General features: G+C 37.1%; 2 protein-coding genes across 5 annotated transcripts; one reads left to right on the forward strand and one right to left on the reverse strand.

The window, feature by feature from the left end:
• Nucleotides 1-16,120: 16,120 nt before the first annotated feature.
• GABRA6 (gamma-aminobutyric acid type A receptor subunit alpha6) lies at nt 16,121-39,924 on the reverse strand. The gene is made up of 10 exons (XM_053990884.1): nt 39,835-39,924; nt 39,586-39,704; nt 39,261-39,328; nt 37,786-38,006; nt 37,601-37,683; nt 36,881-37,024; nt 36,306-36,458; nt 32,853-33,112; nt 23,845-24,105; nt 16,121-18,942 (listed from the first exon to the last, which is right to left on the reverse strand). Exons 1-10 carry the CDS (start codon nt 39,870-39,872, stop codon nt 18,892-18,894), a joined length of 1,398 nt encoding a protein of 465 aa, XP_053846859.1. The 5' UTR covers nt 39,873-39,924; the 3' UTR covers nt 16,121-18,891.
• A 43,435-nt stretch (nt 39,925-83,359) lies between these two features.
• GABRB2 (gamma-aminobutyric acid type A receptor subunit beta2) lies at nt 83,360-228,677 on the forward strand. 4 transcript variants are annotated; one of them, XM_053991138.1, is made up of 12 exons: nt 83,360-83,487; nt 83,641-83,759; nt 84,546-84,778; nt 84,905-84,996; nt 85,865-85,932; nt 130,895-131,115; nt 159,969-160,051; nt 200,407-200,544; nt 201,723-201,875; nt 205,081-205,325; nt 218,516-218,566; nt 222,597-228,677. In XM_053991138.1, the coding sequence occupies exons 3-12, from the start codon at nt 84,702-84,704 to the stop codon at nt 222,942-222,944; spliced, it is 1,476 nt and encodes a 491-aa protein (XP_053847113.1). In that variant the 5' UTR covers nt 83,360-83,487; nt 83,641-83,759; nt 84,546-84,701; the 3' UTR covers nt 222,945-228,677. The 4 variants fall into 4 exon arrangements, with proteins under 4 accessions (XP_053847113.1, XP_053847112.1, XP_053847114.1 ...); XM_053991137.1 differs by having other exon boundaries at nt 83,360-83,759; XM_053991139.1 differs by lacking the exon at nt 218,516-218,566 and having other exon boundaries at nt 83,360-83,759.
• Nucleotides 228,678-288,358: the final 59,681 nt, after the last annotated feature.

Here is a 288,358-nt window from a genome sequence, read left to right on the forward strand (position 1 = left end):
GCATAAATATGTCTATTCTAATGGAAACAGAAATTATCACTCATGAGACTCCTATCTCTGTGTGGTCAAAATTCTGGTGGAAAAAAAAAAGCCTATAAATTGTTTATTTATGAAGCTTTGGCATAGAAAGAATGAATTTTGAATACAGATGAAATAGGTTTAGAATATGGATGAAATAGGTTTAAAATAGATTACACTGGTAATGAAGTTTTGGCTGGGATCTGCTGCTTGTGCCATGGCAGAAGGGCCCATCCCCTCGTGGGTGCTGCAGCTGGGGGAGGTGGAGCTGGATCCTCTGTGCCACACAGGGACAGCCAGAGCATCCTCAAGGCACAAAGCCTTGCCAGGGCCTCAGGGGAGGGCAAGAAGATCCTTGGGGAGGCACAGTTACACCCCTCCTGTCGGCTGACTCCAAGGTAGCACTCTGGGATCTCTTCATTGGTGCCAAACCCTTGCTTAATTTGCAGGAGGGGGCTCCCAAATCTTCCTTTAGGTGCCTCATCTGCTCTGTGAATGAAATGCCAGACTGCCATCAAAACCTGTTTGTATTGGTAGATGGTGAAGCTGAGGAGCTGTTGAGCTCCCTTCTTTCATTTCCAGCTCCAGCAAACTCCTTCCTGCAAATTATCAAACTCATTCCAAGGAGATTGTGATGGTTTAGGCTTACCAGAGCTGCCAGTCACAGGCTCTAAGAGAAGGAGTTTGTAAAACTTCAGTGTGACAAACAGAGCACACTGTGGAGCAAGCAACATGAGAGTCCTTGGCTCCCAAAGTTTCTCTACCAGTCTCTTTGCTCTTTAGTTTCTAAATCCTGCCCCCTTCTGATATCCATGTCCCTTCCAAAACTTAATCCAAGCAAGGCGCATGATTCATTTTATACTTAGAAGGCAAGAAATTTTTGACATTGAACCTATAATGCGTGTGCTGTGAATAGATCCCCAGCATGTATGCAGTTACATGGGAATTGTATTTAGTCAGCAATCCTCAGGGAAGGTTCCTACAGTTGTGAGCACCGGGAAAACAATCAGCAGCCCCTGGAACCTGCTGACAGGGCATTACTTCAGAGTGAGCTGGGCTGGGTGAGAGGTGGAAAGGTTAAATGAAGGTGGAAAGGTCAGAGGAATTGCACTGCAGCTTGATGCTCTGACCAGCATATTACTGCAAGCCAGCATGGAAGGATATATTTAACAGAGGGTTTAGAATATTATGACTAGTGTGGTGTCTTCTGGATAATGCAACTCAATTCCCCTTTCCCCAGGTCTTCTTTTATTATCTGAATGGAATCCTTAGTGTTACACCCAGAGAAACACTCTTTGCCTTTACTTAGAATTCCTGAGAGGGAAGTATCTCTTGCCAGGCAATTTTCAACTCCTGCTGGAGCAGACCGAGTTGTTTATCTGCTTTTTACTTTTCAAATGGTTAATGATAATGAACTGTAATTGAGAATTGCTTTGGGCTCATTAATATGCATGTTGTCATCCATTTATCTCCCTTATTTCCTTTGAAATCACCTTCTCAAGGGTTTGAAATGATATTTAGTATTCATTTTTTCTTCCTGCCTTCCTGTTAATATTCACAGGTTTTTATTTTTGCCCTTTTATAGAAATGCATTCTTCTAATTCTTTTTCTGTTTAAGTTTCTGATTCTCTCTTTTTTTTTTTACTGTTTCTGTAGCCTCCTTGATTTCTAACCACTCTATTCTAGGTTTTTGAGTGTATTTCCAGTATACAAATAAGAGTAAAAAAATCTTCCCAACCTAAAACATTCAGGTATAGCTTGCTTGTTATTAATAAATCTACTGTTGCTGTCTCTAAGACACTACTGAAAAGAAGATGTCATTATTCTAACTTTTATTTTGTCTTGAGCAAAAACCAATTATGGAGTAAAAATGTATTTGTGTGAGTGTTCTGGGTTTTGGTTTTATTTTGTCTTTGAGCAAGAGTGCTTTGCTATTGCTGCATACAAATGAATTTCTGGAGACTCTTTCTTACCCATTCCTGGTATCTCTCTGCTCCCCAGCCTGTTGGAAGCACAGGGTTTACACTGAATTATTCTGGTGTAGCCTGGACCTGCATGGCTCAGCATGTCCCTGGTTCTGTATGAATTAATGAGTCAGCATTCAGACTTTGAAAAACAGAATATTAGGTACTGCTGGAATGTTGTAAGGTGCAGGTAGCTCACATTGCCTCCTTTGTCATCTCACCCCCATGTCCTTGCTTGGTGCATCCTGAGGATCATCCCTTGGACCCACCCTGAGTTCGTTTTTAAAGCTTCTTCATCTTCTCTACTTCCACAAATAGCAATTCTGCTTTCTGAAGCAATGCTCAAAGAAAATGGGAAATGTGAGCTCAGCTCTGAAAGCCTCATTAGTGTGTTTCAATCTGAGTGATACCACATGAAAGAGTAAGAGGACTGTATCATTAGTAAGAGAAATAAATTTTGTTCATGATCATTCACAGTTAAATGGAGAGCTGAAAATAATAACAGATGAAAACTAATATGAAATTGTGTTTATTCTAGCTCTATTCATTCTAATTTTAGCCAGCCTTATGAGGGTACTTTTCAAACATCAGATTTGGAAGAGATACTCCCATCTTTAAGAAAGCCAACAAAATATGCATAAAGCAACAACAAAACAATCCAGAATATCTGTAACTATTTTTATGTTACATTGGTGCTTGTTTCCTGACAGAAGAGTTTAGCTCTATGGTGTTAATGACAGAACTTCATTGTCAGCTCTCCTCCCTTGGCAACACAGCTCCAAACATCAACAGTGAGAGCTTGAAAACCTGCTTCTGAGAGCTTCTGACAAGCACATCTCCAAAGATGGATTTGACTCTACATTCCCCTGATTTAAAGGGGGGGGGTCATTCAGAAATATTAAGTCCTTATTTAATGATTCCCACCTCACTTTTCTTAATAGGAATCCTTCCACTTTCTGTAGGTGTTCACATTGTTCAGGCTTCTGGCCTGCTACCTATCACCAGGATGCTGGCAGAAAGAGTTATTTATTTTTCTTTTGTGTTTTATTTGCCCAAGCTTCCATCCTAAAGGTTTTCCTTGACTTGAGAAACTGCTTTTAAAGAAATATTTATTTAAAAGGGGTAAATTTAGGTAACTTATTACTGTGTGATACAGCATTTTATTCCATATGAGGGCTTTTGGGAATGGCCAACTGAGAATTTTAGGATGGCGCTCAGTGAGTCTGAAAGCAGTATGAAAATTTGGAAAGTTTGCTGAAGCTGCCTAAGCCTTTATTGTCACACCTTCCTACTTTATATTTGTATGAATATTTCAGAGTCCAAAACTGCAATAAGGGGTTCTTAATGCACTGTATTTTGGTGAAGAATATTTGTGCTGTGAGTACCAAAAGCAGTTGTTACAGGTTCTACTCTGAGTGCCTATTTGCGTACCTTGCAGTGTTGTCAGGCACAAGTCAAGTTGCTGAGCTGTGCAGAGCACTTTGAAATCTCCATCCAGGTGTGTTTGTGGCCAGTGATGGCCACAGGGCTGCTCTGGCACACCTCCAATGAATAAATAAAGTTCCCGAGGTTCCTGGATTCATGAACCAGCTCTTCTCTGAAGTGTCTCAAATCATGCCCCTTCTGATTGCTGTGACTTAAGGAAACATTTATATGTTCCATGTAAGCTAGCCTTTGGCTTCAAATACTTCCTCATGTAATTTCTTTGCTATTACACCACTGCTGAGTTTCTGTGCATCAAATTACTTGATGTCATAACTCTTGTCATTACTTTAGTTAGAAGTTGAGAATTGTTTGACTCTTGTTTCTGGTATGTGATGCTGATTCCATGTGTGCCTTAGTAAGCAAAACTTCTAGTTGTGCCAATTTTCTCTGCTTTCCCAAGTGGAAAATAAGCAGGAGAGTGCAATTGCATAATTAGAAAATATACATTTGTCTCTTCTCCCACTGGTCAGGAGGCAGCTTTGCCACCCTGGCTCTTGCGGGTGGAAGAGCAGATGTTTCATAGCTGACATCCCTGCTGCCCCTCAGCCAGCTGGCAGGAGAGGGCCATCATTGCCTCCCACTTGAGTTCACAGATGTCCCGAGACATCTTTACACAGAGGGGGATCAAACTGTGCCAAACCTGGCACTGCTGCTCGGTCCAGCAGGGGAGTCGTGTGTCTGTGAGCTTGTGTTGTTATACTGATAAAAAAGCTGAGAACTGTGTCTGGGAAGTCACATGGAATGTGTCAGAGACTCAAACAGGCAGAGATGTGGATTGTGATTCGTGGAACTCCCATGGAGACTGTTTTTCGCTCACAGAACACCAAGAAGACAGTGTTAATGTCAGCTCTCATGTTCCTGCTGCCTAAGTGCTCCTTCTCAGCTTCCAGCAGCCTTGTGCAGGGCAATATTCCACAGCGATCCTCTCCCTGCTGTTAAACTGCCTCAGTTAGACACCCTGTCCAGCTTCTGGGGTGGAGAGAAAAGGAGGAACAAAATATTTGTAAGAAATTTCAGAAGAGAAGAGGAGCAAGCTTGGAAACATTTTGTCCAGTACAGGGCAAAAAGCTTAACACAGCTAGCAAAATATGTCACCTCTATACAAATTCAAATTAAAGCAGCTAGGTCATGTACATGAAATCTTGTTTTTGATAAGAAATTCCCACTTCTAGCAGTGCTGCTGTGAGGAGCTCTGCTGTGATCCCTTGGGGCAGGGATCTGTGAGAGGCTTTGCTTTGGCTGAGGAGCTGGGACATCTCCCACAGCAAATGCTGCACTGTTCCAAGATGGCACTTCTGGAGTTCCTCATGCCTCCTAAAGGAAATCTGCATTTATGTGACTAGGAACAGAAAGGATTCTAAAAAAATATCCTTTCAACTATTACAGGGTGAAGGAATCCCAGAGCAAGTCATTCTCCTTTCTTTTTATCCACTCCCAAGCTACTAAGCACTGCAATGATGTTTATCTAATAACTCCATTCTCCTTGAGGCATATTTTCTATTAATAGTAATTATCTATGACTTATAATTTGTCTTGAATTCTCCTTACTAGTGAAGCACTTGAACTGATTATGTACTCCCACTATTAGAATAAAAAATGATGTGACTGCATTCTTAATAACAGCTGCATATAAGTGTGTGCATAAAAATATCTTATCTTCTGAAAGTGAGAGGTGTTTCTACCCACAGTGAGGTGGATGAATGTTCACCAATTGCAGAATAAGTGGGATGAAGAGGCTCCTGACATTCTCTTTAGCAAGATAAAATGTCTCCTGACATTGACTTGCATGATTTAGAATACTCAAATAATCCTTAGTGTATTTATATATTGTGGAAACTCAGAGAGCAATGATGGGTTGGTGCTAATTGGAAATTTTTGATGAAATAAATATAAGAAGGCACAGACCCTGATTTGAAGAGTTTACAGTGTATGTAGGGGAGACAGAAATCATTACTGTGAGGATTTCCCAGATGTGAATTCCAGAGAAATCATTAACTTCTGAAGGTCATATGTGAGACTTTTGACTGGATCAGCAAAGAAATTGAAATGTCCTCAATACTGTTTAGTGCATTTACTGGAAACCTGACTCTATAACTGGTGTCCTTTGAGATGAAAATTGGGTCCACACTGCTACACCTGAGTCTGGACTGTGGCTGAGAAAATTGTGTGTTAGCTCTTCACTTTGAATGTTGGAGCAAATCCACGTATTAGATAGCTGAGAGCTATCCTTTGCCTCCTTAAAACCAGAATTCAGCTTTTGCTGAATACACAAAAGAGGGTTGGAAAATTCCAGCTAAAAGAAGAGCAAGTGGACTTTACTTTTCTGGAGAACATTTTATTTTGCAATGGTACAACTCTTGGAGTTCCTTGTATGTTTATCGTGGGTCTATTGGTAACTATAAAATGTGCCACAGAGGAGGGATGTTATGAATTCTCATTTCTGTCTTGACTCATCAGACCTTAGAAAATTGCACTGAGATCTGTAATTTTGAATGTCTTATATCATCTGAGATGTACACACAACCTTAACTTGTATTATTAAGAATTAGAATTTTCCAGGATGCTGACTGTCATATTGAGCTGGTGACCCTGCCATCTTTGTTTTCTCATCAGTTAAAAACACCTAAAGAACCCCAAAAAACCCACAAACAAAAGACCAAACAAAACCTGCACCACATTTGCATTCACCTCACAGGAATGATGTAAAATTAAGTAGTTTATCTTGAAAAGTCTTCTGAAAAAAATCTATTATTAAAAATAATTATGTTGTAAAACTGGACAAGACCAAAATAATGTAAACTCTTTGAAATGATGGGTCTAATTTTAAATATTCTTTAAAGATATTAGGGAAAATTGTCAGGCACTTTGGACCCAAATCTTTCAGGTTTTATGTTCAGAAAGCCCCTTGTTTCCAAAATGAATACTAATTTGCATTTCTCCATCCTATTTATAGACATAATCAATGCCTTTTTTCCAAAGGACGTTGTTTATTCTTATTCATTGCAGCTACAGGTGTGGCAGTGGTAGAAGGAAATTGTCAATATTTGGATGTGCTGACTGGGTGAGTGGTGAACAATGCAGGCCGATTTGAATATCAATAGGTGTAGAATTCCCATGGGCAGAGAATTCAGTGATGTTGAGCCCACCCAGCAAATTAAACAATAAACATGAATCTGCATTAACTGTCTTGAACAGATGTTCATCAGCACAACGTGTTTTTTTTTCTTATTTTAATCAAGAAGCATAGAACAAACATTAGTTTATTGGCTTGGGGGGAAGCAGGGGGGTATGTAAATAAATCCACACTTAGACTACAACCATTAAAAAGGTAGACCAAAAATCAGAGAACACGTCCATTTCCTTTTGAAACAAGCAGCCAGTAAAATCTGAATTGCAAAACAAACAATTATGTTTTATTTTGTTATAGTAAATAATTCACAACTGAAGGTGAACAACTCCTATGACCAGTAGCTGCTGCCTTTGGTGCTACCTGTGTTACAATATGTTCAAATTACTGTTCTATTTAATACATACATTTAATTCATAATCTTGCATGGAACATTAAATTCACAATAATAGTCTCATCTTAAAAATGTTTAATACAAATGCAAGTTTTTGGAATTACATAGTGAAAGCTGCATCAGGTGGAAGTAAATCAGGTGATGAGAGATTATAATTAATTAAAAAGAATTCAACGGCATGCAGAGTTTAGTTTTGAAAACTCTCACAATTCTCTCTTGTGATTTTGGATTGAAGACAGTGAGCTATACAGCCAGTGCCTTCCAACACTTCCATATGGAGTTCTCATCCTCCATGAAAATAAATGAAGGGGACTTGGCATGACTGAAGTCTGTGGAAAATCCCCTATTTTAAGGGTACTTTGAAAGTGGACTATGTTACATTAAATGTAAAAAAAATTATTTGTCAGCATATGAAATAAATTTGCTTCTTCTAAACTTTGAAAAATTCAGTGGTTAAGTCTCAGAAGTGTTGAATGGAACCGGCAGAGTGGTGCTCTCCACTCAACCCTCAGGCTTTGCATGTCTTTGCTAGCAAGAGTAGTACTGAACACTTTTAATAAGGCCACAAAGTGAAAATTTCAGTGAAAGGTATGTTTATATATGAGTTTCCATAATTATCTTCTCATATTAACAAGTACCTCTGTCAATTTCTCTATTTAGCAAAATGAGTGAAGCCCCTGAGCTCTGTGTACAGTTTTCTGTTAATTAAAGCAGGGCTTTGATACCAGCTTTTAGCTGCTAGTAGGCAACTACAAATTTTGCACAATTTGCAAGGAAGTAATGAGATGGAAATGTAAGACCAACAAGCCTAAAGCAGGAACACTGTTCCCTTCACAAAACCCTGTAAAGTTTAGTAACCTGAATTGCTTGAGAATTTTCCCAAATAGCATTTCTTTGGCTTGGAAATTTTGAATATGGGCTGACTGTATAGTCATACTGTATTTTGTACCCTCTTTTTTTGCCTCATTCCAAATAGCAGAACAATGCTGCCAAGGGGGGTCTTCATGGTTAGTTTAGGATTATCACAGAGTTCATTGCCTGCTCCATTCCTGCAGGGGTAGGGAATGTCATCCTACAGAAACATTATATGAGATGGCAAAATAAGAGGTTATTCTCTAATGGCAGGGATCAGACTTCCATGAATTTGACCTGTTTGAGTTTGGTGGTTTTGATTATTGTTGGATTTGTTTCTTCGTTTTCATTTTGTGTATGTCATGATGCCCTTATCCTCCGCCCATTTTCTGCCTCTTCTTGGCCTTATACTCAAGCAAAACTTGAGAAATTAATGTGAAAATACTCTGTTTTTACTGTCCTTATGGCCCGAAACTGAGAGTGAAACGTGCCACTTGTCAGTTATGCTTAAAGGTGAAAAAATATAAGGTAATAATAATAATGGCTGCAGGATATTAATTTTTTTGTCAGTTTATTAGCACTTGAGGGACGTTTCAGGTGTACCTAAACAGAAGCATGAAAAACACGTGTCCAGCAAGCTTCACAATTTAAGTGACCTGTAGATATACATATATCTACAATTAGAAAGTATCACCACAAAGGCTATATAGCAATTTAACAGGTTTAGAAGGCAAAGAAACTTCCTTTTTGTTATTAAATTAGACAGGTTTACTTGCCAGAACTGTTTTTGCTTAGTAATGAGCTGTAGGTTTAAGCTGTCATGGTACTAATATTTTAACTAGGTTAATAAACCCAGCTTGAAGAGCTGATAGCAGGTAGGAGAGCAGGTAGCTGACAGATGAGACACAAAACTGCTTTCTCTACAATGACAAATACATCTAAAGGATCAAGCTGTTGGGTTAACAAATGTGCAAAATGCATGCCAAGTAGATAGAAACAAGATGTAAAAGACACTTTAAAGAAATGTTTCCTTGGACCTTCCTCAGAGTGACATTTGCAGCCAGAGAGTTACCCAAGGCACCTTCTGAAGTGAACCATTTTGCTCTTAGCAGTAGAAAAATGACAACTCCATTTTAAAATTTCTCTAAATATTACCAGAGAGAAAATACTGGTCATAAAAAGACCAAGCAAAGTTAATAGGTGTTATTTAGTCCCAGTTTATCTCAATCTGATTTGATAGCAGACTGGGAGCTGAACTAGACTGAAAATCAGATGCTGACTTAGTGCTGAACTTTTGACTCATCAGTGCTTCATGATGTACTTGAATACATTTTTATATTCTGCATTACATAACATACAACCACAGCAATAAAACGAGATAGCCCTGGTATATTTAAAATTTACAAATATGTTTCTGACAATCTTGTAAGCAATCAGGTTTTTTTTTCAGTACAATATTTTAGGCATTAAATTTTTTTCTCAGTTTTGAAAAGCACCTCCCAGCTCTCTTCTCCTCTACCTGTTCACCACAGATTAGTCTACACTTTTTACATAGATAATATCTAGAGAAATAGTACTGGAGATTTTAATTGCAATTGTTAACCCATCTGTTGCATGACAAGATCTTTTAGAGGCCTCTCAGCATATTTGCCTGTTACATTGTTCTGACTGGAGACATTTAAATTCTACATTTTCTGCATAATTACTTTGTCATGAGATTAATTAAACTGTGCATTCACTGGCACATACATACAACTCTTGCATTATTCTATTACTTAAGTGCACCAACTCAATAAGATATTGATCTGAAATACTGTCTGGGTTCCAGCAAACCCTGGCATTTCTGTTCATAAACCAGCATTATGGGCACTTAATTGCATACACTGAAACACCAGAAGAACATAAGTGTGTCTACAAGTTACATAAAATTCAATAAATTACAGGAACCTCACAAGCCTTTTAATCAAAACATTTCATAGTGAAAGGTAGAAATGAACTCTTGAAGAAACTATTATGGAAAAGTAGCTTTGAGTCATTTTTAAAATATTTTTAAGACAAAGTGACAGCATCAACTTGATGGGAGTCTCGCACAAGGGTTTGTAACAGTGAATTAATATTGATTTACTATAAATATCTGTATTTGGATGCAATCATGAAGGGACTTTCACAGAGGGTTTTCTTTCTGTAAAGAGATATGCATTGGATGGGCACTTGTTTGGAATTCTGGGATTTGTAAGTGGCCTTGGCCTATTTAATGAAAACTTGAAATGTCTCCTCTTTTAAGTTGCCTCTCTCCTATTTAGAACTTGCTTAAAGGACTGTAAGAACATGAAAACTGAGCGGGTGTGGTGCTAATGAAGAAAAGCTCACTGGCAATATCAGTGGTGTCATTTCCTACAGTTTGTAGAAGCAGATAATTCATGTTTTACTGGTTAAATTGTGATAGAGGTTAAATATATGATACTAATTTTTTTTTCCATGTTGTATGTGCCATAAAAAATTAAGGGCTCATGTCACTTTGCTCATGGAAAATAATGCTGTATTGAAATAAAAACAGAGATAATCTGTCTTTTCCTAAGTCTTTCACTCTAAGGTGGGCATAAACCACTGCTCATGTGACAAATATGTACTATTAAAACCATATTAATACACTGTCTTTAAAATGAACATAGCACATTGGATTAAAAAATAATACACTCCCAAATTATTTGGTTTATAAAAACAAAAGGCACATTAAAACTACTTAGTGGATATTATTTCACTATTTCTAGAGCTGGTTCAGCAGTAATAAATAAACATTCATGAATAATGTATTCAGCAGCTGACAAAAATGTCAGAAAGCAGTGATTTGTATTACTCAGCCACATGTACAAAGACTATAATGTTAAAAAAGAGATGAAGTAGTTGTACAAAGCAAGTTTGGGGTTTTGGCATTATGAAAGTCTTCATATTTTGGAAGAAAATGTTTGAGTGCTGTTTTAGATAATGAGAATGAGATTGTGGGAACCACACTTGACAGAAATGAGGAAGGAATGCTGAGACTGACTGCCATGGCCTTGAGTGGATGATAGTAGGTGATGGGAGAGCCTTGTCATAAAAGCCACAGCAACACCTATTCCATACAGTTAGTCACAGTCAATGAGTTATAATGGAGTTTGCTGTTCTTTTTGTCATTTTTATTGGAATGAAGTGGAAAACAAACAAACAAACTAAAAAACCACTGTGAACTTCAACAAGCAAGGAATCTGTGAACCAGTTGGTTTCACAGAACTGGAACATTCCTGGACACCTTCTAAGACAAAAAAAAAAAAAACCTTATTTTGTCTTAGAAAACTAGCCAGCTAGTTTGATGACTGAAATAGCTGAAGCTGTTTGATTTCACAGTTCTGAGAGAATCACAGTCCCATCTTAACCCAGCTAGCAGCAGCTCATCACCAATAATGAGGCATTTGGTCCCTGTCAGGGAGTGTCTGGAACAGAAGACCTTTGGCTGACTAAATCGGGCTATGACCATTCTCTGGAATTTGGTCATAACTCCTCACTGTTGTGCATGACTGTCCTCCTCCTCCTCTTACCCATAGACTGAGCAGATTACATTGCTGGCATGTTCGTGGTGCTTTGTTCATTTACTTTGTGTCCTTTTGAAAGTCCCTTGACACCCTTGACTGTATTTTGTCTCTGTATCTTGGCAAAGTCTGGGATGGCTGCCATGCTCCTCTCAGTCCATGTGGGCTCTTCCTCTTGAGGCCACTGCATTTTTACATGCGTTTTACTGCATTTTTACATTTTTACATGCCTCTGCTCTGTGGGGATGGCATTGGGTGTTGAGAGTTCTGTCAATTTTCTTTGTTTCATGTTTAAATTTGCAGCAGGAACTGCTGTCTCAAATTAAAGGAGTTACAACCCTCTGAATTTCTTCATACTGAAAGGCATACCATCCCAGGAATAGTATTCTGGATATGTGTCCTGCATTTTATCACTACTTCTACGATGAAGTGATCCTTGTACCATCATTAGGAAAGAACTTCCTTGAATGTCACTTTTTTACTTTCCCAACTCTCTTGTCTCTGGGATAAATTATAGGTAAGTAAATTCTGATTAATTTCTGGTGATATTGTTTTTCAATGGAAAATTGGTCCCTTCAACAAAAGGGACCAATGAAAATTTTTGTTCACTAGAGAATGTTTTCAGGATTTTTTTCAGTGAAATATCATCCAGCATCTTTAGGGAAGATGTGGTGGGGATGGCGATACACTTTGGACCCAAACCTAAAAAATTTTAGCCAGAAGTATTAAAATGAACAAAAGAAAAAATTTTGATAACTAATGTTTTGATTTTAATAACATCACAACTTATGTGAATGTTCTGATTTAATTTGTGCTGCTCAAAATCTCACATTTGTGGTGTCACTCCTGGCCACCACAGACTGACCTAACCTATCCAGTTTTCATTAAACTGCCTAGAAAAGAATGCAGAATAAAATGAGAACTGACAGAGGAAAACTGTGCCCTGTTAATTTCCGAGGAAATTTTTTACTGTCTCTAGAATGAAACTTTTTTCTTTGAAAGTGATGTCAAGCAGAGTTGTGCTGATGTGAGTGCTTTCTGCTTACCTTTGTTGATGCTAATTTTCATGTGACATTTTGGCTTCCATGGACAATGATGTGTCAGTGCAAGAAGACTTGGCACCACGTGCTTGCACTGCACTAAGGTCCAAGTGTTATTACATTTCTGCTGCTCCAGTGATGTGAAGGAACTAGAAGGCTCCCTGTCCTTCAACACCATAAACAAAAGGCTCTTTGCTCCTTGTTTTCTCTGTAATCATGCCAACACCTTTTCCATCTTCTCAGCCTTTGAGGAAACGTTAGTGTGGCCAATAAGGAATATGGTTCAGATGCTAAATCTAAGTTTTAATTTGTCTGTAACTGTCCTTTTTGGAGACCATCACAAAGGACATTTATTTGAATAATCTTAATGACCAAACTCTCCTTTGCAGAAATATAAAATAACAAAGTCCAGTTTTGCCTTCTCATTTTAAAATAAAATCTCATAAAATCAGAACAGTTTCCAACAGCTCTTTTCCCATTAGCAACTCCAGAAATTATATTTTCCTTGCAAGGGTATCATGGGAGATGTTTTGACGTTGCTGCACCTTCAAATGGGACTTGCAGGGAGAAAAAGTCTTAGCTTGCACATCACTGACCTGGATATTTTCCTGGTGATTTCAGAACATTAAGGTGTTCACTTATAAAATTTGTGACTCCACAATCAGCCCACAAAGGAATGATACCTTGTGAGTGAATAAATTACTTTCCAATCTTAGAATAAAGGCAGGCTTTCAGAGTCATGTGGATCTTAACTTCTAGCGCAGCTGGAATTATAAGATCACTTAGCTTTGTTTGTTCTTTATTGGTCCTGAGCAGAGCACATTTACCTAGTGGTTTTAATTTATTTCAAGCACACAATAATACTCCTGTGACTACTCTATAATGAGCTGTTAATGAACAGATCTCAAACATAAAAAGTGAATTTCTGCTATAAATTTTTTGTATGCAGAAGAGAAGTACAAATAGGTCCACTCTATACAGAGTTTCTTATAAAGACTGTGGTTTTTCTGGCTTTTAAGTTCCTGCACCTATGAGAGTTTTTTCCTTTGTTCAATGTTATAATCTCCTCGCGCTGGCTTCATAGGGCATATAAACAATGGCTTGGGTTTTTTTTTTTTTTGTTTTCACTATTTATAAGAAGTACATAATGGGCATTCTTAATACAGCATTCTTAATGCATTTGCATTAATTCAAGTAATTACTGAAAGTTGTAGGTCACCCTATTTTTTTTAGCTGGTCTTTTTTAAGGGATCTCATTCTAAATTGATTTATATAATTTTTTTTTTTTTTGTAATAGTTGGTCTATATGATTTTAAGAAATGCAGTACTACTACAACTGAATTATCAAATAGGCTTAAAAGCTGGTACTTAAAACAGCTAATTATATATGTCACTGGTTATTACCTTTCACTTTGGCCTTCCTCAATCTGCTTCACTAGAATTACTCCACTTTTATTGTGTTGGAAGTGACATCAGCATAAAGCCCTTAAAGTAGTAAGGGTAAAGCTCACAGCTTTATCATATTGGTTTAAAAATCCACATGACAAAAACTGTAGTTACTGTTAAAACAATGAAGTCTGACTTATTTTTAGTTTTGAATACATTTGAGTTACAAGCAGACATCTCATACCAAACAATTAATGCTGGATTTTATGTGAAGACTGTACCAGGTAAGAATAGTTTTTATTCATTTAAAATGAAAGGTATGGGGTACATGAAGCATAACAAGTTTTAGCCCACAAGGAATTTATAAATTATTAAAACTTGAGAATGCACATTAATTACATTTATGGAAAAAACTTTAACTTTTTATTCACACAAAGATGTTCCCACCTTATTTTTTTAAATTTCAGTTCAGTGAATTTTGAATTTTGGTTGAAGCAGTAGCTTATTTCTGATCATTTCTAGTCAGTCTCATAATCTCTGTCCAATCTTTCTAACAAACTTGGCTATGGAACAAACAATTCATTAATTTAACACCCTCATGTTAAAACCTGTGACTTTATCGTTTATACCCCACTTTTTAATCTCACATCCATTCCCCACATGTCAGTTGGGAACACCATGACTCCACTGAGTTTACATCAGGGCACAGAGTTCATAGCCCTTAGAAAAGTCGACTTCTAACAGGTGATACTTTCTACCTTTTTTTTAATGTACAGGAATAGCAGAAATAAGTATTCCTTTATTAGATTTATTTAGTTTTAATTTATAAAATATTTTTATCTGCTCCATGAAAATGTTATTATAAACAAAGCAGGTATGAAGTGGGGAGGAAAACCTTTCCTTTAGTACTTAAATATGTAACTATATATGGCCTGGAGGAGTTTTATTGGCTCCTTAAGACATGTAAAGAATTTAGTACCTTTAAACTATTAGAAATTACTCTTATTTATGGAGGTTAAAATAATCTAGTCATAACTGAGGCCAGATCCTGTTTTCATGAACTAATGACTCCTTTGAGAACAAGCCAAGTGTGTTGCAAAGTGATTTACTACAGATGCATGTTACATGGTTTATGGGATTCCTCGATGCCTTGTATTGTCCCACTTTTATAGAACTACATTAAATGCATGGGTGTGGGTTTTTTCCCTAACTGTGATTGGAAGATCACATATAATTTGGTTTTGGGCAGGAGTAAGAATTTGTTTGGTTGGTTTTTTGTTTGTTTGTTTGTTTTTAAGGACTCTCAATAAGTACGGAATTCTCTTTCCTACTTTGCAGTTGTGGAGATGCTTTGGTTTCTTTGGATTCCTTCATTTCTCTTGGTAAAACTTTCTGGTTTATGACTCACATCTCAAAGCACGGCTGAGTCTCATTTGTGCTTTATCACCAACTTCTACTTCCAATATACTTTTCTGAGTTGCTGTGGGTTGTACCAAAGTGCTGTCTGGAAATGAGCTGCAGAGCTCCTCCATTCTTTGTGCACAAGCACCACTCCAGCACTGGCTGAGGGATGACTTTACTGAAGCAGTGATGCAGAGCACAACTGTTTACTTCTCAAGTCCCTACCCATTCTGACTGTGGATAAGGACTTTTTCCTTCACATATTTCTCCATAAAGCCAGGTGACAGACATCATTTATGCAGAGAGTTGAAAGGCCTTGATTGATTAACAATTAGAGGAAAATCCTGCAAGAATGAATTCATTAGAGAAGGCAGATGAGGAATGCTGCTCTTGTCATGAACTGGAAGAAAACCAAGAATGTAATGAACTGAGCAATGACAAAGTCACCTCTGAATTTTATTTGCATATGAGAGAAAGGCCTTGAGTTTGTTACCTGACAGGTAGCATCAAAATATCAAAACACTGGACAGTACCCTTTATCAGGACATTTTCTTCACATTTCTGGGGTTTATGCAGCTCCTGTTTTAGCTGCTGGGGAGAACTACCCTTTGAACACAGGAGTGGATGATCTCAAGGCTGATTGAGTGTGCCATTGCATAATTTATATGTCTTAAAACTGCTGGGTTCTCATTTAGCTTAGAAATTATGAAAAAAAATAATGGGGGTGGGGGTAGAGCCCAGATCAAAAATAATAAAGATTTATAAGTAATCAAAGGTTCTAATTTACTATGAAATAATTCTGTAATTTTGTTCATAGTTATGCTTTTTCTTGCACTTCTGATCAAGTAGAACATGCTAAAACTAAATGTAAACTACATTTGGTCGCTTTGTGTGGGCTGAAACCAGAGCATCCTTTCTACCAAAATCCATAGAAAGGAAATTAGGTGTTTAAAAATGTGCATCAGAGTGCAATAGCTCAGTGTAATTGCACATCTCATCCCCACAGTGCCCTGTTTCACACATAGGAGCAACTTTAGCTCCTGCTCTTGCTATTGCAGTACAGTCAAAAACACCGGAAGAAACCCATATCCCTCAATTTCCTTTCGATTTGTGATATGGAAAGAAATACATATTATTTATTACGGTATTATTTATTGATTATTTATATTTTCTACAGAAATACATATGTATATATGCATACAGAAATATATACATATATGTATATAACCTTTTTCTATTTCTCTGCTCTTTTACTGTCTTGCTTGGTTGATTAGTGTTTGACCATAACCAGGATTGTTAAGAAGTGACATTAATTGTAAGTAATTGCATTTATTCTAAGATATAACTTGACATTATTAACATTATTGATTACACCTGTGTCTCTACAAAGTATGTAACAGGAAAAATACACATTCCCTTCCTACCATTCAAAAAGCTGAGGAGAACCAACCCTTCTCTGTCATATCCACAGGAAAAGCTCTTTGGAGAAAAAAGATAAGCAGGCTATGTGCTCATGTTGAAATGTGTTCTTAAATACCAAGAGCTACTAAAACAATTTTAAGATGCTGATACATCTTCCTAATCGGGACATTACCACCATTTTATACACTGAAATACTACATTTCAAGGAAATAGTAACTATTTAGTAACTCCCTGCATCTGCTGTAAAATTAGTATTCAGATTTCTTTTAAGCAAAGACCACATACAAAATTTAGCTCCTTTAGTGTCACTTTTTTTACCATAGCTTTTAAACATTTTCATATTGTGCATAAACCAGTTTTAAAATACTCTGGAAACTCTTACAGATATTAATGTACTCAAAATAGAAATTAGTCAGTGAAGCAAGAGTGAGTATAGTTATTCTAAAAAATGACATCTGGGTTCCTACTGCATAATTTGCTTTTTTCAAAATAAGATGTATTTACAAATTATAAAATATTTTCCCAGTATCCATAGTTTAATTTTTTCTTACAACAGTATAAAAAGGCTGAAAATAGGAAAATTTTTCACCACTTTAGTTTGAAAGCAAAATGTACATATAATTCTGTGCACTTACAAGTACATCCAAGTGTGCCAGCCTGCAGCCAGTCAGAAAAAGCAAATAGCAAATGTGACATTTCTGTACAAACAATATTTATTATTGAGTAGAATCCTTCAGTTGTTCTATTTAAGCCCTTCAGAGTTAGAGAGCAGGGTGTGCAAAAAGGATTTCCCATGATCACTCCAGCTACCACACTAGTAAAAGCTCTAGAATTAGGAGGAGGAAAACACCTGGAGCAAGGCCTTCAAATCGTTAAAATGATTATAGTACCAATAAAAGAGTTGGTGACTTACTGGAATCAATTAGTCAGCCTGTAAGTATTTTCTCACAGGGACTAAGATGTTTGTGTAGACAAAGCAAATGACCCTGCATATCCTGACTCTGTGCATTATTTCATGTTTCTGGTTAATTTTATCGTACTGAAATTTCAAGATAGGATGGAATCCTTACTTTTTACTTAGTTTCATATAAAACTTCTTTGTGTGCTTCTGACTCCTCCCAATGTCCATTACACCTGCAATAATTTGGTCTTGGGTTTGGTTTGATTGGGCATCTGTTTCCTAGTTACATTCCTGAGAAGGATCAGGGAGATGAAGGTGAATGAAGGAATTCTGTAACTGTTTGTGTTGAGAGTGGCCAAATATTATTACCTTTAAACTCTGAATGTGCTGGCAGTTCTTTGGCTCTGGAAAACATTTCTAGGGAGTTTGCTATAGGCAATTCAGTAGAATCAGCTGATAAAAAAGCTGTTCCTTAACTAGTAATCAAGGCCTGCTTCCAGGAAATTCCCTGGAGCTGGAGGCTTGCATTTAGCCTGTTGGGTAGCTGCACCTTTCAGTCTATTCAGCTTTAGACCTTGAAAAATCCCTGAAATTCCAGTCCTCCATTTCTAGATCCTGCCAAGAAATTGCTTGTTATTAGTCTGGTTGAACTTCAATGGTGACTTTCAACAAAGAAAGTTACACTGTGGTAACCAACCAGCTAAAGCACACAAAAAATAGCTTATATTTCATTTTTTCCCTTGTATCTAATTATTTATAAGTGTCATCTCAAAGAGGAAAATTAAATTAAAAATAATTAAGAACTAATCCCTTATCTTTTATATGAAAGGGTTAAAACACGATGGAACTACAGCTCCTTTTCATAGGATTTCTCTCCAACATTGTTTTGGGTCAATTTCAAGTGTTGGAAATCAGTACAACTCCTAGATTTTCACTGAAACTATGCCAAGTTATAGCATTTCAGAATCAGTTGAGTTTAGCAATCCTTATTCTATTAAAAAAGCCCAAACCCTTTTAATGATGTTTCATATAAATGTAAACATTCAATTGTTTATGAATGTTTTAGAAGAAATGAACAGTCTTTCCTTTGATAATTAGACAAATAATTTAAAAAGAACTTCTGTAGTAGAATCAGTGTGAGAAATCTTAAGAAAATATTAATTAGATCCCTAAGAAGTTTGCAGCTCTTGATTTGTCCAGAGTTTGCATCTAGGTAATGTCCAATAAAAATATTCCCTGTTTGAAAACTGAGATCACCTGTGGACAGACAAATCCTTTGAAGTCTCTTCAACCCTCTGTGACCTTGAGTGATTTCCTTGAAATCTTGAGCTGTTTTCAGTTGGACTGAGGGTCATTTCGAAAATGCATTGCTGAAGGTTCAAAAAACTGGAAGAAAAGTTTGGAGAGGTTTAAGCTGTGGGTTGTTAACCACTGTTAACAATAACTGAGTTAACCAACAAACCCATGTGATTTCTAACTCTCTCAGCAGGCTCAAAATAGAACTGCATCCTAGAATTTGATGCTCATCACCTGGATCATCAAAGCTCAGTTGTTAAGTATGTATGGCAATGACTGTTCTTCCTAACCTTTATTTTTCCAGTGTTTAAACTGAAAAATGATGTAACAATATGCACTACAAGCTTTATAATATCAATGTACTGAAGTGAAATACTTTTCCTGCTCTTGTTTCTTTCTCTGTTCTTTTTTCTTCACACCTGACATCATTAGCATCTTTGACTTATTATGTAACTCTTCTCCTGCCATCCTGCTATGTTCTCTGCATCCAAATAATATCCAGGACTCAGCAACTTTGGTCCATTCTGTGACTTCGTAACTTCCTGTGCTCCCAAACATAAAAGCTGCCTCTGCTTCTTTTTTTTTTGGATTTATCATCAAAATTTTGACATCATCTCCTTATCTAGTTTGATTCATTCCATTATTCCATGTTTTATTACATGAGAAACTATAATATAATGTTACATATAAAAATTAAGATAGATAAATTTAGAAATAAGATCCATAAGATGATGTGGCAGTGGCATATGCATTGTGAGTTATATGGCAAAGGTAGTACTTGCAGCTCTTTAAAAGGGGACTCTTTGCATTCTAAATCAAGAAAATTTTAAAATCAACTGAGTGTGAGATTCACCTCCCAAGGTCACTGTCATAAATTAGTATTCAGCTCAAGGACTTAGGAAGATTTAGAACAGAAAACAAAGCCAAAAGTTGCTGTATGACAAAATAAAAAGCCAGAATATATTTTTCCTCATTTGTCAGAAAGGTTTGCTCTTCTTTCAAGAACTTTTCTATTTGTCTAATTTAGACAAATGTGTCTTTTTCATTATTGTGTTTTTGTGGATGGCAGCTATTACTGTACCCTACAGAAGAACATGAACCATAGAAATGTTCCATCCCCCATGTATAAATCATGGGGATGCTACATCCTCAAACCTTCCACCTAATTTAATTCACCTTACATAGGGAGGAAGGAAGTCCTCTTAGAGTAACTCTGATGCTTTATTTTTTTTCATAGTATAAATAGCACAGTGATATCACTATAATTAGCAGCTGTCAGCATTAACTAATAAAACCTACCGAGAGAAAAGGGGGCTTATCTTACAAGTATCTTACAGCATTTTCTGTGGTCTAAAAACTAGCATCTGTTATTTTGTACATTTTTTAGTCCTTTGGTTATATTAGGTTCTACCAATATACAGTCTAACCAAATGCAGACAGAGAACTTTGCTAGTTTAATTTCTTTGTTTTGACCAGTACAATTTTTGTTCTGCAATGCTATTGCTACTCCCCAGTGCAAACTCATTTACACTGAAATATCTTATATATCAAGTTGCACAGTGGATGACTACTATTGAATAAGAATGTTTTACCACTTGTTCCAATAGAGAATTAAACCCTTCATTTAAATATTAAGACCAAAAGATTAATGTTATCCCCATCCATGTAAAAAAAGCATTCGGGTGAATTACTTAATTTTAACCTGGATTTTTTTTTTCATTTTTTTTCTTCAGAGAATGGTGCTGTTTTGATTTAAAATATAGACAAATATTAATCTTGTAATGAAAGTTTGCTACTAAGATTCCTGGTTTGCAAATCTTGACTTGGTGCAGTATGTATGGAAGTATAAATGCAGAGTTCAGTGTAAGATACTTTTGCTGTCTGTGCAATCCTGACTGCCCTCCCTGTGAGAGTGGTGAGGCCCTGGCACAGGTCACACAGAGAAGCTGTGGATGCTCCATCCCTGGAAATTTTCAGGATCAGATTGTACTGGACTTGGAGCAACCTGGTCTAGTGGAAAGTGTCCTTGCCATGGCAGGAGTGAGGAATTCTATGATCTTTAAGCTCCCCTCCAATCCAAACCAGTCTATGATGATAACATTCAAATGTTTAAAGGCATACTTTTATTAAAAACACCTTCTTCTTTATACAAACTTCAAAATCAAAAAATGTCTGTGTAATTTACATACTCTTAGTTTACATGTATAGTAAGAGAAAAGGTGATTAACCTGAAGAGAAAATTATTAATGGCAGGGGAAGAAAAAATTATCCAAGGAGCACTTTGAAAAGTAGTCAGTCCCCAAAGTTCTCCTAAATCTTATGAGATACCGTACACAAAAATGACTTTTTCATTTCTGTAACACATTATCTAAGCCAAAGAAAATTGCTTAGTAGTGTATTGAACTCGTACCAAACAGCTTAGAAAAGAGCTCCTCATTTCATGCAGCTCTGTCATTACACTAACAAGGCTGTTCATTCCAGCTGAGGCTCTGAATCCAGAACATGAAGTAAAAAACTGTTCTTGTTCCTCCTTCAAAGCCAAAGGAAGAGCCTGGCCAGAAAATAATGATAGGAGTTGAAAATGACCTTTGATTCCATCACTAATGACCTGCTTTTTCAAACAGGGTCATGAAATGCCTGATTCGTTCTCTGTGTACCTCCAAAAACAGTAGGTAGCTGTTTGGTCTAAGCACATGATTTGGTGAATGATGTTCTGCACTCCAAACTGCACTAATAAAAATCCTAGAAAGTTGTAGTACAAGAACTGGTGTACTGGAAATTTGTTTATTTCGATAAATTAATTAGATTTTTTTATCCTTCTTTTTTTTAAACAAAAGTCCAATGAACTCAAAAAAGTAACTTAAAAAAGCTAATATACCTGAAATACTGCACAAAATGCACTTTTTAAATTGAATAAGCTGAATAATACTGTAGCAACATTAAATCTGGTGGGCTTGAGGGAGCCAAAGATTAACTGCCCTTGAAGCACTCCATGCTTTGTTCACCCAAGTTTTGTATCTCCTCTCTTTGAAATTAAAAGCTTACATATTTTTATATATTTTTAAAGCAAAAAGAATCCTGGTTGTTGAAAGCAACAACTGGTGATACAACGTTTGAATTAGAAACCTAGCAGTGTATACCACAATTTTTATTAGTTATAACTGAGTACACAAATGCAGAAATGTAATTTAGGAAGAAGAGCTTGGTCAAAATTTGCATAATTGTTTAAATTTTTCATAATTCAAAACAACCCAGTTGTCAATACTGTTCTCTTTTCTAAGTCTTGCTGCTGGATTTCTGTTACTCTGTAATGCTACTACAGAACATAATTTCTGAGCTTCTGAGCATGTTTGTCAGCTTGCACAGTAGCATTTAAAAATATTTATAGTCAGCACTTAGTCCTAGATTTTGGAAGTATTTTAAAAGCCTGGTTCTAATGTTATTATTAATATACGAGGTCTAGTGTAAATATTTCATCACCACCAAGGGAAATGGCAAGTATGTTCCAAATATTTCTAGATCCAGAATGTGAATGGTTTAATCACTGGAGTCTTGGCAAGCTGAGGAGCTGGCCTCTGAACAGAAGTTGTCATGATCAGACATGAGCTTTTTCAATACCTCCCTTCTCTGACTGAGATAAGTAATTTGCACACATAGTCAATATTTTAACAGCAGGATCAGTAACTCTGGCACAAATGCTAAATTTAGCACTGGGCAGGGTTGGAGTGGCCAGGAGCTGGCAGCTGTGACCTCTTGAGAGACATCTGCAGGAACATTTGTGAGAGACAGTGTCTCCTACCTTCCTGCCCTCACAATTCCATAGAAGCTGCTTGGCAGCACACTCCATCTCTGAGACACAGCATTTTCCAGATCGTACTGGTAGCAAAAATTAGATTCTGGTAGAGCAGCAGCCTTCTAGCAGAGGTAAGCTGCCACCAATCAGCTGATCAGCACTGTCTTGTTGCTTTGAACTGCAACATCTCTTGGCTGCCCACAAGATTTCCCTCAGCCTGCTTTACCTTTAATCTAGGAAATAAAGGTACAGCCTGATTCCCACTGATAGCAGATTTCCAGCCTCTGTTTTTATTGATGTAGGGACTTTGTGCATGTGGTGCTATCTAAAAACCATCATTATCTCTCTAGCTGTCCTAAATAAACTAAATGTACCAATCAAATTGACTGCAATGTACAGTGAGATCCAAAACTCTATAGCAACGAGGCAAATGGATATATATTTTTTTACCAAGGAAATAGGACACCGTTAACTTTATTTAGGCAAAAAAAAAAGGGGGGGGGGGGGGAAATATAGATTTAAAACACAAAAGACTTAAAGTTTAATGACTGATTACTGACTGATTATTCTAGACATGCTCAATTTGCAGATCTCTTCTGGATCTCATGGATATCTAAAAGTGTAATCACTCTCTGCCTGATTCAAACAAACTTAAGCTTTTTCAGCCTTATTTGCATAAGGTAGTATGATTTATATGAAAAAAACAGGAAAAATATATTGAAATGTACAAAACTCGGGACTCTTGATTCACAAATTTTATACTGCAGTTATTAATCTTTTATACTATATAGGAAACTTTTTAGGGAGGCTTATGTACTAGCTCCCTGAGAAAACCTTAGGATATTAAAGTTCTTATCTCTTTCACTTCATGGCTTCAACAGGTATTTCTACCATTCCTTACAATAGGTTAAGAAGTAGAAGATTTAAGATTTGTTTGCTGAGAACATCCTGTGCTGTCTTACAGAGTGTTTTCTGCTCCGTGCAGCATGAGTTAGAGAGAAGTGTTTATATTTCCCCTTCTCAAACAGCCTTTCTACATTGTACTGAGCGCTACAGCTGATTTTTTGAGAAAACATTCTAGTATTGCTCAGAAAGGACTGATGAACTGAGTTGTGACAGTAAATGAACAATTGAAATAATGCTGGCCAAGTAAACTTATTACATATTATAGATGAATATTCAGAAAATTTACTACTCACTTCCATAGTGTCTTTTGAAAGATAAACAACCCAGTACACCAGGTTGAATCCTGCAAATGCCACTGGAAAGAGGATCCTGGAGTACTGGTCTATTTTACTTGCACCTCCAATAGCTGGTGGTTGTGGTGGGGCTGGTGGAGGAACAGGCAGAGGTTGACACTGGGATGCAGTATTTGATATTATGCTGGGTTCAGGAGACTGCTCTGCCTGAGATGTGATGGAGTTCACTCGCTTCTTCAGGTTAGAGTTGGAGTCAGAATGCTGTGAAAGAAAAAAGAAAAGAAAAAAAAAAAAAAAAAAAGGTGATATTTGGATACAGAGTCTTAGGCTTTGTGATCTTTAGACTTCTTTCCACCTTTTAACTTAACTTTCTGATTTTGTTGTTCCTTCTCTGCCATACTGCAATCTCAGAAAATCACAAAAATAATGCATCTATACAGAAGGATATATATTTTTATGGCCTAAAGCTTTATTGTAAAGCCATTAAAGAATGATGTGCTTTTTATATTTTTAACATTGTGATAAGTGGAAGCTCCAAGAGAGAAAAAGAAAAGATGGAGCTAAAAGGAAAAGTAGGTAATGGTGTATCTAAATGGTAGTGGGTTGGTATGACTGAAGTTTGGGTAGATATGGATCAAGATTAAACCAAACAGCAATACAGGCTGGCTCAGGTGCAATCTTCCCTGGCTGAACCCACTGATGAGTTTGATAAACACTGAATGGAGTCAAGCAGTCGTGCCATTTTTTTTACTAGAAAACTGCTGCACAAAAGGCAATGGACTAACTTTACAGCTGCTGAAGTCATAAATGCTAAATTGTCCTCTTGTTTTTTCTAGGATAAAATTTCATTTAAAAATATATCTCATAATTGCCACAGCACTTCCATGCATACAACTGAAGACAAATATACTTAGCTGTAATGGGACTATTTTATTTTCATTTATGGTGAAATGAAACCAAATTGTTCCCATATTTTGTGCAGTATTTGCAGCCAGGTCCAATTACTCTTCAGAAAGCTGTATTAAAACTCTTCTGAAAATTCAGCCAGAACTCAGGGACATGTAGAGCTTAGCTCTTAGTTACTAGGCTAACATGTATATTAATTTTGTGCATCTGTTTTGTTTGGGACCATGCTGCCGTTATTTTACTTTCACAAGAGTAGAAGTAATAGAGTTCTTCCTTGCAGAAATGATCAGGAATAGGCTCTACCCCAGGCTCTAAGCCTGCTCAAATGGGTATCAATTACCCACTTTCTCAGTAGTGTCAAATAGGAGGAAATATTTAAAAACCTTGCTGCTCCTGCCATATCCCAGGATAGACATTAGTGGATGCATGGCAGCAGCTCTAAGACTCATCTGAAGGCTGAGAAAATACAGAAGGATGCTGAGAGTGACATTGTTTGTTTTGAGATGAAGTATGTACTGTTCTGTTAATACGGAGCTTAAGCCTAAAACTTTGTCCATAAAACTCATTTCCCCGATTATTGAGGAAAAATCTTGTGCACAAAATCGCACAACATACACAGATGTTCGTGGATTTGAATACAAAGCTTTTTTTGGTCAGCAGAACGAGATGACCAAATGACTGAAGCAGATGAGAGAAGTCTTGGACAATGTAAATAACTCCCAAAATAACAGCACATACATCTATAGTGAAATGGAAGACTAACATTGGAATGATTTTAAGGTAGAAAAATGCTATTAGATAGGCAATTTCCAAAGCCATTCATTGGGAGTGATTTAATGACAACCATTCACATAAATGTAGCCTGCTGTCAGCATTTTTGGGATTTATCTTGCAGGATTTCTAAGCATGGGAACAGATTTTAGTCAATCAGATAAATGACTGAGTCACTAAAAGGAAAGGAAGCATTTTCTGAAATACATTTTCCACTCTTGTACTTGGGCCACAATTTCTAGATAACAGACTAACCTGACACAACTGGTGTCTCCTGGGTGACTTAAAATAGTTGTAACAGGAATTATCCTTCCAGAAGTCATTGTTACTGTCAGAGAATCAGAACAAGTGACATTTGCACAACAGGATGCCAAGTTCTTTTTATGAATGAATGGACTAGTATCCAACTAAAATTAGGGAGAGATGGATTCCTCACAGCTGATTTTAGTCTAAACAAAAGGTGAAGAGAACATCACCTTACTTGAAAGGAAAAAGGGACTTTTCTGTATGTATTCCCTTACCTGTTGCCCTTTTTCTTCCCCTACAACCAATCACCACTTCCAGTTTGCCCTCTATACATTATAAGACTGGTGTCATGTTCTGAATGGGTATTAAAAAGCATTCCTGCTCTGTGCCTATCTGGAACACAGATGTTTTGTTTTGCATTTTCCAGTAACACAGCAAGCGACAGACAGATTTAAATGGCGGATGAGCTACAGATGTGTCACAGAAACAGAAAGAGGGTTATCCATGTCCACTTGCGCTAATCATAATAATAATCCCCCTCTGTGAACAGACTGGCTGGCTGAGCCTGCCTTCCTGCTTTCACTCAAGTTCTGTTCCATTTACCTGCATGCCCTGCTTTCAACAGAACTGTACAAGTTGTAAAGTATCTTGTTTTTTCAGTCTTGTTGTCAAGTCTGTGGAATAACTTGACCTTTTGTGGAGACTATGCGGTTCCTAAAAATACAAGTGTTAAGGTGAAACTTAGTCCTTTTTATCTACAATATTCTGGTACAAGGTGGGTCAAATTCTACTCTGGATTATTCAAGCATGAATCAGGAATTAGAGTGCTGAGGTGATGGAGTTAATAGTAAGTAGAACAGATGTAGTGTATGGTCTTTGGATGATGTTTAGTACTGAACATTTTTAGAATATGGAGGTAGGTAAACCTTTGTGGTAATTTGAATAAGCACTTGGAAAAGTGTAATCCTGGTCATTATTTTATTTATATTTATTAAATTGCATTCCTATAGAAGCAGGATTGCTAAAGTAGGAGGATTATCTCAATGTGATTTCATCTCAAGAAAAAAACCTGAGTAGTTGTTCTCACTGTCTTTAACAGTCCTATGTCCCCATAATGGCAAACTCAGGTTCAAAACTATTTTCTTCTAAATCTAATTCAGGATTTGAAATTCTAAGTCCAAATTTATCTCAGATGTGTAATGAGGATGTCTCTCAGTATGGGAGTTGTTTGTAGACCAGACTGCTGCCCCAGAACCACAACTCATATTTTTCATTGGAATTCATTGCTAAACCAACAACAGGAGGCAGTGAGGAGACCGTATAATTCCTTATTCCACTTGTTCTGAACAGCAGCTACAGTAATTTGTCTGCTGTATCTAGATTTAACTTCTCCTTTTGACAAAGGTTACATACAATAACATCATGAAATGTTAACAAAACAAAGAGACAAAATGGAAATGAATAGCCTATTTTGCATAGCTCACAGAGCCAATCACTCAGGTAAGGACTGTTTTACAAGTAGCAAGATCAAGAAGCCTGAGGCACGGCACACTGTGTCGTAAGGAAAGAATGGATTTTCTGAAGTTGCTGAACCTTGATTCAGAGGTATTCTTGCACTCACGTGGAATGTTAGTCCCAACAGGCAATTAAACTTGCAGCTCTGTATGAGGAGGCAGTGACACAGAGCACAGGCTGCCAGTTCATTGTTTAATGTGAGACACCACCACACCACACTAGGCAGCACTGGTATGCAGATGGCCTGTAAGGTATAGTCTGCCTTCTCATTGAGCTTTTGCAGCCAAGCTATCTCATGCCCTGGAAAGCTCACAAAGCACTCTCATCCTGTCTATAAAGCTCTGCTCTCTCACAACCCTCCTCAATATCACTAGAATTGGCTTATACTCAGAATATCTCAGGAGGCTTTCACCAAATTTCTTGCCTTCCAGATCTAAAAAAATACAGCATACATAACCTCAGAGTAAACAGAATTCTTTGTCTGCACTTTCTGGTTCTTTTACTGCATAGTAACTGTGATTTATGAATGCACTTTGTTCTTGTGTTTCTTTCCCCTCAAGAGATTTCTGTAATTCATATTTGTAGAATTCTCTTCTCTGTTGCTTTGTACTGCAAATGTATATTCTCACTATCAGTTTAGTTTATGATCTAACAGTAACATGAGTCTCTTATATGTGCAACCCAGATACTGGCTAACTTTAAAAAAATTAATATCTGCATGTCCTTCCTTATCTATCTTTTACTCACATCTCTTTTTCCTGCTAGCAATGCAGTAAAAAGAGGTTCATGAGAATGAACTCTAAAAGTTTAGATAAAAATAATGTTATTTCTTCTTTTCTTCATAATTTATTTGATTAAAGACACTGAATTTTCCATATTAAAACACACACACACAAAGCAACCTAGAACCAGAGCTCAGTGTCTGTAAAAGGCAGAATGCCTAATTAAATATATAACATTTTTTTGCCTCTGCTCATTAGTAGATACAGTTTGAGAAATTTCAACCATTACAGACATTACAGCATGCTAGTGACTTATCTCCCAAAGGGGGAGTTAAACATGGTTTAGCCCCTACATCCACCAGTGTGATCTTCAAAAACTCTCCTTAGCTATTGAACAATCCATATGCAGCATCTTCCAGCAGGGAAGTTCATTGCACTATGCAACATCATCTTTTGGCCAAGTACAAAGGAATTTCCTTCAATACAGTCCTGTGCAGTTAGAGTATCCATCTCATGGCACAGATTTATTATAAACCCGAATTAGGACACTTCTTTGACTGTCTCATCTGTGAGATCTGATTAAAAAAAAAAGTCTATTGCAAATAATGTGTACTGTTTATAAACAGTGTCCTGCATAATCAAAAGCTGAGTATACTTTAGAAGTCATTAATAGTCCTAGCTTCAGGCATCTCTTTAGGAATTTTAAATTACCTTTGCTAGAAACACTGAGGAAAAACATGCAGACTTGTTTTCATCATTTTTTACCATAGTAAAAGGGTTAAATCACTTAGGTTAAATTGCTCACTTGGAGCAGGGGAAAACCATACTCAAATTCTTTCTTAACCTCCAGGAAATTAAATTCACTTCTCTCAGAATATAGCCTAAACATCAGGTGAAGGTGAATAAGGGGAGAGGCTGTTACCTATTGCTTCAAAGCTATTTTACTTTGCAAGGAAAAATCTAAAGATCTATATAGGCAGGAAGCATAACTGAAAAATACCCAATGCCCATTGTATTAAAATTCCTGTCATATAAACTAGATATGGAGAGCAGACACTGGAACCCTGGTCATTCTCTTTTCAAAGGGAATGAGCTATGGTAGAATTTCTTCATAACGTTTATTTGTAGCATGCCAGAAAAAACATATAATTGGCACAGAGCCTCTCTGCTGTCAAAATATGTTTTTACATTAAACAGATTTAAATTTTCAAAGCCACATTTGGCTCTTAAATCTATCAGTGTCTGCCCATATGTTTTTTTCCTATAATTAAATTTTCTTTATTTTGTTCTCACTATCCGCCTGCAAAAAAAATTGCTTGGATTATGCCTCAATGTTGTCAGTCAAGACCTTAAAGCATGTAGCTGTTTTAAGATGATACCTAAAGGGTGGTTGGTGATTCAGATAGAAGTGCTCTGTTACACCAGGATATTCATTAAACATACTCAATATATTCCAATATAATTGTAGGAAACTAAATCCTCTCTACCAGTGACATACAGCTGTTCTGCAGCTGGCCAGGTTAAAGGGAATAAGAATCCTTTCCTCCCCAAGCTGTGTTGCTTTGAAACACAAGGCTGGAGGGAGTAGGAAGCTCTCCCAGAGGTATTCACTGCTCTGTATTGATTTCTGTTAAAACGTAAGGACTTTCAGAACATAACTGTGATCAAGCTGTTAGAGGGTGGTAATCTTTTGTCTTTTACATGTAGCCTTTCACATGGAAAGGATGTCTTTTGATCCATGGGGTTACTCCCTGACCATCCCACAAAGCATTACTGCAAATGGTGTCCTCCAGACAGTATCACCAATTCCCTTCCCCTGCAACTTCCAGGACTGGGATCTCCATGGGAAAAGAAAGCCATCAAGAGGAAACAATGCAATTGATATAGAAAAGATACATTTGAAATGGATTTAAAAGCTAAATGCCATCATGGTTTTATATGTGCATGTATAAGATGTTTGGTTTTGACATGCTAAAGCCAGCTTGGCCACCGTAGGAGTAAGAACAGGTTTGTGTCAAAGACCAGATGAATGCTCAGCTTGCTGCCCTCGTGTTCTGCAGTGGAACACCCAGAGTTTTGTATTTCACACAGGGATTGCCTGCAGCTGATGAAGAGAGCAAGCCAAATCCTGCTCTCAGTTAACTGAGGTAAATAGAGAGGCTTTCCTGGAGCCAGCCCAGGCCTGCTGAGCTCTCAGCTCTCTGCTGAGCACATGGACACAGCCTCATCTCTCTTACTGACCCCACCACAGTTCAGTGGCTGCAGCATTTTCTCCTACTTTCATTCTACAGTGGAGCAGAATTTGGTCTTCTGGCATATTTCTTTTCTGAGTGTACAGGTTTTTTCTCTATATTATAAAAACTTGTGTTTTTATAATATAGAGAAAGACTATAGTGTATTTGAATAAACTATATTCAAAAGAGACTTTATTTTAATGAAGCAAAATTTTAAATAAAATTAATTAGACTGAAGGGGAAAGAAGGCTGCTTAATATTTTAAATTTTTGTTTTTTTTTTTTTTTTCAAAAAGCATTTAGTCTGGAATTAATATATATATATATATATATATGTATGTATGTATTCTGTAGATATGTTTATCTTGATTTTGGCCCCTCACTCTAGCAGGAAACTGAGTATTATGCTGTGTGCCTTAAAAATAACTTCCCTAGGACCAGTAATGTAGCTATAGAAGCACGAGGCTCAGTGAGACTGGCAGTCCAGAGGAAATGGTCATACACACACAATCAAACTGTGTTAAATACACTGTTAACATTCAAATTAGACACCTCAGGTCTGTTTCATATGAAATTATAGCACTGACTGCAGTATATCTATGGATGTGCCAACATACAAAAGTTCCTTCCCCCTTATCTCTAACAAAGGGAAAAAAAAAAAAAAAGGAATGAAAAAAGAAAAGCTTCTTAAAATCTGTTATCCTATAATCACTCCTTTTTCCCAGAATGCCCTTCTGGAAGGGAACCTTTTAAATCCAATAGCTAATTCTAGAAACCTTTTTGACTACATCTTCGTTTGTAAGTACCCTTTGTTTTTATGATCTCACTGAGTTTGCTCTTTCTCTTACTACAGTTCTTACAGAGAACTGATCCTGAGAGAAAAACATGGTGGATGTACAGGGCTTGAAAATTACTGTCTTGCTTTGAGCAAAATCAGGTCTGTAGAATTGTGTGGACATTGTGGGCTGTTTTAGAAACTGAGTTTACTTTGGGACATAAATGGATGGGATTTACTACTCTTCTAAATCTGTATGCTGTCAGCTAGATATAAATAATTTTCTTGAGCAGATTGTTGCAGGGTGCTTCCTAGATGTGTATTTTATTCCTAGATACTTTTTTTTTATTTTTCTGGTTTTTGCTTGGCAAACCTAACGAGTTAATATTTACAAAACAGGAAGGACGGTTTTCAATTTGCTCTTTGCTTGTTTAAGGCTGGAGACCTTGATAAGAAATTTGAGCCTTTTAACTTCTTTATCTTTTATTCATTTGTTCAACAGAAATTTTATGTCAGGTGCCTACCTTGGTCTGCTGTGATTCATAGATCATGTAAATCTGGAGGAGCAAGTTCTTAGCTTATCTGGGCAGAAGCAGGAGATTATTTTTGGATCAGTTGTTTTCCTGAGACTGGGAATGTGTGGGGGGTGACCACAGTGGCTGTGAATGCACCAGCAGCACGTGCAGTCAGCCTGTTTTCATATTGCTCAGCAGGGACTTCAGGGAAAACAAAAGTAGTATTTTTTGGTTTCTTTTCTCCTTTCTAGTAAACCTACTTATGGTTAGCTCAAACTTGAATAAGGAAGTGTGAAGGACAGGTCCAAGCTGTTGTTCCTCTTCAAGATGTAGTAGCTATCAGTATTTTCTTCATGCTATATAAAACCAGGTGAACTTTTTGATTTTTCTTTTCTGATAGCTTGTCCTCCAAAAAAGAGTCAGCAAAACTTATCAACTATGATTTTAATAGTTTGAAAGTACTTCAATATTGTAACTTTAACTGCTATTTATCAGCAAATGTGGAAAAATACTCTATGGTGGGTAAGGTATTGCCTTGGTATGAGTACCTCTTAGATTGATTCCCTTATTCAATTACAGATTCAGAGGTTTTGCAAAATGTTATTCAAATTCTGTTATTTCTCTAAAAATGGAAATCATGGTGGTAGTAAAACTGAGTTTGAAACAGGAAGGCCACAATGATAAATATATTAACATATGCTGTGAGACAGCATTCTCATTCACGATTTACCATGAGATTTACACAGTGAAATTTGAAAGCAATTCTGACAGTTTTTTGATATTAGAAAGACTTCCTTTCTTTCACGTGTACTAAAATCTATCCTTCATTTATGTTTTCCCCCCAAAGCTTCCACCCACAAAGATTTCAGTAAGGTAAGAGATGCCAAGTTTATGTAAAGGCTAATTACCCATCTTCCAAATGCCTCACTTATGGTCTCTACCCTTGTACTACAGTGATCCCATAAAAATCTGGCCAATGCACATGTTCATTCCATTGTACGCTGTCCCACAAATTCTGCAGCTGCCTGACCACACTGCCTACAGCATTGCTCAAGAGAAGTGTCATGGATAACAGTCTAATGGCTTTCCTTAAATATCTTGCCAAATAAACATCTCTCTAGAAAATCATATTGCAGATTTAAATAAACAGTACAAATAAATGAAGTATTTTCATTTTTTGGTATCAGAACAATGTCTTTGATAAATAGACACTATCTGGTTACATAATCTGCTTCAGGTTAAGATCACTTTAATATTGTTTTGCATTTACTACTTCAGCTGCCTGTTCCTATATGATGCTTATTATCAGAAAAGCAAGCAATTACCGAGACAATCTCGTCCTCTGCCGGTACAGTTGCTGCTGATAGTGCTGCTGCCAGTGCTGCTGCCCTGGCTGCCTTCCTCATTGCTCTCTGAGTCTGGAGATTGGTGAAGTAGTTGACAGCTGCAAACTCAATAAGTGCAGAGAAGACAAAGGCAAAGCACACAGCTATGAACCAGTCCATGGCGGTGGCGTAGGACACCTTGGGCAGAGAATGGCGAGCGCTGATGCTTAAAGTGGTCATCGTGAGGACTGTAGTGATTCCTTGGAAACAAGAGAAAGAAATGGGGGGCATTAGAACTTTGCTTCAGCCTTGCTACTCTTAAATTCACATATATGACAAAAACCAAAGCACAACACCCTTTTTGATTTTAGCTGTCATCCTACATCCCAGCTAACCAACAAGACTCCTAAGTATTTTGTATTCTTAAATAACTCATGTATATTTAGATTCCACATCTAAAAGGTCTGGAAAAACTTCCTTAATGCATTGAGGAGACTGAAAGATAACAACATTCTACATGGGACTGCTTCTTAGAATTGTGATAAGCATGGCTATAACAAAATCCAGGCTTAAAACATGAAGGGGATTTTCCTTGGGGGGTTAGTAAGTGGAATGTTTGACAGAAACCTGGATTCACATATTGTCATTACCCAACAGTGATCCTGTCTTTCTCTTGTTGTTGTACAAGACAGACCATGGCTTACAGAACCCTCACTAAATCAGTCAAATTCCACATTAAAAACAGTCAGAGCCTGATCCAAACATTTCAAGTAATAATGCTTTGGTCCCCTGAGCTGTTGTCTTTAATCACTGGATACATTTTTTAAGATTCACTAAGAATATCTTGATTTGAAAGCACCCCTTGCTCAGACAGGGAAGGACAGAAAAGCTACTACTCTAGAGCTGCTTATCTATTTTCACAGAGCAAATCTGGTCATGTAGCTCATGGGCCCCATGGTGTCCTTCACATGAATTCATGAATTTATTCTTTCTGTGTTGGAGTGTACAGCATTAATAATGTAGGAAATATACTTAGTTCCTACTGCTGCCTGATACAAGCAAAAAATGCAAGAACAAACTCAATCATTTACATACAAGCCTCTGTGACTCATATTTACTTATAATTATGCCTGCTAGAATGTAAAAACTGTGGGTATTTAAAGACAGTGAGGTGGAGAATATCCTCCTCTATTTTCTGCAGCTGGGAAAGGGTAGGTGGCAAAGTAAAAGAGGTTTTAATGTCATATTGTGATTGTCATGTTGAGTTGATGAAGCAATATGCTATGAGTGATGCTCAGAGGAAAGGATGCAGTGTCATAGCATATTGCAGCATCCAGAAAGGGTGACATTATTTTCAGAGTTTCTCTGCAACTCTCACATGATGTGGCTTGCCAGCTGTCTGAGGTTAACTACGTCCCAATGTCATTACTTATCACGTTTTAATGAAATACAAATAGATGGTATGGAAATATGTAGGATTCCTACTTCTCCCAAATCTGCCAGACTCATTTTATTATACAAATACAACTATGCTGAGATGTATTTCAATTTCAAAGGTCCAGAATGAACTTTTTGAAATGATGTATGATTAGATTAGAATCTGTCCATGTGCTAGTTAGTAATAAAATTGATATATTCTGTGTCTGAATAAAAACTGCTGCAGGAATTAACCTTAAGAATAGGTCTCCTATTCTTTTACAGATATAGATAAGAATTCTCTCCATGTGGAGTGAATATTGATGAAATGCCCTGCACTGTGGAAAGCTGCTTAATCAAACTGAATACCAAATTACAGTCGGTAAACTGTGCAACTGCTGATTGTTTACCCTTGTCTTTACAATTTGAACACTTCTTGGTAAGTTTTGAAGAATATGTTACATAATGCAAACACTGAAATCTGATAGCTGGAATCCGTTTTGGAGGTAAACAAAGTCCTTAAATTATTTTGTGCTGAAAAACTGGTTTAGGCACATCATTATTCTTCTACTATTAATTTCTCTTCTCCCAAAGTTAGTTTTCAGACTTACAAGTAGAAGTGAAAATTTATAATTCAAGTATTTGCAATATGATGCATTTTAAACCTTCTCCATTTTAAAATTTTCTTTTTCACTGAAAAAGACCAGAAGTCTTTTTTTTTGTCATAAGGAATTTGCCCTCTTTTCCTTAGATTAAGGTATTCAGAATCCATGGGATTTTGAATGAATCAGGACTACAAATTCAGACTGTGCCCTGGGAGAAATACAAATAGAATAAGGATTGAAATATTCTTTTAAAATGCTAACATCACTATTTTCCACAATACAGAAAGGAGTTTATTTTACTCTTTTCATAAAATGTTTCCTCAAGTCCATGTTACTCTTCAGTACAACACCTAAGAGCTGTTATTCCAGTGTTTGGGGTATTTATATAATTATTACCAAATCAGCTACAGACCTACTTGCACATCTCTTTAAGCATGTACAGTTACCTTCCATGCCCACTATGTTGCAAGTATTTTTTACTCAAAATGTAGAGGATGTAACTCTACAGTCCAGAGATGCAACATGAAGCCAAATCAGGTAGCATCAATTCTGGAGTATAAACCTCAGATATATATGAACCAGGAGACTCAAAGCTTTGAGAGTATTAATTCAAACCACTGGAAAGAAAGAAAAAGGCCCTGCCCGCAGGTGGATACATCTTTCTCATTATAACTTCAGCCTGTGCTAGGGACATTATTCATCTCACTGATCTTTATCCATCTAAAGCCCTTGTTAGTTGTTTAGATACCTTCGTAGCCAAGGGGAAGAGAGCACTCCAGAATGAGTGTTAGGTGAGGTACCTTATGTCAGATAATAACTCTATTTCATGTGATTCTTTTTTTCTTTTAAAGCTTTAATTCATATTGGTTTCATGAGACAATAAATCCATAGGAAAAAATCCTCTTGAAAAAAGGAAGAGGTTGACATTTACTTTGAAATTGTCCCTTTCTGCATACAAAAATACAATTGGAATACAACTGAAAATTGTCACAAACAAGTCTGGTTAGCCAAACATTCTGAGTCAAGAATGTTGACCCTGATAGGCAAATTGGCTATCATTTCACTTTAGTATTTACTTTTGCTGACTGAAACCTACTAGCTGCCTTTCCTAATCCCCCCCTGGTTTACAGTATCTGATTGATACAACGGATTCAATACAGTGAATGAAATGAATGAGAAAAGCAAGAAACACAAATACCAGCCACAGTTCTTGCTGGAACAGATTCTTTGTTAATCCAAAACACAACTTGAGACAAGACGACAGTCATGATGCATGGAATGTATGTCTGAATGAGATAGTAGCCTATTTTCCTCTGCAGATGGAAATAGAGCAGCTGGAGTGAATATTCGCCTAAAACAAACAAGCAATGAAAGGAATGGATGAATGAACAGTAGACGTGATGCTGAGCTCAAAGACCTTAACGCAGCATACCAAAAACTGTCCTGGCTGGAACAGACTCCTTGTTAATCCAGAAAGACACCTGAGAAAGAATGACTGTCATAATGCAAGGAGTGTATATCTGTATCATGAAGTAGCCCATCTTCCTTTGCAAGTGGAAATAAACTGTCATGATTACATATTCACCTGTTAAGAGACAAGTATGTCAGCATTATTCTGGCAACATGTGAGTGAACATTATTGGCTTAAACCCAACATAATATGTTCTGATGAAATCACAGACCTCTTAGTGCATAATAAAAATAAGCTGCTTAAAAACTGGTAAAGTGACCTTATGGAAACAGAGCAGAATAACATTCATTTTATGCATTGTTTTTACTGGGGTGGAGAGGTAGTGGGAATTCTTAAGAATCTCATGAAAAAAATTTGTGTTTGATGGGACTGTATTGAAAAGCTATCTTTTAAGAGACAATGGTTAGAGTCTGTCCATGGGTTTTACTTTTTAAAATGGCAAAAGATAATTAATTTCATTCTATATGAAAAAAAACCTGTAATTTATTATCAAGATGTTTCACAACACCAGTAGTTTCCACATGGCTCCATCTTACCTGTGTTAGATTTAATTGTTTCACTAGATACAGTTTGTCCTATGAGGTCATACTGGAGAAGACTGGAAGACTCCTGTGGTACTTCTACTGAATGCAATGGTCCTTTTTTCCAAGTATAAATTATTTCACTTTTTGGATAAGCATCTGAGTAACAGAGGGGAAAATGACCATTACTAATTACATATTTTATAAGCAGTTGAAATAAGTAGAATAATCCCTTTTGTAGCTCAAATGCTCACAGAAACATGCATCCTACTCCAGTAAGTTCCTAACCTCATTAATGACATAATTAAAAAAAAAGCAACAATAAGAGAATGGCTGAGGTGGGACCTGAGAGGAACAAGCTGTCGCTTCTTAATTTGCTATAAAACATACACGTTGGCTACCAGAGCTCAACTAAATATTTTCAGAATTGATTACTATAGACTATTTTCAAAATTATAAGTAATATAGTAAATGTAGCAGAGGTTTTATGAGTTTTGAAGGACCAACTTTGACTACCAGAAGTGTAAGAATAATAAACAATAAAACATGCTTCAACAGTCACCCTTCAGTGAATAAATCCATGTCCATATGAATAGTCTGGGTCTTGGAGAAAAAAGTAAAATTCTAGTATAAAAATAAAACTTAAAATTTCAGCTATGTCACTAAGTAATATCTTGGGATCTTCTGACCTTCTGACCAAATGTGTTACTTTAACAAAGATACAGAAAAACTTACAGCTTCCAAATTTCAGTGGACAGGCATGTCCGTCCATTGGGAAGTTCACCAGCCTCATAGGACAGTCAGCATTAATGGTTAGTCTAGAACACATAGTTGTAGATAATGAAAAAATATGGTATGTAGGAAAATGCTGATAGAATCAAAAATGCAGGTCAACCAAAAACAGAAGAAGCAGCTCTCACCTCATAGTGTAAAGAATAGTTCCATTCTGCATAATTCTGAAAAGTTTGTTAGGAGTTGTCATATTGTGAGCAATTGATTTTTTTCCATTTCTAAAAAACGTGTCTGGTGTCCAAATTTTACTGACCATTAAATTGTTCAGTCTCAAAATTTCAGTTGGCCCACTAAACTTCAGCCTCTCATCAGTCCATGTCTGACGAAAGAAGACATCCATTGTGTATTCCTACGGAAAATAAATAGGGGTTGACATCTTTGTGTCCCCAAGTGGCTGTGGGGACAGTAATTCCATGAGACAACCTAACACACATGTCAATGGCATTTCATTTACTGCTTAAACACTCAATCCTATTATCATTAAGTAGTTACTAAAAAAGTCATCCATGAAAACATATCCTATTTTCTTATTATTTGAAGAATAGTTACAAATGAATCAGTGAACAGATAATTTGACATGAGTAAGGAAAAAAAAAAACAACCCTCATTGTATTCTCATAGATATTAATTTAATTCAAAGTGACTGAGGTCTAAGGAAATACAAATGTCTACTTTTCAAAGTGAAAGACGAAGCTATCAATGTTTAATTGCCAGAAACAAAAAGACAAGCTCTGTGACTCTTCTGCAGCTTCTTTTGGATATTCACAAAGTGAGGACTGATCTGAGTCACATCACAGTAGGATTGTGGTGTCAAGTTAATATTAATCAATGGGACTTTTTTCCAAGAATTCTTAGTAATATTTTCACAAGTCTTCAGAAAAGAGCTCTCTGCAGAAGTTGCTTAGGAAACAGAGCTAAACCTGGTCAGGGGAAGATTTTGTAAGAATGCAAGGTTGTGCCTTTTCTTTGACTGATGAAGAGCAGTGGAAAACCTTTGGTAGGACTTGGAGCCCACAGTTCCCAGCCTGCAGACTGGATTGCAGGCTCATGTGAGCTGATGTTAGAGGGGTGTACAAGGGCAAAAATAGCAGCCCAAGCCAACCTCTAGAAAGAGAACAGTGATGCCATCCTCACTTCCATGACTTAACATGTTCTTGGGGGCTACTGCTGAGTTGCCAGAGTCCACCCAAGTCTGAACGTCTGTCTACATTGACAGGGTCCACCCAAGTCTGCAGCTGCCCGAGTTTGGGGGCAGCCAGCATGACCAGGGCAGCCGTGTCAGCAATGGCACCATTCCCCTGCAGCTCCTACCAGGCAGCGCTCCGCAGAGCTGTGCTGGGACTCGAGTCCTCACCATCTTTTTCACAGGGTTCAAGAGGCATCTTTTACCTGTGGCCGTGCCCTCACCTGAGGCTGTGTGCGCCTAGCCCCGGCTGGCGCGGCCGGGAAATAGCTGTATGCAGCTCTGGCCAAACTGCTCTGCTGGGCCCTAGAGATTGTCAAAGAGATTAAGCCTCGTAATCTGCTTTAATGACGGTCAACTCAGATGCCACCGTAATGAATCCCGGGAAAGCAGAGCAGGGGCGGCGAGCGGGGCCCTTACCATCTCCACGTCGGACACCGGCCCGAAGCTGGTCACGTAGATGTCCGTCTTCACTTCTGTCACGGCGCCTGCGGGACACGGAGAGGGGCTGGGAGAGGAGCGGGGCCGGGGCTGCGGGGCCCCTGTTCGAGGGCAACGGGGAAGCTCCGCAAGAGCGGGGGCTGCGGGGCACGGGCAACTTCGCTGTTTGCCGCCGCTTTTGGGGTTCCACCGCCTCCCTCCTGCCACGGGCGCGGGACGAGCGGCTCCTGCCCGGGGCAGCCGGAGCGCTGCCTCGCCCTTCCCCACCCGCCGGCTCCCCGAGGGGACGAGGCTTCCCCGCTACCTCCAAATCCCGGTCGGAGCCTGTTGTCGTAGCCGTCCAACAACTTGTCGAGGATCCGAGTGATGTTTTCCGAGTAGAGGTCCGCCCCGTCGCCCTGGTCGCCCAGCGCCGTCCCCACGCTGCGGGGAGAGGCGAGTCCCGTCAGCGCCCGGCCCCGGGGGTGCAGGGAGGAAGGGCAGAGCCCCTCGCCCGCTCCTCCGGACTGCGGGGAGCCCTCGGGGGTCGGCGTGGTGGCGGGGGCTCACTCACCTCACAGCCACACATGCCCAGGCGAGCAGCAGAGCCATGCCGCAGGTGTGTGCGGGGACGCTCAGGTGCCCTCAGACCCGTCAGCTGGAGCCAGTGTCGGTGCTCATCCTTCCCCCGGGGCTCGGCCGGGTGAGGCTCTGGCAGAGCCCGGCTGGCTCAGCCCGGCTGGCTCAGCCCCGGCCCCGCGGTCCTGGGCCGGCCTCTGCCCGCGGTGGGGACGTGCGGGCTGTCCGCGGCCGTGCGCGTCCCTTGGATTCGGCACCGCCGTTCAGCCTCATCTGACCGCTCCAGGGGGGGAATTAGGGTTTGAAGGGACGGTGCGCGGTCGGAGAGCAGTGACAATAATCGAATAAGGCATTAGGGGAGATTAAAAGGAAGAAATCCACTGCTAGTTTTGGCATGGAATTAGCAGGGACCCGTTAGGAAATCTGGAAAAGCGCTGGCATCTTGCTGATAGAGATTATGTTAGAAATGGCCTCAGCTTTTATTATGTTTATGGTTCACAGGGAGATTATTATGCAGCTTCCACATCATTAGAACTTTGGGGGGGGGGGGGGGGGGAAACTCTACAGTTTACAATTTACTGGGGGTTTTAACCTTTCTCCACAGTTTTCCTGTTGATCAATTCTTCAGAACTGTACAGAGATTTCCAGTATCTAAACGTTGATATCTGGACATTGGACACTAAAAGTTGGTTCTGGTTCAGATTTCTAGATTTGTTTGTTTTTCTTTTTGTCTGTTTGTTTTTGTTAATACTAAGCTGTTTTGGAGGGTTACACACACAGATTTCGCTCAGACTTTAAACCACGGCATTACCAGGACTTTTGTTAGAACTGGAACTCCTTACTTTTAAACCACTGGGATTATATATCATTACTAATTTTGTCCTGATAAATACTGACTGGATCATTACTGTCCCTTCCTTCAGTAAGTGTGTTAATGTAGTCTGCCCTAAAGGAAAAAAGTTCACGCTGCTCCAGCTTTTTGTGTGGCCTTATTACTTCTCAAAAAACACTGATGTAACACCTATGTCATTTAGCTACACTGTAAACAAAGGAATTGGGTCCATTTTCTTTACATGGTAATACAGAGGGACTAATAAATACACCAAAATAAATTAGTTATTTTCATAATATTTTGTTACATAAACCTCATTTTCTCATCTCCTAAGAAAAGATATTAATTATCAAGAAATGGAAAAATGTATTCCCATGAAACTAGGAAAATCATGCATTTATTCAGGAGTAAAACTAGATTAAGACAGATATTGGGGTTCTGTGCTCAAGTTGTATGTTTAAGAGAGACTGTGATGCTACAAAACCAAGATAATTCAATGATATAATTAAAAATACAAGATACCCTCTGTCACTGAGTCCCTTTCCCTTTTGTCATGGGCAGTAATGTGACATAATCCACATAGGAGGGCTCTGCACTGTGCCAGAGCTCCAGGACTGCCTTTGAACAGTGGGAAACATGAGTTCCTGAGAGTCCCTGGAAATGCTCTCTGAATACACCCATGTGAATTCACCATGTGCTGGTGTAGCTCATGATTTTTGTTAATATTCAGAACCATTTATCTGCATTAATTTATTCATGGACAATACTATTGCATCTATGAAAAAATCAAAGGTTTGTATGAAATACTAAGTGGAACAGGGAAAAGAAGAAAAGGGAATTCAACAAATCAGAACCTTCTGGGGTTATGTTCTTCTCTCTGGTCTTGATTAAAACCTACCACTTGAAACTTTACCCCATTTTTCATATGTTTAATCTTAGACATGTTTGAGTTATTTGTGTGCATCACTCTTCTCAGAATATTAAAACTGTACTTAGCATGTAAACATCGTTAATATTCATCTTTGTAAATATGCTCTCATTAATATTAAATATGTAAATACACGTAAAAGTTTAGGGCTTTTTTTTTTTTTTTTTTTTTTTTTTTTTTATTTTTCTTGACCCACTGGATCACTTTATTTGCTTCTAAGGGTTCTGTGTTCTGTGTTTTACCTTGCATCTTCTCTTGGCCTAATGTCCTGTTCCTTTTTCAATAAAGGAAGAAAAGTCCTGGCAAAATATTAACGGAAGTATTCAAATTTCCTTCACAAAATGTGCAAGAAGAGTTAACTTTATAAAATTAAGCATATGCTGTGTCCCATCAGCATCCCCCAGCTGAATAGAACACATCCAATTTCTCTTCTTTTAAAAGGTTTATTTTTGCAGTTTCTTTTAATAAGCATCTCCTGAGTATTGAAATGCCAGTGCTATGGGGCCACCAAGCACTCCTTACTTCCTTTACTTCACTTTGCTTTGTTGTGAATTAAGTAAGTCACATTTCCTGTTAATCATATAATTGTCAATTTCCTTTTGTTCAACAGCACCCTCTTCCAAATTAGACTCCTATTCTGTAAAAACATAAACTATGTGTCTCTTTCACCAAGAGTAGATTGGGATGTGAGTCAGAAACGTAGATTTTTTTTTTCTCCTTTACCTGGAAATTAGGGGAATTTAACATTCGCTTTTTTGGACCAGGTTGGGATACATCCCAGGCTGGGATGTTCTCTGAACTCCCCTCGTTGTTATCTCACCTCTGGGTCTAGCCCAGCAATTCTTGCATGGCAGGAAGGATCTTTGATGGCAAAGCAGGAAACTTGGGCAGTGGGCTGCATTCTTTGAAAAAGTTTTATAATTTCAGTAAGGGATTTCCCTGCAAGAAAATGACATGATAATGTTCCTCATAAGAAATTTGCAGTTAGAGGCAAAGACATTAAAAAAAATCTTTAAGCCACTCAAAATATTCCAACCTACCTTGTAAAATGCTAAAAGCAGCTTTTGCATGGTAAAGGCAGTAGAAGGGGCTTTACTGTCACAGAGCTAGATGGTTTCAGGAGCTGAAAGAGGCTTTGGACAGATTGTTAACTTTCATTTATCTTGAACTTTCTGTTAACGTTTTCCTTTTGTGGATTTGAAACTTTTAAGAGTGAAACAGATATATTCCCCTTCTCAGAAGTTCTGAAATTCTCTGCACCAAGAAGTTGAGTACTCTTGTGTTTGTTTTTTGTTTATGAAATGTTCATAGTATCAATTGTACAAATTTCTCTATCAGAGAGGATCAAACCAACAAATTCTATTGAGACTGGTTGTCAAACCAGTTTGAAAATAAACATATCTGAGAAAATCAGTTGGAAATTAGAATTTTATAAGTGAACTGAGCACATTTTAAAAAGGAATAGTGATCATGGAGACAGGATGGGATGTTTCTTGGTAGACAAAGCTCTCATGGGAATAATGAAAATGTTATAAAAGGCTTGTCAGCAACATATGCTTTGGGCTTTTAATTAAACAAACAATTTGAAAATTTGTTGAGAAAATGGCACGAACTGAACAACAGGCTAGAAAAAGTGAATGGCAAATTGAGAAGTGTGGTGGCAAGATTACACTTTCCAGCTGCTAATTTTATCACCTTGTAGGGTGTCATTAGCACTGAGATGAAAAATGAGATTTCTGATTCATTTGAGAATACTGTTGCTGAAAATTAGATCTTTTGCAACAGCTGAAAACTTCTTGAGAAATGTGTTTGTTTTCTTCTTGAAATTGAGGCATTTTGAAATGAAAATAGTCTGACTTAAGTTTCTGTGGCAACTAGGAATTAAAAATATGACAAATTTGGCACAAAGGCTTACAAGATTGCAATTGATTCTCTCATATTTGCAGTTAGTCTGGTACCTGCTATCTGTTCAGCCTCTGACAGAGAAATGCATCCCCCTTTTCTTTTTGTTCAGCATCTACATAGTACATAAGAAGAAGTAAGATTTTATGCTATGGATGTGATTATAAATTAACTCAAGGGTCATAGGGAAACTTTATTTTAAAATTGTCCTTGCTTTGTGGGAAAAGCTTGCATTTCAAGCTTTTGTTGTCTTTTTACAAGCTTTATTTCCCAGTGAATTAATTATTTTTACAGTGAATATAAGGCAAATAGTTTTAAGATTGTACAATTCTGTGTAGATGGAACGCCTGCCAGATTGGTATTCCTTCAAGCTCATCTTGCTGTTAAAGCACAGTGTTTACTCTGTTTACCCTTTCAAATGTTTACTCTGCCTTCCAAAACCTTCAGGGAAAATGTATGCACATATTGTTACCTGTGCTGCTCACCCCACTCTGCCACAGATAATTCCAAGTGTGGATGAGTCATCTGCTCACAAATTTCCTTATTGGTGCCTTGTAACACCAGGAGCTGGCACAGGAGAGAGCAGCTCTCAGAACTGAGGGAACACACTGAGGTAAAGATGCTTCTGTCCTATTTATTCTTGTCCTGTACAAAGCTCCACGACTGTGAAAAATGTTCTAATTGATGCATACAAATCTTTGCACCTGCAAAGACATATACAGACATACATTCTTATTTTTCATATACTAAATGCTTAAACATTTGAACCTGTGTGTATAGGAGATTGAACCTGAGTTTGATTTTATGTCTGGAGAAGTCAGAGGTCCAAACAGACAGAAACCATAACATTTCAAATCTCAGGCTGATTCTTAGACATTATTCAGTGTTCAGTCTAGCATAAACACTTCAGTAATGGAAAGAAGCTTGCTTTTGGCAGATCTACTGGGCAGAAAATGAAACAAATTCTTCATTAAACATTTTTGAAGGGTATGAACTGCTGTCCCACCTACCATGCAGATACAAAAATGGCATTTTAAAGTACAGCTGGAACTGGCTGATGCTGTGTGTACAAATCAATACAAGTATTGTGTGGTTTCTTGGTTTTCTTAGTATTTCTATCCTCATAGGAATTGAAATTTTTGGGAAATGTGATGTATCCATGAATCATTCTGTGAAAGCTGAGGGCTCTCTCTAGATGCCTGTTGAGGCATCTACAAACAACCTAAACCAAACTGAAGGCCTTAGGCTCCTTACTTGCTGTATAGAGGTGAAACACCACAAACAAACCTGGCAGGAACCACATAGGAATAAACTGTGTAACCCTCCTTTGCCCCAGCACTTGAAATGAACCTAATGATTCTTTTACCTTTTTTCTTTTATGTATTCTCTGTATTCTTCACACATATATTTGGAGCTCTGTGCCTGTTATTGCATTCATAGCTGGTTTTCCCAGTACTATTCCCTGCCCTGGTAGGCAGAAAGACAAAACACATTCCAAGACCCTTATGCTATCTTAGTTCTCCTTAGAAACCAAGGTTGAAAAACAGCTCTTTTAGACACATTTTCATCAACTAAGTTCAGTCCCACCTGAGTGGGGAGGATGCAGAAGGGGCTGAACTGGGGGGAATTGCATCACCACTGGTGCTCCTAATTGGTGATTTTTGTCAATTATGCTAATTTACTAAACTTATAAAACAGTATTCACCCTGTGAAGGGGTGGGCTTTTGTGGACATTTTCCAGATCTGCCCCTGGAGGCCTTCAATAAAGATCAACCTTTATATTACCTCCTATACTAATATTATCTCAAAAGTATATGTTGTTTCATTTATAGGTTCTTTGAGGCATCAGAAAGACCTTTTAATTTGGTGGGATTTTTGCCACGTGCCATTCCAGTCACCTCTCAGTGTTAAAAGACAAGAGGGCAGCAATTGTTTCCTATTCTGAACTGCAGAGGGAAGGAATCAGGGAGTGACAGCAACACTATCCAACAGTCTGTGTCATCATGTGCCCCCGTGTGTCTCAGTCACCTGTTTTTTAACCACAACAGCAAAGCTGATGGTAGCATGATCATCCTGTCACTGAACTTTGTGAAGCTTTGTTGGCTCTCCAGATCATCTCATTTATGTAGTCAGATTCCCAATTCCTAAAAGAGGATGTTCTCTTGTACCTCAGAGATACAATGCAGAAAGCAAAAATCTGATTCACTTGGTTATGTTAATTGTACTTGGTAGTAACCATCCATTATTATTTTAATTTAAGTAATCTTTACAGAGCCATTCACAACTAAAGAATGAAGCTTAATATTAATTTGTCAGGAATAATATCCTTTATCTGGGGATAGACACTTATAGTAGGGGAGAAACAGGTTCTACTCCATATTCTCTGTTTTTTCTGGATCTTGCATAAACTTTCCTGTCTTGACTGTATTGGCAAGTGTCCAACTCCTAATCTAGCAGAAGCAAGTTCTCCTTATGTCACTGTCAACCCAGGACACATTGATTCTCTGATTGTTTGGATAAGTTTCTGGAACAGGTGTAAGGTACAAGCTCCAAATGAGAAGGAAATCCTTCTTTAGCAGCAGCACCTGGGGCAGGAGGTGCTGGGAACTGCAGGCTCACTGCACCTGACTTGGTGTGAAGCTTAGTGAATTCAACAGTGTTAACTAATAGAAATGCCTGTGATTATATAACTGTAATAATGGTGCCAATGCTTTCTTTTCACTGAACAGGAACTCTTTGATGAGAGAGAGATGGTTTCTAGCCTGGCATCCTTCACATTTGAAGAATCAGTGAACACTGATTGTTAAGTCTCAAGATTTCTGCTTTTTTGTAAGTCAGTCCTTTTTCACATTGCCTAGAGACAATGCTGAGCCCAAATGCACAGAGAAAAAAAGCCCAGTAAGTCTCTGCTGGCTTTCTGTTAGTTGTGTGGTAGTAATTCAACGGGTTTCTATTCAGCCATGTAGGTGGTGGACTGGCAAGGATGTACAGACAGAGCATAGACATATTCAGTATTTTTAATATAAAGATAAAGCTGTCTGGTTAAATATATGTATGGCTGCACAAGATACATAAATTAGACAAATTATTTAAGAGATTGTAATGTGCTGGTTAGTATTCTTTCCTTGAGCACATGTCTTTAGGAACGCACATTTTGAAATTAGCCTAAAGGAACAAACCAAATTTCAGATGTGTGTTTAATAAGACTTTGCTAACTGTTGCCTAATGAGGTTTGTTTTATTGTACAGACTTAGGGTTAAATTTAATTGGTTTTCATGTAAGTTTTAGATAAAGGTAACTTTCTTATAGACTTATTTCTGAGATATGGACATTTCTCCACATGATTTTTCTTCCAAAAAATATGAGAAAACACTTCAACTCATTTTAAACCAAAAGGAAGGTAAAAAATTAATTTCTAATTTAATCCTCAGTGGATTTTGTTTGTTTGCTTTTACACAAGACTTTAAAAATAGTGTGTGTGTTGAGCTTGTTTGTCTCTTACTTCGAGTCACTTAAACCCCTACATTCCCTGGGTGACTTTTTCATGTCTAGTGAATGCAATTTTCTCTTGAAATCTCATAGTTCACTGGGTTTTGGGTTGTATGTTAGCTAATAAACTAATGTAGAAGTGTTAATTTATTGTAGGGGCGCTGAATAAGATTAATACATGTTAAGTCCAGAATGCCTTAAATATATAATTTATTATATTAAACACATTAATATTTCACTCTGGAGTGACTGTGGAATACATTGATAACCACTATCATCCCTTCCAGCTCACACTCCTTGACTGTGATCAGAGACTGGATTTATGTCACTTCCCTGTAGATACTCACCTAAGCCCTTGAGGAAAATTAATTCATCTATATTTGTCTCTGTTTTATATATTCTCTCAAAAACTGTTATATAATTGAAATACATAATTTAAATGCATAAGTTCCAAAGTCATGCACTTGTATTTCTCTGCATTTAGGAATGTGCCATTAGCTGGGTACTCAAACAGAAAGCAAGAGCCTCTTGTAAGTTGTTTGGCAGTCACAAGTTAGACCAGCTTTTAAATATTGCATACTGTAGAGCACCATTTATACAGCATATGTTAAGATAAGTATTTGAAATGAAAATTTTTAATTGTCCCTTTTATTGTGGCAAATAATTTTCCTGTAGTTATAACCATCAGGCTTTCCCCTCTTCTTTGCCATCTCAGGGGAAAAAATGAGGGGGAAGGAGCAAGATTTCTGAAAGTATTACTTGTGATTATTTGGTAATACTTAAAGGTTTCTCCTTATTTTCCTTCATTACACCATATTGAAATTTCTTTTACTTTCCATGTTGGAGAGTGTTTGGATGCTTGCATAAGACACCCCATCTGACATCTGAATCTTTTCTTCTTGTTGACTGTTTGGATAGAGATAAGCCACTTAAGTGTCTCTTAATTAGGTTCATTCCCAACAGTTGCTTGAAGTTATTAGGAGAGATTAGATGTTTGCATTATAGAAAGCAAACATATATGTAGTGCTCTGTATTAGTAAAAAAAATACAAAAACATTTTATTCTGAAATTTCCTGTTTTAATGTAAAGAAATACAACAACAACAATACATTTAATATTAATACCAATACAAATTACATTTGTCACACATTTTCCCTGTGGAGTTAGCAACTTTTTCTTTCTCTCTACCTTAGTACTCACCCAATCTTCATATTAATCATAATATCGAATGGGCTTTTTATTTTACATCAGTCCTAGCATCATCAAAGTTATGGTGCTGTAAAATATTAACTTGCCAAACATCTCGGAAAATGTAGTCTGGCTTTGTAAATCTCCTGAGGTATTTTACAGTAAATTTCTTTGCTTACCTGTCTGTAAATATTTTAGACTATCAAACAGATGTGCTAAAATATTAATTTCTCATAGTGCAAAAAATTTCTGCTCCTTCTTATGTTGCAAGTAAATCACTATATATTTATATGCAAGGTGCTGCATTTATTTGTTTTCTAACAGAAATTGTTAGGCCTCTTAGAGAACGCAACAGTTTTGTGACTTTGCTGTGTACATCTGTAAAGATTGTCCCTAAATGCCTGTTACAAACCAGTTTAAACACAGAAGGGTGAGGAAAACCAAGCTTCTGTGACTAAAACTGATTAAACCCAGAAAGGTTTGAAAAACACACAAAAAAACAAGATTAAATCAAGCAAGGCTAGATGTTGGTGCCAAAAAAATATTAGTATATTTTACTCAATAGTAAAAAAAGAAAGATAGAAAAAGAGTTGTGCATGGGGGGTGGGGGACAGGGAGAGAGTGACAGGGATTAGGTAGAAATCCCCCTTCCAGGGGTCCCAACAACCTCGCGTGGTTTCCCTCCAGCTGGTCTCGGTGGTGAGAGTCCCCTGCCACCCGTCACCGAGGGAAAGGACGGGATGCAATGGACGCGTGTGAGTTTGGGCAGCTGGGAACGCCCAGGGGCCTCCCTTGCACGGGCCAGTTTGGCACTGTCCCTGCTGCACTGAGGGTCTGTTGCATCATTTCTGGTGCAGGGTCTGGGGACCCCTTTGTGGGGGCCTTTGGTGGGCCAGGGCACCCCCTCTGCTGTCCTTCACGTGGATTTCTCCCCGGCTGAAGGGGTCCTTCAGCTGAGCTGCTCTGCACAGCAGAGGATGGGTGTTCACTGCTTCTCACCAGAGGCTTTTCCACCACACACCCAAACCTCTCCTCACCCTTTGGTGTGAGGGTCTGTGCCAGCCTGGCAGCTGATGACCCCAGGGCTGTGCTCTCCACCTGCAGGTGCTCAGCTCGATCCCTCAGTGGATGTGTTCTTCTTCCCCTGCCCACACCTGAGTCACTTCATCTCATTTCCATCACCGAGCAGTGCAGGCCAGGAGGCCTCTTCAGGGTGTGGTGCTTTCTCTGCAGTTTTTGTAACTCTGTCTTGCTCTAATAGGCAAAAGTGCTTCATGAAGATGTTTAAGCCATAAATTGTAACATGCTTCACTCTAAACGGGAGCTCACTGTCTCAGCCAATTTACATATGGATTGAAAGCTTCAAATAAAGCCTAATGTAATGCAGCTTAAGGAAGTATCTATTTTTGTATCGTCTCTTAGCTTAAAAAGTAGGCACTGTTTATGTGTAAATGCTAAAAAAACAACCCAACCAAAATTATAGTGTGAGCTGCAGGGAAAAAAACCAAAGCACAACAAACCAAGAAAATGTAGTTTATTTTCAACAAATATAGTATGTACCCTCTTCCAATGCAATCCTGAATAAAAAGATAATTAAAGATGTGGGTTTATTTCAAAATTTCCATGCTGAATTATTTATATAGAAAATTACATGAATCAAAAATATTATTATATTGATCATGTATTTGCCACATATTTAATGCAAAATAATTTTTGTTGAATTTCATAAACCCATATAGTCTATCAAAATTTTAATCATGTGCTGATTAGTAGTCCTCCAGTTCTTAAGAATTTTGAATCATCTGCCCCTCTTTTACAACAGCCTTCAAAATTATAACTTTTTGTAGTTTTTTTTTTTACTATCTTTTGAAGTTTGTAGTAAATGCTTTTTACTACTATTTTTACAGTGGATAAAATTGTATTTCTTGGATGAGTTTCTTGGAATCAGTAATTTGTCACTGGTTATAAAATATAGAAATACTATTTGAAATAAGTGCTTTCTAGGTATTTATAGCCTTTACTAGAAAGGGGATCTGGCAGTGGCTGAAATGAAAGAGCCAGAGAAAGAAACAAAATAGATAAATTGTTTGCTTTAAATATTTGCCAGATGTTCTTTGACATGATGTATGGTAAAAGAATTAAATACACTCCAGAATAATTTTATTACAACAGGTATAATACTCAGAGGCTTATGACGTTGCTGGCACTTCTACATTAATGAAAAAATGATCCTTTTAGTCTTTAAATAGAAAGATAAATAAATACAATGTCAGGAGTGGATTGAAGTGGATCTTTGATAGTTCTTCATATATTCATGACATTCTAGCCCTGTTCATAAGACTTAGTGAACTCTCCCATCCTCTGCTAGCATCATCAGGACCCTTGCAAATAAAGAAATGCAGACAAAGCTTAGGAAATCTGATTTGAATCTGATTTTTCATTATTTGAAACATGAAACTTTGTCCAGAACATTCTTATTGATAGACCTAAGGAAGGAGAGATGTGATCCAGAATTCCTGGTTTTGCTGAACGGTTTTGCTGAACACCCTGAAGGGATGGCAATGAACTGCTCTGTGCAGAGCTCTAGACCTTGGGCACAGAGCACCTGAAAGGGCTGGGCTGTACCTCAGAACCTTGAGCAAAGACAGTCCAGGTCAGCAGCAGTGCTGTGCCTCTCACAGCAGGAGCAATATAAAGGCTATGGCTACTGACAACCAAAAACCCCCACCTGTGCTTTCTTCCAAGACTGTACAGTATTGCTTTGCACAGGGAGTGGGTACAGCATAAGCATGGACAGTGGATTTTCCAATCAAGCAAGGCTATAGCTTAGCAGATTTATTGCAGCGCTCACTAGCAAACCTATGGTTTCATGGGATTGTGCCCCTCGTTCCCATTCATCTCCTCCTGCTTCACCATTGATAATTTTACTTTCCATAGCTTCATTCAGACTTGATAATAGCGAAAAAGCCCATCAATTTAAAATTAAATCCATCTGAAAGTACATATTTGGTACCTAAATGGCTTCTATTTCCTCCACTGTTTTTGCAGTGTTGTGTTTATTTCTTGTATATAGCAGGTAGTATATTTTTTTATATAACCATATAAACATACAGTCTCATTCACCATGGCATCTTTTCATATATGGGCTAATACATGTAATATATAAGGGACAAAATAGTTTAGGCAGTGGACAAAACCCATTATATTATAGGACAACTGGAAGAAAAATAACAGTTTAATGACAGCTATTTTTATCTTCTTTATCCTATTTCCCAGTATAATTATTTCTGGATCAGTGTCCTCCTTTTTGGATGCTGGCTTCTGTGAAGATACTATTTTTTTTTTTTCCTTTACTCTAATGTATCCTTACAATTTGTTTTCCCCAACTTGCATACCTATGTTTTCTCCAGTTCTCACAAAAGTATTTATAGCGTTAAAAAAAAAATTCAAATGCTTATATTATTTTAATTTTGACATGTCAGCCCTTTCTTCAGAACAGTAATGGTATTCCTAATTGAATCTTTCATGTGATTTCCCTATGCAAATGCTACAGTTGTAGAAAATTAGATACAGATGCTGTTCCTCTCAGTTTAATCAGTTGGTTGGGTCACAGTGGCGTTAAGTTCTTAACATAAATTCAGCTTTCTAAAGTCTGAGTGTTTGAGTGGATGGAAAGAAGGATGTTTTGAAATGCCTTGAGATTTATGGGTGAAACTGGTGATGAGTGGATGAAAACTATTGTGTATAATTTCTGAACTGATGAAGTGGTAATATTGTGTTTTCTCTAGGACATATATGGGACCTGGGTTGGATAAAAAAACAGCTCCTACCCAATCAATTTTTGCCAGGGACTGCATTTTGTGCATTACTGGGCTTATTTTTTATGCAATTTTTACCGAAAATTTACGAGAATGGAATTGTCTATCACCAAACTCTAAATTTTTTAGAGTAGGTAGCATTTGCTTTAAAGGTAGTGCCTGAAAAATACAGCAGCAGTAATTTTAGATTGACTTTTGCCACCTTTTATTGTGTCCAGTGAGTTCCATCCTCCTTTGTATCCCAGTAAATGTAGCATCTCTCTGCAGACTCATCATTTTACATTTTGAAGCCTCAACTATTTCTGGTTTAGCTTATCTACCCCAAAATCTGAATTTTTTAGTGGTGTACTTGTTTGGGTGTACTATTCCAATTTTAATATTACTGAGTGTGAACCTACAAGAACATATATTTAAGTTCACATAAGTGCAAGAAGATTGATTTATGAGAAAGAAATAGTATAGATTAATCTTGCCTCATGAGAAATACACAGCTGACAAGAAGATATGGGAGCCTGTTAATGGCCCAGCTCTTCCTAAAAATTGTTTTCATGTAAAACTTTCTATAAAAGTCTACACTAGTGATGAAGGATAAGTTGTAGCAATAGCAAGTTGGAAAATTTATGATGATAATAAAATTTCTTACTCATGACTTTTTATTGAAATAAATACTGTGAGAGAGCTCTCAAGTTCTGTCTCAGCTGCAGAGAACCTTGGACTTCTTCCTATGAGGAGCATCTGTAGGCTTTGGAAGCTTTGCTGACCCAGGTCCTCAGCAGGCACATTGTCCCCTAAATAGGGGAACATGATCTAAACCTGCTCTAAGGACTTGGCCTTACAGCAGCAGCTCTGAACTCTTGCCCTGTTATTATGTGTGCTCCCATTAACCTCAGATCAGGAAAACTCTCTTGGAAGGCTGCAATAAAGTCAAAGTTCTGCAGGAAATATCTGCGTTTCTGGATTTGGTTGTTTTTCATAAATCCAAATGTCAAAATCCATTGCAAAAATCCTTTGTGCTTTCTCAGTCAAAGGCAATTATGATACTGCCTTCCTTCTTACATGTCGGCCTTTCTGATTTAGATGATGTAGCTTGCAGAAGTCTGAGATAATCTGAGTTTCTCCAGTGCTGGCTCTTGTGGTGTTTCTGCATGACAGCCTTCATTGATGTGGTAATACTTATATACTGAAGCTTTGAAAATTATTAATCAAATACCTCATGGGAATTGCCAGCTTTCCTCAAGAATGCATTTTTTAAACCAATGGCAGATGTAGCAGCTAAATTTCAGTCAAAAAATCTTTCTGTGGGAGTATTGTTGAATGTCTGTCAGTTTCAGCAACCAAAGACTACTAAATAATCCCAGTTGTCATTGTCTGACAAGTAGCTTTTTATCAACAGATAAAAATGCTAGTTGTATTAACATTTTTGCTCTAGTAAAATATTGTCCTAAAAAATATGAAAAAAACCCCATAATTGCTTATTTTTCCCCCTGTATTATTATAATGATATTGTTATCTTCTCTTTTGGTATATCTGAGATAAGAAAAGGAACCATATGCTCTCATAAAATCTTAAAATAATTTAAGTTGAAAGGAACTGCTGGAAGTAATCTGTTCTAGCCCCCTGCTCAAAGGTTGGATCCAGCTTCAATGTCAAATCAATTTGCTTATGCTGAAATCTACCTCAGCTTTGAGTGTTTCTAAGGATAGGCAGAACATTTTTGGCTAGTCTGTTCCATTGTTTGACCAATCTTCCCATGAAGTTTTATTTCTATTTATCTAGCTGGAATTTCTGTTCTTGCAGTTTGTTGTGTTTTCTTCATGTTTTATATCAGTTATATAAGTTTAGTCTTTCTGTCCTGCACCAAAAGTTCATCCTCTCTTCAGAGAAACTCTGTGTGTGGAATGGAACTTTTGAGATGGTCAGAGCATGGTGCTGATAACACCAAGGTCAAGGGTCCATCCCTGTGTGGGCCATTCACTTGAGAGTTGGACCTGGTGATCCTTCTGGATCCCTCCCAACTCCAACTGTTCTGGGATTCCTCCCACCCTCTCTGATCTGCCTTGCACATGCAGATGCTGCCAGCCTGCACGAGGTTCCTGAAACACCACAAAGAGCGCAACACAATCAGCACGTGACACAGTGAACAACAGGAAATAACAGTCTGTGTGGCAGAGTTTAGCAGAGAATGTGAAATTACAGATGGAAATGGGAAAGGAGTGGGGCATAACAATGACAGAGTAGCAATGAGCCTCCTTTAGGCCACAGTGCAGTTCCAAAAATATTCCTACTGTGCCCAGAGTACCTGCTGGGGAGAAAGTATTCTTGGAAACAACAGCAATAAAAGAAAACGTGTTTTTCTATGTCTCTGACAAATGCAGATCCCTGACAGCACGATGTCAGCTCTCAGAAGTTGGCCAGCAGTTGCTGCTGCACCCATCTCATTTGTTTTCCTGTCTCCATCTGCTGGAGGCAGCACTGCATGATGGCTGCACTGACGGGTGGCTACCCAGGCTCTGGGACTGCCTTAGCACACAAATAAACATCCGTGTTCTGCATCATATCAAATGTGTGCTACAGGCAATTAAGATAATTTGCATAAAGACCATATTGGTTTAATTCAAATTACTGAAAAAAAATCCTATTTTCAGCTTCCTTTGCCCTATAATATATAGGCACAATCATATGGAGAGTAACATTCAATGTGAAATTGATTGATTTTAACAGTTAATGCATCACTGATTTTTATTAATTGGTTTTGCTTCATAGATTAATTAGTTGTTTTAGTACTAATATGCAGTTATTAAATATTTCACAAAAAATTTATTGCAATTGGGGTCTTTAAAGTTTAGCAGTTGGGTTATGACTACAGCAGCAAATATTGTGTAATTTCACTCATAAATTCCCTAAATTAGAGGCATTACTGATTCAAAATTGTCCTAATGAAATGTTTATTATTTTCCATACCCTTATCAAAGTTACTTTACCTTTTAAGTCTTCCATATACTTTCATTTGTAGAGTTTGGTTGTGTTCTTTTCTTATCCAGAATCTGCTGAATTTTTATTTTGTAGGTAAGGACAGAGGAAAGTGAGGTTTGACATCTTTAACTCATTGTTTGAGATTTGCGGGATTATTCGTGATCAGCTGTTCTAGAGGCACTAGAAAACCTGGTAGAAAAGCTGCTGGTCTTGAAGTTTGCTTTTTTGTGATACACCAGAATCCTGGTTTGACTGAGTGTAGAGAACCATCCAAGAAGATTATCTTTGTGCCCAGCCTTTACTCTGTGCCATATTTTGCTAAAATATTTTATCTGAGAAAAAACTATGTACACAGCTGCACGTGAATCCAGCCAGCCATCTACTCAGCTCTTACTTGAACTTCCCAGCTTATTTTTACTTTTATCTGAACACCATTATGTAACTTTTGCTCATTAGAAGGATGATCCTAATTTTTTTTTTTGTTTTGTTTTGTTTTGTTTTGTTTTGTAATATTAGCAGTCTGAAAATTTCATTACTTATTTCAAGAGGAAGATCAGAGTACTATTTATGTGCTTTCTTCTATCTGAACTGTGCTGAACTTGATCAAAATCAAGTTTTGATGTGCATTCATTATATCAGGATTTGTTCATTTTGATCCAAAGTCAGTAACAATGATATCAAGATGTTTAAGATATGAAGAAAATTACATTGATCTTTCATTGCCCTGTGCTAAATTTTTCAGTTTATTTTAACAATCACCTAAGGTCTATGTTATATAACCAACTGAAATGCAGATCATCTTAATTTAAATGTGTATACTACAGGCAGATGTAGTAATTTTCTCCTACTCTGCAAAACCTGTCCTGTCTAAATCTGAATCTTTGCATAATTCCTAAAATATTGTAATTTCATGCATCAAGAGAAGTCTCAGTTTGTGATTACCTTGCTAGCAATGTTTTAATACTTTAAAAATTGTTTGTAGTAAGTTTTCCTCCTATTTTAACTTTTACTAAATCTTATTGTTAATTTTCCATTATACCATTTTTTTCCAATAAGAAATGAGACTTTAAATTTTTTCCAGAGTCCTAGCACAAATAAATCATCCAATTTAATGAAACATCAAAGATTAAGCTTAAGTGCAGTTCAGTAAAATCATTAGTTGATCTACAGTAGAGATTCACAGTAATGATTTAACTTACAATCTGTGGAGTCCTTTTAGGAACTACCTTGTCTTTTTCAGTACAACTCTACCAAAAGAATTAGGGTGGGGGTGTTTATGTATTTTTGTTTTCCCCTGATTTTTTCAGTTATTTGGATGGTTATTAGGGCATACAATACCTAAATTTCCTGAATAATGCCAGAGATAACTGAGGAAGAAAATCAGATCTTTTAGAATAGTTCTGATGGTACATAACACTATGACTGAAACTAAAAAGAAGTTTGCAGGTGCACTAAAAGAAAAATATTTGGCCTTTTTGGTATATCTCTAATGTTTGATGTGTACAATTACATCTGTAATTCATTCCCTATAAGGACAGTTATTTCTTTCAGCACATTCAAGTGTTACAGTGTTATGCTCAATACAGGTGAACATACTTGTGTTTATTCAAGTTAATTAATTTTTCTCAGCTTCAATACTGAAGCTGATGATCATTTTAGTTCTTGCAAGTGATAAATTTGTCAGCTCTGTCAGAAAATACAGTTTAGGTACCGAAAATTCATTATTGAGGTAAATGAGAGAGATTTCTAAATTCTAAAACTGTGTTAATGGGGCAGAATGATAATTCAGAATAACTTTTCTTTATTTAAAGAAGACCTCCATTATGTGAGAAGACTGAGAATTCAGGAACCTTTGCAACATAAGCAAATTCTCCTTACAAATCTTTCTCCCCCTCACTTCTGAAACAATGACTATCCCACTGTGAGGGAACTCACTTGGGTAACTGAGCAAGCATTGAATGTTAGTGTTGGTTTTATTTTGGAACTCAATAATATAATCACCAGAATTAACAAAATTGTCTTCTGCTTTGAAATGTCCAAACTGAAAGTTAAAACATAATTCAAGGAAAAACTACCCCTACAGTAATTAAATTGGAATTCTCAACTTTATAATCTTTTGCTCAAGATTTTAATTTGATTCTCCTGATCATTTCAAAACTTCTACATTTGTTGCTTAGTAAAGATAAGGTAAGGCTTCCCCTACTGGCCTATTTTTTTACTTTTTGTATGCAAGTAGGTTAAGCTACAGATGTTTCCTACAGTTTTCCTGCCAATTTATTTATGACCTTGAATGTTTAAAAAAAAAAAAAAAAACCAACAAATTCCAGCATTCCAGAAGGACCATACTACAATTCCAACAATTCCAATTCTTGTACCAATCAACTGGACTGTTGATGCATTGCCATCCTTCCCTTCTGCAGGTTGTGGTAGCTCAAAAGTGTCCAGTTCCAAGGGTCACTTTCTCTGTGGCATGGCCAGAATGGAGCATGTCTGTAAGAAGGTCAAAGTGTTACATGACTAATGAAGCTCATTAATGCACTCAAGATGAGCATTGTGCAGAGATTTACTAAATTCTAGCTGCAAATTATCACAAGATAATTTGTGATAAATAACCACTGTTTGTATCACTAGATAGGGTCATGGAATGTGAGTATGTGGAGACTTTTCCAATACTCTGGAGCACAAGATGTTGTTTTAACATCTCTTATTTAAAACATTCTCCTTACTCCAATTTTTAAAGCACATATCTTTTCCCTGATCATGGAAAAATTTGACAGCACAAGTTCACCAATAACAGCAAAACTTGATGACGTTTGGGTTTATAAGATGTAGTAGAATCAGTGGACAGTGGGCAAAACCTGCAAACATGTCTTTAGATCCATAGACTTATTCTTTTGTCAGATGATGGGCAGCAACTTATTTAGAAGGAGAAATTTCATTCATAGCTGCCAGAAGTATTTGTGGAGAAAGAAAAGTGGAATAAGTGAGGCTTTTCTGGGGAATGTGTAGGACCAGAACCCAACTTTCAATAGTTAACACTTTCTCTTGGTTTTTCAGAGAGCTTTAGAAATTGCTTCCCTCCCTTCATTCAAGTGGAAATAATAAAACCCTTGGAAGGGAAAGTCATACATGATAACTAGAGTACTCAAAGGGTGTGAATTTTAATAATCTTCCTTTATAAAACCAAAACATCTTTTTAATTTTTTTTTTAAGAAGTCACTTCAGAATGCACTGTACTGAGTTCTCAACAGTTTTTTACTGCCTTTCACTGTTAACTTCAACTCCTGATAGCAAATATGATCTTTTTTATCAAGACTTGGACAGGTGACTTTAAAAATTAGTAGGCTCATGTCTTTCACTTATCTTTCAAGTCCTTCTGGGTAACCACACTTGATTATTTTCATCACAGCATTTGAGTTTGAAGTGTTGACTCTGAGTGACCATGTACAGGTGCATGCTGTTTAGCTGGTTTTGTCCCAGTTCTGAGGATTTCCACGGCTGGAGATAGAAAGTCCCATATAATTGGTCTCATCTCAGTCATAGAGCACAAGGTGTAGGACACAGCTGGAAAATACTTTCTTCTGTTGCATTAAATCTGTCTGATAGGAGCACACAGCCTGACTTTTTCCTATTTTAAGTGTCACTTTATGATCTGAAGGAGACTCTGCAGTGGGAAGAGGGGAGGGATGGGCACCTGGGCCCGTAGCAGGAGGGAGGCAGGGATGCAGAAGCTGTTCTCCTCACATGTCCCATCCTCTCCAGGGCAGAGCCTGATGACAAAAATGCCTTGGTACGAATTCTTCTCTAGAATAACCCAGATCCAATGACAACAAAATAACTTTCCTGTTGGTTTGTAAATTGAATCTGAATTAAGAAATCCAGAAGTAAATTGCTCTCTCAGATGTGTGTCTATGATACTCTCATCTCTTCCTTTCTTATTTTTTTCTCTCCCTGGGGACATCATTTGGTATAACATGACCCCCCAAAAAGTGATGATAAAATAAGTGTAACCATATCATTGGAAAGACATTTCATTTTGAAAGCAGTGAAACTAAATGAAGACTTTATTTTGTACAATGAAGGCTATGTAGAAAAATTTGGCAGTATTCTGGCTTTGAATTTGAGAGACTTCAATGTAATATGACTTCCAGGTTGCAAAATGCTCTACTTTTTAGTTACTTCAAATAATATTTCTAAATAACTCATTGCTTCTTAACATCTCAAAGTTGGTGTGACTGCTAAGCAAAAAGAAAATCTCTTTAACAACTAAGCACGTTGTCCAGCAATGCTGAAGACGAAGAGAAGCATTTACTAAAGAGAGATCTATTTAGGTGCTTTGACGATACAGTCAGATGTTTAACAGAATTATTTAAAGGCAATTTAGACAGCAGTATCTACTTCCCACTGAATTTCACTTAGTCACTTCTATAAATCCCATATGCATCTTCTACATCTTTAGGCACACAACTTTAGTTGAAAATCTGTTAAAGCTATAGGCAGACTTCTGTTTTTTGCTACTGGAAGAAAATCACATTTTTAAGGCTAGTCCTCAAATTAACAAGAATTTCAACCCTGGAGATGGTTGTTCAATGGGGATATTAAAATTATTTGTGACATTTAGTCAGTATGGCCTGGTAGAAACATCTGTGCATATTACTTTTCACTAACATAATTAATTTTGTAAGAAATGTAACTGCAACTGCAGTGCTTTCATCAGCTTTCCTTTTTCTCATTTCTTTTTTTCTTTCAGAAATTGGACTATTAAATGTTGCTGGCTGAATACCAATTCTAATATTTTCTAAAATTAAATAATCATAAATCTAAGTAAGTATAGCTATTTTCTTGTAGGAATGGAATAATCTGCTAAGTAACAAACTCCTACAGAATGGGAGACATAAATTTGTGTTTGGTGTTTGCTTTTTCCTTTCAAATATATATTAAGATTTTCTACTTTTAAGCTTACACACTAGTAGGGACTAGGGATGAGTAAAGCCCACACTGCTATGTTTTTATCCTAAAACAAGTATCCAAATAATTCCATGGATTTATTTAACAGATGACTCATATGGCCAACACAATGGGAAGCACATCTTCATATACAGTTGTCTGTTACGATGACATCCACAACACATAAGGGGAGAGGGGACAGTGTTTTTATTTCTAGTCTCGATGTTACCAATTTTTTTTCTTAATATTATTCAACTGAATGCATTGAGGGGAGTTCCAGATGCATCATATAATGCTGTGTGCACTATATGCCTAGCTTCATAATAAATATAAATCTTTGCTCTTAAAAATGTTTATAAGGTTAGTGGGGGTGCTGGTATGGTCTCAGGCCAATTCTATTTATTCATTTTATAAAGACCTATTCTTATAATGAATCATATAAAACCCCAAAATTTAGAGCCTTAACATTAATACTTTAATTTTGAGCTTTCAGGCTAGGGAGTTGTCCTAAATATCAATCATTAAGGGTGTTTAAAGATATAATTTCATATAAAACACAGAACATTATCCATGGCTGGTTGGTAGCTGCATTTCAGTAAAAAAAATCTGTATTCAAGATTATTAATGAAAAGGTAGCATATAAATTTGACAGCAGGTGACTCCACCTGGTAAATACTTGGATGTTTCCCAATAGGTTTTGGGATAATCTGTTCAGGAAATGAAAGAAATAAGAGGCAACTCCAGAGATGTCAGTAAATTAACTGAAAGGTGTAAAGGGTGAACACATAAAACAACAGCTCTTAGTAGTTTTTAAGTAGGCCAGTAGCATTTCTCCTGCATACACATGTATAAAGCAGAAGGTGGTTAAATAGTCATGGCTTGCAAAATATTTTGCTAGAAGAAATAATAATGTATTGGTCATTTGCACATAAATATCGATTGGAAATGTTTTATCAATTGCAAACAATGTGTGGAGGAGGGTCTACTGGGAGAAATAGCTTATGGATGATAAATATATTAACTCTTGTCAGCTGCTCTTGGATGCTTAGGCCCCAAAGAGGTTCCTGTTTTATTTGTGTTGTTTCTTTCTCTGCTGTATTTTTTTAACATGAATTGATTGACCATTTGCAAATGATTCTGTGGCACTGTGAAACATTCTGGAGATAATTGTTAATAAATTGACACCCAACTGAACAATGAATTTTATCTAACCCAGATCTCACAGCTCTTGTTTTAGCTAATTGTTAGAAAACTCTGGATAAAAGTGAAATAGCTGTTACTTTTTGAGACTAAAGCAGGCATTGCTCTTCCCTATGTGCCCTGACAGAGATACCTTTAAACAGAAACCTAGATGAAAAATGGTTACAAAAAAAAAAAAGTGTGGATTACAGCAAGTTGGACAATCTTTGATAGGGCAGGTTACAACCCTTTGTAGCTTTAATATCTTCATACACTCAAATGCTCTGGTGTCTGGTAGGCAGGTTCATCCTTCTAGACTCTCCTCCTATCCTTTGAAATCCTATCCTATCCTTTGAAATCCTATCCTTTGAAATCTACAGTGCAGCTGTACAATATCCTAAATCTACAAGAATAAGCTGCTGTGCTTTCATGCTGGGGATGATTTGACCAGACATAAGGAGCTCTAGAGTGGTCTACCAGAGATCACCACTGATCATGGCAAATGCCTATCTGCTAGTTTTAACTGTTAGTGACTTTAAAGGACTGTCTGAAACTGATTTATTTTGGTAGTCTACCAAGAGTGATGAATAAAACTCAGCATTGAAGGAAACTGATTGCAAGAGCAGTATTTCTTGGAGAGTTATATTCCATGCTCATAGTACAAAGCAAAGTATTTCTAATGTATTTATTTTTCAGAGTTGAAAAAGAATTTTACTTATCCTGCATCAGAATGTATATATAAGAGCTGACATTTTCATAAGGCTGTTGCTGATTTCATGGAAGAAACACACTTCATTCTAGCTAATATAATCTATTTTTGTAACAGACATTTGGGTCAATCTGTTCTCATACAAATTTTTAATAAACACATTATTTCTCCCACCCAGTGCAGTCAGAATAGATGGGGAAATGTAAAGCAAATGGGAAAGCTAGGAGCATTGCATTTTTATATTTCCAAGAAATGTTGTTATTGTTTACTACTACATAGTGTGAGGAAAATAAAAATAAATCTTACTTTTTATTGTAGTCTATGAAGTTTCAGGGTACAGTTTAAAAACTCTATTTTCTGAGCTGAAGAATAAAAGCTGGTATTTCTGCTGACAGATGGCTAAGGATGTTGTTATCCTGTCTGCATGTGCAAACAAGGATTATTGCAGTCTCATTGCCTACACCTTGCTTTCAAACTTTGGCCTTCCTTTTATTTACAAAGCTATTTATTAAACAACATAGGAAGTTGATTTCGCTGTGCCTCTTTTTTCACAAGGTTTGTAGAATATAAATGAATTAGGGTTATGTTCTGAAACCATTTTATCTTACAGCAGGATTTAATAGGATGTACATGTAATTAAAATTAAGACTTGATTGCCAGCACCAGATCTACTCTCATGCTTATATATTTGGTTATCTTAGAGAGCGCTAGTGTTAAATTTTTCAGTAATTGAAAAATACTATTACATTTTAAATTATTTAGCAATTATTGCACAGTTTTACATTTAATAACCTAACCAGTTTGGCTAAAATTACTCAAATCATTTGAGTTTCTAACACATTTCAAACTACTTAGATCAATATGTTAGCTTGAAGAGTCAATTCTACAAACAACACCAAACAGCTTATGTCATACTGCACTTTATAAAATAAAAGATAATTGAATACCTTCATGAAGGACTTGCCTTCATGATATACAGAGTAGAGAGAAAGATTTCCAGTGACTGAAGTCTGTTGTGTGTGTGTGGCTTGGGTTTTCTGCTTTGGTCTTTTGTTTGTTTTGGGTGTGGGTGTCCTGATTTGGGGCAAATTTGGGAGGAAACTTCCAAAGGGGACCCTTTAGAAAGCGGATTCAAGTGGTCCCTCCCTCAACTGGTTTGGCAAAAGAATTCCATGCAGAAAAGTGGAAAAAAACGTTTATTTAACAAGCAAAGTATTCACAAGCATAAAAAAATTATAATATTAAACCCCCTTTGCTCTGGGGACCAGCCCTAAAGGTGCAGAACTTAATATCCAGCATAAACAGAACAGATGACCAGGGATACAAAATCATAAAATCACCCCAAAGGATGGTGGGGTTGGTTGGTTTGTTTTTTGGGGCTTTCTTGGATAAGGAAATGCATCCTTTTCCTGATGCAGAAGAATTTTTTCTGGAGATCAAAGGTTTGGGTTTTGATGAATTCACAAGAAAACTCAAGCCTCAGGATTGTATTAGATTCTGGGGAAAGTGATGTTTATCCACTACATGGCTTTGCACTGAGAAATGTGACCAACAATCTCTGATCAGGAAAGCTTCAGAATTTAGAGAAGCTGTGCCAAGTTGCTTTTCAGGAAAGCATTCATGTACCAGAACCAATTATCAGGTGTGAGTTATTTATTCTTAATAATAGCTATTGAAAAAGTCCCAATGCTCAATTCTATTTTCACAGAACCCATGTGTTGCTAAATCCCAATTTTAAGCCTTTAAGTAACAGAAGCTCAGTTTGGCTCCAAGATTCATTTTGCCCAGATCATGATTTTTTGGAGACATTTTAATTAAAAGAAACTAGGGCCTGAAATTCTGGTGTGAACATGAAGGGGGGGAAAAACCAAACAAAAATCCCAACATTTTCCCCCTGCATATTCTGCTTTGATTGACAGGATGGAGTGAGGAAGGAGAGGCGAGGGGAGAGCTTTTCTAATGAGTAATTTGATGACTCCTTTATAGGGAAGTACTGTTGATCTTTTTTTGTCTGCAGGGGTTTTCTTGGGGGCTGAGAACTAAAAGCTCTAGCATAAATCTATGTAAAAAACAGCGTGTCTTACTGTCTCATGATGAAGGCAGATGACAAACAAACTTCAATGATGAAGGCAGATGACAAACAAATATCAATTACGCAAATTATTTACAGGAACAAAACAGAGAAGGTGTCCCAATTATGTTAATGAGCTGCAGCTCTCATTTTCTGTAGCTAACCAGGGAAGGGAGGGGTCTATTCTGTAGCTGATGAAAAGCAGAGCTTCAAGAATCTGTAATCTTCCTGAATCACTGCAGACAGAAATTTGTCATCACTGTCTTTTAATTCTTCTTTGGCCTTTTTGCTACTGGTTTTGTCAATACTAATTTAGGGGATTTTTAGCATTTTATAATATACAATCCAAAGTATTGAAAAAAGTGGCAATGTAGCGGTGTTTTTGTGCATTTCTGCACTGCATGCAGCCCATGTCAGTATCTTTGTTGGTTACCTTGGAAACTGTCATGGGGGACAACGCGATTGGCTGCATCCTCCAATTGATTATTAAAGTCGTGGGCAGTTTCAAGTGCCAGACATCTCATAGGTTGCACAAGTAAGTAGCACTAAATGATTCACAATTTAAGATTCTTTTATTTTGAAGTAAGCCACATGAAGCAGTGCATCTGCAATGCCTTGGAAGTTTGACTAGAATGACTAATGGATCGCAAATTTCCTCTTTGTAGAAACCATAGTGTTTTGAGGGATGTGCCTTGGTTTTTCTTTTTCTTCCTGGCTGTTTCTACTGTGGAACATGGACAGTTTGTCTGAGAGGAAGGAGAAAAAAAAACTCCCAACCTCCCCCACACCGACAAACCGAGAACCCCATACTGAAACAATAATTTCTTAGATCTGTTACAAAATATAATCTTTTATTTTATATTGTCAGAGGGATAGAAGTTCACATGCCCTGAGCTGCTTATAGGCTTCCCCTTTTTTATGTCTTAAGAACTGATATCAGAGTTCTTAGGAATTGTTTAATAGCCTGTTCTGCTCCCATTGGTAAGTAGTGATAGCCTGCAGAGTGGTGCACTCAATATCTTGATTGTGCTTTACATACCTTTTTTTCAACAATGTAGGAACACGTCTTTTGTTTTCAATCAAAACTCTGATGGTGACTAAGGCCTCCTTATGTCAATTTTTTTTCAGCTACTTTTGAAGAAAGCAACTTGTATAGCATAAAGCAATGTCATTGTCTTGAGAATATCTTTAGAAAGTCATGATGGATAATGTAGCTCCACTATGCTTTCAGTACCTGATGTTACTTGACCATCATTACCTACAGAAATACCTGGTTTTAGGGACAAGCTGATATCACATTGCAAGGAGTTAATGGCCCAAATTATTCTTGGATGTTTCTATGGTTGTATTAGGAGTAAAGAATGGGTTTAAAGTAAAACTACTGTACCATTTAGAGATAGTTTAGTATCTTTATTTTTCAGCTGCTCCTTTCTTAGTAGCATTTAATTTGCATCCTTGAATGACTCCAGTATTCTCAGAATTGTAGCCTTTCTTTCAATTCAGAAAACAATGTATAGCTATAGTATATCTTCACCTCCATGCTCCGCCCTGATAGCAGTGAATAGCAATAGAAGAGGCTGCCAAGGAGCTTTTCCAGTTTCCACCTTTGTAAGGTTTTGACCAGACTGGATAAACCCTGAGTGAGCGGAGCTGATCTGCTTTTTAGCAGGAGATTGTGCTAAATGACCACTGAGGTGTCTTCCAGCCTGATTTATCCTGTGCTGTGAACCATCTCACTGAAAACTGTGTCTTATTTCCAGCTAATGTTTATCTGACTGTAGCTTTTAGCCATTGGTTTCCATTACTCATTGCCCTATTAAGGAATTTGTTGGTACTTGATGCCTCTCTCATTGTAAGTGAATACTGAAATACCACAAGCAAACCAACTCCCAGCCTGTTTCAAGACCAGCAGCTGGACAGACACTTGATTTGTCTACCCTGTAAGTCATTTGCTCTATTTTGCCCTGGACAGGACAAAATAAGTAAACGTTTATTCAAATGCGTATATTGAGGCAGGGTGCAGAATTCCCCTTTTGGAGTTTCCATTGTGGCCACAGAAGTCTTCTCATATTTCTTGTTTCAAGGTGGTCAAAAATACTCAAAACAGATCTCTGAATCAGAAGTATTCTGATCAAATAATTTTCTGTGCAATTTTTTAAGATATTATTTATTGTATGAAAAAATGAATCTGAAGTAAATTCTGTCATATTTCTCACAACTTTCCTCACCAGCTGAGCAGTCAGACTTTAAGCATAGGCAGCCAGACACAGGTATCTGCAGGGCTTCTCTAATCACAGAACACAGGTATTCTCCAATCTCTGCTCAGCTGCAGCTACTATCACTGAGTCTTTTAAAGCAGAAAGTCCCAGGAATTTAAGGGCTAACCCTCCAGAGCAATCAGATACCTTTTTCTGCATGGATGGAGTACAGTATTGAATACTTCTTGGTTTTGATGCCTCGCAAAAATTAAGTTTATTACATGCACATGATTACCTTCATCAACAAAGTTTGTAATCTTTTGAAAAAATAAAATCAAGCTTTTAGTCCAGACCAATTGCCTCTAAAATAATTTAGCTTGAAATAAAATATTTTTCTATAATTTGTCAAACAGTTGCAGCAGCTTTCCTTTATGTTGCCAAGAACAGAAGTTGGGCATCTGGCCTGTGGTTACCTGATTCATCCCTTTTGGCATTTTTAGTATGGACACAACATTGCCTCTCTTCTAATCTTCTGGAGTTACTCCAGCTTTCCATGATTTATTAGAAAGTTAATGCTAGCAGACAGGAGATTGCCTCTGATTCCTCTCCTTTAGTACTCTTTGGGGGTTTTTTTGTTTGTGCTTTATTGTTGTTGTAGTTTGTATTTTTTCATATAAAGCATTACTGGTTGTACTTTTAAAAATTGTATCTGTAATTATTATACTATGAATTATGTAGTTTGTTACTGTATTTATACTCTGGCTATTTTTTTCTCTTTTATAAAAAAAAACCCTCCAAAATTTCTTATTAATTAAAAATGACAGAATTTACTTAATCTTAGCTGTCTGACTTTCTGGGAGAGGATCCTAAAATCAAACTGAGACAGAGTGGATTGAGATTATTATATTTCCTATTGAAACATGAAGAATAGAGCTCATTAAAAGTTCTTTGTACTACTAATCCTAAAATCAAACTTGAAAATTAAGAATATGCTTAAATATCTTAAGATTTGCTGGACTAAGGACAGTATCTCTATTTTGCCCGTGCCACATAACTTTTAATTTCTATTACTTACTATCTCCTTCACTTTTGTTATTAATCTAATTTCCACCATCACCTGATCACTGAAATGAAGTTGTCTCTTTCTCGTACTGTCATAAACTTGGAACTTTTAATATTCTGGTTTTTAGTAACCTTTGAATTTTCAATTGTCGTTTTCCTATGGTTTGTTTGCCAACCACTGGATTTCTTATTTGGAGGGAAAGAGACCCTTCATATGCACTAAAGATGGGGAATGCTACTTTGTTCATGTTGAAAGAAATTTATCAGGATAATTAGTAACTAAAAGAGCAGCAAAGTCCAGAATAGGTTCAGTTGCAGTGTTTGAAAATATAATAACATGCTCTGGCTGCTGAATAAGATTGTTGGACAATCAGCCATGAGGAAATTCTCCTGACATGTTGCTGAGCCCATGCATTCTGGATTGGTGTTCAAGAACTGTTCTGTAGGCCTTTTCAGGGATGAACCTTCCTGGCCTTCTTAGAGCATGAAATATGCATTTACAACTAAAATGTTGAGGTTCTTTACCCTCTGAAACAAGTGATGAATTTCCATCTGCATTCTAATTTAAATGGATTTAAAATTTACATTTAAAGGGATTTTAATTCTGGTGACCACCAGCAGCAATTATACCAATTATGTATGTGTTTGTTTCTCATCCAGGAGAATTTCCAATTCATCTTTCATATCAGCTTATGAAGATGGTGATAGAATTCATACTTTTGCTTATATCTTACATTGCAACCTAAGACAAGAACTGGCACCCTGTTGGTCAGGTGGTGGTGACAGCCCAATTAAATGGTGGCCGCAGTCCTGTTGGAATGATGAATGTGGCTCTGTTGAAGCTGTGATCCTGTGGTAAAGTCTGGTTCTCCTCTGGAGGTCCAGTGGTGGTTATCGAGCTCTCATCCTCTGGGCATCCAGTGGTAGTGCTGTCATGGTGTTCCAAGCTCAGATTGTATCCAGGTAGGAATGTTTGATTTGTCCTTCTGGGGGGGCATCTCACAATGGGATGATGTAACTCTGTGAGCAATAGAGTGAGACTTGATGGCCCATTAGTGCAGCTAGACCCCAGAGAGAGTTATCAGGGATGAGTCATGGAGGAGATAAGGAACACTGTCCCACTTAGGTTAACATCTTATGTGAATGGGAATAGAATACCTACTTTTGGTTACACCTTTCCTTGTAACCTAAGACATTTAGCATCTCAGTTACTGGTATTATGTAATGCTTTACTGATGATGTTTTAGTCCTCTATACAGAAAGTTTGCCTCTCATGTGTATAAAGGTTCAGGTTGCTTAATTCAGTCTTTCTTTCTTATGGAATCTTTATTCAATGTTATACAAATTCATAAAATTAGCTTCATACCAGCCATCCAACTGTTTCCTTCATTGTAAGAGCTATAAAACATTGTTTTTATTTTCTCCTCCCCATTAAGATTTACTCTTCCTTAAATTGAACAAATATTTACCTTTACTTGGTTTGCAGTAATTCCTTTATAACCTTTCTTCTACATCTCTAATTCTATGAAGTCCTGATGCTTGTGCAGAATTCTTTAATGGAATCTCAAGGACCTGTAATGCTGCTTAGTGCTTTCTCCAATGGATAATTAAGTGTTTAAAATCAGTTTCTGACATAGACAAGCACCATCAGGTGTCACCTGCCAGGAAAACTCAGCACTGCATTAAGGCAGCAACTGCTGCTGCCTGGTTTTCTGCCCAGTGTATCTCTGCCTTTTCCATTGCATTCTGGCCCCCTGGACAGCCTTTAGATTTGCCTTCTCTGCTGCTTCTTGCTCTCTTGCTTCAGCTTTTCTCCTTATCATTTTGTTGCTGTTGTTCTGTTTCTAAGGTTCTGTCATGCCCCCAGCTGTGTCCTATTGTGCACAGGACTGGGCATACCTGAATTGAACTGCCCTATGTGCATTCTATGCCAACTCACTTTGTAAAGATTTGGGGTCCTCAACTAATTTTGAAATTAATGAGATTTGGATATAAGGAAGTTCTTTTAACTTGCATGTCTAAATATAGTTTAATTATTTTCCCTTTGTCTATACCTTATCCGCACCTCAAAGATTTACTTGGGCATGTCAAGTGTTAAAAATCTGGGAGGTACTGAAACACATGCCCCAGATAAAGAGCTGCAGTGTCAGGCAGCTCTGAAAAAGCCTCCTTGCCTACCAAGTGATTCCACAGGGTATTAGGTGCTGCTTGTAGCAACAAGTCCCTGTAGCTCTGTGTGAAACAATGAGGATACAACAGCACTTAATAGATGGTGTTCTGAATATGCAGTTACACTGGAAATTGTCTCCTGTAACACCTCAGTTAGCAAAATTGAGCTGACTTAGCAATAGTGGTACCTGGCAGGTTGTGCCTGACTTCAGTCATCATCTCTCCATTAAGAGAGCTGTAAAATTCTCAGCCTGATCATACTTACATCAGTTCATATCTGCATCCTAGGAAACATCACTGTGATGAACTGGAAGAGACAGAGCAGCTGTTACAGCTGCTGGTGGATATAAAACCCAATAAAACAAAAAGCTCCAAAGCAAAAAAAAAAAAAAACTGCCCTCAAGTCAGTGATTGTCTATCAATGTTTGATTGTGTTTAGGCTGTGTACAGGCCTGTAGTTTCTGTGAAACGAAATCTTTTCCTGACTGGATTTATGTAAGAAAGGTTAGGACTGCTCCTTGTAGCCCATATTTGATGATAGACATTGTTAGAATGCAAAAACATGGTGATTGGCTTCATGAAACAATATTTTCTTTCAAGAGGAAAGCAGTAAATCCAAAGGGAAATGCTTTTCCTTGTCTATGAAGATGCTGCTATGAAACATGGTTTTATCTCCCTTTTACCTGAAATTGGGCAAGTTATTTCCTGTGTTATACTAACTAGATTATATTTTAGGTACTGAAATAGTTCAGAAGCTGCTTCCTACTTATTCAGTACCTTTCTGCATGCCACACTGAAGCCTGCATTCAGTTTCTTGTGTCTGTGTTATACTTGCTGTTCTGGACAGAGTATTCTATTAGCAATATAACAAAATTCTAGCTCTGTCTGTAGCTTTGTCTTTCATATTCTTTGGTCTTGTTACTATTTTCCAGGGTCCCAGGCAAGTGACATTGATCTGGCTGTTGTGTGGGGGGTTTAATTTTAGCTTTTTGTTGTTTTGTGGGATTTCTTTTATTTCCATGAAAACACACATGCTTGACTTCTAGCTTGATGTTAAAAAATATTTGACTCAAATTGTATAAGTACTTTCTGAATATATGATTACAATCTATTAAAACAAATGTAGAAACTTGCTTACAGAATGGAAAAAGGATACTTGCCTGCCTTGCATTGCTTTCCAAAGGTATGCTCAGACTAACAATAATCTACAGTGGATTAAAAGTCATAAAACCACTTGTGATAAAGTAACATCATTAGATATTTTAATATGAAATTCCTAGCTTAAGGTAATGAGCAGGCATTTTCTTGTAGAATGTAGGAAAGCTACACAATTCAAAATTCTCTAAGTTCTTATAGCTCTCCTCACTGCAGCTGGTTCAGTGGTGGGTGCTGAGATGTGGTTTGAGGATGTCTTTGCCTGACTCAGGCATGGTAAAGCAGTAAACAGGGAATTCAGAAATTTTTTCAGTCCACTGATGCATATTCAGTGAAAGATGCCATCTGCAGATGATGTGTCAGAGTTTGGTCCCTTTGTGCCCTTTTAATAAAGAGACCATGTATTAGGGAGAGAAAGCAACCTTTTGCTGGGATCAACCTAAACACAAGAAGTTCAAAGCCAGTACTTCAGAATGTGATGAAGTTTGGGGGTTTTAGTATGCATGTTGTTTTGGAAATGATTGTCATTTTTCAGTGTTGAAGAATAATTAATGTCTTCTCTAAGTTGAATCCAGCATTCGACTTATTTGAAATTTTACATTGTCACTAGTCTTCAATCTGTTAATTCTGGTTAGTCTTTGTTACTAAGAAAAAAAGTGTGAAAGTCTAATTAAAGATGGATTTGTTTTCTTTGTTGTCTGGTGCTTAATGAGAAACTGTTAGCAGATTTAACCTTGGAGGCTGAAGATTAGGCCTGATGTACTGCACTGAATATTCACAAGCAATATTCAAATACCTTTTATATTTGTGATATGCTCTAATCCAAAAGTTAAACTATGAACTTGGAGGAAATCCTTAGCATACAACACATAACACTTTAAGTTAATATGTGACATCTTTGTACACATCTTTATTTATGAGAAATGTTAAAATACAATGAAAGAATTTGACCAAACCTGCCCCAGTTTAACTGTACTGCTCATTCTGTGGTAGCACAAAGATGATAATGTGCAGATGAGGCACTGCTTCTCTGGGCAGTTCCATCGGCAGTCATAGGATGCTTCTCACTTTGGATTGCTCTTCCAATGCCTTAACAAGGCAGATTAGCTAATGCAATAGTTCTACTTTAAGGGCAGGAGAAGAAACAGAGAGATAAAAATAGGTATGCAGATGGAAACTGTTTCACTTTTCCATATGCTAATAGCAAACTACTAGGCCTCTTAATCATCCCCCTCATTAGCGGCTGCATTTTCAAAATGGTCTCAAAAAGATCTTTAAATGTGAATAGCCAGAGAAATATCTGCATAGATAAAACCAAACAATAATTTGAGGAAGAAAAGTTACATACTAACAGTTAGTTGTTATCATGGAATAACTGGAATGCAATTATGAGTGTGCAAACAGCTTGCAATTTTTTAATCTAAAAAATTACTTTAAATACCAATCTCTTTGAACAGTGTAATGAGAATTTTTTTACATTATTTCCTGTTGTTGAAGGTGGCAACTTTCTTAAAATGCTTGAATAAAAATTTTTGCTACTTTGGAAACTTTGAGTATGAAGAACAGACCAGTCTTGAGGCCAGGGACTCACTGGTGCCAAGGACAGCAAGGTAAAACACAATGATTATAGGTGGAAACTTAGTGAAAGCCATTCAGCAGATTTATTTATAGACGTACAATAGAAACCTCAGATTCAAATGTCCAATTGTGTATTTTCTGAGGAACAGAAAGCTACTCTTCAAACATGGAAAAAAAAAGTAATTCTTCAGCAATGCCCTATATTGCTGATGCTATCAGTGGTCACTGAATAGTTTGTTATTATGTGTTATTTTAGAGGCCTTGTTTGTTTAGAATTTAAGTCAAGATAAATAAAATGTGTTTCACATTATGTGATTTGTTATGAATATAAAATAAGACAGCTCTGTTTCTCTGAGATTTTTATAACATGGTTGAATTTCTCAAAATGGACATGATTCATTTCTAAGAGTCATGATATTATAGCAGGAGTCACTGTCAAGTTGTAACCAAAATCCTCCTTAGACTCCCTTTACCATAATATACATTGTTTAGCTTTTGCTTTATTTTGCAAAAAGATTTATATTGAGCCTTCTAAACACTAAAATCTTCTTAACATAGATCCCATCTTTTTCTACATTGTATATGATAGATTTTGATGGATTCTCTGGAGCACAGTGGAAATAAATAATATCTCCCCAGTGAATACTCACTACATCCCTGATTTATCTTATTTGCAGATGGACTTTTTTCTGCTCATATTTTGAAACAGCCATTTGTTAAAAGGTTCTTTATTAAGAATGACTTGTTTGATATTGTAAAAAAAATATATATCACATAATGTGTGGTCTTATGACTGTATCTATTTCCCAGCCTGTTTCTTGAATAACATTGAAAATTTATGCACACTTTAATTTTTATTTCTGCCCATTGGACCCCTTGGATGCTAGTTCATAGAACTGGTTTTAAAACTACTTTCCAGCACAGTTTGTAATTAGGATGTCAGTGACTGCAAAAGTTCAGATAAAACAGGACAAAATATTCTGGGATTCATGGCTGGGCAAAGGGATGCTAAGCACTAGAACATTTTAGTATCCCCAAATCCAGCCAGTTCTCAGGAAAATTCAGGTTCCTGAGTTACTGGGAAAAGCATTCCTACTCATTTTAAGTTTAGGAAGCAAACAGACAACAGACAAGTTGAAATTTGTGTTTTTAAAACCCACCGTGAAGATATGTAGAACTTGCAGATGTGCAGCTATTTTAAGTAATTTTAAGAAAGCTGTTCAAAGTACTGAAACAAATCACTGGTTTCTAATCAACTGCTACCTCTTCAATTCTCAAAGAGTTTCTAAAAGTGATTACTAATATTTCAACTCTTGAATTTCTAATCTCAGTTACCACCTGTAGATGCTATTTTATTACTACTTTTACTTTCATCCAGCCTTAATTCCTCCTTTTTCATCTTTATTCTTTTTTATAACACACACACACACACACACACACACACACCTTAAAATGTATTAATATATCTTGAATTTTATATGACTCAATTCTTCTTCCATTATCCTTTATATTCCCATCTCCTCTTAATTAGTGGTTCCTTATTCTATGACTATTTGGAGGGCTTTTAAAAATCTCTTTTTAAGAACAAAGTTTCCTACTCAATTTGTTGTACTACTTTATGGAACAGCACTGACAATTAAGACCATAAATGTAAATTTTAGTATATTATTTAAAATCTGTGTTTTACCAGCAGCTTATTTGAACTCCTTAGCCTTCCTCTAGAATTTTCTTCTTGAAAATTTACTAATTTTTTTATATTCACATTTAGGCTAATCTCAAAACAGTTGATAGTTTCCCTGTATCTGTCATGCTTTCTTTATATTTATAATAACTCTTGTTATTATAAATACAATCGTAATCTTATAAATATAATGTTATTATAAATATTATCTCTGCATGATCTCAACCAGATAAATACACCTGATACATTTCATGCACCATGGAGTCTCTCAAGGTTTTCAAGCTCTGTTTTTCAGGACCTTTTCGAAACCATGATTTGGAAAGAGTAGATTATTCCAGATTTTGGAAGTATTTACCTTTTTCCAGAATTCACTGATCGCTTTCATAAGGGCGTTTTCTCTTTGAGTGGTTGGTTTGGTGATGTGGCAGGTTTGCTTGCTTGCTGGTTTGTTTTGATAAGGGAAAAACCTATTCTTTAGGAATTGTATGTTTTTAATGTATCAGGATCAATCTGCCAAGAATCAGCAAGTTGCCTTGTGAGTGTAGTGACACAGAGGAACATATTTAGAAGGCATATGGTAGAGAAAGCAGGGTGTGCTGCACCCTGGGAGATCTCTTCCTATTTTCCTGAGGTACTTCACTGACTAGAGCACATGCATATGGGGCTCTCTTGAATGTGTATTAATTGAATAAGAGATGATTTCCTAATGATGAATTCTATGCTCATTTAGTTTCTTTCTTGTTTACAAAAATAACACCCTTGAACAGTCAGTATACAGTAATTGCTGGTCTCCCCCAAGAGAATTAAATAACATGCTTTTGTTAATCATTATGCAGTTGTTTTGTGCATAACATACAACTTCCAACTGAAGTAAAGCAAAGAAAAAGCCAGAAGACATGATATAGGTGTATGTTCTCTCTATATATATAAATAGAGAAGACATAATTAAGATATGACATAACATGGAATGAATGTATATGTTCATGGCCAGTTGCCTGGTGTCTTGTTTTCAAGCACATTGACACCTTCACACAAGGGCAAAAAGCATCTTTCTGCAGGGTTTTCTCTAGTGCAGTTACACGAAGACCAAATGAGCTGTTTGGGCTGGTGTGTGTTTCAAATGCCAGCAGTGTCTGCAGCATCGCAGGGCTGAGCGTGGCCTGCAAGTGCTTTCTGAGGAACCTGACTAATTAGTGCATGCTGAGCTTCATGCTGCTAGAGCTGAGCTCCTGATACCCAGGCTAAATATAATTCCACAAGAAGCCCTCCAAGGATACAGTAGTGGAGATGTGTGTTTTGAAAGGTACAAAATGCAGAGGTAATGCACTGCTTCAGTCTTCTTATTATACCCACTACTTGCAGACTTTTTGATATCTGTATCTTTGGGAATGCCTCAAAAGCTGCTTTCTACTTCAGTGCTGTATATGGGTTTCTCATATTCACTTTATATCTAAAGAGCAAAGTAAAATGACTGTCTCACTAAAAGATCTCTGGGGGTACTGACACCCCACATGCATTCTGCTAAGCTTCCAAAGCTTTTACTGCATTTAGTTCTTATTTTTGGCAACCATATTGAAATTATAGCCTCCTAGGCAGCCATTGTTAGGAATCTTACTTGCTGCCATAATCTGAGTTTCATTGATAAAAAGTGGCTTCAAGGCCAACTTTATATTTAAACCTACTCTGTTCATTGCATTTTTGTTGATTTAGTATACCAGTTTTCAGAGCTTTCTCCTGACTTTCTAACAGCATGGTGTCCAGGCTGCTTCCTATGGACTTTAGTTTTCTATTCTTTTTACTTCATTGTCTTTTGAAATGCTATAGCCTACTCATTTAAAAATAATTTGGCTCCTCAATTCCAGTGTTGCAAAGTACCGCTTAGTTTGGTCTCACAAAACATGTCAAATTTAATTACATTAAGTTTTTTTCTCTAGCAGGTCAATCATACTTACAGGAATTATTTCAGAAAGTTACTTAAGGCAAAGTCAAGAATAGCCTTTTCTCTTTTATCCTTCAGACCTAGCTCTTCCAAGATGCAATTGTTTGTTACTTTCAAAATTGTCTTTCCAATTTATATTGTGATATATTTGGTATGATAGTTGTCCTAACAAACTTTGTTAGAGGCTGTTCTAATCTCTGTGAAAACCAGCAAATACTCTCAACTGTACAAATATTCTCCAGCTTGGATCATGTTGTAGTAGAGTATGGACATTTCTAGATTCTGACAGAAGACTGACATATACAATATTGTTTACTTAGAAGTCATTCTAAAATGGCCCAAGGAAGACCATCTTATTCTAAGAGTTATCTCTCAAGAGCACAGAAACAGAAATTTCATGGACCAGTCCAGTGCCCATCTAGTGAAGGAAAAAAGGGCAGCATTATTGGGGTGGGGAGGACAGACAGTTGCATTGTGTCACATTGACACTGAACCATCTTCAGACAATAGAACTTGGTGTGACCTCCAAAATATTGCCCTGCTGGATTGTGTACATATAGGCAGAGTCACTGCCATCAGGGCAATGCAAAGTGCTGCAGGTAACATTAATAAACAACCTTTAACTTGTAACTTGTATTTTTCTTTTCAGAATTTTCTTTTCAGAATGTCTAACTTTGTATATACAATATGCACACACTATGTATTCCCATATGTTTACATGGACACTGATTTTCTTCAGAAACCTGTTTATGTATTTGTGTCTCTTGTTATTGGCTGAAAATATTTATCTTGTCGTGTTTTCGAAGAACAAACTTTGTCCTAAGCCCTTTGAAGCATACCAAAATCTTCTCATGTTTTCAGATGTTGTTACTTGCATACTTCTTGTACTAATGCATATATTTCAAAAGGATTTATTATACTGTTCTGATATAGGCTTTAGGCATGAGAATGTGAAAATCCTTTTATTGAAAGAAAGGGTTACTAGTGAGGATATTCTAACCCATGACACTGCAGTGCTTGCATTACAAGCAACTGTTGTTGCAACAATTGTTCTTGCAAATAAATTTATTATGAGAATGTTTGAGGGAGAAGGAAATGGAAGGTAGTTGTTTATTTTTTTCCTCAAAACCAAGTTTGAAGTGAAGGAATGGTGAAAGAATAATTTTGATTGCAGAGGGAGAATAAATTAGAATCATAATAAACTTTTATATTTTAATGACCTTAAGAAAAACAAGGGCAATTCTTGAAGAATTATTTGTAGCAGTAATGGCCAAATCTCCTATAGCCTGTTCCCCTGTGGAGCTGTGGACTCATAGCACCACTAGAAAACTAATGGATTCAGAAAAAAACAAAAAAATTGCAACTGAATGACAGCAACATCCATCACCCTTACCCTGAAAAGAGAACTCTTACCCATAGCCCCAACAGAAAGTTGTGACAGTGTCAACTGAATCTCTGACTTAATGTAAAACCTTAAAATAGGGAGTAATACTGGGAAGATGGCCAAGCTTAAACCAGAAAAAATTTAAACTGGGCTTAAAATTTAGGAAACTAGAGAAGAAAGTGTTTAACGCATAAGTTCTTAACATGTTCAAGTGATTCTTGATGCCTTATAGTGATGCAAATTATCTGTATTTATAAAGTAAAACTGGAGAAATTAAAAGGTATTTGAAAGAAAAGTCGAGCTCTTTTTGAGCTTGAACACTGAGGCAAAATGGATGTGCAAGTAATTCATGTATAGAGTTAGGATTATCGAGATTTGTTGTGAAATTTGCATAAAGCATACTTAATTGTTCATAGTGAGCTAAACAGAGGTGTGTCACCAAAATTAGGGTAAATATATAAATAAAGAGGCATAATTATTTTACTCTGCAGAGAAGGTCTTTCCCTTAACTCTATTTTTAGATTGTTTTTTGGTGGGTATGGGTGTGTGGATTTGGGTTTTTTTTTGTAATGATGTAAAACCTGTAGAGTTGCTCCTGATTTACACTGGCAAGAAATGTCCAAAGTTGCCATGGTGAGAGATAAAACGCAAAACAGCGCTTTGAATTTGCTGTGTAACAACATCAAGTATGGGTATTACTCAGCTGCTTTTGCCACATACGAGAATAAATTTACAAAGTTAATACCTTGATTAGTATGACTACCCAGAGCTGCTTCCAGTGACAGATTCTTGCTCTGACTGGTTCATTCACAGCTCTTCCGAGTGGCTCTGAAGACAGTTTTGTCACCCTGTTTAAGATTTCCCTGAACTGCCCACATCTGGCAAAGCAATTAATAGGAGTTGTTGAAGTGACCTTATGGTTGGCTTGTGTGGAATCAATACAAAATGTCCCTAGGCATTCGAAGGGAGGTCACACAAAACAAATTCATCAAGGCTTCACACCCTCTGTGAGCCCCCATCACTGCTGGAGGACTGAGCATACCTGTGCCTTCGACATCTCTAATAAGACATCTAGTTTGAAAGACTAAGGACTTAGAGGATCTAAGACGTCCTCTAGTTTGAAAGCTGTAGCCTTAAAAAGTATAACAAGCTGAGGATGTTTTCGTTTCCACCTAGTACTTCATTAGATAAAAATTAAAAAGTATTTTTAATTTCCCTGTAAATATGGTAGAGACTAGGTTGGTAAAAGATTGAATAATCATGTCTGTTGGGTGTCTTACAGTTTTTAAACACTTAGTGCTTTTTATGATGGGCCTTGATGTTGCTGCTCCTGACTTGAATGTGGATTTTGCCATTAATTTCAGTAGGGGTTGTCTTGGGTGCTGAGGCACTGTGTGCTTCCTCTCCCCCACCTGTGAACCTGGCATGGTAATATTGTACAAACTTGTCTCAATGACATCTTCCAGATCACAGCTGTTTGTAAACTACCAAGTCTGAGCACAAAATGGGATGGGTGGAGAGAATGAAAGACAACTCTCTGCAGTAACACTGAAATATTTTAAAGAGAGATCCTTGAATGCAAAGTGGTAAATTTGCAGTATTCCTAAACTGACAGTATTCCTAGAGGTTTTTGCTGTGTATAGCTTCTCGAAAGGGATTATTCCACAGTAAGTTTTGTGATTGGTTTGAGTGTTTTGTTTTTTATTTTTTTCCCTGTCCTGGCATTCTGAATTTATCCCAGGATTATCATAAAGTCCTCTAGACCTGAGTTCCAACACAGGTAGGTGCCTTGCCATCTTCACTGGCTCCCAGCCTGTCTCCATGCTATACCCTTTAGGCAACAATACTCCTTCTGTAGAGGATAATGCAGCTCTTTAAAAACACTCTCAACTCAGCAAAACTGGAGTATTCAGACTTGGTGATTGCTGCTGAACAGGAACCTCTCTCAGTGAAATTTCTACCTTTTAATATCTGGAAACAGAGGCAGACCCCAGGTAAAGCAAGTATTGATTCCATGAAACATAACAGGTTTCTGCAATCTGCTTTCAGGCTGAATCTTACACAAACATCACGAAGGAGATTTAAACACAGAGCGACATAATCTTGGTGCACGTTTTTTCTGTCTTTTAAGCGTTTTACTATCCTTACCCTATGCAATCACTCGTTCTGCCTTGCCCTGCCTTCCTATCAAAGGATATGGATGCTGCAGATATTTCTTAGCTAAAATGAAGGAATTAAAAAATTTCTCTTTATATAGCTGTTACACTAATTTATTCCACCACCTTGAAGGAAATAGGGCAGCTTTTTGGTGATTTCATGATTTGATAATAGGACTTCAGTTCTCAATCCATTGTAATTCTCAGTGCCTGACACTTTGTGTTTTGTTACAGTCCCCACTGAGTTGCTTCCAACTGTCTGCAATCAGAGCACTTGGGGATGTTTTGCACAACCCTTTACTTGCCTTTTTTTTTTTTAACCTGTAATTCAATTTAATATTAAAAGACTTTCTTCAATATACACTTAAGTTCTGCCGATCTCAAACTACACTAAAGATTTTTGTTTAAAGATATAGCAGGTCCTTGACTCATAAAATACTGCCTGGCTCAAGAACTGGGGTGAGGTCTTACCTGCAGTGTCTTTAACCCTGTGGAGATGCGTGTAGTGAGTTACAGAATGAAAAAATATGAGCTCCAACATCTAAAGTCCCACAGAATTATGCAAACTGAGATGAGATTCTTATTTGCCCCTCCCATTTGCTCTTTACAGTTAAGTGACAGTCATGCTTGTATCAAGTGTTACTTGTTTCCTGAGCAACTTATTGGACTAATTTTCTGTACAATACTGAGAAATTAATATTTTTTAAGGGCCAAGAACAGTATAACTGGAAAGTCTTATAAAATTGCTTTTGTCAACAAATCTAATGGTTTGGATTCTTTTAGATACACAGTAGTTGAAGCTGATGTGAATCCCAGAAAATTGTGGCTATGAAAAAGTGAATTCTATTGCCCATGAAAAGCAGAATCAAGACACTTGCATTAATATTTTTTCTATGTATGTGATGCAATAGGCATCTTCATGCTGACATGCTGATTGCTAATGGGATGGTGTATGGTGACACACTGGATCTGAAGACCTACAGTGAAAGTAAAGAGACCAAGATAAAGTATATTGAAACCTCGTTCAGGAAATTTCTACTACAGTTGACTATATTGTGTTGTCTTTCACATGAATTCATAGCTTTACAGGATTTGGAAATTAAAATCATGCATCAAAATAGTTTCTTATTAACCTTCTTCTGTTAATTAGAGAATTAAATGTTATCTGATACTCGGAAACAACTTTCACCTGCATATTTCTGATACTGCTGCATCTTATCCAAATGCTAAAAAATTCAGGAAACATGACTTTGACAGAACACAAGAGCCTGTTGAGGTGCAGTGAAAAGAATTTTTTTTTCTTAAGTGGGATTTTGCACTTGTTAGTCACACCATTTGTGATACAGGGCTACTGTTCTTGGGCTACCATCAATCAGCATCTCTTCTGTCTTGACTGACTTGAGTGACTGGATCTCTTGAGAACCTACTGTGAGACTCTTACTCCATCTGAAAGTTTATTTTGCATAACGAACACATTCACAGCAACCCATTTGAAAACTTTTTAGAGTTCTTAGTACATGGACTGGGATATTACTTGTGGTAATAGGAAAATAATGCTGTAGCCAAGGGTTGACAAGATGAATAAGTATGATGTTACTTTATTGCCCATTTCTTGCATAGTACCACATGCTGCTCATCAAGGACTGTGTGCCGTTATTTAAAAGTATTTCAGTTTTGAGGGGTATTTCTTTTCCATCTTGAAAGCTAAGAATCAAAATACTCTGCAACTGCTATTTAAAATAGGATCCTCTTTGCTGGCTTCTCTGTGAGATTACAGTACTTGTAGTCTAATTGAGATATTTTTAGAACCAGAAGCACCCAGCTGGGAACCAGGTTGTTTGCCCATTGTAAGACACCCAAAATCTTAGCAATCCTTAAACATGCCACAAGAACAGTTCTGCATTTTGCCAGTACTGGTGTTCACACCAGTTATTTCCTCTACTTTTCAATCAAACACACAGACACAAGTGAGAAAAAGAGGGAAACCATTTATTTGACAAGTTGCTTAAAATAAATGGGAGATTTTGAAGGTGATAAGAAATTTTAACTGGCAGAGATAGACCACAACCCCATAGTCAGAGAAAAAGTGGTATTGTCAAAAGTGTAAAGCAAAGCATGAACACATTTGTAAAAGGAAAAGTGTTGTATGACTTTGCATGCTGTCAATATATAATGATGAAACCCCTGCCCCATAGGCTTGTCTGGGCACACACAGCCTGCAGGGTTGCTAAGACAATATTACTCCTATAGACACATTTAGACAGTGGTGTATTTACAGCTAGCAAAAATAATGAGTTATGCAGATCAACCCAAACATGGCTCAATGGAACCTTTAAGTGTCCAAAACCCAAGGATATATATTAATTTTCCACACATAATGCACCATGATATCCACATATATTGAATTTGTTTGAGATATGTTCAATTCATTTTTGCTAGGATAGCCAGACTGAGAGTAGGTTTCACTACACATGGCACTGGGGTACTCTGGGCCCAGAACAAGTGTTCTCTGACTATCAGTGCATACACCAGATCAGATACATTTTGGCATTGCTTGAATTCTTAATATGAAAATCAAAAATTCTTGTCATTCCAGCACCAAATATTACCAGCCTTCAGCATCAGGTTCATATTGACATCTGGTTATATTCAGGTGTGGAAAATACATTTCTGTGGTGTGATGGCAATTAATAGCAGAGACTCAGAAAGAGCTCAGGAGTGTCAGATGTGCTCCCAAGTTAGCACTTGCAGGTGAATTTCACAGTGCAGGATAAACGTGTTTTATCTTGAGACCTCCTGGTCTTATCATATTATTGCAGAAAGTAAAAAAAAAAAAAAAAAAAAAAAAAAAAAAAAAGAAAAGTGCCTATTATACATCTAAAGTCAAATGATTCACTGCACAGCATATCCACCATCTTCCTTTCAGGGTTATACTTCAAGAGGTTTGGCAGTGAAACAGCCTGGCTGTGTGAGAACAGAAACCTCCGCTGGCAAACAGGGAGAGTGGCTCTGTAAAATCAGCCACGGAACGAAAAGCTGAAAAATGGGGTGGGGGCCGTGGGTGTTCTGATTTTAAAAATGCTTAAACGTTCTTTAACTTAGTTGTTTGGGTTTTTTTTTTCTATTGAATACATAAACGAGAAATTTATCACCCACACAATCTTGTCTGTTTCAGCAGGAAAAGTGTGTTTTCTCTCTCTGTGCAATTCCAACTCTTACCAATGGGAAAAGGTAGTGAAAATGCCTTGACGAATTGACCCCAGCCCCACAAAGGATGGCTATTTTGTTTCTGGGAGGAAAAACCGAGCAGCTACTTACTTGAGCCGAAAGGCACAGCGCGGCGGTCGGAGGCACCGCCAGGGCGGGAGCGGGGCACGCTGTGCTCCCCGCGCTGGGAGCAGCGCCAGGCTGGCTCTGGCAGGACGGGCGGCGGGGGAGGCCCCGCTCCCGCGGCAGGTGGATGCTGCGGAGCTCGGCGCGGGGCTTCCCCGCTCCCGAGCGCTCCGGCCAAGGTAGCTGTCGGTCTCTATTAAATGGCTGCCTGCTTTTCGGGGCTGCCGGCTGCTTCACGGTTTGGCTGTTTATTTTTTTTTTTTTTTAGCAGCTCCGCCGTCTCTCGGGGCCAGCTCCCTGCCCTCCACCCCGCCGCTTCTCTAGGTGAGGCTTCATCCCACCGCCTCGCCGTCCGCCCCCACCTCAGCCCTTCCTCCCCTCGCCCTTCCCGGGGAGCCGCCGCCGCCTCTTCTCTCCGAGCATCCCCCCGGGCCCGCACCCCTCCTGACTCTCCTGCTCCCGGGCCAGGGTGCGCCTGGATGTGGGCTGGGGCCGGCCCGGCCCGGCCGTGCGAGGCGAATCGCGGCTCTCCCGGGGAGCAGGAGGCGGTGGCCGGTCCGGGGGCTGCGGGGTAGGGCAGGGCAGGGCAGGAGCTCCGGAGCGCCTCAGCCCCGCGCCGGGGACCGCGCCGTGCCGGGGAGCGAGCGGCTCTCCAGCCCGCCTCGATCTCTGTGCAACACCTTCAGCCTTGTCCCTCCCCCACCACCCGCCGTTTTTTCTTTTTTTTTTTTTTTCTTTCCTTTTCCTTCTCCTTTTTTTTTTTCTTTTCCTTTTTTTTTTTTCTTTTTTTTTTCCGCTCCTCCACTCTCCTGCAGCGAGTTAAATGTTAAATATTTCTTTTGTTAATTGACGCTCAAAGTGTTCCCAATCCCTTTCCCGCACCGCCCGGGCCGACCGAGGACGTGTGCACGCCCAGATCCGCTCGGTGAAGCAGCACAGATCCGCGGGGCCGAGCGGGTATGTGCGTGAGGAGGAGGAGGAGGTGGTGTAAAAGGAGCGACGGGCACAAAGCAGATTTGAGAGGAATAATTTAACTCCGGTGTTTGTTGTTTTTCATGGGTTTGTTTTTTCCCTTCTCTCTTTCTCCTTTCTATCTCGTTTTCTGCTCAGGATTTAAATGTCACTCAAAGCATCCCCAGATCAGCTTTCCGCTCGTCTCCGGTTTCTTCCGAGGCATTAATTGGATCACACGCTGCATTTGAAGAGCCCTGGGTGTTTTACCCGCTAAGGTAAGTGGGCTTATGCACCTACATGGGGTCTGGATGGTCACTGAAAGCCTTTCGGGGTGGTGTTTGTCTTCCCCTTGGTCCCCCTCCCCCAGCTCCGTGGGCAGGTTTCGTTCTACCTGAAGAACTCGCATCCCCGGGTTAAACGTCGGTCGATATAGGGAAAATGCGCCGGGGGGCAGCGGGGTCGCGGGGGCCCCGCGCCCGCCCCTCAGGCACCAGCCAGCGACCAGCGGGAGCCGGCGGTCGCAGCCGGCGACCCCCTCAGTTCCCAGCGCCTCTGCTCCGGGAATAGCGCCTGGCATCACAGTAAGGAAAGAAACAGCCTAATCCCCCTCTTACAAGAAACTATTCGTCATCATTTTTTTTTTCCTCCGTGAGAAATATTGTAGGCGCTCATCTCCCTCCTCCCCCACCGCCCGCCCCCGTTGCCAGCGCCGGCTCCTTTTGCCCGCACCTCTCCTCGCTTCAGGCGGTTCTTTCCAGGGACTAAAAAGTTAAGCTGCCCCCTCTCTCCCCCCACCTGCCCCCATACGTACGCAGTGCATTCTCCTTTTTAACTATTCTCCCTGTGCCTAATCCGAGTCCGTCCAGCCCCCCCAACGCTTAAACTAGGTTGCAAAGCCGCTGTACCCTGCAACTCCTAAAACTTCTCTTCTTGCTGTGATTTATATTCTATAATAACAAAAAGGACAACAAAAATATACTGGATCCTCCTGTGGATTACTTTTTTTTTTCTTTTTTAAATAATGCATTTCCTTCTTCCCCTTTAATTTTTTTTTTTCCAAGGAAATTTGCTCCATCTCCAGCAGCAACCACTGCTCCTTTTGATGTTGTGGTACGCCGTGCGCATGCGCTTCACATTAGAATTACTGCACTGGCCAGAATAAGTTGGATCTCTTCTTCTCTTCACTGAAACCCTAAATCATATCAAAAGCTAAAGGGATGCTGAGAGTCCGGAAAAAGGGTTACTTTGGGATTTGGTCATTCCCTTTAATAATAGCTGCGGTGTGTGCACAGAGGTAAGTGATTAAGGTATCTCTTTTCCTTTACTTTGAATTGCAGGGCATGCTACTGCTGAGAGAAATGTACAGCTGGGGGCTGAGAAATCAGAAATAATACAGTATTATTCTTTCTTTTTTCTTTAGTGTCAATGACCCTAGCAATATGTCACTGGTGAAAGAGACCGTGGATAGACTGCTGAAGGGCTATGATATTCGCTTGAGGCCAGATTTTGGAGGTAATTTGACTGCTTTTGCATAAGAGAGGTTGCATATCCGGGCTGGGTGCGTTGTGTATGGGGGCGGTTTCAAACGTCTTGTGGGTGCTGTTGCTTTGGGGGGTGTGCGTGTTGCCATTTCCTGTAGCTGATCCGAAGTTAAGACCATTGTTTCTCAATTTTCTTAGCAAAGGATGCTCTTAATGCGATCACTTAAATTACTTGGATATTCGTAATCGGTCCCTCATTGTGTGCGTGTGTGAGATGATACTTTACTAACCTGTAATTAAACCCTTGTTTGACTGGTTTTATCGAGATGCAAATCTCTCTTAAATTCACCCATCATTTGCTCCTTGCAGCCTAATGTGCCTGTGATCACAGTTACTATTTTCGAGTACAAGATGTGCCGTTAAGTGATACAAAAATGTCATTTAACCCCCTGCGTGCTCCCACTTCCAACTAGTTTGTTTATTTCGGACGCGTTCTCTGTGGGTGGCCCTGTCCCCCCCCATCCCTCCCTCGGGGCTCGGTGCCCGCCGTCCCCGGGGCGCGGTGCTGAGCGTGCCGCGGGGCTGTGGCGGCCGCGGAGGCCGGCGCAGGGGCGCGCAGGGGCGCGGAGCGGGCGCGCCGGTGCCGGCACGTGTGCGCTGTTACATAAAGCACCGCCACGGCCCGGGCAGCGAGCGGTCCCGCGGGCGCGGTGGGACCCGGCTGGGGAGGGCTTGGGGGGGGGGGGGGAAGAGGGGGGGAGCACTTTATGCCTCCCTCCTGACTTTCTGGTCGTGTTTAAGCGCTGTTCCATATGCACGCTGTGTTCGCCCTGCTAACTCTGGAAAGAACGAGTTAAGTTCTTCGAGATCACATTGCGGACCATCTTGTTGGTTTGCAGGTCCCCCAGTGGCTGTTGGCATGAACATAGACATTGCCAGTATAGATATGGTCTCGGAAGTCAATATGGTGAGTACTTAGGGTTTGGGGCTGCTTGTTCTCTGAGGGGGTGGCTGCCGCTTCCCCCGCCCCTGCCAAGGCGGAGCGGTGCCCGCGGGCGTGCGGGGACCCGGCGCGGCCTCCTGCCCCGGGGAGGCGCCGGGGCGGGGCACAGCGGCTGCTCGGGGGTCGGCGGGGGGTCGGGGGCGGCCTTCCCCCGTTGCCGGCGGCGGCTCCCGGGCGGGGAGCGGCGGATCCCGGGCGGGGAGCGGCGGCTCGGAGCGGCGCGGAGCGGGGCCGCGCGGGGCCGCTCCTGCGGCAGCCCCGGGGGCGCGCCCGCCCTCAGCGCCTTCCCGCGAGCAACGGCGCCCCCTGCCGGCCCCGCGCGCGCACCGCACCCGCGCCCCGCGCAGCCGCCGCGCCGTGAGCTGAGCGCGGTCAGCGCTTCCCGCTGCCCTTCTTGTGTGCCTTGCTGGAAAAAACCATCAGGCGTTGTCTCTTAGCCGTGCACTTTCGATTAAAAACAAAAAAAAAGAGGTTTTTGCTTCTGTGTGTGTTCAAAACTTACCTTTTTTTTTTCCCCCTAGCCTGACATTGTTTTGGATGGTGATGAAAGAGTCGATGATTTTAGAAGTTTAACTTTTCCAGGATGTTTGTCTCTCTTGCCTAAGTACTTGCAACTGACTCTGCTCAAATACTGAACTTGTTCAGAACGTAGTAATTTGACGTGTTTCTTTCTGTGTTTCACTTACATCCCCTGGGAGACTAATGAGATGTGGAGAAAATTGGACAAGTCTGATTCATACTTTAGAAAAAGCTGTTCTTGACTTAGATGAAACTTTACTAACATTTAGGTTTATTATTTGGAAATGTTTGGGGTCAAGTTTTGAAGTTTTTATCATAATTTCAATGTTAATTGGTTAAGCACATGGAATTTGGCCTAACAGTCATAGGGGCTTATAAAGAATGACAAAAGACACCAAAGCATAGTAGCACATGATACAGAAGTGATGCAAAATAAATGTGATTTTGTCAAGTATTTGTGAATGGAAGTTTGTTGCTCAAAGCAAACTTTCCAGTATTCTTGAAGAGGTTTCAAGTAATACAAATGTGATTTTTGGGCTGTTGCTGTAACTGTTAACCATGCATTTGAAAATAATGCTAGCAAAGCTATCAGTTGTTTTAATATCATTGTACTACTAAAATATTTAATTCCTCAGTGTCATGCTTGGGTTCTCAGAGATGTTGCACTGGATGAATTGGCAAACATTTGTTCTCAAACTGAATGACTTGTGTGATGTACAGGAGTTTTTTTCTATAATGTAAAATAAAGCCCTTGGCCTAATTTGAGGATAACATTACAGGTGATTTTACTGTGAGTTAGGGAGGTGTTGGTGACAGAGAGATTGATGCTGGTCTTTTTCAAGATACCAGGAAATCTAAATAATTTCACCTTCTGAAACATTACTTCTGGAAAATTCTAAGTGGCTAAAAGGGGCTTCCAAACTTTGTATCACTAAACTTGTTATCTAGTGTTCTACCACCAGGAGCTTTAAGTACAGAGGAAGAAAAGTACATTGTATTATAAACCTCTTGGTTTTCATTGAGAGAACTGTGGGTAGGAGTAAAGGGGACACTGAGTTGTTTCTTAGCCAGCCCTGAGCAGTGAGGGAAGGATTAGGGTTCCTTGTTGGGGCTGCAGTCTACCAGGTCAGTGTTATATCCTCCCATCCCTTCAGAGCTGGAAAGCTGATGTGAAAAAATGGTAAAAAATCTTTTGAATCTTTTCTTTGTTTCTTTAAATGGTGTCTAGACATTGGGTCTCCCATTAAAGGTGATATCATATCAGAATACTGTGATCTGATACTTACAGCCTAACTATATAAGGCACTATTATTTTTAGTATTCTGTAGTCAGTTTATTGTGTTTCTATAATGAAATGTTTGATCTTTCTGAAAAAAAGTCTTTTCAGACTATCCACAGAACTCAGAGGAGGGACTGCATATACAATTTTGTCCTACTAATTTGCCTAAAGCATTAAGAGTCTTTACTCTGAGAAGCCACCTTTTTCTTAAACCTAGGTAATCATGTTACATAATTTTTTTTTCACTTAAAGTTTCAAAAGAGATACCAAACCAAAATTATAATCTACTTAATTGCAAAATGTAGCACTTGATTTTACAATGCTCTGTATAACATAGCAAGTCCTAATATACCCTGAATATAACCTGAAATGAATGAGGAGAGAGATACAAGGAAACAACAAAATAATTAGAATGCAAGGCCTTGGCTTTTTTGCTTGCAAATTCACCAGAATTTGGAGTAGAAACCAGGAGGAACACCATGGAATGCCAGCTGATGCAAAGCCTTCTGAGATAACCAGAGACACAGAAAGAATCTTTTGGATTTAGGGACCTGTTTTTTTCTAAGCATGGCCTTGCTGTGGCTTTGTTTGTAGTCATGGCAAACACTACTGTCTTTAGATAAAGGCAGATCATTGCCTGGACTCATGTACCAACATTATTGGGATCAAACTTCTGCCTTGGGAGAAAGGCTAAATAGTCATAGTGATTCAGCTTGAGATAATTTCTATTAATTTTAATGTTTATTTATTTTAAAATTACATTTCTTTCTCAGATATATGATATATTGCAGCTACCACATAAACTTGTGCCACCCTGCAGGGAGAATGTTTATGTCACTTCAGTGTCATGAAGTAAATAATGAACATGGATTATGAATGAACATAATGAACATCATGAATCATCCTGTTGAACAGGATAATTTAGACTTGTTCTTATAGAAAGTAAAAGTATGTTAAGGATGTTCAAGAATATTATTGTTGACTTTGAATTCTTAAAGAGGTGATAAGTACTTGCATCATAAAGAACTCAGAGTGTATAAGGCTTTACAGGTGCCTTATAATTTTTTCTTTTATGCAACAGAGCTGAAACTGTGAGATGTTTATCTTAGGTAGTCAGAAACTTGAACTAGCATTTGTCTGAGTTTACAGAAATGGTTTCAAAGTACTGGTACTTTGTTCCATAATTTGTTCCAACTCTGGGGAATGCACATGAGAAAAGTGAGAACTTCAAGTTTTTGTGGTTATCAACAAATATCATGACTATTTGGACTAATTTCTTTGTGTTCTGCAAAGAAGAAATATACAGCAGGTATTTTATGTGATACAGGAATGATTATGGCTAATTCCACTCACCACCAGGTTCTGCAATATTGTTAAGTTTATCCTTTATTGTAGTTATATTATAGATTTCCTTAGGGATTCTCTTACTCAGGTGACAATGGAGAATAAAGATGGAGACCTGTGAAGGCTACTTAAATGATTTTCCTGGCCTAATGAATTTGATGTTGTGTAAGATTAGCTATGGTGCAGTGAGTCTAATGCAATGTTCACATTTCCACATTTTCCTCTCAGTTAATTTTTGGAATAGACCCCTTGAAAATGTAGCAATGAAGACTATTCTCCATTCTAATTTTCTCCCTTTTTCTCCCAACTAGTCCCCCATAAACTCTTTGTAAAAATTGTTACAGGTTCATTAAGAAGTACAGAAATAAATTTTCTTCCCTAGCCACCCCTGAAGATTCTGCATAACATGTTGTGCATTTTATCTATCTAGATAAGACATGAGGATTTCTATGGATAATGGTCATGTGTTAGTTTTCAGTGTCTTGGCTTATTCCCTATTAAATAGGTCAACATTTCCTTTTTTTTTTTTTTTTTTTTTCTCCCTTGGTCCATGGCTATTCTGGGATTCTGGTACAGAATGTCTTGAAAAGAGAGAGAAATATTCTGTAGCTACAGATTTTACTCAGGAACTATATGCTTGCTGAGATTGGGTTGTATACATGTCCTGGGGTGGCTCTATCATCCACTATCACTATTGTCTGGTTTTTTTGTCTAGCTATAAGTATAATTAAATACAACTATTCACACTGTGGGTCATTGGGGTCTGCAGAGAGGAATCTGAAGCGTTTATTTAATTCCCTGTGTTTGCTTGCCTAGTGTGCAGGTTTTGGCAGATGGAGTCAGTAGTGTGTGTGGAGTTAGAGATGATATATTGGTTTGTCTTAGTGGGGCCATTACCGTTGATTGAGAGCATAATCCTTCCATCAAGTGGGAGCTGGAGAAACAAAGGAGCTGTTACCATCTATCAGGGAAAGGTTTATTTCTTAGTGTGTGCCAAGTTTTACGTAGCAGAGCCTGATAGCTTTAAAGCTCTAAGAAGAAAAAAAAAGAGCTTTTTATTTTTTCTAATATTATATTTCACTTCTGTATTTGAGACAATAAGTACAATACTCATAGATCAAAATATTCTCAGAAATGTGCAGGCATAGCTGTAATTTGCTGGTAGACCTCTGATTTTTAGTTGCTTTTGATAATGGAAGCCCACTACTGGTTTACTTAAAATATCTCCTTTTTCTTGAGGTATTTTCAGTAGGGGACATTAACAAAGCTCAGGGTTTAGATTATGAAATAGGTTTAGATAATGAAAACAGAAGCTGTGTTGCTGCCTCTCAAGTAGCAGCAATTATCTTTATGTGTGTAAAGGGAATAGATAGCTTGTGATATAAAAACAAATGGGGATTAAGTGGTAAGAAAATAGGGTGGAGCTGTTCCAAACCCCAAAACTTCATGGAAAAGTCCTAATAGAGAAAAAACAAAAAGAGGAAAAATTGTCCTATATACACTGGTGTAGAAAGAGATGAGGAAAATAGTCATTAAAATGGTTTTTGTCAGCAATATCTTATTTTTTAAATCCTTCCTAGTTGTTTATGTTGCTAATCATATTCTATAGAGAAGAGAAAGGAGAGAACAGGGCTGAAAATGCATTGAAAATGAAATATTGGAATATTGAGAAGGTGCTGCTTTGCTAAATACTTCTGCTGCCAGAGACAGTTGGTTTTATTAGTTTCTCTGTGTCATGAGTGCATATGTTTCTTCACATAAAACTGCATTTCTCAGCAGACAGTTTGAATTTGGCTCCTGTCAAATTATTGTGCTTATGCATTACTGACTCATACTGAAATGTGTCTACAGAGACTTCTGTGAATGCAGAGCAGGTGATGTAGATCTTAGAAGTGAGAACTTCTTTTTACTGAAAACCTTGTTTCACCTTTTCCTTCAGTTAAACATCACATGACATTTTTGAACTGAACTAAATTACATTAGTATGGATTTCCAGTTTTTGTTATTACATGCCTCTAATTCAGGCATTTTCCTTTCTTAGCTTGCAGGTATGTGAAAATTAATAAGAGCTCCTATATCAAAATAAAATATTTATTCTTGAGGACCAAAATGAGTCTTCCTATTGACACTCCAGATGTGGATTAAAGTTTTCATGCTGGTTTTGCTAGAATATATGTAGCCACAGCATGAAAAGATTCATCTAGAACATATATGCAGGAATATAGTGAGTTTGTAACTGCTTTTAAAAGATAGTTCACAAGTAATAAATTATTATGTATATTTATATATATATTATGTGTATCTATGTTATACATCTCTAGAAGGATGATATAATTATCATTTTTCTTTAAGGTCAATATAAATGGTTTGTTAATTGGATTGCTCTTTCAGGGTGCTATAGTGTTGCAAGAAGTTAATCAGTAGAAAAATCTTCTTGTTTGGTTGTTGGTGGTGATTTTTCAGTGATCACTCTCTTCTGCAGACCAGGGGATGGTTGTTAGTAATTTAAAGAGATTGCCTTGGAGGTGATTTGTACTACTGAATTAATAATTATTGTCTTCTGGGTTTTTTTTTTGTTTAGTTTTGTTTTTTCCTTTAAGAAAGCTCAGATCTATAAATATTGAAGTGTTTTGGCTCTTGCCACAGAAGAAAAGATAAATTTATTTTTAATGTATTTTATGGGCAGTGTCTTGGTGCTAATGCGTGGGAATGAACATGAAGTGCACTTGTTAGCTCCTGCTATAGGCTGCTTTATTTCATAACTCCTCTATTGAAAATCACATAAAATCTTTATAGATGAGCTGTGTAGTAGAATAAAAGATTTTTATGTTGTACTCTACAAACTTGTTACAATTTTAAGCTGTTCCAATGGTTGTATTTGTGCTCCTTAGTGACTCCAAAGTCTGTCAGTGCATCATGACTAAATCCTTATTATTCATTCCTCCCTTTCTTATCTTCATACATCATACAGCCCTCTGCAAGGTTTATATTAGAACCTTTAGTATTCAATCTTGTTGAAGTACAGTCTTGTAATCCAGATTCCTAGTAGACTTCCAGTGGTTAATGCTGTAGTTCTCTGCTAGTGCTTGTAAGAATTAAGTAGGCAAGGTTCAGTCCCCTCATTTCAAAGGATGGTGCTCATCCACAAGGTCATTTTTGTAAGTCCCCTTTTAAGACATGAAGACGGTATCTTGATTGTCTTTAGAGGCGATAACTTCAGAAATAGTCACATTTCTGGAGTTATTAAAACTGAAAAATTTGCTACTGTGAGTGGATGCAATCTGTCTGTACCTGTTCCATACAATTATGTATGAATTATAGGCATTAACAAATGATGTCAGTTATGGGTTTGCACAAAGAAAACCAGAACAGAATCAGCCTTTGTGCTCTACTGTAATTACCCTAACTTGTGCAGGGATTCCCACCCTGCTCCCATTTCTTGACAGAGATGCTGTGTGCAGTGGATGGATAACAGCCAGGACAGCACAAGCCCTGCAGGAACAGTGACATAGGGCATATTTACAGTTTCAGTCTTGCCTGACTGAAGGCCAGGGAAGTAGCAGTGCTCTCACTTCACAGCTTTTCCCTACAAAAATCTTTGAATGCAAATTTCCTGGCTAAGTATTTTCAAATTAGTTGAACAATGCAAAGATCCTCCCAAGACTTGGAATCACACCAACTGCATGTAACATTTTTTGTGAGTTTTTCCAATAAGGGTGTAATTAATTCCCCATAAAAACTAGAAGTTCTGTTCTAAATAAGAAAACACTTCATATTCAGGAAATTGACACATATGCAACTGACTATGTAGATCATATTCAGTGTAGTTTATCACAGGCCAGATAAAGCATTGAGAGTGTGAGCTCTTCCACTGTCCCCAGATTTGAAAGAACAGGGGGACTGTGCTATTTCTGTCTATTTTGAGCTTCTTTTTGCATAACTCCATCAAAGCTAAGGCCTATTAATTTTTATTCTGTAAATACTGACAGAGGGATTCATTTGTTAGTTTTCAAGTAATAAGATTTTAAGTGTGTGGGGAGAAAAGCAACCCTTCTGAGAGATGCATTTTGCAACTCAAGTGTGTGCTGTTATAGTAAATATGTCATTTCTGAGTCTTTCCACTGATTTTTCCTACATACAAACCACTGATTCTTCGTGATTGTGCTGAAAGACAAACTCAACTTTATAAATTTTGAACAAGTAGAAAAAAATTATAGAAAGCTTGGCCTTGGACAGGAGCAGTATATTAAATTACCCTAATGAAAGCCTTACTTAAAAAATTCAGCTATTTGAAGTGGAAAGTCCTTGTTCCAGTGTCTGCTCTCTGGACTGTTTCTTCCTTCTTGTTTTTTTTAATGAACAGGAATTTCTATTAACCAAACAAATCTGCAACAATGCATTAAACCCCAGAATTTTCCTTCACAATTGGGTGTCCTTATTACTGCTCTTGACTGTCTCTTTCCATGGCCATGTTTTGCATCCCTTGCTGCAGGGCAGCCTGGCTGTAGGGAACTTCCACTCCAGATGGATTGTTAGCCCATGGTGCTTGGGAGTGGAAGAGTTCAGGTGTCAGGGGACCAGAAAAACAGGCCTTGCATGTCATTAATTAACCCATGAAAGGCTGACAACACATCCCTTGCCTTCTCTGTCACTGAAAATGGTTCTGAACGAGAGTAGCCATGATTTTCTGTTACATTAGACATTACCTAAGCACACTGGTTTTGTCTATATTTGCATGAGATTTAAATATTGTCAACCTGTCTGAATAGGCCTCAGTAGGAACCACATGCCTGCTCACTCTTCCTGAGTCGATGTGCAGTACAGATCTTTGTGAACTGGGAAAGTTAAATCATCAAATGGCAGAAACTTGTGAATGTGATATTTTTCAGGGATTAGTCACCACAATTTCCTTGAAGAGTTGGTTTGGGCAAAAGGCCCTAATGTGCAAAATGCTCGAAGTGTTGTTTATTTTTAGATACAGCCCTTGGAGAGAAGTTGTTATTAGGTGTAGAGTTGAGTAAAGGTCATGCTAAGCCCAACTGAGATGAGGTCTTCCAGAAATGCGTGTGGATATTCATATATTTGGGATGTCTCAGAATGGTGACTTGTGGTTTAGATTTCAGAAGTCTTTCTCATTCTATTTCTTGCATTACATACAGCTGTGAAGTAGCCAGAAGTTCCTACTGTTTTCAAGGAACTGAAGGCATCTATTTCTCAGTGAGAACCAGCTATTAAAATGTAGTAATTAAGTACTGGAAAAGATACTAAAGCCTTTTTAAAAACCATTCACTACCATGGATGCACAAGCCTTTGGAAAATCTGATCCTAATTTCTATTGTAAATTAATTTAATTTTTTTTTCCCATGGAAGTTTGAACTGTTTTTTAATAATTGGAAGAGATTCTTTCTTCTTGACTGCGTAAAATTAGTGTTCAGACTTTTTAAATTTTCTGTATATACCTTTAAAAATCAATATTGTTTAAAAAAGGAGACACATTACTGCAATCACAGCAAAAGTAGTGAAATACTGTTAATTCCTTTTGGTCAGTAAGGGTGAATGTGTTGTCATTTGCATAACAGTTATCACCCAATAGTCCAGAAATTGCTATGGTCTACTTTCTAATCCTTACTTGTTTCTTTTATAAATGTATTTTTGAGTTAATAGACCCTGCAGCTCCAAAGAACTTATAGAGTATTGAGGAATTTTTTTCCTCTCCAAAGGAGTGGTGACCCAATAGACTCTGCTGGCTCTCTCAGGTGTGTCAGAATAAGAGTGTTAATCCATGTTTGATGAGATGTGCACCAAAGAAGGCATAAAATTTAAATGGAAGAAAAATAGTTTGAAGGTCCAGTAGATTGAATTCATAAATTAAATAATTTAGGAGTGTAACTGTTTCATTATTCCTTATTAGGAAATTATTTATTCTTTTAGATAATATGCAGGGAAGAAAGAAATAGAATTAAACAAATATGTATGTCTTTTACATACGAAAAGGAACATTTTTCTACTAATTCCATCATTGCTTTTCTAATCATGCAGGTCCAGAAATTACCAAAGAATTTTAATCAGCCTGAAATCTTCCTAAAACTTATGTGACTGTTCAATCTGTTTTACTTTCCAGATGCTCTTTTCACTGATGTTTGCAATGTGAGATACATAATAGAATTAACAATGTAAGTTTGTATCTTGTATTAAATGCTACCTTTGTTTGCTCTAAATAAAATGCTCAACAACCTCAATAAATAGGAAAATTAGGTAAAATTACTCTCTTAATTCTGAAAGAAGCCTTTTCAAAGGTGTGGGATAATTTACTGAATAATGCATAGCTGAGACCCTTCATATTGAGATTCAGCTAAAAATATATTATTATAACTGACATATAAATCCTCAAAAAATAGATTTGTAATGGAAATTCCAGGGGACCTTTTAACTATAATCATTCTTGTTAGCATAAATGCCTGGAAATAAATACAGTTTTCATTAATCTACTATTATGTCACACAAGTGACCAGTTACAGAGAAATCTATAATAATTCTAGTTAGCTGGCTGCATTCAAATCTGCTGTTAAAAGTACCCACCTCTGTGCATAGGCTTTGCAGAATGCTTTTGTGAGCTCAGGTCCCACGTGAGCCTTGTTTTGAAGTCTTAAAATGTGTAAATGTGATGCTGATTTTTCCACAGAGGCTATTTCTGCATGGGTTTCACAGATTTGTGGGCACTTGAGTGACTTGAAATGCAATACAAGATGATTCTTATAATGCCTCAGCCACTAAGTGTAAATGGGACTGGTTAATAGTCTCCAAAAATGTTGCTGTGCAGTAGGTTCTCTTCTGAAGTGAGTAGATGTTACTGGTGGTTTTAATTGGCTGGAAAGTCATAAATAAAACCTTGCTGGCAATTTTAATTTAAGGATATTTAAAACCCAGTTAGTCCAATCATAGGAAGAGTACACTTTTTTTACTCTTGGTCCTGAGTTTGTGCTATAACCAAATGCATTTCTGAGGCAGCATTAGGAAGTTTGTGTGGTTCCTACCAGGGCCAAACTTTGCCTCTTGTTAAATGGGAGACATCACTTGACATCAAAATCTTTCTGGCACTGTTTTTTCACTTTCAGTAAAATGAATAAAAATGAACTTTTTAAAATCATAGAATCATCTGGGGTAAGCTAGATGGTAGTGCAAAGTCTAGAGTAGAATTAAATTTTGATTCATTTTTTTTATTGCATTGATTTTTTGTTAATGCAAAGGTGCATGAACTTTTGATAAAGCATACAGGAGTTTAGGATAGATACCTATGTCCCAGTAATATGCTGTCTGGATAACAGTTTTGTTTATTGATGAAGGCAGCAATTATTTAGTAAAGATTGAGAATATGAGATTTCAATCAAAATTGCTGCTTTTGGATAGGTAAAGGGCTTGTTTTAATCAACATCTCAATTGTTTCATTAAGGAAGTATTTTATATTTTATGTAACTTAAATTACCTCTTGAGTTAAACTTTTTGAAAACAAAGCATGTGTTTATGTGTTTTCTTGTTGAGTAATTCAAATAAGCTGAAATGCAGTCATGGAGTTCTTTGTATTGTACTTTAACTAGAGTGCAAGCCTTTCCTGGTCATAGCTGATCTGTTTCTCCACTGCTTGATCTTGTTCACCCTGTTTGTTTTTCCTTAATTTCTGCCAGCTTGGCCTGGCTTTGCAGTGCCTGTGTCTCCCTCTTCCCCTTGCATGTGTGTGTAAGAAATCCCAGTCATTCACACACCTGGGTCTCTTATTTCATTCTGGCTGATGGAGTAAAATGATGCTCTGTTTGAGCATCGGTGTAAGCATGTTTATAAACAAAACCAGTGGAGTTGTAGTGTGTAAATGTCTGACCATCAGCCTCAGTCTACCTGGCACTGCCCTTGATCATGGCTCTGGCTGCAGCTGTGATGACAACCTGAAAAGGGAGTTCTGGGTGTTCTGCCCTCACATCCTCCTTTGGTGAGGACACACCCAGAAGACAGAAGCATATGTTTGGGGTTAGGCTTGTTAAGTGTTTTGCTGAGCTGTGTCCTTTGGATCATCCTGACTGCAGAGTGGAGGAGGATGTAGGGCGAGTTTTCTGTTGTCACCAATGGCAATGTCATAAACAGGATTATGTCTGCAGTTGTAAGTAGCAGATTAGACAACCATCAAGACAGAAAATTTGTTTTCCAGCAAATATTCCAAGTGATAAAGAACCTTAGGAGAAAAAGATAAAATGTGATATATAGGCAGAGTTGTTTCTATGCAGAATATTTTTTCCAAATTTCCCTGGAGGGATCTGCTGTTCTCTGAGTATCCAAGAAGTTCATTGTGCTTCTGATCAGCTTCCCACACTTTCTCACCCACACTACTTTGCTGTGTCATCTTAATGTCATTTTTAAACACTAACAAAAGTATTTTGTTTATAATGCAGAAACAAAAATCTTGAGAGGGGAAAGAATGCCTTTTGCATGCTATTTTAGCAGATCAAAGCTGACTCATGAGTAGCAAATATGAAGTAATTAATGTATTTAAAATTCACAATTCCTGAGTTGCAAATTTAAGAAGTGTTTTGATTATAGTCATCAGATTCCGTAGACTTTTTAAAATATGATTAGTATTATTTTTAGAAAGTTTACCTTGCTGCAGAGTATTGCATTTAGAATATAGAGGAGTTTAGCAATTTGTAAAGCTAGGTATAAATGGTGTTTTAAATAATCAGCTGTGCTGAATGAAACAGTGTCCAGGTACACTGAAGGCCAAGTGGGAAGGTGGAAAAACTCTTTCTCTGGGGAAAAAATGCCGTTATCATTTAATCTGGTTGGCATGGGAAGTTTTAACCTTTGTAATTTACTGCTTTTTTGATGGCCTGAACTTCCTATAAATACAGGAACATGTCACTGACACCATTGCAGGCAAGCACTCCTGAATGTTTTTATTTGCACCAAAACTAAAAATTTTCAAAATTAGTCAGTTTGCACCACATAGTCAATTTGCAAGGTGAAACAGTAGTTCTTGAGAGGTCAGTAAAACTTCAACCAGTTTCTTCTGAGGAAAAAAGGAGGAAGGTGTTGATTTGGGAGTGAGAGCTTTGTCTTGCTGGCCCAATGTCACAAATGTCTTAAAGAACAGAAAAATAATCCAGTTGCACATGGAATCACTGGCAATATATGAATAGCAGTGGAAGAAAAATTATTTGTGTATCAAATATTATCAGTAGAGAATTACTTAATTTAAGACTTAATTCAATTTTTGTAAAAGTTGACTTCAGCTTTTGACTTTTGCTTGATGGCATTGTGGACTTCCTCTTGTATCAATAAGAGCTTCCAAACTATGGATAATGAAAAGTTGCAGTTTCTTTTTATTTTGAAGTAGCAGCCACCAAGCTGTGGTAATGACCCCTTTGTAAAAATGACAAAGAACTCTTGCTTGAAGGAGATGAACTGCAATTTTTGTCTCAAGTGGGAACTAATAATCCAGCTCCCATGCTATCTGAAAGATTCCCCAAAAGATTTATTTTTAAGTGTCTCTAAAAGCTTCTACAAAAAGCGAGAGAAACATTGTGGGGCTGTCACTAAATGCAGTATTTTATTATAAACTTTTTTCTAAATCTCACTGCTGAGAAAAGCATTTCTAGAACCAGTGGTAGTGTAGTGCAGATGGCAAACTTTCCACTGTGGAAACATCTCCTTCTAGAGAGGCCAAGTTTTATCTCACCTGGGGTTTTTCTTCTGTATATAAAAGCAAACAAATCAAAACAACAAATTCAGGGAAAAAACCCCACAAATCAAAACAACAAATTCAGGGAAAAAACCCCACACAACACTTACTTTTCAGAAAACTTAGAACACAGGTAAGTCTATAATTTACAATAGTAAAATGGCTGGAGTTATATATTTTTATGGGCAAAATTTTACTGGGCTATGTTAGTTTATTTTTATCTTCTGTCTCTGTTTGTGTAGCTGTACTCCTCATATTAAGAGAACTTGAGTCTTAGACGCATTGTCATAAAAAACAGTGGTGTGAAAGAGAAATAAGTTTTTAATTCCTCCTGTCTGAAGACCTCAAAGTAATTTTTTATCAATTTGAGCATTGGAACTCTCTCTTGAGTTAGACCAATGTTACAGGAATTTGTTGTTTCCCAGTTTCAAGTGCACCCATTTCAAATCTCTTGTACTAAATTACTGGTTGACCTTCTAAAGCTGGACAAGGTGAGAGAGGGCAGTGGGTTTTTGTTTACTTTCAATTTGTCCTTACATCTACCTAAAGAAAGAAGGGGAGAGAGAATGAAGCTATTTGTTTACTTTAATTGTGAATGGGCATTCGCTATAATGTCTCTTAGCTTTTATCAATTACAGTAAAAAAGGCACCCCCAGCTGGGAAGAAATGCTGATGTCTGGCTCCAGATCAGAAGGCTGAAGGGATAGCTTTATTAAAACTATACTATATGACATTTATATACTATTTAAAGAGAGACTGTCCTAGTCTACATATTTACTTCTTACTTACCCATCAGCAACTAACAAACTCATGATTCTCTGCTGAGAGCCCGAGCCACAGCTGGATCCGATTGGTCACTGAACCCAAACAACCTTCACCAGAATCCAACCCAGCAATCACTGCAGGTAAACAATCTCCATACCACATTCCACATGGGGAAAACAAAGGAGCAGAGATAAAGATTGTTTTCTCTTTTTCTCTCTGTGCTTCTCCTGAGAGACAGAATTCTGTCTCTCTGTCCAGAGAATGTGAATGTCACAATCAATAGGATGACAATCATTGCTTATCATTATCTTACCATATGATGAAAACTTAAAAAATCTTGGGGAAAAAAACATGTGGATTTCAGAAAGACCTCTCCATCCTTCTGAACTGAATCCTATTTCATGGAATTATCTTGTTTGCTAGACTTCTAGCAGTATGACTGTTACCCATCCAGTAGTTGTAACTTATGTGAGAGCTGATTTTTCTCAGATAGTGGAGCTTGACTATCCTATGTGCCTGGGCTTCCAAAATGCTACTTGTATATTTTTATGTGCTATGGAACAATGGTGCTGTTCCCTCTATTACCTCTGTGCACCCCGACACAGGATTTTGCACAAATGGCTACATTATCAACAAAGCTTCAATTTCACAGTTGCAAACCCTAAAACGTGGTTAGTGACCTTAGAAAATTTTCCCATCCTTCAGCCCCTTTTTCTTCCAAAATTATTTATTACTAATTCAAAGCTGGAATTTACATAGATTATGAAGGTAATGATCATAATAATGAAGGTAAGAACAGTTGCCACATTGCTTCTGTCTCAAACAAAGTCTTCACCAGCAGAAATTAAATTGCTATGTTGGGCTATTTGCCCTCATGTTTTCTAAATATAACTCAACAGCAGTCTTGTTCCTGAAGCCATCTGCATTAACATGTCTAGAGAAAATAAAATATTATATTAGTCATTTATTTTTTAAGTGAGCAAAACTCGGCAAAAATGAAAATAATTTCATAAGGAAATGCCCTTTTAAGCAAAGACAGGATTATTAATGAGCTACAGCAAAGAGGTTTTGTAATACTAGTGATTGTGCTTCTCTCCTGTTTATAGGACCCAACTGTGGATGTGCTTTCAAAATATTATTTTAAGACCTAATTTTGAGAGAGCAGTAATTATTCACCTTGCTCTTAGGGATTTTCACTTCCCCCTTTTTCAGTCTAAAGCATTGTCTCTTAGGAAAAGGGTAATGATTTCTCTGAAGGTGAACCACAGTAGCAGACAGGAGGAGGTTTTAAGTGAACAGGTGGAACTCAGCTAAGCCAATTGTTCCAGCATATCAACAGTATCAGTTTTCCAAAATCACTATTCAAAAATAGTCCTTTAACTAGGCACAGGCAAAATAAAATAACCAGTATTTCTGCTTCTAATGATTAAGCATAATCAAATTTTCTCACTGTTCAGGCCTGCAAAGGTATTCCGGTGAGGGCAGTCATTTAAAAGTAGCATTCTTTTAGTTACTATCACTCAAATTTTGTAGGTTACTATTCAGTATTCCTCTCTTCTACTGAGAAAGGTTATGCTGTCATTACATTGCAAACCAAAACTGTGGACTGCAGTTCTCCCAGGAATTCTGCCTGACAGTGACACACAAAATCCTCAGGATTATCTCTTTGGCTGGTGCTCTGTTGCTGTTGTTACTTTGCAGTTCTTTATTTCTGTGTGATGTTTTTTCTGATTTTTGGGTCCATCTTACCTATTATCTTTCTTTTCTGAATTAAGGTGTGGCAATAGCATAAGGAGATTCATGGTTAAGAATTGGGAGAAAGTTTTAGTTTTCTTACTTTTGGTGTTTTTTTTACTTTGTGTGGGGTTTTTCTGTTTTGTGTTTTGGTTAAGGTTTTGTTTTTGGTTTCTTTTTTTTTTGCTTGTTTTGTTGTTGTTGGTTTTTGTTTTGTTTTTTTAACCCAAGTATTTTTTTGGAGGTACTTTTAGTGTATGTAATAATGGGAAACCTTTCCTCATCATGCTACAGTAGAGGAGGTTTGGCTTATGAAATGCCTTCTTCTTTAGGCATCTGTTGTCAGCAGCTTTCTCTGGGGGCTATTAGTTTTGGCTGCATATGCCTCTTTTTTTGATTAAAACTTATTTTTGTTCAGATATCAACTTGAGAGCTGTAACCATCTTCAGAATGGATATAAGACCTTTAGCTTTATGTGTGTTTATCCATAAACTTCAACTGGGTTATTTTAAAAGATTTGAAATGGTTTCTGCATTGACTGCATTTAAAAAGTCATCACTTACTAGTGACATACACGCAGTAGTAATTGAGCTGGAACATTTGTATGTTTGGAAGTAATCACTCTAAAATATCATTGAGTACCAGCTCCAGATAAATACTGCCTTTTCCCTTTATGACCCTTCTAATGCACCCTTCTATCTTTTCATGTAGATAAAGTTTATTTTCATTTTTATCAACTGCATGCTGTGCATGCTATTCCTTTTCCTCTTGCTTCTTCATAAATGCTCCTTTAGTGGAATGTCAGTGTGTGCCTAGAGAAGGAAAAATGTCTGGAATACAGCATGCAATTCTCTGGGCTGATAAAATAATCTGAGGGCAATTTTAGTGCCTCATCTATTGGATCATCTGGACACTGTTGCAGGGTTCCTCTCAGTTCTGTAAAAAAATATAAAATTTCTTGGGTTATTGGAACTGAACCTGAGTTTCCTTTAGCCATATTTCTGCTTTGAATCCTTGAGCTTGAAAGGCAAATTAAATGTCTTGTTAACATTAAATGGCTGATGATGAAGTTTTGTCCTGGTGCTTGACTGTCTGTAGCACAGAGGGAATCACTAATGTAATGCATGTTTTGTTAACTAAAACGTAGTGACAGCAGCACCTTGGTTAGAGGTTGCTCTGAGTGTTCCACAGTCTGTTTCACAGAAGGGATGACTATGTACTAAATACTACTAACAGATGATTGTTTGTTGACAGTTTCCCCAGATACTGTTAGCCCCTTTTTTTAAACAGCTGGTTTCAAATTTTTCCCTAACACCTTCCAATCCTCTATTGCTGAATGAAAACAGTGCAAGAAAAAAGAAGGAAGATAAGAGCATTAGGAAAGAATGTGAAAAGCACTTCTGTATTACTGTGACTATCCAGTGCTTTGAGAATTTTAATGGAGTACCCATTCATACTGCCTGTAAGAAAACAAATCCAGCACCAGGGGATGTGAGAACATCTGGAGTGCAAGCCAAGTATCTAGGTCAGCAAATGACAGTTAAGTTATTGCTTTTAAATGGTACAAGTTAAGGATAGACAGTGGTTGAGCCTTAGTTCTGCAGGATTATCCTAAAGTCGTGCTTTTTTATTGTTCTTCAGTGATTTAATTTATCTTTCAAGTTGCTGGGAGAACATAATTTTCAGCTTCAGCAGCTTTCCACATGCCATTATTCTATGGCCAAGGTAATTTCATTGATCTTGTTATTAACATGGATCAGAAAGTGTGATTGCAATGGACTTTGTCACAGGGGAGCAACACATCCTGAGAGACGCTTGGAATAAAGAATAATGTGTGTTTGATGTCTGTGTGCTGTTTCTCCAAAGAGGAGAGCTTTTCTTTATATTTTCATAAAATTCTAAATATTTTAAGTGTTTAAGTCCTGTGACATAGGCTTTAGTGCAGCCTGAGGTTATTCTCATGCTGGTAGAGGTCAAGTTTGAGTGGCCTTGAAGATGTGTTATGTGTCTGGGAGGACTTTATTATTCCCTGTGCCCTGGGTTCCCATACTTTCTAATATGTGTAAGTGTATTAGGTTGTATAAAAAATGGTGATGTGAATGGGGAATTCAGTAGAGTAATAATGGACATGTAAAAGTAGTTTTACCAATATGTCAGTCTTTACTATCAATATTCTACAGTTGTACAAAGCCATGTTATTTTTAGCAGATTGTCTGGAGTTAATGTACTTTTAAAAATTGAAATGAATATGTGTGAAATGAATGTAGTTGCCTTCAGCAGAATCTTACCTGTTCTTCTTTAAGTATATTGAAAAGTGCATTGGTCTTATCTCAGTCTTATCCTCCAAACAGTTGCACTTTAAAAATAATTCTAGTTTGGGTATGAGGGCACTTGAATCATACACACATACACTACAAGCAGCCTTTAGAGTCATTACATTCTGATGGAGAAAGAATACGTGTAGGAACATGGATAAGAAAACTGGAAATACAAAATTTAACTTAGAACTGTGCACTGTAGCTGTTCTTACATTGGGGAGTACCTTATTTTATGTAGAATTTTATTTATGACTAGGCATTTTTCAGAGTAAGCATCAAGATAGCAAGATACAACATGTATGCCTTATTCCTGTCTAACACATTTATAATCCATAGCATTTTCACTTAGCTGAGAAATGTGTTTCTTTGAATACTTTCTGCCCCAGCTGATTATCTCTGTTAACTGCAATGTAAAAAAGCTGGCATAGCTTTGTATCTTTGTGTAAGCATGTTTTGTACTCTGTAGAAAGCAAAGCAGGAAACAGATCAGCAGTGGGGCTGTGCTCTGCTTACCTAAAACACAGCTCATTCTTTATGTATTCCTAAATTCTTATAAAGAAGTCTCTTGAAAAATTTATTAATTTTTGTAACAGAAAATAAAGAAAGAAAGGAAAGAATGCATAGAACAAGCTAAAATTAGTGAACAGCTAATGGCCTGCTTGTTGTTCAGGGCTATGTGCAGCTGACAAGTGATGTGCTGGCAGACTGCAGCCAATTTGCATTAAAAGTCCACACGGGGTGGAAGCAATCTGCAACTTCTCATGTGGGAAAGCACAGGTGAGCAGTGCCAGGACCTGAGGGGATGGCCTGGAGCTGTGTCAGGGGAGGTGTGGCCTGGATAACAGGAAAAGGCTCTTCACCCAGAGGGTGGCTGAGCACTGAACAGGCTCCCCAAGGAGGAGGTCACAGCACCAGCCTGACAGAGCTCAAGGAGTGTTTGGACAACACTCAGGCACAGAATGTGACTCTTGGGGTGTCTTGTGCAGGGTCAGGAGTTGGATTTTGGTGATCTTTGTGGGTCTCTTCTAATCCAGAATATTCTGTTATTCTGTAAAGGAAATTTTTGTTTATGTATTGTGAAAGCCTCAGAATAACATATATAAAAATCTCCAGAAAAATTCTTGCACTCCAAACCTCTTCTGGCACTTTGGAGTTGTCACATAATTCCAGATCTATACTCCTGATGAAATTGTCACTTTTACTGAGAACACACTTGTTGTCATCAATCTGTGCTTTAAGCTCTGTGGGGCTGTTTTCAGGGACCAAGAGCTGTGTAGCATCCTTATGGCATGTGCTGGAGCTGATGGCAATTGGGCTTCATGGGCTCCCCAGGAATTACTTCTTATCTCTCAGCTCTCAATTGGAGATTGAAAGTAATGATGAAAGGCAGAAGTCTGTACTATATTAGAAATCGTCACCTCTGGTTTTGGGCACACACTCCAAACTAGTGTTTGCAATGCAATTAAAAGTCACTGTCATTTCAGAGGACCTTAATTATATGAAAAGTGTGGCTCAAGAAAGCTTCAGTATCTCAGTAATTGAGTTTGGATTTAAAGTTTAAAAAAAAAGTCTAAGTGAAGTGAGTCACATAAAACCAGCAGGCTCTTAGTGATGGATGGTTCCTCTAGACTACAGCTGCATGCCTTAATCCCCTCCTCAGCAGCAGTGTGGACTGGTTCCATTCCATAAATAGTCCTCCTGGTAGAAAATTTTGTCTTTATTTCCACACTTCATTTGCATAATATCTCAGTGGAAATGTTTTCAGTTGAGATAAGAATGAAAACATTGGAGTCTGAAAACTGTGAAACACATTTTAGAGCAGAAGCCATTAGCTTTCATGTTGTCAGTTTTTCTTAGCTGATGTTTAGTAGTCAGAATAGTGCTTTGTTTCTTAATTCTGCTTTTAATTTTTATGACAGGAAGTCAAGTGAACCAAGAGCTAAAGAAGTGAATGAAGTTTAACAAAATAAACTCGAATTAGCAATATCATTTTGTTGCTGTGTGCAATGTATAACTGATTCATGATGTGATGAGAGTAAGGACAGATCTCAGTTTTGTCTGCAATCACTATGAATGAATAACTGATCTTACTGGCCATATCACCTGTGTTACCTTTCTGTCCTCAACATTTTATTTTATCTGGACATTTTGGAGATGAGGAATTTTTTTCAGTGTTGAATGTGGATCTGTTCCCTTTTTGGGAAATTCCACCTTTTCCTCTTTGGTCACGTGTTTAGTTTATAAATTGGGAGGTATATAGGAGGAATTAAGTGCTCTAAATCAAGGTTCAGGTTCTTCATTTGTTCTCGCTCACCCTTAGCTAACCTTTGTGAAAAAGAGAGAGTTGGATTTTGCTTTGAGCTTCTGGCATACTCTCCTTCTGAAGGTCACCTGCATTTGCTCCCCCATCCTTCTGTGTGGGCTTGTGACCTGACAGCTGCTGCCTCCTGTTTGCAGGGAATTCACTTTCTGGAATATTCCCCATTTCTTACTCATGACTTCTCATACCCTTTAGTAGAGCGATTGTTGAGGATTTTTGATGGGAAATGAGAGCTGTGGTTTCATGAGCACATGTCTGTTCAAGATTGCAACATCCTTAGAAGCAGGTGAGTGGTGACACAGGTATCTGTGTCAGAACCACACAGAGTTTGAGGGTTTCTTCTTTTGAAGTGTGTTATTCTCATCTACCTGCCATATTCTGAACCTTATTGCATAAAATGCGTGTCGAGACAAAAGACAAAATGTTGATTTTAAAATGTAAGATACCTCTACTTTCTACAGAGGGAAACAGTCATTTCTGGAGCATTCTGCTGTGCATATAATTGCATGTGTTCCTGTTGGTGAATTTGCATTTTAATTCAGAAGCACTACAATAAGAAAGAAGTCATCTGGCCAGTGCTGAAAAGTGCAAAATGACACCAAGGAGGTTCGTTTAGAGAGCGATTTGAGTGAGGGAGTCAGGCCTATTTTAGAAGGTGCATATAGGTACTTAACTGAGGACCACAACACCAGGAGGCCAAGCAGGTGGCCTGTGAGGAGTCAAACAAACCTGATGACTCAGGTGGAAAAAGCTATGTATAATTGAAAAGCACAGCATTTCTGGTTTTTGAGGTCAAAGTCTGTGAAGATGCAGCTTTGGAACTTTGAACAGTTGAATGGTGTGATATGCAATGGGCATTTTGAGGCATAGACCATTCTCTTGTTATGTATTTGGCCCAGTCCAAGCCTACTGGGGCTTTAATTTGCAGTGAGTTTTAGAGTACTATCCACAGGCAATAACATTTGCACAATAACATTTGTGCACTTACTGCTGTCACACTAAGATTCTGAGGCAAGTGGACTTGGGAAAAGGCATGACTGTAAACTCATATGGATAAAGCCATTAATTACCAGCAGATTTATTTTCAGAGCTATTATTATACATCACAATTTAACCTGTAACACTGAGCAGTTTAAACAGACACTGAAACATTTCTATACAGTCATTAGTAAAAGCAGCAGGGATGCAAAGAGGCATTACATTGCTAGAAGGTAGGAGGTAGGGAATGCAAGACACCTTGCTGTAAGACTCCCAGTGGCTATATGGAAATGAGTGCACCTATATAGGAACACACTTCAGGAGGTGTGAAACAAAAAAAAAAAGATAACTTGAACAAGAACAAAGAAGATATTTAATGGAGCCTTTTGGTTAAGGGATGAAGAATTATTATCGAGGAAGAAAATAGTAATTTTTCAGAGTTCCTGCAGTAGAGGAAGAACACAACTATGTGAAATTGGTATTAAAAAAAATCAGCCTTTAATGATGTTGCCCAAGTGAAATCAAAGACAGAAGATTTATTCAAGTTTATGTACCATTTGTTTTCACTTTCTTAAAACCTATAATAGTTTATATTTCACAATAGGTTTTATTTTTTGGATGTGTGGGAGTAATATTTTTTGCCTAGCCCAAAGCTGGGTAGTTTGGCAGTTTTAGCTCTGGTCTGTCCATATTTGCAGAGAAAGGGATACATTTTTTGCAACTATTTACTTTCTTCTCACTGTAATATTCTTTGTTGTCTCATGATAAATCTTCAGGCAGACAAAGCTGCTGCTCATCTGGAGGAACATTGAGATTAGAAATTTTAGTGGAATCAATATGCTTCTTCCATGCTTTCAGAAGTATTAAAAAGCATTGAATAGCAGTAGTTACAAATCCAAAGCCTCAGATAAAAGTAAATTAATTTTTCACCTCAGTAACAATAAAGATGCTGGCTTTTCTTTGTTTTTGTTTCCCTCCTTTCTGCATCATCCTCCCTTCCTCACTCATTCAACAAGGTGAGGAACTTGTAATCTTACCTGCATCCCTGGGAATGTTCTATGGTGGAAATAATCACAGTTGGGAAAATCTATTCTGTTCAGAGTTTTATTACTTTTTTCTTTTTTAAAGAAGAGTAATTTATGTATTAAATGCTATGAAGTGGCTTTTGGGAGGTCTTACTTATAGGGCAGGAGGTTCAGAAAGACAAATACCCTGTCGAACCAAAGCAGCACTCATTAGCCACACAAGAATGGTCAAGATAAAGGAGTCTGGACCTCAAGAGCTACTTCGGCACCATTTTTAAGGGGCTTGGGGTTCTGGTTTTTGGGTTTTTTGTTTTTCAATTGACTGACTTCTGAGAGCATTTGCAGTTGTATTATCTAGGGTAAAAATTAGGTGATTGGAGAGTTGTTTAGCTTCAAGGGAGGATTCATGTGAGCATCTGGTTTTGGGAAGAACAAAAACATGTTATTTAGAGATTTGTGTTGCCATGCTAGGCTTCTGTTAGAGGAGACATTAAGTGAAAGACTGTTACTTACAGTTACAGGTAAAAGATTTTTTGATCACTATTTTTCTGTAAATACTTGTTTCAGAATTTGGTTTTGCATTGCTCAAGAGATAATTTTCTTTCAAAGTCTACTTTTAAGCATATTACGAAAGTAAATGACATTTTTAAAATTACTAAGAATACTGCAGGACTCTTCCCTATTCACCCCTGTAGATTCTCAGTGGCCAAATTATCACATATATGCTGTACATTAATTTCACACCTAATTTGAAGCAGGAGGAATCTGAGCAGTTTTATGTACTCTGAAAAATACATCTGTATTGTGGGGGAATGATCCAAAATGGTCAGAGGAAAAAAGGGAAATGTCTGTGGTCTAAGAGCAATTTTAGCAGGGGGAAGGCATTTGAGTTGGTGACACTGCAGCACCTGTGTTTAAGGGTCTTTTCTGTTCATTTTCCTGCTCTGTTTCACACTGAAAAGTTCAATGGTATTGAGTTTAAGATTAAAGGAGCTTATTTATGACTACATAAATGTGGTCACCAATTTCTTTTCATATGACCTTTTCTGACTTTTTTCCCCCCTTAGATATGTGGTAATCCCCAAGTTTTTACACTTGGAGTTTTTCACAGTATCTCATTAATTTCTATCACCATGTTTTGAAATTAAAACTTGGCATTGTCTCTGCACCTTTTGTGACTATTGCATATTGCTGATATGGGATTTCTTTCTGTAGTATACCAGTAATATCACTTAAACATTTTTGCAGCAATGGCAGGTCTTAAGTTATTATTTTCAGAAGTGCTTTAGACTTTTTGAAGTACATGAGACAGAAAAATGAAAGAAAGGTGTTACATTGCATTTTTAGAAAAATGAGCAAATTGTGTTCTCATCAAAGCTCTCTTCTTATCCATGGAAATATGAGTGAGAAAATAAATTTGGTAATTTTTGCCGTGTAGTCATGTCTAAGTGTGGTCATGCAGCAGTAATATTATTATACATCTCTGAAAAAGAGAGTTTTCTTTGGCTGTCAGTATTCATGTATTTAGTATCAGCAAAATTTCTGGTTTGGTCTTATATGCACAATGATTTTTTTTTTTTTTTAATGAGACTGACCTGAAAGGATAAGTGTATTTTATGGATAGATGATACTCTGAACCATCTGAAATGGTTTGGTAAGATCCATAGGAGGTGCTTTTAGCACATAGTAGAATCTATTTAGCTCTGACATTAGAAATGCAGTATTATCTGAAGATGGGTCAGCTTTTTATGAGGAAAAAATTACCAAGAAAAATTGGATGCAATGTTCTGGAAACAAAAAAGATAGATAGACAATGGTTTTGCAATTGAAAATAGCTGCTACCAGCTGTTTTATAGATTGGTCACTGGGGCTTTAATGAGAGATAATTAACTTGACCTTACATAAGGTAAATTATGCTTTTACTCTTTGGGTGCTATGAATGAAAAGCCCTTAGGAACACATAGAATGAACTGTAGGATCAATTTTTAAGTCTGTCTGGTGTTGTTTACTTTAGCTGCCACATTACCTTATGCCACAGGGAGTATAATAAAGGAAATAACCATCCTTTATTCACACAAGCAAAACCACAAACATGCAGCATGTGCAATTTTAGTTTACCTCTAGAACGTTAGTGGAATCTTGGTGTGTGCTGAGATAAATTTAAGTATTGATAGATTTCTGGTCAAATTCTAGCAAATTTTGGCATGTCCACGTCATATAATGTACTTAATACACTTCCCCTAGCAGGGAAATATAGTGAACTTACAGAATGCCTTAACTGGTTTCTTCCTGATCGCAGAAGTTTGTAGTAGAAGCTGAGGTTTAATGACCAAATCACCAGATGAACATTAGACCATAAAACAAGGTTTGCATAAAAAGAGAAGAGGATAAAAATGTCCTGGGCCTAATCTGCTCTCCCAGATTAAAAAAAAAAAGAAAACTTAAACATTATCAAGGCTGTATGCTTTGGAGTTCCTTGAGAGGACCATTTCAAGATTTTGTGTCACATTGCCTTCACAGTACCACTTCATTGTCTGAACTGGATGGGTGCTGATGACATAAGTTGCCTCTGAATAACTGATTAATAGGAATGATTTTACTTGTGACAGATTTGGCGCTTTCACTTATTGTGTAAGCTCCCTGAGAAATTACTCATAATTGAAATACAAACAGAAAGACAAAAATAATGCAATTGAGTTCTGTGCAATATAATGGAGCTTGAAGTTCCTAAAGGGAAGAATTGAAGCTATACAGTACCACGTAATTCTAAACATGAGATCTATGGTAGTTGATTAGAGGTAGCTGGATGACAATTGTACCAAAAAGAATGAACTATTGGAAGCAAGCTTATAAAAATCAACACTTTCGTGAAGTTTATAATGCAGCACTTTTCTATCAATTGCTGAAATTAACATGATTATCATTAGAACAGTCTTGTTTTTCCTTCCCATGACTGTCTGTATATGTGTTTTGCTGTGAATATGCATGTGATTTAAGCTCCCAAATTTCAAGATATTTTTAGTTGTTAAAATGTGAAACAGAGCTTTTGTGCCTTTGTTCTCAAGTGCCTGGTGTCTGAGTTATAGTCAAGTTTAATTTTTTTCTCTATTCAGCTGGAGCACAGGGGAATCCTTGCTTTAATTAGTAAATTACTTTTCAGTTATGTTTTTACACAACCAATCATGGTTGAGTTTGCATTGCACTGTGGTGCTTATCCACTCTGTCAAGTTTGTGTTAGGAAACCAGCTCACCAGCTGTTAGGGAAGAAAAGCAGCCAGTTGGCAGTTCTTTCTGAAACCTGGAGGTGCTTATTCAGAACTGAAATACTGGTCTGGGAACTGGTGCGCAGAAAGTCTCGGCTTCTTCAGCTCACAGCTCCTGATTGTGTGACACTGCTAAGCCTCTTGGCCCAGCTGCCCTGCCAGCCCACAGGCCACTGTGTGTGTCACAAGAGATGCTGCTGCCCCCTCATTTGTGTGCCAGGAGCCAGCAGTGGCAGCAGCACTGGACAGACCTTCTTCACCAGCAGTCATTTGTGCAAGGAGAGTCAAGTGCCTCTGCTGTCACTGAGGTCTTGTCTTATGTGGCTCTGGAATCCCTGATGGGTTTCCATTTTCATATGAAGAGTCTTTGAACTATCTTTAAATATGGAATAAGTGCTTCTGTCTTCAACAGCACTATCCAGCTGTTGCTCTCCCTGCTTGCCCGTGCTCTGTGTGTTTTAGGATGGCTCTTGATGAGCTGACACTGGCTGCAGTTGCTCTTTCTACCTACTGCTGCTTAGTAAGATCCTTGGGCAGGCACCAAGGCAATCACCAACAAGCCCTGCCATCACAATTCTCTCTTCTTTTGCACCAGGCTTCTCCACAGCCCATCCCAAATCTCTGTCCACCTAAAGAAATTGGAAAGCATTTCTGCAGGTACAGCTGCTTCATGGACGTGGAAAGCCTCGCTCCAGTCGTCTGCTTTGTCCTTAGGTGAAGAAGGGTTGCAGGACCTTATCAAGGAGTTGCTTGTTCATCTTGGTGTAAAATTCAGAAAACAAACATTTTTAAAGTAGTGATGGATTCACGCTTCTGAGACTGAACAAATCTGAGTTATGAGTGCTTTGAGGCCCCTCCTGTGCAGGACTGAGGAATGAACAACAACTTGAAGGCAAGAGCAATCTCCTTTCTTTAGATATTCAGAATCCTGGAAATATGATGTCCACTTGCCCTCCATGCCCTCTTTTTGGCATCTAGAATACCTCACTTGGAAGGCTGAAAGGATGCAAACTCTTCATGCTGCTGGTATAAATCCAAGTTTTTATGCGCTAGCAAATGGTTGCAAACCCCAGTAGGAGGGTGTACCTCTCCTGTAAGGTTAAAATATTTCTCCATTTTGTTTCTAGTTGTTCTGCTAAGCTGTACTATAAGGTAGGGCAAGTCTTAGGTTCTCTATGTGCCAAATGGCCATAAAAATATAAATGTAATGTTATTGAAGACTTGGCTGATGATTATGTGCTGGGATTAAATGTTGCAAATGCTGCAGATTCTGTAGGTGGTCAGTTCAAATACTGCAATTTTAGAGCAGCACCTTTGAGCAACTGTTGCTGTGTCACAGTAGCAGGTATCAGATCAAATGATTGAATCAACGTACCCTATTCAGTGTAGTAGAAATGCCATTTGTACTAGAATATTATCATTGGAATAATGTCCCGTGCTTTGCAAATGTCTTTGCTGTGCCTTGGCATTTAATAGCAGCAGGAGACCATTATCCTCTAACAATGCACTATTTCATTGACATTATCTCTTAAGTAACACATATTGCACAAAGAAATTTTCCAGGTGTGTTTCCTTCTATACAGAACACAGAGTGTTTATGGTAGTTCGTGCAGCTAATTTCTGTTGATCTGCTTTACTTCATTGCAATACGTTTGTGTTAAGACTGTCTTAAGGTATCAACAAATGGAGAAGAAAATTTGTTATGATGCTTTTAGATAAATGTGTGTGGGATCTTAAAGCTTTAATTAGAAAGCCTTGCAGCTAACCTTCTACTTTTTTGAAAGCTTTTGCATTATGATACATGGTTGTCTGGTTCTGTTGGTCCTTTTCTGTTTTGGTTTTTTTCTTTTTTTTGGACTTCAGCCTTGGTAACAGCGAGGCTTTGGCAGAGATGTCACTCCTCACTGCATGAGGTCAGAGTTATGCCATGTGTTATGACACCAGCCTTCCACTTTCTGCAGTAATTTTCTTGCCTGTTTATTTCTCTTTTTCACCAAACTTAAAGTGATTGGTGCAAAATAATCTGCTAGATTTGGAAATCTAAAAAAAAAAAAAAAAAAAAGGAGAGAATGAACTTCTCAGCCCGTTCTATGGCTGAAATTATATTTGTATCTGGAGATGTCTGTAGAATGACCTATATTCTCAAACACCACAATTTGTAATTTGTGCTCATCTATTCCTGTATTTGCCTCATTGCAATTTTTCTTCCTTGAATGTGCAAATATGTGGTTTATTTTTGTGGAACTAATATTGCTAATGTCCTGTCACTATCAGGTTTTTCCCAGATGTGGAATACCCTTAGCTAGTTGCAGATAACTTTGCTTGGCCTAATAAAATTATATCTTTAAAGAATAGCCATGCAGAACAGGAGGTGCTAAGACTGCAATAGATGCAGTAAAATCCACCAGTGAAAGATTGGAAGCAGTCTGTCAATTGGAGGTACCAAAGTGATTTCTTAAAAACTTTCATTATGTCCATGTTTAAGCTTGTTGTTCATGTGTAGCAATAGCACCTCTTGCTTTTAGGTGTGATGTTTGATTCTTCTTCATCAGACATAAAGCAAGGTGGGGGTTTTATGTGTTTTAACTGACATTTTGAAACTTGCTGTTTACGATGCTTTAGATTGTTGCTGTTCCAGACTTTGTATTCTGTGCACTAGTCTGGAAAATTTCCTCAATTTTCTCATACCAATTTTGCCTTTGTAATGTGGGATATTGTGATCTAGGTTTCAATAACCTGTTTATATAGTCATTGAAATCTCATTTTATGGAAAGACAGAAAAAAAGACAAGAGATTATGTAGACAAATGGATCATTGCAAGAAAAAATAATAAACAAAATATGAACAACTAATTAAAATGAATGCATAGAAACATCCAAACATCAGTCCCTAGCCCCTATTAACTGTTAATAAAATATTGAAAATTACCTGTTTAATTGAAATTCTCAATGAACCCTTCCACATGTGACACGATTAACTTATTTTATAAATATCTATGCATAGCAATATACCTGTGAGTGATTGAGAAAGTGACCTGGAGGAGGATGTCCTGTGAAGAGACAGCAGCACTCAGCTGTATATTATAAACCAAAAGATTCTTAGATGAATTAAGATGTGCTTTACAGCATTATTGGGTCCAGATATAATTTGGATCTGGGTTTCAGAATGATTACTGCTGACACCAGAATGGACAGGCACCAACTCTGCTGCTAAAGACCACAACAACCACTTGTGTCTTGGTCTGCACCAGCCAGCAAGGCTGGTGCTGCACTGCCTTGAGACAATCTGCTCATGTCAAAGACAACTCTTGACTGCACCATCAAAGTGCTGGCCCATTTACTCTGAACAAAGCCATCATCTGTATGGTACTGCATTTTTCATTATATAGTATTAGGAGAACAATGGAAAGAAATTAATCTGTGTATTTTTAATCTGCTACTTTAAGTATTTAGCTGTAGGTGAAAATGCTCACTTAATATATGTCAAGTTATATGCACCCATGTAAGTGTGGATAAGATAATCAGCTTTCCTGTCAATTTTTGTTTAGAAGTTGTAGATGGAGACATAAAAATAGTGTTTTCTTGGGGCTGTTGCAACAAGGTGTGGTAACTTCACCACGAGTCTCATGCACTTACATGCCACCTATTTTTTTCCCCCATTCTGTTGAGCTGACCTTAGGAAGTCCATTACTATTTAGTGACATTATAAAGTTATCTTAAAACTGCAAATTAATAGAATTGCTGTGATCTACAATGCTTCTGATAGTGCTCTCAGTTCTTGAGGTAGAACTTTAAGACACAAGCCACTGAAGTTCAGGATAAAATAATAAGTTTTGACTTTTTTCTTCTTTTTTAGTTTATTTCCTTTTCTCTTTTTGATTAGGGATCACAATTGAAATAATTTACTGCTGATTATATGATGGCACATTGTCCTAAGCAGAACATTTTCCATAAGCATTTGTTTTATAAGTAATTTTAACTTATGTCAAATACTTATGAATCATCCTCTTATCACTTACAAAAAAGAACTTTTAGTCTTCCATCTGTTTCTCCTTAATTTTCAGCTTTATTATACACACAATTACAATTTTCATCTTCTAAAAAATTCACTACACAGTTCATTTCCCACAGAAGATAAATGAATAAAATTTTGTTTTCTTTAGTGTTAGCCTGTCTGTTTTCTATGCTTGGCTAGCAGCCAAGGAATATTGGATTTCAACACTCAGGTTTAAAAATGTGACTTTTAGTGTTAATAATAGATAGTATATGTGGATATTGTGTAAATTATCCAGTGGTTGGAATCTGAATTCTCTTTTACCCCTTCATTTTTGTTTTCTGTTTAATTCTAGGCAGAATGGTTAATTACACTGAACTAAGATGAATGTTAAAAATTGCTGTTGTGCTACAAATAAGCATGAAGTAATGAATAGACTGAGGTTTCCCTTTTAACTAGGAATTTCCTGTGAGATTGTGCTGTTCTTGAACATAGAAGTTAAAAAATAACTTATAAATAGCAGCTTTTCCCAGCTCACTCACTGTAGTTGTACTGTCATGTTCTAAAGTCATGAAAACCCCTATGTTGTGGTACTAAAGTGTCATGATATCCTTCAGAATGATACTGAGTAATTTAGTTCTTCTGTCTGTTTTGTTGTAACTTCATCTGGGTAGAAGAAGAGGTTAAATTTTAATTAAATACATATGATGTGATCATAAATGTTGAGGTCTGTGATGTGGAGGGCTACATTTTTGATTAAATCATCCAAAGAGTTATTTACAATTATACATTTCTATATAGCAGAGTGCAAAGATAATTTTTTTTCTGGCTAAGAAAAATTAGAGAAGCTCAGGGCCATGTAGGTTTTTTGATTTTTAATTCCATTTGACTCAAAGGAATCACACTCATATAAGGATTTAGAATAAACTTAGATTAGGGAATAAAAAAGATATTTACTGTTTATTTAACTGATGAATGGATACATTTTTTACAAAGTATGCAATGCAAATTAAAATATAAATTAAAAGCAAGTGAAATAAAGTTACTAGAAATGGAATAAAATGCAAAAAGGCTTTTCTTGCACCCTGATCTGGAGAAATAAGGATCCAGATAAAACCTAGGAATCAAACAGAATCTAATGAAGAATCCATTTTTAAGTGGCTCACATGTATCTCCAGAAGCTCAGAGAAGCTCAGAATTGGCACTTGTGCAATTTTGTGCATCAAAAATCCATGGAAGTTTTGTTTGGGTTTTTTTTCCAAAGCCCTATACTGAAGTGAATCCATGATTTCACTAGGTACAGGATTAGGAAGCTTTGTGCCTAAAATCTCTGATCCTGCATGAAACTGAGAGAGAGATCTGGTTTTGCCTGTGAATTTATCTGGTTCGTTTTGTTTGGTTCCAGGGGTGGTTTGTTGTTTTTTTTTGTTTGTTTGTTTGGTTTTTTTGTTTGTTTTCTTTGTTTTGTTTTTTTTTTTTTTAAGACACTTCACAGTATTGATTTGATAAAGTACTCTTTTGTAAAGCCCCAGATTGTATGCTTACTTTTAAGCATTTTGCATTTTCCTCAGGAAAGGTGTTTTCATGAAGTATTGACTGTATTTACTTTCTGTTTGTGCAAATTTTGCTATAATTAATTTTAGGTATTTTTTCCTGTTTAATCTAAAGAGTCTTTAATTCTCCAGGCTCAGAGAGCATCTCTAGCTGTAAATATTCCTCGCTGAATAGCTCAAACAAGCAGACACTAAATTCATGTTTCAGTGAGTTCCTAAATAATTGTGTGAGAGAGCGCATGCATTCCAAGTGTAATTCGTTAATTGTGAGCTGCTGTAGATAATCATGTTATGCCTTAGGCCAGCTGAGGTCTAGCTTGACTTTTTGAACACTGCAGAGATGAGGAGATAATTTGAGAGGAGTACTTAATTGTAATATTTGGTGACATTAATCACAAGTTGTCTAATAGAAGAAATGAAGCAATTAATTTAGGGTGTGCTTGTCTCAAACCACTCATGGAATAGCCCAGGTTGGGAAGGACCTCGAAAGATCATATGTTCTTCCTTATATTTCCTGTTCTTGCCTCATCACACCCACTGAGGGGAAAAAAAAAACCCAAAAAAACACCACCAAACAAACAAAAATCCTGTCAAATTGTGCACCAGTTTTCTAGATAAGACCATGAGTTAGAATCTGTGTCTGGGCAATATTCTCATTAGTGAAATCACTGCTAATACAACATAACTCCAAGCATCTGCAACATCCTGCCGTGTTCAGGAGGAGACCTTTGGTACAGGTAATGAAGAAATGTTTCATTGAGTAACACAGCAAAAAACAAACAGTAAAAAATTTGCATTGATATAAATCGGAACTTGAAACCAAGTTAAATGCAAATAAGTGCCAATAAATGAGCTACTTGGAGTAGAATCAGTAAAGACATTTTTGGGAGGAGTGTATAAGTTCTGAAATGCTGTTTGGAATGAATAGCTACTGTTTGTTTGAGGATTTTTGTTTAACTTTAGGATTGGCTTAGGTACTGGGATAATAGAGCCATGAGAAAACATAAATACCTGTTTATAGGAAGATCTATTCAATAGGATTTTCAAAATCCTTTACGAGTTTATGATTCAAATTTGTGTTTGAAAACATGATTTATTCTCATAATGTTTTTTTATATTTTAAGTCAAAACAAAAAAAAAAGTTTTATCCATGCAAACTATTTTTAGTCTTTGTGTTGATTTAATTCACATCCATATGTCCTCTCTTTGTACTTAAAATGATTTTTAGACATTTGGGAAGAAAGAATATTGTTACAAGAGTATAATGATTCCTTTTTTTAAGATCTGCAACCCTTACCTAATCTACTCTGTTACTTATTAAAATGAACTGAGATATAACAATTATTTCAGGAAAGCACTACAAACAACAGAGAGAACTGTGGGTAGAATTCCCATATACCAGTCTCATTTGCCAAACAAAGTTTCTGATAAATTTATACCTTTAATTTATATACCCTTATGTATGGAACTCTTGTCTCAAAATAATTGTACAGCTATTCTCTCATCAAGAACAGAGCACAGCATATGGGGCAGTACTTACCAATTTACTTTTTTAAAAATTATTCTGAGCTGCGTTTCCTTTCTTTTCTAATTATTTCACAGCAAAGAAAGTTTCAAGCTTCCTAGTGGATGGTTATGGATTAGCTGGAAACAAAAACATTCAAAAACCCCAAGCCCTGCCTGTAAAAATAGAGAAGGGCTTCTTATCTGTGGTGCTGGTATCAAATTTGGGTTCTATTGTGTTTGCTTATAAATGTGGATCTGAACGCTTCCTCGTTTGCCCTGTGACTTTCTGGGAAAGACAATGATCAGAATTCAAGAATAGAGTGTTGATAAGCAAAGCCCAGTAGGTTAAAAAAAAAAAATGTAACGTGTTATGCTGGGATGTTAGTGCTTACTTTCTTTCTTAAATACTTAATACTTTTTTAAATACTCTCTTTCAAAATACTTAATGGGAGGGAGGAAAATGAAGAAGAGAAAGAGATAACTGACACTGGCGAGACACCCTTTCTGACAAGTGCACTACTTAGGAATTCACTTCTTAAAATAAAACAAAATCATTCTTAATGAGAAAATTTTATAGAGCTTCTCTTCCTTTGGATGTGATGGAGAATGCATCTCAAAGAAGAGTTTCTTTAAAAAGAATCCTATATTTCAAGTAGTGTGTAACAACATAAGAATATGTTGTAAAAGTACTTTCGTGACTCTTGAGACAGGAAGCATGCTGTTATTTGAAAAGAATAGATGTGTCATCAATCAAACCAGTGAACTGCTATATAAGTGCATTTCATGCATGAATTAACCAGCTACTAGCCAGCAGATATCAAATCGATGTGTGCTGCTGCCCAGCTAATATGGAATGTGCTCAAGCAGAAATACTATATCCAGCACATGAGGTCATGGCTAAGAATATTTGAGCTACTGGAGGTTTTGCTTGTCTAGCACCTGCTAAAGCCCTGCACTTACTGCTGTGGCTCTGCACTTATTTACTATGATAATTTGAGAGAAAAAGCAAAGCACTTCAGCTAATGTCATTTTGAACCTATTGTGACTAACATATTTAGCAAAATCTTTATTGTGAAGGTAGAAAATCCAGTGTAACAAATTCATCAGGACTGATGAAGCTGCCAGGAGATGAGTCATTGTTTTCAGGACAATCTCAGTGGAATCATATCAGAGCTTTTTGATTACTTTTGTGTCTTTGTATGTGTGTTTGATTTGTTTTTTTTATTTTAATTTCTCTCCAGAATTCCAATAGTAGGACTGCAAAATACGTTTGACATCTATTGGCCATTGGAGGGAAAGGGAAATAATGGTTCTGTCATAAATGGGGATTGAAATTCTTTTGCCAGGTCACCTTATGAATGAAAACATGCTTGTGTAAGCTTTAAGGAATGTTTGATGATTAGTTTCTCCTGCAAAATTAGTGTTTCTGATCCATGGATTAGTTGATTTCCATATATTTATCAAATTTTTGAGAGTTTTTACTGTAGGAATCGACAGGTTTTTAGTTGGAATATGTTCTTAGACTTCTTTATAACAGAGCACATTGACTTGGTTAATTTTGATTTGTTTCCAAATATATAAAGGTGTGAGAATGATAAGCCAATTCCACATGTCCAAAAAGGAACCAAATGCATTGCATTCTTTTACCTTTGAAAAAATGACTACTGCTGTTGGAAACGCTGGTTTAGTGTTCCTTCAGCTGTGAAGAAAAAGCAAAACCCTTTCTCAAAGGGTTCTGAAGTATTCATAGAGCTCTGATTCTTAGGCATTTCATTTTCCAGAAATTTCAATGAATGTTAAGTGTGTGAAGTAGAGAGAAGGCATGAAAGATTGTATCCAGACTGCTGGTATGGATGTCCAGATGGAAGGAATGATGTCAAACTGAGTCCCAGCAGGTTGTGTAAATGCCTTCCAGTAAGAGTAGCTGGAGGGAACTGCTGTGTAAGTTAAAAGTTTGCTCTGTGCACGATCTTAAAATTGCTTAAAACCCATCCATGTCTCTGCCAAGTCAAATACATTTGAAGTACAATTATAATGAAGCAGCTTAGTTTAAAATGTGATCTGTGTTTCCAGAATAATTTCCTGATGCACTTTATGGGTATTTGCTAGAAGGGCTAAAAAGCATGAAACCAGTAATATTTTTATTATTAATTATATTTGGCAATATTTATTGCCATTTCCCCAACAAGCCAACTGACTGGGGGGTGTGGGGGGGGAAGTATGGTATCCTTATTTATCCTTATTTTGTTAAAATAGGCTGGCTTTGTATTAATGCCAAGTAAGAACTACTTTCCATGCCATTTCCATTAACCATATACTTTTCATTCCTTGGAAAAATGTTCTCTTGGGTCTTGTTCTTCATCTTTCCAGCTGTCAAAACAGTTACTTCCACTCGGTCACTGAAATACAAGTCTGACTTGAACTCTGGAAGAAATAGTGAGCCACAAAGGAGGTGACAAATTTTGAATGTTGAGATGAGGCATTTAATCAGACACAAATAAATAAACCCATTTGGTAGTAAAGGATGTCAAATTAATTTTTTCTTTTTGATTCTTGGAGTATATTTCTGAACTGATAGTACAAGTGTAGAGACACTATTAGCTCTTGATGAAAAGATAGCTCCAGTCTGATAAAATGTAATCAGAATTGTTTACAAAGTATCTATTAACAGTGTTGAAAGTGGAAAGAAATTATTTAATTGCATAGAAAGTTCTTTGGTACAGACAGAAACCTTGAAGATTAAGAGAGAAAGAAAACGAAAAAAGGCAAAAATCATGTACTGCATAGGAACAGGGAATATTTTCATGGGAAATTGTTGGTGCCAATTGAAGCATATAGGAAATTGTGAACAATGGCTGCATTCAAAACCTCAGTGGTAACTGAATCCTGTTGATTTCTAAGTGTCTCAAATAGTGAAATTAAAGAGTGGAGGCAATTGATGAGAAAATTACTCAAAAAGACTGGAACAATAATACACTAAACGGAACAGATAAAAGCAGTAGTGTGCAGTGGCTCTAAAAATCAGACAATGGTGATTTTGAATCAAACTGAAATTAAGTTACAGTCACTGCTAGAATAGGGTGACCATCCTGATTTTTCCTTTTTGAAGGATAGGGAGCCTCTCTAAATGCAAGTGGCAATTTCATTTTTATTAGTCTTGCTCTAATCCTTTTCCAAGGGATAGATTGAAAGCCCTGAGCAACTTGGTCTGACCTCACAGTAGATCTTGCTTTGAGTGTGAGGTTGAACTGGAGGAAAATACACCTCTGTGGCAGAGGCACATGTGATGAAATTTTTGCTGTGAGATATTCCAATAGGTTTTGGCTTTGCTGAACCAGGAACAATTTAGAGTATAATTAATTGCTATTAGAGATGCAAAATTTTTTCCACCTGTGGTTTTTTCAGATTTTTTTTCACTAGAGCATAATAATAATAATTTTTTCTTTCATCTGAATGCATCATTTATTCTCTTGCAGTGTCTTAACTAAGGGTATTCTCTTTGCAGAAGTATTGTGCTGTTATGCAAATCGGACCTTCTTCCAGCTTCCACAGGCTTGTCATCACTGAAAGAAATGATATGTATTTATTATAAATTGTCCTTTTTACTTCAGTGCTGCCAGCTCTCTGCAGTACCTGACATTTTGAGAGGAAACAGGCTGTCACATCTTGGGCTTCAGGGAGCAGAGCATTTAAAATACAGGAACAGGTCTAGGTAACATGACACTATTGGGTTGTTTTTTTTCATCCTCACACTCTTCACTGTTCAAATTTCATGAAATCTGTACATAAGGTTGCAGTATGCAAGAGATTATTGGCTGAGGAAGGGCTGAATCAGGGTGCTCTGTCTATTCCCACAAGATTGATGTGCAAACGGGCAGGAAACACATCAGTTTGCAGTGCAGCCTCTGGCATGCTGCACCAAGATACAGAAACACTTCTGGGGATGTTTCTGGGGGAGATTTGTGCTCTCCAGAGCACTTTGCTTCCTTCAAGGTGTCAGTTTGTTACTGCTGGATTAATGAACCATTTTAGAGAGCTGGGAATCAGCAGGGCAGACGATGAAGTGTTGTGGAATGTGACAGTGTTTAACAGGAGGGAACTGCTGCTGGTGCTTCTCATGGGACTGGGGAATGGCACAAGAAAACTGCCAGGTCACCCTTGCCTAGAAACAGCTCTGTTTCTGTTTCCAAAGTGCACACATTTCACAAAGATTTAGAAGAAAAAGAAAAACAAAACAACACAAAAAATGCCAAGAAAATCAGCATAAAAATCGACAGTGTTTAGTAGTAGTAGTATGTGAGAAAATGCATGCATACAGACAAAGGGAGCTCATTTATTAGAAAAATAAAGCAAAAAGAAAATCAGCACAGACCTGGCTGGTTTTGTCCTGTAAATTTGTGTGAAGTATCAGCAGCTTTTAGAGACCATAATAAGCTAAAGTAAATTAGTCTAATTGTGTTTCACTTCTACAGCACATTATTAAAGGAAATATTAGGTATCCCATTGTTTTTGTAATTCTGCAGTGAACTAAATAATAAAGGAAATGTTTTGGATTATTTTATAAATATTTTCCTTCAACTCATGCTCTCTCACTCACTGCGTCTCTCTTACATCAGTATTCTCTGTGATTGTTGCTTAATCTGTGTAAACATTGCTTTTTGAGGTGATCTTAAAATTTGCTTTAAAATATTAATTTTTATTAAATATATCCTTGATCTAGTTTTAGAAGAGTTACAAATGCAAGATAATCATAACTACTTTGACAAAACTGTGTAATAGCTGAGCCTGTGTCTTGCTAAAGGATACTCCAAGTCAGAACAGAAAATGCGACTGTGTTCAGTGCCAAGAAGCACTGAGGAAAGCAATTACTTCATGAATTAATAATTTATCTATATAGCCAACTCTTTGTTCAGGGCAACATTGAGAGAAGTACCCTGATTTTGTCCACTTTCCCAGTGCTAATATAACAGGGGTTTATTAACTGTTGGTGACCCAGAATTTCAGTTAAATTTTGAAGAATTATGGGACTGTCCAGCTTGATTAGGAATTTCACTCTGATGCCTCCTAAAAAATCTGACTCGATACTTTCATCTGAACTTCTCTGCTCTCTCTTTAATTTTTATCATTTAAGTGAAGATGGTGTTTGGTAACTGCATAATGCCAAGACTGCTAATATTGGCTCAGAATTGATTAATATTCATATGTGCTCCTTCTTTTCTACAGAATGCTAATCTTACAGTAAGGCTATCTGGGATGTTGGCTTTGGCCCTCTTAATCAAAGGGGAACTTTCACGTTGATTGATAAGATTTTCTATGTCTTAATCTCAGTTATTACATCAGAAGCAAAGCAAAATTAATAGTGTTCTCACTTGTGAAAGAGTTCTTATAAGGAAAATATCAAAGGCCAGAAAACTGAGCTGAAAGCCACTTAAATTGTTCAGGTGCTGTGTGATACAGAGGGAATATGATGTAGGTTGGACAAGCCAAGGGTAACAATATTACCAGAAAATGACTTTGAACATATCTAGGAAAATGAGGAATATACGTATATATGCTTTCTTGAGTGTATCTGTTTCTTGTTGAAACTTCTCCATTGCTAACTGAGGAGGCAGTTGGCTTTTTACCTGAAAGGAAATACTAGAAAATTAATCTGTTTTAAAGCAAACTAAACATACCAAAGTAAATTCTTTTGCCTATAAAAACAATCCAATAAAATATTTATATACTATTCCTTTTCAAGAAGTGCATGCTCAGGCAGCCCAATTAAATGAAAGCACATAAGGGAAATATTTTTGTTAGAACACTGCATTTCTAAACTAAGCATAAAACTTCAGTCTGAAGCTCAGATATTCAAATTTTTATCAGCTATTGATCTTAATTTTTTAATATTCAAACTAAATTTACACTTTAAATTGAGATAACTTTGTGGCTTGTTTCAGTATTAAGCCTGTGGTTGAAAATTTAGAGATTGTTACACATCCTTTTACATGTGGAAAGGCACACAGAGCTATGTAGTGTGAAAACAGGAATATTAATGGCACTTTTATCATTGGAGTCTCCGTGCCTCGGTGCAGTGACAGCTCCTTGATTGAAGGAAGCAAGGCTATGCTTATGAATAAATAGGTTCTGGGCATATTTATTCCTTTGAAAAATATTGCAAAATACTTATCTTAAAAATAATGTGCTTTAGATTAACACCTATTTGTTTTAGTACTAATTTAGTACATTTTTCAGAAGTTAATTGCAATGATCCAGAGCAGAATTAACTTGCAATCCTTTCAGTCTCTGAATGTATTCTTAAGACTTTGTTGTTTGTGAAGGAACTTAGGGATCTGTAAAGCATAAGGAAAAAGAGCACTTACTCAAGTGTTATGCCAGTTTAGTTCTGCATCTAGGCAAAGCTTGAATTCTCACATTTAAGCCAGATTTCATCTATCAATAACTGTATTCTTACCCTGGAGTTCCTCCCTCTGCCCCACTCCCCCACCAAAAGTATCAGACACTCAGGGTTCTGGTTGTTGTTTCTGTTTTTTCACTTTTGAGTCTCTGCTGCAAAACAATATCTTAGGCCACCATCTGCTCTCACCAACCTTTCAGCTGGATCTCCAGTTCTTCCTAACCACAGGTTTATTTCCACTCTTCTTAATGATTATTATGATTTTTTTTTTGTTCTTTAGTATTTTCAACAAATTCTCTACTGTTTTGCAAGGCAATTATATAATAGGCTATAATAGAAAGCAATATAAATATGATTTCTGTTGAAGGTATTTACCTTTCTGAAGATCTGTGGAATTGCACAATTACATAAGGAATGATCTGTGAGCTCTGGGAAATAACTTGAGATACATGAGTAAAGAAAACTTTGAAATTCAAATATAAATAAACTTTTTGATGTTTCTTGTGGCCTAAAATATTTTATTTTACTTCAAGGACACAACTAAATAATAATTTCATCTGAGGCAGAAAACTACTGTTTTCTTAACTTCTTTTAAGCGAGAGTAGTTGCATTTATGCATTGTACTCTGCATTTGCTTTACTCATCTGAGAATCCTGCAGTGCTGCATTGGGATGATGAGATCCTTTCAGAAGAGAACAATCTGAGGATCTCAAGGCACATGACTCTCCTAACCAGGTAGCAGTTAGATTACAGTTTTCACTCCAGGTTCACTTTAATCAATCTTCCTCTTGTTACCAAGAGACAGCAAACCAGAGAGAGCTCAGGGAGCCTTGCTTGCAGTGACATGCAGAGTGCTGGCTCAGGAAAAGTGCAGCGTCACGCTTCAGTCTGGGGCACCTGTCAGAAATGAAAATCAAGTGTCACCGCGTCTTGCTAAACTAATTAAGGTTACAGGAAACATATCAGGCAGAACTGCTTCATTTCACTTGAGTGCATGAAATGCATTGCACTGTGAGGCTGTGCCATTGCCTAAATCACCATGGAGACACAGTATCAATGTTGGCTGCCCTCAGTAGTGCTGAGCGGACAGATTCATGCTCTTGATGCTGAAATCCCACAGTCTCTTATTTCAGATTTCATATAATCAGGATCAAAACTTTCATGCTAAGGAGTGAAGCTCTGCTGACAGTCATTTGGTTTCATACCCAAGTCTCTTGCTTGATTCTATAACACTGTTTTTCTGAGAACTGTGGTGGGAGATAAACAGCCCATCTTTGCTGCTTTGCTCAGCTGACAAATGAGAATTGCTGATGAATAATTCCAGGAGAGTCACAGCAAAATAAATGGTAAGCTTGGTGTTGGGATCTTCTTTTTGGAAAGATCATAAACTTGTGAAGATATAATTCCCATCAAGGAAAACTCCCCTAGTCAGTTTCAGGAGAAACTAACTTAACTCAGTTAATTACAAGTGTTCCACAGATTGAAAGCCAGTTTGGGAAGTTGGATTTGATAGACTGAGAGAATTCAACTTGAATTCTCTGTAAGGTTCCTGATGTCATTGTTTGTGGCTTTTTTATTTGTTTTGTGGGGTTTTTTTTTTGTTTGTTTATTTTGAAGTAAACATTTAAAGAATGTGAAAAATACTTTTTTTGAAAGGGCGTATGACTATTTTGGCATTTCTTTGGTATCATCCATTCCTTCAACAGCTCTTTCTACTTTTTTATAAGTCACTTTGTACACTTTGTGGTGTCTCCAGCGTTAAGCAGACTTTTTACATTATTTTTTCTCAATGAGAGACTGAGACAGATAATTTTGAATCACACATGTTGTAGTGGCTGGTTTTAAATAAAAAGAGGATTAAAAGGATTGTCAATCAACACTTTTAAATGTCACCAACAAACAGTTTTCAAAATGTACATGTTAAATAAATATAGTGCTCAGACAAAATCTTCAGCTTCAAGTATTTTCAGAAGGGAATTATTTTGTTTTAAAATAGCAATATGTGGAAATGTAGTGAAGCATTTTTTACAAGTTAGTAATAACCAGGAATGTGATGAGGAGTAGACTTAAGCGAAACCACAAATGAGTTCTGCATTTATTACCACAGAGCAATGATAAATAGCTTCTTCAACTTCACTCTGACTTATACTATGTTTGCAATATACAGAATGTATATTATATACATCAGATATTGCATATTCTTTCTGTTTATTTTATCTCCTCTGAAGTTTCCTGCCTTTATTGCTTCCAGTGTTTGAGTAGCTGTTTTCTAGCCCTGTTAATACAAGTTTTGGTTACAGTTTTAAGCTGCAGTGAGTGAATCAGTCCTGATTTGTGTAATGCAGAAGAAGGAGCTATATTTTTAATGCATTTTCTCACATTGGACCTTATTATCATGCTTTGAAATAATTTACATCTGGTAGAGTCTTTTGCATTAGACACCCACTGTCATTGTGAATATTCATTACTTCTATTTCCTTTTTTGCCTTGATCCCTTTTCCAATAAAAAAAAGGGGATCAGCAATATGTCAGTTATTGGCCCATGGGTAGGTTTAACTAAGGCCTGTGTTGTAAACTTTTTAAACTAATAATAGGCCCAAACTGATTTTTCTTTTTTTCTGCTTAAACATTTATTTGAGAGCATGAATGAAATGTGAGAATATAAATAAGAATGCCAGTATTCAGATTTGATGCTTTCCTATCCAGTATCTTCTGTTACATAATTGAAATTGCTGGTCATTCACTGACACCATGTCTGTCTGTAACACTTCTATTTCTAAATACAAGTTTAAATCCTCAGTGTATTTACACTTCCAGCAGCTAAAATGTTTGCAGGCAACCACTGCACAGAGTTAATGTGCAGAATAAAAGTTGCTCATGCATATGCTAATACTAATGAAACTGTTTGATACTTTTTTATTCATATGGAAAATTATGCATAAACATTAACTTTGTCATATATTTGCTGTTCTTTTGTTCATTGTATGAAATAAAGAAGAGGGAAAGTGGAAAGGTGAGGTGAGGAAAAGAGACATATTTCCTTTGATCACAATAGAATAGGGGTAATGATCCATTTCTGATGCCTAAATTTTTACTCTGGACAGAACAAAAAATTTTATTACATTTAAATGTAGGCAAACAATGGAATAATAATGAAATCATTAAAAATAATGAAAACTACAAAATGCATTTACAGAGAATATGTTTGCTTCTTTATATTCTAGGTTTTTCTTGCAACTTTGTCAACGCTAGTAAGTTTTATACAGCATTTCATGTCCAGGGCAAGTGAGGAACCTCTTTGTTTCTGTGGGAGAAATGTGTCTTTGTGCCAGTGCTGCAAACAGTCAGTACCTTTGTAGTTTGTGTCTGTGCAATGGTTTACACAAACACCATCATCAGGAGCTTTGGGCTTGGAGCTCTCTCAGCTCATTAGAATTAGTCCCTCGTGCAAGGCTGTGAAAATGAATTTGCTCCTGTTTCCTCTTCAAACTTATACTGGTTCTAACAATCCCATCTTGTGAATTTAAAAGGATACTAAACCTTAACAAAATAAAATCATCCTTTACTTCTATTCCTCTACTTCTTTTGTGTGCCTCTCTTCCTAGAGACAAGATATTTACATGTTTGTTTTGGTATTTATCCCTAGAATAGAGGGGAATGCCCATATTTAATGTGAGTTTAACAGACTTTTCTCTTGGAGTATTCCTATTAGATGAGAGTGTTCTTAATGTCAACATGTAAAGGGTCTTGGGATACTTTAGGGACATTTCGTACCTGCACACCTTTTTTGAATGACACTTTCATTTGGGACTTTGAAAACAGATGCCTCTCCTTTCTAAGGAATAAATCACAGTTTATGTGACAGATTTTGCTTCTTTCCCATCTTATCAATTTCACTTTGGAATATGTAGCTTGGAACATCTTTGGGTTTTTTTTTTTTTTAATGATCATTAGAAAAACCCCTAAATTCAAAAGGTTGTCAGAGTTTTATAACAATTTCAAAGGATTTCTGTTTTGACCATCAGAAACTCCAATCACATCTGAAAACTAGGGCCAACAGATGACAAATAATTTTCAGTCAGAACACCAGCTCTTTCTGGAACACAGTGTGTTTGATTTGAGACTCCAGCCTGGTGACTTGGCTTTTCTTTCAGCAATACCAGTGCTCCAAATTTACAGATTTATGTAATTCACTTCTATGCAATGAGCCATGTATGTTTAGGGTTTTTCCTCCTCTTCTTTTCCTCTTTTACTGAGGTGTAAAAAGGAAAGCATGTTCTATGGATTTATGCAGTATATTAATACATGTAGGTTATTCCTTGGAATGGGAATAAAATGCAGCATTCCAAGGATAATAGTGAAACAATTGCTACTGGTCATTACTTGATGATGTGATATATTAGTATAATGAAGACTAATAAATTTTCCAGATGAAGATTTTCCGATAGCTGGTTATGAATCAAATCCTGCAGAACAGTAAAATTCTTCAGATGTAGGTGGAACGCTCTTGCAAGCAGAGTCTCATCCTGACCCTGGGGAGTGGGAAGAGGTTTCAGATTGTTAAAACAGATCAGATTGTAGAACAGCACCAAGTGAATATATTTGGTAGTTAAACAACTGGGAAGGCTTATTTGGTGTTTACCTACTTGAGTCCCTGCAGAATTGCTGTTGTGCCACCTGGCCAAAGGTGCTGGGGTTCCAGGCACGGCCAGGGGTGCAGCAAGGGAAGGGGATTGACCTGTAACCAGTGGAGACAGGAGCCCTGGAGGGACAGCAATACCATCTGTGGTTTGTGTTGGTAAGGAGGAAATGCAGTAACTGTTCACAACAGAACATGTATTTCCCCCTGCTTCACTGAAAATTGAAGAGGCATTTTCAAGCCCACGTACATGGGCTCTTTTGGGGAGGGATGAGGCAAAAAATAAGTGTCTTTCCACCACAGAAATGCACATTTCAATAAAAAAATAGTTTATACTGATTCATCTGAGTGCACACTGTTCTGCAGAAGAGGCAGGGTCACTTAGTTTCAAGGTTCTGTGTCATTGCTTACAGGCCCTCCCTACTTCAAGGGTGGGTATTGTACATTGTAAAGAGAATAATTACAGCTACCCAATTACAGTGATTTCCTACTGGGGTGTTCAGTCTGTGAAACTGCAGAATAAGAAAAAATTATTTTTTTCTTTTCTGAAAAATTCTATATAGTGTTCATATGTCAAATATCCTTTTAAATGAGAATGCTTGTGAAATACACTTGTGGCATATGCATTTAAAGTAGTTCAGGAGGAAGATAAATTTTTATTTCCCAACTATAATAAAAAATGCTTTAAATAGTGGACTCTCCTTTACAATATAAAACAGTGCATAAGAACTAATATTGCCATTTATGCAAGTCTTTCTTCAGGGTTGCTCTCAATATACTTTTTGTATTATTTGTAGAGGTTTTTTTAGCATTGGCTAAATATAATGAATATTCTGTATCTGGATAACAATTTTGACAAAGCTATAACCTTTGTAAATGTATTATTTAAAAAACTAAGAGGTCAAAACATCTCTGAAGCACTCTACAGTGGTGGTCTGCATCAAGACAATGCAAGTCTCATAATACTGTGAATAATTACTGAGATGCTAATTGTGCTCTCTGAATTGTCCCCCTGAAGTAAACAGTTACTTCATCTGTAAAATTAAGACTAAGTATATAGCTTAGAAACCTTAAAAAATTCCCATTGGTTTCAGTGCCCAAGGGAAATTTAACAGACTTTGAAGAAATTTTAATTTAGGGAAGTCTCTGGGTAGTGACTGCAACTTCAGAGACAGAAGGTTTGATCCAGAGCTCTGTTGAATATAGGGGAGACCTTGAAATTAAATTTGGATCTCTGAATGTTCCTATTTCCTTGAACTCCCAGGCTTGTAAAGTGCTACAGGCTGTTAAATGTCTACAATTTTTTAAATTTTATTTTTAAATATTGAAGTGAAAACTTCCAAATCATTCATAAAATTTAAATGCCCCATCTTCTTTGTGTTCTCACTGCAGTTATTAAGTGCATACACGATATTCAGTACCGTAAAAATAAATAAATCTATTCATGGAAATTCTGAACAGAAATGTTTGCCTTTAGGAACAGTCACAATGAATACATGTGTATTTGCATTGTCATTTTTTTTTGCATAATGCAAACTTTGTTTGTTTGTTTGTTTTTTCTACTCACAGGACTATACCCTGACAATGTACTTCCAGCAAGCGTGGAGGGATAAGAGGCTGTCCTATAATGTAATACCTCTAAACCTCACCCTGGACAACAGAGTAGCTGATCAGCTCTGGGTGCCCGACACCTACTTCCTGAATGACAAGAAGTCATTTGTTCATGGTGTTACTGTGAAGAACAGAATGATTCGTCTGCATCCAGATGGAACAGTCCTTTATGGACTCAGGTCAGTATGAATCATTTCTAACTCTTCTGTCTCTCAATTTAAAACTATGATTAAAAAGGTAAAAATAAAAACCATTCCTTCCTCTTTTTCATTTGTTTGTTTTTTAATGATTTTCCTTTTATTGCTGTATTCTATATAACTGATGATATTCCAGAAAAATAAAAGAATTCTAAGGTTGTATTCTAAATCTAAGGATTTTCTTTCTATACAAATTTTTGAGATAAACTGCCATTTTTAGTACAGTTCAGAGACTTGTATTAAGAACAGATAAGACTGTAAATATTATTTGAAATACTCATTCTGGATTAAAAGCCTGGTTTAAAGCTGCTTCTTCAAAGGAATTGAAATATGAAATACAAAATGAGGATTAGAGGGAAAAACAGAAAATGTATATTACAGCTGAACTGAGAGTTTAACTGGTACGTCTTAAAAATATTTTTCATTGAATAATAGATAGAATAGATATAGATAGAATAGATAGATAGAATAGAATAGATCATGCTATCCAGATGAATCAGCTTTCTGATTTTCACTGAGATGAGGTATAACTTGAAATGTTTTACAGCCTGTTGTTGTTCTGTATGACTCTATGCAGAGGGGTGACTGGAGAAATCCAACAAAAGGGCTTCACTCTTGAAGGTCTGAAAACTTGGGAAATTGTCTGTTTAGTGATGTCAGCAGGATAAATAATTGCTGAGAAATGGATTTAACAGTGTAGCTGCAAAAGGTGATGCCAGTGCTGTGTGGGTAGGTAACAAAACAGCAGGAAAGCATTGCCTGGGTTAACAACAGAAAATGCTGCCGAGCTGGGGATTGTAATTACCAAAGTTTGTTGTGTCCAGTTGTGTTTTCTGTGGGAGCAGTTCAGGCTCTGGCACTATGGCTGCGAGCAAGTCTGGAGTTTTTGTGATTGCTCAGTGAAGCAACAGATACTTGGTTCCTTGAAAGGCAGCTGCAGTTTAAAGTGAAATATAAACCAGCTACATAACACACATTTATATTAATGGAGTGAGAGCGAGCATAACAAGGGTTTTGGTGTAGTTTTCAATTTAAGATTCTGAAATCATAAACTTTATTATTATCTTCTAGAATAAATTAGAAATAAATATCAGATTTAATGTCTTCAATAATGCTTTTTTTTTTTTTTTTTTTTTTTTTTTTGCTATTTGTGGCATTTTTTATTCTGAGTACTTAAGCATGTGTAATAAATTCTGGCTTTTTAAAAGGTTGGTAAACAGCAGGTAGAGTTCACAAAAAATTGTCCATAGAAGAATTAAGTAAAAGAAAGTTTTGTTTTCTGGGAGTTTCTTTGTGATGTTCATTTGTTTTTCAAAAATTTAAGACCTTTTATGAAATATACTTTGTTTAAAGTTTTGAGGGTTTTGTTTGTTTCTTTTCTTTGAGCTGAACAAGTACTGATATTGCTTCATTGTTTTGGGTGAAACGTTTCCTCCTTTTCATTCAGCATAAATAGCAAACCAGTTTTAATGTCTCTTCTGAGATGCAATAAAGTGAAATGGTATCTATTTTTTACTTAAAGCTGTTCAATGTAATTAGAGGAATCATTATTAATGCTTTGAGCCTTTATTTCCTAGAGTTATTTTCTTCAATACTTGCAATCACAATATGTTATCCAAAATGGTTTTAGAATAATTCTAAAATGGGATTTTTTTCTATTGTAGGACTTGTGCACAGCCCAGAGCTAAAGATATTTAGACAGCGTTTTTCCTAGGTAAAAAACAAATCACTTTAGGAAATAATTTTCTAGTATTCTGATATACCTATCAGTCTCACATTTGAGACTACCAGTTGTTACATCTCTTTTAAGACTCTACTTGGTGCATTTCAAGAGTTCTCTTTGCCCTGCGAGCTGGCACAAGATGAATGCTGGATGTGAGCTGTGCCCTTGTTCTTCTCTGTGCTGCAGTGAATTGTGCCTGAGGGCAGGGGCAGGGTGAGTGTCACCTAAGGCTGGGGACTGCAACTCCTGTGGCACCTGTGCCCTTGGGCAGCGCAGAGGTGAAGGGCACTGCAGGTTCTTGTGTGTTCTGGGGTGGGGACTGTGGAACACAACAGGTACCTAACAGATGACGTGGTAAGAAAGCCCCTTCTTACAGGTCCTAATTCTTAATGAACCCCAGACAAGTCTCGTGAAGTGTAGAATGGATTCCTCCTCAGACTCAGCCCAGTAGGTCTCAGAAGGACTTTCTGGCTAAAACATCCTTCAAACCCTGGGCTGGATGGGGAAGATGCACCAGTGGAAATACAACAGGGTTATGTGACTGACCATATTCTGCTTTTGCCTTCCCTGGATCAAGTGGCAATCAATGATCTCATTCTAATATTATGGTTTTAGTTTTTATAGCTTTAAGTAACTTTATCTAGCTATTTCATCTAAATTCAACTCAGAGTTATTGTTATTTCAAATGTCCAGAGTACTGATATATTTAATTCTTGCTTATTAGTAATTTCCACATCTTAAAAATGCCTGCTTAGTTGTATTTCTTCCATATCTAAAACCCTCTGAACACTATTATTCTGAAAATCACTACTGTTGTTGCTGCATTAATTTACTTCAGCTTATCCTTGCAGTCACAAATTCTTACTGTGGGATTCATTATTCAAAACTGAGATTCCTTTAAGTATCAGTCTGAAGTGTTTCACCTCCCCATACATCTATTTATAAATATCATCACATCCACATATATATAAATGTTGCTGTGAATTCAGTTGCATTTACCTTGATTGCTGTAACCAAATTCATTGAACATCAAGTGATCTTACCAGTACAAATGTAATCATCCCTTTCTTCTGTGTCCCTGTAGCTGAATTTCTATTTCCTACAGCAAGCAGTGATCCCTTAACAGTGTTCCCTTTGTTTTTGTGAGCAGAGCCCATGCATGGTGTGCATGTCACATCTGATTAGATGTGATGTTGGGAAGGTAAATTTCAGGAAGGACTAAGAGGCAGTTTTATGAGCACCTGGATTATGCTGTCACTGGCAGAGGGGAGAGAAGGAGGGGAAAAAAGAGAAATGGCTAATAATGAAAGGAGACATCTAAATGGTTGGTATGTTGTCCTCATAGCCTGCCTTCTTCACTGCAATAGGGCATTAGTTAAGGGCATAACTAAATTCTTGACCTTGTTTTTACAGAGAACATGACATGCTGGTTGCTTTTAAGAAGGACTTTTATTTCTGAGGGATAACTGCCAGCTATTTATGTTTTGGAAAAATGTTTTATTTAGTATTTTTTTCATATTCCATCTGTCAAGAAAATTATTCATTGCTGCCAAGAGCAGGACGTTCAGTAGATGATATACTTAAATCACCTAAATGGTAGAAAATTGTAAACATGTAGTCTTAAATAAAGAGTCATTACAGGGAAAATTACTATGTTGGAAATTAAGATGACTTGCAAGAGGATATTAGTGATTTGACAACATTTATAACAGTAAATTTAGACATTCAAATCTAGGATAGCAAATAGTATAGGTTGAATAAAATTCGAATTAGATATGCAGTCAGAACTGAGGAAAAGTTATGGCTTTAACTAATTTTTTTGTGTTTAAATACCTGGTTTATATAATACATTTAGCAGAAATGGGTGGTACAGTAGAAGAGTTTGGTTTTTTTTTTTAATTTATTTTTGTATATTTTATATATATATATGTATATAAATTTTGTGTATATATATATGTATATAAAATTTCCCCTGACTTCTGACAAACCTGTTCTAAAATGTGGATGGAAAGTTCAGCTGTCTTCTGCTTTCTTCTGTGTAAGCCTGGGGAAGAATCATTTCTCTGATTTTTGCATCCTCTGGAAGCTCCAAGTTTTTGGAATTTTTTTTCCAGGGATAGGAATGCAAAATTTGAGAATGATGACAAGATCCTTCTATTTGCCAATTTAGAATTACTGCTTTTTGTGTATCTGTTTTATGGTGTCTCTCTGGAACTTGCCTCTTTGCTGATAAAGTCTTGTGATGCCATGTGTCAGAGTAAGGGGTGAAATTTAGTTTGGAATACAAGGATTAAATATAGTTGAAAAAGTGGCTGAAGATGTTTTGTGTAGTTTTGTGTGGTTTTGCACCATTACCAGGCTGCTTACAGAGATATTGACTCTTGCATACACTTCTGCCAACATTCCTCACAAGAGAGCTCTGTGACAGTGGGTAGACAACTGATAATTACTTGACCAAGAGTTTTGTATGCTTCAGTAGGATAGTTTTATGCTTTTTGTAAGTGAAGTTTGTGGGTGTTTTTTACAGAAAAATGGAATATATACAGAATTCCTGATACGAACCATATTCTGTGAGCTAATGATGTCCCCATCCTTTTTAGCCAAAAGGAAAACAACAGGAAGCAGACTAGAGGAAATTTTTTAGAAATTAAAGACTTTTCCCATTTGAAAACCCAACAGTTTTACTTGCCAAGATTCATCTAATGCATTACCAACTATAAGTCTCCAACTCAGCCAGCAATAATTCCTGTTTGACTGATGGAACACCGTAATCTGCCACAAATGAGAGAATTATGTGTATGATGGCCTTGATTTGTTCTCCATTTCCTGCTACCAGCATTGAGTCACAAAATCCTAAACAGGCCTGGATGACTGTATTTTGTGTTGTCTCAGCTGTGCCTTCTGCTGTCTGCTTACTCAGTTTCAGCTGCTTGGAAATTTTCACTTCTGCAAATAAAATAGATTCTGCCATATTTTGCTCTGGTAGAACTGCATTGGGCATTTTTGTTGAATTATTAGACTTGTTCAGCAGCTTAACTCCTCATAGGCACCCCATTGTTATGAAATCTCATAGACAGCTTTAAAAGCAATTGCTTTGCAAATATCTTTAGTACTCAGACCACATTCTTTAAATGGTGAGGTGTTCACACCAGCTACTCTTCAGTAAAGCATTTGATCTTTATTTAGCTATTTTTTTCTTTTTTGCTGGTGTTTTGGTTTTTGGGTGGGTTTTTTTGTTTGTTTGTTTTTGTGAGGTTGTTTGTTTTAGGGGTGGGAAGTTTTTTTTTGGGGGGGTGGGGTTTTTATTTTTATTCTGGTTTTTGGGTTTGGGTTTTGTTTTTTTTTTTTCCCTCATAGAGCTTAATTTTAATTAAATCCTAAGAATAATTTGGAGGTAAAGCTCAATTTTTCAGTTTTAAAATCATACAATCATTTGTACTAGCTGGAACTCTGGAAGTGTTCAAGGCCAGGTGTGAGGTGAGAGCTGTCCCTGCCCATGACAGGGGGTTTAGGACTGATGGTCATTAAGATCCATTCCAACCCCTTGTGATTCTGTGAATTAAAATTAAATCTTTGGACTGCCTACACTATTTCAATTACCCTTGTTATTCCAAAATATCTTCTGCAAGAAAGCAACAGACCTGTCCTTTTTGCTACAATATTTCCAGAAGCTGCACAGAAGGTGTTTGAGGACTTTTAATGCACATTCATGTTAAACAAGAGATTGTCTTAAAATCTTTTCACTCTGGGGATTTCAGAAGAGACAAGAAGAACCTGGATTTCTTTTCTAGGGAGAATATATTATTTTGGATGCTCTGCTCTTGATCATGGTACCTGTCAAGGGGGCAGGTGTTTCTGGTTCCATCACATTCGTGCCTCTCTTGGCTGTACAGCCCTTCACGCCAACAGGGGCCTTGTCCAGCCTCAGGGAAGAAGAAAAATTAAAACATTATACTGAGGTACCCTGTAGCATAAATAGCACCAATAGTATCTCAGAGTAGTGTTGCTATTAGTTAAAAAAAAAAAAAAGTAAATATGATGTATATTTTTATTATGGTGTCTGAAGTGTCAGTAGCTTTCTGTTCTCCAATTAAAAATACAAGGTTTCTTAATTTTAGATATATAGGCATTGCAAAGAGGAAGTAAAAAGTAATTTTTATAAGACTTGTTTGAACATGAGAATGTCAATCTGTGAAGAAACATTTCCATTGTGTTGAGTGGGTAATTTTTTTGTGCTGGTGCTCACACCTATAGATGCAATTATTGACTTTTCCTTTGCCAACACTTGCCAGAGCTAATTCTGACAGTCTGACATGCAGTTATTTACACTTGAAAAGAAATGAGGTTAATTCAATTTCTGTGTCCAGATTTTCAAGGCTGGTAATATACATAGACATGTGTAAGAACCCTTAAATCTTGTATGCAGGTGGTCAAAGCAAGAACTTTTTGGAAACTTGCAAAAATAAATGCAAATGTAGTAAAACATCATTTCAAACTGAAGTCATGTAGCTGTTGCAAAGACTTGAAAAAAATTGAATACTATACAATTATGTAGAATTTCAAGTACAAAGAATTTCTGCATTAACAAGGAATCATTACCACCCCAATCTCATTATTTAGAAATCCTGGGGCAGGACATGTCTGCTCATGACTCTTTTCTTGCACTGTCAATATAGACCCAGCATAAGGAAAGGAACTTAAATTCCAGCGTGTCTCTTAAGTTAATTAATTGTTGTTTTAAATAAACAAGGTATCAGCTCTGGCCCAAGGTGTGCCCAGATGCTGTTTTCTTTTCTCATGCAAATAGTTCTTTTGTAGGTTCCAAGGACTAAAACAGAGAAATGCAACTACTGTTATTTCTAATAACACTTTTTCTGGGAAGTGAAGATTCGGACATGAAACAAATCATCCAGCTTCTCTGCTCAGTTATTCCATTTGGTAAATTGAATGCTAAAACCTACCTTCTCGCAAGGGTGTTGTGAAGATTAATTAATTAGTTTGTGAAGTGCTTTGATGCCATAAAACACTACACAAGTGCCAAGCATTATTAAGAGGAATTATAAAATGCCAGCCCTCATGTGCACCTTGGGATGGCCGGGTTATAGACACAAATCTGCTTTGTTCTCTCAGAATCACATTGTTCCACTTTCCCTACGTAGCAGCCCATTCACAAAATGAGCCAGTTTTAGGAAAGATGCAATTTCTGGGAAAAAAAAGGAGATCATTGATTCTTATAAATACCTCTTTTCAATTAAGGACTCAGAGATTATTATGCATTTTTCTGTAGGATTTGGAATGCCATCTTTTCACCATTCATCCTCAGCAGGAGGGAAAGTAGTTGTCTTTTAAATATCTCTCCTATCTGAAAGAAAACAAAGATATCTTTCTATTTCAGTCCCTTTATTAGATTTTAAGTATAGGATAAGTATTCAGAAGGGTCTTTTTTTATGAAGTGGCTGTTAAGTCATTAGCATGTAAACAATTAATTCAATTAAGCTTAATAATAATAAAAAAAAGCTTTAAGTCACAGGAATCCTTTCCATTAAAAGCCCTATTATCCAAAATTATTACATTGCAATGAAGTGAAAAGAATTCTGAGTTTTATTGCCTTACAGACAGATTGTGGCATTTAGTCTTTATTAGTAAGAAAAACTCCATCAGCTACAGAACCATGAAATAGTTTAAGTTGCTCCAAGGGTATTGCATATTCCAAAAAACAAATAGAGGTCATCAAACATTTAATCTGAAATTAAAATGTAATAATTTATACCATTTAGAATTACAGCAATCTATCATTTCTCTTCTGCAAATCTTTGATCATATTATTTGAGCTGGTAGTTGGGGATCCTGAGAAGGAAGATTTTCCAGCTGGAAGGACATATTTAAAATCAGAATGCTCTGATCAAGACTCAGCTAATGGGATAGATGCTAAATGTGTGTATACAAACACATGCTTAAATATATTATATATATTTCATAAATTAATAGAGTATATTTGCATATGTATAAATTCTACTTGCACATATTGGTTTTTTTTACTAAAATTGGTAAAATCTGAGATGGATCTCAGAAGTAGGAGCAGGATTGGAGTCCTTCATGTGTAAGAATAAAAAAGCTAGGACACTGTAGAATTAATAATACCTCTTGTGAGTCATGCATAATCACTTTCTAGTTGTGATTTTACAGATTAAGATTTTCTTTTACATTTTAATATAAGACATTGTAGAATACTATTTATTGAATGGAAGAATATGGGTTTTTTCCCTTCCAAATGTCTTATCTGAAGTTGTAAGTACTTGGATTTAGTTTTTTTTTCTAGTTAAATATCTAGTTTGGGTAACTTTTTTCACCCAAAAAAACTTTTTTTCACTCATTTCCTTTATGTTTTAATGCATTTTCTGGGAAGATAATTGCTGATTTGTTCACCCAGTGTTTTATCCTACTTTGTTATTAGACTTTACAGAATGGTAAAATGTTTTCTGAGAGATAAGAATTATCTAAACTCCTCAAATATAGGGGGTTTGTTGGGGTCTTTTTTATTTGCATCTCATGGGTCTATTTCTTTATTTCTCTGAAAATTGAAATTTCTTGTGGTCTTCAGTGTGCAAAGTAATTGAGGAGAGCTCTTCTTGGAACAGTTTTCAGTCCTGCTTAGAAGGAGAGAAAGTAGGATAAGTTATAAGAAATTCTGGGGGTTTGTGCTTCCAGGTATGTTCTCCAGACTCAGGATGTGTGTAAGCCTCTGCAGAAGAGCACTTTAAATAAATGTCTATCAGTGATTTTTATAATGCAGATATGAAACTTTTATAATGCAGATATTTCTACTTGCTGTAGAAAGATTTTTTTTCTCCTCTAAATTACTTGTGTAAGATCATATTTTCTTTTTCCTGCTGCTTTTTTTTTCTTTCTGAATAGTCATTCCTAGAACATTTGCTGCATCTGCTAGTCTAGAACTATCTGAGAAGAGAGAGAATAGAAAATGTTTGGAAAACCCTTTTTTAAAATTTACATGAAAGTGCCATCTGTACGAGCAGATGGCAAGAATGTCTCAGGGCCAGGAGGAGTCTGTGAGATCAAATCACAAGGAGAGAACTACATGAGGCATGTTCCTTGTGTCAGAACAAAAAGGACCTCAGCAATCCCCTCCCTGACGTGACCTGGAGACTGTGGCTGTTTCAGCAGCACGAGGTCTTTCAAGGTGCTGTAATCAATACAGTAAGGATCCAGGGTTTGTGTTCTCCTGACATGATCTTTTCTGGCAGTTGCTCAGAAACAAGCAAATCTTCAGGACCCTAAACTATTCTCACACAAGGCTGTAAGTCCACATTCAGCATTTCCCAGGGAGGGTTTGCCAGAGCGCCTTATCCCGCTCAGCTTCTGAATTGAGAGGTCACTGTTTTCTCCACCTTCATGTGGTACAGTAGGTCATTTTTGGGAACACTTTTTTAAAAAACCTGTAGCTATTGCAGAATATTGAATATGCATGTCATCCTTCAGTGGCTTACCATATCTTTCTTTGTGGTGGCTGCTGCTGACACATCTGCACATCTTTGAAATTCCTCTAGGGATGGTCACTCCACCTCTTTAGGGCAGTCCGTTGCCATATTTAACAGCCCCTACAGGAAAGTATTTTTTCCTAATATGCAATCTACACCTCTCCTAGCTCAACCTGAGCTGTTTACTCTTTCCCTTTGCTTGTTACTTGGTAGAAGAGAATGACCCTCACCTGGATACAACCTCCTGCCAGGGAGTTGTAGAGAGTGAGAAGGTCTCCACTGAGACTCCTTTTCTCCAGGCTGAGACCCCCAGGTCCCTCAGGTGCTGCTCCAAAACCTGTCCTGGCTCCACTGCCCTTCTCTGGTATTGCTCCAATGCCTCTATGGCTTCTCTTCCTTGCAGGGAGGGGCCCTGAACTGAGCCCTGCAGTTGTGTCAGTCTTCCCATTGTCTTTCCACAATGGCAAATATATAATAATTCTTCTGCTGCACAATGACCCCCTGTTCCTCATGTGTGTTGCCCAAAAAAATACATACAGTTTATGGGCTTGTTTACATTCACTGTCAGGGATCTGTCTCGTGACTGTTTATTAAAATGCTGACATTTTAAAATATTTGCTCCAAAAATTTATCTTGAAAAGTGAAAGGCATATGAAAGCTTAAGACCTTTTAATGTGGAAAAATATCCTTTTCCCAAAGCCCTTTGCCAGGTTTTAAAGCCACTGGGGATTGTAAAGCTAACATTTGTTTTCACATAAAAAATGTAGTGATAGTCCTTAACAATCCCTGCAAGACTGAGATATCTTTACTGTAGAAGGTGTTGCATGGCAGCTTTTTTCCTATTTAAAGTGGTGATGGAAAATTTATTCAGTATATATTGAAAAATGTTATGGTGCATTCTCTTCAGTGTCAGAATGGAGAAAAACAGGGGATGTGTAGCTGTTGGGGAAACACTTTGAGATCTCAGTTTAATTTGCATTAATGGAAACTGCAACAGTAGGGTCAGGACCAAGTGGTCCAGCATTATTTGGCTGGCTTCTCTCTTAGGGATCATAACTTTTTAACCTACTTCAGTGTGTTGTTTCTGTCAATCCAGAACCTATCCCCATTTGGAAGTATCTAGGTAAGCATCAGAAATATTGGAGTAAGAAGGAAATTGTTCTTTATCACAGTGTTGACATCCACAAATTCTGTGCTGACTTTTTGTCCTTTGCTATTGTGACTTTCTTTGTTGTGCAGGTTTTTATAGCATTTGTTACTGGTAGAAATGATAGCAAAAATTAGCTATCAGCAATAGATCTTTGTGTAGCTTTCTAGTTTTTTAACTTAAAACCAAGATGTGTGCTTTAGAATAATAGTCTTGTACCTTAAGGCAATATGACTGATACTGCATAGGTAGAAACACTCACAACAAAATTTGGAATGTTTCTACTGATGTGAGAAACCAAGAAAACATTCATTTACTATAATCATAAAGCTTGTTACCGTTTACCTCGTAGATATTTTTACTGAAATATTACAAATTTCAGGCAATGAAAACTACTTGGAAAGAACTTAGAAATCCCATGAACTCAGATGACTGCAGGACATTAGTTTGTGTTTAACCGAGGAGGTAAATTATTGTTAGACCTTGCTGGTAAGCTCTGTCCTTTCAGGGACATATCATCATCTGTGTTTTCATCATATCATCCACTCTCTAGAAGATGGCTCATGTCTTTTCCCTTTGGTTCTCTCAGTAAAAAGCAGAGATGACCATCAGTGCATGAGATGGAAAACAAGACAAAGGCAAGGAGGCAAATGCTGAGTATTCATCCCTCTCTCCTTCTATTTTTTATTCCATCTCAGGGTATATCTTATTCTTGGCAAACAACTGAGAGTAAAACACCGTGCATCTTTAAACACCAGTCTGTGGGCTGCTTCTCCAAGGGGGTCTCCAAAGCACCTACAGTTGGAATGTACAAATATTACATTATGGTTATCCTGAAATGCCTTTGAATATTGTTTCACAGCATTAGTGTTGCTGGAGAAATGGCACGTACAACAGAGAGGAGATGACTTTTGTTGCTGTTGGATTTTTAAAGAGGTGGTAGAGTAGCTATAAGAAAGATATGCCATTAGTCATTTTCATGTAGCTGTGCTATGCCTTCCAGAAATGCATTCAAGAGCTGCAATATTTATCTGAAAAAAAATTTTTAAGGACACTGCTGCGTGTTAAAGAAACATCCACCCCTTCTCCCAACCACAGTAGTTTATTTCTTTTTGAAGAAAGAGATACTGAAGATATAATCAAGACTACTTTTTCATAGCCTTCTCTCTTCATCTTCTAATGCAAGGTGGTTTTATGTTATAAAGAAGTCACGGTATCATTTCAAGTAAATTATTTGCTCATTATTAAAACTGGGATATGGATAAAATGTTGAATGCTGGTGTTCAGGAAGGTGTTCTTATTTTGCAGTTATATGTGCCTGTAATAATACAAATACAAAATAGCAGCCTGGCTTTGAAGGGTCCTAGAGTAATTTCCAGATGCATATACTGCAGTATTCAGAATTATGATTTTTTTTTAAATGGTTAGTTCAAAAACAAAACAAACAAACAAAAAAAAAAATGGAAAATCTGAGGAGGCAAGTTACAATCCTAGAAGAAATTAAAATCTAATTCAGGGTATAAAGATCTTTGTAGACAAGGATTAGGAGGAAACCTTTCCCCTGCACAGGTGGTTCTGTAAGTTAGCACTAATGCTGCAGGTGAGGTCCCACTCATGTAAATCAACTGCAGCTGCACTTTGCCATTTAAGTCAGCATCTTTTTTCTGCTCCTCCTTTGATTTAACTGGATAGACCCAAAGCTCCTATCATGGCACTCTTCCTTTTTTATAATTGAACACTTAACAAAACCTTGTAAAAAAGTTTGTGTAGGAATATCACAGAATCTGATACTGGGGTATTATGGTAAGTGTTTTGGTATTGTCTTTAGTTTTGTTCATTTGCACTTTTTGGGGTTTTTTTCTGTGTTAATATTTTGTTTCCATGAGTACTGAAGGTATTTTTCTTGTATTGAAGGAGATAGACTCCCATTCCAGCTGTCTTATCAGGTTACATCTTCTCTGGTTTACCTCATTTAATTTTCATTAGAGTTCATCTTTCCATTTTATTTCAATATGGATTTAATTTCAGTACAATCTATATTTATAATTTATAGGATTGCTAAGAAAATTGGCTGTGTCCTGGTTTTAGAAATAGGGGTAAGACAGTGGGGAACACTTCCCCACAGAACTGAAGACAAGTAAAAGAGCATGGAGAGTAGTTATTGTTTAATGTCAAGAATGAAAGTAAATATTGAGTGTTACCTGTCATTACAGGTATTACAGTACTTTATTAGTACTTTGTTCAGAGGAAGGTATGGATATTACATCAATATAAAGCAATTAGAAAATACATGACTAGTGGATGAAATGCTCAAACTTCAAATAGGCAAAGATAATTATTACTTACCCATATGAAAGAAAAAAAGCACTGGTAAAGCAGTTATTTTCACTTGGATGAATTTTTTATTAAATTGTATTTTTCAGTGCAATGCATAGTAAAAACAGGTTTTTGTTTTGCTTTGTAAAGTATTGGATCAGCAGGTTGTGTGATGTTAGATGTGTGATGGCCAAGCTGATAAACCCAGAGAGACTGCTGGTCTGAGTATCCCTCCGAGAATCCCAAATTTCCCACTTCTGCAAAATTGGGTGGGAATGCAGCAAATTTAATATTGTGCCCATGGCACAACTCTTAAACTAACCCCCTGTTTATAGAAATAAAGTATCCTTATACTTTGAGACTTTGAAAATTCTCTTTCAGTTGAGAGAAATGAAAAGGGTGTCAGGATTCATTTTGCTCCTTAGGTTAGACAGGGATGAAGTTTTATTCCTCACAGTTATTTGTTGTTCAGCACCTCTTACTAGCCCTGGAAAACATAATGTTCAAAGTGCTTTTTAAAAGACATTGGTGGTTCAGGCCTAGTGTGACAATCTATTATCTTCTGTTCTGGAAGTGTGATGCCAGGTAGGAAAACAGGGTGTCAGTTCTGCATCAGGGGATTTATCTAACAAAAAAAGTTTTAATGATGATGGAACATGGGAGAGTTTCTATTTAGTTAAACAAGTCCCTCTCAATGTTGGTACAAAGGGTGAATGTTAGTGAAAACCATTCCCTTTCTCTATTTGAGCATAACTTTTGTGCTATTTTCAGTTTGAGTAGTAATGAAAATAGCGCCCCTACCCCTCCCCTCTCAAATTTTAATTCATCAAATATAGACTTAGCACTGACCAAGTTTCCCTGCTTTCTTATGATTGTTTTGAAAATGCATTATCCTCTCCCCTTCTGGCTTTGCTTAGTTTTACTATTCTACCTCATCACTGTGCTCTTCCATGCTTTCTGTTAAGCAATTTTCTAATGTAAAATCTCTCCAAGCTCTGAAACTTTTGGAAAAGCAGTGTGTTTTTGTAGTCAGTTTTTCATTGAATTACAGACCTTTATTATCCTGAGTTATTGTTTTTCACTAAAATTTATCATGTGCTCTATTTTTTTTTTCTCCTTATTGTGAAAGTTGGGGGGTGGAGGGTTGCCTTAGATCAATAGCAGGGGATTGTCAGTGTATTTGATGTTGTGCTTCTGCTTACCAACTACTCTTTCAAAAGGCATCATTTTCATCCAAATCCACTGGGACCATTTTTAAAGTATTGTTTTGGAGCCACTGTGACAGCTTCAGTAAATGTGAATTTTAATTTATTTGTCTAATGAAGATGAGGATCTTGGCTAATGACTACATAGTCATAAGTGATGATGCTTTTCCTCCTACTCCCTCATTGCTTAGAGCATATATTAATTGTGCAGATGGTAGTGGCTTAGCTATGTGATATCTCCTCCTCTGGTGGCATTTACACTGTGCAAAGAGGGTGTGTTGCCCTCGTTATTTAGGAGGGTTTGTGATTCATCACCTGCCTTTTAAACCCAATACTCTGATCACATCCTGTTGCTAAGAGGCAGAATTTGCACGTGCACTTTCTTCTTTTAAGTACCCCTGTGCCAAGCTTTGCCTCAAACCTTCAAGCAAATCACAGCCAGGAGCACTGAATTTTCATCTTTGTTCCTACGAATAAGATGTGACATTTGCAGTGCAAGCTTTATGTGGGTAAATGTAAGTCATTCCTTATGTGCTCAAGAGATTCTCAGACTTTTTAAAAGCGACAGTACTCATCCTAGCAATGGGAGTTGTACCACAGGTGTCCCCTCAGCAAGTACATATTGACTGTTTCTGGCCATACTGGGATGAATTCCCCTCCACTTGAAGCTGCATGCAGGGGCTGGGGGATGGTGAGCCTTTGGGAGTGACACAAAGTGATGCTGAGAGAGAGGGACTCTTAGGGCTGTGCCTGGCATGTGCCAAGGTTTCCAAGATATAAATAGGCAGAAATGTGAATGAAGAAGTGACCTAAAAAGAAGTAGAAAGAACCTGAAGGGAACCTGGTTTTCCTCCATAGAAAGTTGTAGGCTTGAGCCAGAGCATGGTTTCTGTTACCTAGCACAGAAAATGCAAAGGCTTTGCATAATATGCAGTTTGCTCTCTGAGTGAAGTGCTGAAATTCTGAATTTATGTGTCTCTGCTACTCCAAGAACAGAGACATTACTAATACCCTCTTAAGGCACTGCAGTCACATTTGAATCTGTTGATAGAAGAAGTCTTGGAGTAAATGGAAAGCTGAGACAGATCCACTGCACCACAATCAAACTTGCAATACTTTCAGCATCTGAGATGGTAACTGTTGAAAATTCTGAAAAGTGGAGCCATTTTGAGCAAGGCAGTTTTTGGTTATTGAGGTTATTGCCTCAGTTTCTTTGTCACTATAAAATGTGGATCACAATATAAACAGACTCCCATCTAAATTCCTAAGAATAATTTCTGAAATGCAGTTCTGATGTTCGTGTGATTACTCTTCTCTTTTGTCAGCTTGGAGGGGCAGCAGGAGAAAAACATTTAACCTTAACAGGAGAGTTGTGAAACTACTGAAATTGTTCATTAAATTTCTGGTCTATGGTTAGAAATGAGATTTACCATCTGAGAGAGATTTTGCAGAGTCACTGGCTCTAGCATTAGGTAAAATGAACATGGGTAATGCATGACAGTAGTGATGAATTCTGGCCAATGCTTGAAATATCTGAAAGTAAATTCGTATCAAAAATACTGATATGTTTTGACAATTAAAAAACCCTGAATGAGCCCAACAAAACCCAAACAAATGGATGTTTCTCCTAACACAGCATTTGACTGCATACTTGAGAAGGTGTACTGGGAAATGAGAAAAATGCTGGACTGGCTTATAGAGAATTGCCTTACCCTCTTAAAACATGGCACAGATAATTTTCATGTATCATCCCATGTTTGTCTCCTGGGAAACCTGCTTGCCCATAAAAGTGTGTGTCTGTTTTGTTACACAGCGTCCTCTCCTTCTGACCTCATATTGCAGGCAGCACCAACGTGAAGTCCCCATCCCTGCTAAGACTTTGCTGCTGAGTAGTTTTTTTAAAAAGCCCTTCCAGCATATTTCCCATGAGCACTCTGCCTCATGGAGGGAGTGCTGGTTTTGTTACTGTGCTGGGGTTATCCTTGTACATTAAGAAAGTCAAAAGGTCCTGCCAGGTGAAGAGTGGCGACTTTTTTACCACAGTGAGTGACAGCAGTGCTGACATGTCTGTGGTTCTGTAGGTTTTGCTGATGGCTGTGGCTGGATGGCCATTGCTCACATGCCTGGGCTCAGGAGTGGCTGAGGATGTGTAGAGGGGACACAGCAGCCACCAACCTCTGTGCTGTGCCTCGGGGATGGCTCTGTGCTCAACCTGCTGTGCCAGTGGTGCTTTTGCTTTGTGCCAGTGTTTGCAGTCACCTCAGAGCACCTGTGCATTTAATCAAGCAAATGCTTCCCAAGGCTCTGAATTTGATTTACTGAGTTGCAGCATGTGTTGTCCTATTGTTGATGTATAAAAGACTTTTAAGTAAAGCATAGGAGTAATTTTAGAGATTGGTTTAAAAAGAAAGAAAGAAAGAAAAATGTACATTTTCTACAGCAAAATGATCACTTTCTAATAAAGTGAATAAATTTTTAACTTTATAAATATAAATTCCCTGAATTGAAGCAATGGGTCCTGGACAGGTCTGACACATCTGAGATAAACATCTAATTTCTCATCATATGTATGGTTGCTGTGTTGGGTAGGACTGACATTTTCCATCTGACTTTCATCTACCTCAACTCATTTTAAATTGTTTCTTGGAGAAAAAAAGGTTCATGTAGAGACCAGGTAACAGAAAAAGCTACGGGGGACATGTTTTCTAAATTAAATTATAAAAGTACACAATACAAAGAAATCCCTCATATGTAGCCCATGTATTGATTCAACTTTCAGTGCAGTGTGAAGTGTTAAAATTCAGTTCTGGCTGCACAGAATGTTAAAAGTGATCCTCACCGTCTGCATAGGTCTATGGGAAGCCAAGACCTGATTAAACTCTGATTAGAATCAGTTGAACTCAGACTCTTTGAGACTGAGGGTGTCAAAGAGAGTCTGAGTTCAACTGATTCTAATCTGCCTCGGGTCACACCCTCTCTGCTAATGGGATTGTGAACAGCAGCATCCTAGGCTGTCTGGCAGGTCAGAGTCACGTATCTTCCAAATCTAATGGCTTTATTGATCATAAATGCAAATAACGTTGACTGCAGAAACTGATGGATCTAACTAGCTTTAGAATGGAAAAGAAGGGACCTTGATAAGATTTCTGAAGCTTGTCTTAAGGGAATACAGATTTAATTTATTTAAAAGTATTTTTTACAGGAAAATATGGTCATGAAGAGGAAACTCCTTTTTTTGTTTGTTGTTTTTTTGGTTGTTTTATTTTGTTGGTTTTTTTTTTGGGGGGGGGGGGGGGTGTTGGGTTTTTTTTTGTTTTTTGGGGGTTTTTTGCAGTATGTGGATTAGTGTTCTGGCCTCCGAGATCTACTTACTGAGAATTTTCAAAGATTTTATTTCATAAACAGAACAGGACCAACTGAATATTTCCTATCCAGATTTTCTATTTAGACTTCCAGCATTCAGTGTGTTACATAGCTTATCAAGCTTTCAGCTCTTGCCAGTATGATGCAGCTGATATGTCAGAAGTCTGTTGGGTGGTTTTCCTGTTTCTGTTTGGAACAAAGATACAAATGTTCTGAAATTAGGATGAGGAAGAGAAAGGTCGTGACTGAGCATCCTAATTTTGGCACAGGAGGAGATGTAGCCCTTGGGAATTGGATTCCAGAAGGATGGCTGGAGTTAACTTAGATGCCTTGTTAATTTTAGTCATTAGGCTTGACTCAATGTTATGCTTCTCTCACACATCCAATAAACTCTTAGCTAAAGCTGAGTTGAATTGATGTAGGTATGGATTTTGAAATGTTCAGGGAGAACATGGCTTCCCATTTTCAAAATAATGTTCCTGCTGCTTTAATAATATATTAAAGCAATAAGAGTATTTGGTGTCCCAAATGGATCAGATACGAAATGGGCAATACAAGCCTAACAAAACAGATGAGGAGAGTGTTGAGGCCAGATATGACATCTGGAATGTAATAGAAGGCAATTCTAAGTAATTTATTTTTTCATTGTCAATATAAAAAAGAATTTTACTGGCTTGGGCATGTCAGTAGACCTATATGTCAGAAGAGAGAAAAGAGGAAGTAGGATCAGAAATAGCTGCAAAATGGGTTTTCCCCACAGATCTCCACTTGCAGATTAGCCTGAGCAGGAAAAATAGCAATGTTTAAGAATTAAAGGAGCACAATAAGCTTGTTCATAATTTGGTCATGTCAGACCTATCCTAAAGCATTTATATAAATAAGAAGGATCTTCTTTTTCCAAGTCCTCATAACAATATTTTGTATAAAAAGTCATCTGTATGTGTTTTTCTTGTCTTTTTTTTTCCTGCTCTCTACAGGAGCCTTACATAAAGTCATTTGATGATAATAGAAATTTGTAATTTGAAACTTATTTGCTGTGAGTGTAGGCCTAAAAATATCTCCTAAATTTTTAATCATTTCCTCAATTAAATACTGTTCACATGGAAGTAGTTGTTGAGCTGAGGTGTATAACTACAATGTAAACAGGTGATTTGTTCAAGACACCTTAAACAGCCTCAGATCCAGCTGATAATTGGGTAGGAGAAGTCCCACTGACACTCTGGACACACTGGGCTCAAGTGAAGGGTGAAGATCTGTAGCTTTATTTCCCTAGTGTGTACATTGAGGATGATTTACATACATCTCTTTCATCTGTGCTTTATAGGTAATAATGTAATACAAATTGTCAAATAAATTGTAGCCATTTTTAAGAATTCTGGTTGTCATTTTAAATGAGTGATTTCTCTTCTATAAATTCAAACTGTTGTTCTGGAATACCCACTATCTGTATTTATACTGTCCATGTTGGTCAGATCTTATTTACTCCATGCAGGATTTGGTGTCCTGCTTGATTATACATGGACATCTGCCTAGGTAACTTGTAGGATTAAATATAGGCACTGAACCTTTAATTGGTAAATAATATGTATTTAAATAAATATTAATTAAGCGTCCATTCTACAGAATAAATTATGTGATATCTTTGATACAACTAAAACAAATCTTCTGGAAAGAAAACATCACTTAAAACAAAATGAGGCAATCCAAAAGCAATTAGCAGCAGAGATTCTTGCCCTCTTTTGTTTGCTAATACTGCCTTGCCCCCCCCACCTAGCAGTGCAGTGTTGGCCTTTCTGTAGATCATGGCAAGTAGGTGAGGAGGAGCAAAAGTGAGAAAAGTAGTTGAAAGTAGTCTGTAATTAACCACATTGGACTGAAAGATCTGAACCTTAGTTGAGGTTCTGACACTGAAGGTATTCATTCTGTCTTAAAAATGTTTTCATCCTGCCCCTCTGTAGTTTTGTGAGGTGTAATGTGCTTAGACATTTGGATCTACAGGTCTTGCAGTCCTGTACTTGTGCAAGAGGGCATGTGAAATACTACCTATATGGTGCAGCCTTAACATTAACACCACTATCAAAAGTACATTTTATTATACATATTTTTTTGGCTTTTGGTTGGGTTTTTTTTCTCATATTCTTGGGGTCTAACTACCTGGAGTGCTGTTGACCCACTAAATTTCTCCCTGTTCTAGGGAAAAATGCTCTCATTCCTAAGTGAAAAACTCAACACTACACAGTAATCACCTCTCTATGGACATAACAGTTGCTGCAAAAGAACCATTCAAACCTTCCCCCAAGGGCTTATCTGTAATTTTACAGTGCCTCTTTTAATTCTGTGTGATGTTCCAGGTCGTTATGTATTATGTCAGTTGTACCACTCCAATATCTGGAAATAGGCCCTTGGTGCTGCTGTGTAGACACTCCTAAGGGCATGAATCAAACACAGTTTTAAAACCTGACCAATGATCTCTTTGTGTGAAGCGTGTGTGATCTGCTGACATCAGAGCTGTGGGGAAAAAAAGAATAATCCAGTCCAATTATACTTATTACATTTTTGCAGTCACATGATGGTAACTTTTTTCAGTAAAAAGCCAAACCTAAAACCACTTGGGATAAGATGATAGGTTTGTTGACAGCAGTTTTATTGTTTATTTTAACAGCTACAGGAATCAGTAAATCAAATGGTGTAAAAAATTAGATACAAACAGTGGTAAAAAGTTCAATTCTTAGGAATGCAATTATAGATCGGTGCTAGGTATTAATTGGGGTCTTGTGACATTAATATTGTGGTCAGCTTCTGTTCTCCATGTTAAATCTAAAAATTGACTTGGGTGATGCAGTAGTGAAGTACAATTCAGGAATTATTGGTAATAAAGACTTGTGTAAAATCAAGAATAAAAACTTGGTCAGATACTTCCCAATCGCTGTCAGCCAATCCTTGTTACCCTGTTTGGCAGGGATTTAAAATGGTATTTGGCCGCAAAAAAAAGGAAAATACAGCTGCAGGGATAAGCCCTAAAAGTTAGAGCATTCATCAGGTATGATGAAGGAGCATATGTTATTTATGTTGTTATGTATATGTGTTTGTGTGTGAATGTATATGTGTTGCTTGTTACTTATGAATATGAACACAAAATGGAATTAATAATGTTAACTGGTATGGCTGCACAGTTGATTCAATTGTTCTGTGTTTCAGAGCTATTTTTGTTTTCTTTTTAAATCATGCTTTCATATACTTTGAGACCCACTGTATATATGGAAGAAAGATACTTTTAAGTATTTCAAATGAGGGGTTCCATTTTCCTTTGAGTTGAGTCCTGAAAGATACGGTTTTTAAAGTATCAAGTCATGAATTTTGCAGTCAGAAGGAAGGGGCAGGAGAGGGAGGGGAAGCTGGTTTCTTATTGTTTCCTTTTAAAAGATTTTACACAGCCCCTGGAGATGCTGATCAGGTGAGGATATGCAAACATGCTTGTAATTAGTATTATGTGCACTGGCTTTGTAGATGCAAGATAAATCTAGTATGGACAGTCTCATTCTCACTGAAATATAATAACCCTTATATTACCTTCTATTTTACCAGTAGAAATGAGATACACATACATACATATATATATATCATTATATATATATGTGTACATATATATGTTCATACATACATATATATATGCACACACACATTTTTGTGCACTGCAGAATTTTTTATTTTAAAAAAATCTGCTGTGGAAATCACAACCTACCCATGCACTTCACCATCCCCATCCCCTTATTGCCACAGGGGGATGAAGCATTATGATCTACTAACTACAAATAATGCTCATTCAATAAAATTAATAGCACACTGAGATATTAGTGTCAGTGTGCTAATCTAGCCAATGGCAGTGTAATACATTAGCATAGCAGACATAAAGTCTGAGGGCTTTCAGATGCTTTGGAGCTTTAAGATCATGTGTGTTATTTGTTTGTGTTCTGCCTTTATTGACAGTTGATATTACAGTGATATTTGAAAGAATGTCAGTACGGTAAAATTACATATTTGGGTATGTGTCTCTTACTCTGCCCTAAATATCAGAAATAAGCTGAAATATGTATTTGCAAAGCTAGAGATATTGATCTCATGACAATAGTCAGTTACAAGGATATTTAAGTTATTTTACTGAATGATTACAGGAGATGTAATCAGCCTGTGCAATAGCAGGACAAAACAGGACAGTTTCTCATTCTCTTTTTTGCTTGTGGCACTGTTTCAAGCCTCCAAGATGCATGAGGGAAGAGGGAAGGTGGGGACAGAGGAGATTTTGGCTACATCATTCTCCTTCTGATGAGCTTAGCAACTGCATGTGTTTCCAGCTCTCATGGGAACTCTCTTAAAAATAAAATTATTTTCTACAGCTGTTGGATAGTGGCTCACCTCTCAGAGAATGAAAGAGGATGTGTTACCAGAGGTAAGTGTGGAGATGCATTTTGCAAGAGCACTCTGTAACAAGCAGAGAGCACATTCCAGATGCAGGGGCTGAGGGGGCTGTGCTGCAGTGGCTCAGGTTGCTCAGGATGTGCTTCCCTGGGACACAGATCTGTGGCTCTTACTTTGGGAGATGGCATGGCATGCTCTGTTTTTTTAAACTGAGTATCTGGTGAATGACAGTTTGGTTTGAGACCTATTCAGGGAGTAAGGAATGGGAGAACACCATCCTCTTTGACATCAAGAAAAGCAGAACCAAAAAAAAAAAAAAAAAAAAAAAGAAAAAAAAAATTTAAAATCTACATATTTCTAAGACTTGGTCATGGATAGAGGTGGCCTAGTGCAGTGTTCTCTAGAAAGTTTCAGTAACTGGGGCACTCGACATCTTGGGCAATGGTGGTAACTGCAAGGCAGCAGTGTTGATACATAATGATGTCATTGTGGATCTGCTTGGAGGAGGATTTTTCCTTTACTCATTCTCTATTGTGGTGAGCAAATCATGGTTATGTGTGCCGTGTTACTTTGACATGCTACTGAAATAGTTTCTGATGCATTTAGGGAAGGTCAGGTTGTCTATAGACAGAAAATAGAAGAAGATATTAAGTTGAGTGAACACTTCATTACTAGCTCCAGTGAAGTTCTTTCAGAGCAGAAAAGAGGAAATATTTGTGAGCTTTCCTTTTTTGCTAGAAATGCAAAGTATATAGGAGATTGTCTAATGGGAGAAAAGGCATGGAAAGTAAATGGTCTAATAGAAATCCTACACAGAGGCAGTGCAATTCTCTTTGCATTCCACTTTGTGTTGGATAAAAATTTCTAATAAAAATTGAGTTAGGTAGTAATAACCTGTCTGGTATTCTACCATGCTTTTTGCAGCTCACCTTCATGCTGACTCTTAACTGTCTCCCTGTTTGATTGTTTTTAAAGTGTGACTCCTGTTTTAGGACAGGGAGAGTTCATTTTTCTTTTGTTTCAGTGTTTTGTAAGAATTGCATGGGTTAGTGCTTTATTGTAAAGGTTGTTGAAAGAAACTTAATAATTTCTGGTCTGTACCATAGAGTTTTTTACTGGTTTTCCCACCTTTTTGGATCTGCAAGTAATTCTGCTCATTAAGACTCCACTTGCATTTATTATTTCTGTTGACATTTTCCTGTGGGAAATGAGTGTCTGACTCACAAAAGCCAGAGGAATGAGAGTTTTGGGCTCTTATCTTACTACTTCTGTAAGAATTACTAAATAAGCTGCAATCTTATTGCAATCTGCAATAAAACTTCTTACTGAAGACTGTTTTGACTTTCACATTAGTTTTTAACTTAAGTAGAACTTTTTTCCTCCAGAAGAGTGAAAACACCTTCCACTCAGTTTCCTGGAATCTGATACATCAAATACATCTAATAAATCTAATACACAGAAACCATGGATTAAGAACATAATCAAGTGGCTGCAGCTTCTGTGTGAGCTCATTATCCAGAGCACAAGATCCTCACTAACAGAAGGAGGTGCAGGTTGTGTCAGCAATAAAAATTGTTAGTATAGGGTATGTTTACAGTGCAATGTACTTGTTAGAGCTAAGCACATTATTTTAGGTGGTGAGAACTGATTAAAAACTCACCAAATTCATATGTCCCCTTGAAAAGTTCTAGCTCTCTTGCCTAGTTTGAGAGTCTGTATTTAATGTGGTGTAATATCAGAAAAACTGGTTTAAAAATGTTTTGTAGATATGATTTATTTTATGCAGTGTGACTTGGATGGTAACAATATAATTTTTTTAAGAGAAAGAAAGTGAAATAATGCACTTCTTGTTTCAATGCTGACACGCAATGAAGTAGACATGAATTTTCCCAACCAGAATAAGAAGCATGTTTTGTGAAATATTTGAAAGTAAGACTTTCAGGTTTTCAGTGATGTTTAGTAAAGCAAAAGGACTGTGAACTCTGGACAGTTGGAGGTTGCTTGTTTCATACTACTCTTTATTCCAACGTTGCTTGTTTGATACTACTGATCATGCTTATGTTGTTCCATTTTCTGTAAGTCCTGCAGTATTTCAGCATACTCCTTTTTATTTATTTCTTTTGAAAGGGAGAAGTGAAGTGAATGCTGCAAGACAAGGATACATTTCTCAGTGATAAAATATTAAAATTATGAAGTGCTCCTCTGAGCTTTTCTGCCATTTTATGTAGGTGTTATTTCCTGGAGAAGAACCTATTACTTCAGAGAAAGGTTTGAATGAATTCAGTCTAAAGCTGAGGTTATTGTAGCAGAAAATTTTACTGCAGTGTGATGTGATGTGTGCTTTTTGCAAGGACTTAAATTACGATGGTGCTATGGCTGAATTTTGGACACAGTGACAGGATAGTAGGAAATGCTATCTCACTTAAAGAACAATTTATAGAGCTACATCTATAGCATATAGCAGAAGATGGACTGGAACCCTGCAGCAAAATTCTGATTCTTCTGTGACAGAATTCTTTTACCAAGTAAGAGCCCAGTTCTCTGTTTTTCCATGACACTTCCCTTCTGGCATGCAGATGGCACAATAGGCTGTACTTCAGCAGAGAAATTCAGAACATCTTCCCAAGAAAGATCAGAGGCATACAGGTTTTAGTTTCCTTTAAAGATCTGGTATTTCACCAATAATCTCAGCAACAACAAAACTTAACGAGGTCGAAGTTTCTTTGTGGGTTCTGACTCCCTGTGTTTTATGAGCTACAAAAGTTTTTTCTTTTCTTGTATTACATTTAGATAATGCTTTAGTATAATATCCTTTGTATTCTTAACTTGTATTGTGGTTATGCCTTTCAGCTTGTGTATATAAGTATATAAATAAAGCATATATACTCTGAAAGCACTAAGTATATATGACAAATATACCTAGTGCTTTCAGAGAGCACCTTACTGTCTAAGGACTGCACACTACAGAAACAAGGGGGAAATATCTACATGTCATTACTTCCAAATGGAGTAAGAAAAGTGAGCTGTTGGCATTTAGGTTGGAATATTCAGGAAATGTTGAGGAGTAGTGTTCAAAGAGAGTACATTACAGATCTAGGTAGCGTTAACAGCTGGTCTTCTTTTCCTAGAAAACTACACTGAGACTCTATATGCTGTTTACAGTTGAAAGTTTATAGTTGATTTATAGTTGAAAAATTCAGTAGCTGAATTTTGAGATTTAATGTTGAATTTTTAGAAATGTCATTATTGTTTGGAGTTTCCTACAGCCAACCCTTTACCTGTGATCACACAAGGGAAGCTTTTCTTTTCTGTGAATAAACAGAAGGAGAAAAATTCTGTGAACTCTCTAATTAGCAATAAGTTTATTTTATTTAAAAGTAGATCTGTTAGTATGTCTATCAGCCTTGACATATGCTTAAATCCAATGTTATCATCCAGGAGATTTATCCCACTGATATTTATCCCACAGAATTTCCAGGTATTTAAAATTGGTTCTGCTGGCTGCTGCTGTCACAGGTATTTCCAGCTGTCATGCACAAGGACTTTTTCCAAGAAGCAAAGGTGAACAGTGGGTTTAGCTGCAGTAAATTATTTCAGTAACTTATTTAAAGAGTTCCTGATGCTCTTTTACCACACACAGAGATTTCTTATAAGGTCCTCAATAAAGAGATTGAGTTTGTTGTCCCTGTGAGTTCTTTGGATTGCTCCTGGTGCTGTTAATGGGGACTCAGTCAGCTTACAGATGCACAAAGCAGAAGCAGAATTTCACTCTGCTTTCAACAGGATATATGTGCATACATTTAGAGAAAGAATTACTTTTTGTATTTTCATGGGGTTCAGCTCTTTCTTTGACTCCATCGAATCATGGTCTGTTAGAGCTAGAACAGGAGAGGAGAGTGTGACAGAGTTCTTGTACCACCACTCTACTCAGGAGAGCTATCTGAAATTGTCACCCTCTGGCTCCTAATTCCTGTGTGTCTGTAAACCTGTAATTGTAGGTCAGGGCTACTTCCAGGGCAGAGATAAGTTTCTCTTACTGTTTATTCTCCACAGTTTTGCAAAGCTATTGCAGCTCCAAGAGGGAATTGGATTCTGTTCTTCTCCACATGGCATTAGCATTGCTCTCCTGTCTTGCAGTGCTGTTTTTTCTTCACTAGTGATGTCAGAACTATTTAAGTTGCTATTTTGGATTTCAAATCCCATTTGAACTTGTCAGAAAAGCAAAATTTATAGGATTTGGAAAAATTGTTCCCTGCATAGAACTGAAAAATAGGACCTACTAGCACTTCTGGGATAGTACTATAAGAGGGGTATAATTTTCTGCCTCACTTTAAGTTTGGAAGTGTTTAAAGAAGTTCTTTATGGCCTTCACATTTGCCCTCTTAAAGAAGTAGTGAGAATTTCTGGATCTTCTTTGAATCACAAACCCTCCAGAGATTTGGAGGTGAGCAGATTTTCAGCTTTCTCAGAATTTATCTGAATTATTTTTAATTATTGACAGCAAACTTTACTTTCCCTGCACGTCAGTTGTAGTGCATATTTTTTGTGCTGTAGCTGTGCTTCTTTTAACATGAGAAGTTTTCTCTAGGTCTACTTCATAATACTGTAGTTAGTTTAGTGGTGCTTCAGGGGTTTCTTTTTTCTTGTGCTTTGTAATCAGTCTACATTCAAAATATAGTTCATAAAAGAGGAAGATGAAAACTCATTTTCATTGTTAGGAATCATAAAATAATCACAAGGTTTCTCTTTCTTTAGCAACAGATGAAAAGATGAATGTATGAGAGAAACAGTTCTGTGATGTGTTTCATTTCATGTGGTGCCTCTCTGGGTCCTGTTATTGTATATCATCCCTAATGACTGCAGTGCATTGAGTCACTGTGTTGTTTTCTTAAAAGCTTTCACTTTTTCACTGTTTGTTCTCAAGGTTACTTTATGCAAAACACAATGTTATATTTTTTGCACTAGTACAGGCTGTATAAAAATATTTTTAATCCTGCTGTGAAAATTGAAACTGCTCTGCTCTAGGGGAGAGGCTTTGGGCTTGTTTCAAGTGTTCCCAGCTCCTAAGATGAACTGTCTGAATAGGTGTGGGTCATGTCTGTTGCCTTTAAAAGTATTCCAAGGTGGTAATCCTTGCACTCTGTTGCTTTGGTAATTTGATTTAGCTAATCACCATGAATTGTGAACCACTAAGAATTATCCAAAGGTAGTTTTGCTGTTTAATTAATTATGAAGATGAAAGGGAACTTCTACTTTGCTATAAATGTGAGAAGCCAGGCTAAAAATATGAGGGAGGTATGAGGAGAGGAAAGGACAGACTACTGATTGTATTTCTATGGATTTGCATTATGGATAGGAAGGAACAAGCAAGTTGAATTAAATACATTCAGTTATTCAAAACTTCTCTTTTGACTTGATAAAATCCCTGCTCTACAAATCATTTTCCTTGCTGTGCCACTTTTTTTTTTCTTTACTTTCTGGTGAGGTGCAGGGCGTTGTGTCCTTTAGTGATTTCCTAATGTTCTCTACAGAGCTTTTATCCCAACTGTCTGCAGCATTTGGCCACTCTTGGTTTTTTTGCACCAAAAATCCTCTGGAAATGTGTGAGAATTGTGAGTTCTCCACCAGTGGGAACAGACACTTCACAGAGGGTAGCACGGGCTGGGGGTTGTGTCTGTGTGGAACCCTTGGATCTGGTAGGCTCTAGTAGGAAGTGTTTAGTGCAGAGAAAGCTCTGAGAAAACTTAGTAGTCAACCAGGTTAGCTTTTACCATAACTCTTTTGTGCATTTAAACCTTGGCTGTAAATCTGTGCTCTGCCTTTTCCTCTGTGAACTACCAAAACTCATGTAAAATCCTGGCTATAATATACAACTAAGTATGGAAATACTGAGGAAATCAAAATAAACGTCCCCACAAAAAACCCAAACATAACCCAACAAGAAACACAAGCTGTAATTTTTTTCTGGTCTCACTATACCTTTCTTGAAGTTTGCCCCAAAATAATCAGTCTTATATTGATACTGGAACAGGGAAATTTCTTTGATTTTTCTTTAAATTTAAAAATAAGGAACCAAGTATTAACTGCCAAGAGGTGTTTTTACCAATATGTGCTGCTGCTTGCTCCATTTGCAATCAACACACATGTATTCCCCAGCAGTCTGGTTTTGTTAAAATCTGGAAGGCTTTCACTGAGAGGCACCAAAGGAGCCTTTTCCCCTGTGCTTTTGTCCCACTCCAAAAAGCTTTCTTGTGAAGCATCTTTGGTAATGCACACTGATTATAAACATTATATCTTCCAAAGCAATTCTGTGAGTACACCTATATGGAATGAAGAAAGAACTTGGTTCCAAAAGATGTTCCTTTTCTCCAAGAGACGAACAGGATAGGACAGTTAAGCATACTTATGAAGATTCTTAATTTCTGCCTTGCCGGAATGGTTGCTACAGTCAATTTTGAGTGAATTTTGACCAGGCAACTGTAATTTTCTGCCACTAATGAACATTTTTAGGTATTCAAGGAGAAAGAATAAGAACTATCAAATGAAAGAGTTCTTTGAAGTCTTTTTATCAGAACAACATACAAGAAGTTTTTGAACTCTTATTGAACATTCTAAATATCTACTATGAAAAGCCAGTAGTAAACCTCATACATGAGACAGGATTTTGAGAAAGAAACTGTCACCCAGTCTCTCATTAGTACCTTGGAAAGACATTGATCCTGTCATGTCTTAATGTCTGCATGTGCTGGAGGCACTCCATCTACTCCCGTTGGGTCCCATTGTGGAGATCATCATCCTGGATTTTGCAATTTGAGCTCATTCATTTGGTCAGCCTTTCAGCTTGAAGAAAGCTTGTAGAAATGGCTGCTGCCCAATGCTCTCATTGTTCTCATGGTGTGGAAGCAGGCTGCCCAGGTGCTTTGGCCAGTCAGCTGTGCTTAGCACACAGCAGCAGGCAGCTGTGTCGAGGGGAAGCTGTGCTGGGAGAGCCTCCCTGGGACAGCACTGGTTACAAGCAAGCAGCAGACAGGGTATCCAAGCAAAATCAGGCAGAGCATCAGTCATGTAGCAATACAGTTTCTTCTTTCACCAAAGTGTGATCGAGGAAAGACTGGAACAAGGCACATTAACAACCTGCACATTAACAAGCTCTTCTCTTCCCTTCCCAGAATTACAACAACAGCTGCTTGTATGATGGACCTGCGGAGATATCCGCTGGATGAGCAGAACTGCACACTGGAGATTGAAAGCTGTAAGTACTTCTGCAAATCCTACTTATTCTCTGGTCAACTGCTTTAGAGTTTTTATTTCTGTCAGTTCTGTTTTTTTCAGGTTTTGTATTCAGGGTTTTTTTGGTTTTGTTTTGTTTTGTTTTTTTTTACATGTTACTAACCCAGTTGTCTTTCTGTAAGATGATGTTTAGATCCTTGTAAACACAAGCAAAAAAATAGCTTTCCAGATGGATTAGTAATTTGTGGCACAAGGATTAGCAAAAGTTATTCTGTGTTTTGATGGACAATTTACAGCTTTAAAAGTCTCATTCAAGTGCCTTGTTTGAGTTCATGTGAGGAGCACAAGGATTATTATCAATTCTTTATCCTCCTTTACTGCTGAACTGTGTGGCAGCTTGTTTCCACTTATAAGTGATGGCAAGAGGTTAGAATTGTCCTTGAAATAGGTGTTTTGTGGGTTTTTTTCCTAACCACTGTGCTGCAGTTAAACTTTCAAAGCATGTAAACAGTCTGTTTATATATACTGATTTAATGGCTATTGAACTTATGTAGATAAAACTTGTGAAGTAAAACTCTCTTTTCTCTGAAAAAGATTCATGATCACTTTTATAATGACAATATTGCAAGTATGTTATTTAACACTCTAAGATTATATAAAAACTTTCAAGATTAATGTAACATTTTAATTACAGTATACAAGTATGTGTATTTTTAATAAGTTCTGTATTATGAAGTATGTGGGATTTCTGTGTTTAATATGTACTACGGCCTGGTAAGAACTCAGTACAGCTGAACTTCTTTTGAGAAAGCATTTATGAGTATGCTTTATATTTGTGTCCAAATTTCATTCATCTTTTTGGAATTTACAGAAATGCTAAAATTCTTGTGGCACTGTTGCCTGAAACAATTTCCATGCATAACTAAACAGAGTTGAGACTATCATTAAAATTCTGCGTACTGATATTCACAAGCAGGAAATGTAGTAGTGGACGTTGCTCTGGGAGTGGATAAAATCTAGTTTCTTTGGGGGTTTTTGTAGTTCTGTGTACAATTTCCATTGATAGCATTTGATTCAAGATCTCATACCTGCAGCCAGCTATTATGCAACCAGTATATAGGTAGTATATATATTAGCTTGATTATAATGTGTGAGAAAACTATTGGCATAATTCAGGCTTACAGAAATTTTTATTGAGAAAATTTTTGCTGTGACAGTGTCTTTTAATTGTTCTTGTAGCAAGGACCTGGTATTTTTCTATTTTCCAATTATGTGTGTAAGATGGGAAGCTGGAGAGTCAGAGGAAATCTTCTGTCTCTGTTTACAGCATTGTTTAAATGGCCAACAAGGTCTTGCCATCTCCCTGCATTGCTGAGATGACTAAGTCTAATTGGGATTCACAAAGTAGATATCCCTCCTCTCATCCTTTTACAACCTGCTCTGGAAAATATTCCCAGGAAATACCTGTCACATCAGTCAGGCAAAGCAGAAAATTGTGTCTCTGCTTTTCAATGAGAGCACTTGTTCTCATCCAGACTTAGAACGTGGGACTTGTAAATTGAAATTTCCCTTTTATCTGATTTAGAGTAGAAGTTTGATGCAGATCACTTATCTTTCAAGAAGCAATCCTAAAAACTGAGCTATTGAGCACTCAAAGTTGTTGTTCCATGCAATATGAAAATTTAATGCTTGTTATATCACAGAAAGGGTACAAGTTGAATTTACCATAAAAGTTGGGATGGCTGGAGCAGAGGTCATTTGTGGATTTTTGAGTTCTGTTGTAGCATCACAAAGGTAGAATGGATTTAAATCAGGATATTAAGTGTAGCCAGCCTGTCATTGCAATAATGAAGTCCAGTAAAAAGTGTGGATAAAGTAACATTTGAACTGTGTTTTGAAGCACTGTCACACTGCTTTGGAAAATGATTCATCTTCATAACCATTATTCTGTCTTGATGAAAATCTGTGTGTCTACTCTTCATGAATCACTTAAGGCAAAAGTGCTGGTAGGTAGATGGGCAGGATGAATAAGATTGAAAGTGACTTTCCAAGTCATTCAATGCAGGTGTTGAAGTCATAATCACTTCTAAAAAGTGGTTGAGCTGCATGCCTGAAGAAGGTTGGTTTTTTGCCCTTCTGACCCTCTTGGATGGCTGTTTCACCACTGCTTTCTTGTAGTGATTAGATAATCTGTGAATTCCTACCCCAAGTCTTTTCACGCCTTATGAAGGCATGAAATTAATACTCACTGTTTGGACCTACAATGCTTTTTAATTCAGTCTTCTCTGGCCCTACTGGGACATTTAATGAAAACACTTGTAGTTTCTCATAGACTTCCTTTCATGAAACTGAGTATTCCAGTCTTTTTTAGCTTTCTCATGCAGGAGTATGTTACGAGAAATGCAGAACTGGCATTAGTTCTTCATTAGGAATAACTAGTACCATGGACAATGTCCCAGATGAAATCTGTATTACACTATGGCATTAATCCTGCCTTTCTTCAAAAAGCCACCTCTGCCTTTCTTCACAACTGCATATCACAGGTGAGAGTCCTTTCTGAACAGTACAGTAAGGTCTTTCCCTTCCTCGCTCATTTTCCAGCAGTGGGTTCTTGCTACCTTATTGAAGAATTTTTTTGCATAGTGCTAAGAGCACATGACTTGGCATTTCATAACACTGTTCACATAAATCAGTGTTCTTAATATTGCTACAGTCCTCAAGGTTATCCAGTTCTTGTTATATTTGTTCTGATCATCCTTGGTCTTGACAATGCCTGCTGATTTTGTTTCATTAGAAATTTCATCAACACACAAGTACTAAAGAATATTAATGTCAAGAAGGAAGAGCTTTGCTTACAGCCATTCTCTACTGAGCATGACCTTTCAGTACAGTACAATTTCCTACACATCTTTTACACATCTTTACTAATTGTCTTTTCTTTGTTAGTCTTATAACAAATACTTCTATGAAATCCAGCTCAGATATACGTTGTTTAAAATAGGAATTATTGTCAAGTCGGGTAATTTGAGTTGTAATGATATTTTTTATCCCATTTCAATTCATGTTAATGTCCCTAATGTCCTTCTATTCTTTCTCTGCTTCCTCCTTCCTTTCTTCCCCTCATCCTCTTACTGATGCCAGAATTGAATGCCTTCTTAAATACCTGGGCTACTTTTTTCTTCATGTCATTATACTTACTGACATTTGTGGCCAATATCAAGTTTTTGTTAACCTAGATTTGCATCAATATAGATTAATTTGCAAATTAGAAATTCTTGTGCAAAAGGGTTGTATATAAAATATAAAACATGACATAGAGGAGGTGATAACATTTATTAAGATGCAAGAGACAGCTTTTTAAGGGCAGTCTTAGTGAGATGTTGAAAGTGTAACAGAGGACTATTCCCCATTAGTTTAAAGAGTATCAGTTTTGAGAAATGAAATCCTGTTTTTCTCCACGTACAGCTAGTTACACTCTGAGGTCCTTTAACAGCAGAAGCTTGTTGAATATTCAGTTTTGCTAAGATACTTCTATACCTGTGGGCTATCATGTCCAAGGGGGCCTACTCTGAGCTATTCTACTTCTCCCTTTCTTTTGTTATTCTCCAACATACTGAGGGTTATAATACCAGAGGGAAACCAATTTTCCTATATATTAATTTTTTAATTTTCCAACTTGCAGGCAACAGAGAGATTTTTGGTTTTTAGTTGAATATTTACTTAGTAAATACCTATCTGTTCTACACCCTACCTCTGCACTGCAGTTTGTATTTCTGAGTTTCTGATGATTCTTGAGAATTATTTTATTTCTCTGCTGTTTCCTGCCTCTCTGGAATTGTAACTGTTGAGAGGAATGTCTCAGCTAATCATCCATAAGACTAGTGAGAGCTCAAAGGCAATAAGTACAAGACAATTTGATGAATACCTCATATTCCTATAAACTAATAAGATATCGTATTGCACATCCTCAGCCTAACAGAAATTGTGATTCTTTTGAATATTTTTAAACAAAATTATTCAAGATTCATGTGGTATATCTGGACCTTTGTCCATTTCAATTATATGGTGCCACATAAAGACAAAAATTTACTCAATTCCTTCTTGTATTGTTTCATAATGTTTTAGGCCTGGCTATATTTATGTTACACTGAGGTAAAATTCAGAATCTACCTTGTGACAGTGGGGTTTTTTTTGTTTTGTTTTGTTTTTAATTTTCTACATTTCTTTGTTGCCGTGGAACAACCAAGAATGCACTGAGTTTCTCCACAGAAACACTTTCCGTAGTGTATTAAGGACGAAGCACATCCAAGCCCTTAGCAGACAGCCAGCTCCCCATGTGGCTGTACTGACCAGGGAAAAGCACACAGGCAGGGGCAATACTTTGCTGATGAATGAGAAATAATTGTTTTCAGGACATTTCATTTATGTGAAAGCCTGAAGTGTTCCAAGCAGAATTCATTAGAATTTTTTTTCTGCTTCATGACAAAAACCACCAGAGAAGCACACTAGGTTAAAAACTTCCATTCAGTAAGAGAATCTGGAAAAAGCCAGAAACAGAGTAAAAAGAGTACCATTCCTGCCCGTGGCAGTGCAGCCCAATACCAAACACTTTCTAATCAGATCATCTGTGAAATCTCATCAACAAGAGAAAGAGAAGTCATCTTTGTGTGCTCAAGGTGACTTTATGAGTACTTTTAAGGCGCTGAAAAGAAATCAAAGCAGCCTTTTGCTGGAGCTTTGAGTACTTTGCAGATGGCTGCTCTGGCCATGGATCAAAGCTGTAATCAGGTCACATGGGACAAATGGTAGAACTCCAGGAGCTGACCAGGCAGGGCTTTTCTGGGTTAGAGGCGAGTGTGTTTGATGCCAGGCAAGAAGCTGCAGGTCCCCAGCAGTGGGGTGTTCAGCACAGGAGGATACCATGGCAACACATGACTTCCAACAATTGCACACTAAGTGGAAAGCTAAACACATGACTCTTGGGCCACTGACAGCTAGAATTTTAAAAGTTGTTAATTTTTTTTTCTTCCTTTTATCAAAGTTAATGTGTATTCCATCCCCTTTGTCTCTTCAGCTTGAGACTGTTTTGCATCATGGTCCTTGCAGAGAGGATATTCCTCTATCAGCAGATGGTCTTATCAAAGTGCCCCTTTTTTCATCTTGTTCATCATCTCCATATCCAGATTTCCTAGTTTGGGTTCTGTGCCAATTCAACCTGTACAGCACTGTGTGTGGAGGAGAGATATGTGTTGTTTAGCAAACAGTGATGAATTCCACTATGTCTGTTGCCATTTTGGCACCATCAGCTTCTAGTGTGGCTTCCTTGGGACAGGTACTTTGTTCTTTATTTGTCCTCAGAAATTTCATCTCAAGCATGCTGAGAAGAGAAAAGGTATAATTTCAGTGGCATAATGCACACTGAAAATGAACAGGAAATCCTTGACTCCTCTTCAGTGTGGAGATAGGATGATTCAGGAAGAGCTAAATTAATCCCCAGCAGTAGATGATTCTTCTGTGTAGTCTGAAGAGGGGAAGGAAATTCAGGCTCACCATCAGTGCATATGATCAGGGTGGGCTGTGAGCAAGGGAACCAGTGTTTGTAGGGTTTTGATAAAACCCACCCACACCCAGCTGAGGGTTGGGCTTTCAGGCTGGAGCTCAAATAACACCCCAGATTTATTACCCTACAGGTAGGCAAGGGGGAAGTATTTTCCTTTTTTTCATTATATCTCAGTACATCTTTGCAGCAGTCTCTGCATTCTGGGAGTTCTCATAGCACTTACAAGGTGATGCAGTGTTTGCAAATGAAGGAAGAATTGTACAGGAGCTCTGCAACAAACTTTTAACACTTTCAAGCTACCTGGAGTTAAATCTTAAAGGAAATGCAGTACACAAATATCTAATCTGTGCCTATCAGCCCCAGACCATACTGGCAACATAGATTTCCACAGGGAAACTAATAATTTAAAGTGCCTTTTTTTCTTCTTTATTTATCATTCTATAGTTGAACATAGAGTACATATATAATCAAAAGGACAGAAACAAAATCAAATGGTTTTTAAACTTTTAATGCATTTTGTCTTTTATATTCAGCTTGAACAAGAGTAAATTTTTCCTTATTCCAAATAACCCTGCATTTTATCAAGGGATTATTGGAAACAAAAAAGGGGCCCTTTTTAAAGTCTATATCCAGAAAGCATCAAATGTATTTGCTAAGGTTTGGGAAAAAAAATTACATGTCCAGGAAGGCATCTCTTGTGCCGAAAGATATTTTCCAAAAGAAAAAAAAATATTTCTAACTAAATCTCTGATAATCTTATATCCAATAAATTATGTGGAAGTATGGAAAGCTGATGGGTTAGCACTTTACCATCCTATTTTGAGAAGGTATGAATTTTATGAGGTAAATATTCACCTTTATTTTTTAGGATCTCTTTAGTATAAAATATTATACTTTAGGCATTTTTTTTTCTGTAGGTCTGGTATTCTTTTCAGATGACTGTAACTGGTGATTTCGTCAAGAAAAATAAGTATTTATACATGCTATTGGAAAATTCATGTCATATTGTTACATACCTTAGCAGGTTGTAGGGTATGATCTGACATTATACTTTATTTTTATTATTTTCTTTGGAGGGCACATGTGGTTAGGTCTTATTTTAAAAATTTTTAGACCATTGAAAGGGATGGAGGTGGTACTAAAAGCTAATAATGGCATGGTATCAAGTTACTTAAGTAGTCTACTGTCTTTTTCAAAATTAAATAGTTTCTTCAACATAATATAGCTTTTATGAAATAGTAATATTTATCAGGTACTGGAATCCCTGGACCTCAGGTCTCTTACTTTAGGAGACAATGCAAACTGTGACTATCACATACCTGTGAAAAGAAGTGAAATATGTTTCTACAGTAATTTTATTTCCTAAGATAGCGGGCTTCTTCTCTGTATGTAACTACAGTTGTCTTATTTCATCAATTACATTAAAGAATTAATGTAATTTTTTTTTAGATTAGTTTTCAAAACATCTAGGGGCAGGAGGGCACTGGAGTCTATTGTCAGTCTGATCTGTATTTGCCCTTGGTCACTGATAGCAGCAATTCAAACAGTTAATGCCAGTGCTCTTGCTAATGCTCTTCAGCTCTTGCTGAATTACTGAAGTGGGGGAAGAATGAAAATGAATATTTGAGTCACTGCAGAACTGTGGATTCAGATGAAATTTGAGTAGGCGTTTTGGCCTGTTCAACCACCAAAATGGGGTCAACTCTTACCCACCCTGGCCAAGGGTCCCTTGTTTCCTCACGGACAGCAGCTGGGCTGGGCCGAGATGTGGCAACGCTCGTTAGGTTCCTTCTCTGACAAGAATTCAATTTGCTGCTTGAGGGAAAAGCCAAGTCACCAGATTGGTGAGTGTGTTCTGTATTTGGGTCACTTTGTCCATTTGTCCTGTTTCTAGAATAGTAATTGGAATTTTATCTCTCAAATATGAGCTTAACCTTCTTCAGTAGCTCTTGTTAAAGAAAATAAATATCTGTATTCTTCATCGGGGTTGTAATTTTTTTGTATGGGTGATTTAGTTTTGTTTTTTTCTGAACTCCAAGTTTTCTTTACTTTTTCTTACTGATGCTCAAGTGCAAAATATTGCATCTGAACAGGAAAACAATTTAATTGGTTTTGTTTCAGCAAGTAAAAGTCAGAGTGAATAATAAGATCATCTTTAGTTTTGATTATGACATTAGATTTGGGTTGAGGAAGGGTTGACCTTCCAAGTAGACAAGCCTAGGAAATGTTATTTTACTTTGGTGGAATAACAAAGAAATTGACTTAGAAGCAGCTTTGGCAAAGTTAAAAAATAAAATATTTTCATCTCTTGATCACATCTTGCTAATGATGAGAGCTTTGTGAGACAAGTTAATTTTGTTTTCATTTGCTCATGTTATTTGGTACTGATAGCCAGGCTGATCAAATTCCACCAGTATTTAGCAAAAACAAGCTACTTTCTCTTACTGAATGCAATCCCATTTTCCTATGTCTTAAGTTTATATATTGAGGTCAAAGTTAGTATTGCTTATGACAGCAGTCATTCATTGTAAAATAATTCAGCCTTATATTATCCAACTTTTGGCAGTGCTAGGGGAGTTATCCTCTGGCTGATTCTTCTCTCTTCTATCCATCTGACACCACTATAGTTGATGTGGGAAAGTGCTAAGATGTTGCCTTGCTGTGCAGGTCTATGCAGGGAAACTATTCTAGTTTTAGAGATGTTTGATACCTATGCCACTCAGAGTATCCAATGTGGTTTTGACACACTGTCCAAAATTATTTGGATGGAAATTCAAGATATCTTTTATGTATGAAATATTCTAACTCTTGGATAAACTTTCTCATTTGTTCTGGGCAAAAATGAAACACAAATAATACTGTTCTTACTCTAAGTAGCCTGAAATGTGTTTTGTGAATGAACATTTATAAAGGAAAGGGTGTCTAAGTGGTTGAGAGAAATAAAGATTGTAGTCTTTATCATTTATGTTGTATTTATAAAGAGTTGGGGTTTATTTTTGCCCTTTTTCTTATGCAATAATTAAGGTGTGGGGTTTTTTTTAATGTTGCTTTTTATGTGAGGAAAGAGAAGTCACTTAATAGATTAATACGTACTTTTATTTCAAGTTGTAGTTCAGGAATAATTCAGGATTGAAGGTACCTCAGGAGATCCTTAGTCTAATCTATTAAAAAAATGGTCAGCTCTGTGGTCAGACCAAGTTACTCAAGTCTTTGTCCAGTCTGGTCTAGAAAACCTCCAAGGACAGAGATTGAGAAACCTCCACAGACAACCTGACCATAACACTGAGGAAGTTTAACTGAAGCTGTCTCTCTGATTTATCCTGTCCTGGGATCCTACATCTGCCTTACAGAATCAGGAATAAGTATTTACCATTACTGATCTGAAACAGAACCTCCCTGCTGTATGACCTGCATTGTGAAAAAGTTCTGAGTCGTGTAACAGAATGACAATACCATGAGAATGCTCTGAATAAATCACTATGTTGCACAAGTAGCCTTGTAATTTAACAAAGAGTTTATGATGCAGTTTTTCTTCCATATATAATCTGGTGTGGTATAATGTGTTCCATATTTCTTTGTTCAGTTACACAGGTACTATTCCCATTACATAGACTGAAGTGTCTCTGTCACTGCTTGTTATGGATTAAAAACTCTCAAAATAAGGGTTCTGTTCTCCGGATAATGATCTCAGAATTTTCATTATGATATTTGGCTCAGTAACTTCTTCATTGTTACATGCATTTAAAAGGCAATTCTCTGTATTCTGTGACTGTACAACATACAAGTTGTCTTTATTGGGAATGGAGCACAGATATAATTAGTCAGTTTTGCAAGAATGTATTGGAAATGCAGAGATTTGGAACTTGTGGTATGTCATACTTCTACTCCTCAGCTGCAGAGCAATCCACTTTGTGCATTCCTCTCAGACAAGTCTGTCTCATCTGGTGACCGATGTGTCACTGCAGCCAGAATTCAAGATGCTACCTGAGCCCATACAATAATCTCACATAAAAACAGGGTAACATAATAGAAAAAAACAATGTGGGGGTCAGTATTTGGCTGTAAGAACACACCTTTCCACTCTGATAGTATGTGAGCTGGTACAACACTGGAAATAACACCTTGTTAACAGTAGGAGTCTGCAATGGCATGGAGGGAATCAAGTACTCTGCTGAATCCAGGCACTTCATTGATGTGTCAAAGTTGATTATTTGAGTATTTGGTGAATTTTGCATAAACTAATGTGTCAGTTTCCTGGTAAAATCACCACTTTAAGCCATTTTCTTAAGCATACATTAGAAGTGAACATTTATCCAGTGTCAGACCCAGCTTTATTCAAGCCAAACACACTTACTTTGGGCTGCTATGGGAACAAGTTCCATAAAAGCACAGCAGGCACCTGAATCTGACTGTGTGGGAGCCCATCAGTGAACATCTGGGCACTCCAAGGAACCAACAGCTGGTTGGTGGAACAATCATCCCTTCCACGGCTGACTTCTGGGAGAATGACCTGCGCCAAAATGTTGCACAGACAACCTGAGTGATACTGAAATACTGGTAAGTTACATTTTTGCTTGTCAATTATGATTTTATTCTTATGGGGGCTTTTTGTGTCTGGAAGCTTGTAATCTCTTCCTGCCACACAATCTGGGGAAAATTCAGCAAAGGGACAAAGAGAGAACAGTAGATTTTTTTTCATTTTACCTATGGTCCCTCTCTATCTTCTTTTCTTTGCAGACCAGAAATAAGTAATATAAAGAGTAACATTAGTGACTCCTATCCTGTTAGAATTATTGTCATATGGGTGGTATCCATGCCAAGGAACTTCTCATTCTCCATAAACAGCTAACAGGAATGTGCAGGGGAGCAGATGTGCATCAAAGTGCTGCAAGTGTAATGCCCTTATGCTGTAAGTTGTTTGTGTTGCTGTAGCACAGGTAGGTAGTGGTGGTGCTGTGCACAGGTACTAGTTAGAGTATTGCTTTCCTTTCAGGTTTCAAGAACAACTTTCTTCAAGTCCTGCAAGTTCCAAGTTCCACAGCAGTATAGGTAAATGCATGACACTTTTGTCCTACAAAATCAACCTAACTTCCTGTCAAAGTTGTTGTCCTGCTGCCAAGAAGAAATATCTTTTACTTCTCTCTATTTTTATTCATTTTTGGGAAGATGGTGCTAAAGAACTGGGTTTTACATTTTGCTGTGATGGCAGAAAAGCTGGCATCTCACTATGTCCAAAATTAACATTTTACCCTACAGTGTGCTATGTACAGCATAGCATAGCTGTCTCTTTTTTTTTGTCTTTTGCCCCTTTGATCTTTTTCTCTCTTTCTCTTCTCCCCTTTTCCCTTCCCATTTTTCCCCTTTTCCCCTTTCAATGACCCTTTACGTACTGCTGACGCTACTGTAGAATTAATTGTATATGTGTAGGAAACTTGTTTGCATTATAAAATTACAAGTTGCTTGCTAAATATGTTAACTTTCTTTAAAAAATAAAATTGTGGTTTTATTTTTGATATCTGTGTGTTTCTTTATAAATGTAATGCAATTATGAACCCAGCAAAACATGGAAAATATTTGAAATTTGCTGACAGAAGATTACCGTGAGGTCTGAATGTCAGCTAATTTTTTTATTTATACATTTAAAAATATACTTTAAAAATATTTATTTTGGATGGGGATTCTTAAAAGTGATGCAAATATTAGTAGCATTTTTATTGTGCACATTCCTGTCAACTTGTGCTGCTGAGTGATCCATGAACAGATTTTAGTCACTTTTTTTGAAGATAGGTCTTTGTAACTGAACAGTGAGTTCCTATTTGCACATATTTACATATGTGCTAGCTCTTATTTGGCCTTGAAGCTGTACTCAGGGACACTTTGTTCTATGGCTGGATGCCAAATTGCTTTTGATTTTAAGGAATTTTTAAAAAGATATATTTGATAATTTAGGTCAATATGCCTGTTACATATGGTATGGCCATTATTTTGCCAGACATTAAATTGTAAAAGTAGTGATGTAATTATCATTTAAGGATGAGTTTCATAGTTGTAATGGCCACATATGAACAGGCATTATAACATGTTTTCATACTTTATATCTTAGAATGATTTGCTTTTACAGGGAGCTCTCTAGGCTGATTAAAACTGCATTTTTTTTCTGGGTATGAAATCTGCTGTTGGAAGATGAGCTTTTTTTGAAAGGGCTGGAGCATGTCTTTCCTGTTTGAGCATTAGCCAGCACCTCCCACCAAGTCAAGCTCCTCTGACTACTTCTTTGAGTTTGTTTCTTCTTGGACTAGAAAAATGTTATTGTGAATGAATTCTGAGATGTTAATATGGCTGCTCTAGAGGTAAGTAGGATGACAGAAACAATGACATTTTGTGATTTTTCTTTCTCTTACAGGGAAAATACTGTGGTTTGGAATTAAACACAAGTCAACCTAGAGCAGCTGTTTGTTCTATGTGGGTTTTTAAATTTTTTTTTGCATTGTTGGGGCTTTTAAAAGGCATCTTTACCTTCAGGGATTTGGATGATTGTGGCAAGTATTTTAGCCAGAAGGTAGAACACAGCTCACTAGGGAGACTCCAGCTGGGACTGAGAATACAGCAGTGTTGGTTCCACATGTTCATAAGTCAACACATGAGGCCTCTTGACCAGCCAAAAATTACTCAGTCTCTAAAAAAGGAGGCAATACCTTGTATTGAGGGCTTATAATTCTGTTATTACAAATATATATCTAAATTTCCTAATTTGCTTATGCATAATGGTTATTCCATGAGTGTCTGACCTTCGAAGAAGCTCCGCTCTCAGCTCAAGCACTATCATCCCTAGCGAGTTGTTCAGAATAGATTGCAAACTGCTTCCATAGGAAGGATGAATGTAAGCCCTAAATAATTATGAGAATGATGACTAGGCAAGCCTTTTAGTTAGATCTTTCCTTATCTAAATTGTTTTTCCAATCATGATAAAAATATCAAAGTATGCTATAAAAATATCTGAGCAAAATATCGGAGTCTGTTGCATAGAGGAAGATAATTAGCAGATAGTGTACATCTGTTCTTACAGAATCAAAGAAGGGCAGATGAGCTGATGTGGAGCTCTGTGTACTTTAACCTGGACTATTTTCAGCCCCTTGGTTGTCTTAGAATTTGTCCACTGCATTGCAGCTGTCTGCAGAAGGCAGATCTATCAATAAGCCAGTGCTATTTCCTGTAGCGTGTGTGGGAACGGCTGATGTCAATGTAGTTTTCTGGTCAACGTAGCTAAAAGAGATTCAGAGTCCTTATCTCTCACTAAAATCTGATCAAATAAATGTTAACCAAAAGCTGTCACCCTTTAGAGAGGTTTGCATAAGAGATGTTCCCATCTCAAGTCATCGTTGCTACAACTGGAACATGCAGTCTGAAGTGTGTTGTACCTCTTTTGAGCTGAGTGTTGCTGGTCTCTCATAAAACCAGAGAATGTGAATGTGTGGTGATATCTGGAGTCTTTAATAAAAGGGTTTGTATTCCAGATTTTTGGGAACATATCATCAGTGTTTGGAGTTTTACCCATGGAAGCATTTTGACTAAATGAGATTTTGACTGTTCAGAAAAAAATTTTCCCAGTCTTTTTTTGATGGCTACTCATGGATGTCCAAGGTGTGAGGTCAGTCTGTTCCAGTTCCCATCTGGATAAGGCAGGGTTTGGTGCTTTGTGTTGTCTCAAGGAGATCCTGTGTCCTGTGACTGTTTCCTAAATTTGGCATCAGTGCCTCAGTGTACACAGCATGAAATCCTTCTTGATTGACAGTTCTCAATCTATCAGTATAGCAATGTTTGACCATACAGCATTACAATTAAGGGAATAAATGCAAAAATAAATACTAATTTCTAAAATTGGTCTGGTTTTCAAAATAAACGTTACAATTTAATTGAACACATTTAAATATAAATTCTCTTTTGTTGTAACAGCTTTTGATGAGGAAATTATTGGGTGTTATTTACTGTGTGTCTGCAGCTAAATGACATATTTTTGCATTTAAAGTTGTTCAAATTAGTGCAAAAAGGCCTTGGGAAGTGTATGATCAGATAGGTATCTCAGAAATTTATTTTGTAAGGGTAGACATGCTGGCTTATGGAATGCACATGCTTGTGCTTCCATAAATCTTGCTAATGGTTGAATATTTCATCTAGGGGACAGGGTTATTCATTCCATATCTATTTTTTACCTGTCTGTATGCTCTGTATGACTTCTCTGAAAAATGATGATAGTAAAGAATAAAAAAGTTCTGTAACTTCCAGGGTATTTTAAGAGAGAAAAGGTGGTCTATTGGAGTTGGTACTTGTCTCAATATTCTCTTCTCTGGACACGAAGGGCTCTAATATTCCTAAAAATGAACCCAGCCTTCACTTGCTGTGTGCTTGATGTTGATGATTTGAATTTTCAGGTTATTAGAGTGAAATATAAAAATTTCTGAGAATATTCATTCTTGCTTATTAAAGTTCAGTGCAAGAAGAAGAGGAGCATGATGACCACTTTCTTTCTCCTATATAAAAGAAGGTAAGGTTATCACAGACCTCTTGAGCAAAGTCTTGCACATATCTGCAGAATACCACCTACCCCTAAATTATCAGAATTTTTTCAAAGCTCCACAAAGTCCACATTCAGCCCAATCATTTGGCAATCCCACAATGTCAGGATGGGAGCCCAGCACCAGCTTTGCAGTTGTTGTCTGTCTGTTATAAACCAGACTCCTTTCACGTTCCCATGTTATTTCAAGGCATGCTGATTGCTTGAATTCCTTGTGATTTGTGTCATAATTCCAGACACTTTAAATGTCCTGTGAAGTATGTCCATACTTATGATCAGACCAGAAATTCTTTATTGAGTATTTTCCTAAAAGGATGTCAGCCCACAGAAAATTGGTAAGTAACCCTTTTGGCTATGAAAGAAGTTCTGAGCTGTTTGGGGTTTTTTTTATTTTTTATTTTCATTGCCTTTTTCTGTTTTCTGTCACCACTTGCCTTTGTAGTACGAAATGCATGTACGTCTTTGCCTCCATGCTCTGTTATGTGGAGTGGTAACATATCTCGCTCAGAAATGTTATTTCTAGATTTTTCCTTGCTGCCTTTAAGAGTCTGTCCTTGGCAGAAGGCTGTGGCAGAAATGTCAAGAATTGATGCAGTTAGTGTGTCTGCTCTGCCACATTGTGTGCAGTGTCCCCATACCTCCATGCTGATCCTGATATTTGTTTTCTGAGTTCTTGTGTTTGAATCATCAATAAAGGATTGCTCTCCTTTCTAAACCTTCTTTAATAAAACATGCACCAGAGTGTTTGCAAAGCTGGCAGCACAGTGAGACCTTGCACCCTGTGTGCCAGCTGAGGAGACTGCTGCCAGTACAATGGCACTGTTAGAGGCACAGTCTCCAGAGAAAAATCACCTCTGGGCAGTCACAGTAAGAGCTGGAAACGTTAATGGTTTTAAATGAGCAACAGAATTATTAGTCCAATTAGTATTTTTAAACCTCTAGTCTGAAAAAATGGTCAACTGTCTATATCTCCCCCCTGCCAAAGCAAATATCTCCTATTTTTGTATAATGCTTTTTCCATTTTGAACCTAACACTCCTCTGTTCATGAGTGGATCCCATGTGGTGGTGCCTGGATGATTTCTGAACAGCAGAGTTGTTTGCTGGAGGCAGTAGATGTCCTATATTTTGACATTAATAAGGTTCCTGATGTTCTATTGAATGACATTCTTATAAACAAGGTGGAGAAACATGGATTAGAGAAAACCACATTTGGAAAATAACATGATGTGATTATTGAGTTTACAGGAAGGAAACAATTTTTTATCAAGTCCCTCTTCACTGTTTTCATTTAATGATCTGCAGATTATGGAACTTTCCAAACATTTGTGCAGCTTGAAAAGGTAGAGTTAGGTTTTCATGGTTATCACTAGATAGGCAGCTTGAAAAAAATCAAATTCCCAATTTTACATCTAACAGTGGCATCTCAGAACTGGGAAATAACGAGGTGCAAATGGCAGCTCAGGGCAGGGGTCTGGGAATCAAAACAAAATAAAAAGCCCAGCCTTGGGGAGATATCATGGATTGTGATTTGACACTGATTCCTTGGCAGCAACAGTAAAGCTGACATCAGGGTCTATAAATGGAAGTGCTATTTGTAAAATAACTGATTTTTTCTGTTTGATCCTGTAGTGGTAATACATGGTGGTCAGGCAATGTCCTTCTAAAGACTGCACCTCAAAGAAGATTTCTATCAGTTAGAGAATATCCAAGGTATAGCAAGTTAACTCAAGTCCTAGAAAATATGACTGAGAGGAAAGAGTTCTGGTAAAGGGGAATTTAAGGAAGAGACGTGTGAGTCTTGTAATATACAAAATGTACTGCAGTGGAAGAAGATAATCTGTTCTCTATCATTTTGGTTAGGACAAGAAGTGAAGATCTGAAATTGCAGCAGTGAAAGTTCAAAGTGGAGGTGGTAGGAATGGGAAGTAAAAAGATAACCACAGTGAGATGCAGGGATGGATTTTCACCCATTGTGATCCATAGCAGGAGGGCTCTCAAGACAAGCAGAAACCCATTTGACAGGAACTGTGGAGGTACAGTTGCCCCTAACCTTGCTGATAAATAGATTTTGCATGAATGATGGATACACTAGCATGAAATTATCATTGTATAAAGTTGATTAAACCCAAAAGTAAGACTTGATAAACAGATGAGGAACTCAACATATCTTACTCCAAGACTATATTTGCATTTTCCTCCTACCAGTCTGAAGCAGACCTAGAATGGGTGTCTCTGAGTATAATCAAGATCATAAAGGTTGTTTTGATTTATTTTCTAGTAGAAGGTTGTCTACACTTTCTCCTTGTGGTGGTGTACACTCCCTCTTCAGGTGCATACAAGGATCAGCAAATAACAAGTATACTGCTGTACATACTGAGTAGTATTTGAATATGCATAGATATGTTTATCTTTCAATATTTGCAGGCACAGGACAGGTTGAGTTGTATAAAAGGCTATGACTTTGTAAATTTGTCTCAGGTTTTCCTCTGGAAAAGCTATGGGAAATAGTTATCCTCTCTGTTATCTTGTGTATGTAATTTCTGTGGTATGAAAATAATTTAAAAGAAAATGAGTACTAGAGGTTTTGGTGGTTGGGTTTTTTCAGGTTTTTTTTCTGAGAGGGAGATTACTACCCTGTATCAGTACTGTGTATGTTATCTTTGTTTCTGTTGCTTATAACAGTACAAGAAAAAGCACATAAGAATGTGCAATGTTATTTTAAATGTCCTCAGGAACTTCCAGTGGCATTGCTGGGTTTTGAGCAATTTCAGTTTGTCAGTATTCCTGGCTTTTAGGTGTTCATGAAATTGGCAGTATTCTGGGTTGCTGTTTAAGAACTAAGGTATTTCTGTTAACTTTGCTTTTCTTCCAATGTTCTGGAAATTAATAGGGGATGTTTATCTTCTTTTTAAGTTTCCTCAGATATTTCTGCTTAATAGGAATCATTCTTTTGGGTATCAGGTATTAGTTCTAGCTAGTCCTAATACCTAAAAGGAGACCAGCGTGAAGAAGAAGTGGTGATGATGTGGTTCCACTTTTCCTTCCAGAGCTGACTCAGCAAGGGAGGGAATGGCATGCTGCATCACTTGAAGATCACGTATTGCAGCGAGTATTTCCAGGAATTTTCAGATAAATATGTAGGAATTAATCAAATCTAGTTTTAGATACTTTGTGCCCTGCAAGTTCTCATTATCTGTAGTTTCAAATCTGGAAGTCATCTTTATTAACCTAAAATTTTTCAAGAAAAAAAATTCAGCCTTCAGCAGGAAGGGAGAACAATATATTTTATTCCAATATGGATATACCAAGGAACTCCCCTGACAGCATGCCTGTGAAATGTGTGCCATAAAGGGGACAGAGCCTGTCTGTTTTCTGTCTTCAGTCATCACCATTTTATGGCTGTTGTATTCTGTCCTGCTCCTTAGGTAAAGAAGTTCCTGTGATTAACCTTAGCAGGTTTCTGCTATGATGGGGAAAGGCAGTGATGGCACATTTAAAGAGTCAGTCAGCTTCATACTATTAACATGCTCTATCTAAACAGATTGTAATCAAAGTAAGAAAACGTGTGGAAGCAAAGTCCCACATGTATAAAATAATGCATTATTCAGCTAAGTACTTTTAAAACAATATGCAATGTCAGTCCAAAATATTTTTCTTGTGAAAGACATAAGTCAAAGAGCAGCCTTTGCTGTGTTGTAGCATATGCTTGTGCTTGGCAAAAGTAGTGGCAGAAAGCATGTCAAACGACAGTGCTTAGAGTATTAAAGTTTTAACAAAATGTCAGAGAAAACTGGAAGCTGGTTAATCCACAGAAATCTGTCATAAAGATTGCATTGTAAGGTGGTTTCAGCATGAATTCTAGTGACATATGGGAGCTTAAAATATAATCTAATGATATATCTCTATCGGTGAGATGTTTATGTAACATGATTGCAACAGAGATGTCTTTTCTTGTTAATTTATTAGGATAATGAAAGTTGCCATCTTTGTAGAACAATGCAAAGAACAAGTTTTATTCAGAAAAATCTTAGTGTCAGAACCAAAATGCTTTTTTTTTCCTCTATACATATATGAAAAAGAGAAATGATGCATCTAGTTTGAAGCATGCTGAAGACTGGCAGCCTGCTCTGTGGAAGTCTGTGTTGCTGCTGACTTCTGTTCTGCTCTGGGCATTAGCACGTGCGCCCAGGAAGAAGATCTGATAGAAATACAAGTGAAAGACAAAACTTTGTTGAGAGAAAGCTCTGACAGAAATAATTTCATATGGGAATAATCAAGTGAAGGTCTTTTCCAGTGGAACTGGAATTGAAAAAGCTCTGTCTATAATGCTGAAGAAAAATCCTGAATTATTTCAATGTGCTGCCGTTTATAAACTCTGGGTTTTATTACTGTGCTGCTTGGTTTTATAGAAATGAAGAAAGAAATTTTGCAGTGTGGTTCCAGAATTCATATTGGTCCTAAGTTTAAAATATTTTTTGTGTTATGGAAGGGTTTTTAATTCAAATATTTTTTAATGGACACAATTTTTTATGCGATGGGCTGTAATGTATCACTAACAAACCATCTGATTTTGTCAAAATCCCATATTTGACACAGTTAAAATGATTTCTCATATCCTTTATGTCAGTGGCAATACTTACACATTATATTAATATTAATTACCTACTTACAAATACTGTGACAGAGAGCAGAATTCTCTCTACCATTTTTTTCCACAAGAGGTTAACTTGCACTGAACATTTGACGGGCCCTTTGCAGCTGCTGCTCCTTGTGTGTGAGGTGAGGAGGCATCTCCTGGCAGGGCTCTGGGGGGCCCAGGTGCAAAGCACTGGAGGGATGGGCTGTCCCTGCCAGCTCAGAGCTCCCTGGGGAGCCACGACAGCCCTGTCACCTCCCCGAGCTCTGCAGCACCAGGGAAAGGTCAGTGCCCAAGAGGGGAAGCTGCCGTCACTCCTCGTGCTGTTACAGCGAGGGCTTGGAAGGGCTCAGCTCTTCACAACGATCAGGCTCGCTGGATTCTGGCTGCTTGTACAGCTGTCTAAATAGATTCCAACCACTTTTTAAAAGCTAGGTTTTTCATTTAATAATTATTTTAGATAGGTTGCAGGAGGACTGAGGAAATCCTGTCTAATACATTGCTGTGGAAGAGCATCCTTTTAAATAAGGATGAAAGTTATTACTACATATGTATTCAGAGCACATTTGTTCTGAGTGATTTTCTGGTACCCTGAAAGATGTATGCAACTGAATATTATACCTCTTTCACATATTCTTCCCTTTCTCTCTCTCTTTTTTTTAATAACACTTATGATTGTGTGAGATAAATCAATGCCCAGTTTTGTAGATTCTGTAACAGGAAAACAGAGGCTTGCCACAAAAGATACCCATGTACACAATTACTTTTAGCTGTTGAAATATTTTCTGTATCTGAGAGAACAATAAGTCTCTGTTGGCTTGTTATGTGTGGTAGGGAGAGTTGTGTGGGTAAAATGCCATGTGATTGCCTTGCTGTGGGCTGTGTCATAATGCAAGTGTACAGCACAGTGAATTAAGAGAACAGATTTCAACTAGAGGGATCTACTGTTGGGCTTTGGAGACCCCATGTTTTATTCTTCCTAGAGTTTAGAGAAGAAAGATGTTGGAGGATATTAGTCCTTTTAATGTTGTTCAGGTACATGCCAGCAGCACACTCCATGGATCTGTGGTGCTTTACAGTTCTTTGGACTATTAATGTTCACAGCAGATATAAAAATAGCACAGTTCACAGGCAAATTGAACATGTTTGTTTCATGACTGTGGCTTGGCTGTGTCTGCATAATTTTTTTCTTTTCCTCTATAATATGAGACCAATATTAAAAGCAATTCCATCCTTCCATTCAGGAGAATGTCTTTGTATTTTGTGATTCTGCTGAGCTCTTCTAAATGCTAAGAGAAATTTTTAAAAAGCCTTAGAGTAGCATTTGTCTGATGAGTTAGTGTTTAGATCACCTAAGGACAATGATCTAGCTAAATAAATTGTTGGGTCTACCTGGATTGCCAATGGGAAGTTGTACATCCCCTGAAATCAGGTCATCAAACCTGACTTACAAGGGCATGTACCCTTCTGAAGGTTAATTCTTTCCAGTTTCTGCATATGGAGTCCAGGTGTCTAGTCTGAGTCTCAAGGTTAGGATTGTGAATTTAGGGATGCTATATCTCTCTCTAGCCTGAACTGCACTGTTAAAATCCTCAAAATTCTCAGTATGTTAATTTTGTCCTTTTGCACTATGAACATTTAATATATATTCTGTCGTGTTTACTCTGCTGGTGAAACTGGAAATTTCCTCAAATCCTCATTTCTGTGTCTATGGAATGTACATGTTATATCCAGGCAGCAACTCTATAATCTGGACAATTGATCATGGGTCTTAGTGCTCGTCCATGAGTACCTGTCTTTTTATATAAATACATTTGAATCCTAAGAGGCTTTAATCATGGTCATTCATTCAAAATGAGAATGCTTTCAGGTTAGGTATAATCATGATTTGAAGGACTGTGTGTCTTCAGTCATCTTCTTTTATCGCAGGAGAAAAAACCTCTTATGTGTTATAAGTATTTATATCTCTAGATTCTCTCAGAGAAAATTTCTTAATTCCAAAGTAATCTTTGGAATGATCAGTCATCTGGGCTAGAGGAGCTAATACCATAATGTCAGAAGCAAGGCTTAGTGTCTCTGACATTGTGTACACTTTTCCCTTGATTTTTCTTTTCAATTTCCAGGGTATCTAAGCACAGCCCATCACCCAACACTGTTTCCTACATGTTGAGCAGAGCCTCTGCAGCTCACTCCTGTGTGGCCCAGGGATTAAAAGCCAGCCTGGTGACATCATGCCATACTCATATGAATGGTATTTCTTTGGCTATATTTGTGTTCTGTAGAGAAAACTGGTGACTAAATGCTAATGGATATGTGAGTACAATTGTTACAAGAAAAAGGAGCAGGAAATGTTAAATATCTCAGGTGTGTAACACAGTTCCAAGTAGCGCACACTGACACCAGGCCTGGAGACTCCACCTGATGAAAATTCCCATTTAAGGAGTGCTGCTGTATGGTGCAGAGAAAGGTGCATTTCTTTTTGTAGGTCAGGTCACTGATTGTTGTCATTAGGTTGACAAAAATGTGTATCTCTTAAAGAAAGCTCATTTATGAGAGTTGTGTCCCAGTAAGGGTGAGCAGCTGATGTGGAAAAGCTGGGAAACAGATTTTTGATTCTACATTTACTACTAATTTGGTCACTTCTGTGACCTGTAGTGGCATTTATCTGTGCTATAGTTTCTTTTTATGCTGTATTAATGTTTCTCTGGCAAAGCCATTGCATGAGTTGAAGTTGTAATCTAGAATGATTGTTAGGAGCATAGAGCATTAGGAAGAAGCTGCCCATAGTAAGAGAAGTGAAATATAATACAGCTTCTCATAGGAAACAGTATTACTGTGGGAGAACTGCTTAAGTAAATTGTATTTCCAGGTTAGCAGCAATAATTGCTGTCAACATTATGCCCTTTGCATGTAATTGCCTCTTTATTTAAAGCTGGTTTTGTAAAGCTTTTTCTATTCCACATGTTTTTTGATTCAGGCACCTAATGACTCCCCAAGAGAAAACACACCGTGCACAGATTGGCCCCATTAGTGCAAACTGCATAATAAGATAATACTATAGACTGTTGCACATTAATTTTCCAATTTTTTTTCCCCTTTCTTACAGATTCCAAGCAGAAATTGATAGCATTAGGCAGTGTATGGGAGCACACTAATCTGATTTGTCTCTCCCCAAAGATTACAAGCTATACGCCGTCTGGCCTGCTTGAACACAATTAACAGATTAGATTATATTTTTGCTACATTTATTTAATTTTTTTTTTATCATATCAGTATTCATGTATAACATTTTAAAACTAAATCCAGTATTATTTATGTATGTATTTTTGAGAAAAGCAAATTATTTCAGGTAATCAAGAGATTTTCAATACCAACAAGATTTGAAAAATAGAGCAGGTATATTGAAATCCAGGGGATTAAATGCACTCCACCTGATTGCATTTATGTAACATATGTATGAATTCCTGATTTTTTTTCTCCTATTTCTTTGACTTTGAACAATTTTTTTCTTTTCTCTTACAAAACAGAGAAGTACTTGGAATGTAGCTAGTTAAGAGAATGTAATTTTCAGGAACACTCAAGCCAGCCTTCTTTTATCTGAAACATTCTGTTATTGTCTTTTATTTTTTACTGTATAGTAAGTTGACTGATTAAAATTAAACAATTTGAATATTGAGGGCATTTGCACATGAGAATGGGATTGCAATGAGGAAAAAAATTCCTGCTTTCGTGTCCTGATCAATCTCCACAAGGACAGAGAATATTTTGTCTTTTCTTAGAAAACTGTAGAATATCAATTATGAGAATAAATGTTTGTCACAGGAACAGACGTTCCTCTGAAGAACTAAAAAAGCCACAAAAAAACCCCAAACCAGAGATCAGAATAAGCCCTGCTGCCCATGTTATTAATAGTACCAGAGCTCAAGGAGATGTGAGGATCTGGAATATTTCAATGAGAAGCCCTCAGGTCAGAGTTTTTAGGAAAACTTTCACAACAAGGTCATGCTGGCTTGGATGCTGCAGTTATGTTCTCATCTTTGCAAGCAGCCAGAGTTTTCATCTCGTTTGTAGGATGGATTTGAAAGTGGTTTGTTGGGATTTTTTGGGGTTTTTGTTTGGGGTTTTTTCCTTCTCCTGTAGTGTAAATCCCGACAGCACAGGTGGGAGGTCAGAACAATTGAGGGCTGAGGATCTAAAGGAGATATGATGCTATATGAGCCTTTCTGTTTGACATGGGGTTACAAATTTAAATGATGAGATTATGCCATTACCTCCTTTTTTTACAAAGTAAAATCTAAACTTGATGTAGAATGTGTGGAACATATTTGCTTGAGATCGCTGACACTTAAATCTGATTTTGGAAAGAGGCTAAATTTGATGTAGCTGCCTTCACTGTGTGAAAGCCACATATGTTAAGTCTCCAAGGTAAAGCCTAAAGTAATAGAATACTGATCAGCACTGGTAAATCATGAATCAACCCAGCTTTTATTGATTAAATCTGATGGGTTTGATAAATATGTGATGAATAAAGGCAAAGTCATGTATTTAAGCATATTCCTTGCACATTTTTCAATTTTCTTACAGCTGCCTTGCCCCATTTCAGTTATAAGCCTTTTCTTATTAAGGAAATTCATTATCAGGATGAAGAACAAACAATATTATGTGAAAAAATAACATGTTAAAGTGACTTCTCAGCCTTGCATATTGATCAAAGCTATCTAAATGGCAACCAGGTGGGACTTCTCCAATCTTCAGTAACAGCTAATCCATTTTAGTGGTTATTCCTAGACAGAAAAGAAACAATTGGAAATATTATTTTTCTTTTCTATGAATTGAATTAGTGATTGTTTTTCAAGTACATCATTAGGACAGGGGGAAGGGGTCTGAGGGTGGGGGACTTCTGATTTCTTAGTGATTGCAAAATTTTCAGTATATTCCTGTAGTTCAGTATATCCTTAAGGAAATAAGAGGAATTTGTAAATAGTGGGGAAAGAAAAAGTGTATATATAAAGTCAAAATCTGGATTGGTCTGTGTTAAAGATATGCAATGTATATAAATACAGATATATGTATATAAACTAACATGAGGTAGCATTTTTGTTTCTTCTAAAACATCAGTTCCCTATTTAAAGTAGTAGGTGAATGATATATGTATAAATGCAGAAATCTTGGGTTTAGTTATTCAAGTTCATGTACAGAAAATCAATGGAAGAGGCAGAATGTCTGTCTTCAAAAGCTCTGTTATAAAGTAGAGCCTTGTATCTAAATTAAGAGTGATCTCTACCTGTAAGTGACTCAAAAGTTCCTTTGTGTTCCCACACATAAGAAACACTTATTTACTGTTTGAACTATTGAGCAGCTGAAGTGAACTGCTGACAGATTGTTTTATTATTTTGCTATTCTTGCTAGGTGTAGTTAAAAGCATAGAAACTTCATTGTCAGGTAGCATCAACACCAACCTACTTCAGCAAAGACAGAAAGCATGTAACACATTACTTATTTTAATAAGACAGATGAATTAGATGAGTGAGAATTTTCCAGGAATTTTCATTTCATAGTTATTGAATATAAGCGAGAGGAAAGTTAGTGTTCCTTTCCTCTTGAGGTTACTTTTTGCTTTAAAATAAAATAAAAGGGTTTCTCTGGTTCTGCCTGTATCAATCTGTAAAGATCCTTCAGCCATTACACAGTGAAATGAGTAAAGGACTATGTGAGTCCCAGCCTAAGCACCAGAAGGATGTTCCTTTCTTGGCACCTACCTGTCTTCCTAGTTCTAGTGGCTCCCAGAGCAGAGTGGGGCAGCGTACACATTCAAGTTCTCCAGGTCTGTTACTAACAGTAAACTTAGTCTTGTTTCACTATCACAGCCCAGTGGTGCAGAATGAGAGCAGAGTGAAAAAAATAGCAATAATGGTCAGCATAAGAGCAATTAAATCTCTTCTGCTGGGAGACAGGGCAATAATGGAAAGTGGAGATTCAGGCTTGTGCTACAATTCTTTGTTCAGTGTGCCTTTTGTCAGCCAGGGTTAGAGCAATTCAGTTTTTAGAACTGAAACCCTCTTTAAGGTATCTTAAGTAATGTTTTAATCTCTTAAAATTGTTGATTCCTACATATTGCTGAGATTTAAAAGTAGTGCTGCTGTAGAAAGAATTAAAATGCCTGATTTTATAGGTGCAGGTTATAATTGATGCTAGGTGCCCACACAGGAATGAGGCATTTCTTCAATCAACAGCTCGCAGCCACTTTTCAGCAGATAATTAAAGTCACTTGCTGACTGAGCGCTGAGTTAGGGTAACCAAATGCTCTAGGTGAGAAGTGGGTTGGAAGGAAATCCACAGTGCAAAAACAAATAGCAATCACACAGCACATATCATGCCCTGGAGGCTTTCTTGCCAGTGTAAAAACAACTTTACAAAAATAAACATGTTTTCAAAATAAATCAGATTTGTTAAAGCTGAATATATTTAATAAAACCACTTCAGAACATACAGTAATTTCTATTGCTTTGGATGGTTTGGTGAGATGGACTGCTATAGCATTCTTTTTTTCATTCAGGATTACCAGTAATTGCTTTTATTTCATCTACCCTAAGATGTGGCACTTAACTTAGAGAACGAGTAATATATAGATTTAATTCACAATTTCCCAAATCACAAGGCTTTATTTTGCTTTCAGTAAAATTAATTGAAAGCAATACCTTGCATACACCTTCATTTTATGATGAAAGTTTTTATTTTCTAAATTGAATTAAAATTCTTATGTGAAAATTACAGTAATGGTGCTCCATATTTCTGTTATTCAAAGGGCAGCCTTGAGGCAAAGATGAATTTTTTTTAAACACTCTTTGCTTCGAGCTTTTAAAAATTATTTTTTCTCTCATTATTTACGTAATTGTCGAAGCTCAAAGCTTTAATCTTGATGCTTTATTTGTCCTGCACTGTAGCTACATATGGATTTGCTAACAGTAGGGTTCATTAATGCTGGGTTTCTGATATGTATTCCTTTCCTTTCATCACTAATAGGATAGGATTTTAACTCATAAGTATAATGCTGATGGATATAATGAACAGCTTAATCAGTGGCTTCATCTTTCATCAGTGAGGTAGTCCAGTTACTTGATGTTAATGATAATGAAGTTGCTAGAGAAAAACATTAACTGCAGTCATTAAAGATAGTAGAATTGAATTTGGATTTTAATTCACAATGTTAGTGAATGTAACAACTTGCCAGATGTAGAAAATGCTCTTATTGGACAATATATCCCTTCTAGAATTGTAAATGAAGGGTATGTTTCCAGGGATGTTTTGCATGTGGACCAAAGCAAATACCAACACTCTCCTAAGTAAAAGAAATATCAGAAGAATATAACAGAAAATGGGGATGATTCAGTTAATGGCTTTAGTTGATTTTTAAGATTTCTACTGTTGGGAACACTTAAAGAATTAGTCATCTATATTTCAGGAGGTGTTCAAATATCTTTAGGTAAGTAAGTGTCCTCATTGCTACTTCAGGCATGCAAAAGGTAAATTTAAGAAAATCTTAAATTAATTAAACTTGGAAAATGTGATAGAACTGAGGGGTTTTTTGATTCTGCATATGTGGCTGGGCAGGTGCTCTTGGCTATCCTCCCAGGTGGGGCATTCTGGGTCAATCCTAGTGAGGAAGCCAGGTTCACTCAGTTTGTCCTCTCTGCCATTTTGACCTTGCTGTCTCACCAAGGGAATGACCTCAGGCTCACTTGCCCACTTGCCAGGTGCTGTGGCCACAACCCTTGTGTCCTGTGGCCACTCACAGCTGCTTCCAGGAAGCTCTGCAGCTTCACAGAAGGGAGGTGAAAGATGCAAATTAATGGGATTTAAACTGTGTGCAGAAATAGGAAAATCAGCATGTCAGTGCTCCAGCAGTACTGCTGGGGTTGGATTGGGGTTTTGGGATGAGTCAGAGGCTGCTGCAGCAGCGCTGGGAGCTGAGGAAGCAGCACTTCCCCAGTCTGAGGGAAACAAGGGTCTAAATGCCGCTGGAGGAGCTATCTAGCAAATGCAATATGAATTATGACCCAAATGTTTGTTACCACATATTCCTTGTCACTTTACACTTCAGAACAGGTGTTAGCCACAGTCTTCTGGCAAAATTTTATCTTTGCTAATTAAATTCTGCCCTGCTAAACTCCCCCTGTAATTTTAATTGGATTTTGCATTCCTCAATGTATGCTATAAATTGTTGTGTGAGGCTACATTGTGCTATTAAATGGCTGCATTTAATTGGTAGCTGGCATACTACTCAACCCCTAATACGTATAATGATAATTTGGGAAGTGATTTAAAATTTATTAGTTTTGGTAGCTAAAATCCATGATATCTTCATCAGACAAAACTCATTCTTGGTTTCCCTTAGTTTCTCAAGGGATTTTTTTTTTTTTTACTAAAAACTCAGTTACAGAATTGTCTCTAGGGAATGTACAGGTAGAATTGCAAAGTGTTTCTTTCTTAAAAAAAAAAATAAAAGAGCCCACCTTTGTCCATGCTGGGAACTAATTTAAAAAGAAAGTACTGTAGTACAAAAACTGCAAAAGAAACTAAGCTGAAAGATTATTCTCATGAGACAGAAGTCTGGTATTAAAAAGTGGTTTTCTCTATGCTTTAGACAAGTTAGCTCTTCATAAGATTTAGTAATTTGCCCATAGCATAAACATATAGTTGAAGTGAATTTAGGTAAAAATAGAGCCATAAACACTTCTAGTCTACCAAAGGTGAAATAAAGACAGGTTGAAAGCAAAATTGTCTCCCTTGGATTTTCCTAATGTGTTTCTGAATAATTTTGCTTTTTAAGAAGGGCCGGCCTTTGTTGCAATGGGTTTTTGCATTTTCCAAATTTTATTTGATTTTTGTGTATCTATAATTTCAGTTCTAAAACACATCTAACCTTTCCAAACTAGAATGATTTTTCCCTTGGTCATACTGGTTTTTATATGAACGAGTTTCTAATGCAGCCTCGTTTGTAGTGATGGTAAAAATAGCTGATAATATGCACCCAGGATGAGCCCAACCATTTTTCTAATCACCTTTCTGTGTGAAAAACATTTAGATCCTCAACAGGTGAAAACCCTCTGGAATCTATTGATAATCAACCCCATCTGAGCCACTGTCCCTGATCATTTCCTTTTATCAAACCAAAATTCTGAGGTTTCTGAGTTACAAATCATTCTGAAATTTTGACATACAGTAATTCTGCAGAGCACAGATGACGTAAGTGCAGCTTCTCTATTTCTGTTTATTTAAAAGATTATTCTCAACAAAGGGAAAATCCTTTTCAAAGAAGGTATCGTTGCTGGACATGCGGCTCTGATGTAAATCCATGGGAATGTTTCCATTATCATGCACAACAATTAATAATATGCAACATTTGATAATGACTTCCTGTTTTTCCTTTTTCCTAATATTCATTGTTATTTATATGGGATCTTTCTTGATATACTTGATGTTAAAATTATGTTTGTTTATATTCATAGCTTTATGTATTAGGTTGTGTAATTATGCTATTTAGCATGGTTACACATTTTAAAATCTGGATATTCAGACAGAAATATGGCATATTTTTAAATATATTTTCAGAAAAATGTTTTTTAATGTATTCTGCTGTTTTAAATTGATTGTTTGCTAGTGTGCCAGTAGCCTCTTTAACTGTTGGTATTATGTTAGTTCCACATCTTCAGCTACCAACCTTCTTCCAAGTGCAGTGATCCTGTAGAAGCTGTTAACAATATAGAGCTATTTTCTGTATTTAATGGGGTATCAAATAGCTGTAATGGACTGCTCATGAATACATGTGGGTTAGTGAAGAGGACAAAAGTGCAGCACAGATTTTTATTTTTTTTAATTGTAATTAAGCTGGCAGACTGCCTTCTATGTGTTCAATTTCATCCAAAATCAAAACAAATAAACAAACCTTAGAAGTAAACTTAGCATTTAATATTATTAGGTCCTTTAGGTGTTCTATAGATGTTAATGGATTTTGTAATGTGACATTGGAAGGCTTTTTATTGGCAATCTCAGCCATGTGTACAGTAAACTGCATGGAGAGGTTAGGATGTGCCCAAGGAGGTGTAGAGGTTGTTTAAAGCACCACAACTCTATGTGGTGCAACCTCTCAGAGAGCTGCTCCTCTCATCCTCCTGTTGCTGGGTTTCTGGTGCTCACCATGGTGACCACAGGAATTTGGGTGCTCTGCTGGGGATGGCCCATTCTTTATGGTCACATGCATTTCTGTTTATGGTACTCATTAGTATTTCCTGTTACTAATGGTGAGGCAGTTCCATCCAAAGGAAGAGTCTAATGGGCCTCCAGGGAGAGCTGCTCCAGTTCATCCCTTTCAGGTTTGTCCTTGGCATGTATCTGTACTGACAATTTCTAAACAGCACTGCATTATTATGAGTTTGTAGACCTGGAAGGTTTTTTGGTTTCCTTGAAGAAAAAGTATCCTATGTTGACTTGGCAACACTTTTTTGTTTCAATAGCTCTTGATACTTTAAAAAGCAAGAATCAGACTCAGTCTGTCTTTCCGTATCTATGCTTGGTACAGGGAAGGAAATGAAAGAATTTCTTAGCTTCACCATTCTACACACAAATTAGATGTTGTTACAGATCTTGTGCCCAGGAAAACATCGGGTTTATGTTGTAGATGTCCACAGGTTTGCATACCTTCCATTTGTCTAACAGCTCCCTGAGATGTTCCAAGTCAGAGGGGCAGTTAAAAGCCATTTGGAACAGGTCAGTTTTTCAGTGTTCCCACTCCTAACTTGTGACAGAATGACATGATAAAACTCAAATGAGAGAGATCACTGTCTTCAACTCAATGCCTTCTGAAAATCTTTTGTTTTACATTTATTCTTTGCCACACAAGAGGACTTTCATTTTAAGCTTTGGAAAAATAGTTGCTTTATACAATCATAGTAATAAAATATGTCCTTATAATTACTGCAGCATACACATACTTGTAACATAAACAGGGTACAGCAGTAATTTAATGATGCAAATTTGGGAGCACCACAGATAGGACAATGGTTTGATAACAAGGTGGCTGTTAGATATCTCCCTCAGGGATGTGTCCCTGAGCCCTGACAGCTTCCTGGGCACTGAGGATGCTGCAGAGCAGAGGAGGAATCCAATTTTCATATTTATGGTAGCAGAGCTCACTGTACTTTCAGTTTCTTGCTTCTGTGCTGAAGTAATGTATTCCCTACAAGTGGCAACTTTTCTGATTCATAAAGCCCACAGACACATAAAGGATAGCACTTCCAAAGGAAAGACAAAGTTAAAAAATAAGAATATAGATGTAGATAATGGCATGTGTGATGCACATAATCCTTGGGTTGTAAGGATAAGCTAGGAATGAATGTCACTGTGTAAGGGAAAAGGCAGTTTAAATAAGGAGCAGATAGGCACAGGTATGGAATACTGTAGGTTTATTTGAAAATAGTTACATTGGTGTTTTGGTGTTGTTTGTTTTTTTTTTTTTTTTGGTAGCTTGGAGGTGAATTTGACTCATAACTCCTTCAAGAATGATTCTGTGCAGTTGTCAGGAAAGTATAGTGATTATGAAGCACTACTTATATTCCATTGCTGCATGGTTTATTATACATTATTGTATTATTCATGTGTTTTTCTCTTCATTTTTTCTGAAGAAGGGTATTTATTTCAAAGGCACGAGAGAGGTGCAGTCCACATGGGGTTCCCAGTAAAAAGTTATAGTTCTTTAACTTTTGTATTTGAGGCTGATTTCCTTTTATGTATGTTAAAATATTGTACTGGGTTCTTCTTAATGAACATTTATATGCAGATATCCTGTTTTTCCAGCCCAAGAGACAACCTTATGTAATACATATTTGCATATTGACACAATTACAATACTAGAGCTAGAAGAAAACAGAATAAAAGTCAACAGTGTGTTAAAATGTGCTTGCAGGGAAAAGTCCCCTTTAAGGGTTGGCATTATCTTGTCTCAGTCACATCTACTTCATGAAATAGGCATAGCCTCCAGCAATGCCTGGAGCTGCAGCTCAGAAGAAAAGTGAGTGTTAGAAAAGTTAGAGACAATTTTGTGAACTTATAAACTTCTGAAATGTGGTAATGAAACCTAGTATCTACCTAGTATGGTACATCAATGCAGATCAGAGAATACCAGATACTGAGTAAAACAGTATATTACCTATAGAGAAGGATTTAATGCAGCTTTGTGGTACCCAAAAGCCAAAACTTTAAACTTGACTAGGGCAAGTGAACTTTTCTAGTGAAAAAAATGTGGGATGAGGTTGCATCTGCCATGGATTTATAGAAGTAGCTGCTGAATGCTGTGTTTGAGGCTCTCAGGGTTAGTCTCCTGTGCCAGGTAAATGCAGGGAGCTGAAGTAGCTTTCATCCTCCTTTGGCCTTGTCCCCCTCTCCTGTTAAAACACTTTCAGTTCCTGCTGCCTTGTGCACACCCATCCAGAACCATTAGCATCTTGTGACCCACCACATAACTTTTCTCTGTATGCCATTTCTAAAAGCTGGAGGGGTGGATGTCAAAAGAATTTATTCTGGCCTCTTCCAGCATCCTCAGAAAGTAGTTGGGATACTGCCAACAAACCTGTGCTGTCTTTTCTGATAGAGGTGTCACAACAGAGTTTCCTGCAGGAAAGTCCTCTGAGCCTTGAGGCACAGAGCTCCCACTAAAATATTTTGAGGAGGCAGTGATGTGGTTTCTGATACCAACCAAGCTGTGTGAAGGACATAGAAATGTTACAGGACTATTGCAATTTTTAGAAAATAATGATGTAGTTCTAACAATATCATGGTCTATAATTAAAGTTCCTATAAACTTCATTCACATGGTACTGCATAAATAGTTCTCCACATCAAAGGTAGATGTAATTATCCTTGAAAAACTTGTAGATGACAGAAGACTTATCCAGATAGAAAAGAAAAAGTTCCCAAATCTATACATGTGGATGACTTTAGGAGGAACATTAATTATAGTTTGCTCATTGCTAAAAGAAAATTAATTTCTGCAGGTTCAGTTAACTGTCCAAACCCAACCATTTTTCTACATGTGTAAAAATCTGTGAGGGTTTTTACATTCTAATGAACATTTCACTCTTGGCAATAACAGGTTTTAGCACGTTCTTGCTGGACAGTCTATGAGACCAATGTTCCTAAACCTTCATAACTAGATTTTTACCTTAAAGTAGATGTGGTTTAGATACTGTGATGTCCTTAAGGCAAAGATGGAATAATATTTCAGAATATTACCTCACACTTCATTGCAAGCTAGGACATCATAATGAATAAATATTTTTCTAAATTGAAAAAATGGCACAGCCACAAACAGAAGGGCTTTCTTCTGCAAATTGCATTTTTCTCCTTGTGGCCTTGTATTTTTAATACAGCTATGGAATAATTAAGCAGAGTGGAGTATTAATGTAATTTTATAAATAAGACTAAGGTTGCCAGATGTTGTTCATTTTTCCTCTCTTTTTTTAAATGTACATCAGCATTCAAAATGTAGGCTGGTAGTGGGTTGCAGGAAACTTAGAACATTTGGTCTTACATATCTAAGGTATTAAAAATTGAGCTTGGGGAGATGATGCTTTGCTGATTCATTTGTTTGGATATACCCCTCATTTCTATTTCCAGTTTCAAAAAGACCAATTCTTAAATCAGATGAGAGAGCAAACAGCATACACAGTCTTTTCATGAAGTCTTCTCTGAAATAAGCAAATGGTGAGATTTGTTTGTCTAATAGAGAACAATATTCAATGGCCTTCATAATTTCCAGATTACATATAATTGTTTTGCACAGCAATATTCCTATGCATAAATTAGTTAATGTAGTCAAATGAGATAGAGTATAGGAATCAGCTCAAATTATGAGGACGAAGTACAGGCTGCAGTGATGAAATTCATGGTAGGGTGCAAATATAAGTATTTGGTTTCCCTACATGATCCTTGTCCTTATTGAAGGGAGAGAGGAGAAAGTTATTTGTCATTTACACCCACTCACTATGGATGTACATTTTACTATAAAAGTTCTGTTCCTGAAATATGGCTTTTGAAAAGTAGAAGACAGTTGGTAATAATTCCTTTCAAAGAGCCGAAACAATGTTTAGTTTTATACATAGAGTTGAGGATTAAGACATTTCCATCAATCTTCAAAAATACCTTTTCAGAATACAATTGAAAAATTCGGGGTGTGTGTATATATATGCATCAAAGTATCAAAAATTGTTCCCTCTGCACCCATGTTGGCTATTTAATATTATGCCAAAAGAACACAGTACTTCCTATTTGAACCATTACTTACACATATCCCTTATTTAAAAACACAGAAGAGTTTTCATATTTGATTGTGGGGTTGATGAGATTACCTATGCAAATTTATGGACTTTATAAAATGATCCAGTTAATATATGAGAGGCATCATTCATTTACTGAATTGTTCAGTTGAACATTTTTAGCCATGTTCATTAAAGTAGGTGCACTTCACTACCATGCTCTTGAAACTGGAGGGTTTGGGTGTGGCAGAAGGTTCAAGCAGACCTTGAGTAGTCTCTGGGCATTCTGAGTTCTCTCTTCCTTGTAGATCTCCCAGTTCAGCTTTCTGGGACATGTGCTTTGTCTCTGATTGAGATCAAATCTTGTGAATTAGGGTAAACATTTGTTTTCCTGTAAGCAATTTCTGATGCCTGGGTGATATTTAAAGTATTTTTTTATTTAACTTGGACTTTTTAAAATTGATTTAAACATGGGAGAAAATAGCTATGAATTATGTAGTAAAATCTTCAGTCTTTAAACATAGGAAATATTTTATATTTTCATTTTATTGATAGTTCTGGAAAAAAAAGCCCGTTGCCTGCCTATACCTGATTGCACTTGTCTTTTCTCAATGGTTATTTTCACTTGAGTTCTGTTCATTTTGTGATTTAATGGCATTGAAATAGATCACTTAAATATTCATGTATTCATTTTTATCCTATTTACATCAGTTCACATTTCAATAGAAATTTATTTCTGCCTAAATGTTGCTTTCCTCAGCAATGATTGGTATCATCTTCATGGTTGCATATTGCAATTTCCTATTGCATCTTTGAAGATCTACCATTGTGACAAGCGAAAGTAAATTTCTTGGTTTTTCTGTGCTGCTGACGATAAAATTGAGATTTAAGAAAATAGTTCATTAGATTGGGTTTCTTAATATTGAGTTCCAGAGTTTTCTACCATAGTCTACTTTTAATTGCAAATGAAACTAAGCTTCCCACCATCTTTTATGTCTAGGACAGATTTGTCATGTCTCATGTAGTTACTTGTGTGTTCCAGAACTCCTTTTTTTCTGCAGTAGGTGTAATAAGGAAATAATAAACTTGACTGCACAAGTCTAATGTATACTAATCTGTTTTTTAAAATTTAAAGATTAAGAGTTTTTTTCTTCATCATTTTAGTAGTGGTGAATGTGAGAAATATGTTTAGCTCTAACTTTATATTGACAACTGTTGCCACCCATGTTTTCCTCACATATTTGTTTAATGTCACCATGCTATACTGAAATAACCTTCAAGATGATCCAGACTTAATCAATGTGCTGACATAATGCTGTCAACCTTATCCTCAGAAAAGGTCATCTGCTAAACGAAGTAAGTGGGTTAAGGAATACAAACTCTGGCAGAAATGGGGGATAGGATGTTTCTGTGTACTGTATAAAACATTATCTAAAGCTGTTTGTGTTTGCCTAGAGAAATCAGATATGTAGTTTCTACAGTGATGGAAATCCCTGGACTTTAGCCATTTAAATAAATAAAACTAAGCCAGATGTGTTGTACTTTATTGTGTTCTGGGATACATTTAATGCATAAACATGGCACTTGGTCTGCAGGACAAAAGGATGATGGAAACCTGAAGGAAAAAGATGAAGAGCGTCCTTGCGTGCAGGAAGTGGGAAAGGTCTGTGCTCCAACGTACCCAGAGGGTGCCCAGCTCTCCCTGCAGCCCCAGAAGGAGCTTGGCTCTGACGCTGTGGCACCCTCTCTGTGCCACTCAGCCACCATGACCTTCCTTTCTCCAGGCACATTCTGCTCCACAGGCTCTTGTTTCTGCTGCATGAGGAGCTCCTAGGCTTGCAGGATCTCCACAGTGCTGAATCCAACAACTTTTTAGATCATTCATAGTGGTGGGAGTAACTAAACTTATAGAAGCAAAAAGATTGCGAAAAATTGCTGTGTTCCAGGAGATAAAAGGTTTTTGAATATTATTGCATGGATACAGTTCTCCCTATCTGATTCTTATCTCTCCTTCTTTTCTAGAAATATTGTAGCAGTGGAAATATATTTATAAAAGCATTTTGTAGGAGGTTCTCTAAAGTATGAATGATTTTCAGTGAAATCATTAGGGAAAAAAAAAAAAAATAAGGCGTTCTATCAGGATACCTATTCTGTAAGTTGCCAGGCTTCCTGTAAGAATCAGCTTGAAATATCTACATAAAAATTAAACTTGATTCTGCTAACATCATGGAAATCCCACTCTAAGACCTGGAATCAATTTTATCATTTCATTTGTTCATCTAAAGACATTTTCTTTTTTTAAATAGCTGTATATAGTAATTACAGCATCACATTTCTCTTTCTTTGACCTACCCTACTCTCCCCAGTAAGGAGCCATTTGTACAACTTGAAAATGATTGTTTATTGAGAATATTGCCAATTTAATCTAAAAATCAATTGAATTTCACTGCAGTCAGAAAATTGTACATCCTCTTTGTATCCAAATCCTCAGAGCCTTAGGGGAAAAAGCCTTTGAAGTGGAATGTAAGAAGAATTTTAATGTTTTATGCAGAAAGACAGAACTTAGAGGTGATGAGAAAGAGGAGAAAGAAACAAGTATGATGTACTTTTTTCCAATTGCTCTGGCACACAAACTCTGCTTTTCCCACTCACCCTTGTATCACCCCGCTGGTTTCAGCACCTCATGTCTTGTGTTCTCCTCAGCTTCAAACATCTCTGCAAATTCAAACACTTCTAACTCTACTCTTTCTGGCTATGTTTTTGAATGAATAAGTGAAGGCTGAAGTGATGCAGTGAAACAAGTTTGAGAGACCTGAAAGGTTTCAGAATTTCAAAATATGTTTGCATGTTATTTACAATTTTATAACTAATTTTGCTGTTTACTCTGTAAATGCAAAACTGCTGAAGAAAATCTTGAAAAAGGAGGGAGCAGTGGTTCTATGTTCAAAAAAAAATGAAATGCATAGATATTGGTACTAAAGGTACTCTACAGTCCGTTATACAAACAGAATTAATGACTTAATATTTCTTTATAGTGCTCATCTCATTTTAAAGGGCCTGTAGATGTCAAATTCTTCAATTACTCTGAAAGTCTATGACCTACATTTATGTAAATTAATGTATTATGATTGCTAGCTAACAATATCTTGTATAGTTGTAATCAAAACATTCACTTGGGTATAGATATCATATATGAGTTCTCTCCATTTTATTTTGGGAAGCTACCATAGTGTGAGTGGCTAGGCAAAGAAAATCCACTTGATAGCAGCAGGAGAAGTTAAGTAGATTGTTACTCATTCCCTACCTATAAGGCCATAGGTTTTTGTATATAGTAATGTACATTTGTGATTTTTTTCCCCCAAAAATCCACATGTATAATGCAACTCTGTTATTCTCCACCAGGTATATGCTGTTCATCTTGTAAATGGTTGCTTTGTAATAATCTTTAAGTCCATAATCTTCTGTAGACTGAGTTCACATATGTTTTTTATTGGTGAGCAAAAGACAAATAGCTCAGGTGATCAAAGGTGAGGGCTGTGCTCCCAGCTTTCACCAAATCTCCAGACCTGCTCAGCAAAAATTTTTAAGTAGCTGAGCAGTGCTTCATTATAATTGCATGCTCTCAATGCTCAGTATCACAGGTACAGGTTGTAACTAGAGGAGCAGTTATTTGGATAAGCTTTAGCAGCTGGAGGTGGGATTCAGACAGTTGCCAACAGGATGCTTTTGTCTCCTGTGTCTCCTAGTCAGGGCTGAGGAGGTTCTCCTTTGCTCAGAGGTGTGCATGTACTGCCCAAGCTCACACAAATTGCTGATGGTTCAGAAAAGAGAGAGGTTAGGGCATGGCCTCAGAATCCTCCTTTTGGTATAGGCACATTTTCACTGTTTTGTATGTTTACATCATTTCCCTCTCCCCACCACCCCCCCAAAAAAACCCAGCACTTGCCTTACCTTCAGTCTCCAGGTGCTGCCATAGTGTCAGTAATGTGGGGCACTTGAATTCCTACACAGTGCACTTTCTAGATGTGTAGATGTAAAATATCTCCTGGCTGTCATGTATAAACTGCAGCATTGTGAGGCAGTGAATCCTGATAAATCCTGAGATATTCAGAAAAATCTTTTCTGCTATTGTATGGTGTTTCTGATAATTGTCTTGTGTCTAAATATTTTTGTTTTCAGTCAGTAATGTTACAGCTTTCATTTTAGGTTGTTTTTATTAGAAGAATTTCCTATTTTGGACTTGTCTTGAATAGGCTGGAAAAAAATTGGTGCTTTTATAGTTTCTATGTGAAGGGGGCTTTATTTTATGTTCTATTAGTTGTTTGTTTTTCCTCTACAGTGCTTCGTCATCTGTCATCCCTCAATGCATACAGGATGATAAACTTCCTGTCCCTGTTAATGGGAGTCGAGAATGTTTTGCTTCTCTCAGGATTGGTGCCATATTACCAGGACAATGTATTGATTTGGGTGACTGCCAGTGTGTGATGCATGACAGAAATGAGAAATTGAACTTTCTGAACGTGAAATAAATCGTGCTGATGATGATATATAAATGATTGAGGGAAAAGCAATCAATCAGATGCTGTCTGCTGGCAGGAGAGCTACATACAATTTAATATATAGTAAACCAACAGTTATTTACAGTCTAAATCAAATCATGTTCTGTGCTAAACTCATATTCTTGCAAAGATTACTTGGAACATTTTTGGGTTTAGTATGCCTTCCTTTCTGCTTTACCAACATGTGGTGTCTCATAAATTAGAAATATTGAACTGACTCTATTAATTCTTGTTTTTTCTTGTCAAGAGCTACAGATTGTTTTTTCTAGACTGCTTATTACTACTTTAAATTGGTTGATCTTTAAATAATTTTAACTTGTAAGTAGAGTTGTTTTGAGTCCCAGATACCTGCAGAAGGAGTTTATTACAGCCACAGGTAATTGGACTTTACTGTAAAGCATCCACTAGAGACATGAATAGGCCCATTCTCTCTTTTGGTAGATGTTTTGCAGATATTAGACTTATATCCAATTATCTTTGGGTACTTTATCAGTACACAAGAGCATTCATGTGCAGATGACTGTAATATTCTTTGCTCTCCTTCTCCACACTCTGAAATGAATGGGATAATTTATCCTTTTTGGAAAGAGAAGTATTTTAATGAAAGCTTAAAGAGACTTCCTGAAATTCTCTTTATTAATGAGTCCTGTCATTCTGGGTCTGTCTCAGGTTATCATTTGCCCAATGTAAGACCCTTCAGCAGCAGGGAATTCTGCTCAGTTCTCCCCAAAGCCACCCAGAGCTGCAGAGTTTGGAATCTTCAGTTTGAGCTTTGGGGTGGGAGTTTCCAAGGATTCCTGACTCCTAAGCAGTTGTCAGTGTTTGCTTCATGTTAAGGCTGTGAGAATCCAGGGAGAAGCTGAACCACATCCTCCTGGTAGAGCGTAATGCCGAAGCATTTGGCAGTCAGCTGGAATGTAAATCCTGGAGTTCTCTTCTGTGAGCCCTGGTATGATTAGACAGCTCAAGGCTAAACTGTTCATAGGCAGCTCAGCAAAAAAGTTCTTCTAACAGATATTTTAAAAAATACAACCAAAGAAAAAGCCATTTGGGCTTTTTATAAACTTTTATCTTTTACATAGAAAAGTGGGATTTTTCCCTGCTGAAACTTATTTTAGCATTTGTTTTTTTCAGAAATAAAATACTGATTTATTAGCTGTGAAGTTTAACAGTTTAGTTACCTCAGAATTAAACATATTATTTTGATTAATCCAAGTTCAGTAAATGGCATTAGAATCTGGAACTTGCCATTGGAGGACAGGGTTGATGTCAGAATATCAGCAAGACGTGACAATATCACAAAGATGCTCTCAAAAAAGTAATATCAACCTTTCTAAACTCTCTAAAGGTGTTCTTTTATATTTTTCATAACATGAAGTGCAGTAAGTTGCTTTTACATCTCAACATCAGCCAATATAATTATTCATCTTTATTTTATTTTAGACTTTATTTTATTTTAGACTTTATTTTCTTTCTCTCTGAAAGCCTAGAGAAAGACTTGACAAATATGAAGTTGCTGGCAGGGAAACATAAGTAAGCTGTCTGCCTCTTTTCTGAAGACAGACTTGTGACCAGGAAAGTAAGAGAGTCACTTATACAAAACTCTGGAATTGCTATCAACATACTATATGAATGTATCTACCAAAATACTTTTTTAAATTGTGTGTATTAGATAGATTTTTATAGTTTCTTTAGTGTTTTTACAGATTATTTGGTTCATGTCTTCAAACTTGCTTGCATTCTGCTAATGCTGGACAGCTGGACTCTACTTGGATTATCAAAAATTAATGATGCACATTTTAATGAGCAATTTTATAGATTCTATACATTATTCCTTGAAATTCAGTGATATTTAAGCATTCTAAAATGGTATTTAGTGTACAATTTTGTCCTTTGTCTGTAGATGAGGACTTAAAAACAGTCATGGTCATTATTCTGTGTTTTAATTTCAATGACAAAAATGTTTAGATTAATGCATAATGAAACATTAATGAAAATTGTATTTCCTGGTTTTGCAATAGATTTATTTCTGATGTCTCACGATCATTTCTGTACACCAACTCTGGAGCATGGAATTTGGCTCAGGTGCCATTTGGGAACCCAGATTCCCTTCTCATGGATATGTTTTATCACTGTGTGAACATGTGCTGGGTTCTGGGGTGTTTTGTTGAGTGGTGGGAATTTTATTTTCCTTTGGTTGTTTTCTTGTGGGTGTTTTTTTGCCACTGGTGGGTGTTGCATCTGCTGTAGTTGCTTCCTACGAGGACTGTTACAAGCCTCACTGAATGCTGCTGTCTATTACTGCATTCAAGCCATTCTAGAAAAAGAATTATGCTGTTTTACAACTAAAAATCAAACATTGTGAGTGCTGATGTTTCAGCTCGGGGACAGAAATTACAGCAAACTTGTGCTGTTTTATCCAGCCTCGGGATCAGAAGTTACCTTAAGCTGATCTACAGTTGCTATCTGGAGATGGGATGTGTGTAGTCCTAATTTGGTTTTAAAAGTCTGTTTTGTTAATACATTCATGTAATATAAGTTTTTTAAAAAAATACAAAGCCAACAAATATTAAAATGCACCTAGAATAGCCTTTTGGAGTTATCTCTGGAATGACCTATGTCTGTATGTTTATAAATGGCTTAATTTTAGAAATATATTTTATATGTTTTGAGTTAATGAACTTTTCCCCATGATGTCACATGAGATTTGTATCTCACTTGTTTATTCCTGTTTTTATAGATGGCTATACAACGGATGACATTGAATTTTACTGGCGTGGGGGTGATAATGCAGTCACAGGAGTGACAAAGATTGAACTGCCACAGTTCTCCATTGTAGACTACAAGCTTATCACCAAGAATGTTGTTTTCTCTACAGGTTTGTGGAGGGGAGCTTAAAAGGGGAATTCTTTTAAAGACTTCTAAGACCGGATTAATTATCAGTGTGCAGTTGAGGAGCAAAACTTTTAGGAACAGGAATAGAGCAGCAACTGTGAAATTGGAAAGCAGAAGTTTTTGTTACAGCTTCCACAGTGTATAAGGCACCATTCATTGACATCTGTAATGTGTCATGTTAAGGCTCATCAAATGAGCTGTATTTTCTGTTTACCTATGAAAACTGATTAAGCCACTTGTACACCTCTGTGCCATAAACCCAACCCAGCATGTAGGATAGTTAGGAACCTTTTTCTCTGTGTTTTTAAGTGATCCTTTTGCCAAGTTGAGGATGTATTAGACTAATTATTTTGTCTTCAACATAAAATCTGTAAAATGTTTGTTCCAGGATTTCCAGTTTAGCCGATTCTAGCAAGTGCATGGCTTTCTGAAGGCTGAAAAGATGCTTTCTGAGAAGGAGCAGAAAATCAGATTGCATTTCATGAAATAAATAATAATAATAAAAAAAACCCAACATATTTCAATGATATTAAATTGTTCAAGAGAGGCAAGAGTTGGATTGGACTGTTACTACGAGATGTTTTCTACCTACTTGAGAAACCCATTAGGTGTGTTAAAAAATTATCTTCAAAACTCACCTTCCAGATATGGGTAGAAATCATCTTTGGAGGGACTATAGAAGGATTTTACATCCCAAATTCTTCAAAATCAAGCAGAAATGGGACTTCAAGAATGATTTCTAGGCACCCATATTAACAAATGTTTCACACACTACAATATTTCTGGTGTCCAGTGACAAAAGAGGAGTGTTGCATTTCTTGGAGAGAAGTTTAGGATAAGGGTCACATTAAAGCTGGCATTTGACAGTTTGTCAGGGAAGAGGAATTTCTGTGCTTTGTTGCCCTGATGTGTATTTTGGCTGTTGATGGTTGAATGTTATGATTACCAGCAGATAAGCAACTAGAGCATCTTTGTACCCTTAGCATAAAAGATTATTTAATCCTAATTCTTGCTAGAAATTCTGCAGCTGAATATCCTGGATCTTTCAGCTCTGAGTGTACTCTATGTTGAATGAAAAAATAAAACAAAAATGACAGAAAAGAAAAATGTTTTCAGGCATTATACAAGTAAATTATGGCCATACCAAATATTCTCTTTTAGGTGCCTACCCAAGGCTGTCTCTCAGCTTTAAACTTAAGAGAAACATTGGTTACTTCATTCTGCAGACCTACATGCCTTCTATTCTGATCACTATCCTGTCCTGGGTTTCCTTCTGGATTAATTATGATGCTTCAGCTGCAAGAGTTGCTTTAGGTAGGCATTTTTACACATCTCATGCAGTGTGCATTAGCTGAATGGTTTTTCTAGCTTCTGGCTGAGTGGATAGTGCATGATTTGAAAATAAAAAAAATATACGTGTTAGATGTTTTTATGTCTGGCTTGTTAAGCTTTGCATTATTTGAATCAGCATTTAAAACATCAGAATTTAAATAAAAATTAAAGTGATTTCATGTCTGAATCAGCTAACTTTATAGTCATTGCAATCAAAATTAGCCTAATTGTCTCAACATATTCTGTTGTTCTTTTGCTGCTTGTTTTTTCTCTGAAAAGAATGCACTTAGTTTGCTTTTGCCCATAGCAGTCCGGAACACACGTCCAGCATTGTGTTATGGATTATAAATTGGTTTTCCTTTCAGGAATTAAATAAAGTTTTACTAGGGTTATGTAGCTCACTTGTCCTTATGTTGAGGGAGGAGGCTGTGCCTCAAATCCTGTGTCCAGTTCCAGGCTCCTCACTTCAAGACAGACATTGAGGGGCTGAAGTGTGTCCAGAGAAGGGCAGCAGAGCTGGGGAGGGGTCTGGAGCACAGGTCTGATGAGGAGCAGCTGAGGGAGCTGGGACAGCTCAGCCTGGAGAGAAGGAGGCTCAGGGGGGACCTTCTTGCTCCCTAAAACTCCTGGGGAGGAGTGTGCAGCCAGCTGGGGGTTGGGCTCCTCTGCCAAGTAATAGGTGAAAGGGCAAGAGGAAACGACCTCAGGTTATGCCAGGGGAAGTTTAGATTAGATCCTAGGGGAAACTTTTTCACCAGAAAGGTTTCCAGCCCTGGCAGAGGCTGTTCTGGGAAGTGGTGGAGTTACCATCCACAAAGGGATTTAAAAGATTTGAAGATTTGGTGCCTGGGGACATGGTGGTCATGGCAGTGCTGATTTAAAGATTGGATTCAATGGACTTAAAGGTCTTTTCCAACCTAAATGATTGTAAGAGTCTGATTGTTCTTTCCCTTACTGTTACCTTATATTCCAAAAGCAAAACTGTTTCCCTAATTAATCTCTAGAGTATTTGTATATCTCATCACTAGTCCTGTGTGTATCTGTTTATTCTGTCCCCTCATAATAAGAAGCATGTTACAAAAATAAGTAACTATCTCTATTGCCAAATTTTATCAAAATCTGGCTGATTCCTGCCAGTACAACTCTTGTATAGCTAAAATAAGTAAAGCCCGATAAAAGATGACATTGAAAATTTGACATTTTAATGTTATAGAATACATCTGAGTTTTACCAGACCTTTCTGTGTAGCATTTTGCCTTAAGAATTTCAGACATCCTGAAAATGCTAGAGGAAAGCAAGATAAAGCAACTGTAGCCTGTAATTTTTAACTGAGACTCATTACAGAAGGTTGCAGTTTAGCTGGTTAAAAATATACTTATGGAATCCAACTACTGTTTGCTTGACTGAGCTCAATTTATTGCATGTGTAATGTTTTTTATGTTATGCAAAAAATACAAGTTCAAGATAAGGACTGTACAAGATGTTCCTGAAAAAATTCAAACACAAAAAGGAAAATGACAGAGGGTGGTGGCAAGATCAGGTAGCCTGTGAGAAACACACAAAAAAATCTGAGCAGCCAGGGATCAGGTTAGGTAAGCAAAAGCCCTAAGACAGAGCTAAATCTGTCCAGGGACATCAAAGGCAACAAGAAAAGCTTCTATATAGGTACATCAGTGCTAAAAGATGATCAGGAAAAATGGGAGTCCTCTCTGAAAGGAAACAGGAGGCCTGGATACCCAGGATCTGGAGAAGACTGAGGTGCTGAACACCTTTATAATGCCTTGCTCTCATGGACAAGTGCTCCAGACACATCACCCAAGTTGCAGAAGGCAAAGGCTGGGACTGGGAGAGTGAAGAACCACCTGCTTAAGGGATCTTGTTGGAGACCTTCCAAGGAACCTGGGGATCCCAAGCACAAAGTCCATGGGACCTGATGAGATGCATCCACGGGGCCTGAGGGAACTGGCAAATGAGTCGGTTAAAACTCTACCCATCATATTTGAGAAGCCATGGCAGTCTGGTGAAGTTTCACTGACTGGAAAAGTGGAAGCAAAAGCCCCCTTTTTAAGAGGGGGAAAAAAAGAAGACTTGGGGAACTACAGAACTGTCAGTCTCACATTGGTGCCTGTCAAGGTCATGGAGCAGGTCTTCCTGGAAACTGTGCTAAGGCACATGGAAACCAAGGAGATGACTGATGAGAGCCAGCTTGACTTCACTAAGGGCAAGTTGTGCCTGACAGAGTGTGTGGCCATCTGCAGCAGGGTCCCAGCACTGGTGGAATGAGGGAAGAGCAGCTGATGTCATCTACCTGGACTTGTGCAAAGCATCTGACACTGTTATGCATGAGATCCTTCTCTCTACACTGAAGAGTCATGGATTTGTTGGATGGACCACTCTGGATAAGGAATTGGCTGGATGGCTGCACTTCAATAGTTGCAGTCAACAGTTTGATGTCCAAGTGGAGACCAGTGACAAGTGTCCTCAGGGGTCTGTGTTGGGATTGGTGCTGCTTAACATCTTGGTCAGCAACATGGACAATGGGATTGAGGGCATCCTCGGCAAGTTACTGAGCTGTGTGGTGCTGTCCACATGCTGGAGGGAAGAGATCCATCCAGAGCAGCCTTAACAGGCTGGAGAAATGTCACAAAGATGATTGTGTGACTGGAGCACCTCTCTCTATGAAGACACGGAGTAGGAATTGTTCAGCCTGGAGCAGAGAAGGCCCCAGGAAGACCTTAGAGCACCTTTGAGAGCCTAAAAGGGCTGCAAGAGAGCTGGCAAAGGACTTGGGACAAAGGGGAATGCCTTTATAGTGACAGCATGTGGATTTAGGTTAGATCTTAGCAAGAAATTCTTCACTGTGAGTGTAGTGAGACAGTGGATCATGTTGCCTGAAGCTGGGGCTTCCCTATCCCTGGAAACATTCAATGCCAGGGTGGATGGTGTTATGAGCAACCTGGTCTAGTGGAAGGTTCCCTGCCCATGGTACTAGATGGTTTTGAAGATTCCTTCCAACCCAAACCTTTCTAGAATTCTATGAATATGGACAGAGGTTAGAGATATATTTTTGCCACCAGGGGAAAATAAAAATATTTTTCAACTCCAGCATTTGAATAATATAAAATATTAGTCTAGAAAATAAATTAAAATTATTTAAATCACTAGACTTCTCAATTCTTTTTTCCAGGAATCACAACTGTGCTCACAATGACAACGATTAACACCCATCTTCGAGAGACTCTTCCCAAAATTCCATATGTGAAAGCCATTGATATGTACCTTATGGGATGTTTTGTCTTCGTTTTCATGGCTCTGCTGGAGTATGCATTGGTCAACTACATCTTCTTTGGCAGGGGACCTCAGCGTCAAAAGAAAGCAGCAGAAAAAGCTGCCAGTGCCAACAATGAGAAGTTGCGAATGGATGTCAATAAGGTAAACTGTAATGGGGATAAATTTTTAGCATTTTCCCAGGAAGACAGGCTCTCACTTCTGTCAGACAGTGCTTTAAAATGTAATTTCTTGTAGAAAATGAGTGGAGTGGAATTATGATGACCTTGTCTTAGCTCTGCAGAGCAGTGTACTTAGCCACCTCAGCAATGAATGCTGCCCTCCAGCCTGGAAAGCTGAATGACTTGTTTCTAAAGCATGCAGTCAGTGAAGCTTTACTGAGAGATGTTTTCTTAGTCAGGATGTAGACTTGAATATGTACAACCTGTTCCCAAAAGAATAAATCCAAAATGATGGCTGTATATTCTAGTAAGAGCTGCATGGGACATTGGAACTAAAACCTAAATTTAACCTGCTTTCATAAATCTTTCAGATGAGCTGGATAAGAAATATTTGCCACAAAAGTGTTTAAAGTTTGAGAAGTTTGCATATTTTCAATGCCTAATGGACCAGGGTACTATTGACTAAATGAGGAACTTCTCAGAAATAAATCATCAATGTGCTGTGTACTTAATTTTGAAACTAAAAGTGGCCCCCTAGGGATAGAGAATTGAGGCAGAAAAGGTATTTGCCAAGATACACACTTCTTGGAAAAGTATCCATTATGCTTAATGAAAATGGGGCACTTATCATAAAGCACTTGTAATTTATCACTTTGGCCATTTTGGGATGAATTTCACACAGTGGCAAATCTGTGCTGAATGCAAAAATGTTCTCAGTCTAAAATGTATAAACTTTCACACACATGCAAAGTTGGAAAATTAAATAAGGTTGAATTATCTTTGGGGGTTTGGGGGTTTTTTGGAGGGGGTGAGAGGTTGTGGGATTGTTTTTTTTTTTTTAATCAGGGGAAGCTCTTTGAGTTGTAATTCATCAGGACAGTCCAAGGAGAAAAAATCAAAGTCAGAATCTAAAAAAAAAGAAATCTGCATTAGAAAAAAACAAGGGATTATTTGTCAATTGGAGACTTAAGTTTCATACAGCTCTAGTAGTGAAATTTCTAATGTTTGTTCAGAACCTCTACACACATAGTGGGTCTGCAGACAGAAGAACTTCTTATTCCAAAAATCCGTCACATATTGATAGCACAAAATAATTTTATGGGTTATAGTTTATAGTCTTTTAAGAAGGAGAGTTATATGGTCATGGTTCATATTTCATCCATTTTTTTTTTCTTTTTTTATTGGAGAGAAAGATATTTTAATGAATGAAGGCATGCTCATAATGATAAGTTTAATTTTATGTTATGTTACCATATATCATCTTTTAACATTATAAAGTTCATGAAGAACATGTTCTTATTTCTACTGGATTTTTCAGCAATGAAAAAAATCTGTTAGTTTTTATTTAAACTGTTAAAGTCTTTTTTCTTTTTTTTTTTTAATTAAATTTCACTTTAAAAATGCTATAAACTACCCTGTAATTAATTTTGCAAGACTAGACCTGCATTTACTTGAAGTCTTTCCTCTAACATCAATGGAAATTTAAGATCCATAGGTGTCAGAGTGACACCAATAGCTGAGGTATATTTTTGCATGCTTTGCTTCACCTGTGGTGTTTTCAACATTCTTGTTCATACAATAGACCTTTCAGCTGTGTAACAGAATAGCCAAAGTCCAGTGGCAAATTGCTGATCATGAAGAAGAATTTGAAATGGCTTTGTTAATCCAATTCACCAGGCAGTGTAAATTAATTTCAATACTGTTGCAGAACTCTACCAGCTTACAGGATTGACACAAGATATACTGTGGAACACAAAGAACAATCTTATATGATTTTTATTTTTTTCATAGTGAGCCTTTCAGTTAATGGTCTAGGCAAGCATGGTTAACAGTCTATGGCAGTTCTGCTCTGGTATCCAGATCCACTCTGATCTGGTAATCAGGTCTGCAATCCTTTAAGCAATAGACAGGGAATCAAATAGGAGAGGATCAGAGAACTTGTCCTGCTGCACAGGCTGCTCTGGGGAGAAGGAAAGGAGCTGACAGCTGCTCGTGTTGTTTGACCAGCAGCGAGAAAACATATTAATATTTAATGGACCTGAATATTTTATCTATTAAAGGGAGACAAATATTATGTAATTATTTTCATTTATAAGAATTAAAAAGGGGTCTGAAGTGCTGAAATTAGTTCAGAAACAGTTTTTCATAAAAACCAACATGTTTTTGAAATGGAGTCACAAAACACTCCATCTTTAACTAGGCTCCAATAGTGAAGGACTGATTTTACAAGGCATGAGTGTTCTTTTGTGATATTACAAGATTCCTCTTGAATCACTATGTGCAATATTATGAATTCATAAGAATCAGATACTAGACAAGAGAACATTGATGCCATGAAGAAGAAACCTCAAAACATGAGGATGAAAACTTCTACACAAAACAACTTCTGATACTGCATTCAGCATTGACACTGCGGAAGAGGTGGATAAATAGTTCTTGGAGCTGCTGTTTGTAGCCCAGCATCTTTGCTTATACATTATAGACCAGAAAATCTGTAATGGTTTTCTTGCAATTCCAGCACTCTTGTTTGGTAACAATCTCATACAACTTTCAATCAACAGAAGGTGGTGAGAGAAGTGCTGACCAGTCCTCTCATCCACAAAATCAAAGGAGAAGTTAATCCATGCTCCCTTTATGCTGTTGAATTCTCTTCCATGGACAGATTCCAGTGTGGACACGGGCAGTGGTAATCTCTCTATTTTTGCTTAGTGTTATTCAGAAGATACTAGCTAGCCTACAACACAGTGTGCAATGGAAGCTTTTTTCCCATGGCCATGGTATCTGCTGAATCCATTGCAATCTCTTGGAGATTAGGTGACTCTGGTGTCCTGTTTTTTCCACTTGAGTGAACTCCATTTGACTGGCTGCAGAGCTTCCCCAGGGCTATTCCAGATGAAACTGTGGCCAAATCTTTCTTTAAATTTCATATCATATTCTTATCATATGCAAAATCTGGTAGTTTGAGGTTTGTTTTTTTGGTTTTTTTGTTTTTTTTTTTTTAATCATGGAATAGTTTTAATTGGAAAGGACATTTAAAGGTCACTTACTCCAACCTCATTTTAATGAGCAGGGCCATCTTCAGCTAGATGCTCAGGGCGCCATCCAATGTGACCATGGATCCCTGTTTCCAGGGATGGGGCATCCACCACCTCTCTGAGCAAACTCTTCCACTGTTTCATCACTCTTATTTAAAAAAGTTCTTCCATATATCTAGTCTGAATCATCACGTAAGATATACTCCATTTTCAAAGACTGTTGATCCTGTTTGCAGTAATGGAAAGGTAGAGAAGGAATTGGGTCTTGATTTGCTTCTTGGATACTGAAATCTGAGTAATAAAATTATGTAGAAATTTAAAGAACATAAAACTCAAGGCAGATTCAGACTCAGTTTCCAGCAGATACATTGCCACAGACTTGTTAAATTTTATGGGACTTGCTTGATTTTCTTTGCAGTGAGTTCAGATAAAAACAACTGTGAGTATTATCATTTCACTCTTGAAACTTCTCAGCTGCATTTAGCAGTTTGTTCCTTCAGTCTAACTCATCATCTTTTGCCTTGTCAAGATTAGTTGTTCTTTCTGTAAACAATCATATTGTTGCTTGTAAGTAAATCACTCCTTTCTTACTCTAGACATCCTTCATTTATTTGAGATAGCATTCACATGGTTTCCTCAATTCTCTTTCCAATTTTTTCATCTTATGTCTTGAAATGCCTTTTTTGCCTTGGTAGTCTCAAGTTTCTTAGTCTCTTCTGTTCTGATTGGCATAGTACTGCAAGTGTACATAAGGATAGTTACACTGGGAGTGACCTATGTCTGCTTGAGAACCTAGCATGTCATAATTTCATATACTCTAAGCCATTGTTATGTCTCTTTATTCCATGAACTTTTGTATTCAAGAATGTTGATGGTCATCAGTGTCCTTTTGCATTTCATGAATCTTCATGCTAATATTGTCTGTGCTTCTTCAAAATGATTAACAGATACATTAAAATACAGGGCCAAATTCCAGCCTCTAGCTTCCCAATATCATTCACCTGTCTTCCTGTGGGTAATTGTACATGTGTCTGGGACGTGTTAGCCCTTCTATTTTAAGATAATGTACCAAAGGCTTTGCTGAAATCCATAAATCATATCTTCTCATTCAGTAGCTACATAAAAATGGTCTAGAAAGATCTGGTCTAGAAGCCTCTATGACCCTGTTTTGCTTTTCATTGTAATTTTTTTTTTTCTTGTTTCCTTTTGGGATAGAAGGGGGCTAGGGGAGGGAAACAAGTTGCTGTCATATAACTCTTCAGGTTTTGTCCCTATGAAGTCTGGTTTTGTCTCCAAGATGATTTGCCTAACCACTATTCCAGCATAGAGCCTGGTACAACTGCAAATGATTTCTTAGGCAGACCCCCAGTCATTTTAATAAGTTTCATTTCTGTTATGAAAGCTCAGATAATGAGTTTCTTGGTGCTCTCTCAGAGCTGATTTATTCACCTTAAATTTTTTCCAGCATCCAGGAGCCAAGTTATTTTTGATTAATTTTTAAATTTACTCTTAATTTGTAGTTTCTGATAATTTTACCTTGGTTGTTTCCATCTTTGGACTCTGATTTAGATGGGCTTGCTGATGCTGACCATTGCGATGAGTCTGATATATCTTCTAGACATTTGCTGTCTGATCACCTGCCAAGTTCTATATTTTCCATATGTTTTCCTGTGTTGCTAAATTTCCTGTACACCCACTGCATAAGCTGCTGTTACATGTATTGGATTCTCCTGCTGGTTTTTCTACAGTTGCTCATCTGACTCATTTGATCCACACTACTATGTACATGAATTGACTACTCTTGAGGCATAAGTAGGGTGAAAATGCTTTTCAATATCAATTAAATCTCTATTTGTTTTTCTGGATAGATCAAAAAACCTGCATTAGCGTGGTAAAACCAGGACTGGCACTTTAAACACCATGGTAAATGAAAGGCTGACTCTTCTTCCTCTGTAAAAAAGTGTTTCTTGCCATCTGTATGGCCTCTGTTTGACAAGAGGCGATTCCCATGGAAGAGCAGCTCTGTGCCATCCTCTTCCATAGCATCAGAGGCAGCAGAGATGATACTTGTTGTGAGTACTGGGAGGAAGGCTCTTATTAAAGGAAGAGCTCTTTAGGATCTGTCTCTTTAAGGAGGTCCTGGTCAGTCTTTTCTTCAACATCACTATTGTTGCCTCACCAGGATATTACCTACAGGATATGATACTTCCTTTTTTCAACTCAGATATCAAACCTTACAGAGGCATTACCACATAATGGTTTGGTGCACCTTCCTTCCATTTCTAGTCTTTCTAATTCCTACCTGTATGTCATTCAGGTAGTGTTTAAGTTATTTCTAAATAATTTAATTTTTTTATTTTTAGTTAAATCATCTAGGTTTATAAGAGTTAATTATTGCAAATTAACATTCCTTATATAGAATTTCTTAGCTACATTCTTTCAATAATTTGATTTGCCACTTCACAGAAGCAGCATTATGTTTTGTATAACATAAAATACATGTAAATACATCACTAAATGTGTTTTTAGTTTGGAGGCAGCTGCAGTAATCATTAAAAACATACATGTTTCCAACTTAGTTTAAAGCACAGAGAATGCTCCAATGCACAGGCAATATACCTGAAGTACAAGATAACATAAGTTACATAAATAAAAGTACCTTTAATTTTGCAATCGTACTCTGTTATTGTGAGCAGTAACAGAGCAATTTCCCTCTGGGAAAGAGGGGAAAAATGTCAGCATATTATGCAATGCTTTGTAAAACTGTTTATGCAGATTTATTCAGTCATTTTCTGTAAATAAATGTGAAGTGACATTGCTAACCTCTGCATGTTTAGATAAGGTTCCTTTTTAAATATACTGAGTGTATTTTTAAAACAATGAGTAATTCTTTACTCAGACCTCTTTCTATTACATAAGGTATTCAGTCAGCACACCTGAAAGGGACAGGGCATTGCTGCTCATAGTGCAAATCATGAACAAGGGAAACTGTCAGACTAATGGCATTTTTCCATCCAAAATCTGGGTACCAAGAACATGGAATGTCAATATGATCATGAGTTTAAACACATCTTAATAGATTTGAATACCATAGAAGTGTTCTCAAAAAATTAATGAAGGGCTTAGGAAGCTAAGAAAGTTTAAACAAATACAAGTATCTGCAATTCATTGCCCTCCTGCCCATTGTTGTTATATCTGGATTAGCACAGGGCTACTAAAGGAGGTGAGATGGCAAGCCAACAACAAATGGAAGTTTAACCTGCCCTCAGAAACACTTGGTAACGTTCTTCCCTTTCAAGTTGTCTCAGCTGCTATTTTTTTCCTACATCATTTTGACTAAAGAAAAGAGTCTGATGAAGTTTTGCTGGACTAGTTAAGTAGTTTTCCTCAGATTTTTCACTCTTAGAGAGCTCCATTGCATTATCAGAGCTTTGAGAGAAATAAGAGCATACAATCACCTGTTTCACAAGTGATTACACTTAATTATTTCAACTATGTAACTGGTAGGCTGGCAGTTTGTAATCTAGCAAGGAAATGGAGCTCCCACAGCATCCTCCTTCCCCAGATGCCCTCTTTCAGATTCACTGTCTAATGTATGGGTGCTCTAGGAGCAGGGAGACTGAGAACTTTCTAGTCCACTGTGCCAGAAATGTCCTCTGTTACAGCAGCACACTTGGAGATGGCAGCACAGTCAGTTCACGTGCTGGTGTGATACCTGACATTTCCCATGACAGCTTCCAAACTTCTTTTTACCACTTTACTAGAGAATAACTGGAAGAGCCTAGTATTTTTTTTTTTTTTTAATCTGTCATATCAATAGATGTCTCTAGAAAAGGAGGGGTGAATTAGATGAAGGAGTGTGTTAACCTGAGCCAAAGGGAATGCACTGATCTGTACCTGTGGCTTTTTGCAGTTTGTGATGGCTTTCAGTGCACTGCAAACAGACAAGGTCACTCTTCAATTTTCAGGCTCTGGTGTGAAGATGCATTAGCAGGGCTGTAGGCCCGAGATAATAGACCTTGCTCCATAGCAATGCTCCAAAACAATTAGGCTTGGCTAATGCCTTTATTTCCCCACTGATTTACTGCTGGCTTGCCGCTGGCCTTTTCAGTTCATAGCAATATTTGTTCATTTCTATCTGAAGAAATCATATAATGCATCTTCAGGGAGAAGAAACTATTGCAAAGTTACCTAAAACCAGTCAGTACTTATTACATAGAATGGCACTTTATACCCTATGGACTAGAGTATAAAACATGAGTAAGCATATATAACATGTTTACAAGATGTAAAAGCTTTTGGTAAAAATAGGATTTTTCAAATGGTTATAGGCACAGACTCAGTTAATAAACTGAACAGGATATTAAAACACTTAAGGCAACAGGAAGCTCTTAAAATTTCGGTCTCAAATCCTTACTGCTCTATATTGCTGTGGCTAATGCTGCCACTGTCCAGATGTCAGTGAAAGAACTCATCCTCTTTCTCTCCAAGGAGAGTTTTCCTTTCATTTGCAGTACAGGTAACACTGCACGAGGACTGATTGTTGATCCAGGATCAGAAGGTATTCCTTACACAGTTTATTGAAGTCCATGTAACACAGTAGGCATGGATTATAAAAGCTTAGCTTTTCTCCTAAATTTCCATTCATACATTCTCAGGGAACAACTTGCATATGGAACAGTCAGCAATGCACAGGGTGTCTGGCCAGCCTCTTCGTGTTTTATCAAACCAGAGCTTGGATAGGAGTGAAATTTGAGGAGGTTCTAGTTTTAGCTCACAGCACTTTGCAAAAGCAGTCAGAAGGTGATTTTCCACGATCTGTGCTGGTATTCCACATGACATCTGAACAAAGGTCAAGTCAACTGGATGAGGCTTTTTTTCTCCAGTTGCACTCCTTTGAATGCCATATTTAATTAATGTAAGACCAGTGCCTGTACACTTGTTTAAAGCACATTCTCCCTTTTGCTTTTGTACTGCATCTACAGCCTGTGACCCTGAGCAGAACACAATTTTTAGTTCATAAAAGAATCTCTTTGTGCAGTTTAGGTCATTAGATCAAGTTGTGAAGAAATAAGACACAAAAAAGACAAATTATTTACAGTGAAGTAGAAGAAATGTATGTAGCTGCAGTCCAGAAGGTGAGTCTGGTAGGGAATTTGGTGAATTGATTTCCTGAAACACAACAGCTCTAAAGAGTTTGTCAAGGTTTAATTCAGCAGCCAGGAGTTGGCAAATTTCTATCCAAAACATAAGTTGGAACTGCAAGTAGTATGTGCTGGAGAAGGTAACCTAGCTGTACTCATGAATTTTGAGATCACTGGATTATGTACACTTGGATGTCACTAAGTAGTAAAAGTATTATTATAATGTTGTTACAGCAACTATCAGTCTCTTTATTTGTATGACAACAAATTCTAAAGACTCAATCCATTTAGATTTAAATGGATGCATTTAGAGGCATCCATTTAGACACACAGAAACTGAATACTTACTTTTTTATTTTTTAAAGCATGTTAGGGTTTGTGTTGCTTACACATCTGTTAAATTTAGTGAAACAGTCAAGCTGGCCTATGAAGATGTATGTTTCTTGGTAAATTCACTTAGTTACAAATTCTTTTGGGTTCTACTGCTTTCCCAGAATTATGCATATGAAGAAAGAAAGACACCAGGAGTTAGTTTTGTGTAACTTAGGAAAACATCAGGTAGGATTATGCCTAAACTCAAATACGTATATAGAGAAAATATATGTCAATATGTGAATGTATCTTTTTTACTCCTTAGAAGCTAGTTTTAAGAATACTTCTGCAATTATAAAAGGTTGTACTACAACATGGTTTCTATGTCCTTTTTCATTCTTGTCTCCATTCCTCTTTTAAGTGTTTAGAGAGTTTAATATAGTTTTCTTCCCCATGTAAAAATTGTCAAGACTTCTCCCTAAACTCAGTACATCTTACAGCTGTGTGCAAAAAGCTCTACATACCTGTCCTTGCTCATGTTCTCAAAACCAGTTCTGCATTCTGGTAATGTGGTTGTCAGAAACTTGTGACCTGAAGGATGCAACAGTACAGGTCACAGAGCCTAAATCAATATGATTTTTTTTCATGTAATGGGTTTTTTTGACCACTTTCTATCCATGTATTTTATAAGTATTCAAAGTATAATATGTTTAACTAACTGAACTCAAGTTCAATTGAAATGTACAGACACAGAAAGACATCACATCATGAAGAAAACTATAATCTAGTTTTTATTTTTCCTAGAATTAATGCATACACAAAAACAATTAAAGTATAATACAATTTTTAAAATACTACATAATATTGGTATATATTTTGCATATACAGAAATTTACTCAGAAACAGATTTTAAATTACTAACCATATCTTGGTGAGAAAGTTTCTTCATTCTTGTTGCTCATTTTGAAATAAATGACAAAATGTTAGATTCTCCCCAAAAAAAACGAGACCGTCAGTGTAGAAGTAAATCATGCAGGAACATTTTGGGTTTTTTTTTCCCATAATTTTAAAGCAGAAGACTTTTCATTTTAATATTTTCAGGACTAGTCCTCTGAGCCTTGCAGTATCTATAGCTGTGGAACTGTCTCTGTTTTAGGCTTCTAAATCAGCAATGAACTGATCATATTAAATACTTTTCTGGATCTTTTTTTTATTTGGACATTCATTATAAAATGTTAGAAATTCATCTTTCTTTTCTTTGTAACAAAATCTTCTCAGTGATTTTTCCATAAAAAGATCTCAGGAATATTCTTTTAGTTTTGTTCTTGTTGTTGAATTAGTTGCAGTTTCTCTCCAGAGTTTTATCCTTGGACTTCTTGCTGTCTCTGAACATATTTGTCTTTGGCCTGGGCCCAAGAATTATGTGTTCCCCAAAACTACAAGCCTAAATCTGTTGACAAGTGAGTATATCATGGTCAGAAGGATGAAACTGGTAGACTGCCATTCAGTCCACCCACTCTCATGACAAGGATGTGCTGTGTAGTTCTTTGCACATTATAATTGGCTTCAAACAAGAAAAATTACATCTTTAGTATATTTTACAGAAGCTGCTCTAGAGGAGCAACTTAACAACCTTATTTTTACCATCTAGTTCATATTTCAAAACCATAACTATATCCAAATTATACCCTAGAAATTTTGCCAGTTGTGGTGATAATTATCTGTTCGATGCATTTTTTTCTCTTTCATGACACTTTAGTATATAACCAATTTTGCTCTGTTTCTATAGTAGATTTTTGATGCTTGATATATCTACTAAATTGTATTTTGTAAGACAGCATAATGGGAGACTTATGATTGTTATGAAGGCTTGATGAAAATATGATTTTATTTGTCACAGATGGAAGTGAGCAGCTTATGATGCAGGTTCTTGCAGATGTATTCTTCATTTATATTATCTTCACAAAAATTAATTGCATACTTGTAAATGGGATGATATTTCATCAGAGTAGTATTACTAAGAATCTGGACTGCCCAATGCCTTGGTTTTTGTGAAACAGTAGGATTTAAGCTGTTGTTAATTGCTACCCCAGAAATCTTCTGTTCCAGATCACCTTCCTGTGCTTCCTCCCAAATGTCTCAGTAGTAAAAAAGTGTTGCTGAAAATTATATTTGAGAAGACATTGATATAAACTTCAAGCTTATTGGATTCTGTGCAGAGGTTTGAACAAGTTTATATTTCATGGGTTTTTATTCAAAAGCCATCAAAGCAATGCTGCTTTAGTCTCTCACATTTCATCTGGGCACTCATTCTTCAGTGTCTTAAATACAGAATCCCATGCTGAAGTAATGCATACCAACAGGAAGTTATATTTTCAACCATTTCCCAGAATCCTGCAATACTTGCAACTAAGTTATTGATGCGTTACTAAAGATAATGATCAAGAAGTCACATATATCAGAAAGTAAAAATGGATGTCTAGAAATTGATTTACAATTATTTAGAGCAATGTTAAAGCTCCATGTTCAGATCTCGTCTTTTTTCCTCACCCTCTTTTTTTTTTAACTCTTACAGGTTTCTTGTGGGGGCAGAGTGTGCTTAGCTTTTTAGTCTTTGAAAGGTCAAAAACCTGAAGAAAATCCTTCTGTAATTTGCAGAGTTTCTCTGAATTTTCTGATCTGAAACCATGTGAAGCAATCTGAAATTACAAGTCTACCCCATTACTGTCCTCTAACTGCATTCTTTACACCCTGATCCGAATTTTAGGTGTATAACAATGCATGCTAGCCTGGTTTCATATACATTAACTGCAATACTGGCAGTAAACTGAGTTTTGCACAGACAATGGAAATGCAGTGTTTCTTGCGTTGTTAAAGACATTGTTTCACATATGGATATTTTGAAATATTAGGCATTTGTGTCTTATAAATTTCTATAGCTTTATTTCAGCAGACTGGCTTATCATGTCAAAAATACCATTATAGCTTTAGGCAGGTGCCCATTGAAAATCATTAATTGTTTTTTCATCCAGAGTGAACCCAGCTTACACAGAGCTATCTACCTCCCACACATTGCCTGTGTACTCAGGGCTATCCCAGAGCTCAGTGGTTCCCATTCCATAAGTCAGACCTTCCTGATGAGGTGGAAGATCCCTATCACACATAAAGTGCATGTCATAATTTCATCTGATCTTGCTAGAGCCCCTGTGACTAGTCAGCAATGGAATCTTACTGGTTTTCCAAGCAAACCTCAGCTTTTAAGAGGTGGGAAACTCTTCTATAGATAGTAAGGTTTTCATCTATGGCAAATTAAATTATATATCTAGACATGTCATGTAAGTCTTCATTGAGAAAGGGATCTTTATTTCTGTCTTCATTTCTTACAAATGTCACTTCACGGGACATATAACGGCTAAATTTCAGGTTTTAATCTTTATAATAGTCTGGGTACTTCCAGCTTAGACTTTTAGCTCGCCAGATTTTGTTTTGGTTTAATGGCAGCTCTACTTAGCAAAAAGACATTTCTTTTGAATTTGCAAGTATTTTGTTTCAAAGAGTTTTTCTATCAGGAATTCCATCCCTACTGTCTGTTTTATACAAACAGTTTCTGAGCCACTCTACCATAAAATGAGCCATCAGTTCCTGCCTGTAGTTGAAGGTTACAGGTAAAAATGAACAGTGTATGAGAAAGGAGAAGTGTCAATGTTGTATCTTTTTGATCCATCAGTATAAATTTCTCTTGTATTTTAAAGCTATGTTTGGCAGAAGAGCAGACCATAATCACCAAGGAACTGATTTACTGAAAGTTAATAATTTCAGAGGTCTGGTCATCCTTGGAGGATTCCTAATGAATGTGTGTGGGAGTTGTAATTTCCTTGTATTTAACAGTTGCTAATGTATTATTGTAAGAGGAATTCCTCAAGAAAGCCATCATTTTGGAGTTTCTAGGTATCAGGAAGAATATATAATGGTAACAATTCTATGCTTTCCTCTGTATTCCCCTTGTTTGAGACCATCAAAAAAATCATGGCTGCTTTCAAGGCTTCAGAGTCCATTTGACCTGGACCTATAAATGAATCATTTGCATCATCTATTTTGTCATTCACATTTAAGATTGATTTATAAAAACCCTGGTGTCTTGCATGTTTGCTGAGCTCTGGTCATTTCTCCTCCACTTCTGCCTTCACCTTTTATTTCCATAGTACTTGCTGCTGCTTTTTCTTCATCTTCATCCTCCCTTCCTTTCTCGTCCTGGGAATTTCTCCATTAAGTTTGAACTCTCCTGTTCACCATAAAGAGTCTAGTTCTATGGTTGAACAATCCTTCAGCACCAAGAGATCTTTTTAATCTTCCTCCACCTCCTTTTGAAACCACTTTTACACTTACTTTCCCCTTCCCAGAATAATTTTAATAATTGTTTTCATATCATCATATCTTCCTTGGTCAAATGACCAGTTGGAAAAAATACATTTACATCACAACATTATGTTACCTTGAGGAGCACAGCAAGGCAGTAATAGTACCTCTGAAGCCAGAATGTATCTATGCTAATTGTTGGCTTAGAGGTCCCTATATATTTTAATTACTTGTCCTACTATTATCCTATAGTGCTTTAATTTTAAATGAAAGATAATAGCTGCCTTATCTCTAAGGAAACTGGTCTTGATTTTATTAACTTACAGGACAGAAGAATAATTGGCACATATCATTGTCCAGAAATGTATTCAACAAAGGTATCTTTCATTGTTTTCTAATGTTTTTATCCTCAGAGACGTAAAATTCAGGTCTTGACCGGTTATGGTCATTAAAGATCCCATGGCACTTTTTTATAGCGTGTTCATCTCAACCCCAAGCACCTGGCCAAATATCAATTTATGTAACTGTTCTGCTTACCCAGCATTCCCCACCACCACTCACCCACCCCATAGTTTTAATTGGCTACAACATTCTCCATTTCTTCTACTAAAATAAAGTGTGTTGTTCTGCACTGTCAGTCACCACATTTCACCTCAGAGGTGATTGTGCTTCACTGGGAAGTGAAGTGGTTCTTCTTTCTAATGCTTGTAAAGCGCTTTGGGATCCTTTTGAATGGGTGGTGCTGTTTACAATAAATGTAGTTCACTGTCATTCTATCTCAGGCATCACTTTGTTACAAAAGCATGTTTTACTTAGAGTTGGGTGAATCTACTTGGTGGAAAAAACAGTCCCAGCTCTCTCTAATCTGACAGGGAATCTTTTGACCTAGGTTGAAGAGTTAGATTCCCTCCCTCCCTCCCTCTCTCCCTCCCTCCCTCTCTCCCTCCCTCCCTCTCTCCCTCCCTCCCTCCCTCCCTCCCTCCCTCCCTCCCTCCCTCCCTCCCTCCCTCCCTCCCTCTCTCCCTCCCTTCCTTCCTTCCTTCCTTCCTTCCTTCCTTCCTTCCTTCCTTCCTTCCTTCCTTCCTTCCTTCCTTCCTTCCTTCCTTCCTTCCTTCCTTCCTTCCTTCCTTCCTTCCTTCCTTCCTTCCTTCCTTCCTTCCTTCCTTCCTTCCTTCCTTCCTTCCTTCCTTCCTTCCTTCCTTCCTTCCTTCCTTCCTTCCTTCCTTCCTTCCTTCCTTCCTTCCTTCCTTCCTTCCTTCCTTCCTTCCTTCCTTCCTTCCTTCCTTCCTTCCTTCCTTCCTTCCTTCCTTCCTTCCTTCCTTCCTTCCTTCCTTCCTTCCTTCCTTCCTTCCTTCCTTCCTTCCTTCCCTCCTTCCCTCCTTCCTTCCCTCCTTCCTTCCCTCCTTCCCTCCTTCCTTCCTTCCCCTCCTTCTTCCCTTTCCTTCTCTCCCTCCCTCTTCCCTCAGGTTGGAAATTCAAAATATCATGAGAAAATGCATTTATTCTTATGGTCAGTTCATTATTCCAGATGAAGGAGGGTCAAATTACTGCTCAAGGAAGAGCTGACCTTTGTGATGTTTATCTGGGTATTGTAACACTTGAAGGTTCACCCATCTCTAATATGTACTGTATTTTGCATTATTCCTTCTGAAAAAGTCTTGGAATATTGAAAAATGCTGTGCTTCAACTCTCATATGAGTGTGATATGTACAGAAGAAGACATTTTTCTCTAGAAGATAGTTTAGAATATTGCTTAATGTTTTTTCTGCCCAGCATCACTAATCTTACTAACTGCTTCTAAGATTATAGACATCTGCAGCATTTTGCTGCATTAAGAAAAAAAGTTGACTGGAGTGATATCATGTTGCTAAAACATGTCTGTGTCTAACTCTGGCAGACTAAAATAGCCTTTCTTGCATGTGTGTTGCACAGAATGTATGCAAATATGTAAAGAGCACTCAAATTTCTAATATCATTGCAGATCAAAAGGATAAAATGCTTAAAGTAGATTCATCCTAAGAAGATTTAAGATGTGAAAAAAAATGTTGGCACTAAAATCTTTTCAAAAATAGTATCCTAGAATGCACAACATTGAGGTGAAAATAACCCAGGCTCTGGGCTAAAGGGTAAACCCATTATATTAGTGGATGTTACATCCAACTTCCCCTGATGTCACTGGAACTAAAACTTCTTTTCTTGAGGTTATATGAAAATACAGAAATGTCATTTCCAAATGACTTTGCACCCCTCATGTAGGAAACTTACCTCTTGTGATTTTAGACATTTTGGGATCAAAGAATGCCAAGTGCCTGTAATTAATTGTTTTATTTGTAGGACCCTGAGAGTCTTATGATTGGTCTGAGATCTAATAACAAAAATGAGTCCACTTTCGTTTTACTCCCAAAATCACAAAATAATTTTCCAAATAAATACACTGATTAGAAAATAATGTTTCAAATCAGTCTTGAGAAGTTTCACAGATCAATTTGAAAACTTTTGCAGATATATGCTTTTGTTAGAATTACAATAGTAGAATACTGCTATTACTTGTCCAATGCAGATGAGAACTGATTTGATGACCTTCCTGGATAGAAGCAGTGTTCCCTCACTATGCTCAAGATCATGCTACAGAGCTCTTAAAGGAATTTTTCTTGAGTTCCAGCTCAACTTCCACATTTTTCTAGTGTTTTTCAAGTAAAGATTGACTTCCCACATTAGGAATTTCATAAATTTCACATGGCTTTCATGAAAAGCTAACAAAAAAGAAAGATTTTGTCTGTTTCACATTAAGTCATGACATTTGATTTATAATTAAAATATAATGAAACTAGAGGGGTGCAAACTCACACAGATTGGGGGGAAAAAGTGACAGAGAGGGAAATCTGTCATCTCAGCAACACTAGGTTTTGTGCATCACTTGAACAGATGTAATCACTCAAATAACAGTGTTTCAGTAGGTCCAAAGTACCTTTGTGAGTGTCTGACTTTGCAGTTCAGAACACTGGGCAGGGAGTGCTACTAAAAAGCAACTGGTTTAAACCCAGTTCTCTCATCTTGCCATGGTAAATATTACATAGGGGGTTTAATAATGGCAAATACAGTCTGCACTGGGAGGTACCACTGCAGGGAGGTACCTGCTGCTGACAGCTAGTTTCTAAATATGACAGGATATACGAATACCCTGTTATATTGTTTAGAAATCCACAAATGTCACAGTTTTTGTCCTTTGAGTAATAACCATAGAATATATTCTATACATGATAAATGAATAACGTGGCTGAGTTTTTCTTGAAGGAGCTCTGGGACAGTTTTTTCTCTAAATTGGCCCAGATTATATCTGCACTACCATCACTAATTCAGTGTAATTAATTAGCTTCTCATTAGCTATTATTGTTTTTAAGAACTTTTAGTTAATTATAATCTGTTATCACACAATTCAAAATACATGCTTAGAGAAAAGGCTGAGAAGAATTAGAACTTTCTAAATAACTTTTGTTTTCTATAAATGGATTCTTTTTTAAATCTCCTTTCACAGTTCAGATCTTCTCTAGATTGCCTAAGAGTGGAACTTAGTTCTTTATCTTTGAAATCCTCTTGATTGTCTAAGGGGTTTCTCTACAATATTGCTTTAAGATTTTTTTTTCACTGAATTGCATTTAAAGAATGCATAGTACCTAAATCTACCCATTGAAACAACTGTTCAATGTACATTTGATGTGATTACATTCTGCTTATCTTTTTTCCTTGCTTGAAATTGCAGATCTCTGCTATTACAGCAGCATGCTATTACAGCATGCACTGTATTGAAGAAATTTATTAGTACTGGAGCATGGAGTTTCCACATAGCTATAGTCAGACTCTGCCATTGCCTTTCCCCAAGTAACCAGCACTCCTGTTTGGAATATGGGGACCTAAAATGTGCATTCTCTTGTGCAGTTCTCTGTACCTCATTCATAGAGGCAGAGAGACCTCGTGAATAATGGAAGTTTATGTCAGAGCCAAAGCTTTCATTTGAAAGAAGAAAAACCAAAACAAAGCAAATCCTTTTCCATTTGATTTCCTTCCAAAACCCCTGAAAATTTCAATATTTTCCCCAGATATCCTACTCAGTGACAGAATCTCACTTTCAGGAGCTGAGTGTGTTCTCTGCTCCCAGGTATTGCTTGTGCTTGCTGAGCATCGGGTCTAGGGAAATACCATTTATTGCATTATACTCTGCTGGTCCTATTTCTCCTTGGGGGCAGGAATAAATGTTAATAAATATAATCACAGCTAAGCTTAGAGTCTTTCAGGCTGACATCCAATCAATTAGTAATGTTAGATACAGCCCTTACCAGCATGGCTTCAGTTTGCAACTGACTGGGCTTCCTTTCCCTCCTGCTGAATCTGCTGTCTTATTTTTTACAGATGGATCCACATGAAAACATACTGTTGAGCACGCTCGAAATTAAAAACGAGATGGCTGCCTCCGAGGCTGTGATGGGGCTTGGGGACCCTAGGAGCACAATGCTGGCCTATGACACTTCGAGCATCCAGTACCGCAAAGCCGGCTTGCCCAGGCACAGCTTCGGCCGCAACGCCCTGGAGCGACACGTGGCACAGAAGAAGAGCCGGCTACGGCGACGCGCGTCCCAGCTGAAAATCACCATCCCTGACTTGACTGATGTCAATGCCATAGATCGATGGTCTCGCATATTCTTCCCTGTTGTTTTTTCCTTCTTCAATATTGTCTATTGGCTTTACTATGTGAACTAAGAAACAAAGCCACGCAGGAAGAAAGAACTGGATTTCTCTTCAAATCAGTTGTACAGCCAAAAGTGGGACTTGGAAAAATTCTATTCAGGACAAAAAGTTATTTTAAAACACCTTAGTTGCTGGCCCACTCTATGGTCTGTTTTTATAACATTTTGGTTGTATCTGCTAAACCATATATATGTTAAGTTGCAGTATGGACATATCCCCTTATCAAAATATAAGTGCATTATGAGTGTAAAGGCAAATTGCATTTTGAAAATCACTTCTGTCTCATTGTCCCTCGCTATTTTTTTTTTTCCAATGGCCATTTGAGTTTAGTGATACAAATTATAGAGCAGCATTTGAGAAACAAGTTTTAATTTCAAAAGCAGTACATGCCATTCTAGGGAAAGTACATATCCAAGGCATGCATATACACTTAAGAGAGTGCACTAAGTTACATGCTTATGAAACACATACACTTTACTTTTTAAATGTGTAAACTTGAAAACAAGTAGTGCCTATCATCTTTCCAAGATGATGATGGTCAGAGGTTTCCCAACCATATTCAGGTATTTCCTTTTATTTATTGAAAGAACTGAACCTTTGACTGATAATATTGGGGTTGGGTGTTTGCACAGAAGCTGAAGCAAGAAGCACTAGTTTGTTTGTATTTTAAAGAGAGAACATATGCTCAGCCACAATGACTGTGTTTGGGATCGATAGAGGAATGTAGGGACAGTATAAAAATGCATCAGCACTGAATGGGTAGATGCTGCTGGGTTATGCTGAGGAAAGGGAATCTTTCCAAAGTGCCAAAATTGATTGCCCAAATAGTAATTCTGTAGATGGCTGAAGGAAGCCAGTGGTGCCCTGCCTTTCTCTAGGGCAGGGAGAGTGAGAGAGCAATTACAAAGTGCAGGGGCAAGGAGACAGGAGGCATATATATAAAAGTGAGGGTGTGTGTGTATATATATATATATGTATATATATATATGTATATACACAGTGCAGATGAATGTTGTCAGTTGTACACACCTTAGTCTGAAATAGTCGTGTGGAGCTGTGTGATTTCTTCGAGGTTTTCATCTTTCCAGCATTATGCTTCCTGCTGTTAGCTAAAGGTTCTGTGCCTCTTTCAGCAATCAAAATCTGAGCATATGTATTTCTGTACAAGAGGTACTGACAGGGTGTTTTCTCAGTCTGGATTAGGCAATACCATTTCACTTTTTGTTTTCCTTAATGCACTGTTCTAAAGGAAAGAAATTTCTAGCAATCACTTTAAGAGTTTAAGTACACTCTTGAATGTTTCCTGCTTTAGGGTGATTTCCATTGAAAAGCTAGAACATTTCAGTTTTTCTTTGGGAACCATCTTGAATTAAAAGGTTGAGGGTTTTTTTTCATTCCATTGAGCTTTATTTTTACAAAATAGCAAAACAGAATAGAAAAAAAAATTAGACAAAAAATTTTGTTACATATTCCACTGTGGAACTCTTCTTGTAATGAAAACAGCAGTTACAAGAACTGTAAAAAAAGTAAAAATTCTTGATGGCTTTTACTAGATCACATCCCCAATATTGTTTGACACAAAGTTTCAAGAAGCAAAAGCCACATCTGTTGAATCCATACTACCTCTCATCTGTGTACAAATTTTTGAAAGAGACTAGACAGTATAAGTGGTTTTTTTCAGGGTACTAAAAAAATTCTTTAGAATATTTTTCATAAAATATATTTTTTAATTTTTTTGTTCCTCAAAAGAGTGATTTTCTTACAAGTTTCTGTAGTTTTATATTTGGTTTCCCCCCACCATTTGACAGTGAATGACACTAATAGGAGGAGAATAGTTCTGGGAACGCATAGGCAAATATTCTGACTTTTTTTTTTTTTTTTTGAGCACTTTATATTCTTATTTCTGGTTTAAATAAGAGAGGATATTTTCGGAGCCTGGGGTGGGATTTGCAATACACTCTACCTGCCAGGAAGTTGTGTACATTCACACACTGCCTCCAGGCTCAGACTCTGCAATATGTAGAGATGGGTTTTCCTCATGTGATTAACTTTCCAAATCAAAATTTTGCTCTTTGTTCACATACTTAATTTGTGACTGCATTTCATGCATAACGCAATAACCTTTGTGGATGCACTTGGGATTTCAGCTGACAGGTATGAGTTATGTTGGATTTTTTTCCCAATTTTAAGAAATGGAGCATATCAAAATTCAGTATTTCTCTTCAAAGTCTGTTCTTTAAAAATTATATTAATTATCCTAAATGAAAGCAGTCTTATGGTATTCTTCTGTACAAGCTTTTCTTTCATTTCAGAAATTGCTGACAGCTCCTTTTATTGTTTCACAGAAGCAGAGTGTGACTGCAGGGAGCTCACAGCCTTTCTGTGGTTGATACACATCAAATATAAAACCTTACAGGGAATATGTTGACTCTCTGCATTGGTAACTGCTTCAGCTATTACAAAAATCACAGAGATCGAATCCTGGAACTGCACATTCACTTCTCTGAAGCTACAGTACAAGCCATAATACTCTCTGATATTGCTATTCAGAGAGTGAAAGAAAATGTTTGGTTTCTGCTCAGGCGTCACTAGGAAAGATAAATTATCTGTGGGGAAGGAGCACTTTTACTATGTTCTTCTGGCTATTAATGTGATGTATAAAATTAGTGAAAGAGAAAGATTCTACCATTTTGTACTAAGGCTTAACACTGTGATATAAAAAGATGGGGGTGAGAAAGGCTGGTGAGGCACTATCAAGGAAAAAGCATAACTCGAGCCCCAGGTAAGCACTTACTCCTGAGATACTTGAGTGAAAGTGGGAAATGATGCCAACAGACATGAGATATGGGGTTTGCTATGTGTGCTACCCTCCAGGTAAACTAGAATAAATTTGCTTTTACTTTAGAATTGACCGAAAATAAGTATTCTAGATCTTTTTAATCATGTTAATTGTTGTTGGTTTCAATAAACAAAATAGCAAAGTTAATAATTTAGATAAAACTTGTAATATAATTATAGTTGCACATTTTATTGTTCTATTAGACATAATAGCCAGCAATTAAGGTGTTTTTCATCTTTGCGAAATTCATGGGGGAATTATGACTATAACATGGCACAGTTTTAATGAAATCTTTGAGATCAATCTGTAAATATATACTGTACATGACTGCTAGTAAGTATGATACACATTTTCAGAACTGAGAATTCATGCAACATAATTCTGTGTTTGCATAAGGAATGTTATGTTTCTATCCTATCGCAGTTCAATGACTGGGAAGAAAGACTCAAGCAATGACATTGTGACCATTTCTTTTCTCATTCCCAGGGGAGGAAAGCAAAAGTCCTAGATAACAGCAGAGTTCTTCAGAGAGTTCTTACATTCTAACAAAAAAAGACATAAAATCTGTAAGGTACAAAAAGCACAATGCATAGAGAAAATAGGTGGTGGTCTTATACCTGGGGAAAATATCCTATTTATTTCAGAAAGACATGCATTCAAATTAAACCTCAATTTATTTTCACTATAAATATTAGACTGTGTTCCAATCCTCTAACACAGTGCTAAACATAAGTGAACAGATGTGAAATATTTTCCAACTGTATGTGCATATGGACGTACCCCCAAATGTCTGTATGGACATATGTGTGTATATATACACGTGCTGAGTATATATATATATATATGCACACACATTCACATGTTGGTGTGTTAAAGGAATAAGCTAATAATAGTTTTGTTTCTATCATCAACCAGTGTATGAATATATTTTTGAGAAAAAAAAGAGTAATGTATTTAGGAAAAAACCAAACAACTAACTCTACAGGGTAACTGGGCATTTCTATATCAGCAGATCAATGCTTATGATTCGTCTGGAGTATTGCACCGTTTGACATGATGATAGTACTGTACCTCCTTGCATCTGGAATTAGACTAGTCCTCACATTGCTTGCCTATTTCTTCTCTCTCTTTTTATAACAGCATTGTCCACTAGTAAGTTTTCAAAACCAACAAATTCCTTAGGGAACCAAGAAAAAAAAAGGCAAAAATAGTAACTATTTCTAGAAAATTATCTAGGGTGGGATGGCCAGGGTACAATACTATATCAGTAGTGATCAAAACATTTTGCTATGTGTACATAGAACATACAATGTGAGCAACCATAACTTAAGCTGAACGTGTGTAAATATTATCAGATTTCTTAAACATTTTTAACTTCTAATTTGTACTTTATGGTAAGGCAAAAAGCTAATTCTACTTATGGTTTAGGTTAATGTGTCCTAAAATTATGTAAATAATTAAATAAGCTGTAAATGAGCAGTCAATAGATACAGTATTTGTTTAGTGACTTTTTTTTACTAAGTACAATAATTGCAGTGCTCTAGCAGAGTAATTTAAACACCCTTTTGCATAAACAGATTTGGACTCCAGATATAAAATAGTACAGGAAGTGCTGTAGTGTAAAATAGCCACCGTGGCAACGTTCCTGCTGGCACAGCTGATTCTTTTGTATGGTTAAGATGTTCAGGCCACACTCAGTACTCAGATTAGCCAAAACAAACAAGGCCTGGTTTTCACTTACAATAAGGCACCTTGATGTTGCTCCAGTGAGTGGAGAGGTGAAGGTGTCCAGGTAAGTGAGAATTCAGCTGTTGGCGATTTCATTACAGAAGCCTGCATATTGCATCTGTCTGATTCTGAAATCTGTCTCTTATGGTATTTAATAGTAGGCTTATATTTTTCTTTAAGAAAAAAAAAGACAGGATGTTTGACTGTCGTTAGATAGCATAGTCCCCCAAAGCCAAAGAATCTTCACTCCAGAAATTGTTTAAAAGGGAAATCTAAAAAGTCACTGCTTAACACCAAAGGTAAAGCTTAGTAAAATGCACTAGGAACTTTGTCTAAATTTTTAAGAAGCAAATGGAATGTTGTTGATCAAAAAGACTGCCCTATTCTACTTTGTAAAAATACTAAGAATTTAAATATCCATTATATAAAATTGAAATAGATAATCTCTACAAGAATATGCAACACTAGCATTTCATAAATATAAAATTATTTTCTTTGTAAGTGCTTTGACAAAAAAATGAAACTTAAATGATGAAAAATCTCACCTCTACTTTCATACTAAGGGTTGTATTTTTTTAATGTTTTTCAGACATGAGGTCATCTATTCCAGTTTGATAGCATTTTGTATGTTTTCACTGTTCCTGTCATTTGGCAGATACTCACCAGGCTGTATGGTTCATGGTCTGTCCTGTTACTTTCAGTTGAAGACAAAAAGAACATTTGAAACATGATTAATTCTGACAAACTGCCTATGATTTGACTTCTATCACATTTTTATTGGCATGGGTGTTTAAATGGTTCTGTTAGTACTGTCTTTGCACAGTTCTGAGTTATCTTTTACTTAGTACTATTTATTTCATAATGTAGTAATCATCAGCCTTACTAATGACCTTGTAGCCTTTCTTATATGCACATAATGCACATTTTCCAATGGCTAGAAAATGCAAAATACTAGTGGATATCATTGCATCAGATCTTCATGTCTTTCTCAAAAGGACTGCTAACCTCTGGGATTTATGAGGTAGTAAAATGATGATTGTAAATGAGTAGCACATAAGAGATATTTTCTTGAATTTAAAATTATTGCAGCCAGTTTCAGCATGTAAATATATAATAATGTTGGCTAGTGTGTAATTCTTGAATTTAAAAATATAAATAAAGAAAACCTAAAATATGTACATGTAGTTGTGTTATGTTGGGCAGGTTCTTTTCTCAAAGCTGCAGATTTCAGTTCTCATCTGAGGTGAATAACTCTGAGTTTGGGCAGAAAGGGATTCAGAAGTTGGGTGTTGAGGCACCTGAAATGTAGGTGTAGGATGGGAAGGAGGATCCATAACATGGTGTTAATTTGCCTGTGCAGCCCTTGGGGGACTTGAGTGTCTGGGGAGTGTAAGCAACATGCAATGAGAAGCCTGGTGCTGGTCAGTAAGGAAAGGCTGAGAGCAGGGGGAATAGCTGAAAAATTTCAGAGGTTCAGTGACACCTCCTCAGAGTCAACTCTTGTGCAGCTGTTACTGATGGTGAGTTGCTGGTGTCCCCCTTACAGAAATTTGGAAGGGTCTGTTTGCAGGGGGATGGTGTTTCCTTTTACAGTAAATGGTCTTAAATCTGAATATGTGGACTTCAGATATGGAAGTCCCAAGTTTCATTCCCTCCTCTTCCTACTTAGGGTCTAACAGGAGAGATTCTGGATGATGAATTATTGTCCATTTTAGGACAATAATTTCAGGATGGTGGATTTGGATTTTCCTGTTGGAGTGGTTCAGTTGAAGAACAATTCAAGATGAGCAGAGGAGAGAGCAATCAGGCATGCCCATGAGAGGCTCTGACTGCTTTGGACAGGGATTAGAACCTGGGTCACTCATTGTGCTCCAAAGAAGTAAAATGTCCACTAATACAGGTGTGGTTTGGCTGCTTCTTTCTGCCTTTGTGGAATCTTAAATATCCTTCAGACTTACACCTGTTTGCTGGCTGTGCTGAGTGAGCAGTATTTGTGTCCATTAGATTTTCTTGTTGTCTGCTGTCCCAGCTCTAATAAAAGGAAGTCCATAGCTGTGTTTCCAAACCCCAAGCATCACGACATGGGGGATACTACAGGGTGTTTATTGGTAGCTGTAGCTGCACGTTCCCGCCGTTGATTCTTTGGCGGATCCTACTGGGGGAGCAGATGGAGCACCAGAAAAGGGAACAAATGGCCACCAGACAAAAGGCTGCCAAAGGCTAAAACTGCCAAATTCTCATTTTTGTCTGGAAATGCAGACAGCAGTTGATAATTCCTTTTCAAGTTGTCCACCTGGCTATTCTCTGTACCAGCCTCACAACAGCACAGCTTTAATGATTGATCTGTTCTGTCTCTCTTTTCTGTGGTAAAGGGCACCAGTTCTGCAGAGACAGAGCACAGGTTGAAGATGGGAAGACTTGAGCCTTACAGATGGTACTGAGGTGAGGAGCTGCTGGGTGCAGAATGCTGACTCTGTGTCAGGAGACATAAAACACAAGAAGTAAAATATTCTAGACTGTTAAGGAAAGCTCAAATATGACTTCCTTCCCTCACTGTTTAAAATATCAAATCTTCCTCTGAAGCTTCTGAAAAGGAGAGTGAAATACTGAAAAAAGACTGAAATGTCAGCACAGTTGCTTTATTACAGCTCTGTGAAATACTGTTGTCCCTTATTTTCAAGATTATTACAAGCTAGGAAGCAAAGTATTTCAACTTTAAGACTGGTTCATGATTTCAGAGACTAAAAATATTTATATTAATTGGTGAGTATAATTTCCAAATCAAAAATGTCTATCTACTATTTCACTTGTCTGAGTTTATAAATGCATTAGATGTTATCCTATCCTAACAGGAGTTATATCAAATCAACTGGCACAAAAAAAGGCTAGTACCATAGGATAATTGAATAATTTATTTCCTTTTCTCTGAGTTTTAACTCTTCACAACATGTAACATGGCCTCTCCTTCATTCAATTTACTGGATTGCAAATTAGAAACCTTAATAGTGACTTCTTATTGGTAAATTGCACTGTTGAATATATCTTGATAATCTAAAATTAACAAAACATGAGAGAAATTATCTAACATCACAGTTCTTAATTTATAAAAGGAAAATGAGTATTTTAAAGAATGAAATTATGCATCTGTCAAATACTGAACAGCTGTGAAACAGTGAAATAATGGGAACTGGCATCTAACACATTGTAACTGCTGCATATAAATAAATGCAACATTAGAACTACATAGCAAGTATGTTCAGTGACATAAACTCTGCGGTTATCAAAATTAATGACCAGCATGACATTATTAATCCATTACGCTTGTTTTTCTTGAGGGATATCTGGAATGACTCATTTATTATGGTGTTCATATGAGTCTAATCAAGGGATATGTTTTTTAAAAAAATGATGGTTATGTCAAGAAATGTGGGTTGGCTATTCAGGTGATGAAAATGGATTGTATAATAGGAGATGTGCTTCCCTTGGCTGAGACTCTGGGCCAGGTTTTCTGGGGAGAGGGGGAGTGCTTGTTTCAATGTTAGGGCAAAACTTTTGAACACCTCTTATTCTTGGAACAAAAGTATTTTTTTCTCTCCTTCTGACAGATTGTCACAGCTGACATACTGCATTTATTTTGGCACTCTAATGGCTAAAGGCATGCTTCCAGCTGAGACCACTTTTTAAAATTTTTCTCTTTTTTGGAAAAAAATGTAGCCAAGGAAATGAAGCTGGCTTTAGTTCCCTTACAAGTGCTTTAAAAACTAAATCGTGTAAACTGCACATTTTTGGTTTTGGTGCCGTTTTGTTTTCAGATAGGACTTTACTAGAGCTCTGTGTATAACTGTGAGTATTTATGGTCACACATACTCACATTTCTCAGCTTGGTTGATATATCTGAAGTCTGCTGCTTTCTAAGCCCACATGAAACTGGACTGTGACCTTTGAGATCTCCCTGTTAAATGTTCCCAAAGATCTTTTCTGAAGGGTCTCACTGATCATGGCAGTCTTTAATCTTCAACCCTTTGTTGAAATTTCATGGCATTGATGCTTCTGAAGGTGCAGTGAAGAGACATCACAGGCAAGCACAGGAGTGCAGTGTCATGCAGGAGACAGGGGATGAAGTCCCTGTCATGTGCTCTTTGACAGCAGCAAAAAGGGCAAGAGGTGCAGTGATAAACCCACAGCACAAAAGCTGATGTGGTCATGGTAGGGTCCGTGCAGTTCCATTACTGAGGGTGATATTTCCACTTCCATGTCATGCAAAGAAATTGTTTCTTCAAGTGAGAAGACATTGACAGGAGAAGCAATGTGGATAATAAAGAGATCAAAACCTACATGTCAGGACAGCAAGATTTATCTGCAAGATTTGCAGACAAATTGGATTGCTTTTGATGTGCTTCTGTGTTTTAGGTTATGAAAAATCAAGGCTTTTTTATTGCTGCTGTTAGTCATCATTCAAAAGATATCTGAATTGGAAATATGTGTGAAACAGACAGGAAAAAAATTGCTGGACAGAAAAAAGGGGAGGAAAAACACAAAACAACAACAACAACAAACAAAAAAAAAAAAAAAAAAACCAAAAAAACCAACCAACCAAAAAAAAAAAAAAAAAAAAACCAAAAAAAAAAAAAAAACCAAAAAAAAAAACCAGTGTGATGAAATCCAGCAATTTCCCTCCTATTCTCTCAAGCATCCATTAAGTGCAACATGCATAACCTAATTTATTTTCTTTTTTTTTTTCCACTTATGACACACTTTAAAATTAGAAGGTTTTAAGAGTGTAGGAAGGACAACATTTTTCTTTCTCCTTCCTCAGCCTTGATTTTAATGGCTTTTTTCTTAGACAAGTTTGGAAATTTAGTGTGATGACTGGCTAATTCCAGCAAAAAATGTAAGCCTTAATTGGTTTTGGAAGGGTCTCTAGATCTGTTTAAGAAAGGTTAAGCATTATTTATTTGCCTTCGTTACTACCCAAAGCAATGTGATTACTGAAAGGGTTTGACATTCAAACTAGTTAAGGATGAGAAAAAGAGGCAGAGGGAAATCTTTCTACAGGGTCCAGACAAAAGGAAGAAACATAAAAATGGAAAGGACAGGCAGATGAAAAGTAAAGGTTGTTTGCTCACTCGGGCTGAAAGATTTTAAAGTAAATACTACCTGCTCCTCTGGCATAACGTGATTCTCTGTCTTTTAACTGCAGTCCAGCCATCCATCACCTGGGTTTTCCCATTTCAGATAGCTTACAGGAAAATTATATGAGATAACAGCTCCTTGATGTTGATGAAAGGAAAGGATGTCCAGCATCCAAATCCTTTCCTTTTTGCATTTGACAATACTTGAAAGCAAATACCAACTCCTGCTCCCTTTGCTTTGCTGAAAGGATTTCCAAAGGTGTTAAGCACCCATTTCCATTTACTGTGCACACTGAGAAATATTTTAGCCATTGTATCAATGGAGGAGGGGAGGGAAGAACTTTCTCCTTTAAAAACTGAGATAAGACAAATCTGTTGCACTATAATTGAAAATGCTTTGCCTAGATATTGCAAGCACTCATGTATATTGCTGAAATAGAAACTACAATTTATGCAAAATCTGTACACTGCTGAGAAGAGAGTTGGCTTTGCTCATTTCTGAAAGAATTAGAGACTTATTTCATTCTAATGAAACAGAATGATATGCACATTGGAAAATATAAAAAGTCAAACTCTAATGCCCCTGCATCATTCTTTAGCAGATATAGAATGCCTCTTGCTAGATTCTATGTGTGAGGCCCAGCTCTGGAACAGGATGACAATTGTGTGCAAGCACTGGCACTTTGCTATTAGGAATTAAATTAAGATTACCATAGCTTTTGCATACTGTGAGTTTGGAAAGGACTTCTGGGATTTCCAAAAACATTTGTTTGATAGACACTAAGCCTGCTATCAGATTGGGACTTGCCTCAGGTTTGCATCCCATGTGGCATCCCCCTTCTCTCCCAGACACTTTACCCCCACTATTGTTGAATCAATATTAACTATCACATCAATAATATTGTTATACCTGTGCCTTAATTATATCATTAATTGATAACTGCAAAGTATTATGTAGCTAGAGCACTTTGCTACTGTTATTTTGAAGGAACAAGTGACAGAATGGAAGAATGTTAAGTGAAACTCTCATCATGTTAATAATATCTTTAATAATTTCTCTTGTCATCAAAGGCTTATAAAAAATTAGGATATAAAATGAAGTTCCCAGGCCTTGAAAAGCAAGAGGTTAACTTAAATTTTCTTTAATCACAAGGTGTGTAGATCACTGCACTGAATGGACACGCTAAATATCCCCATATGCTTTGGAAAAGAGCACCTTTAATCTGCTTATCATTTCCCATACTCTCTGCAGGTTATTAAGTTCAGTCCCTGGCAGCCATGAACAGAGCAAATAGACACCCACATCCTACCTGCAAGGACCCTGTCAAAAAATAAAGTAACAGATACATCACAAACAAAGAGTGCCTTTGTAGACAGCTGGGGCCTAATTAATGTGCAGCACAGCTGAGGAAGGCAGAGCCCTTGGCCCTGCAGGTATCTCTGGATTTTGTTACTGCACCAATTATGATAAAACTTTGCCAGCACAAACAGCAGAAAGGCATTTGCTGTGCACTTGGAGAAAAGGGTTGCTAGTTATTAGTCTGCTGGAAAAGTGTCTTGTGATCCTTTGTATTTGTTTTCTTTATTTTAAGTTCTTACTCTAGACAAACAGGAGATTTTCTCTTTTGGTTTCTTCCTTTCTAGTGACCAATAAACTGACCTCTCCACTCTTCCTGTCTGATCCCAGATAAGTGACATCTTCAACATGATGTTCCTATCAGACAAGTAGACCAACATTCCTTATTTCTTTGGAACCAGCTCCTTTTCTTACTGCTATGGTTCATTATGGTTAGTCCATTATAAATTACATGGTGTCTCCAGGGACCTGTTCTATACTTGAAATATCACAAGACAGCTGTCATGCATAATGCTGCAGAGAGCTGCTAAATTTATATCCACTAAAAATGTGTTTTATGTTGCAGAGTGACCCACTTTAACTTTGATGCATAAATGGGTTGGTTTTCCTTTTCTTTTAAGAATTATCTGTTATTTTCTGTTTGTCCACAGACTTAACTTGCTTAGAAAAGGCCTTAGACAATCTGTTATTTGTGCTTGGTGTATTTTGTGATTATCATTATTTTATAAAACTTAGACATACTTCCAAATTCCCCTAGAGACAAAGCATGCAAAGGGCATTTTTTTCTGCCAGCCCATGTAAATTCTATCAGACTATATAAACAGACAACAGTGGCAGATTGGTTCCTGGAGCTTATGGTTTCCTCTGCTCCTAAGCAGTTTGCATAGCAAATAGGCAGAAAAGACACTAAAGCACAAGTTCTCCTAACATATAGATAATGGCAGTTTACTTGTATAGTTTTCAAATGTGCCCTATGAGAAAATTTTAAAAGCTTTTTTGCCTTTTTTTTTTTTGTTTATGAGAATAAGAATCCTTCAAATTCCACCCTGTTTTTAACAACATTTTTAAAATCAAATATAACTCTCTGATTCCATGTTAAATTTTCACCATCTTAGAGGGGAGAAAGGGAGAGGACTTACTCTTAAAATGCCTTCAGGACACTATGTACTACAAATCATTATCTACAAGAAGTATGTCCACAGGAATTCTGACATAAAACTTACTTATAATAAAAAAAATACAATAAGACATTTATGCTATTAATTGATAGGGCTTCTTGACGGTTAAAGAGTTGATAATATATTCCACTTCATAGAAATTTATAAGTGAACATAGGGAAGAAATGAGTAAAGAAAATTTGAAAATTTTTTCTAAATCACCTTAAGATAGTCAAAAATTATGACTAGCAATTTTACTCCTTTCAGGCCAGAAATATCTCCTTGGTCCTAAGTGATTGCACACAATCTAAGAAGTTGGACTAGATATTGCTGTAGGCTGCTTCTAACTGAAGTATTCTATTATGTTCAATTCAATTCATTTTTGTCCTGAGAAAATGGCATGGCATCCACTGGTCCTGAAAAACATGGAACTGAGGTACTGTGATAATGAACTCTTCTGGGCCATAAACTCAATTCTCACTCTTGGACAGTGTCTTAGGTTACAGTGTAAGATGTAACCAAACTTATGTGTTCTGTCACCATCTTAATAAAGTGTTAAAACAGATGGGGCAGTGTTCCTTATCTCATGCCAGATAACTCCCTCTGGGGGGCCAGCTGCACTAAGGGTCATCGAGTCTCACTGCTTCACCCACAGAGTCAGATCATCCCATTGTGAGATGCTCCACCCAGGGAGAGAAGTCAAGCATTCCTACCTAGATACAATCTGACATCTGGAGCACCACAGGCAGTATTTACCTACTGGATTCCCAGAGGACAAGAGCTCAATAACCACCACTGGACCTCCAGAGGAAGACCAGGCCCTTCCACAGGATCACAGCTTCAACAGAACCACATTGATCATTCCAACAGGACTGCAGCCACCATTTAGTTGGACTTCCACCACCACCCTGACCAAAAGGGTGTCAGGTTGTATCCTAACTTTGTCAGTTTAAGCCAGTGTTTTTTGCCTTTATTTCATTTTTCCTATTAAACTGTAGTTCTGTCTTGCAATCTCCCACTGGTTTGGTTTCAAACTAGTACAGACAGACAGAGATGCTGATGGAAGTTCTCTTCCTCCAGCTGTCCTGGGTTCATGTATTACATTCAGTTGAATTTTGGGCTATGGTACAGTGGTAGTTTTTGCAGTAGTAAATACCAAGCTGTCCCTGTTCTTACCTCTACTTCTCTTGGACTCCTTCTTAAGTGAGTAACAATCTCTCTTTTTGAAACAGAAGAGAATTGTGGAGTTACTTAAGGAATCCAGGGGAAGGACTCCTCACTGTCTCTGAATGCTCCTGCTGTTTCATTATTCAAAAGAGAGAACATCATATATCCCAATGCTTTAATTTAAAATTTCAAACTCAGGATGGTTATCCTGATCTTTTTACATCATGTGTCCTGTCTTCTGATTTTTAAAATAGATTTAAATTAGTTGCATTTGTTACCAGCAATGCACAGGAAGAGTTGCATTCAATTGAATTTAAACTACATTTTCAAAATGTGAGGGCTAAATAAGGTTTATTCATGTGAAGATTTAAAAGTAGTACTAAAGTACACACTAAGACATATTCCCTAACAAATACTTTTCTTGCTCAGGCAATTTGCTAAACTTGCCCTTTCTGTGATTGGATTAAAAAAAAAAAACAACTGTTTATGCAGTGGTGTTTGCAACTTTCTTTCGACTTTAGAGTATTTTAGGGAGAAGATGTACACAAGTGAGGGTGAAAGAAATGTACATACATATCACCATTTCAAATGAAGTTAGTGAAAATGTCAGGAGTCTTGGGCAAAATGTTTTGAGGCTTTAAAATTTGAACCTTGTACGTTGTGTGGAGTCTAGAAGCTAATAAGCTCTACTTGATCAGTGGGACCTCATGAAAGTTCATGCATAACCTGGAGGTTTGTAAATAATAAAAAAAAAGTTTTTTAAAGCTGATTTTAATGAAGAACCAGAGTGTTCATGGGTTGGCTTTTAAATGGTAAAGGTTAATGTAGACTGCAATTATTTACAGTTTTTTGTTCCTGTTTGGGCTACTCCTGTATAGGAAAATAGTTCAACAATCTAATTAGAAGTCTTGTCAGACGTGGAAACACCAGAATTCCTTGACTAGATCTGATGACTCCACAGAAGGTATTTAAAATAGTCCAGAAGAATATTAAAAGGGACCTTTTTCAGTAATGTAAAAAGAGAATGAGAATATTTTGGGTTCATATTTACACTTTTGCTGGGAGTAGTAATTTCCTACCATTGGAAAGCATCAGCTTTGCAGAAGGTGGCCTGGGAGACAAAAGTTTTATTTTTTACTAGACTGTTTCTTTACTCAGTTTTATGGAAATCTGAATTTAATGTCATCTCAATGTTAAGGAAAGGAAGTATCTGGAACAATTAATATTACTTGAAGAAATAAGCTACATTTTAAGGAAAAACTCTGAGTTCAAGCATTTAGTTCCATAACATGAAACAGAAGCCTACTTATCTGCAAAAGTGTGAATCAGATCCTTAAGCACTGTGCATTTTCTGGGGATTTAGGCTTTAAATGCCAAGCTAGTTTTTTCATACAAGCAACACAATGCTTTGTGGTTTGCTCTTGTTTTGGCAGAAGCTGCATAAAATAATCAATTTTTACTTGATTTTTCAGGCAGCTGCTGTCCTCCATCTTAATAACTGCTGTCTTAGCTACCTCTCAGGTCCCTTGCCTGTCAATATATTATCACAGAGTTGCCACTTTTTAAGGATAGTAAAGGAAAAGCTGTACTTTTCCCAATTTTCATTCCATAAATTCATAAATGTACTTTTTGAATCCATATAAACTGGATCAATGCCATGTACCAGCAATAATCTCCATAGTTCAGTTTGTGTGAAGTTGCTTCTAATTTTGGTTTGAATTTGTATCCTAGTCATTTTGTTACAACAAAGAGTAAATATTGCTGTTAAGCTTTCTCATAATACTCATAATTTTATAGATCTCTGTTATATCTCCCTTTCTTTTCTCTCTTTACCTGACTAATGAGAAGATCTCTGACTCTTGGCTGTACATTCATATTTGGTTGTATTAGAATTGTTAACAGAAGTATCATAAACAATGTCAGTTATAGGAGCACTATTATTTAGGAAGCTGAAAACAAAAAGCAACTAACCTTATGCTAGACACAACATTTTAGCTGCATCCTTATTTTCATTAGCTTTAAAGTATTTGCTTTAGAAAACTATTTGATCATTTGTGATGGTCTGAGCCACTCTGCATATGAAATTGTGAGACACAAATATGCACTGAAGAGATCTTTGAGGCTGTGGTCACATGACTATCCTGGTTTTTAGGAGAGAGGAGGCTGAAATGGTCAGGTGGCTCAGTCCAGGGGGTGTTGTGCCAGCTGGGGTGTCAATTTTTATTCATTAAGGGAGAAACCTTTTTTTTTTAATGCTTTAAGCTAATCTCTTGCCACTATTTTTGGAAACTTGTCTGCTAAATGTGACACCAGTTCAGTTGCACTTCAGTGAGTGACAGCAGAAACACTAGATACTTTTACTTACTTACAGTCATGGGGGTTATGATAATGAATAGAGCGGTGGATGAAAAGCACAAGGGAAAAGGACAACATGACAGCAACTACATCTTCCTCCCCTTAAGCTTATCCGATGAGGGAGATAAAACATACACTTGTAAGTGGGAAGAAATGCAAAAGGAATTAAGGGGCAACCGAGTTGCTGCAATACAAAAATTCATTTTACTGGGGAGGCATGAGAGAAGAGATGTGGTATGGGGGTGAAGGGCAAGTATCAGAAGAGGTGAGGCCATGGACTGAAAATCATGAGTCTTATTAAGACTCTGAATATTTCTGTGGATTTTCCCTGCTTTACCACTGTAATAGCTGCTCCCACTGGTGTTCTCTGAACTTTCCTTGATACTTTTCTTAAGGTGCCACCTGTGCTCCTTGCCTGGGGTTTAGAAGGATGTTTGGAAATACAGGGTCTTGGCTTGGCCTAAATGGGCCAGTGTGCTCCTCTGCAAATCAATCCTTGCCTGGAGCTGACTGTGCTTGGGCTCCCTGCAGCCCCAGGGAAAGGTTTAACCAGAGTTTAGACAAATTGCTCATTTACACTGGAGGAGAGCTGTATTTCATGGGACTGTGTTTGGACTTTGTCTCTGACAATGTGAGTCCTCTGGGCTGTTGGAAAAGCCTTCAGAAATGGTAGGAAAGCCTGCCTGAAAAATGGAAGCTCTGTTAAAATTAGAGGGGTTTGACATTTGTTCTTTATTCTGAACTGAAACAAATTAAGACCATGCAAATTAAGTTTGTGAAAACATCAGAGAGCAGCAATGGGCTGGCTGCTGGGAGCCCAAGGTTTGAGATGTTGTTCTTCCTGATTCATTAACGTCATGGGTGATGTTCCAAATCACCCTTCATTAGTTTGATGCATATTTAAAGAAGTATGGGAAATGGCACAGAATACCAATATCCCAGTGATTAGGACTTCAACCAAAGGTACAAGAAAGATGGATATTTGTTCCTGTTTTGTGTAAATCCTTGGTTTGAGTACAAGTGTCCAATATTCCAGCAGTTTTTCTCTGAATAACACTTTTTAATTGTTTGTCTGTGCAAAAATTGTTCACAGGAACCTCATATACTGAAAACACTTATTTTGAAAATTTATCCATATATTCTAATATTGAAGAGCCAAAAAGCTTTCTGAGACTGCTTTGGAACATTTCACAGACAAAAGCTGACAAAATCCTGTAATGAAACTGTACCTGAAATAGGTTTAATCAGACTGTACTTCATCACAAAAAAATCCAATATCTCTTGCAGTGAGGTAACAAGTTAGTACCTTGATCTGCACCATGGCAAAAGATAAATGGAAGTTTGTTACTCATTCCATGTAAAAAGAATTCCTCCTTCAGATGTATGGCAAACATAAAAAATTCACGGAAAACCTGATGTGCCTGCAAATGAATGCCTGAAAGGCAAGAATGTTTATCTCAGTTCAATCCCATAGACTGTAGACATAACTGAATCCTCTGAGAAATCAAATATACAAACTCTGACTTTTAAAAAGCTAGATGTTTTTTCCTTGAATCAAACCAACAATATGCAAGAAGCAGCGGTATTTATCTATTTAAAGGCATAATGACAAAGAGAGACTCTGATCCTATGAGGTAATAAGTCTTTTTAAAAATCAGGCCTCTTTTTTTTCCCAGCCTTTTCTTTGTCTAAAGTATTTCTTGGAATTTATCCCTTCCTGACTAAATGGGCTCCTCTTGAAGGAAGTTGTTATTTGGTGTTGTCGGAGACAAATACTATAATTTATGACTGAAACATCTTCATGAAGCACCTATGCCTATTATGGCAAAACTGTGTGACAAAAGCTGCAGAGAAACCACCACACCTGAAGAGGCCTCCTTTCTGAGGCCCTGAACTGTTCATTGACAGAGATGAGATAAACTCAGGGCTGGGGGAAGAAGAACACATCCACTGAGGGATCGAGCTGAGCACCTTCAGGTGGAGAGCACAGCCCTGGGGTCATCAGCTGCCAGGCTGGCACAGACCCTCACACCAAAGGCTGAGGAGAGGTTTGGGTGTGTGGTGAAAAAGCCTCTGGTGAGAGGAAGTAAACACCCATCCTCTCCCCTTCCCTTCCCTTCCCTTCCCTTCCCTTCCCTTCCCTTCCCTTCCCTTCCCTTCCCTTCCCTTCCCTTCCCTTCCCTTCCCTTCCCTTCCCTTCCCTTCCCTTCCCTTCCCTTCCCTTCCCTTCCCTTCCCTTCCCTCTTTTACTATTTAATAAAATATATCAATTTTTTGCACCAACATCTTACCTCATTTGGTTTTATTGCGTATATTTCAAGCCTTTCTGGGTTTGATCCATTTTATTCCCAGAGACTTATTTTTCTCTGCTCTTCTGTGTTTGAACTGGATTGTAACAGGTGTGCTGTAGGGAAATCAGAATGTAGTCCAAATTAAATTGGCAGTTTCTCATTTAGCTCCTATTTGGAGACAATGTCAATGCATAGAGACTTCAAAGATACTGTCTTTATTTGGTTCATCTTACATGAATTTTTGCAGTCTGCATAACATAATTTTTTCATTCAAACAGCAGAATGGAAGACATTAGGAGCTACATAGAGAAGGTGGGATAAAATACTTTTCTAAACATAGTTTTTCAAATCACTGCAAATTGACAGTGCAATGCAATCACCTCAGTACCAGTCAGCACAGGGCATGATTATGATTGTGTCCCACACCTCACAACCCATGGATCAGGCTGCAGTAGTGGCTCTCACACACTCACCCTGAGGGTCAACTGCTCAGCAAAACCTGGACCCCTGATTTTGTAGTAGCCTACTTTATTGAGTTAGGAATTGATAATGTGAAATACTGAACTCCCCCTGGGTTTTATTGGTTTTGCATAGTGCTTACTGAAACAGGCCACAGGGTGCAAGCCTAACTTCCTATGCGTTGGATGCCCATTTTCACATGTTTTATATTTGCTTTTATGTTTTTAGATTGTGAATTCAATGGTAAAATATTCAATAAACTCTAGGCACAGAAGCAAGGTTTTTGCTTAGGAAAGCATATACATTATTAATACATGATTGTCTTAATAATATGTAATTATTTTACAAGATACAAATTTAGGTATGAAATCACAGTGGTAAACTTTTACATGTAAACATGACATACTCAAGAGTTTTTCTCTCATCTGAACAAAGGGAGTAGTCTGATTGCAGTATCTAAATTCATAGTACAGCAATGCTGACAGCAGAAGAATGAAGTATTACATGTGCATTTCTGGATTATGTAACTGTTGAAAACTTCCTTAAAAAACACCAAAACAAACAGAAAACCTGAGTTATCCCAATTAACTTTGTGCTTTTGGCTTTGACTTTTGTTGGAATTGCTTTGTGTGGTTTGTTTTTACATACATGTAAAACTTCCTGCTATTCTTCTAAGAATAGTTAGGAGACAATAATTATGCACCATGAGACCTACAACTTCACATTCAAGTCTAGAGCTTTCATGGCATCAATGTCCAAATAATGTTGATCCTAATGGCTACTTGGTGCTTTTGAATAGAGTAATTATATTTCACAGGGAGGGGAAGGAGTACTGCCAAAACATTTTAAGTGCTATCTCAGCAATGTGGAAGACTTGGCATTTCCCACTGTTGTTTTTCATTCCCAAAGTACTGTAAACATATGCTGAAGAAGTATTTCAACTACCTTAGCATAATAACACAATAGAATATCAGTTCAAGTCCTCTGGACTTCCTAATTTGTTTTTCTGAATTAAGACGCTATACTTGAAGAGAAAGTAGTGCTGACCCAGGTAGTCAACACCAAAAGAGAGTGCCCTTTTCATTGTGGTTACCCAGATCTAGCCCAACTCTCCATCACATCTTTTCTAGTATTCCAGGGATATCCTCCTGCCCTCTCCCCACAGCCATGTACTCCAGAACAGATATACAAATTTCTGTATTTTCAGAGAACAAATGATAAACTCCTCTAATTTTCAGATTCCTTGATTTGTCCCTCTATTTAATCCAGGAAACAGCACTAGGAAATGGGATGAGTATATTATTGCAGTTTAGCACCAATGTTTGCATTGACTCAGTAAGTTCCTGAATTCCTGGAAGATATGTGTTTTACGTATATCCTCTGCCATTTGGAGTGTGGGTGAAAGGCATGCTTGAACTAAAGGTGTTAACATGATACTATTAATATTTTTTGCTGATGCTCCTTCTGTAAGAGCAAAATAACTTCAACCAGTTAATTTTTTGTCTGCAAAAAAAGTAGAAAATTAATTTATTATTGTCCTTGAAAAGGCAAGTGTGTGTATGTCTATGTACAGATAGAAATTTATACATTTAAACAGAAATACAGAAAAGGAGTATTTCATTGCACTGAGAAAGATGGTGACTCAAATGATTTCTCTAGTATCCTTGTTTATTTTTCATGCTTTCTTAGAGGAACTCTGTCCTAAGCTACTTAATACAAATGGAAGAAGCAGCGAGCTCATGGTGCCTCCTTTTTGCCACCCTAATCACTTCCACCTCCAGTGAACACACATTCTGTACTGGAACGACACAATAATGATTCTGATAGAAGGCCCAGAAAAAAATAAACTGGAAACAAAAAAAAAAAAAAAAAAAAAAAAAAAAAAAAAAAAAAAAAAAAAAAGGTATATAGCTGGTGCTATAACTAAAGCATTTTTTCTAGTTGTTTTATATAAAAACTAAATTTCCTTTATGTAGTCCATGAACAAAAACTGTGCTTAGCTGCTTACATGCCTCTTGCCAGAGAGAAGTTGGAGATCCAGGTAAGCAGAGGACAAGATTTTGGTGTGAAACAATGAATAAACCAAATTTTGCATTCTATGCAGAGATCTCAAATCAATACTTCTAAAAGAAGGATCACTCTGTTTTAGCAGTAAGGAAACTGTTGCTGGTTTAGCAGCAGTATCACTGAGCCACTCTTCTGGAGCAGTATGGGAAAGGATTCTAAGGTTTATGTCTTCTCTTTACAACAATTTCCTTTAGAAATTATGTTTAAAATACTAGTGAGTTATTCCTAACAGATCTTTTCTTAAACTTCATTCTATAGTGCGGATTCAGCAACAAATGTCCTGACAAACTGGAACAGAGAAAAACACCAGTGACAGCCAACCTTCCATAGCAGGCTCAGTGCCAATTCTCCAGAGCCACAAAAGAACCTGTCTCCAACCTCACATTTATGATTCAAGACACACTTTCTGACATACATCAATGATTTCTCCTCCAAAAAATATTAAAAACAACTTCCAGATAGATTTCTGATTACATTCTTTTTCATTTAGGCACATTTGAAACAACAACAAGAAATCTTTTGCTCATTCTCTCCTTTTTTCCTCAGGTTGGCTTTCTTGTTAATGGCTTTTTGTTTTTGTGGTTCTCACTTCACACTATACTGCAGGTTTGTGTCTCTCAGAGCCAGAGAGAAATTGATACTGAGTCGTGCTGAGAATGCATTGTAGTTACCAAGGAAGTGGTTTCCCAAGCAACAGTAACCACACGGAATCTGACAGAATTTCTTCCTCTGTATCTGTATCATGTTTGCTGCTTTGCAGGAGGCAGTGTGTGGGCAGCATAAGTGATCTCATTGTTAACTTTACTTTTTGAAGCAGATGTCATATTTCTGTATTAGTTAAAGAAAGACAACTTCAGTTAGAGTTGAATGCTCGGTTTTGTGTCTGTATTGTTTTTTGTCTCTTTGGGGTTTGTTTGTTTGTTTGTTTTAATTTACTCTCCTGCTAGCAGATAGATTGTGGATAGGCCAGATAATCCTACAGCATGTGGGCAGATGCTAGAGGCAAAATTCTCAGCTGTTACACACGCAGTGATGATATTTACCATTCAAGAAAGCCATGCCAGCACCTTGGTTTGCTCCAGCAAATTGGATGAGACACTTGCCAGCTTGATGATGTCAAAAAGTAGGAAATATGCACATGCTCAGAATTAGTGGAAGACTGTGAACCAAGGGAAAGACAGGGGCAGAAATCCCAACTTCTCTATGATGGGACAAAAAAGACTGCGAGAGAGCTGGGTCTCAATCAAATAAGATTTTTAATAATTCTTCTTAAATTCAGAAGTGTGTCTTAATATCCATTTCATATGCATGACAAAATCTTAAAAATGAAAATGTGGTGGTATTTACATGGGCAGAATCCCAGAGGAAGGTGTGTATTTGAAGCAGGAATTATATTACTATAATACCTTGCATTCATGTTGTACTAGTTTCCTTAAAATGTTTTATGAAAAGTTAGATTTCTGCTTTGTCTAGGATAAAAAGTCCGGGTTTAACTGTCTTAAAATATCTAATTTTTAGCTCTCTTATCTTCTGGATTGCAGATAACTATGGATAAGGAAATGTTTGAGCTACAAAAGCTTTTAAAGTGTATGAAGAAGCCATTAAGTACATTATGAAAACACTGAGGATGGATCATGGATCTGAGCCAGTTCTTTGTATACCCAGCTCTAATGAACTACTATTTACCCATAATTGTAAGGCTCCAAGCAGAGACAGTGGAGTGAATGAGCAAGAAGATTATTAGACTGTTGGCTCTGGATCTGTATCAGCCTCACCAGGTACAACATAGCTCATAAAACCTTTTATTCTATTCCATCATTAAGATTTTTTCTACCTTCCTGAACTTCATACAAAGAAACCTTTGACTTTTTAACCTGTCTCTCAACACCTCTTCAAGCTCTTAGCTGAGTATCATGTTCTTTTCAGAGAAAGCTGCCTCTGTCCAAGCAAGCCTCTCATTTTACCAGGAAATATGCACTGGGGACAGACCTGATCAAGGTCTACATTCAGTTTCAACTTGTGAAAGTATTTAAAAAGTCATTTCAGATTTAGTGGATAAGATGTTTGAGATCTAGTGCTGCTTACTTAAAAGGTTGGGATTCTCCCTCAGTGTGGTGTTATGTGTGGGACAATACCCTCATGGACTGAATGTCAAAGAACCCTACAGTGCCAAGACCTGGAATAAAGTGTCTTCTCCATGAAAAGTCAAATGATAGAGGTCTGAGGCTGCTACTGTAATGGGAGTAAATGAAAAGCTCTTCATTCCAGAAGGAGGAGGAGCTCCTTTTTCTCCTCACCTCCTGGAATGGCAATCATACCTTAATTCCAGGACATGTCAGCTGTTAGGCAGAGTCTAATGCCTGTAGCAATGAGAGGAAGTTAAAGGAACCAGAAAGCTCCAGCTTTGCAGCTAGAAAAGTTTCTTATGATATAAACATAAAAGACTTGTAACTGTGTTTCAGGACTTTTTTCTTCCAGATGTGAATATATACCTATGGATAATAAAGTTTTGTGAGAGGCTAGATATGAAGTGCTTTTAAAACTGGCAGTCAACAATTATTCACCTAACTAACCTGCCTATTTAATCTCCAAGCCATCTACCACTTCGCCTTCTCTTCTTGTCTCTGTTCCTCTATACACCACTCATTTACCTCTTTGTGTGAGATGATTTATCACCTGCTCTTCCTATTCTAATCTATCAATAGACAAGTTGCCTCTCCCTTCTCTTTATTCAACATTATTTGCATTCCTTTAACTCAGGAAATCATGATCTGCATTCCTTACTCTTCATTGTCACTTTTTCCCTCCAACACTTGGGCTACAAATACACTTGAGGCCTTTATTCGAAGTCTCTTTTCCTTCACTTCCACCAGCTTGACCTAAATCAAATTTATTTTTCCTAATTATAAGCATTTAGGTTTTTATGGAAGTGAAATAGCACTCAGATCATGGGACTAGACTGGTCACCCTAAATGCCTGCTGTTGAACCAGTATTTTTATGAACTGTCTAATGCAGTGCCAAACCCTGCTGATTTGAGTGCATTATGGGAACAGGTGGTCCAGGCGTAAACAGCAGTGGGAAGCCTTTAACTAGGTATTAAAAGATGGACATTGGCTGGAGGACAAAAACCCAACCAGAAGGGTAGAATTAATTTTTAACCCCGCTTCTTTTTCAAAGTCTTCCCTTCCCCTTAAACATTAGCATCTTTTGTGTTCAATATGTTACAGAATACTGATTTAGTTACTGTTTTGCTTAGAGTAGGGAAACTTCTGTCTCCTGGGAACAAAACATGTAAACATTAATACAGAATCAAACATGGGGTGCTAAAATGCTACACATTCAAGTGGCACCCTGCAGTGAAAGACTGACAGATTTGCCTTAAAGTAATTTATGTTTTCTTTTTTGCTTTTGTTATTTAATGAAACTTTATATAATTGGCCCATAATTTAATCTGCTTGATTTCTATCTAGAAGATTCTTTGATTAAAAATTAAAAACAAAACAAAGCCAAGCAACAGGAAAAAATCACCTTGAAGTACTTGATATTTTTTGTTCAGGACTCACTACTTCTGAGAAGTAAGAGGCCTTTTTTATACAGTTTGCAGGATGTCTGGTCATTCCAAAATGATGTGGTACATTGCCAGTTGGAGCAAGGCAAACAATAGTCCCATTGCAGTGCTCAAACATGTACTTTGTGTTAAGTTTCAAGTTAATGAATTTTAGCATCTCCTTGCAGGGTCAGGTTGAAAATATGAGGGAGACCTCTAAGAAGAGGGCAGCTACACAGATGCTTGGGTATCCTCACCAAAATTTAGGTCAGTGAAACAACATCCAGTTCTTCCTATGTAAGGTTTGCAATACAGATCTGAATGCTCTGTAAGCACCCTGAAATGTTTTAGCTAGCTGATACCTCTTGAAATTGGGAATTCAGATATTCACTCCCAGGGAGCCTCTTTCAGAAAGTGGCAGTAACTTGAAATCCTGTAATTCCAGGTTTAACATACCTGCAGAAATGTTTTGCAGTGACAGGCATTAACCAGAAAACTGTCTCTGGGGGGACAGGACAAAAGTTAATAATTTGACTGGGTCTGCATATTCATAATATCAACTATTTCCTTATTTTTGAAAAACATTCCACTCTATTCACCTGTTCCACTCTATTGGATTATAACAGTAATACTGTTTGCTGAATGCCATTATTTCAGAAAAGCCTAAATTCCACCAGCCCACTCTTCAATGTTTCCTCCTCACTAGTTGGAAACACCACCTTTCATTGAACCCATGAAGCCAATTTTGCTTTTAAATTACGAGATTCGGAAAGAATGCTGCTGATAAAGTCTTTGCACATTAAAAACCTTGCTTGTTGAAGCCCTGGTGGAATACTAAAGCTGTAAGAATTCAGATCTAATCTATAACATTTGTATTCTTTCATTAACCAGTAACCAGACTCACCACCTTCCACACCCAAATATCTGAGCAGCTAACATCTCTTCATGTTTTCTGTGAGGAGTTGTCCAAAATATGCCCATTTTTTTCTCAGATCTTTTGGGAAGCATACCATTACAACATTTTCATAAGATGTAAATACTTTTTGTTTACTTATTTCCCTCTTGTTTTGCATAAGCCAGGAAGATGAAGAGTATTGCTCTTTCATACGTACAAATCCTTCACTCAGATCTGCAGGGTACTTGGTATCCTTGAAATTCATGGAAAACAGTAGAGGTCTGAAAAAACTATTTCACTGTGGTGGTGCATAAGTATTGAAAAAGCAGAACTTCTTCTGACCTGTGAAAACAGGAAAATCCTTTGTATATTTCTCATAGTTTACATAAGCCACATTTATTGTTAAGGTTAGGGGGAAATTATAGATCTTTTTTACCCAGGCACTAAGGGTAAAGACTTATTGCCACATTCACATCTCACTTCAAGCCAAATAATTTCCCAGGTCCTTTTCTTCCAACAGGTGGAACCACTTAGCTATTCAAATTGACAGATTTTCCCAGCAAAACCTTTGTTTCACTCTGTGCTTTAGCTCACCTATTGTTCTGCAGAGTCACAGCCTAATTTTAAAATAATGTAATTTCTAAATCCAAGGAGTGCTTAGAATCACAACCATTTTCCGTCTTTCACTTCCCAATCTTCTCTTGATTCTATTACACTTTAAAAGGAATCTTTAATATAAAAGTGGGAATGTGTGCCTATGAGGGCTGGCTCTGCTTTCAAGTAGTGCTAAGTCATGTTCTTTAAACGGTATTAGCTTGTTAATTCCATGTGGGGTTTTTGTGACAGATTAATTCACTTTAAGGCACATTCATTCAAGAACTGTTCAAACAATAATTTATGAATGAAGCTTTTATCTTGAGGATTTAAGAAATAATACCAACACCTTCTGGCATCAGCAACTGCTTTGTGCATAATTTCTCAGAAAGATTATTCCTGGAGTTTATATGATAAATTTAACTTTAGACTTAGCCATGTGGCATCAAAATTTTACAGAAGTATTCTTACTGGAAAGTTCCTAGAAAATGACCATCTAGTCAGCTCATACTGATTGATAAGCACATTAATGTGTTTTGGTTTTCATTGAACATATTTTCTAGAACATTTGTATTGATTTTATCATTTATGCTAACTCGGAATTGTCTGCATTACGTTTCATGTTTAGGTTATTTAGTGCTCCTCACAATAATGAAGACATTGCGTCTTCCAGAACAAGCCCTTATGATAACTTATCATTGTTCATGTTTTAAAATGGTAAAAAGTGACAAATATGGATGCATTAATTAGGATGCATTTCATTAAATAAATCAATATACAACATTTCCAGGAATAATTTTTTGCAGTTAGTCTTCAAATAACTAAACATTTTATTCCTAACTTCCATTCCTTTCATCTTGGATTGGTAACACTTTTCTGCCTCAGAGAAAGCACATAATCTGGTTTTGAGATATTCAGTACTTACTGAGATACCATGAATTTTCATTGGTTGAGATTGAGGTTTATTTCTTTTTAACAGAAATTCACAAAGTTACTGTAAGTCACTCTTAAATTCAGGCACCACTTGAGATTCTTTGTATAAAACACACCAGATAAAGCTAAATTAAATGAAAGTGAATTCACCTGAGTCTATCTGACCAGTCTAACAACTTTTACACTTGACAAGAGAAGATAGAAAATGAAAAGGACATATTAGACAGGAAGACACTGTCCCAACCACTATTTCACCTTTTGTCCAAAACCTTCAAGGCAGACCAGATCATTGACAAGAATTTCCTGGATTATCTTCAATTTGCTGCTGATATTATTGCTGCAACTAAAATATCATAAAGAGTTTTTGGAATTTACTATGATATTAACCTGAAAAATCAAGAGGATCTGTAGCGCACTAAGATCTCACTGAAATTGACCGTAAAAGAAAAAATTACTCAAGTGAACAAAAAGTTAAAATATATTGTAGAGAAAAATTACACCTTATTCAAATCTAAAGGGAAAAAATTGGATTTGGAGAGAGGGAAATATAGAACTAGTTTATTTAAATTGAGTCATATTTATCCTATTTGTGATTGTACTTTGCACTGAGATTTATTTTACTCTGAGCTATTTTATTACACCAATAAATGGATATTGTTGCCAAGAAGAGCAATTCTCATGGTAAATAATTTATAAATCATGATAGATAATGTATAAAAATAACTTATTTTCTGAAGTAGAGCTTACATTTAAATACAGTATGGAACTTGTCCTCTATATTCAGACTAAGAAGTCTGGATATAGAGTACAAAGTACATATGGCAATTATGAATGTTCTCATTTAAAAGCAAATACCTGATCAAAAACATTCAAAACCTTTTTAAATCATAGTATTTTTTTACTCTACAGAAATGAAGATGATGTGAAAGGACTAAAGTTGCTGTGGATACAAGTATAGTGCATTTTCTGACACATAAGGGGAGTCTCTTCTCTGAGTCCTATGAATTCCCCACTACCTTTCTGCTCTCTCTCATCACTACCTGATTTCCACAGATGCAGAGTTTTAGTCTCCTGGGATGTTTCAGCTTTAAGATTTTTGTCAGACATGGTGGCCATAACAGCTGATTAACTGTGCATGCATGTACAGAAATGTCCTTTTCTGTGTGAAGCTTTGTTTTTAGCTTACACCTTCTTTGCTTTCTCCCAAATAACTGTCTGACTCGGTTCTACAATTCTAGATAGCATCTGGCAAGCAGAAAGCCCAAGACCTGTGTGCTGTTTATCAGAAAAAGGTAAATCACACACAGATCTTAAAGGAAAATAAGTAAAGGCCACATCTTCAGATGTGTGACAGTGTGATCTCACATCCTGCAGTCTGATAAGAGTTTTTTAAGGCACAGGGATTGAGTTAAAGTATTAGCATAAGACTTAAATGACTATTGACATTTATTTATATTTGACAACAGTAATTAATACAAATTATGTAAATACATGACAATATATCCCTTTAAATTTGTGAGTTTCTTGGTATGAAATTCCATTTTTGTAACTGCTTTTATATATTGACTTTAAAATCATGTGAAATCTTTGGCATGTGCAGCTCTACTCTTTTTTTTAAGTTTATACTTCTTAATGAGATTACTTTTCATGGTTTTTTAAATGTTTTGTCATAAAATGGTCATTTAATTCTTGTATTTTAATTGTAACAGGCCATTATTGCTGCTGATGTATAAAATATTATCCTCTTACAAGCAAATTTAATCACAGGAGCTCTATTTCCCTCTAATCTTTATTAGTATAGTGGAGAGAAAATTCTGCCACATATATTATTTAGCAAATAACTGAGTATTTCACAAAAAGACAACAATTCCTGAAAATCAACAAAATAAAATTTTGTTAAGTGAAGAGTATCTTGTAAATAGCTGAATGACTCAAGAAAAGAAGCCTAGAAAAAAACATGGCTGTCTTCATACATCAACATCCAACAGTAATTTGACAATTTGGAGTTGAGCTTACATTGTAAAAGAATAAAGGTAGAAATTTACTTGAATAACTTTATCTCTGCTTTTATGTCTAGGCATTCTTACTCCACTTGTATCTTAGCTTGAGGTGGGTGGTAAGGAAAATCAGTTGTCATATCACACCCTGTAAACTGGACTACCTGTGTTTGATCCTGAGAAGTGTGAATTTTGCATTCATGTTTGGAAGAAGGCAAACACTGAAACACAGGTTACATTCCTAAACATTTTAGTTTGTAGATTTATGGTTGCAGGAAACTTTTTTTTAAGGTTGAGTATTAAAATAAACAATGTGTCAGCACAGAGCAAATTGATTCCAAACACTGAACCAGAGAAATGAACAAATTCTAATTGAATTCTAAATTGAAATGAGAAACAGTTTCATTTAATAACCAAACATTTGATTTACTTACTAAAAGTTTCATAGCTATCTGTACTGAGAAAATTTTATGCCTTCAAAACAAACAGCAGGAAAAGTAAATGCTGTTAATATAAGCAGTGTGCTTTCAAGATAACATAAGAACAGAATATTTAATAGAAATGCAAATACAGTGCTAATTTCTTGAAGAGATTTATCTTACAAAACAAATAATTTAATTATAGTGACAAAGCTTGCAACTGAAACAGATGTATGAAGAAAGATTTTTTCCTAGAGGTAAGTCGGAATTTTCTGATTATACATTTTTTCAATAAGGAAAAGTTTATAAAAACTGAAACATTCTACTGGAATACACTTCTTTCTTATTTTTACAAAGAGCTGTTTTCCTGTCCTGAGGGTAATTTCTGTTCAGCCAAGAGACTGATTCTGAGCAAAACAAAGGATTTTCTTACCCGCAGTCTTTGTGTGCCTGTGAAAGGAAAAATATCTTCAAAGTTCCTACTCTCAATGCAGAAGATTGAAAACCACAATGCAGGCTCCCTACAGCCTAAGTGAACATCCAAACAGTAACTACAAATGCGGTTTTGGTCTTTTCTTCCTCTTCTGCTCTCTTTCCTTTGTCAGGAAAAGCTTTGAGAGTGCTTTAGTTTGCTGTAGTATACGGTGGGAATATTCTGAAATTTCAAATGTCCGTAGCAATATAACTCCTGCCCTGCTTCCTTCTGCACAGTGTCATCTTCAGCTCTTTGCTTCCCACAGTTCACTCCCAACAGATCAATATCAATAATTGGTAATAGTTTTATTCCTGTAGTGGATTGGCCCTGGCTGGATGTCAGACACCCACCAAAGCCTCCCCGTCACTGCCTCCACAGCTGCACAGGAAAGGGAAAATACAACAAAGGCCTTCATCATATATGTGGGCCACAAGACTAAAACAGATTAGGAAGAAACACAGATTAGGATGGCTTTGCAGTTTTAAAACATTAGAAGTGACTCAATAAGTGATAAAAATTAGCATGATCTGGATTTGAAGGACCTGAAATAGATCATATACAATTTCTTGTACTCATATTGTTGCATTCATCTTGTTTCACCTCTGAGTTTAGTTTCAGTGTGGGCGCTTACCAGTCACCATTGAGTAAGAAATGAAAGAATATTGAATTCTATTGAGGTCTACCTGCTGGGAAGGTGTCATTTTCATTTGTGGTTTTAAATTGATGTTTTATTAAGGAATTAAATACAGTGCTTCCATTTCTGCAGTTTTACACAGACCTTCCAACAAGTTTCAACATGAAACAACAGGGATTTGGTCAATGCTATGCAACAATTCAAATCATGTATTCAAGCATGCTGCCTTTCACTTATTTCCAGCCATTTATGTTGCTGAGGACATAAGCAAAACATTTAGTACAATAACATAAAAAACTGTACACACAGAACCTGCACTAAAACTATAAAAATATATTAATTTTATCTTACAAGAATTGAATGTAGGGAACCCATTATATTTACCCAGTAGATGTTTGACCTATGAACTGAAATTACTGACAGCAGTAATGGCTCTGATTGGTGTTCATTAGCACTAAATGTGATGGAGGAGCAGCACAGCTAATGGCTCTGCTAGTGTTCAGAACCAAAAGTGTCAGGAATCTTGGCTTCCATGTGGACTCCAAAGAATTTCCTCTCACAGCCAAAGGCTTTCCTGCTTTCTCTTGCATGAGTTTTGTCCAACTTATTCTGGTTCTGGAATATCTTCTCTATCTCAGCTTGTCTTGCTTAATTTTCTTTACCTATTTACTTATGGGCTCTGTTTCTCAGGCTTATTGATTCCTTTGTAGAATCACTCTTCAGGTCATGGTGTGCTGAGCCCACCAGTTGTTTTTTTTTTCTTCATAGTATTTCATTATATTCTCTTTGGTGCCTTATGCATTACGCGTCTTCCCTCCTTTCCAGATCACAGCCCTTTCCTCTCCACATTTCACTGCTGGTTCCTCCCCTGTTTTCTCAGAGCAGCAACTTTGATTCCCTTGGGCCTGTCTTGGACTGTATTTTGTGCATGGGCTGCACAATGAGCATCTGGCCTTGTTTCCTTCAGTACATGGCTGCACTGGAATTTCAGACCAAAACAGAAGCAAGACGGTGCAAACCCAGAGCAAGGCAGGGCACGGGCGTCGGTCAGCGCTTGGCACTGGGGGAGATGGTGCCTGCCTGGGGAGCATCAATCACTGAGAATTTAACTGCTATGCAGCACTTAGGGAGTCAGGGAGAGGAGAAAAATTCCTTACCTCTTAAAAATGGGAGATGAAGTAGATATGAGTGTGTTGAATTATTGTTTGAACATAGTTTCCTTGCTTCTGATTCAAATTCACAGATAAATTCATCATAATGAACATCTCTGACAGAAAATATTAACAGTGAATATATTACTGAGAGAATTTTGGTGAATGAGTGGCAAACCCAAGTACATTTCAAAGTCTCATCTTGTATTGAAAGATACTAATTTTAAAACTTTCAACCTCAACAGGCCTCAACTTATTTGTCATTCTTTTTAATCTGTGTTCTCTGTTTCAAAGTCTGAGAGGTGCTTAGAGCAAGGCCATCAGAGCTGCAGCTGAGATTGTAAAAAAATTGTTGTTCCTTTTTTTTTTTTAACTTTCTTTAATGTTGAAAATATTTTGCTCTATATTTGTCTTAAAGAAACATTATACTCTACAATTTTATGGGGTATCACTAGGGGGAAACCATGATTTCAAACTTTAAATTTATCATGGAGGAAACATAAGTGGCAGAATAGCTAGTTTAAGCCTTTCTAAAATCAGAATTCTATTTCTGACTGAATCCTAATTGATTATTTTATGATTACTTGACTGAAACTATTGCTTTAATTGATACTTTTTATTATTATATTAAAAATTTGTTCTCAGTTTCTTTCTCCCACTACTCAGTTAACCCTGAATCAAATTGCTCTCCTTGCCATAGATGCACAGTGAAAAACCATCTTCCCAGTTCCCTAGAGACTGTAAAATGTTTTAAAGGGCTAATTAATTTAAAAGGTCTTCTGAAAGTATAAATATAATTCAAGGTATGTTAGAATTGATTTTGGAATATTATGAACTGCCATAAATTGTTACAGATTTTCAAGTGCCAGTGCTATTTTCCTTCAGATGCAGATGAAAACCTCTCTGATACATTCCTGCTAACTATAGTATTTTCTAAGATTACTGAACTAGGTTGTGTTACAAGGCTAAATGCATGTCTGATTTTTCTTTCTCTAGATCTGCTCCTAAGGTATCTGGCACTTACCTGTGTAGTTGCAATTCCACAGCCTTTCCACCATGGGCCATGCCCAGGGCTGCCTTTCCTGGCTACCAGCCACCCCTACACATGTGCCTGCAGCTCTTGTAATTCTTTCCTTTGGGGTCCTGTGACATGTTAATTAAACCTCCTTTAAAACTCATGTATTTGTTTTAAAATATTGGCCTTTGATTTGATTTGGAAATCAACTGTATGAATAAAAAAAGAAATTTTCCTGTGTGTAAGCATGTCAAAAATGTATTTTGATAAAGTAGTTTACAGGCATGGTTGAGTCACTTGAGAGATTTGCATACCCTGATAGTAACTAGGTCTGACCTAATTTCTGAGATCCCTTCAGAAGTTGTCTTTGTCTCAGCCTACTCACTGGCTTGAGCAGCAGACCTTCCTGAAGCAGGTTCAGGTAATTTCCTACTTCTGTATTCCAGGATGTGTGCCTTCCTGTTTACAGAGAAGATCCAAAAATGTAACCAAGGCATTTTCTGACAGCTACACCTCCACAGAGTGACTCTGTGAGTATCACCCTGCCTGTGTGATACTGCAAATCTAGCTTTACCTGGAAATAAAAGACTTTGTGTTGTCAGTAAGGGAGAACTTCTGTAGACCATGGTAGAGGACTTGGAACTAGATGATCCTGTAGGTCTCTTCAACCCAAACTCTTCTGTGATCCCACGATTGTCTGTTGGGCCACACTTTACAAGTGGGATGCAATCTATGGCAGGACTTGGCCACAAGCCAGCACTGAGGCTTTCCCACCCAGCCCTGGCACTGTCCTACCCAGCCCTGGAGTCTTTTCCCTCAGTTCTGAACGGTTTCTATCGTCAGCAAGAGATGCTAAATCATGGAAACAAGTGCACAAAAATTAGATTAGATTCGAGTCCCACAAGTATGGATAGGACCAGGATCTCTTGAATTTGTAACTCTACATAATACTTACTTCTAAGACAGTCTGTGCATGTTTAGTGTTGTGTAACCAAAGTTTTATTTCTTTCTGCTATGAATGACAAAATTAATTCTTGATCTACTCTTTACTTATCTATTCAAAGAAATAATGATACCAGTGTATGATGCTAACCTCAGCCTTATAGATCCCACTCCCCATAGATGTTTAGGAACTTCTTTCACTGGCAGTAGCTGATACATTATAATATTCTATAATATTGAATCCACTGTTGCAATAAAGATCTCATTTGAAGCAGTAATAGCAGACTATTATTTTAAGCAGCCTTAATCTTCCTCAGCTGTAAAAAATAATTTAGAATTATTCAGTGTAAAGTATATAGGTGAGATGTTAATAGAGAACCTGTTAGCCCAAAATGCCTTTTTAATCAAGAATTTGAAATTCAGACTAGAGTAGAATCTGATACTATAATAACACCTTTCATACTGAAGGCATTCTGAGGCAATTTCTGTAATGAGCTAAATAGTGTGGGTGCTCTGACTGTGTGGGGAATACAAACACCAGTAGCCACAATTCGTTCAACATAAGCTTTCTTACACAGACATTAGAGTATGGAAATATGAGGGACTAAATAACCAAGTTCTTTTTCTTTATTTTCAGCAGTCATTTCGAGGGCTTCATGCCTCCCAGCATCTCAAGCCTCAAAACCAGCACGCACACATTCAACTTCACTGTAAACAAGGTAGGGGAACAAGCAGTGGCATAGCTAAAATCCAAAAAATATCAAAACAGGGGAAAATCAAAAGTGCATAAAATGTTTCCAGAGTCTCATTACCTCCAAGTTAGTGAGCGGATTGTAGCCAAAAACTGTCAGAAAGTGGACAAAAGTACTCTTATTTTAAGAACATGAGAAAGAAAATATTATTTATTCTAGTATATGGAAATAAGTATGGTAAAGATGATTTATACAAAGGAATAGGAGAAAAAAAAAGCAATAAATTCTTCCCAGTTTAATAGCTTATGCATTGGAATTCCTTGTGTATTAGCACCTTGCAGCAACTCTTTGGCAAAGAAGAGTTGATGGCTGCACTACTAGAAAACATCCTCATTGCTGAGGTACAAGTCTGTAGAGCAGAGAGCAATATCTTCATATACTGTACAAAACTGCATTAGCTTCACTAGGCAAAAATGATTAGAATATCTAAAGTAAGAAAAGTCTCTGTTAAATGCAAAGTGGAAAGCAAAAGAATATGCGATTTCATTCTGACTGAAAAGCTGAAGTCAGTTTCAAAAAGTGGTTTTAATTAAAAAATATTCAGAAAATTTGGTATTATTTGATAATAGAGACAGGAATATGAAAATGTTTTAAATTTTTTACTTGTAAGGAAGTAGAAATGAAATCTTTGGCCAGTAGAACAAAGATTCTTCTATTCTAAAGATCAAAGATTTCATTCTTTGTGACAAATGCCAGTAACTTAACTATGGATTGGAGCATACCAGTTCTTTGGATAAAATAGGATAAACCAGGCTGACTTCCAAACTTCCAAAAACATATGTGGAATAGCTACAGAAGTATAACTTTTTCTGTACAAGATGGTGGAAAATTGTTTTTTGTTTTGACAAATACATCTGTCATCAGTTCAAGCAAAAATCTGGAGCAATTCATCTTTAGTTGGAAGACCAGATACAAAATATCTTTGTTTCCAAATCTGCTAAATGTTCATGTTGAATTCCTTCCTGATATTGCAGGGAAAGTGTCACGAGTTTCAGCTAACTGATGTGGATGAGATGTTCAATGTCACTGTGAACTTATCACTGACAGACACAGAAATTCAAATGTTTCTTCTGTGGCAGTTTTGTCAAGCGAAACATTTCACTTTGGATCAAATTTCTTTGAATGTTTGGCTTTGATGGCAATCAATCTTTGTTCATAACATATCTGAAAGGCATTTTTGTGCATTTTGTACATTTTAAATGTCTCCTATTCTGTTAGCTAGCTCACTTGAAGAAGTGGCTAATGTGTACCTACCATGTTCTGCAGTTCTGCTCTCCAGATGAACAAGGTGAAAAGGATAATATTTTAGATTTGAAAGTTTTAAAGTGTCCTGTGGGAGTTATTTTCCAGCCAGATCTGATCTTTCAGTAAAAAGATGAAAAATTAGTGTTGAATTCATTATTCTGTGTTAATTCCTGCTTGGTTAACACCACTTTGGATGGAATAGAACCCTCTTTGTCCATCAGCTACATGGAAAGCCTTGCTACACTCTTGAAAGTTCTGAAATGTTTTCAGTGGAGCATGAGCAAGAAAAAGTTGTATTCCCAAAGCAAAACCCTATGCTACTAAACATTCATGTTTTCCCCTTTTAATCTTATAACTTCATAAAATTTATGGGGGATTTTTTTTTCTGAAGGTTTTTGAAGTTACTTACCTGTACTTATACTGTTCTGATTACCTTTTGTGGTTGCACTAATTTGTAACATATTTGAGCTGGTTGTCTGACTTAAAACTCATCCTATAAGCACACACTCTTTAAAATATATAGGTTTTTTTCAATTGATTTTGTTTGCTTTTATTAATAATTTTTCCAAATGCACAGGTATGAATGTATTTATGTGTGGAGGGACAGAGGATTGATAAGCAGTGATTCATCTCTAAGAACGGCATTTTGGTGTTCACTAAATATATCAAAAGCTGCCATGCTCAATATGAAATAATTTCCTCAGTATTTACCTATTATATAAGTAGTTCTTAAACATGCAGTACATTACTGCCTGCCTTATTTGCATTTGTCATGTTCCAGGGCTATTCCCTTATCAGCATAAAACCCTCTGCGGTTGTACTGCTTGCAATAAATTATTTCTGCTTTTTCTTTTGTTCTCAAGGTTGTCCTAACCTCTCAAGAACACTTAAGGACAGTAAGGCTATGAAGAAACAGAGAATGACAACTGAAGTTCCATTACAACCTAGTAAGTTCAAGATTTTAACATTGAAGAGTGTAGAAAAGATATGGAGATACTGCACTATCATTGAAGAAACTCTTGCTCTCACTGCACTCTCAGCTGTGAACAAAGCACTGCATAATGGTGACACAGAAAATTGTAATAATTTCAAGGCAATCACATGTCTAGTTTTCAAGAATAATTCCTTTATTTGAAAACTGTTGGGCTGGGGGAGAGAGAAAGATAGATATGAAATTTCTCTATCAAATTATAAACATTTGAAGATGCCTGTTCTTCAGTTAGGAAAGGGATTGGGTGTGACTGGTTCACATTTATTAATCTGGCATTTAGATGTCTAAGCCAGACCAGTCCCTCACTGTGCATCTAACTAATAATTTCTGAGCTCAAAACTTAAGCTCCTAACCCAGTAAACAGAGAAATGTAGCTCAAGCAGGCTACAAAATTCAGCCTTTTCTCATAGTCTATGCAGAGGCAAAATATTCAATACTACTCGAAAATGTCTCCTTTGCATAGGTATAAATAATTTTAAACTCACAAAATTTTTATAATTGATTCAGTATGGAACAGAACTAAGCTAAGACTTTGGATATGATGCCTACAGGTCAGACAAAGTATATTTATCCTTAAAAATACAGGAAATCACATAAGGAAGTGATAATTATGTAATATTTTATATTATCAGTATTTAATTTTTTCTAAATAATTTCCAACTTTTAACATCTTCCTGCATGTATTGAAGTTTACAATGTCACAGCTAAATTTCAGATCAGTCATGACATTTGTGTGAGAATTTTCTCAGTGTTACTGATTTTAAAATGTCATTATTTCAGGGGTTTCACTAAGGATATCCATTATCAGTTTAATCCCATTGTTTCATTTCTTTGGCTCTCAGAATGCTGATCATTAATTTCAAACAGATTCATAAAACTTTTGACACTTTCTTGAATTACATTGCTGGCACAACTGACTTATTTATTCCTTCTCATCTCAAAACTGAAATAATATTAAGGGCTGCTTTAAATGTTGTCACTGACATAAGCAGTGCTTTTAAGGTACTTTTTAACCAAAAATAATATTTTTTTGTAAGCATGGTACTGCGAAATTACTGTTCTCCACTTGCCTGAGAAACACCTCAAAATGTGGTTAGTTCTGCCGCACACTTTAATACAGTATTGCTTAACAACCTGCGTCAGGAAGCCAATCTACATCTTGTAGGAAATATTATTTCTTCCTCTGTTTTAAGTCCAACTAAACATTTAGACAATTTTAATTGAGAAAAGGTTGAACAATGTAGCATGAATTGGGAATTGGGAGTAAAAGCAAAATTAGTCGCTCTGGCACAAGCTCTTGGTTTGTTATTAAGTAAGATGATTACTATAATTAGCGGCAGAGAAGATGTACAATTGTCTTTATGAAATAGCTGTGGATGATCTCCAAAAAATTATCGTGCTGTCTGTCTAGCCAAAAAAATATCACAAGAGGACACCTGTGTTCCAGAGAGGAACAGTTGTAGATCTGTTGTTGCACAAGCTGTCGCTGCACTGTCAGGTACTGTGCTTGCTGCTGGATTCAGCACAGGATGAGGAATGGGGAATACTTTTTGTTCCATTTGAACCAAAAGTAAAAGAAGAGAGATGGATAACATTTAAACAAGATCCCTTTTCCTTCAATTATCTTCCTTAATGTTTTGAATTCCATTTGTGTTTTTATTCTGTAGGTCAGCCTAGAAATCCATCTTCCCGGTTGCCCACTGTTATTCCTAGGTCAGGGAATACTACCCAACCTTTCTCCTTCCTCTAAATACCCAAAAAGTAGTGCCTGATTCTTATATGGAAAATGCCACAGCCTCCATAGGAAGCTGGAAAACACCTCTGCCTTTTCCTCTGTGCATTTTCTTATCTGATAATTACATAGGTTTGAATAGCATTTTAAAGGCAGAAAGAGAATGAACCCTGGGTCACTGTTCCAGAGAGTGAGCTTTAGTCCAAAAGCAAGGGAAATCTCACTCTTTTCCTGGTCATTTTGAAAAACAAAACAATTTCTGGGAATTTTTTTTATAAGAGGAAATGAGTCTGCAGTGTGCTTTAAAACCTTCTGGCACAAGTTCTTTAGAAGGGGAGGCAGAGAGATGCAGGTTAGTCATCTGCAGTGAGGTACATGACACTTAACTCTTTCAGGCATTAGTTATTTGTCATCATTTAGAAGATGTTAGAGGTTTTTTATCTGGAGAACTTTTATATTGAACTCTCTCTTGAGTTTATGCTACCTAGAGTCTGTGTAATCCATAGTTTCAAGGTTGTGTCTTTGCATCTGGGAATTTAAATTCCATGTAATTTATGTATTAGACATTTAAATCCATTTTTGAGCTGGAATATCTGGTTTGGGGTGATTAAAACATTTTATATATGCTGTATTTATTTGCTCAAACAAGACAACTGTGAAGAGACCTGATCTGGTATTTAAGCGTAATTTTAATCAAAATATCTGTTTTCTTGCTACTGTGACATACATTAATAGTCCTATATATATAATGTATCCTCTGTCTGTAACTTCCACTCATCCCATATGGATTGTTTTTCTCACTCTTACAGTTCTGATACCTATGGCGTGGAAAGAATGAGGAAAAGCTTCTAATAGTAATGCTACACAAATAGTACTTTGAGACGAGGGAGAGAAATACAGTGCATCCAAATAAAGATTAAAGAGAATTTGTAGAGAAAGAACTACCTGATTTGGAATGAAATCAGGAACCCTATGGCTAATGAGCTCATCCCTGGGGGAAAAAAAACACACCATAAGGTAAATTATGAACTCAGCCCCAAACTTACAGGCTATCAAAAGTAGACAATTAAATTTATTTAATGAAATACATATATATATATAAATACTATTCAACAGGATCTGACATAGTGACTTCAATGATGATAGTACAGCATTTAAATCTAAAACAAATTTTGATGAGGAATTATGCTGTCCTTCTGAGAAGAAATTCTGTTTCAATAGATGACAGCAGGGTCTTTCTGCTTTCTTTTCTTTAATCAATTTCAAAGGTCAACAGATACTTCATAATGGTGCCTTTCTTTCCTAAACCAGGCATCTGGTAAGACATTATATTTCCCAAGCTAAAATCCCCTGCCTTAACAATTGTTCAAGGTGAGCTTAAGTAGGGCAGGACACATGCTGTTCTTACAGCTGTATTTGTTCAGGTGCACAGTTCCCAACTGCATGGATGCCAGAAGACAGAAAAAGGGAAATGGGTAGGGAGGAGAATTTTATTTAAAGGTCCTGCTATTGTTAGAACAGTTACAGTATCCAAAAGCATTATAATGAATAGTATCAAACATAACATTTTCTCTTCCTTGCTGTAAAAACCTCAAATTATATCATTGGCTGCTCATGGTTTGATTGGGTGCACTGTTCAGTGAGTAAAAAACAAGCTGGATGGCCAGACCCACAGAGTGGTGGCTAAATCCAGTTGGTGGCAGGTGTCAAATTATGTCCCCCATGGCTCAGTACTGGGGCCAGTCCTATTTAATCTCTTTATCAATGATCCAGAATAGGAGTTTAGTGCAGCCTCAGGCAGTTTGCAGAGGACACCAAGCTGGGTGGGAGTGCTGTCCTGAAGGGCAGGAGGGCTCTGCAGAAGGCTCTGGACAGGCCAGATTGATGGGCTCAGACCAGGGGTCTGAGGTTCCACGAGCCCAAGGGGCAGGTCCTGCTCTTGGGTCATAGCAGCCCCCTGCAGAGCTCTGGGCTGGACCCCACCCTTGCACAAGCAGTAGTGTGGCAGCAGGACCAGGGCAGGATTGTCCTCCTGCCCTAGGCACTGTGAGGGACTTCAAGTGCTGTGCCCAGTTCTGGGCCACTCCATTCAGGAATGACATTGAGCAGTGGAGCAAGTCCAGAGAAAAGCAGCAGATCTGGGGAAGGAACAGCTGAGGTGACTGGGGGTATTCAGCATGGGGAAAAAGGAATATCAGAGGAGGTTTTATTGTTCTCTACAGTTCCCTGAAAGATGGTGGGAAAAAGGTTGTTATTGGTCTGTTCTCCCAGGTAACAAGTGATTGTACTAGAGGTAAAGAAGAAATGGCCTTAAGTGGTGCCAGAGGAAGTTTTCTAATTGGATACTGTAGGTTGTTCACTGGAAACTGGAACAGGCTCCCAAGGGCAGTGGTCACAGCACCAGTCTACCACAGGTCTACAGAGCATTTGGGGAACCCTCTCAGGCACATGGTGGGATTCTTGGGGTGTCCTGTGCAGGACCAGGAGATGGACTTGATGAGCCTTGTGTATCCCTTTCAACTCAGGATGTTCTATGATTCTATACTACTAGGACATCTTTTTTCACTGACAGGGCTGTCCAGCACTGGAACAGGCTGCCCAGAGAAGTCATTGAGTCTTTAAACACCCTGGAGGTGTTTAAAAGACTTGTAGCTGTGGAGCTTAGGGACATGGTTTAGTGCTGGACTTGGCAGTGCTGGGTTAAAGGTTGGGTTTGATGGTCTTTAAGGTCTTTTCCAACCTATAACACTCTATGACGCTTTCATAGTGACACTGTGCAGATTTGTCTGTGTTTAAGAAACAGAGGAGTGCCCTCCTCTTTCTTCCCAAGGAACTCTACCTTTTCCTCTTTTATTTTTGTAAATTTCTCACAGAGTCTTTATTAAAGAAAATAAATGTAAATGCAGTGCCTCTAGCAGTATAATTAAAACTTTAAGCTTGATTAAAGTATGCAGACTTTCAACTGCTACACCATAAGAGATTCTGCCATTGACATTTTATAATATGTAATGCATTGAATGGAAAATATCCCAAAGAGGGGTTGCTTTCTCCTAAATAAGCAAAATTCACAGCAAATTTTAAAGAAGAAAACCATGAAGTGGACTAAAATAAACACGACACTTCTGAGTGAATCTTAGTAATGTTCGACCAAAAATTGATGCTGTATTCCCAGGATAAGGCACTGTACATTTATATATAACTAATGAGATGTTATATAAAAACCTATGTGCTACAGACTGCATTGGAATCTGGACATCTGCCTTGTTTACTAATGAGGCTAAGACACTGGAGTGAGTCATGCTGCCAAGGAATATGTTCTTGCATTTCTGAGAGAGATTTTAAAGTCTGGGTGTTTAATTCAAAAGAAGAGGTTTGTGAGGAAGGGCCAGTATGAGCAAGTGTGTGAAACAAGAAGTAAGAGGTGGAGAGGTCTTAGTGCTGTACAAAATGATTGTGTTTTTTAATACAAACTATCCTTTCAACAGAGAGTAACATTAATTCCCTAGATAGGTCAAGGGACAGTAAAAATGGTTCATTTATAAAAACTCGCAGAAGCTGAAAATTGTTCACATAAAATTACATGAGAATATGATCCTATCACTTAATTCTCTGTAACAGTTCTACTCTTTATTTTTCCTATTCTTCTTTTTGCATTTTGTAAGTGACCCTGGACTTTGTCCATTTTTTTTAGAAACAAAATATACCTTGATTTACTTCAGTTAGTTGTTTTCTCTGTACAGACTGAAATTTAAACATGCTGTTTAGTATTTAATAAGAAACTAAAAGTTACCCTACAACATTTTAGTTTTTTTTTTTTTGTTTGCTGGATTTTATTTAGGCAGCTTGGGTCTGCAGCTTGCTTAGGACTAAGATGTACAGAGCATGAGAGCAGCTCTGACATAGGTGTGACACTGCCCTAAGTGAATGTTCTCAGTGACAACCAATTCTTTTGTTACAGCTTTGCACACACCACTCTACCAATGGATCTTCTGAATGTTGACTTTTGCATTTTTTTCTGTATTATGCAACACTTGCCCCTGGATCTCTACACAGATTTTAAAGACTTGTCAGGCAATTAAAAACAACAAAAACTTTTTTTTCACTAAGACACTCTGCAGTAATATGAAAAATCCTTCTTGCTAATGAAGCCTTAATATATAAGGCTCACCTTCCGTTTTTGTTGGGATAGTAATAGAATTATGCAGGTGCATCAGGATCAGCCACTCAGAGCCTTCCTTCAGCAGGATGGTGGCTGCTGTGCTAGGCCTTATTAGTCTAAAAGTGAGCTGTTTTCCAGCATGAATCATACCAAGCAGAAATAGCCCTCTGGAATACTTAATCCTTCTCTCGCTAATTTTATTTAAAGATATCTCTGGTGATTCAAATTCAACTGTGGCTCAACTTTGAAACTTTTGCCATATGGATTTCCCTGAGTTGTTATGTAATTTCTCATAGGCTGAAGAACCTCAGTTATTAACATTTTTCACTTGAAGCAATTTTTTTTTAATGAAGTGGGAAAGATAAAGAACTGAAGGAGATTTAGAGCTGTTTATTTCATATTCTTTGAGAGACACAGGATTATATGCTAGCTTGTAAATGGGCTGTGAGTTTATTTTTCCTCAAGAACAAAAATGTCCCTGGAACACTACAAGGAAAATGGATTTCAAGACTCAGATCTAAATTTAGAACTGTGATTAGTTGTCAGCTTCTGTGAGAATCAGTGTTTTATAATGATTGCTCATATGAACTGCTTTCTAACCTATCTTTCCATTTTGAAGACATGTTTCTCTTTTAAGCTTTTGGAGACATAATGATCTTGGCAAAACTGAAACGTTGTCTTAGCCCTGTTCTAGGATGAGCATGATATCAAAAAGTGTTGCTAATATCACCTGTGACTAAACAAAGCACTGTAATAAATGAAAGAAAGAACAAGTTTCAAATTTTAATAGACATTACAAATATGTTCAAGTTTAAACACCTTTGTGGTTTCATGGAATTTGTCACGATGGAACTTTAAATGTAAACTACCCCTGTGTGGAGAAAGGATAAAAGAAAGTTATCACGATTTGAACTTGAAAGAAATTTGCAGATATTATCTGTTATAAGTTTCTGGTTATCCATTCCAGTTTGTTATTTCATTCACTATGATCTAACAAGGGAGAAAGTAAAAGTACAAGACGTAGATCAAAAAATGCAAATATTTTTTAAAATAATAAATTTTATAGAAAAAAACTGAAACCACTTTTTCCTTTTTAGTCACAGAAGTGATCAAATTAATGAAAAAATTTCAAGTCCTTTAAAGTAGCTCTGAGGCTGAAAGCAATTGTATATAAAAACTTCTGGTACTTGAAGTAGCTGAATTAATATATTTTAATTAACTTAAGATGATGCATGAATAATTTCGCTGTGTTGTACAGATAATTTTTAATTGGTACACACCCATTCTGGAGAATGAAGTGAAGTAAGAATTTGTCACCTACAGTTCCTGATTTTTGCAGAATTTTATGTAGGAGCTCAGTTATGAAATTTTTGTATTGCCATCTTTATATTTCTCCTCAGCTGTTTTTTTTTTTTTCTGAGTTGAAATGTCATGGTCTAGTTACTCTGCTGTTTTGCAAACATTTAAAGCCAGCATTGTCCCTGAAAGGTTAATCACAGTATCCTTCCATTCATTTAATCCCCATCCCCATGCTTCTTTCTCACTTGTTCTGGCACAAGAGCTTGTATGACCATATGGTGCATCTGATGGTGGTGCTGACCTAATGAATTACTATTGTTTTTAACCAGATTTGGTCCAAACCACGGTAGTTTCCAATTCATTTACTGTTCAGCTGTATAGTCTCCTGTAATTTGTCAGCCTGGTCCTCACACTTCTAGTTTTTCTGTATAATTTTTTTCATTTGGGTGACTGGAGTTTATAAACATATCATAGAAGTGCTAAACATGCATATTGTTTTGCCATCAGCTCTTTTATTTATTTTTCTAATGTTCAAAACTTTTCATTTTGTTAAAATGAAAAGAACTGACTTTTTATTGACTGAAACCCTGCACTGTGCTACACACTTGTGCTGAGTTGACAGAAGGGATGAGTCTTTTGAAGAATATCAGTCCTTATTCTGGCTTGTAGTGATATTGGGTATCCAGAGAGGCATCTTTCATTATTCTAAAACATAAATCCCTCCAGTATTTCTTGACAAAGAAATAGAGAGCAGAGCTAGTACTCTGGGTTAGTGTGGTAAATGGAATCCCAAAATAAGGTGCTATTAAGAATGCTGGTGACAGTCATTCAGGCTCTCAGAACAAACTGAAGCTTTGAGATTTAGGCAAGAAATCAGGAAATAAGGTCTAGTAGGGACGGTATACATCTAGGAAGATTGAGTGAGTCATATTGCCTCCAGTGTTTAGATACTACTTCCTTATTTTCCATCTGGCATGTTGGGGGGATGAGTGGGCAGGAGCTTGTGTGCATTCTTTAACATGTCCAAGTTAAGCTTGGTGGATTCAAAGATTCCCTGTGACAGAAAGAGAAGCGTGTTGAGAGAAGAAATGGAGGGGAACATCCTTTCAGACAGTGAAGAAACAGAAATAGTTTCCTTCTATGTTCTTGCACCGCACTGTAAGAATGGGCTTGATTAATAGGGTAAGAAAGAGTGTTTCCAGGAGATTAAAATTTTCTTCATTGAGTTTTAGATGATGGTAATTTATCAGAGAATTCAGGCTGGTTTTTAGTTATTCTATGAACTTTTTTTTTCTCTCAAAATAAAGAACATTTGAAGAAGGAGAGGAGAGGAGAGGAGAGGAGAGGAGAGGAGAGGAGAGGAGAGGAGAGGAGAGGAGAGGAGAGGAGAGGAGAGGAGAGGAGAGGAGAGGAGAGGAGAGGAGAGGAGAGGAGAGGAGAGGAGAGGAGAGGAGAGGAGAGGAGAGGAGAGGAGAGGAGAGGAGAGGAGAGGAGAGGAGAGGAGAGGAGAGGAGAGGAGAGGAGAGGAGAGGAGAGGAGAGGAGAGGAGAGGAGAGGAGAGGAGAGGAGAGGAGAGGAGAGGAGAGGAGAGGAGAGGAGAGAAAGTAGACACAGATTAATCAAGAGGAAAGACTAAGAGACAAGAGAACCTCACTGAAAGCAACAGACAAGTACCAGTGGCTGTAGGTGCTTTTGTTCAAATGCAGTCTTTTAAGACACAAGGGACAGAGATTAAAAAAAAAAAAAAAAGTAAATGCAGAAAGGAAATTGAGTTGAAGATGCGGATTTTAAAAAAGGGTACATGAATAATGAGATTTCATCACCCACTACACTTTAGAGAGTAGTTGAATTTTCTGATATCCTTAGACTACCCAGTCCTGGAGAACTTTACTATGAAAACCTTAAATTATGTTTTTATTTAGAGCTTTCACATAAACTTAACATCATTTATTTTAATACTGTTATGCAAGACTTGTATCAGCAGAACAAAACATAGCATTTTTGTTTGTTTATTGGAACTATAATATCAAGACATCATTATTTGGGATTAAATATCCACTGCATGTGCTGGAGGTCAGGAATTTTCCTTTCTTTTCTTTCTCTTAGGGAATTTTCTCCTATTTGTTGCCTAAGAGATGATAACAAGCGGTACTTAAGAGAACAAAAGATGTGGATGGGAGGAAAGAGGAAGAGTGCAGCTGGCTACTCTCTTAGCTGAGGGGTTTCCTCTTGGGAAGGGCAGAGACACTGAGAGATTTTGGCTGGGGGTGAGGGACTGGGCTCGGCTCCTCCTCGCTCTCTCTCGGGACAGGAGTGGAGACAAGCGGGCTTTGGTGCCCCGAGGATTTGCTGCCAGTGCGGAGCTTTTGTGCTCCCGATGCTTCTCCTACCGTGGGTGAGCCTTTGCTTGTGAGAGCAGCTGTTGGACCTTATCAACACCTGACCTCGCTGGAAAAGGGCCCTCACCATCTACTGGCTGACCCAGGGGAAAACCCGGGGCCCTAAGAGAGGTTCCCACCTTCCTTGGCAGACACCTGCCTTTCAAACCAAGACAGCCTGCTTTTTGAATGAATTCTCTTTGAGAATTCATTCTCATAGGATTGCTTATGTGAAAGCCCACAGTGGAAATAAACTTCCCTATTTACCATGATCCAAATAGAGCCAACAAGTTTCCTTTTCTTTTTAGAAAAGAGGATCTAGTTTCTTTCTCAGTTTGCTTGGATAGCTGCTTTCAGGAACTTATCTTTTAACTGCCGAGAAATGAACAGATTAGATCAAGTAGCTACAGCAGAGAAAGATTATAAACTACCACAATTACTGGCATACTTGGTGATTTAGAATCTCTTGACCTTCAAGTGTATTGGAAAGTCCATCTGCTTGGACAGGCTTTTGCCTGATAGGGGGCCACCTTTGTCTAATTTCAATGTCATCCCTTTTGTCATGTTAACTAAAATAAATTTCATATGCATGCATACAGTGCTGTTCAGTGGGTAATACTGTTTTCCTCAAGTCCTGTCCCCAAAAACCTCATGTAACTTTGAATGTAATGTATGCCTGTCTCTGCTACTGACTGGAGAACCATGTAGCTAAAACTGTCTTCCTAAATGCAGGCTAAGGGAGAAATTTTAACAATTACACCGTCATTTCACTCTTTTAATAGCTTTACTATTGGCTGTCCCAATGCATTAATTTAGAATGAAGATAAACTGAATTAGTCATATCTATAAAAGCTCTTCAGGGTTGCACTTGTTATACTAAACTGAAGGATTTCCAGCTGGTGTGGCAATTTGTGAGGCTTTTTTGGCAAAAATGTCATGTAATTTACCGATGGGTACAAAATAACAGTTACTTCCAATTTGTTTTACAGGCTTTACTAGATCAGTGGTAAGTGCAGTTGCTCGAGGAGGTTGGGAAAGATGCTGCTAACACAGTTCATACAAAACACCATGCTCAGTACCTTGCTGTACCCATTTGACATGGAAAATGGAATGTTCCTCAAACAGCCTTTTATGTAATGTATTTTCCCATACATTTTGGTAAACAGTTAAAGATAATAAACCCCTAGAGATGTGAGTGATTTCTTAAAAAAGAATGTTTTAATTCTTATAGTTGCATATATAAAACAGTGAATCCAGGAATCCAGGTGTGTTATCTTGAGTGGTGAATGAGTTACTGGTCTGAACCATCACCTTTAAACTGAATGCATAGATTGTGAGTCTTTTCATTTGGCCTGGTCAATGAATGAATTCTGCAGTGATGAAAGCAATAAACAGTGATCTTGGGATTTGAATGATCTCAGGTCAGGAGGCTTTACTCTTAAAATTAAAATCCTTGAATTCATTCTGTTCAAGAGCATTTTGTAGCCCAATGTTGTGTTAAGGACATCAGAAGTCACTGTTCTTTGATAAAGGACAGAGCCTTGCACAGACTCAGACTAGAAGATTTTCCTTCCTCACATGTTATGAAGAAGAATATTTAAGAGTCAGTGATTATTTTCCTCAACTAAATTTTTCACTTATTCAAAACTGGAAAAAATAAGTTGTTGCCTCCAAAATGCTACTGACAGTCAACTAAAAAATAGCAAAATTACCTACTTTAAAAGAAGTCTCCTTTAAAACGTGCACAAAAAATTTAAATTTAGTATTTTGCCAGTCTACTAAAAAGCTGAATTTAGCTATCTACTTAATAAAAAAGAATATCTAAAGACAATGAAGTCTAGGGACAGAGATGTAATGTGACCTAATGGGAAGCACAATAAAAAAATGGTTGTAAATTTGCTTTAGAGATCTAGTGAACCATCTTCACTACAAAATACAATCTCTCTACCTTAGGATCCTGAGCAAGAGGTTTGCTGCCCTCTCTTTCCTTTATGTGTGGCAAAACCTTGGTTATTCTACTGACTGGATTAGATGTTTAATAGTATCAAATTATCAAATACAATTTGAAATATATCAAAGGGATGTATTCTTTTATAGTCTAGTAAAATGTCTTTAAGTAGCTGCAAAGAAGTCTTGATTTCCTGGATTTCCAGGTACTTAAATCATAATTCCTATTTAGTTATAAATATTTAATACATCATATATTTATCTTTAATTTATAATCTTTAATAATTGCAGTGGGTTTTCACAGAAAGCAGCCCACAGATTGTAAACTTGTTCAGTTCGTGGCATTGTTTTTTTTTTTTCCTAAGAAATGTTGGCATTGACCATGGTACTCAATCAAAAAACTCCCCTTTTCTCTTTTCCAGAGTTTCAAATATTTCAAACATTCAATGAAAGATAAGAGCATGAGATGCTACATGCATTTCTGGTTTACATGAAATGAAAATTTTCCACTTGAAGTAGAGCTCATAAGAGAGAACTGCCAAGATTATTCCTATTCTTCCTTGGTATCCGATGAAATTCTAGATTTTTTTTTCCAGAATTCACTTCAAGGAAGCCTTCCAGTGTTAGAGTTCCAATATCCCTTCCTGCACACCATCTCCACTGTTTTCTCTTTTATTTCCTTATGTTTTATCACCTTGCTATATGTTGTTAAATCTAAGTAAGAATATTAAGTCCAAAACTTTTCCTACCGGTAAATGCTTTTTTCCTTCTAAAATGCATTCATAGCCTGAATTTAAAATAGCTGCAGTTTTCAAGGTACTGAGGAGATTTTTGTGAACTTAGATCCAGCATTTCAAAAGGACTAAATATTTTAAATATTTTAGGAGGTTAATTTTGAAAATGTAAGGACAGAGATTAAATTCTGTCCTTATTAAATTCCATGGAAAAATGATTTAATTCTGCAGTTTCAACTCTATGGAAACCCTCTTTTTCCCCACTCATATATTAATCAAATTGCCCTCATGAAATCAGACCTACATGAAGAAAGTGCATTATGACCAGGCAATATTATTACATAATAGTTATAATTTAGTTCCTCCAAAAGCTCATTTTCTGCCAGTTGATCCGAAGTCAAAATGGCTCCGTTGGCATATTAAAGATATAATAAGGCACTGTTAAAAATACCTGAAAATTTCAGTTTTGAACAGAACTGAAGGCTTCCTTTCACTTTCACAATATAAATTATTTATGTTATCTAGGTGTGATGAATATTATATTATCTATGGAGGAAATCATATCAAGAGACTTCTTTTTTATCAGAATGACTGCAGGGAATTATGGTCAGTGACTTGAGTGAAAGGTAAGTAGGGTAAAACAATAAAATATGGAGATTGGCTAATATATCATTTTAATCAGGTTTGAAAGTAATAAACATACAGGAGGTAAAAAGCTAGCACTTTGCTGAGGCCTTGAATTTCCTACTCCTTATTTCTTCTTATTTCTTGCTTCTGCTGGACACATAAAATTGCAAACATCATGTCATTCTATGAAAACATAGCTATACACTGAGAAAGATATCTACTTTATTTTTTACCTTTAGCATTCTCTTTGAATTGTAAAAGGATGTCAAATTAGAGTATCCTCAGGTTAAGGTGACAAAAAACTTATCCTAGCCAGTTATGTCTTTAAGTCAATGTTGTTTTGACTTGATTGCTACTAAGCAGATTTACTTTCCAAGGAAAGAGTGTCTGAGGTGTAGTACATAGAAGGTAACATTGGGGTTTTTTTCTCCTTGTCATGATAAATTCCTAGAGCAGGATGAAACACAGTTTTCAGAACATGCTTAATCCCCTGACTCTATTCTTTTGATGTGTATTATATAAATAGCGTATAATACATCACTGAAATGAAAGGGTTACTTGGTACTGTAGGGGCAAACTAAAATCTGCTCTGATCCTTGTCTCAGGAAATACTGGCCATATAAAAGTCAACAACAACTTTAACCTGCTTTGCAGCTGCTTAAAAATCTATTCCACAAAAAGTTTGCTAGGCTTAATTACTGTTACTAAAGACTAAATGTACCTAAAATATACTTAATTTCCTATTTTTGTTTGATTGCAACCTATGTTTTGTGCCCTTTTGTTTAACAGTTTTTCTATCTTTCTTCTGCTCAAATAATTTTACTTTCTTTTTTTAATTTTTTTTTTTCACAACCAGAAGAAAACTTGAAATAAAATGGGAAATATTATTAGACTTGTCACTTTGAATCAAAATTTTCATTTCCTAAAAGCATTTTTAAAGTGAAATTAATTTTTGTTTCTCTTACTGAACTCATTTTATCCAGATAACAGAGGAAAAAAGTTTGGTGTCTTCTCCTTCAGTTCAGAGTAGTAACACCTTACAGGAAGCCAAAGTGAAGTTCCAAAGTATTCTGTCCTAACTGGACCTGTGCTGGTTGCAGATCAAGAATGACAAACCCCACCACATCAGTGATATTGAGCAAATAAGTCTTTACCCAAGTCTCTGGAAAGTGCTTAAGGATGCCATATATTAGAACAAGATATTTATTGCCTAAAAATTATCAGTGAGCTGAAAAAAATTGGGGGAGGGGGTGTCTTTTTTTTTCACAAGAAATAACAGCACTGACTAGAAGCATGTTCTTTATGTGTTTTCTTTAAAAGTTGACTTGTCCTCTGTCCAGTCAGGTCTAATCCACTGTGTGAGCAAATGCCTGGGAATGGAGGGGGCTGTATTTTCTACATTTACTCCTACCTGAAATACAGGTCTACAGAGAACCTACATCTCTTTGTCTCCTTTTTTTTTTCCTGTCTGAGAAGCAGATTATTAGAGGCTGTTTAACATTTCATCTGATGCTGGCAAACAAGCTGTCCCACTGGTGTAAGTGTGTGAAATAGAAGGCATTCCATCCTTACCCTTTTTGTGTCCTATCCCTTTGGAGATTGGACCTGAGAGCAGCCCACTTTTTTTCCTCTGCCTTTATTTCTATGCCTGTGCCTTTATTTCTAACTACCTTATATTAAGGCGGCAGTTGGGCTTATAAAGCAGAACTAAAGTATCCTTGTTGAATGAAAAAGGCCTGAAATGTCTGGAAAACAAGGCCTAGGAGAATGAATGAGCCTATTCTGAGGGTGTCCATCAGCACCCTGGTATTACCTAAGGCCTCTAACAATTGCATCTTTGGCATGAAAATAGAGTCTATCCTTCCTGAACCATTAGGGTGAGAGTTGGACAAGGAAATTCACTCTTGCAAAGAAATACTTGAGTTCTCCAGCCATGTAGCTCATGAATGCATCATTAAGGTAATCATTAAAATGCCATTGCAGAATTAATCTTTAAAAACTGAAGTTAATCAGGTGTTTGACTGTTTTGAAATGTTAAAAAAATGGGGGGGTTTAAGTGCAATCTGGGGGGGGTTTGTTTGTTTTTTTGGTTTGGGGTTTTTTTATGTTCTCTAGCTGTATCATAATAGAGAATGTATTTAAAAAAATGGAGGAATGACATCAATTTGTCTTGAATGACCACACACAGGATTACGGCAATAAAAAAGATAGCAAAATAGAAACCCACATAAACATAGCAATTTAGTCACTGCAGTACAACTGCCCTCTTCTGTTAATATTTATTCATTCACAATACATACCAACAAAAATCACCTGTATCTTGCTTTCTGGTCACAAACTTATGTGATCTTTTCAGAGCTACCAGGTGGAGACTACACAGCTTGAGAGTCACAATGGAAAACTTGTGAAGCTGCTGTCCCATATTTGTGAGTGCTACAACACCTACACACACACTGCTATCATGTCCTACTGTCAGAACATACTACAGTAGTGTCATTTTTAGGGTTATTTTTGCTTCTCTTAATACCAAGAAGAACTGTCCTTTTGTTCATTAATTTTACTTTAAAAACCCAAACAGGCTAGCTGGGGGATGATTTCATAGCCCATGTGGGCCATCTGTTTCAGTGCTTAGCAATCTCTGCTGTCTTCCCTGTCCAGCTAAAGACCTTTGGGGTATTTTTAATCTTATCTGTGTTGACAGGAAGAACAGATTATTTTCTTATTCTTTTCAGGCTCTTGCTGTGTATATAAAGTTTTATTCTTCACCTCTTCTCCCTATATTAAACAAATTCCATTTCTTCAAACCATACTTATATCTTATGTTTCCAGGTTGCTTATTATTCTTGCATTCCCTGGATTTTTCTCCAGTCATTCTACCTATTGCTTAAGTTAGACACAGTCTGCAGCTGAGATACAAGTACCACATGCAGTGAATTGATTACTTTGGTTTTCTTATGTCCCACAACGTTTGCTTTTCTTCCAGAAGTGCAATATTCTTGATTTTTCTCTAGTTGAGATCAAACACCTGTTTTGAAGAAATTGCCTATTGACAAATAGAGAACCTGCATTTATAAATAACAGATTGCTTCAATAATATAATAATTTGTTCTAATCCTGTCTTCTGATGTTTTTCAGACTTCAAAGAGTGGTGTTGTTTTGGAACGTAATAAATATATGCATTCATCACTCAGGTTTTCATCATATTTTAAGATGGCATGAGGAAAACATTTATGGCTCAAAGTCTCCCCATCTTTGAAAGCAGTCCTATTTTGAAAATGCCTAAGTGCAACAAACATTAAAATCATTAATGGAATTTAATAATAATGTTTGACCTGTAGGATAAGATTCGTAAGGGCTAATGATAGAATAGCAACAATGACTTTCTTATTAGTGATACATTCTTTACTTACTTAACAACTTTATCACTTACATATATTTGTAAGAGTCATATGAAACACACCCAAACCAGAAGTTAAAGTAGTGCTGAACTTAGGTTTGTGCATCGTCACAGGAAATATTCAGGTTCTGTTCACAGTGAGAGAACAGTCAGTACAGCAGCAGGTCATTTATCAATTACAATCTTATAGAAAAAGAGCAAAGTATCAAAGGTCTCTTAAAAGTATTCCTTAACTCATAAACAGAAATGTTTTAAATTAATAGATGATAAACGCCTCGCTGGTTTGACTAGTATCCCTTAAGTACAAGTAACATAAGTTGAACAAGGTGTCACTTAATGTCTGATCTCCCTAGATGGAGACACTCTTTGTTCTTCTGGATAGCCCAGCATGCCTTAAGATAATACACTTTAAATTCAAATGATGGTGGACACAGGCCTTCAGTCAAAACCAACACTGGGAGAAGAAATACAGAGTGGTTGGCTGGAGGTCACTTTTCAAGTAAGCAGCTGGTAAGAGGGGCTAAAGCCAGCAAAATGACAAGAAAATGTTAGAATGGAGAAAACAGCAAACACAGAATATGATGAATTGTACAAATCAGCTTAAGTAATAAACCAAAGCAGGTTGTAGTAAAAGCTAAGATTTCAGCTAGCAGTACTGAATAATGCAGCAACTAAAGAGGTAAAACTTCTCAGCTCTAGAATGCAGGAGATGTGATGCAGGGAAAACAAAATAAGAGAAAAGCTTATCAATCAACTCAACCCTTCACAATTAACGGCAAAATATCTCGCAAAGGAAAAGTTTATCCACTGAGACTAGCGTGGTTTCCACATTCTTTAATAAGCATTGGATTCAATACCCAGAAGCATTGTTAGAGGTTCAGAAGATAAAAGTGAAAGGGAAAGTCTGCTTTAAAGTTCATGTGTGCTTTTCACTAGCAGGAATTGCTATTTCATGAATTGTTAATCTCAAGTGAACGTTAAGACTAATTTAAGGATGTAGACGCCAATATTTAACAGTTCACAACTAAAACATTCACAGGAAAATCCTAAGACGTGCATCTGTGCTTCCTGACTTTCTGTAATTGGCTCAAGCTAGAGAATCTGTGTCCACCTGTCTGTCTCTCTCCCCTTCTCTTCCTCTCTCACACGCCATCATGCAGAGATATTATTTGCACGTCAAGTCCTTCACTTTAGTAAATGTGATCCTGTGAATTCTGGATCACAGATACTCATAATGTGTCTTTTTTGTCTTAATACTCAAGTACGGGTATTGTTAGCTATTTAAAAGTATTAACTTTCCAAAAATAAATAAAAATTAAAAACAAGTAAGGTCGTAGATATCTCAGTGCTAATGAACCTTTGAAAATGTGACCTGTAGCTCTATGATTCACGGTTTAAAAGAAAATTTAAAACAAAGGAATTGTAGTCTTTAATAAATACTCAGACATCTTTAGGTTGCACCTCATGATTATTCAGTGGGAATATTGATGATATGACTATACCAATTCATTCATATTTATTTTTAGTTCTCAGAAACTAATCATGGACCAGGGCACCTCAAGCTGGGCACTTGAATGTCCATGGCCAAACAGATGCAGTGTAATGAGGAAGTCAGTGGTCCTCTGGACTGGCCTGGCAGCCACTCTTAACATGAACCATATAAATTATAGTTCTTCTCTTCATTATATTGACCCACACTGAAATGCTCAGACTACGATTCACATTCATCCTCTGATACTGAAAAGTAGAACACATCCCTTTGAACTGCTCCAAGCAAAGGCAATGCAGAAATAAATCTGAAACCCTTTTGCTCCTGTCCTGAATTTGTTTCTAATCACAGATGGCCAAAGTTGCCTATCAGCAAGATAGGACTTGGTGCCTGGTGCTGGCAGTTTGTTCTGCACATACCTCAGAGCTGGGCAGACTTGAGATGGATGCTTGGAACCATGGGAGGATCACTAGCATCGAGTGGCAGACTGTGCTGATGATCCCTGAGCCAGTGAAGGATAAACTCAAGGTCAGGGTTCATTAGTAATGTAGGCAATATGACTGTTGGTTGTGTCTGCTGCTTCCTGACATGTGATTTTTTCCCTGGGGAAGAGAACATGGAACTGCACAAAGTACTTACATACAGTTTGTTAACATATTCTCGCCTTTTTAACAAACACACAAACTGATCTGATAGTTTTGTAAATGTTGCATTGCAGGCACAAAAACAGATTTTAAGGTTTGGGTATGTATCTCTAATGTCTGTCCCTGCAGGGTATCATAGTAATGATGATTTGTTGTTTGGAGTTTAATTAAGAAAAAGTTAAGCTCTACTTACTTGTGTTCTTACAATTAAATGCAAATAGGTTTAAAAGAACCTGCTTGGCTATGCAAAGCTGAATAACACTGACAATCCAATAATAAAAAATAAAGTATTAAAAAGCAGCTTAACTCCTAAATAAAGCAGAGGCAACAAGCCACACAACAGGCTGTTTTGTATTGATTTGCAGGGACTGAACTGGTGGGTAATAAATAGCTTTAAATCTCATTCAAAAGAATAGATACTAAAAAGTTTGCTGTCTTAATCAACTATCTTCCTGGTCATTAGATTGGATAATGGTTTGTATTGCCACAGGTCTTTTTCTTAGTGCTTTCACTGACTCTGATATGTTTGTACCTTTCAGCTAGTTCATTTTTCCTTAAGCAATTCTTAGTTTGTTTCCCATTGCTTGTTGAATTTGCTCATACATCCAAACCATCATATTTGACCTGACCCCAAACAGCATGAATACACATTTTACCATTTTATCTGTCCTTAAGTCATGATGTGTAGCACATTATCCTACACACAAATGCATATGCATGCAAATATCTCATTATGAAAGTAATGAGAAGTAGATGAAAATAAATCTCAGTTTTAATATTCATTAAATTAATAATGTGAAATCCTTGCATTAGCAATTCTATCACATGGAGAAGTGATATCTTAAGTTTCTCTAAGGGAACATCAAGGTCTTCGGTACAATTTTGTATCCCTTTTCAGCTTGGTACCCTTATCATGTGTGTATTCTCATCAAGATAAATCAGACTGACTAGGGCTGGGGACTTATTAAATCAGGATTTTTCAATGGAATTTTCAAAAGTACCAAAGGAATTTTGAAAATCCATTAGAAGTCACTATTTCTATCACATCTGATTCCTGGCTGAATGTGCATAAGAAAAAAGGCCTATAGGCCTGATGAGGGGCTTTTATGAATATTAGGAGACCACTTTGGTGCAGAGGAATCAAATACAAACAGTTAGTATGTCTGAGTCTATTTGAATGTCATAGGAAAAATATAACTTTTCCATTAAAAGAGTAATTTTCTAGATGAAATATAGTGAAATTGGTTCAGAGACACGTAGTTTTCTCAATTTCCCTGCTGCATGCTCACAAATTTATGATAAATTTAAGGGACCTGTGACTTTAAATGACAGTGAAAAGATATCATTGATGTGAATGGGAGATTCCATGGTTTTGCTTCAGTGACAGTCTATTACTAATTACTGCTGAATATTTTGCCTCCAGTTTATGACTCAGAAGTCTCAACTGGTACACACCAGACCACAACATCAGAATGTGTTCTATCTATTTAACCATAAATGAGCTAGAGAAATAATGAGAAGAAAAGAAATCCTGCAGGTATGTTTTGCTTGGTGTCTTTTGTGATGAGGAATATTCATGACCTTTAGGACCCTAAATGCACTGAGTTTTAGACTGAGCCTGAAAGACTGAAACCTCAAGCTTAGGTTTACTCTAAAATACAATTCTGGAATATGCCACAGGCATATCTCTGTTATATTGTTATTATAAAACTTCAGAACAATTTAATATTCGTACAAACAAATGATTATTCTGAATGCAACTGTTTCACTGTGGGACACTTAAATTTCTTCTACATAGCTTGGAGACAAAATACTGACAGAAACTCCCATGAGTTTCTGACAATGCCAGATGACAGACTTGTTACCAAGAACAGGCTGCAGAATCATACAGTCTGTTGAATGGTAGGAGATAACTTACTGAAAAGAGCTGCTCCCAGGAAATTATTCCAGATTGAGTGACCCTGAGTTAAGTCCATTTCAAATTAATAGGAAAATAAACCAAGTGGGTTACTAATTACAGTTTTTTAATTATTTCAAAAGGGCAAGCTTGGAGAAATTAAAGGAGCTCATCAGAGAATTCAGCTGTGCTGAAGAGCTCAAACTCTTCAGTGTCAATGAGGCTTGATGTTTTTGAGGTTGTTGTTATTAATCAATATTGCACAGCTTCCCAGAGCTGTCTTTACAAACTTTTGAATTTCTTGCAGGAAACCTACTGGGTGAAGGACTGCTCAAGAGAAGAATATCACAGGTGTGAGAGATGAGGTAATATTTTGCTGCAGCCAAAAGGTTATTAGGTAAAATAGTGAAAGTTGTTGGTTCTATGTGTTATTTATGGTTTGGATTTGTTCTAGTTAATTTGTTGGGTGTGGCTGGGAGTGGGGCAAAGACATATACCTACCAGTAGTTTCTTTCTGTCCTTATTCCTGTGTAGTATTAGTTTGTTTTAAGTCTTATGTCTGTTAGTTTTATGTCTATTAAATAAATAATTCATTCTACAATAGACCGAATCAGCCATTATTAAAGAGCCTGTGAATGAGAGTGGGGTTTGAGGTGCTGGCCACTCCAATAAAGCTCCTGCCCCCTACCAGAGGCCTGGGCAAAAGGCAAAGAATTACCTAAACCCCCACAACTATTCATAACAATTCCTAACATAATTATGCAGAGAGCTTGTAAGGAATGGAGGGACAGGTTGATCAACGGACAAATGTGATTCAGAAGTCAGAAAACTTATTAAAAAGGTAAGAACTGGCAAAAAAACCCCAAGTATTCTGGTAAAATTAAAACAATTAAATCTGATAAAATCAAAGCAAATGATGAATGATCCATGCAGTAAAAAATAATTTCTACCTTCAATGGGAAATATGTTGCTTGTTTTTCAATGAAGGTAATGTTGAACTGGAAGAGACAGGTCATTCCATGATACAATAATCAGAAGAGCCCTGAAAATTTGCTACCCTGGGGCAAAAATTCAAGGGGCATTTTTAAAGACTAAAAGACTTACTACCTGATGTGGTATATGCTTGGTAGGAATTTGGAATAGATGTTCTGCTTTAGAAGTGGATGTTGAGTTTCCTTTAATATTGTGATCCATGCAATGGATCTGTGCAATATCTTAATCAAAAAATCAAAGTCTGATTTATTCCTCATGCTGTCTTGAACTGCTTAATTTCCTTGTAATCTAATGATCACAGGTTTTTCATAGCATGCTGTTCCTCAGTGTTCTTTCAGCTTTTCTCATCACTTCTGGGAAACCTGATTCAAGGGCATTGTAACATTGCAGCTATTTCAGGCCGGGAAAGACCAGCAATGCTCTGAGGTCTTTTTGTTTCTGTGCTCCAGTCAAGGGTTCCAACATCTACTTGTTTATTACTTTGATTCTTGGTATTCATAGATGACATTTAACCTTCTGTCATAACTCACTGTGTGGATGGGTATAGAATGATCTAAATTTAATATCATTTTACAATACTCTTAAATTCTTGAATTTTTCTATGTTGTGTATAGAAAACCTTGCCACTGTGTTTTTTTTTTTTTCGGGGTTTTTTTTGGGGGGGTGGGGTTTTTTGGTTTTTGTTTTTTGTTTGTGTTTGTTTTTTTTGTTTTTTGGGGTTTTTTTTTTGGTTTTTTGGGGGTTTTTTTGTGTGTGTGTGGCTTTTTGTTGTTGTTGTTGTTGTTGTGTTTTTTTGGGGGGGTTATTTGCTTTTTTTTTTTTTTTCCATAAAAAGGGACTGGTAATTGGCTTGTGAAAAAAAGAAGTCCCATGCCCCTGTCAAAACAGAATATAAGTTTAAAAAAGACTCTTGGTTGGTATCCTTTTTGAGTGTGGCTTTATCTGTGAGTTTTAATGGAGTCCTTTATGCTGGAAACATCTTTGGAGACAAGTGGAAATAGTCTGTCAGTTGCCATGGACACATCTGTGTGAAACCCTATATTCCTCTTTTGCCGTGTGACTGCATACTGATATGTGACATATAGAACAGACTGTGTCCCCAGCTCCATTCCTAACGTGCACTTTTATGCAACTCCCTACACAGCTAATTTACACAGCTTGATTTTGATGCAGTCTGTATCAATTTTGTCAATTTCTTGTGAGAGCCATGGCACCACAAGCTTGGTGATAGCTCATAATAAGTCAGTATCTTTGCTGTAAAGATAACTGTGAACATCATTAAATGAATGCTATGCCAGGGGGAATGGGTATCCTTCCAAAAAGCTTTTCATTTATCCTGTGGTGTCAAGCACAACAAACAAACTGTAATCAGCCTGAGCTGCTTGGGATTTCTGTGATTGGAAATTTCTCCTACCGTGAAAATTCAGTACATTCATACATGAGGACAGCAGTGCACCCTCCACCTTCTGGTAGCACCTTAGAAGTCCTCAGCTAAACCTAGTTTGCTATTTGCTTCAAAAAAATCCAACCAGATGCTCCTTTATTGTTTCATCATTATAATAGTGTTAACAATTTAGATGAAGGGAATTGGGGGCATGCTGATAGATGGGAATAATGTAGACAATGCACTTTATATCCTTATTTTTTTTATAAACAATATAAAAAGGATGCATGTTATGTATGAGATATATTTGTTATAAATATAGTATAAATAAGAAATGAAATTGAAATAATCTGAGAAAATATCGCTGAATGTATCTCTAATAAGTTCAATTACTATAAACATGATTTTACGATGCCATAACAGTGTTGTGCTGAAATATCCAGCTGACAGGTCTGCTACCCCATTCACCAGATACAGCCTATTTGGTTCAATATGGGAAAAGTCTATATTTAATTCATATTTATCCTATTTATTTTGGCTTAAAGTTAAGTCTCAAGCTTGTAAAAATGCTCAGAGCTCTTCTGAGGCCCTTGTGGAGGAGGGCTGAGGGGTTGCAATGGGATAGTAGTGGTTCCTTGAGATTGTCTACAAGCCAGGACTTTAAAGAGGAGGAAGTAACAAACTTGTGAGCCACATACATGTACAGCAATGTCCCATAATTTAAATCACTGACTGTTAGCCCACATACAGATAATAATCTCCCATTGAAGCACACAAAAGAACAATGCTGTTGATGATTTCTACTCCCTGAAAAAAGCTTTGGCAATATTATCTTTAAAAATTCTCACTTAATTGTATTTCAATAAAGGAAAATTCAGCTCCCAGTAGTGAAATTATTTAGTGAAGAGTAGAGAGGAATAAAGAAACTCTCATCTGAAAAATGGGAGACAATATGCCATCCACTAGCTATGTGAGAACAAGTCTTTATGGTGACAAAGGAGAGTCTGCAGAGCAAGAGGAATATTTTTGCACTTTCCTAATCATAGATGCCAAGATACTGCAGCCAGCTGGGCTGCTCTATATTGATGTTGTTGCAATGGCCTCATTAGGAAAATGGAATTGCCATAATGTGAGTATACTTGCCTCCATCTGCCAGGAAATTCCCTGAACCTTTAGTGAAAGCACAGGGGTGCTGCTCCAGCGTCCATTGTGCAGTTCTACGCTGATCTACCTGCTAAAGCACTTTGCTCTGATATGTGTGTCACTGACACAGCAGAGACTGACACTAAACAGCCAGGTGTGCAGAAAATGCAGTTGAAATGCTTGTGCCACAGCTGTGGAAAGCTCACATTCCAGAGGGAGCAGCAGCATTAGTGACCTGGAGGCAATGAGTTACAGGGTCATGAAGACAATAAGTCAATATTTATGCAGTACTATGGTAACTTATGGAAAAATTTCATGACTAGAGGCAGTTCAGTGTTAAAATACCTGCTCCTGGCTGGGCATACTTCTCTGCTTTGTACATTTGCAGCTAGAGATGCTTTCCTCCCTTTTGCCATTTGAGCAATATAAGAGAACAAGATTGCTGTAATATATTAGAAAAGAGAATGTTCTAGACATGGTGCTGTGATTAACTAGATTAAACGCTTGTTAAATTAAGACAGGATTTATAATAATACCAAGACTGTGGTATGTAAGAATTGTTCTGGATTTGTTGGTGCCTTTCTTTGCTGCAGGTCAAAAGCAGAAGAGATTTGCATAGGCATTTGGGGAGTTGTTCACTCCTGTGGTACAGCTGATGTATGGAGCTTTCCAGTCCGTTCAGAAATCCTGAAGGACACCTAAAATGGTAATTCCAGTTTATCAGGTTGTGTTTGGAACACAGAAGGCCAGGAAGAGCAAAGGTTTTTGCTTTGTCCTGTGTATCAGGAGAGGTGGGAACAGGAAAATGCAGTAGTGTGTATGTATCTCTCTGCTCTGAAGTTAATAAACTGTTAAATAATATAAACAAAAGTACAAAAGTAGCAGGCAGATCTTCAAGGAGCTTCTTGCTTCCTCTGCATGATCCTGAAAGCTTCCAGCAACTCAGTGGGATTCATGATATCCTGCTTCCGCCAAAGCAAAAGATTCACATCAGTTTATTTAATAATTTTATTATTCAGTTTATTTAATAATTGTGACTATTAAAAATAGATTGCTACCAAAAACATCTCTCAGAAAGCAGTCTGTAAATGCTGAGCTCTTTATATGATATTATTGAAGAATTTTTACAAACTCTGATTGTATTTTTAAAGCAAATGATACTGTTTCATATGAAAAGTGAACTAGCCTTATAAGTCAAAATAAAAAGTCATCCTAAAATTAATATTTTTTAATTTAAAACCTTTCCAGAAAAATATTTTTAATTTGAGCTCTTTTTGATATACAAATGAAATTTCATGGTCAATTAACCATCACTGATGAACAAAGAAGGAATTCCTTGAGCAAATTCATGCATAACACATTGGTGTTTAATTCAGTGCAACCCTAAGGCATGTCAGAGAAGGGATGGAGCCATCTGGAAAAGGGGAAAGGTGGGAGTTATCTCCTGAGGGAATTCCATGCTCACCAAGTGTCTAGTAGGTAAGAAATTTGTCAGCATCATGTAATTCTACCAATACATTTTGACTCTGCACTACTTAGAAATAATCATTGGAAGGAAGAGTCAACTTTACCTACCTGTCCTGGGGTCAATAGAGAAGCAGGACCTGCCTTCAAGTCCTTTTGTAATTATGATGCAGAACTGCTGGAGGTCCCTGAATCCAGATCATTACTCTTCTTTTCCTCCCCCTACCTTAACCACCACTTTTCTCACAGGAGAAAGGATCCAGGCTGTCCAGGCAATAGAAGTTCCTGTCTCCCTGCCTGGATTGGTTCTGACTCAACTAAAAGTGAGTTCACAACTGAAATTTAGTGTCCAGATAAAAAAACAACTTCTGAATTAGGTGAGAATGGAAGGGTGTAGTAGTTATGAGACAACTGGTCTGATCAGACCAAGGTCAAAAGGTGTTTGAAAATAAATTGTGCCTATTTTTTGTATTTCAGGGAAATTAAAATAAAATGAAGGATGAGAAATTGAAATTCAGTAGTACTTTTGATACCTCTTACAGAAATTGGATAAATGGAAGCCTCTTAAAATCAAAATGGAGTAACCACAATCTCAGAAGACAGTGATTAAGACATTAAAGGGAAATGTTCTGCCATTAATAATCTGAATTGTCTAAATCTCACATGTCTAACTGCCACACCTGTTTTCAAAATGAGTAATAGTGCATAAGAAAGGGGAAGAAGCAGAAAAAAAAAGCTTAAGCCATATTTTTATAAATAGTGAAGTTTAAAGAAAGAGTAATCCTTGAGGAAGTTGGGAAGTTAAATCAAGCATTAATCCCTAAAAGCAAGCAAGAAGTCCTCAGATGAGCTAAGAAGTAAGAATAATGTTTATTTGTATTTTATAAGTGAGAGGAGGGTGAAGGATGGATAAAGACTTCTTTCATAATGGTGATCAGAAACCAACAGCCATCTTGCTTTTCAATGATAATTTTATTTGTTGACTTTCAACTGGACTTGTTGACTAGTCCAGTTATTACTGGACTAGTGTCAATATTGAGAAGTAAATTCTACACCTATATTCAGCAGTAGAAGAATATATCCTTAGTGCTTTCACAGGATCCATTTATTGAATTTCAGTATGTATACAATGTGCAAGTGTACAATTCCCATTATTTTATATTCTATTTTCATTGTTTTTTCTTTTCTTAAAAGATGTCTCAATGTATTTTTATATTCACTGCTTCTATCAGTTCAGGTTACCATGGTAATGCTGCAGAAATATTCAGAATCACAAGACATTCATGAATCATTATAGCCAGGTTTCTGAAATTAAAGTTAAAACAAGTAACTTAAAAGTGACCCTGGAATCTGTGTTTCACATCCTGAGATCAGTTTTCAGGACTCAGGATGATGTCTGTTTGCAGATGTATGGATATTCTGTGCACATTGATAGTATGTATAGTAGAAGAGCTCATATACTCATTATATTTTAGGGGTTTTCTTCCCTTCTCCCACACCAGCCCCTCCTATTAAACAGAACAAGGTTTAATCACACGTTTCTTCAGTCACAACTCAGTTTCAGTACAAAAGACAAGCACCAGAAGTTCATCTTGTGTCCTTTCTTTCCGTGTCTTCGGGCAGTGTTGGCAGTGCTGCTCCTCACAGGTTGTGTAAGTCACTGTGGTCTCCATAAGTGGATGGAGGTTCAGCTTTACAGGGAGGCTCACAGAGACATTGTCCTCACGGCTTTTTTCCTAATGTCTCACCTGAGTCCTTCCTGAAATTTGTTACTATTATTTCTTGTTCTGTTTTTTACTAAGTGGCAAGAGGAGATTGCCCCAGGACTCTTTTATGAAGCCTCCTACCATATTTCCCTTGTATCTGTTCAACCTGTGCAAGAAATTTAGCACATTTAGGACCTGCTTCTAACTCTTGTGTCATTATCCCCGTCCTCTTCTTGTATTCCAGCTGACAGTGCCTAAAATCAGATCTAAAGGATTAGTTGGGGTGTCTTCAATGTCAGCACAAGAGCAGAAAACCACCTTCATGCCTCGTACAGATCTGTTTCTATATCATATTACAGTGACTGATTGTACTCATTATCATGCAATATACTTAACTAAGACTCCATAGCAGTCCCTAGAACATCTTTTACAGAATTGTTGCCTTTAATGTGCCTAAAAAAATTCTTGCTAGGTATTTATCTTACTTTTTTGAATATAATCTTTTTTTTTTCCAGACCAGATCTCCCTTTTGTTGAGATCAATATGAGTTCTGAGCATATCTTCCTAACTACTGGCACTCTTTCCTAGTCTGCAAATTGAATAAACCTAATCTTTATTTTGTCTGCCAGGACAATATGAAATTAGGGACTAAGAAAATGCATTTGTGGAACCCCATGCCCATGCTTCCTTTTACGTTGACAATGCTTCTTCTTTCTTCTTTTTAAAATTAAGTGGAGGAAACCTCAAAATCACTGAGAACTGCCTCCATTGCCAAGGAATATTGTATCTCTGTATGTCTTCCAGCCTTGAATTTTATTGAAAACAGGATATAATATGTCCGTATTGCTCTGAAATATGTAAAGTAACTGAGGCAAATATCAAGTATCTGAACTTCTTCAGATGTGGCAGGGTGGAGCTCTAAGGGGGATAGTGTGGCTAACCAGACATTTTCATGGTACCTGAACTGCCCTGATTAGGCTGTTCTGGCAATCTGAGCTGTACAGTAAAGTGCAGTGATGCTGGCTGCTAAGAAAATAAGGAGGTTTTGAAATCTTTGCTCCATGACTGTAAGTTCTACAGTGTCCATGAAGTAAAATTCAATACATTGCAACACAGACATTGCCAAACAGCGTCCAGGGAAAAATGTAACACTTTCTCTATCTGTCTCAAGTGTTATCTACAGAGTTGATTGGTTTTGTGACTGAGTCAACTTTTCTTTCCTCTTTTCCTGAGCTGTACAAAACCCATTTATTCTCACCATAGAAAGTGCATTCCCTTTCAGTGCAGTATCACATGGCAATATTAATTTTGTCTTAACAGAAGGAGAACCATGAGTTATTCCCACTAAAATTAGGAGTCCCCAAAGTTATTTCTGACAGACCTGTGGGATATGTGTGGCAATAGAACATAGAGAATACAGCCCAACGTGCTGCAGGTGCCTGCAGCAGCTATATCAGAAAATTCTGAAAACCAGAAGTTAGAATAAATGTTACTGTCTCTGATGAATCACAACATTCTTTCCAAGCCAAGGTCAAAATCAGCACTTCAAAAATAAATGAAGGTTAGTTTGAAGTCAGAAAGGACAAAATCATAGGAAATGGTGAGGAAACATCACCTATTACATTCAAATTATTTACAGTCTTCAGCACAGCTCCTGCGATGCTCTTTTCAAGACCAGCTTTCCATTGTGGTTGACTTTGCCACTTTTCCTTTTGATAAGAATTTCATTTTAATGACATTGTTATTAAGAAATCTTTTATGTAATACAGTAGAAAAGAGTTCAGCTGAACTAATGAGCTGCTACAGAGCTCAGTTCTTTCAGAGGAGCCGTTCCTATTATCCTCTTCTGGAGGAGTCCTTTAAACGTGTGCTGGAGAAGCAGCTGTACCTTCAATAATGGTGTTTTTCCTGTTGCTGTGTGGTCTGATGCTGCTCTGCTCCTCTTTTAGCCAGTTCATTTCTGTTCAAATGTGTGTGTGCGCTCTGTTAATCTTGAGCTCTCCTCATGGTGTGACTCAGGATCACATGCATATTGAAATGCTGTTACTTTTTTATAACATTACTTGTCTCGCTTTTAACTTTTGATAAAGCTGCTCTGTTGACTTTTCTTGTGGATATTTCTCAGTATTTCTCAGGTTGATCATCCACTGGAATAGCCAAGAAAATTAACTATAGAGCAAAGGAGATCACAGTAGATGAAAAGCAGTAATTATTAGCAAAATTATATTAACATATAATTTTAAACCTGAATCCCAACTGCTCAAATATACTTCTTTAAAAAGTAGAATAA

This window comes from Vidua macroura, chromosome 15 (assembly GCF_024509145.1).
Source record: "Vidua macroura isolate BioBank_ID:100142 chromosome 15, ASM2450914v1, whole genome shotgun sequence".
Lineage (NCBI taxonomy): Eukaryota > Metazoa > Chordata > Aves > Passeriformes > Viduidae > Vidua > Vidua macroura.

What these genes read in the sequence shown, in the direction of transcription:
- GABRA6 (XM_053990884.1), bottom strand. Translation starts at nt 39,872, where the DNA reads ATGGCTCTGCTGCTCGCCTGGGCATGTGTGGCTGTGAG. An exon ending in CGGTGTCCGACGTGGAGATG is followed by an intron (nt 38,007 to 39,260) that starts GTAAGGGCCCCG and finishes TATTTTCCGTAG; the next exon opens with GAATACACAATGGATGTCTT. An exon ending in TCCAGCCAGGACAGTTTTTG is followed by an intron (nt 33,113 to 36,305) that starts GTATGCTGCGTT and finishes CTTGTTTCCAAG; the next exon opens with GAATCACTACAGTCCTCACG.
- GABRB2 (XM_053991137.1), top strand. Translation starts at nt 84,702, where the DNA reads ATGCTGAGAGTCCGGAAAAAGGGTTACTTTGGGATTTGGTCATTCCCT. An exon ending in CTTGAGGCCAGATTTTGGAG is followed by an intron (nt 84,997 to 85,864) that starts GTAATTTGACTG and finishes GTTGGTTTGCAG; the next exon opens with GTCCCCCAGTGGCTGTTGGC. An exon ending in CAGAAATGTATTCAACAAAG is followed by an intron (nt 218,567 to 222,596) that starts GTATCTTTCATT and finishes TATTTTTTACAG; the next exon opens with ATGGATCCACATGAAAACAT.